General features: G+C 40.1%; 12 protein-coding genes and 2 long non-coding RNA genes across 63 annotated transcripts in view; 7 read left to right on the top strand and 7 right to left on the bottom strand.

Moving 5' to 3' along the window:
- Positions 1 to 51,067: 51,067 nt before the first annotated feature.
- Positions 51,068 to 59,945, bottom strand: lg9h2orf42 (linkage group 9 C2orf42 homolog). Its single transcript, XM_018694266.2, is given in 9 exon segments — positions 51,068 to 51,820; positions 51,901 to 52,063; positions 52,234 to 52,334; positions 52,799 to 52,906; positions 53,712 to 53,816; positions 54,594 to 54,695; positions 54,874 to 54,972; positions 56,932 to 58,097; positions 59,831 to 59,945. Coding segments are annotated over 8 exon segments (2,031 nt in total). The 5' UTR covers positions 58,046 to 58,097; positions 59,831 to 59,945; the 3' UTR covers positions 51,068 to 51,581.
- Positions 59,946 to 61,805: 1,860 nt separating this feature from the next.
- On the bottom strand, positions 61,806 to 73,932 carry LOC108895438 (cytotoxic granule associated RNA binding protein TIA1). Of its 2 annotated transcripts, none has more exons than XM_018694270.2 (12): positions 73,707 to 73,932; positions 71,192 to 71,288; positions 70,501 to 70,599; positions 68,522 to 68,576; positions 68,279 to 68,366; positions 67,740 to 67,815; positions 67,478 to 67,583; positions 65,262 to 65,360; positions 65,089 to 65,173; positions 64,842 to 64,980; positions 64,502 to 64,647; positions 61,806 to 63,852 (listed from the first exon to the last, which is right to left on the bottom strand). In XM_018694270.2, exons 1-12 carry the CDS (start codon positions 73,730 to 73,732, stop codon positions 63,714 to 63,716), a joined length of 1,155 nt encoding a protein of 384 aa, XP_018549786.1. In that variant the 5' UTR covers positions 73,733 to 73,932; the 3' UTR covers positions 61,806 to 63,713. The 2 variants fall into 2 exon arrangements, with proteins under 2 accessions (XP_018549786.1, XP_018549785.1); XM_018694269.2 differs by having other exon boundaries at positions 64,502 to 64,650.
- An 891-nt stretch (positions 73,933 to 74,823) lies between these two features.
- Positions 74,824 to 79,519, bottom strand: dtwd2 (DTW domain containing 2). Its single transcript, XM_018694271.2, has 6 exons — positions 79,259 to 79,519; positions 78,924 to 79,014; positions 78,147 to 78,241; positions 77,857 to 78,055; positions 77,006 to 77,134; positions 74,824 to 76,481 (listed from the first exon to the last, which is right to left on the bottom strand). The coding sequence occupies exons 1-6, from the start codon at positions 79,420 to 79,422 to the stop codon at positions 76,302 to 76,304; spliced, it is 858 nt and encodes a 285-aa protein (XP_018549787.1). The 5' UTR covers positions 79,423 to 79,519; the 3' UTR covers positions 74,824 to 76,301.
- On the top strand, positions 79,376 to 88,682 carry LOC108895440 (uncharacterized). 2 transcript variants are annotated; one of them, XR_001962958.2, is made up of 3 exons: positions 79,376 to 79,524; positions 80,638 to 80,709; positions 87,530 to 88,682. It is a non-coding gene; the product is annotated as an uncharacterized LOC108895440 (long non-coding RNA). The 2 variants fall into 2 exon arrangements; XR_001962957.2 differs by lacking the exon at positions 87,530 to 88,682 and having other exon boundaries at positions 80,638 to 81,428.
- Positions 82,587 to 87,003, bottom strand: si:ch1073-398f15.1 (cardiomyopathy-associated protein 5). The gene is made up of 2 exons (XM_018694268.2): positions 86,743 to 87,003; positions 82,587 to 84,440 (listed from the first exon to the last, which is right to left on the bottom strand). The coding sequence occupies exons 1-2, from the start codon at positions 86,865 to 86,867 to the stop codon at positions 83,306 to 83,308; spliced, it is 1,260 nt and encodes a 419-aa protein (XP_018549784.1). The 5' UTR covers positions 86,868 to 87,003; the 3' UTR covers positions 82,587 to 83,305.
- A 1,106-nt stretch (positions 88,683 to 89,788) lies between the features above and the next one.
- On the top strand, positions 89,789 to 112,674 carry LOC108895453 (homer scaffold protein 1). 4 transcript variants are annotated; one of them, XM_018694287.2, is made up of 10 exons: positions 98,673 to 98,764; positions 100,588 to 100,744; positions 103,828 to 103,959; positions 104,597 to 104,689; positions 106,091 to 106,144; positions 107,172 to 107,314; positions 109,089 to 109,248; positions 109,361 to 109,471; positions 109,559 to 109,639; positions 110,800 to 112,674. In XM_018694287.2, the coding sequence occupies exons 1-10, from the start codon at positions 98,748 to 98,750 to the stop codon at positions 110,986 to 110,988; spliced, it is 1,137 nt and encodes a 378-aa protein (XP_018549803.1). In that variant the 5' UTR covers positions 98,673 to 98,747; the 3' UTR covers positions 110,989 to 112,674. The 4 variants fall into 4 exon arrangements, 3 of the variants coding, with proteins under 3 accessions (XP_050928988.1, XP_018549803.1, XP_050928987.1); XR_007813889.1 differs by lacking the exon at positions 106,091 to 106,144 and adding an exon at positions 109,773 to 109,854 and having other exon boundaries at positions 98,674 to 98,764; positions 110,800 to 110,882; XM_051073031.1 differs by lacking the exons at positions 98,673 to 98,764; positions 106,091 to 106,144 and adding an exon at positions 89,789 to 90,906.
- A 331-nt stretch (positions 112,675 to 113,005) lies between these two features.
- jmy (junction mediating and regulatory protein, p53 cofactor) lies at positions 113,006 to 140,762 on the bottom strand. The gene is given in 11 exon segments (XM_018694291.2): positions 113,006 to 117,928; positions 118,575 to 118,797; positions 118,800 to 119,120; positions 119,224 to 119,316; positions 120,582 to 120,668; positions 120,794 to 120,984; positions 121,860 to 122,025; positions 122,568 to 122,737; positions 123,230 to 123,380; positions 131,903 to 132,076; positions 139,332 to 140,762. Coding segments are annotated over 11 exon segments (2,772 nt in total). The 5' UTR covers positions 140,214 to 140,762; the 3' UTR covers positions 113,006 to 117,614.
- Positions 140,763 to 144,618: 3,856 nt separating this feature from the next.
- Positions 144,619 to 148,905, bottom strand: bhmt (betaine-homocysteine methyltransferase). Its single transcript, XM_018694275.2, has 8 exons — positions 148,741 to 148,905; positions 148,365 to 148,497; positions 148,151 to 148,263; positions 147,768 to 147,959; positions 146,636 to 146,783; positions 145,567 to 145,749; positions 145,246 to 145,474; positions 144,619 to 145,154 (listed from the first exon to the last, which is right to left on the bottom strand). The coding sequence occupies exons 1-8, from the start codon at positions 148,762 to 148,764 to the stop codon at positions 144,974 to 144,976; spliced, it is 1,203 nt and encodes a 400-aa protein (XP_018549791.1). The 5' UTR covers positions 148,765 to 148,905; the 3' UTR covers positions 144,619 to 144,973.
- Positions 148,906 to 153,738: 4,833 nt separating this feature from the next.
- On the top strand, positions 153,739 to 172,000 carry dmgdh (dimethylglycine dehydrogenase). Its single transcript, XM_018694273.2, is given in 17 exon segments — positions 153,739 to 154,000; positions 154,671 to 154,839; positions 156,016 to 156,114; positions 156,203 to 156,325; positions 156,327 to 156,368; positions 157,313 to 157,517; positions 164,162 to 164,410; positions 164,530 to 164,728; positions 165,370 to 165,539; positions 165,639 to 165,792; positions 167,335 to 167,500; positions 167,726 to 167,856; positions 169,706 to 169,923; positions 170,282 to 170,439; positions 170,530 to 170,589; positions 170,896 to 171,030; positions 171,125 to 172,000. Coding segments are annotated over 17 exon segments (2,613 nt in total). The 5' UTR covers positions 153,739 to 153,878; the 3' UTR covers positions 171,338 to 172,000.
- Positions 172,001 to 172,960: 960 nt separating this feature from the next.
- On the top strand, positions 172,961 to 191,797 carry arsb (arylsulfatase B). The gene is made up of 8 exons (XM_018694274.2): positions 172,961 to 173,460; positions 174,606 to 174,792; positions 176,372 to 176,562; positions 177,329 to 177,536; positions 180,937 to 181,180; positions 182,389 to 182,459; positions 188,939 to 189,070; positions 189,724 to 191,797. Exons 1-8 carry the CDS (start codon positions 173,200 to 173,202, stop codon positions 189,987 to 189,989), a joined length of 1,560 nt encoding a protein of 519 aa, XP_018549790.1. The 5' UTR covers positions 172,961 to 173,199; the 3' UTR covers positions 189,990 to 191,797.
- Positions 191,798 to 198,050: 6,253 nt separating this feature from the next.
- lhfpl2a (LHFPL tetraspan subfamily member 2a) lies at positions 198,051 to 238,696 on the top strand. Of its 2 annotated transcripts, XM_018694280.2 has the most exons (4): positions 198,051 to 198,306; positions 214,550 to 214,632; positions 228,678 to 229,502; positions 237,459 to 238,696. In XM_018694280.2, exons 3-4 carry the CDS (start codon positions 229,082 to 229,084, stop codon positions 237,713 to 237,715), a joined length of 678 nt encoding a protein of 225 aa, XP_018549796.1. In that variant the 5' UTR covers positions 198,051 to 198,306; positions 214,550 to 214,632; positions 228,678 to 229,081; the 3' UTR covers positions 237,716 to 238,696. The 2 variants fall into 2 exon arrangements, with proteins under 2 accessions (XP_018549796.1, XP_018549797.1); XM_018694281.2 differs by lacking the exons at positions 198,051 to 198,306; positions 214,550 to 214,632 and adding an exon at positions 224,812 to 224,915.
- Positions 238,697 to 242,495: 3,799 nt separating this feature from the next.
- On the top strand, positions 242,496 to 248,588 carry LOC108895449 (uncharacterized). Its single transcript, XR_001962960.2, has 3 exons — positions 242,496 to 242,652; positions 243,485 to 243,659; positions 248,497 to 248,588. It is a non-coding gene; the product is annotated as an uncharacterized LOC108895449 (long non-coding RNA).
- Positions 245,422 to 257,394, bottom strand: LOC108895447 (secretory carrier-associated membrane protein 1). The gene is made up of 9 exons (XM_018694278.2): positions 257,128 to 257,394; positions 253,136 to 253,213; positions 251,972 to 252,079; positions 251,350 to 251,461; positions 250,397 to 250,525; positions 248,853 to 249,012; positions 248,494 to 248,595; positions 247,517 to 247,634; positions 245,422 to 247,399 (listed from the first exon to the last, which is right to left on the bottom strand). Exons 1-9 carry the CDS (start codon positions 257,182 to 257,184, stop codon positions 247,250 to 247,252), a joined length of 1,014 nt encoding a protein of 337 aa, XP_018549794.1. The 5' UTR covers positions 257,185 to 257,394; the 3' UTR covers positions 245,422 to 247,249.
- Positions 257,395 to 258,126: 732 nt separating this feature from the next.
- The window catches only part of ap3b1a (adaptor related protein complex 3 subunit beta 1a), a 118,622-nt gene continuing 88,390 nt past the window's right edge, over positions 258,127 to 288,358 (top strand). For 5 of the 44 annotated variants that reach the window (XM_051073052.1, XM_051073036.1, XM_051073055.1 and 2 more), the window contains exons 1-6: positions 264,849 to 265,286; positions 266,720 to 266,795; positions 266,954 to 267,028; positions 270,122 to 270,217; positions 270,521 to 270,681; positions 271,576 to 271,642. In XM_051073052.1, the coding sequence (XP_050929009.1) occupies positions 265,126 to 265,286; positions 266,720 to 266,795; positions 266,954 to 267,028; positions 270,122 to 270,217; positions 270,521 to 270,681; positions 271,576 to 271,642 (636 nt within the window). In that variant the 5' untranslated portion in view covers positions 264,849 to 265,125. Of the gene's footprint in view, positions 258,421 to 264,797; positions 265,287 to 266,719; positions 266,796 to 266,953; positions 267,029 to 270,121; positions 270,218 to 270,520; positions 270,682 to 271,575; positions 271,643 to 288,358 lie in introns of those variants that run through there. The other 39 variants (XM_051073035.1, XM_051073041.1, XM_051073044.1 and 36 more) reach the window with 24 other exon arrangements.

The raw sequence follows: 288,358 nt of genomic DNA on the forward strand, positions 1-288,358 counted from the left end.
ACTCATATGTATTGTGTACAATCAGAATTTAAGTTGCATTGTTTTGGTTTTATGTAAATGAAAAAATATTAATGATAAATCAGAGTTATGTAGTGATGTTATCAAGCATTATAATCCAAACTACAGCTGAGGTTGATGGGGATGTCATCCATTTTGTAGGTATTTGATCATAAACCAATGTATTGGACAATAAAATAATAAAAAAAAAGACAAATTGACATCATGACGGCACCAGATGAAATGTTAAGAGATCACAGACTATTCATTCTGAGGGGAACATGTGTCTGTACCATTTTTCTTGAGATATGCTCATGGCAGATATGCAGCAAAGGGCCAGGCCAAGATTCACTAGAGGAAAAGTCAGGGGATCGACACAGGATACAAGTCTCAGCACCGTGGATATCTGAACCAAGTTTCAAGGCAACGGATCAACAGCAACAGTTGTTGAGATATGTCACTTAAAGAGCCAACCTGCTGGTGCCATCAGATAGGGATGTATCCTACTACAGTGATCTGCATGTGATGAAAGCATGAACAAGGGTTTCTGCAGCAGTACTGAACGGTTTAGGTTGGAAGCAGATAATGTTGCAGAGATGAAAGAGGAAGAGGAAAGACCTGGGTGGAAGCAGTGAGGGATTTTTAAAAAGTTTTTATGCATCCAGTAATTAACATGTGTTTGGCAGGTGGCGAAGCTGACGGTCTTAAATGAAAGGTAGAGCTGGGTGTCATCGGTGTATGGGTGACAATAGAGGTCATGATGGCATGGGATCTGACCAAGAGGTGTTCTGTACAGAATGAAGAGAGGGGGACCAAGGACAGAGCCCTGGGGAACGCCATGGGTGAAAGAGGCTGTGGCAGATTTATGATGTTACAGTTTGTAGTTTGTTTATATGCTGGTTTATTTGGATCCCAATTAGCTAAAGGTGTAGTTTTCCACAATATTGCAACCAAAGTATAAGTATAAAGCATTAGTAAATGATTTTTTAACCTTTAATGAAGCCACTGATTACAGCTTATTAATGCTTTATAAATGGTGTCATATCAGAAAGTGGTACCAGATTACTATAGCTTTTGTGAGCCTGCATGCTTTCCAGACTACTGTTATGATGATGCTCATTTGGGTGCGTTTGATTTGTCACATTGCCAGGATGCAGTTAGTGAATGTGAGCCCCATTAGCCCCGGATCACCAGACTTGTTAGCAGCAGCACCTTCTGCAATAATTTACAACCCTTTCATCTCAACAGAATGTGTTTCTTGTAGAGTGTAATGGAAGTAATCCATTCTGCCTGTCAGCGCTGGAAAACACTTTGTTTTCTGTACAAATGGTGTTTTGGGTGGAAGATGCTGGTTGGGGTAGAGATGGGGGTCGGGAGGGTGGGCTGGGGAGGGGGATTTTACCATCGTATATTTTATATATATGCAGGTTTTATTCGTTGATTATCATCAGTTTGAAACAAGAATTTACAAAACAGAAAACTGCAGGTCAGCATGCAATTGCAGCTTAAATGTCAGTTAAATGAATACTGACGGTTATAAAGCAGCTCAATAATGCGTTGCAGCTCAAAGTCATTAGGATTTTTTTAGTCTTTCTAGGAAATTTGCACTTTCACAAAACAGAGGACCTGCAAAAAAGCCTGACAGATTCACTACATATTGACTAGCTTCAGTACGTAGATGCTGCTTTCATTCAGCATAATAATATATCAGTGGTTCCCAATCTTAGGTTCGGGATTCCTAGAAGGACTTGTAAGTTCAATCTGAGTGATCATACTATTGTTAACAGGGTATTAAAGCAGAACAAACATATTGCAACTACTTTTTTTCAGACTTTCCTCTCATTTATGCTTGTTTTGTGTAAATTCTGTGTATTTTAGGATAGTCCTAGCCTTTTAAAAAGTGATTGAAACAAAATCAAAAAAAGTCACTATTTAAAATTATTTTAGGTACAAACCTAAAAATACATTTTTAGCTTTAGTTTGGTCTCTATCAGTGCATGAGGCAAAATCTGTGGCTCTTTAGCTGCTAAATGCTCCACTACATTCACCAGCTAGTGTCTGTGTCTGTCTGCTGTTTAGTAATGAGAAGGTAGTGTACAATGGGTTTTTAGAGATTTTGAAACAACACTGATGAGAGCGGTGAGAGTGAACTAAAACATGAAACTTGCAGGACAGGAAACCAAAACAATGAGCTAAAATACTCTGAAACGTTCTGTAGAGCTGAAGGGAACGTCAGATTACAGTCAATTGAACATGGTCATCTAATAATATTGCGTAGTGCAGCTTTAAGTACACAAGTACTCATGTGCTTGAATGCTACTTATTTTCACATTGGGAAATTGTAACTTTTATTCCCAATTATTGAGTATTGAATACACTGGTATTCATTTGCACATAATTTTCTGATGTGTTCTGTCGTATGTTTTGACACTGACTCTACCAACTGCCCACAGCATGTACATTATGGCCGTGTTTATTGATATCTGAGCTCATAATCATTTAGCTCAAGCAATAACTGTAATGATGCTAATGCCCACAGCAGCCAGTCTCTTTCAGTGTCTTCTAAAAAACATTGTTCTGTATGTCTTTCCTCCTTTCTGACCTCTTTAGTGCTGTGAGAGGTGCACACTAGACTGGGGAGGTACAATAAATGATGCATTATGTCCTGGAAATTAAAGTGTTATAAAGGATTATATTTCAGCTTCGAATATGATTCATAATTTAACAATTAAACAATATTTGTATACAAGAAGAAGAACATTTTCAGCTAACTTTATTTTTAGCCCAACTTTCAAACCAAACTGCACCCCAAAAACAACAATCCATCTTTCATCCTCCCTCGTATATCTGCTCCTCCTCCTCTTAACTCACATCTACCCCCGCTCTCCCTCATTCCTCTCCTACTGTATCTCCCACAGCCCCCACAGTCCCCTCCATAAATCCTTGGGACAGCAGTGCTTTAATGGATAATTAATTGATGCCGCTGCAGCACTGTAATAAGACAATAAATTACGACACAGGCCGGTGTGCTGTGTCAGTGTGTGTTGCTAATGGCCCTTCAGGGCTAGGGCAGGAGGCTAATAAATTAGACAGGTATTAACTGTTGTGTGCTAAGTAGCCCTCCACTACTGACTGCTATGAGAGAAGAGGGGGAAGGAGAAAGAAGAGAGGAGATATATGAAGAGAGATGCGAGAAGGGAGTGAAATGATCATGTTTTTAATTTTAAAGTCAAACTGAGATTAAATTCTATTTTTGCTAAGATGTAAGTACGATGTTTGAAGAAATTTAAGTTTTACTTCTCTGCAGGCAAAGTAGAAGGCATGAATTTTGACCGGAATTTATACTGTATCAGTTGCTAGAGCAGAACTTCATGTATTATCATCAACAGAGCCCTGAAGTCTGAGCTCCTGGTCAAAAGTGCGTGGAGTAAGTACATTTAGGATGTGTCCAAATGCAGTGCCAGACGCATGGTCCAAAAGGGTTGTATTTAGTTGGGGGGTGTTTTGGGCATAACATGAAATAAACCAGTGTCATCTCCCATTACCTTTAAAAACCAGGTGCACTTGCTTCTTGGCAGATTGCTATTATAATGGGGGATTAGCGAGGTAGTAAGAAAAGAACACTTCTCCGCAGATGAAACCAATCTGCTCTTGTGCAAAGTCTGCGGCAACAGCATCTGTGTGTGTGTGTAACAAGCACTGTACAGATGCTGCGCACCTTCCTATGTAGGCACATATTACTACCTTGATGATGCGCCCTTAAAAGAACCTCAGCGCCATTTATCTCACATGTGAATTTTGTTAGTCAATCACTCAGTTGCTGCTATCAAGATAACAACGCACTGACAATGCAATTTTTTAAGAGGTCTAATGCATTCATTCCATGGTCTGTCACAGTAGTGGGGATAACTGTGCAGCTGGTTTTACTCCCGTCTGTGACTTGAGCATCTATGTTACTTACTCCGTGTCATGATTCAAATCACTGGGTAATAGGGCAGCCTGCTACTGGTTACACAACTACTGGCTGCTGGGAGTTTAACAGTCTGGCCATTTCACCACAACTGGCCCATGAAAGACAGAAGAATTAGAGGAAAATGTAGATTTTTGACCTGATAATGGAGCTAGATGAGAAGTCAGAGAATCACAAAAGTTAATACAATTCATCTGGAGGGGAACATGAATGTCTATACAAACTTTCATGCCAATTCATCAAATGGTTATTGAGATTTTTCTGTCTGGACCATAGACTGACTAACATTGCCAGCCACTGTGAGGCTTTGTTCTTTAAATGTGTCAAAAACAGTTAAACTTCTTTTGAATACTGGAAAAAATATGGACGATGTATTTCCTTATACAGAAAGTAAGGATCATTCCAATTTCTGTTTAGGAATATTAGTTTAATAATCAAACATGAAACAATGATTTTTTGCTGGTTTAGTATTTTATGCTTCATTGTGCAGTGCCTACAATCTCCAGATTTAGACTCACATTTCAGAGTGAAAACACTGGAATCCCATATGTTATATATGCTCTCATCATCTTGAGTTGTAAGGGATTGTGTTGCCTTCAAAAGAAGGAAAATCACATCTTCGTAAACAAGAACGTCTCCTGCTTGGAAATGTGGAATTTCAGCAGATAGTCTCTAATCCCATTTTAATGGTTGTCTGATTAAGGGGTGAGAAGGATTAGGGGTGCGAGTGTATGTGTGTGCATGTGTGGTGTGTAGCACACCACATACATGTATGTGCCTTAAAAAAAAAAAAAAAAAACTACCAGCGGAAAAGAAAAAAAATTACTAATGGAGGGGAAACAAAGAGAAAGTGAAAAATGGCAGAGATTAGAAGTGAGCAGAAGAAGAAGAAAAATGGCTGCTCAGTTATGTCGCTCCAATTAAAAATGCTGCAAATCTCTCATCTCCTAATGTTAGCGCTAACGAGCGGGGCTTAGTGGCAGTTATGTAGATAAAAACTCTTTCTGATTGATTCCAATGGGCCATTGAAATTTGTTTCACTCCACCTTATTGATCACACCCAGCTGGTTGAAAACTGCTAATTAATAATGATAATAAAAGTGCCACAGCTCATTAAAATCAACCACACCAGGCTGAACTCAGTCCCTTTTATCGTCTTCACTGCTTTCACTTAAGCTTGCCTTTCCTCCCCTACGCCTTAATGTTTTTGTTCTGTTTGTAATGTTTCACTCGTTTTACAATCTCCAATTCCGATGTCAGTTCGAGTGAAGTTTTCTGGCTGACACCTGAAATGTCAAATGTAATAATATTAATCTTGCACTTGCTGTTGTACTTATTGTCTTTACTAATTCACTCTGATAAGTATCCTCCCGCACACAAGCCTTCATCCATGATAATAAAAAAGTGTTTGCTATTTTTTATTTATTTTTTTTTTTTGGTCTACAATCAGCTCACTGACTGGCATATTCATCTTTTTATCTCATTACATGTTTGGGATTTTTTCATGATTTACATTCCCTGCCCTCGGCTCACTTTAAAGGGTTGTTTCAACTAAATTACAACTTTCTTACTAGCCTTTTATTGTTTCTTGTTTGTTTGTTTGTCTTGTCCTCATTTTGAGATACTCAAAAACTTCCATCCCAATATATTGGATTCCATTTACCTCCACTGTATTGACATGATGGCATACATGGACCAGACATTTTGAATGCAGGATGTGATCTAGCCTATGAAAACTGACCTGTAGTTACAGTTAATAAAAGGTAACTGCAGTTTGCATGCAAACTCTGGTTTCCCATTTGAAAGTTACCACCCTCCTGACCTCCACACCCTTACTTTCCACCTTACTGCTTAAAGAGCACATTACATCTTGCATTGGCAACATTTGCATTATACATAAATCATGAGGTGTACAATCATGCAGTATGGATGCAATTCCTCTGGATACTGTGCTGTTTTACCTGCTGTCTCTCAGTACCCACTGAGGTGAAGGAGCGTGAAGGTGTATGGGATGAGGTGGTAGCAGCAGTAGCAGTAAAGCAACAGTGGCAGCATTGACTGTGGATGATGATAAAGCTGTTTGAGTCCTGCTACAACCCCGCTCTGCAGAGAAGTGAAGCGCTTAATATATTATCAGTGGACACGACTGACACCGCCAAAGACAGAGTGCCCAGTGCAGCGCTCTTGCAGCCTGAGACCTGAAACATTCCCCCATATTTTTCGCTGCCTGTCAGGTCGTCTAATAAAGCAGGGCAAAATGGAGGGACGGTGCAGGAGCTGAGGGTGGATGAAGTATCTAGCACTGATGTAATATGGCTTATAAATCTAATTTAATTACCCAGTGTGGGGACAGGCTGTAGAAGCCATGAGTGGATTTATTGTGTCTTAACTTGGCATCTTAACGACTTTGTGCTTTTAATATCATTACCCTGTAATTTATTCTTTTTCGTTCATACACACGCACACATGCACACGCACGCGCACACACACACACACACACACACTGTAGTATAACCACAGAAGCCCGGCACCCACAGTGCAGTCATAATCTTTTTAAGCGCAGAGCTTTACAGATCATCGGACTCCTGAGCTGTGACAGCTATTGATCCATAAACTCTCACTTTGACTCATCCCATGCCTCTACTGTATGTCATCAAAATGATATCACTTATGCAGGCTTCATTAAGACTTACAGTTACCTTTCTGCACTGAGAAGTTCAATGAGCCCTACATGTATGCAGAGGGCAGGTTAAAATTCATGTCAGCCTGACATCCCTGTTACCAACAAAGTTCCATCTCCAAAAAACCTGAAAATGACCTGAAATGATAGGGAACCTTAAAATGCAGCTGCACTGGTTTGGCACATCAAACTCAAGTCACAGGTCTCACAGGGTACTACTACACATGTGGAAGTTCAATACCCAAGTTACAGCCAACAGCTGATTAGCTTAGCTTAGCATAAAGACTGAAACCCAAGGAAACAGCTAGCATGCCAGCACCTCTAAAGCTCAGCAATTAACAGACTGTTTAAGCCATACAAAAACCAAAGTGTAAAAACAACAGACAAACAAACAGCCTTAGGGGGAGACAGGTACAACAATTTCTGTAACTTTCTGAAACAGTAAATCGGATTATAATGACAGCAACTACTGACCAGGCATGTCTCAAGCTCTCCCACCTACATTCACCCTTGTTTTGTTTAAAGCTGTACAACACCATCATCTATACCTCAAGTAGAGACTGTCCAAAAGTCTGCAATGCTTATTTATACAATTAATTATGTTGTAATTGATAAAAAAAAAGTGCAAAAGCCTTCTTGGAGAGAGATCACACTTGCAGCATGATGCTCAATCAATCAATGTCTCAGGCAGCATTTTTACATAATACTGGCTGAACTTTACCCACTAACTATTGTTGTTTTTATCCCGTGTTAGTGTTACATTGTTTTATATTACTGTTGTATTGTTTACCCAAACTAAAATATGACTCTTATGTCCCAGTGTCAAGCACAACGAGCTGGAGTTTAACCTGAAAACTGTCACAAATATTCTGTTAGTTGCGCAAAATGATGTCCACATGACATTAAAAAGGGATTCATGTTTTACTAACAGTAAGAAATAGTGGCATGTAGGTTTACAGAGAGCAAAACCGTGTTAAAACATTTTGTACAATACCATAGTTTAGTCTGTAACTGTAACCAGCAACCCAGTATTGTGTTGGTGCTACATTGATCCAAACAGGTCTCATTTTGAGCCATTGCTTTTTAGTGTTACACTGACACGTTCTACTACAAATTATGATGGTATTCTTGTCACAAAACACTATTTTCATACAATCTAATCATACAGTAACTCCTCAGGATAAGAAAACAAGTACTCCAAGATAACAAAAGCCATGTCTTCCATCTCTTCTGAAAGAAAAATACACACTACTTCACTAAAGGAAACTCCATACCATTGTTTTTTTTTTTTTTTTTAACTCAACACTGCACCACTCTTTGTCTTCTCTCCTCCACTAACCATTCTCCATTATTGTTTCTTTCATTGCAGCTCACCCAGCTGCTCGTCTTTATCTCATTTCATCTGTCTCCTCCCTTCCACCACTGTTCTCTCATCCTTATTCCCCCACTGGCCATCCCACGCCCTCTAGTTCAGCCTGTCGGCTTAAATAAGAAAGACAAAAGGTGGAAAAATAGACAGAAAGAATTAAGAAGATATAGGAAATGAGGGATGGGACAATGAAGGCAGCTTCACTCCTCCACTCTCTTCCCCTCTGCCTCCCACCATGTCGAGCAAATAGTTTCCAGAGGCCCCTGTTCCACATTAGCTTAGCTTGCTATTCAGCTGAGCCATCGACTTAATGCAATCCCCTAAATGCCTGCTGTATGGCCTCACTGACAGTGACATATTTGTTTTGCAGCCTTCTGCAATCTGATGTCTGCCAGCGTACTAAAGGTTTGATTAATGCCTCTCCTTTTGAGTCCTGTAATTGGCTGCGACTGCCCTGGCAAACAATCACAGAGTCTTTGCTGCCTGCTGTTGGTTGGCAAAGTGTTAGGAAACTAACGAACCAAGAGCTTAATTCAACTGTACTCACTGACGGCGACATTTGACGGCAAACAACCAATCACCCAATCACCCAAAAGACTATTTGTTGCACATTTAATTGAGTGATTTTGATTTGTCCAGATGAAGTGTTGTGTATGAGGCTATAGTCAGAGCAATACTCAGCATCTGAAGAGCTGTGGGATGGTATTGTTGTTTTGTATCATTGCTGTTGTTGTTTCCAAAACCAAAAATACAACATAAGTGTAAAGAATGAATTTAAACTCTTTGCCATCCAAGGAAAAAAATAAAAGGCAGCATGGCTTTCTGTACCCACTGTGGCAGCCGTGGGAATGAACACTGCAGCATAGAGTAGGGCTGCATGATTCTGGAAAAAATGAGAATCACAATTTTTTTTATGCTTAGAATTGAGATCACGATTCTCTCTCACAATTTTTTTTCAACATGTTTTTGGACTCATTTACCCAATACATGAGGATAGAACTAGCTTAGAGGTTGTGTTCATTTTTGTATTTGTATCTTTTGCCTGCAACACATTAGCTTAGCCTCAGCCTGTTAACACAATATCATGATAGATTTTACAAAAAATCCAGTATCTAGCCAATGAAAATAAAACTTGTTAAATGTGATTAAAATGCAATGGGGGGACAACGAGGGACAATAATAATGACTGAAACAGACAAACAAGACCCTAATTAGACAATTGTAGAAACTGTTCTTGCATTGTTTTAACTTTTCTGTGATGTTATTTGACTGGTTGAGTTTTGCTGCCATCACTCAACAAGAGCTTTACAGTATGTTCTGTGTAATGATCTCCACGTGTAAGAGATCAACAAGGCGTGTACTGATGACAGACTATATTCTGTAAAAGCAAAAACTTAAATTCTCTGTCATAAATAAGAATTATAGTTGATTCAAACTCACAGTGCAAACCATGAGTGTCCACATCAAAGTAAGGATGTGACATAGTCTTCTTTGTAACATGTTACAATCACCGATTTCAAACCATGATCTCCTGAATGTGAGTCTTTGAATGTGAATTAAAACTGCAACTAACACATTTTGTCAGTAAATAAATAAAAACTGCAACAGATTATAATAAATAGCAAAAAAATACCTGTTAAAACTTACCACAGACAAGTGGAAATCTTAATGCTGCCCAAAATCCAAAGATATTCAGTTCACTATTATGTGTGACAAAGAAAAGCATTGAATTAGCTTCAGCTAGAAACAAAACAGTTTTACATTTTCCCTTTAAAAAATGGCTAAAGCAGTTATTTGATTTCCAAAATAGTTCAGTTAATTTTCTGCCAATCTGTTTATCGATTAATTGACTAATTGTTGCAGCTCTATGTGTCAGCACAGTAAAAGCTTTACCGATGCATGGGCTAATAAACTCTGCTGTGGCTCAGGAGGTAGAACGGCTCGCACACTAATTGGAAAGTCAGTGGTTCGATCCCCGGCTCTTCCAGTCATCTAGGTCAGCATCTTGCCCAAGGAAACTTAGAGCCCCCAGTACACTGAGCCCCAAATTGCCACTGATGTAGCATGACTGTGTATGTGTTAGAGTGCTGTGTATATAAAGAACTGAATGAATGTGTGTGTGTGAATGTGACCTGTTCTTTGAGTGGTTCAGTATGACTAGAAAAGCACCATATAAGTGCAGTCCATTTACCAAACTGCATTAGTAGAAAACAAAAGTGTTAGTTTGACTTCATTTTTTAAAAATTGTCTTCTTCTTCTTCTTCTTTAAAACTCATGTTATCCAAACAAAAAAATACAGATCACAACGTGGAAGAGCTGGAGGAGAGAAGAACGGCGAGGACAGTGAAGTGGAAACTCGACTCTAATGAGATCTGACCTCATGTACCCCCCACCACCACCACCACCACCACCACCACCCCCCATCCCACTGGCTCACATTTGGTCGAAGGCAATGGAAGAGAGGTCAAGGAGGAAATTATTGACCCATATTAAAGACAGACAGAGAAGAAGAGAGAGAGAAAAAAAAGGAAGAATGAAAAGGGAAACTGAATAGCTGAAGATGATCGTAACATGACGTCTGGCTCGAAATGACTTCATTTGTCCTCATTTAAAAGCTTTTTATGCTCTGGATACAAAATGCTGCATATAAAAATACTCCCTCATGCACACATGTAGCTGAGAAGCAAAGATAGATCACATCCTATTCGATTTATGAGCTTCTATCTTAAGATCCCGAGGCTCTAATGGGATTTATATGTTTTGTACAATTATGTTGTTTGTTCTTTGGTCTCTTGGGATGCTGTTTGTTTATTTTTAATTACAGGGAAATATATCTTAGTTTTACACCTTTTCTAACTTCTCTCAGCTCCCAGTTTTTGCCTTTATTGTCATCACACATACACTATACATGTGAGGCACACTTACACAAACACCTACAGTAAAATATCTTCTACTGTGTGCAGCATTGCTAATGTGAGTCACATTCACTCTCCTCCCCGCCGTCTATTGAGTTGTTGTGTTACGGTTACATACAGTATGACCCGGGTCACACTAATGATTTATATCCTTTTTTTTTCTGCTGTAAACACAATGAGTGAGAACCACCATACTGTGCACACAGAAGCTCTGTCGTATTTTACATCATTAAAACACCAGCTGTTGCAGCGCCGTCTACTTTCATTACACATAATAGGACTATTCACACAAGGTTGTCAGAGTGTGCATACAGTACACACTCATGGATACACAAGCAAACACACATGTAAGTGCATTAACATTAAGTAGAACATGATTGGGCAAACATCACTCAGTCTGCATTTCCGTGGACTTGCAGCAAATGAACCATGATGGTTATATTTCTATATGGTCTTACACATATTTTCATGGCATTATTTACTGTACATTACTGTAGAATAAAGGGAAAGTGACTAGGTACACTTAAAGCTGCTACAATCAATATTTTAATATTAACAGGACTGCCTGTGAATGAGATGTGATGGGCCAACAAATACAAGCATTAGACATCATACATACTGTAAATGAATCCAGGGTTTAGTCAAATTTATTACAATTAGAAAATGAAAGGTGAGATGCAAAATAATTACCCAATTTCTTTGTTGTAAATGTCCATAACTGGGTACTGTCTGGATAGCCTTTGACCTACTGTCCTGCCATAGGTGATTATTACAGACATTAAGGGCAATGTAACACAATGTAACACAATGTAACACCCAGTATTTTGTATTATGGGGATTATGGGCAATATGGTTTAAAATAGACAATTAAATACATTTAAAACAAGCAGGGATAAATGCCAAATACCACACATAGGAGTATTAAATTTAATAAAGGCCAATGTGTTGCATACAAAGAGGGAAGAAATAGCAAAAAGAGATTTCATATAATTTCTTTAAAGCTTCAGTCACCAGAAATAGTTCATACAGTATTTTAATTTTGGTTAAATTTGCCCATGTCTCACAAGAGTCAGTATTTCCCCAGTAATTTAATTCTTGGCAGGGTTAAAAAGCCTGAACCAGCACTAAATGTCTCCATTAATGTCCATGATACAGAAATAATTTAAGGGGGATTAGAAGCTCTTAAAGGCGAGATAGGGCAGGTTTCTTTTTGCCACAGAAGAATCTGTTGAGTGAATCATATCCTCACCTCCGTTTAATTAATTTAGTTTCAGAAAGGTCCGACCTTAGTAATCACTGAAATAACAATGAAAAAGAACATCCTCCAGTGAAAACACGAGGGCAGCCACTTCCCCGACCTGCCCGGCAGCCGTGGTCAGCGTGTGGCCCACTGTCAAAACACGCCACGCATGTCAGCGCAGAGGTCAGGGCCAGGCGAAGAGGAACTGGCACTCCTCACTCTCTCTGGGCAGGGGAGGAAAGTGGGAGGTTTGTGACTGACAGAACCCACAGTGAGAGAGAAAGAGACCATCAGTCACAGAGCGGCCGGCCTTGGCCACCGGCTAAATATTACTGGACTAGGAGTGGAAAATCCAAAAGGTTACAGGAATATTTGCTCCATCTTTTTCCTTCACCACACACTTGTTTTTTTTTCTGTTATGTTGCATGAGCAAACCAACTGGCAACCAAAGCAACAGGGCTAGAAGTAGTAAGATCCTTCTCTTAAAAAAAAAAAGTAAAACTCCTTCAGAAATCTACTTAAGCAAAGGCGTATTAGCAGTCAAACGTGCTAAAGTGTCAAAAGTAAAAGCTTAGATAAGAGAGAAAACAGGGGAAACAGCAACCTGTCTCCTGTCCAAAGTGCAAAAAAAAAGCTTGCCTACCAGCACCTCCAAACCTCAGCAGTCTACTGGACAGGCTAGCTGTTTCCTCCTTTATGCTAAGCTGAGCTTCCCAGCTGCTGGCAGTGGCTTTATATTAAGTGTATAGATACAATGTTAATATCAGTGTTCTCATCTCACTCTCAGTAAGAAATCGTATCCCCCAAAATATCGCTCTATCACCAAAATACTACATCTGTTCTCATATTCTGCACATACATAATAACATGACAACTATCAGCCTATTTTATAATGATAACTAAAATAATAGTAAACAATATTTATATAGCACAACCAATGTGCTTTACAGACATGAGACAAAATAAAAACTATGAGAAAATAAAATACATGTGTGTGTAAAAGCTAATCTAGAAAAATATGTGTTTAAATTTAAACAGGACACTGAGGTTGTTTGTCTAATTTCCATTGGAGGGCTATTCTAGAGTTTTGGACCCCTGAAGGCACACACTCTGTTCCACTCTGTGGCCTGAACCTGGGGACAGTCAGTAACAACTGGTCAGCAGATCTTAGGTTTCAAATCAATTCTGAAAGCCACAGGTCAATGATCGCCTTGGCTGAAGGATATTTAAACCACCATTACCTGTTTTGTCTCTCTCTGTATGACTCCATAGGTATGGCATATAAAGCTCCTGCACTCATCCCTCACTGAAGTGCACTGATAGGTAGTTTAGTTTAGTGGTTCCAAACATCGCAACAAGTGCCCCCAGCTGGACACTGATTGTTTTCTTAGTGAACTCAAGCCGAAACGATTCTCAGCTATTGGTTTAATCTTTAATGATATATTGTATTTCATAAGTTTATCATGTAAAACCTTAATAACTATATTTATCAAATAAATGTAGCTGAGTAAAAAGTACAATATTTCCCGCTGAACTGTAAAGTAGTTTAAAGTGGAAATGCTCAAGCACAGTACCTCCTTTCCACCACTGTACCAAAGAGAGAGAAAACAAACCCCCAGGTGACCAGAGTGAAACAAAAAGATCGCACCCTGTTGAAATAAGCTGTAGGAGATGTGTGTTTTCTGTCCACATGTGGATTCCTGCGCATGTGTGTAGCAATGGATGTGTTTTACTGTGTGATTGCATGCATATGCATGTGTGTGTGGGTGTGTGTGTATGTGCACGCATGTGTGTGTATATATATATATGTGTGCGCTGCCAAGTGATTTATGGGGCCTGTCTTCCTCTGCCAGCAGTTTGTCTCTTCTAGCATGGAGGATGAATGGCCCACTGTCAGCCCTGCTTCAACCTCTCCTACTGGCTCTCTCTCTCAAATTACCTTTCTTCTTCTCTGTCCTCCCCTTCTCTTTATCTTATCTCCCCACATGCTCTTCCTCTGCATGCACCTTGTCATCCTCACTTCCTTTTACGCTGGCCCGTCCTCTCCTCTGCTCACTTAGTTGATTTGATCCTTATTTCCCTTGTTTCGTGACCCCGCCCCTCCACTGCTCCAGCAATCGCCTCATCTCCTCTGTGGATCTGGGATGCGTTTCGACCAAATCCTGACCTCTAATCTGATTTCAGGAGACACTTCATTTGAATGCAGTGCATCTATCTCAGCGAGTCTGTGTCCATATTGTATCTCCTTTCCATATCAAGCTGATGTTTCAGTGGGTAGATGTTGAGTTTGCTTTAAGCTGACAGAGCTGAGAACAAACAGACACCTGATTCCTGAAAGAAGATTCCTCTCTATTTCTATATTTCAGAATTTTTTACATTTTAGCTCAAAGCTCAAGCTCAAAAACTAGACTGTGTAACTATTAATTGTACAAAAAGTTAGATTTCCAAGCAATAAAAATAGTATTTTGCAGCTAATCCTGCTTTTCTAAACTGGTTGGGTACACCCACCATCCGGATGTACCTGCTGAGAGGTCCTGTCATATGTGTCTCCCCAAGCAACAAGGTGTGAACAAAGGTTCTGACAAAAGCAATGACACACTCTATAGCAGTGGGTGGAGATAGTGAGTCACTATAGAGTTTGCCAGCCACCATAAAATATAAAAAGAAAGGATTCTGTGATTGAAACAAAAATGTTGGGGAAAATGGAAGAGGCACCACAAACCACCAATGTTAAGAGGTGAGAAGAAAGGAGTAAGACTGAGGGTCAACGGGCCAAAAAAGAAACATTTTATTATCTTAACTCCCGCTACTTCCTCATCATTCAGCGGTTTAACTGATCAGGAATCAGGTAAACAACACAGCAGCTTGGTGCATCTTGCATTTGATGGTGTAGAAATTGCTTTTGAGAAAAGGCCCCCATGATGTTGGGATTTGAGAGGCTAGACATCAAGTCCTTCTCTTCCTGTGCAACTTAAAGGTGACCAAAACACCCTAACCCATGTAACTCCACAGAAACATTTGGAGAAGCATAACTCCAGCTTTACTGTGTTGGAAATGATCAGTTTTGGTTTCTACTGTTAGAAATACAGGAGAACACCACCAACAATTACCTGAACAGACATAATGCCATACAGTGAATCAAGTGACAACATATAGAACATAATAGTCAGGCTGAAAACAGCTGGAAAATAAAGTTTGGATTTAAAATAACTGGGTAAAGGTGATACTGCTGATGCTGAAATATATGACACACACTGTGACGCTGTTGGATGGAGGTTTGTATTGTACAGCAGGTGCAGAACATATCAGCAGAGACTATGAAAGATTTATAAGCACACACACATTTAGTTTTATGATGTTATGGTTGTTATGGTTTTATAAATAAACATACACTGATGGAGTGATTCATGTTCATTTAGTTGCATGTTCCCAGTTCTCAAAAAAATAAGAGGCTGCGGATCCAGTTTCAGCCAATTCAGCTGAGAGAGCAGTTTTGACAATTTCTTACTTCAGTTGTCCAAGAACTGGTTTTGATTAATCCTGGTTCTGCTTGCTTTTTCCCTGAGACAGAGCCTGTTCGGGAAGCAAAGTTGGGCTCACATCTTAATCAGCATAATCACATTTCAAGGAAAAAGAAAGATTCAAAGGTAGAACAATATTTATGGAAAAACAGACAACTTAATGATGTGATTAGGTTTGGGTAAGTAGAACTGGCAAGGAGTGAAGAATTTCCAGCAACGATGGGAAAACAAAATTTAGAAACAGAAATGCACTAACGCTATGATATAAAAAGGCAAAAACAAACGGGTCAGACAAAGCAAGAGGTGAGAGGAAATGAGCAAAGACCAACATTACAAAAGGCACCATGTTTCAAGTCTATATAGACACAAACATGCATATGTACACTTTTGCAACATGTTGCAAAATTTCAGTTGACAAGTTTCACTGGTGGAACTGTCCTCCAGAACAGTTCAGATTAGCATTTTCTGATCTGCCCTCATCAACAGGATGACATCTATTGTCTGTGCCTTCAAAAGATGTTACAAACTTAGAAGTCATTAAAGTCTGTATAAAGCAAATTCAGAGATTTGTCTCTAATAACGTTATCTATATCAGAAAATAGTTCCTGAAAATGTGTAAAGTCTAACTGTTTCACAGTTTTCCCATCAGTTTCATTGTCAGGATTTTATGGGCGGGTCTAAAACGAGTCACCACTCAGCATAACTCCGCCCCTAAAACTCCATCCATCCATCCATCCATTATCTATACCACTTATCCGTTAAGGGTCACAGAGGGGCTGGAGAGCCTATCCCAGCTCTCACTGGGCGAGAAGTGGAGTACACCCTGTACGGATCGCCAGTCCATCGCAGGGCCAACACATAGACACAAACAACCATTCAAACTCACATTCACACCTACAGGCAATTTTTAGTCACCAATTTTACCTGCATGTCTTTTGATTGTGGGAGGAAGTCGGAGTGCCCAGAGAGAACCCACACAGGCACAGAGAGAACATGCAAACTCCACACAGAAAAGCCCAAATCAGGGCTCAATCGCAGAACCTTCTTGCTGCGAGGCGACAGTGCCAAACACTGCACCAGAGGCCGCCCCCCTAAAACTACAGCCGTTATAAATAGTAGGGCTGCATTAGCATCAATGCTTCTCTCACTCCAACATCCGCCCTGGATGCTGAGGAACACCACCAACACCCGTCTCTGCAGTCACTTTTGAATGAGGCCGAACTGACCATCTCCCTCCCCAGCCATCACCCTCCCATCCCACTGACCTCTGTCTATGTGTGTATCCTCTTGAAGATGAGGCAGTAATACACTTGTTACGATAGTAACACACTTGTTATCACAAAGTTAGTTTATTATCATGATACCTTGTTACCCTATATTAATAAACATCACTAATATGACTGTATGTATAAAATATACACTGCTCGGCCATGGTTCAGTTCGGTGAGTGGGACTATGCAGTAGGTTGCAATCCCAATTAATCATGCAACTGATTGGCTTTGTTTTCTGTACATGAAAACTACTCAGAGACAACTGTTGCTCAGCAAAAGTTACATTATACTGCTTTCAACAGTACAAGAGCTGTTCAGTCACTTTTAATGTTGGTGAGGAAAGCCACGGTTTCAAAGTGGGTCGGGGGTATGACCCTCCTTCGGTTTCTGTGTGGAGATCTCTGAAGAACAACCATCTCAGCAGCACTCCATCAATCAGGCCTTTATGGTAGAGTGGCTAGACAGAAACAACTTTGCGTCAAAGGCAAATGACAGCCCGTCTGGGCTTTGTCAAAGTGCATTTATAGGACCCTGAGAGCATGAGGAAAAAGATTGTCTGGCCTGATGAGACAAAAATCGAACCCTTTGGGCAGAACTCCGAACACTGTCTGGTAAACACCAGGCACAGCTCAGTGTTTCCCCTACCGTTGCCTTGGGGGGATTCAACTCCATACAATGTTTTGGCACTGAGATGGTGACCAAACTCAAGAGAGAGAACTGGTCAAATACAGTAAAAATATATGTTAACTGAACCGATTTTACTAAATTTGCAAACATTTCTGGAAACATATTTTCATTTTGTTATCATAGGTTATTGTGTGTATACTGATGGGGAAAAAGCAATTTTATTCATTTAAAATTAAACCTACAACATCATAAATTGTGCAAAAAGTGAAGGGGTGTGAATACTTTCAGAGGCTACTGCAATTCAAATGGTTGCTAGTTCTTTGTCACGTCAAGGTAAACAGATGGCGTTTTTTGGCATTTGCTAAAACATCTGATGCTCTCATATTTCTAGGGAGGACAGTCTCAATGTGACAGGAGACATGCCCAAGAAGTCTTTGTATCTTTATATCTAATTCTTAGTAGATAACAATTTTTTTAAAAATAGATACAGAATATTTGAGATAGGTTGCTATTTATAAGAGTGCACCTTTAACTGCATCAGCACACTGTACATCTTCAGTACCACTAGCAGCTGTGATATGCCAAAAGGCTGAAGAATAATGTCTCCCAGTGTCATTAATTGTGCTGTCATTATCATAATTTAACATCCTGCTCACCCCTCTCCATCTTTATCACTGCCTTTGCTGTTCAGTCTTTAATCAGCCTGAAAGAAGAGAGAGGGAAGAAGGCGGGCAGGCAGACAAATGAAATTAAAAAATGACCTCTCTATCAATCCCATTTCCAACACATTAGAAAGGAAACACTTTTTCTTCCACTTCTCTCCCCCCTTTAGTGCTCAGCCTTCCTGTGCTAATGGTAGATATACAGTGACATGGTAATGATCTGGCCACGGCTGCAGAGCACAGCCTTTATTGATCAGCAGCTGATTTATTGCAGGTTACTGCTGATTATTGGGTCATTAATCAGTCTAGGATTACCCTATCAATAAAACTGCTTACGCTTGTTTGTAAAGTGCTTGCCAGGGCGCAGGGAAGGGCAGTGCATGTCCGAGCCCCAGTGACACACAGCTACTATTTTCAACCCAAAGATAAGCTATTTAAAGAGAGATATCCTTCACCATGTTCTCTGAATGCCTATAAGGTCTATGGGAAGCTCTGCTGTAAAACTCAAGAGGTGACTCAGTCAACCAATTAATCTCTATGCCATTTGTAAACATGTAAAAGTGGTAAATTACTTTAAACTGCAGCATCATGGTGACTGACCTGGATGCTGCATCACTGCATCAGGAATACTCACGCCTGAATGACTCAATGAAACAAAACATGCATTTTTGATGATGACATTGTTTGCCTTAAAGTACTAATTTATCATTTGCAGAACAATTAATCCACTTCGGTGGTTAATGTTTGCTTGAGCTTAGGCTTAGGCAAAAACGATTGTTTAGTTGATTGACAGAAAATGAATTGATACTCTGATTATCACTTAACATAGTTTTTCAAGAAGAATCTGAGGGAAACATCTGCCTCTTCTGCTGCTAAATGCTCCACTGTGTTCACCTGCTATAGTCTCTGTGTCTCATCAGCTGCCTGGTGCTAAGCAGCTACTACACAGTGGCCTTTCAGAGATTTCTTGCTGAAAATGAATCTCCAAAAACAACAACAGAATGAAACAAACCACTAAAGTTACAGCCGGACAGCTAAACTATGAGCTGAAACTCACTATAAATCTCAGTAAAGCTGAGCGGAGCATTAGATCCAGATCATAATATCTTCTGCTTGGGACCTGTTGGGTTCAAGTCTGGTTGCTGGACTCCAGACAGCACCGGTCCTTGTTAAAACAGGCTGTTGTGTTGCAGAAAACCTCAGGGTTTGGGTTTTCCATCCATATGTCCAATATTCAGAACAAAGTTGAACAAATTGGTAAAGCAGATAATTAACTATTATGAGAATGAATGGACTGTTTCGAGCCCATACACATCCTCTTAAGAAATAGCACAAAAATAATTGATACCCTATTTAAAGGGTACACTATCTAAATCATTGAAAGCCATTAATAAGAACAAATGTTGGGTTCACTTTGTAGTAGTAATACTGCTATAAATGTTGGTCATCCATAGTCAGAGGTATTTTCACCACCTGACAGACCAAATGCTCTTTATATTAGTGGCTTATAACTGATTTATGAAGCTTTAGTAAATTATTTATTAACTATTAATAAAGTTACATAAAGATAAGAAGCCTTTATAAGGGTTAACTTAGTACAAAATGTGGCACTATCAAACAGACCAAGTTTAAAACAAGAACATTGATCAAACATGGAGAAAGAGCAGCTCACTATCAACAAATACAGAAAAGCCAGTGCTATAAATGTAATTCACAACCTTAATCTCCATCCTTAAATTAGCAGCCGGATAAAAAGATACTGCTGCTGTCAGCCTGCCAACAGCTTTACAGCGTGCCATAAAGCAGGAGGGTGGGGAATTCTGTGGTGTTGTTTAACCCCCACCAGAACCCACAACCACTACCTGGAACACAACTTTTACAACAGCTAGCAAATTGAGAATAGTGATTTTCCAATAAAAGCCCTCAAGAACAGGGGAGCCTGGATCCAGAGACTTTAATGAGAAGGTTTGATGGCTATCCCTGTCAAACAGACTGACTTCCCTGCCAAACGCTGTTCTCTCTTTTTATTTGCGACTGTGTTCGAGTAACTGATTAAACATCCAGAAACCTCTTGGACGCGCTGCCAGCAGTCCCCTCGCTGCCTCCGGGTGCCACGGTCATAAACCCTGACTTGACAGTGGTCTCGTAAAGCAGACATAATGCTGTCGTAAACATGTCACGACACCTGTCATAAACATTAATGACTGTTTATGAATGAGGATGATGAATTGGAGGGCTCTGGCTTTTTTCTGGAAGCTGTTCAGCAGGTTGCGGCTGGAGAAACACAAAGCTGCGTTATGATCCCAACTTTTGGCAGGAAACTCAAAACAACTCTGCGCTTAGCTGCAGGACACAGTCCAACGAAAAGTCAAAGCAAAGTCATCAAGTTCAGAACCGAGCTGTTGTTGTCTGATTTATATTTCAATCCCTAATTAATACTAATACAGCTCATTCTCACTAATCTCACCCTCTCTCTTGTCACCAAATATTAGAAAAACCTGAGATGAACATGCCAGACATTTCATAATCACCATCATCATCATCGCCATCATCATCTTTTCTGCACGGCTGTTTTGCTAGGTCAAACACCTTTGCATAACAAAGTGGCAGACAGCATGTGTGCAGCTGATGGAAACATGTAACTGCAAAATCACAGGCTTGGCGCTCAGCACGCCGCAGAGGAACAGATAGCTGTAATCCCATTTTCCCACCAGGCGGTCCAGCATGCCTGTCTGCAGTACTTGGAGATAAACATCACCGTGCACTCTGCGTGACCCGGCACACACCTGCTGAGACAGGCTCTATCATATACACACATGCAGGTGCAAAGACAGCAAAGACTGCTTTATGCGCTTTTGTCAGAGTATGAATTATGGTACGTGGCGTGACAGTTTGTATTTAAGTGATGTCAGCAGATCCAATAAGGCTATGTGGAACAGATGTATGTGAGCTTTATATACTTTGTGTGCTGTGCTGTCAGACATCCCTAAGGGGACAGTCTAAGACAAATGTGTTGGTAATTTACAAGTGTGCTTAAATACCCATTATTCTTTCCTCTGTGAGCTCTCTCAGGATCTGCTGCGCTCATTTATCATCAGCTACACAGAGGCAGACACACACATAAACGCAAAAAGAAAAATGAGGAGCAGTGCCAGAGTTGTTGCTGTTCGGATTGCGTCAGTGCGGAAGCTTTAAAGGATCATTTCAATTTATTACGATGTTAGCCTTATTTTGGTAGCTGTAGCCATCATTGCCGGAGGCGATGACAACGCTGTGCCCATCAAAATTAGATCTGGAAACAATGTGACTTTGCCACAACAAAGTTTGATGGCGGCCTGGAAACACAAGACGAAAAGAAGCCAGTTTAGTCAGTGAGAAGTTAAACCAAAATGCTGGGGGGGGTAAAGTAGGGTGTAAGTTTGGTTACAGAAGTGGCAGGGACACAGTGCCATTTTCTGCATCTGCACTCACTGAGCACTTTACTAAGAACACCACACTAAAACTGGGTAGAGCCTCCATTTGCTCTCAAAACAGCCTCAGTCCTTTGTGGTATGGATTCCACAAGATGTTGGAAACATGCCTTTCAGATTCTGGACCATGTTGACACGAGTGCATCACATCATTTGTGCAGATTTGTCAGCTGCACATTCACTCAGCCAATCTCTAATCTATCATAACTGGAAACTGTGTTTAGCCTATAATGTGCACTTTACACAATCTCACATTCGAGGAATGTGTTGCTCATTTGTTGAATGTAGAGGAAATTGATGTTCCCAAGATAAAAATTCTGAGAAGGGCTTTATGCAACATTGGTATTTATCTGATGTCTTGGGACCATCAAAAATCGAACCAAACTGAATCAAATCAAAATGAATCAGTTCTGGACTTTGTGAATCAAAACTGATTCGTATCAGGAGATAAATCTACTCACTTCAGTCTCAAACTTTAATGCGACTCTGTCTACTCTGCAGCCAAACAAACGTTCTCCATTGTACTCAGCGCTGTTTTCATTGTGCTGTGAGCAAAATGAAATGTACTGTGTGATGGCGTGACAATGTGGCAACACAAAACACTTGCTGGCACATCAATCAGCACAGCATGGAGGAATGCCGCTGCTTATAGCAAGGTTACAGTAAATCAGACAGTGACGGTTTAATCCCGCAGGAGAGTTTTACAGGAAGAGAGGGAATTCAATTTCCTAGCAAGCCTGAGCAAAAGGATGCTAATACAATACAGGCGAGGATACACGTGGGAGGGGGGAGTGGGGGGGTTGTTTTCTCTGGGGTCTCACACCTTTCATGCTGTTCAGAGAGATTACATTTCAAAAATGCCACAGACAAGACAGACAGGATAATCAATCACGTGAGTACAAAACACACACTGCACTGGCTGTCTGCTGGCTGTGTCTGTCTGCAGGAGTCATAAATCAATGCTGCGTTGTCAGAGGGTCTAAAGCAGTGGTGCAGTCTAGCTCCCTGCTCTGCTACACTCTCTATCTGGCTCTGCGCGGGTGCCAGGCCAAGTGACAGAGGACAGATAATGCTTGGTGATCTACTGTGTGTGTGTCCTTGTAGCAGGCCACAGTGGCAGACAGCAACCTCATTAATGTAACACAGTGGAGTTGGCTCATAGGTGACCTCATTATTCTCCTCCCCAATCTCGCAGATAACAAAGTGTTGCCTGCATTTGCCCTCTATAAGTGTGTGTGTGTGCGCGCGTGTGTGTGTGTGTCTCCTGTTTTCACAGTCATGAATCAGCACCACCAACCAACGTCACACTGTTTTGATAGCAACCCTCTCCTGCTCAGCTCAGTAATTATAACGCCCGGGCTCGTATTGCTCCAGTAAATCACTCATGAAAATTCTAGAGAATGAGCATCACAGCTCCAGGAAAACACAGGTAAACTAGAGGTGTGTGTGTGTGTGTGGGGGGGGGGGGGGGGGGGGGGGGGGTGTTGAATGAACATGAGGATTATTAACTTTATCTCCAGTACCAGTGTGCTCTCTCTTTTTTATTGTTATAATTTTATTTATTTATTATTTTATTATTTATTTGGTAGTATATAGTTGGGGGTGAAACTGAGACTAAAAGCAGGAAAAGCAGAAATGTCCACAATCTTATGGAAAGATGGAAATATGATACCCCCAACCCCCAAAAAAAGCAACCAAAAAAAAAAAAAAAAAAGAGGAGGTATAAATCAAACCACAGATCTGGAGAATGGTTACACCCCTAGTATTTAGCCATGCAGACTGTTTTGGTTTTTGGTGCCCAGGATTTGAGGTATAAACAATGTCCCTATTACCCTGGATAATCCACAGAAGACTGTCAACAGATTTTATTTGAGCCCGACTAATATTTGAGCTAACTGCAGATCAATTGTTCTTGGCGTAGTCTGACAGATAATGCTAGGTGAGAGCGCTGCTGCTCCACTGTTGGTAACACACTAATCCCTGTTTGGCTGGTTTGTAGATCTGAGTCTTCATGGCAATTTTCACATATGATATATACTAGAATTATAATAAACCATGCCCCCTTGTTTCTGCTGTAAGGGAGGATTGTTATTTGCATGAACTGGCCCTTTAAGAACATACAGTGAAACAGCCAAATGTTTTTTAATGCAAGACATTCAAGTGCAGAGCTCTCTGGGTAAGTACATGTTTGTGCTGTCAGGGTTGTGATGTGGACAGCTGAGAGCTGTTGTAAGGGGATCTGCTGCTGATGACGGTGATGATAGTGCGGCTTATTGGCCTGTAACTCTGCTGTCTGCTGTAATAGCAGCGCTGACAGATACAGACCACCCACACTCCTCTGGCCAGAACACATTCATCATACTCTTAACTTTTTCTTCCCCACCTCAACGTCTCAGCTCGAGGCAAGAAAAATATATACGGAACATGCAATCCACACGTTCCACTTTTGAAGTGAAGGGATGTTATAGATTTGCAGGATGGCCAGAATAATAAAGTATCGTGATTTCAAGGATCTGGTTCATATTGAGGAGTCAGCCACAGAACAGCAGGCCAGAGTCGTGGTATGAAATGTGGGCAAGAGAAAGGAGTTACTATCACGCTCATTCTTTTGCTTTCCCTTTCCTCCCTCTTTTTTCTATATAATTTAAAGTCCAGCTGAAATTAAATGCATTTTTTTCCTGTTATAGCATACATATCTGTTCTGTAAAAAAATCAGGAAACAAAAGGGGGAAATTTATATTTTGATTTTTTTTGGTTTCATTATGTAACACACTGAAAATTCATACCTATATTATTAATACAATGTATATGGGCACATTACATCATTAATTTTTCAACCATGAAAACATCAAGCTAATGGACCGCTGAGCTAGCTGTATTAATTCTGTGGATTACATGAAAGATCGTTCTTTTTAATCCGATATCTCCAGTGAATGTGGTGATGTCAGTTCATGTGACCTCCTCATAAATGCGGACATTTGTTCCCAACTTTGAGAAATGTATATTAGGCTGTCTTAAAAATCTCAAGAGAAGTTAAGAGACCAAACTTGAAATAGAACAAATGAAAAAATGGGAAGGCCACATGAATTCAAAAAGACATCAGAACAAAAGTTACATAACTTAACTGCAGTTCTATGAATTCTGGATGATCATCAGATGTTATATCTCGGCACTAAAATGGCTGAAAATGGCTTCTCTTTCCGCTCTTGTTTTACAAGACTCTGTCTCTGGATACCAGACTCAAACATGGCACCTACTATGTACTTTATCCAAGAGTTTTCTAGCTTCCAAGTTTGCTTGAGTGTTGTACAGCCCATTGCATATGTTCATTCATGTTTTCCCATTGGCCATATCTGTGTGGTGCTGCTTGGCTCATAGACCTTACATTGGGATGACATCCCACACTTTAAAAATGCTTTCCTAGGCTCTGGGGAAGTTTTACAATTATAAAACCTCCATGACATAAACAAAACCATACTCAGAGAGCTTAAGTAAAACTGGAACTACTGACTTCTGTTCCAGAAATAAGAAAACATCACTTCTTCAGAAATAAGAAAATTCCCACTGAGATTTATAACTATATAATATATAACTATACTAACTAATCACTAAAAATCCAGTCTTGAAACAGGGCCCTTATCAACAGTATGCTGTGTGACTCATTTCATATATTTAGATAGGGACAGCAGGTTTTTGAAAAGTGATCTAATAATGTTATTTGCTCAGTATTTATGTTTTTAGCAGCCCTTAAGGAACACCATTTCCCACAAGTCCTAGGCATTCACAGGCTAAACATCACTGCTTAACAGAAGAGGTGAGTCCATGAGTGAGTTGAAGGGTCATGGTTAACTCAGACATATCTGTAATAACAAGAGATCATAACAAGAAAGTAAAAAAAAATAAAGGGGTTTTATGGACAAAACCTAGTCACAATGTATCTGCACTGCTGCATGGACATGATGTCAACTCTTTATACAAACAGTAACAACTGACCTTGTTTTCAGTTGGAGGTGTCTGATCAACAGTTTTTCAAACATCTGTTTTATGTTGGTCGTGTTTGGGGAAAAATCCCATTGGACCATGAATAGCCACTAACACAAACTAAAAGCTTAGCTGAGCAACAGCACTATGCCTAGCTCTTTTACAGCATCCATGATCTCCCTCCTCTCTATGACAGCCGGCTTTTCACCCCATTCTCTTTATAACTGCTAACACTACGAAATGGTCATACAAGCCACTAAAGTACAAACCACTTTTCTTGCACAGCCCAGCCCTTAAAGGTAAGTAAGTAGTATAAATTTAGAAAGAAAGACTAAGAAGACCCACACCAATAAGGTCCTCTTTCTAGCAGTGGAGGGACCACTGTGAGCCGAAAGGCCTGAAAACAGGCGTGAAGGCTGCTCTGATAAAATTAGTTGTGCTGTGTTTCACAGAGCATGTAGGGCAGTATTGTTTTGTCTTGTTTGTTCTTTGTGTAATGTTAGTCAGACTAGGGGGTGAGTTGTGAGTATCCCTTGTGATATTTGTCCTTATGTTTTTGAATGCTTTTATAGACACAAAGATCTGAAAACACACGTTTGTGAGCACAGTTGGATTGATGCAGAGTTTGAAACGCTGTTCCTGGTGAAGTTACCTTCCTTGTTAACCAAGCTACAAATCTACTGGCCTATCTTTGGTCACTATACTTCTGTAAAACAATCTAAACCCCTAACACTTGCTAGTTTTTGCTCCATTATGTTGAGGATATTGTGTTTGTGTGTATGTCGTTCCGTTAATGATGTTTTATATTTCATTTCTTTTGCTTCAGCTATGAAAAAGCAGACAGATATTAGTGTGGGTTTCTATGGCAATGTGCATCTGCATGTTTGGGGGTCCAAAGGGAGGGGTGCGTTTGTTTCGTTGCTGAGTTCAAATATCAACAGCCTTTCTCCAGGATGCCTTACTCTATCTTTAACTTGCTCTTTAACTTTTCTGATCTGTGATTTTGTACATGTCAGTATTAGGTTTGATGAGCTGACTTTCCCACAGGAGTCTGAATATTTTCTTGATCCTTAACTTGGCTGTCTTCATGGGCCTGTGGGAACATCTAGACTGACAGTAATTCAATGCACAATCCATATTTGTTTAGCGGTCAGAGCGTGATGCGTTCAACTTCCCCTCTCTTTTGACCAGGACGTCACTGCTTCACTGACTCGGAGCGCTTCAGGATGTGATGTCGCAGCCTCATATTAACAACAAAGTGAAGGCCGCTGAATGGGCTGATTCATCTCATCTCTTGAGAGAGATTCCTGCCATGTCTGCTGCGCTCCATCTCTCATGTCTTTCATCCTCCGTCTCTCTCCGTCATGACAGTGATTAATGACCCTCAGCTGCCGTGTGCTTCCTCGCTGACGCTCCCATCTTTCTTTCTCCCCTCTTTTTGCTCTGTCTCACAAGAAGAAGGATTAAAGTGGGAGTCTCGCCAAAAAAAAAAAAAAAAAAAAAAAGATCGATGCCACATGTTCTCAGAGGGGGGAGAAAGTGGAAAAACCCTGATATTGGTCAACACGGGGAAAGAAATCCAGGTTATTCCCAGGCATATAAATAAGTGTTTCATACTTTGTGGTGTCAGTGCCAGCACAACAAGAGGAATGTCCCTGGGTTGTGTCAAGACCGTGTGAGGATCAACAGGTCAGCCTGAGCACTGCATCACTCCTGATACTGTGTGTCACACAGTATCAAAATCAGAGGTCATCAGGAGGGAAAGGAAAGAAGAGATGGACTCACTGAGGGAGGAATGAGCCATCAATCACTCACACAGTGTAAAACAGTTTGAAAACCTGAAATCCACGTATTGTTTAATCTGTGCTCATACGCAGTATACAGTTGACACCGATGAGGAAATATCTCTTCATAACTTGCTTTGTGCAGCGTTTTATGCAGCTTTTCATCTAGGATTATTATTAATTGATTCGTACAGTTCTGGTGCTGTGAAACAGGCAACCGACCAAAGCCTTGTAGGCAGAAATAAGAATATCAATGCAATGTTCCTGCATAGATTGCAAGCTACATATAGCTACGCCAACGAAATACAGCAACGGAAAAACACCCACAAAAATGGTGACAAGAGCAGAAAGGACTGCTCACACCAGCAGCACACCAACAATGACATTGTGCTGCAAAATTAGGTCTTGGAATCACAGCTGTTAGTGGTTTACCTTGCAGGAGAGAAGATAATCTTGGCAAATTTTTCATGTCGAGTTCAGTTTGGAGAACTTTGGCCATTGACGAACAGCAAGACATCTTAACAGCCCCGAACTTTGAGGAAACTAGGGAGCCCCTCTGGTGACATCTGAAGAAAAAAAAACATTGCATGGTCACAGATTAATAACGTGGTATCAGAGATCATTTGTGGCAGTGACTTAATGATACTGATACTGATGAAACAAGATATTTTAAGTACCAGATGTGGTGTGATGGTTGTTAGTTTTGGTGTGATGCTGTTTATTATGCAGTGAATAAAGGTAATACAAGCCCGTGCATTTTGAGGAGCTTAATTAAGTGTCTCTTGCTAATAATTACTCCATGCCTAACAGTGGGTGACTGAAGTATGTCATTGTGATTCATTCTTAGGTTAAAATAAAATGAAATTATGTCATGTTAGTAAGCCACTATTGAGGATAGCAGTTCCAGTAAGTCAACAAACAACTGTGTACCTCAAGTTGACTGACAACAATTTTATTGTGGCCACAAGTTATTGCTCTTGTTTGTGTAAGCCACTGACTATCATTCAGTTAGCTGGAGAACATATCCACTCACCAAAGTTATACAGTGCTAGAACAGGGAGGAGTGAGAACGACAGAGGCACCATTCTGCCTGCCACAAGTCAGTGTACCATCAACTATTTGTAAGTTTTCTCTGCTATTGCATTTTTTTGTTTGTTTGTTTGTTTGTTTGTTTTTACTAGAGCCTCAGCCATAGTTTTGTTTACAATAGAAGAGGTTAGAATAGGCCCTCTGAGCGCCTCAGGCATGCATACTACAGTAAGTTGCCAGTGTTCAAGACGGGCCAACTGGGCAAGGACTAGTTAGTTAGCATGCTAACTTCAGTAGAAGAAAAGTCACGATAGAATTAGACGCACAATATTGGTGTTGCTTACCACAGCTGGAGACAGCTCTTAGCAAACTCCCAACTTCTGTTAGACTGGTATCTAAACAGCTGTTAATGCTAACATTGGCTATGTAGCAACAGCAATAAGTGGTTGATTTGGTCCACTTATGAATTAAAAAGCTAAATACAATGACAAAACAATTTCCCACAAGGGATAAATAAAGTATTTCTGATTCTGAATGCCGGAGGAGGAATTACTCTAGCTAAAGGTATACAAGCAGGCAACTGTTGAGATTGTTGATGATTTATTAGTGATGATTAAAGCACTGGTTGATGCCTGAATAATAATATGCTGTATGTTGAGTAATAAATTAAAAGGTGAGCTCCTGCTGCAGCCAGATGCCAGCAGTACCTCGTTACAGCTCATTCTACAGAGTGACAGTCCTTCAGTGTCTAACCCATTAACTCTCAAACAAGAGGTTTCTCCACAGGATGTTCAGGTGATGTGAGATCTCTCACCCTCTGTGTCGCTTCCTGCTGCTCTGTCACTCCATTTTTTTGTTGTTCCTGATGTCTCTCCCTCCATGTGTCAGACAGAGGTGTCCGTTTTCACTCAGCATCCTGACAGCTGACAGACAGCAGGGCAGAGGGTGGCAAGGACACAAATAATGCATCTCTCTCTCTCCCTCTGTTTATCTCTTTATATCCATTCTGTCTTCTCTGTCATATTGAAAAATGCAACAGAGGATTGTGGAGTAGATTATTTTAATGCATTTTAAGTTTGTACATTAGAAAGCCTGATGGAAACAGAAAATGTGAAAAAAAAAATTGTTTGCAAACGATGCAGAGGGTGACTGTAGGTAGTAGAGGTTCACACTGGAGCCGACATGCACAACTCCAAAGTCTCAACAGCACAGAGTCAACCTGACAGGTTGATACAACATTATGTCAGGCAGTTTTCTCTGTTCTTTGTACCATTGTCACAAGTGATCTTCTAGCAGATCAGAGGAAAGTAATTTCCACTTCAAGGCACTTTTTGTCATTGTCTCATCCAATTTCATTAATAAATCCAGATTTTCTTACTTTCACATTTGTTTCACAGATGTAGTGATTTGTTTACACGGTAAAACTGATTTCTGCTTCATGAACAGTTTTCCTGTTATTGTGATTTCCTAAATATGACGATGCTTCCTTGTGGACACATAACTTATATAGTCATGTTTCCATCCAAATTTTTATCCAAATTGCTGGGAAAAAAAACAAAAACAAAACAAAAAAACCTGACTGATTTCAACACATATCTCACTGGTTTTCTTGCTGGAGCTTGTGAAGATTTGCCAGTGCTACCAGCAGCCATGTAATTCCAGGAGGTTCATTTTCCTTTGAAATATACTGGGTGTTGACCTCTACATCTACTGAGTATTTCAAGTGTTTTCAAGTATAGGGTGGAAGTTAAACAATATCCTACATTACCCTCCTAAAATATGCTGCAGGCTTAGTGTTTTTCCACTTAACTGTGATAACTAAGTTGATGCTGCATGTGTACTTTTACCAAACAAACCAAGCAACTCATATATACAGTATGCTGTATCATAAGAGAAGCAGAAATAAGAAATTACTTGGAGAAGATAAAACTTCTGCTTCTACAGTCTGGAGGGTCAATGTACGCAATATACCTTAGTCTTGGCTATTATGACACAGAATTCAGCTTAACTGAACTTTCAAATGGTTATTTGTCTATATGTGTTGGCCCTGCGATAGACTGGCGATCCGTACCCCGCTCTGTGAATTAAAACAAAAAACTAACTTGTGTGGTGCTCCTCTTTAAGTTGATAAGAGACATGACAGCAAACAGACTGCATACTACTGTCAGCACCTGCCTGTTGTCCAAACACAAATAGAGACAGATTATGAATTAATCACTGAAAGGACCAGAGAGATAAGGCAGCTGAAATGGTCTGTGGCCTCAGGATTATTTTAAACGGTGTCAACAAGCAGTTCTGAGAGAATGGGATTCAAAAAAGATTAACCCCTGGTCACTCCAGTGTGTCCACTGAGATAGTATCTTAAGATCTGATGCCATTCACAAGCCGTTTTCACAAGTATTTAGGTCAACTTGCAGCCAAGCTGCTAGAATGTATAATTTCCTGCCTTATTTCAAACCTGTCCTTAGCCTTACTTCTGTGTGCTACCCACTCTTCCTGGCCTCTTCTCTCAGCTGTTCAAACACAGCTCTTCTATTTATATGCATTAGCCTGAGAATATATTTACTCATGTCCAATGAAGCAGTCCAGTATGAAAGAGCATCAGTTTAGCTTGTCAAATTACCCTGTGCCTGTGCTGCACTGCCTGCTAATGACAGATAATTGAGCTGCTGGCAGGTTTGCCCGCGCGCGGCTTTATGTCGAGATCCGAGTCACACATCGCATCGCTGGGACTTTGGGGTCATGTCACCATGTGCACAGTGACAGCTAAAGCAATGATGAATGTGTGTCAGCAGGATGAAGAGAGCCCTGGTTTGTGGCGCTCATGTATTACCCTTACTTTTGATTCACACAGTTAAGCCTTTGTTTATCTGAAAAATAAGTTGCCAGTGATTTTTGGAGGTATTTCCAGAATCCTCAGAGACTCTTCTAACCATCTGGATGAAAAAATATTCTGTCCCCTGCACAACAAAATCAATTATTAAACCATTTTCCAAGTTGCGACTATGACGGCAGCCATAAATTGCTCATTTAATGTGGTAAAAATCTTTATATGAAAATACTAAATAATAGAAAGCAACATCAATGTAGACCCCAATGAGTGACAATGAACCTTTTTAATTTTGGTCTACATCATATGAGATCAAGATCAAGATCAAGAAATACCTTATTGTCCTTTGGGGATATCTGTCTCAGAAGCAACAACTGTTGCATTTAAGTGCCAAAGTTCACAGAGAGTGGAAAGTGCAGAAGTTCATACATTCAAAGAATCAGCTTAGAGCAAGCTAATGTAAAAGACTATTGCACAGCTGTCAGTCCGTGATGTTGAAAAAAAACAACATATAAAAGTAAGGACATACAGGCAGTTGACAGTGTAATGGAGAAACCAACATAAAGTGTTTTGTCAAGGTGTTGGTCCACCACCAGCCTCCAGAACAGCTTCAATGCACCTTGACATTGATTCTGTAAGTCTCTGGAACTCTACTGGAGGGATGGAACATCATTCTTCCAGAAGATATATATGAGATCTGGTGACTGCAAAGGCCACAGCATATGAATCACATAATTTTCAAACTCATCAGACCATTCTAAAGAAAGACAAAGACTTCTAAAGACAAGTTGCAACTCTGTTTCCTAATCCAAACAAAGACAGCAGCAGGAAATGAACTGATATTTCTGGAAATACCTTCAGAACATTTTACTTTAAATCCCCTACCCCCCCCCATTTAAGATTTATAATCAGTATATAAACATTTAGTAAATGGTTTAGAACACACTATAATGTAGTTGTAAGCAGAGTATTAGTGTTTTTGTGAACAAGTTTAACTCCTCCTACTCACCTGTAATTGGAGGCTGCTGAATAAACGGATAAAGTTGTAACTGGTGACAAATACCACACATTAATAAACACTTCAAATGTCCTTATATATGCAACTACATTACAATGTGTTATTAAATGTTTAAATACTGCTTATGGGAACTTAACATCATGTATTGCTGTAGTATGACAAATGATCACCAGCTATTTATGTTTCAAAGAAACAGGTGCTTACAGTAGTTCTGTGACTTGAGTGTAATGATACATGAGAGGCACAAATTGAGGTGAACCATGCAGGAGTCTGTGTATCTGTAGTATCTGCATTCTCTGTCCCCTCTACGTTTGCTGTGCAGCTGCAGCCAGTTAACCAGTGTATTCTCAGCTTTCCACCTACACCAGTGTGGGCAGCAAAGGCCAATTTATGGTTAGTTTGCTCAATACATCCAGTGTAATTTAATTCATTGCCAAGAACCTGTGAAAAAGTTTAATGGCAGTATAGACCAAAAAGAATTAGCGATACCAAAGGAGATTAGAGAGGCATTAGGATCTAGGAGGCTCGGCTGCGGTGCTTAACGACTCCTCTGTCCTGAACAAATCAGTTTTACAAAGCAAAGCTGCTCTCAGCAGAATTACAGCCACTGTTAGCCACTGTTATTGCCTGCCCCCATTAACTGGGTCCTACCTGAAGAGGGATCGGAAGAATAACAACATTAATTCAGACTGCTGCCTAACAAGTTAGTCCCTGGGAAAAGTTCTCCTGCAATAAAAATGGCTCTTCTCGCTTCATTTTTTCCCTCATATTTACAGAGATATGACTTTTTAGCCATGCCAGTAGCATGGCACTGTTCCTCGGTCGCCCTCCATGGTCTAGGCTGATATATCTCAACACCTTCTTTACTAGGGGTCACAAGCCCTTGCCTAACGAGTTCACATAATGCTGATTAAGCCCGTTAGCATCAGCCAAATCTGTCTGTATATCACAGTATAATGGAGTTTTAAATCTGGTGTCTGTGGTGACCTTCCTAAGCCAGCACAGAGGTAAAATAAGTAAGCGATGAATATTCACTTGAGTTTTGAATGGACCAATTTCTTTCATGGAATTTCATCTGGAAGACACTAGTTTCCATGTAATTAGAGAACGAACTGCATTGGTCCAAAAACCACATTTATGGAAAGGGACTAGCGGACTTATGAAGTATAGAATTAAAGATTAAGTTACTGGAGTAAAAAGTACAATATTTTCCTCTGAAATGCAGCTAAATACAAGTGTGACGTAACATAAAAAGGAAATAATCAAGTTAAGTACAAGTACCTGATTAAATGTACTGTGTTACATTCCAACACTGGTCATTTCTTTCTGGTCTTGTTCCATGTTTCAGGTTCCTAAAAGGGCTGACAGGTTCGGTTTTCTTACACAAAACTGGGCTGCAAAGACGTGCTGACACGAAAGAAATACAGTGTGGAGTAAAGAAGGAAGAGGAGGAGGTGAGGGGCGATGTGGTGAGAGAAAAGAGCAGGGGGTGAGGGAGGGGCAGAGGGGACAGGCTCGTATTGATCATCCGCCAGGTGTGATGGATAGCGCAATAAGTGGCACCGGCCAGCGGAGGAGAGGAGAGAGTGATTTCTGCTTTTCAAAGTCCTGATGAATGAGAGCGTCGGGAGGGCGGCCGACATCCAGAGCCCGGCACATGATGGACTGCTGTGTCAGACGGAGAGAAAGTGAAGGAGAAAAGAGAGGTGAGGGGAACAGAGGGAAGGCAGACAGGGAGGAAGATGGTAAACTGAGGGAGGGATGGATGGAGGGGGGTGGGGGGGGTGGAGTCATCAAGGAAAATGTAAGGAGGAAGGTAAGTGAGATGGGGGTGAGATTTTAGGAAGAGGGTCAATAAAGTGCATAGAGAGGGGAGACAACTGAGAGAGAGATGAGGGCAGGAGGTGACAGCAGAGTGAGTTCATCTTTATTAATGGCCAAAGAGCAGAGAGGGAGTTATTAAAAAGGAAAAAGATGAATGAAAGAATGAGTGTGAACGAGGGGAGGGGGGTGACGAAGGGAGATGTGATATATGCCCCCTCCCAGCTCTCTGAAATCCAATAATAACACTGAGGAATGGGCCAGCTGGTGGACTGAGGGGAGGAGGAGGAGGCAGGGTAGTGAGTGAAGACCAGGCAGGGGCAACAGAGAGATTCACACACTGATAAATACATGAAGCAAATTGTTTTCATTTTGTTCTCTTTATTATCCCTGATAATATGCTAGTGTGTGCTATGCTAGCCAAAAAACATGCATCTCCTAATACATATAAACAACTAAAATCAAGGACCAAAAAAACAAAGTTACAACATTTTAAAGGCGCTAATCGTACATTTTTCCTATATAGCCAGAATTAGCATTAACAGCTGTTTACTTACCAGACTGGAAGAAGTCGCAAATTCAGAATCAAACTTTAATTCCTTTACCCTTTCTATCACTTCTTTTCTTTGGTTTCTTGCTACGGGACTGGGTGGTGGTGGTGATGATAATATTCACCTGCCAAAGAGTTTCAACCATTGTTGCATTTACAATTTAAGAGGTTAGAATCACTGGACTCAATCACAAAGCGGTATTACAAGACAGGCTGGGGCTAGCTAGTGCTAACTTCAGTAGAAGAGAAGAAGAGATAGAAATAGAGGCAAAACAGTTTACATTAGTGTTACTTTCCATTGCTGGGGACAGCTCTTAGCCAGTAAGGGAATGACGTTTGATGCTGAACTCAAAATATTTTTCCCAGACTGGTGAGTAAACAGCTGTAAATGCTAAAATTGGCTACGTAGCAATGGCAAAACTTACATATGGTACCTTTAGGTACTTCTGTACTAGTAGTAAAAAGGACAGTAGAAAACCAAATGGAATACATAGTGCTAATAATGCAGTAAAAGCCAGTAAAATAACTCATTTGGCACCATTGTCACATCATGAACTCTGTTTAGCGTGACAAATCTGGAAAACATGCAAGGTGGTAAGCATGTTGTGTTACTATGGCAGCTGTCAACTGTAAACAAAAGTAAAAGTCGATAATGATGGCATCGCTGCACCCTTTTTCTGTATTACATCAGGACTATGAAGCTTAACCAAGAGCAGCCAGTGCCTAAACATACCAAAAAAAAGGTTTCATAATGTTATAGTCACTGACAGTGATGACTGCACTGGAAGATTTGATATTAAGTAGAAAATGCACTTGCACGCATCAGTCAACATCTAACTGATTCATTCAGTATCAACATTTTCTTTCACTTGCCAGATGTTAATTATTATTGTGTTAATAGAAAACCCAACCCAGTCGCCACTGTGTTTCCTTCAAAATATATTTACCATTGCAAATTAGTTGTATATACAGGTCCATGGTGTATATTCTATTCTAACAATACAGCCTTACCTCTAGTATCAGTCTTCAAAACTGAGGAACGGACAAGAAGACAGTAAAAGCAGAGAACTGACAGCTCTGACACAACTGACTAAGACAACCTGGACTCACACTTCACAAGTAGTTCAATGATTGCTAAAGAGAGGAAAGTGTAAGCTGCCAACAGAGACAGCACCTTGTGCCAGAAGTCCAGTCTTACCTGTATTCTACACACATTGTTGCCTTTAACTATTATTTTACATTATATATTATTTTATTTAAATGTTAAGAAATGTGCACTGAAATTCACTCATAGTCTCAATATTTCTATATTATACATATTTATAGAAAATAAAAAACAGTTTTTGCAGCTGTATTACCTCATGGTATGATGGTCTATTGGGGCTACTTTCAGTGGAGAAAAATAGTATCTGCATCTTCCACTGTATGATGCTCTTTCCATGTGTAATTGCTCAACACTGGTTCTTCTTCTTTGATTCCAGGGAACTGACAAATGTAGATCTATTTAGTAGCTGAAAAACTATCTCAGTGTGACATCACTTCATGCACTTTTGATGTGGTAATAGTGAAGATAAATACAGCAATACATATCTAAATGGCTCCAGCAAAACAAGTTATATCACCAACAGCCTTTTTAAAGAGCATTTTTAAGAGTGTTTTAGGATAAATGTTCCCCTTAAGTCTTGCTCCTCTGCACGGAGAGAATCTGGCATCCTGCTCTGCTGGTCTTTATGTTTCTGTATCCACAGGACATCATCCATTATGGCTGTGATTTCCAGCCTTCAGGACCCTCATATGTCTCATAAATCACAGTTTGGAACTCATTCCCAGCTGAAGTGACACCAAAGCATAAATACAACAAGCTGTGTCGACCCAGCATACCTTCAAGATTCGTCTGTCTTTCCAACACTGAGGCACGGCACTGCTGATGGGGACTAGAGAAAGTTTCATATTGTAGACCTGCTATCGAGGAATACTATAAACATCATTTGTCGCTATTCAACAACAGTATATGATCTGACCAGTGTGGATGGTTTGCCTTTGTGCTGATGCCATTGCTCTCCATGTTGACTCTATCTTTGCACAGCTGCATAGTGCAAACCGATTCTGTCAGAGAGGTACAGATGATGTGTAACTGCAGTGTCCTCACTAGTCTTTAAGTCTTTAAGTCCAAATTTAGGGAGCCTTGCACATTGTGAAGTGCAGTTAATGCTGCTAAAATCAATATTTGTATGCTAACAATGGATCAAATGACTATAATACTACAAGAGCATTTCAGTGTCTGTCAGCTCATTGTTTTTTGGCCTGTAACTTTATTGTTTTGGTTCACTCCCACTGCTCTCATAGTAGCATTTTCGGCAGGCAACTGTTTCCAACAAAAAAGCCACCTCTAAATACCTATTGTGCAAACAGAATCCAAACAGAATTCATCCAAGGTTACAGACTAGTGGGAGAACATACTGAAGCATTCAGCAGCTTAGAAACAGATAATTCTCTCAGGAGTTGGTGCAGACCAAAACAGAGCTAAAAGAGAGTGAATGTTGGATTTTGTCAGGTGGCCAGAAACATGCAGCACCATGTCAACTTTCCTTTTTATAATTTGCAACAAAACATCTCATGATTTTTCATAAATATGCTGTAGGTAACAATGTGAATATAAGGCTGTAATGTAAAGGATGCTGTAAAAGTACTACTTGAAGCAGGTCACTATTTACCATTTTGGTTGAGTTTGTAATAATTGGGGAATGGGAATTTAGAAATAAAGGCTTGTTTCTCTCTGCCTCTGAGGTAAATAAAGGCCCTGACCACTACTTGAGAATTTCAGAGAAGTGAAATCCAGATCTTCAGAAATACTGGAATTGCATTTTTGTTGTTTTTTGAGACAAACTCTTACCACAATTGGGTAACACAAAGGATTATCCTCATAAAACTCAGTGTCTCTGCAGCCTCAGAGACAAACATCCAAAGCAGCAAATGCAGAGTAAATACCAGCACAGAGCAGTGAAAACCAAACACAAGCGCACACAACCACAGATACGCCTGTGCAGAGCCATACAGGCTGATGAGGTGTTATGTTTGGGATCCTGGGCCCATGCATCACCTCTTGTGGGACACGTAAGGTGACTCCTGGCAGCCCAACAAGAAGTGGCACCACATATATCTCTTAATAGAGTCACTCATGGCCCCTCCCTCCCTCTTTTATTTCCCTCTCTGTTTAACACACATACACAAAGTGGTGTACAGCTCATTCATCTGGTCTTCCAGAGACAGATTAGCTGCTCAAACACCGTGGCAACTACTCATCTACCGTCATTACTTAAGCATGTTTTACTGCCGTCACATATTTACTGGCCCAGCAGCACCACTCCAGGCTATCCAACATCATTACCCACAGGCAGTAGTGAAAGTACATTTACTCCAGTAAAATGTGAGGTACTTTTAGAGTACCTCAGCCAAAAACATCATTATGATAAAAAATGTTATATTAGTCATAATTATTATAAATGTCATATCAGTATTTCTGTCCAGTTTAAAGGCTGATTTTTGCTCCTGAGGGAAAGTTGATTGTGATTTTAAACTTTTACTTTATGGTCAGAACATGACAACCGCTTTCCAAACAGGAACACAACACCATAACGATACACAACCTTATATAAAACAGTTAAAACGAGCTCCACCTCAACCTCATATGTTTACTTTTGATACTTTGAGTACGCTTTGCTGCTAATACTTCAGTACTTTTACTTAAGTAGCATTTTCAATGCAGGACTTTTACCTAAAACTGTGGAACTGGTGCTTTTACTGCCCACAGTGTGACTTCTCTAATTTCCACTCACTGTAAAGCACTCCACTTTGTGTCATTATCTAAATAGAGAGGAAGTCAGAGGTAGCTGACAGTAGGGACAAAAAAAAACAAAAAAAACAAGTGGATCTACATGTAGGTGAGCAGAGTTAAAAGATTGAAATAGTCAGCTGAACAAGGGATAAGAGGTGAGGAGGAAAAAGGGAGAATGAAAAAGAAGGAGGAGCTGAAGCCAGACAAGCTCATTAAAGAGAGGGCAGTGGTGTGACAAATGATGCATGGAGCTGGCAGCATTGATCCTACCCACCCTCGTAGGGAGGGTGTCTGGGCAGGGATGTGCATGGGAAAGTGTGTGTGTGCGTGTGTGTGTGTAGGAATGAGAAATACTCAGGTGCCACTGCTCTAATGGAGAGGCCAGGGCCGCCAGCCTGTTGACAGATGACTTGTCAGTGGAGGAGGAGGAGAAAGGGAGGAGAGGAGAAAGAAAAAGAGGAGCGGCAGCGATTAGATAGTTGTGCTAATGCTTGACCTCCTCTACCCCCAGTGTCTGTCCTTCATAGCGGCTGAAGAAGGGGGTGGACAAGAAGGGGAAAAGCAGGAGAGGATAGAGTGATTAAAAAAAAAAAAAACTGGGAGGAGAAATGCTGAGATAGATTTTTCTGGTGGGGAATAACTGGCTTCTCTGGCCTGACATCAACACATTGTCCAGGGATTTGTTAATACAACATAGCTTAAATCTAACCTATAAGTTTCAATAAATATCATCCTGTATCATGCTTCTGTACTTTAAAGCTTCTTGAGCAATGTCTGTGTGAGTGCATTTATTCAAGTTCTGTACTTAAAGAGCAACTTGCAAGTTGAATTTTCTACAAAATTTATAGGCTACTTAAAATTTCCTCTAAATTGTTATTTGCAAAATTAAAACACAATTTATGTTTTACAAGACATGGGAGCAGAAATCAGACAGATCTAGTCTGGCTTCTTTTTAGATTAAAATTTTGCATACATAACATGTGATCATAGCTAAAATAATAAATACTGCTTCTGAGGTGAAAGAATATTACTACTTTGAAACGTAGCCTACTTGTTTGTGCCTAATTGCCAATTCTACTCCTTCTCTGAGTCATAATTACTCAATCAAATCTGAACACACATACATGTAACACATACATTTGGATTCAGTCTGACTTACACTTTCTGGGTGTGGCATTATTTCCGATGTCCACCGCGATCAAAAGTCCATAAATCCACTTAGAATCATTCAAAAAAGACGCTCCTTTTAACTCCAGAACTTGCCTGAGAATCATCACGTTTTAAAGTTTTCTTCAGTATCACAGTAATCCAGTGTCATTTTTCTGTACGTGCATAGGTATGTTGTAAACAGAAATTGCTAATAGCTAATTCGGCATATGTTTGACGCTGTCACGTTGCCACATTAAACATATATATATAGCTTTAGAGCCCATAGCCATTAACTGAGTAGCTTGTGCTTCCTGTCCTACATCTCCCGAGGCATTATGGGAACTTTAAAATTTAGAGCAGATTATTCCCCGAATAGAAGTGAGACAAGAATAAAAAATAAAAATAAAAAACAAACGTAATGAGCAGTTAACATTTTACAGTGGTGGAATGTAACTAAGTACATCTACTCAAGTACAGTACTGTTTACTTCACTACATTTATCTGATAGCTGTAGTGACTGGGCATTTTATCAGGATTTTTTATACAAAACATATGATGGGAATATAATACAAAATACTTTTTTATTTTACAGGTCCTTTTATTTTCTAATAATTTTATTGAATTTCTGAGAAAAATCTATGTCAAATATAGGGAGAGTATAGACGATGTTGTGGGGCAGTAATTTGTGTTTAGTTGGTTCTGTTGGCTGTATGAGGAGTGCTTTCCATGACAGAACAATTAATATTTTTGTGACTACAAAAACTGAGAGATCCATTTTAACCCAAGTAGATGTTCATTTATTATTTGAAACTTTATTCTCTATATATGTTGAATTGTATGCAAGCAATTGACACATTCTTACATGTTCAGCTGACCTGCAGTGACAGGCTCCATTTTTTCTCAGAAATTTTACTTTTGATACTTCAAGTACATTTTGTTGATAAGATGTCATACTGTAATGTAACATTTAATGCTGGACTTGTATTTGTAATTTGGCACTTTTAGAGTGTGGTATTGCTACATTTACTTAAGAAAATGAATAGTTCCTCCACCACTGATGCACTGGGTTGCATCATATCGTGAGGTATACCTTAACTACAGACTAAAAAATGTGTGAGGAGATGTACCAGGCACAGTGCCACTGGGTTTGTGGTTGGCTAAGAGAGGAGCGGAACAGGCTCACTGTTGGCAGCATGAAGTAGGCAGCTGCTGTGAGTAACATCCAATTTCTGTAGAAAATGTACATTTACTCAAGTACAGTACCTGAGTACACTTTGGAAGTACTTGTGCTTTACTCTAGCATTTCCATTTTCTACCACTATTTCAGCTCCAGTGGGAAATATTGCTCTTTTTACTCCACAATATTTATGTGATGACTTCAGTTACTTTACAGATCCAGATTAATAAAACAAAATATAATCAATAAATACATCATGATGTACTATTATGGATAAAGATACAACTTTATTGATCCCTTGGTGAAATTTACAAGCTACCCAGCAGAATATAAAATAAACACTTAGCCCCTCCTTTACCAGCTGCAACATTAAAGTGATGCATACATTAATGCATAAATAATCACATTTCAATAATATGATATACATTAATCTGAAATGGGCCATTCTACATAACAAGTATAATTCTTTTTATACTTTAAGTATATTTTGATGTTAATACTTTTGTGCTTTTTTAAATGAATATAGAATACCACTGACGAGTCTCCATATAAGACAAAGAGGTCTAATTCACACTGAGCTTGACCAACAATAAAACATTTCCTAACAAGTACTTTGTAGAAGAAATCTGTAGTATGTCTTTTTTTTAAAGATAACAATAATTGCTTGTCAACAACTAATGAATACATGTACCAAAGAAGCTCTAATTTACCTAAATTCACTGACAACTTGTCTTGTAGTAAACATGACTGTTTAAAAGGGTTTGAACATTTTATTATAGGTTACAGTAAAGGCATTTTCCAACAAGACACTTATGTATTTGTGTGCGTATGTGCAAAGATGCAAATGCCTGCGTGCATTATTGGGAGATCCGACAAGACAGCTTCAAGGACAAAGTAAAAAGAAAACAGTTTGCAAAGGAAAGGCAGTCATGAAGAGAAGGAGGGAGGACAGAGAAAAAGAAGAAGAAGAAAAAAAATGAGTGGGTTTGTTGCGATTCAGGCAGCCACACCGGGACTATCATTACCATACATCAGGACAATGAATGAGGCTTTCAGCAAGCGGTAATAAGAATTTGATAAATCATGAGCCGAGAATTAACTAGACGTCAAAACAATGAGAGCACCCTGATAGATGAAGAGAGGATGATGGCATAGATTAGTCAGAGCAGAGCGTAGGAGAGGAGCGAAAGAAGGGAAAGAGGAGAAGAGAAGGAGAAAGGAGAGTCCATACAGGGTCAGGTGAGGTCTGAGAGAGGGCGAGGAAGGGTCAGGCATGAAGAAAACTGCAGAAAAAGCCAATGAAAGAAGGAAAAAGAGATAAACATGGAACCAGAGAAAAGGCTGACCGAGGAGGTGATGGAGCAGAACAGATACAGCAGAACAAAAACTGAACAGGTTTGCCTGTGCAGACATTATAGATGAGTGGATGATACAGTAACACATCCCTCGAGAGACTATAAATTAAAATGTAGTGGTTTCAGACAATGTGGTGTTTGCAGATGGTCTTAACAACTACTGACCTGTGTGTAATAAAACAACAAGTCGACAGCCATGTTAATAGCTCTGCAAGGCTTTACTAAAGCACAGCAGTGAGCATGCAAACATTCTCTCAGGTGTGTTCCAGTGTCAGCGCAGGAATTAATTTAAAATTTGACATATATTAGATTGGAATCTTGGCTGATAACAAGCATGATAGCATGATAACATTGTCTAATTAGCATTATTTTTGCTGGTATTTGCTCATAAACCAAAGTAGTGGACATGTCTATAAGATTCATTTTCTGAGGACCATGAATTTCAGGACAAAATTTTATGGATATCCACCTGGAAGATGTTTAGATATTTCACAGAATAATTTAAAACTTTGACCTGCTGGTGGTGCTAATGAAAAATTCAAGAGGATCACCAAAATCATTAGGATTTATCCTCCAGACACCATGAATGTCAGTACAAATTTTTGTGACAATCCAATAATTCAGCAATCCGTTTTACCTTTAGCCCAAAAATGTCAGATGCTAGTGGCACTAGAGGAAAAGTCAGAGAACCATAAAAGTCAGTAGGATTCATCCTCAGGGCACTGTGAATGTCTGTATAAAATATTATGACAATTCATCCGACAGATATTTTAGTCCGGACCAACAGGCTGACTGTTGGCATCTTTAGAGCTAGTGTGGCTGAAGAGCAACCAAAGTGGCACAGCAAGCTATCCCACAAGACTGGCGACAAAAATTCTGCAACAGCTTTGACTTTGACTGACAAGTTTTTCATTAACATTCCACTTTATTGTCTGTCTCCCTCATACCTCCTCTCCTCTCACCCCTCCTGCCTCGGTTACTCCTCTACTCACAGGGTGAGGGATGTGACAGGAGGATGTTTATTTAATGAGAGCAGTCTGGAGGGGGTAATGAAATCTACCCTAACACCATTAACAACCAGGCTTATCAGCTCCCGGGACACACGTCAGCATGCTGCAGCCTTTTGTTCTCTGGCTCGGGGCTGCCACCGACCCAAAGGACAGATTACAGATTCTCTGAAAGCCGCTGACACCTATCTTGAGAAATTAAAAACTGACCACCAGTCTCTGTTTTGAAGTAACTCTATCATTTTTCACCTAGCTTCACCTGACATGGATGGCACTGAGGTGTCCGGCAGGCACGTGTAAAGTATCTGTAGTGTGTTGTGTGTTCGAGTGTGGGAGGTGGTTGGTTTGTTACCTGACCAGACAGACACAGACAATCAATCTCCCTCCATGTCATGGTAATTGACGCTGATGGATGGATTTGGACTTCTCTTTGTCTAACACGCATGCACCGACAAGCCACAAGCCTGCACATTAACACACACAGGAAATCTGTGCATGTACCTGTGTATCTGTGCACTTATCATATAAAGGGACAATGAATACCATTCCTTGCCTGTTTCCAGTCCATGTGTTTGGCTGTAAGTGCCACCGCGGTTCCACCCTTGAATCGTACAATATTCTCTCAAAGGCTCATTTGCTGAGCATTACATTAAAGCGGAGCTGCTGATGGCCACACAAAAGCCATGTAAATGAGCTGTGAGAGAGGCCCATCAGTCATCATGCCAGATGCACTCTCCCATTATTATTTATGGCCATAATTGGCCCCGTGTTTCCTCAGGCAATGACTCTGCACTGATGGATCTGATGATGACTTCGCTCAGCCCAACAATCAGGAAGCAGTCGGAAGGAAGGGAGGAAGAAAGAGGAGACAAAGTTTGCATGTAAGTAGGGGGTGCACGTACAGATAAGAGAAGAAAGGCAGCGTTTACATGATGCAAAATGGTTTCTAAGGTAAAATAGATTGTACAGTACGTGTGATGGAGCAGCTGAGACACACAAAATTGGATCCATCCAAATACTGATGGAGCTCGACTGTAGACGTGGGAAATTACAAATCACTTTGCTGATTCAAATTGTTTCTTTTGGCTGCGTTCAGACCGACTGTAAAAAATGCATCCTTCTCATTTTAGTTCTGGCTCTGCAGCAAAGGTCCCGTTGTACGGGCCCCTGGCCAAAAAACAAACAAAAAAACACCTTCAGCAAAAAAGTTAAACCTGGCTCAACTTTAGTTGCAACACAATTCATCGTCACCCAGCAAAGCATTGTGTTGGCCAGTCAGATACATGGTAGCACACACTCCTGGTAGATTACTTTGTAACATGGCTGTCATAGTCCTACTGTTTACTGTGCAGTCATCATGATGAATAGGTAAAATGAATGCCACCATGGTAACTTTCCAGAGCTCCCCAGTGTTCTGTCAACTGATAAGCCTTTAAATGCATTGATCCGTTTCTCCAGCTGAACTTCCTGGATCATATTTCATTGTTTCACCAGCAACATGAACAACACAACCCCACCAACAAACCCCTCTCTCTGTTATTTTAACATGAGGCTGTTCCGGTTTGAATCCCTTCTTAGTCACTGGTCCAGTTTCCAATACAAATGTGGTGCAAATGTTAACCAAATTTCAGTATCAGCAAAAGAAAATGCAAATTAATGTTCATCTCCATCTACTACTGTTTTGCTGTAAACATCAAGATAAACTGTGACGTTAAACCCTCCAGACAGAGCCATGAAAACATTACAGAAGAAGAGGACGCAGCAAGACAACATGATTAAAAGAAAACCTCAAAACTGGGGGAAACCATGAAGGGAATATGACATGTCTGTTGGTTTCATGTGCTCGTTGAAGGGAAGTTACAGTGTCACAGCTCCTCACGAGTCTGATGTTGTCATCTCTTCAGTGGAAACGAGCAGTGATATAACACAACCCATGTGTGTGAAAGGCCATGTGTGTAGAAAAAGCTATGTTTAATAAAAAAAAATTTAAAAAAAAATACCTGTGCACATGGGGACCTATGATACACCTAGGCCTAATCCACTTCACGCTTGGCTGAGGTGTATGGATAATTATTTCGACTTTTTTCAAATTTCTGGCACTCAAGTTCTTTTGATATGCACAATGCACATCAAAACAGGCGAATGGAAACACATTTGTCGACTCAGATTTCTGCAGGTAAAAATAGTTTTGAGCTGGTTGTGATCATTTGGAATACTTTGTACCATTGCGGTAGTTTCTACCAACAAAAATTTAGGCCATGTTCCAATAAATCTCTCTCCTCCTCTTCACTGAGAAGTATGATTGAGATTGACATTGAGCAGATGACCCTCAGAGCCAAATGTCACTCAGGTTTATTACAACTAGATTTATACCTTCTTTCCTTTTCAAATTAGTAAGACTACCTTTTGTTAGTCAAATCTAGCAACACTGTATGTAGTAACAGCCAGCAGGTAGAGCTGAAGGTATCACTGGACACAACACTTGGATGCACCTCTGACTTTTGGATGGTAAAAAAAAAAATACATTTGTGATTTTTTAAAGATTCCTTATACATTTACTGAAGTCCTCTGTCTAGTTGAGGGTCTAATGCACAGAACACTGTATCACACAGGGCAAAATCGACTCATTCTACAAATTCATCCATCATTCAGGGCTGATTTAACCCTCCTAATATAAGTCAGTATGGGTCGCTGTGCGTTCAGCAGCAATCATGAGAAACAGTGGGGGAACTGAGATGTGGATTGTCGGGGGATTGACGCTGGATTTGGTCGACTGACTCGAGAATTGACAGGCAGAGCTCAGAGGTCACTGGGTAAGTGGTCTATCTCGGCTTCTCGTCTCGGATGTGACTCTGACTTCTTCTCCTGATCACGATCTCTGTCTGGTCCAGCCTCAGCCTGGCTACGAGGAAACGACTCTCTGTTGAGGCAGACTGAGAGGAGTTTGTGTGAAGGCTGTAGAAATGTTGCATGTCACGGTTTGTCATCAGTCATCACAGATGTGTCGACACGTCCTGTCACTCTGCCTCTACCTCTTCCAGTTGGCAGGTAGACTACTTGTTGGCAGGTCTATTTCCCCCTTGTCTTACACTGAAGGGCACCACATCAGATCAGTGCGTGTGTTGTTGCGCACAGGTGCACTGAGTATGCATATCTAATATGTGTGACTCTGCCAGGCAGGCTTAGATAATGTGTTTTGCCTTGTTCATTTGGCCCAGAAAATGCTGACCTTTGTAACTGATGATCGGTGTTTCCTCGAGGTTTTTCCCCTTTTAATGTTTCAGCTTTTACTTATATACAAAGACACAAAGCACAGTACTTATTGCGTGCAGATTGTAGTCACCTCTTTGACCCTATTATTACACAGCTGACAGACTCAAACATTTACAGTAAGTGTCCAAGGACGCTGCAACAACAAACCACCAAAGTGAAAGTAAGAATAGATCTGTAAGAGTACTGTCGACATTTATAGACAGACAGCAACATGACTCTCTCAAATCAAATGACATTATTCAGTTGTCCAGTGATCTCTCACTGTGATCCAGTGATCCACTGTGCAGACGCACGACAGAGGATATTTTCCATTTTCATTTTGGGAACTTCAAACCAGTCCTAAAGTTTAAAAAGTTGTGTTTATGAAATGTAAGATGTCCTGAAATCTTTTTTTGATTTTAGTAATTGAATAAATTACATGTACATAAGGAAAAATGATGATAGTAGGTAATTCCATGTGCACAAACAATTAATGGTTGTCCTCCTCCTGTTTATTTGTTTATGGAAAACATTTTGGGGGATTGGTCGTTTTGCATATAAATACTTTCCTTTGAAAGGAAATGTGGGGAAGAGACAATGACATGAGCTTGTTTTGTTTGCTAGAGAGACAGGCTACACCTGATATTTATGCACTTTATTGATCTTTACTTTAATGTACTCTGGCCTTCAATCCAAATTCAATACACTTGAATGTTTTTAGCCACACTAGCAGAGCAGCTCTGGGGATGATATGATCTTCAGAGGATGAATCCTAATGACTGCGATGATGCCCCTGACTTTTACTCTAGCGCAAACCAATCACAGCATCACAGAGTAACCAGCATAGCTGCAGATACTAAGCTGAAGTTCAACCTGTAAATCTGTCCAATATGCTTATAACAAACCTGCTTTTTTTTTTGGCCAATTGGAGAGCAGCAGGAACAGGCTGTAAACATATCACTGACATATTATTTGGTAGTTTTAATCCTTTACAGTGATCTCTAATCACAATAAAATCAAGACAAGATTGCAGTAACTAAATCCATCCCTCCAACCACCCCTGCTTCTCCTGTCCCTATGATTTATCATCTTTGGTTTGTAAATGTAATTTACTGAGTCCTTTTTTTTTTGTTTGTTTATTTGGTGCATTTGATTTTAGCCAGGTTTTTTGTAACATTACCTTTTTGGTTGTTTATGATCAACTTGTTAGCAACCTGTTTCCTATCTTAAATATACACATTCAGAAGACATATGGAGTCGTTTAAGTCCAGTATTCACTCTCTGTTACCTCCTGTTTTTAAGGCTTTAGCTGACTGTGTTGGTTAAAAACTGTGACTGTGCTGAGCAGGTAGTGTACTGTTGGTTTTTAGAGCTTTTTCAGTTAATACAGCAGCCTGCTGTGGTCAGTGGCAGTGAGAGTGAACCAGAGGAGTAAAGTTGGGGGCTGTGAAACTAAGATAATACAATAACAGACACTGAAACACTCTATAAAGCTTTGTGAAACTATAGAGTCTAGTGATACTTTTTTGTTTGTTCACCATGTCGAGAGTAATATAGTTTGATTCATGGTTAATATGAACATATTGATTATAGTTAAGACAGGTTTATCAGGATACCACTGTAAACTCATTACTCATGGTGCAGTCTTTAAACGTAACACATTTACTGACTGATAGCGTCTAATAGCTTCGCTGAAACCAACCCATATTACTTCATGTATTTATTATAATATGCATTATCCTAAAACCAATATGACATTAGAGGATAATGAAAGCAATGAGCAATGCCAGTGCACAGAGGATTAATGAACACAGGCTAGTTCTGATTAATGGATGGTAGTCCAGGGAGGTCATATGTGAAATAAAACATCTGCAGTGGGTTGTTTCCAAATGATGTAACCTGCTCTCAACTCCTAAATATGCAACTGGCAGAGGAACTCAACCTGGACAGCTGAAAGGTACAGTTAGTCACAACCTGTGTAAATGTAGTTTATAAATGTTGGATTGTGAGTGAACTTGGGGAACACTCTCCGTGTAGATAATGTAGACTGACAGTGCTAGAAGAGAGCTGTCGTCTCAGTGCGTGTCTGTCGCCTGGTGCTGACAGACGTGCAGTCAGTCGGCTGTATCTTGGCTGCTTCCACTCACTTGATCATATAATAACAGAGAAAGACAGAGTTGCCTTGGCTATGAACTTTGTCACATTCCACTTGACATGTGGCTGTGAGAGCTGCCTAAACTAAATTTTGTTTTTCTGTCTTTATTTCCCAGCCTCGCTACAAGCATGGGTCGGGGGGACTGAGGTGTTGGTCCGCCACTTTGGTTCAGACTGAAATTTCTCAGCAAATAATTTCATGGATTACCATGAAATTTTATACAGACATTCACTGTCCCCAGAATATGAATCCTACTGACTTTGATGATCCCCTGACTTTTCCTCTTGCGCAACCATGAGGTTGACTTTACAAGTTTTGAGTTAAATATTTAAACAATAGCTGGATGGATTGCTATGAGCTTTGGTACAGACATTTATGTTCCTCTCGGGATGATTTACAACTTTGGTTTGATCATCTAGCTAATTGTAAGTTGTAATTTGTCCATTACTAAAATGAAAAGCATCATTTGCATGAGCCTCAGCTGTACTTTGCACTGAGTACTTGCAGTAACTTGCAAACATGCTAACACACTATACCAAGATGGTGAACATGGTAAACATTATACGTGCTAAACCTCATCAGCCTTTTCCCTGTTTTCATCTTGTCACTTGCACAGCTATAGACCCTGACACCAACACTTAGTGGCTTTACTTATAGGGGTGATGTAAATCTGTATGAATGTGGTGAATGGTGAACTTTGAACTGCAAATTCATGCCATAGAGCAAACCATCTTTGGGGATAGAGACCAAAATGGAAAAAGATATTGTAGCTTAACAATGTTGCACCATTAACTTTTATTTAACCTCTTCTGGTGGAGTAAAAACTGATCCATAAAAGTGAAAATGATTTGCAGAAAGTTATGGTGTAGATAAACTACATGAACTTATTGTCCCAGTAGTGACCAACCCACAGTGAGTTGACAGGTTTGCTAACTGACTATTTGGTAGTTCTGAGCACTTTCCCCCACTCCCCCTCATAGACCTCTGCTGTCTCTGTCTATAACACCTCTCTCAGGCGACAGAGGAAGTCTCCCTGTCAAAATGTGCTTGCTATTCCTTCCAGGAGAGGATTGATGCGTCTCCCATCTCCGTGACTGACAGACTACATAAACAGCTAAATGTGTGGCTCAGAGCTGTCTGGCAGCCGGGCCCCCCTGTGCAGTCAGAGGCTGTACTCACTGATGTCCTGGGGGTCTGTGAGAGAGGAACGAGGGCCGGGGGCTGGCACTGTTTTTTTATACGCCTACACCCCTGATGTAGATACACTGTGTGCAAGCTGCTATTCCGAGCGGTGCGTATAATTTGGCATGATGTTCTCATGGCATTAACTTGTAATCTTAATTAATTCATGAACATTTGGACACATTTTGGAAGCATGTGTGATGTTTCCAGTGATATATCTCACAGCAAGTGTGTAATTCCTGCTTTGTGATGCCCAGAAGGGAGGAAGACAGATCCAGCCAAATTATGAAACGCAGTTATACACCTAATTTTCTTCTATATTAGCACATTTTGTAACACAGAAACAGAGCACAACGATACACTGGTTACACTGATTTTCTCAAAGTAAGACAGTGTCAATAGTCCTTTCAGTCCTTTCAATCCACTTTCTGTGTTTGCGTTTGCTTGAAAAGCTTTGTTAGGCCAGTCTCCTGTTGGTGAGGGCAGGCTTATGCCTCCACCTGCTGGTTACATTTAGTACATCTACTGACTATAGAGAGTTGGTGAAGATGAACAGCTGAAAAGATCAGTCTTAATTTCTTAATAGGAAGACATGGAGGACAGGTTGTGCAGAAAAATGTTCCATCTATAAATGTCAGTGTTTATAACTTCATTGTATTCACTATCATGCACATCAGATTCTCATCTACAAGATTTCCTGGTGTTTTACTACATGTATTTGAATAATTAAATTTACTCAGTTTGCATTAAGATATCTTACTACAAAGACAGAAAGGAAATCATGCAGGACAATTTATTTTCCTGCACAGCCTGCATCATACCTACAGGACTCACAACTAAAACACGGTTTTTATTATTTCATGAAGGACAAAGTCAACTGACATTAACATTGAAATGACTAGTTTGTTTTTATTTGAAAATGTAAGTGTAATGAGTGCACCTCTGTAAGCATTAAACAGTTGAAAATCATTAGAGAAGTTTAGAGAAGTAATGCTCAAAAGGTCGGGAATCATTTGTTAAATCCTGACAATGTATCGTATTTTATCAGCTCATGTGTTTTTTTAATGAATGTTTATCTGAAAAGCGACATTTTCTGAGTGGATGTAGTGGAGTAAAAAGCAAAAGCAAAAATCCTTCTAAAATAATGTGGAGTGAGAGTATAAAGTAGCAGTAAATAGAAATACTCAGTACACTTTCCACCACTGTACAGTAAAGAGACATTTTTACCCATTCATTGTGTTTTATTTTGTACTGCTTACACAGCAAAAACACAGGTTATTCACATCTATAGGAAAAGTTAGGAAAAAGGATTCAGTCAGTATGTCTATTTCCATTACTTTTCAATACTTCATTGTTTTTTAAATGATCTGAGCTGGTTGTATGATCTGTGACAGACAAAAAGGGTTTGTTTGTTAACTATAAAAATATATGTTTTCAAAAATAAACTTCTATTTTTGTTTCTTTTACTTTGTGAGAGTGCATATTTAGAATTAAGGAGAAGGCATTAATATGAGTACTTCACAACAAACAAGGCTGTCTACAAATACTGTGATCAATATAATGGACATGGAAATTGATTATCCATAGCTTGCATAACATAACATGTATATATGAGTGAGTCACATACTGTATATGTCAATGAGAAGTATTAATCTATATCAGAAACATGTCAGAGTTGCAGTTAAAATTGATTACTGCAGATGTTGACACTGTATAATAAGGAAAGAGACTTCCTTAGACAACCACTTGAAGTATTTCAATACTCTTTGTCTGTTTGGATTGGGTGGAGTCTGACTTGTTACGGGCCCCTTTCTCCGCCGCACTCATTTTCTCACAGTATTCCGGCTGACCGCTCTGCTGGTGGCCAAATTCAAAGCTAATCCTGAGCTCTCCCATCTGACAGCGAGGGAGGACGTCCGGGATCCACTCGATCACAAACGGACTGGCCTCCTTCTGATCTGCCGTACCCGGTCCTGGCAGATACATAATGTAAATATGCACAGCTCTGCACAGTGACCTCTGGGTGCTATCATATCTGAGAACAGCCACTCACCGACTTTGAGGAAGGTGCGGAGCTCCATGGGTCGTATGGCCTGCTGCCGAACTGTCCTGTATCCCTCTGGTAATTCTGGCTCAGGCGGAGGTTCGGGACAGCGAAAACGTGAATAAGAGCCGTCAGCATTTTTTACAAAACTCTGAGAGAGCTCCAGAGGCAGCTGGCGGGGGCGGAGAGAGAGATAAAGAGGTAAGAAGAGTGCAGGTTTGGATGTAGTATAGTGGCTATAAAAGTCAAGTGGACAAAAATTTTGATTTTGAAAACTGACAGAGACTTGTCCTCTCAGTGGACATTACACCCCAACATAAGAGAGATGGGGAGAGCTTTTACCTCTGGAGTGTCAAAGATGCGCTTGACCTGCATGAGATTGGTGATGTGCCAGGTGTGCTTAGAGAAAGAGCCAGGAGGAAGTCCATAATTTCTAACAAACGCTGACATCCACACACACACACACAGAGAGAGAGAGAGAGAGAGAGAGAGAGAGAGAGAGAGTAGAATTCAGATCCTGTTCTTAAGTCAAAGCACTAATATGACAATGTAAAATGACTCCATTACAAGTGATGGAGTAAAAACAACTGAAAGCTTAAGCTTATACTGCAGAAAAAAGGCCCCTGTAACTGATCTATAGTATGTCTATACTGTATTAACATATATGACATTATTAGATTGTTAATACTGATGCATCAGTGCACACGTGTTCAAAGGGGTCACAAGAAAAATCTAAATTGTGGTGTACAAACACATATTCTTTCCTTTACCTTACTGTAAGTACTACCTTACTTACAGTACTTGTGTTATTTAGTGCAAGCATGTGCAAGCTCTAGATTTCCAAGTGCACAAGTGTGAAAAGAAACTGACAAACTAATGACCTCTGTAATTTAGTAACTTTCCCCACCTGTGGTGAAGTTTGGCAGTCTGCCCTTCTTCGACCCGAGTGTCAGACGATGCTGCAGCGCGCTGAAGAACTCCTGGGGAATGTGGTACACCAGAGGTTGTGGTTTCCCTGGTGGATAAACAAGGACAACAATAGTGTTTTAATGTGTGCAACGAGCAATCACAGCCAGTCATCCTGCAGAGGTGAACAGGTCTGAGTGTCCTCTTTTCCTGAACCTCCTGCTCCAGAAAACAAAAGGGCTTACAAGTTGGAACTAATTTCGTTATTAATAATAAATAAATCATTTAATGCTTTATAGCTCAGTATTAAATTATTAATAAGACAAACCTATGGGTTACCATTATGAGAAATCAATTTATTAAAAGAACAGTTCGACATTTTGGAACCACTTATTTGATTCAAGAGTCTGAGACATTCCCATGTCTGAAAGAACCTTTTACTGATGACAGTTTAAAGTTTGTATACATTAATAAATCATTGAGCCATGTTCCTGCACTGCTTTTTTCCCCCACCTAGAAATCCATACAAATGGATGACTTCTGATTTTCATCGTAATTAAATCAATTAACTCCTTATAAAGTATGTTATAGTTCCATTGTACTGATGCATACTTCATCAGTCAAAGGATAATGGCTTATTATAACTTGATAACACTGTACTCACCAAAGTGAATTCTAATCTCTAGGAACATAGTGATGCTGCTAAAAACACTGACAGGAATAATAAAGGCAAATGGTAAAATAATCACCAAACCGTTATTAGAGCTGATATTAAAACTTCATATTTAACCAGCTCTCATCCAACTCTCAACAAAGAAGGTCACAAAATGTCCAACTACTTCCCAAACTCTGAACCAGTGGATGATATATACAGTGACGGATCTTATAGCTGAATTAATATGCTTTAGCTTTACCATCAAACTGGTAGTGCATCGTCTGGTGGATCCTCTCTGTGACACTGGCCAGCCACTGCTGGAAACCCAACGTCACCGTACGCTCGTCCACAGCCTGGCTGCTCCCTGAGACACAGAGGATCAAACAGCACAACAACCTCTCATTCATTATTGTCTTTGTTTCTGCCATCAAGATATTTAGTCCTGTAAGTCTCTGAGCTTTTGACTGTCAAAATTAAGGAGTTAAATTTAACTTTCAGTACCAAACAGATGCAATTTAATGCCTGTTTGATGATCATACAAGCCAAAGTATGAGAGCTGTCAATGAAAACACACAGGGATGAAATGACTTAGAGGTATTTTTTGTAAGTGTATCGTATTTTTGCTACTACTTCCCAAAAATAATCCCTAATATTATCATTAATTAGGACCTGGATAACCAGTAGATAATGGATGGATAAATGAACTAAGGGAAAAAAATAAAAATGGTCTATTTATTTACTGGTAAATATATTAATTTGATATAAGATCAGAAATAGCACTATGCAGAATTTTCCAGGCAGTTTTTCCAATTTCACATAAAAAAACATTTTACAACTAAAGTTACTGCCAATGGAAGGCGAGTAAAAAAAAACTCTAAGACTCCAAGATCTGCTGCTAACCCTGATTTTGTCAGTCACAAATTAAACGTTAAAATATGCTCCGTGTCCACCACACTGCGACCCTGTTCTTTTCAACAGTGGATCAGGATTAGTGCTGCAGGATTAGACAGAGGAATGATAAAGACAGAGGCAGATGTCTAAGACGATGTAAAGCTCTTTAACAGACAGGCAGCAGAAAGATGAGGAGACAAGAGAGAGGGCGTGGGCTCAGTAGTGGGACAGGCAGTGATGGAGGCAGCACCTGGAGCTTTCAGCCCACCAGCACCAGGGGTTTTCCTCTGACCAGCTTTCCTCAGGCCGGAGGCTGACACTCCCTCTTTCCCCACCCCAGAGGCAGAGGCCACTGAGGGGGCTACACAGAGGCAGGAAATGAAAAGAACGACAGGTCGGGAGAGATAAGACAGAAAGAGAAGGAAGGACAGTGGAAGATTCAGACAAACATGCTGTGCAGAATCATCCTGCATTAATGAGTGATAAATGTTTGGAAATAAATCTTTCAGGAGGTATTATGATGAAACCACCGGAGAGAGATTCATCCAGACGGAGTTTCTTTGCTTTATGATTGGTGCTGACTGGCTCGGCCTGCATGAAGAGGTTTCTCGCTGGGACCAGTTATTCTACTGGTGGCACTTTGCTGCACGCCTGATGGAAAAACATGGAGAAACACACAAGCAATGAGTCTGACTGAACCAAATGATGCATTAAATGAAACAGTCTGACATTTTGGGAAATGTATCTGTTGCTTCCTAATAAAAAAAACAGAAACTGGTTCTGTTTTTTTATTATGATTAATGATTAATTTGATGGGAATAACTGCCTTTAAAATGTCTGATGGAATTTATAAACATGGAGATTTTAGGGTTTGCCTTGAAAAAACAACTTAAGTTGTCAAATATGATTATGATACTAAAGAACTAATCAGGGAAGTCTGAGCGGAGTTTGGTGAAACTGGCACGTTCACGACAGCCTCATAATAAATAAATTAAAACAAAGTCAATTTTGCACAGGCTGTAACCAAACTCTCCGACTTCATATCTTCCCTTTCCTGTAGTACTGTGCTCTTCCGTCTCTCTCTCCTCTTCTGTCTCTTTCTGCAGGTATTTCTGCCTCTGGAGCTGTAGAGTCTGATCTGTGATGACAAGTCTCCTGCTGCTCCTACAACTCCACTCAACACCTGCTGCTAGAATTAGAAATTACTTACACTGCTATTAGTTGTATTGCTGTGTTAGCAGTTAATATTCTAATTATCATTACTATCATTACTACTGCTGTATTATTGGCCTCACCTTACATTTTATTGGAACCCGTGTTATGCTATGTTCTTCTCTCGCTATGGTCTCCCCCCTCTCCCCCTCTCTCTCTCCTTCTTAACCCATCCAGTCGAGGCAGATGGCCGCCCACCCTGAGTCCGGTTCTGCTCGCGGTTTCTGCCTCTTGAAAGGAAGTTTTTCCTTGCCACTGTCGCCTAGTGCTGCTCATGGTGGGATCTGTTGGGTCTCTCTCTGTAAATACCTATGTTAAAAAGTATGGTCTAGACCTGCTCTATATGAAAAGTGCCTTGAGATAACTTTTGTTGTGATACGGCGCTATATAAATAAAATTAAATTAAAATTGATTTGAATTGGGCCAATGGTCAACAACTAGACTATAAATTATTTACACAATATTCTTCTATTATTTTGTCCACCCCACCTGTATCAGTGAGGTTAAAGAATAGAAACGCCTCTCAGTATGACACAATGCAGTTCAACAGCACTACAAACAGTTTGTTGGAACAGTTTCAGTGAAGACTGTCAACACCGTCATATTAGACCCCACTAGCTTTAGCTACTTGTGCCTAATAAACTGGGAACTGAGTGCACGAGCCAGTTTTATGTTTTGTCTGAAAGTGGAAAGGAAGTTTTTTTAGAGGGGAAAAAAAATCAGAGAAATCCTTTATGGATTCAAATTTCTCTCAATAAAAAAATACAGTACTGTGAAAAAGTTTTAGGCATTTGAGATGTTTGGATTCTCATTCATCATGCAGCACCATCAGGGAGGTGTCTGATCTGTCCCAAATATCTTCTGCAATGAGCCAAAACATACAGTCTAAGTCATAAATAACAATCTTCAGTGAGAAGATGAGCATGGAGTCCTGCAACAGATGGTCTGGCCCCCACAGATCCCTGATCTCAACATCATGGAGTCAGAAGAGAGACAGAAAACACTGAGACAGCCGGAATCCGCAGGGGAACTGTGGCAAGTTCTTCCAAGATGCTGGAACAACTTGTTGTTTTAAAGAGAAAGAGCGGTCACAGCAAATACTGATTTGATTTAGTTTCTTCCTGTTTACTGCACTTTGCATGAAATTAACTGATCAACAAAAAAATGGCATTACATTTGAAAGCATGTTCACTTAACTTTTAGTGCCTAAAATGTTTGTACAGTGCTGTGAGTATATTAAAAAGTATAATGTAAAAACGGTTTTGCTGGGGTTTGTAAGCCAGTTTATTTCTTGGCCAGGAGCATTAAGCATTTCTCAAAATGTCAAACTATTCTATTTGACTGAAAGTCAGAAAAGTCAGACACAGTTACTGTACCACTGGAAGTGTAGTTGATGAAGGCAGCAAACTCTGAAGCCAGTTTCTCATCGCTTGCAAAGGCACACACGCAGGCGTAGAAGTGAAGGCAGGGTTGAGGCGTGGCCGAGCTGGCGGGAGGATGAAAGCCGCCTGCTCCGCCTGTTCCATCAACACCAGGTTTATTTCTTCTGCCGCTCACCTGGCAGGCACAGTGAAAAATGCCGTGCTGCTGCACCTCTCTGCCCTTTCTCTCACTCTTTGAAGCCTCAGACAGCCCACCTGCACCTACAGTGAGATGCAGCAGGCCCAGAGGATGGTGGGAGTCCGTATGGCACTTCACCACCAGGGTGTCTTTTGAAATGCGCTGTACCAGGGGTCCTGGAGACTCCGTGGCCAGCCTCCACAGCTCCTCCCTGGCCTGGATGGAAGCCTGCAAACCCTCCAGGACGGAGCTCTTCAAGGTCAGCGGCGTCGCACAGCTCCGACACTCTATGGCCTGTTTGATGTGGATGCAGAGGCTGTCGGAGGACTGCTTGGAACTGGCCGCCCCCGATTCCGCCTCCACCTGATTTGACTTTTGACCCTGTCTGCAAGACGGCAAAAAGCAGCGGCCCAGGTTGATCCGGGTTAGCAGAGTGGCGCCGTCACCGGTCGCTATGGCAGTGTCAGTGGGGACTAGCTCGACAAAGCCAAGCTGCGTAGCCGTGGCTCCTCTTCCTCTGTGACACACCGAAAACACCTGGACTCCTCCACCTGAGCCTCCGCCCAGGACCCCTCCTCCCTCACGCTCCTTCGCACCTCTCTCCTCACTGTCTATTATCACCTTCACCACCTCCACGGCACATTTCTTGCTGTTTCGACCTCCTCCCGCCGAAGCATTTCTGAGGGACACCCCGCAGGCCTTGTTCTTGCAGCTGAGCCCACGGGTGCCGTTGTAGACGCCACACTGAGGACACTTGCGAATGCCCCGCAGGGTGGCCCTCCCCAGGTTGGAGAGGAAGGCGGGGGTCGTGGATGCGGTCTTTCTGCTGTCTCTCTGCTTTGCCGCCAGGTTGGCCTGAGTGGACAAAGTCTGTGGAGTGGAGGGAGAGACCACGCTGGGCGAGGAGGACACTGTGACCTCAGTCTCCATTCTGGGACTTTGTTACCCAGAGTTTAGCTGGAAGAGCTGAGGGGATCCAAACCTTGACAAAGAGGGAAAAGGACATAAAGGAAACAAAGTGAACCATTTGACCACATATCATTATCATGAACCAATGACTGCAGAGGAACTTATGATCACAGGCATGATTTGAAATTCTTATTGATGCCTTTTATAATGACTCTGATGTCGATGATTATGTGTTTTGGAGTTTTATAAGGACAAATGTACCAAAAACCAAAGACATGATCACTGACTTAAGAGGAGCACAGTACAGTATTTCCTACACATCCAGACATCTCTTTGTGGTTGCTTTGCATTAGTTTATTGTCATTTTGCATCTGGTTAGGAAGTTTTGCATCTCTTTTTGTATTGTTTTATATCTCTTTGTGGTCTTTTTGAGCTTAATATTTGTTGTTTTGTGTCTCTTTCTAGGATATTCTGCAAGGTGAAGACCAGGGACTCTGGACTCCTTGGGCCCCTGGGCCTGTGCCTGATAGGCCCTTTCAGTAACCCATGCATGGTTCTTGTGCTGTGGTTTGGTTTGGTTGCATGAATGAAAACAGACTGGTTAAGCTGGTCAAAGTGACAGAGGTGATGATGCTGCAGTGAGCTCAGCTGCAGGACACTGCACTTTTATTCCTGTAGCCTTTGAAAGACTTGATCTCTTAATGTAATGGAGACTGTCACACTTCACTTTATTTAGCTCTATATATTTGGCGTTGCTCTGAATCTTATCTTTCACTTTTTATGGGCAGGAGAGAAGCAGTGATTCTATTTTTTGCTCGATCTGCTGCTGTTTTTATTTCCAGCATTTTATTTTAATCTATTTGTTTTTTAATTATCTATTTTTATATATCAGTGGTGGGAGAAGTACTCAGACCCTTTACTTAGATAAAAGTAGCAATGTGATGGTATAAAAATACTCCATTACAAGTAACAGTCCTGTAGTAGACAAGCATTATATCAGTGGATCATTAGTGTTAATGCATTAACATGACAGCAGTACTTAAACTGTAGCTGGTTGGGGGTGGAGTGAATTACACTGCCTCTGCTGGGTTCTGTATACAGAGCTGCAACTATCAGCTGATCAGCAAATTATTTACATATAATAATAATTATAATTATAATTTCCAGGTTTTCAAATCTACATTTTTTTAATCCTGTTTGTCAGATATGTTGAATGTAAAGTGAATATATCTGGGTTGTGGACTGATATTCAGACAAAACAGTACATGTGGAGATGTTACCTTGAGCTGAAATTTTATAGCCAAAATAAATAATCACTGAAAATAATCATTAGCTGCAGCCCTTGCTGTTTATTCATCTGCAATGATGCATCAAAGTTGAAGTTGAATACTTGTTAATAAAGAGTAATGTAGTATAAAGTTGCTTAAAATGGAAATAATAATAATAATTTTTAAAAAAGCATCTGCAAACTGTACATGAGAGCAGTAACAGAGGAAACTGTTGTAGATTGTATTGCTTTTCTGTCCTTTACTGTTGATTGTTATGATTATCATCAGTGTACACTAAGCCTGTGTGCAAACCTAATTTCCTGCAGGGGTAATAATAACGCCCATGTTGACTTTTATAATGACATAATTAAACTTGAATTAAAACCACTCTGCCTTCTTAAGTTTTGCAGACTATCTGTCTGTATTAAAACCACATGCATCTGTTTGAATACTGCACCTCCTCGCTGTAAACACACCACCTCGTTTTGCACAGGATTTTACTGTGCGTGTGCTTTTGAAAATCAAATGTTCAAACTACCTGCGATCCGCTTCTGTTTGGTCAAATCCAGCTCGACTCTGGCCTCCAAAACCGTCTCGACCGTCGCCATTCCTCCTTACATCCCGACAACCGCATTGCGCCTGTAACGACACTCCCCATTGGCCGGAGACGATCACGTGAGGGAGAGAAAAAAAAGCGGGGTGGGGACGGTCGCTCTAGGAAAAGTGAATCATGGGAGCTGTAGTTCAGGTACACTGATGCCTGAGTTTGCAGAAATGATATAAATCAAGTGGAAATATCAGGCAGAGAATGAGAGTTTAAAAGTAACGTTCTTCACAATAAATAAGAAGAAAAAAATCCTGACAGCTACATGACTCCATGTGTTTTGTGGCTCTTTCTGTGGTATTGTGCAGGTGAAGGGCCTGAGCCCAGGAGACCTGTTTATTTTATCCATCCGTGCACCGAAGTCTCCTGTGGCTGCATCTCCACCCAAACTTTATTTTGTGTTCTCTCCCTTTCCCTGTGGACACCTAGACTGTTTTTGTTCTCCAGACTCTGTGGCCCCAGCAGGTTCAACTTGAAATAACATGTTGGATCTTTAATTTAATTATGTTTACATTAATATAGAAAGAAATGTTTGGGAGATAGAGCCCATAGTGCCCAAACAGAATCAGTTACAGAATCATGAAGTTTAACAAAACTGTCATATGTAATATTTTGACTGTCTGCAGCCTTCAACCCACAGACATCAGTCTTTGGCTGCTTTGGTTGTATGTTTAGGATCATAGTCCTGCTGAATGATGAAATGTTGTCCCCTGAGTTTTGATGAATTTGGCTGAATCTGAGATCCTGCGTACTTCTGTGTTTATCCTGTTGCTTCTCTCAGCAGTGAAATCAAGACGTGTCAGAAGTTCCACTGGCAGCCATACAGCCCAAGCCATGAGAACCAGCACCATGCTTGGTCTAAAACAATGTGGTTCCTCAGCAGAACATTGTATTGTAACAAGATGATGAATGTTATTCACTTCAGCTGTCAGTGGTTTTCATGTTATGGCTGATCTGTGTATGTGCTGGTTCCTTTTTTCTCCATACCTTCCTCCATAGATTGTTGTTCCAGAACTCTGCCTGTTTCTCTCTGTGAACTGCAGCTTGGTTTTTCTGTTTTTGAGTCTCGCCAGCGTTTTGCATCATGTGATGAATGCTCATGATGTCATCTCTTCATCAAATGACTTTCCGCTCATCCACAGTTCCTCAGTCTATGAGCTTGTTGGCTCTAGTTTTCCTGTGCATTTTTTTTTTAAATCAAGCACCTAAATGTGCAGATGAAGGGCCTGAGCCCAGGAGACCTGTTTATTTATCCATCCATGCACCGAAGTCTCCAGACCGAAATTTTTGAGCCTCATTATTATTTTTTTCACTTCTATGGTCATACAATGTCTACTCAAACTGATTGACAACTTGGCCTCAGTGTCAACTCTGAAAAATATGACTGAATATAATACACATTTAGTTGAAAATTACCAGAAATCTAAAAGAGGACATAACAATATGTCATCTATGGTATTTACAACATTCCATTTAATCAGGCCAGAAAAATTGGCTGTTTTCATAATCTATATTGTTTTAGTCTTTCAAGCAACATTATCAAATACAGCTTCTAAAATTTGGGGATCTATCACATGATAATGAACTGAATCTCTTTGGGTTTTCGGTTGGATGAAACCAGACATCTTCAGACATTGCAGAGTCTCCAGAGATTGTTAAAGAGCATTTTCGAGCATGTCACAGACCAAATTTTGTTTAATCTCCTAATTCATATAGAATATTAATATTTAATGAAAACAAATTTTCAGTTGCAGCCCTCTGCTCATTACTGGAAATGAGATGAGAAAAATATGTGGAATTACAGTATAATTTCACGATGCCTCTGCCTCTACAGCAGTGTGCTACAAATAAGTCAATCACACTATGACTACATGTTCCACCTGGTTTTAAAGATCAGATGCAAACAGTGTAAATGTGAGCTGTTTTAAGCATCAGCATTTTAATGGGACAAAGCAAAAACACAAACCATGTTACTGAAGCATCAACAGAATTTCCCTCGCCAAAACATAGACTGAAAACATTCTTAGGCACCGCCTACTCTTGGATGATTTTTGGTTAAATTAAAAGTAACTCACTGATAATAAGGCAACACAATGGATTTTTCAACTATATTAAAATAATGGTGGCCACAGTGCAAAAACCTGATCCTTATAAGGTTGTTTCTTAATCTACAAAAACAATCATTATTTAGGTTAAAACAGAATAACTTAAATTATGTATTACTCTTCAGTCTAAAGGCTTTTGCATTGCATAGCAATGCTGCTTGTCCTCCAAGCCTCTGGAAGAATCAAATGTTGCACTGTCTCTACTGTACATGGACCAGCACTGGACAGGGTTTCTACTGTCAAACAGCTGTTTCTGGAATCCATTTCCCCAACCAGAAGCAAGCACGCTTCCTTTATTAACATGTTGTCTTTATACAGATTGAGTACAATTGAACAGACTGTTTGGTTATTTACATAAAAACAGACTTCCAAATGAAATTACAAAAGAAGGTGGAATGCAAAAACATTAAAAAAAAAAAAAAAAAAAAAAAACCCTAGTATTTCAAATTTTGAGAAAAGATAACCTTAAGTATTTGTGCAATATTTGTCTGCCTATAAGTAAGATAAGAGTGGCAGTAATCCCTGCAATTGGTTTATTTGAGATATTGAAAATCTAATTTAAAAAATAAAGTTGACAGTTGACAGCCACTTATAAACAAACATAAAAGGTTTCACGTGTCACATGATTCAATGGTGTCACTGCAACATTTCTTTATAAGACAGTCCCGAAATGAAACAAAAAGGCAAAAGCTCTTTATACAATGTCACCATTTTAAAGTTGCTCAAAAAAAAAAAAAAAAAAAAAAATAGAGAGAGAGAAAGAAACTGACACTTTGTTTATATCTGTAGCAAAAAAAAAGGTGGCGTAGTCCTTTCTGTTTCAGGGGAAGTTGAACTGGACATTGTCTTGTGTGTAAAAGCATCAGTTCATGCACACACATAAGCACACACATATTTCATATCCACAGACTGGACTCTCGGTCTGCTCAGTCCGTTCGGGGAGATGAAGTGAGGGAGTGATGAAAATGGACTTGTTTTGTGGCGTCTGCTTTCCCTCAGCCTGCCTATTTCTACTCAGTGATTCCCTACATTTCACAGAATGACTTTACAACACCCTGAGAACTTGCTTGGACTTGTGTTTCACTTTAGTAACAGGTGGACAGACCGACAGTGAGAGCGAGATGTTCCAATTGACAAAATTTAAATCACACCCTTTACTTAACATGTCTTGTGGCTGCGTTGCATTACTATGGACTGTTGAGTACTTTCTGAGGCGTGCTGCTCGCCTCTCCTCCCTGTATGATTGTTAAACATTGGTATAAAACTCTGCCCGTGCTCTTTGGCTCCGAGGGGCTGAAAACAAACAAAACCTGGTGTTTTACTATAGATTTAATTAGTTTCTTCCTTTTAAACTAAACTGTGGCTGTGCTAGAAATATCTTAATGCTGTATAATTTACATTTGGCCAGTTGTCTGCAGGCATTAGAAAAATACACCAAATAATAAAATGGGCCCAGGAATGCATGGTGCATTAGCAATAGCTGTTTAAACAATGTGTAGTGTTCTGGAGTGGATAGTTTTGATACACTTGCAGATTTGGGCAGTGGGTGAGGTTATGAGCTGGTAAGGCTGGTAAAATGGCGTACCAGCCGTCTAACAGAGAATAATTTTGTGTGGTGACAGACAGAGAGCACATCTACTGCACTCCTTCCCCAGCAGAGTATCATCCTTGTGACCTCAGAGGCTTAGAGAGAGGGCTACTGTGATCTGTGATCAGTGGGTGTGGTAGCCAGCAGTGCTCATGCCAGCCTGGTTGGTTAGCATCGTCCCGTTGACTCCCTGCCCGGGCTCCACCATGCCGCCGTTGCTCACGGCGCCCACTCCTGTCCATCCAGCACCGGCATGTAAATGACTGTAACAGCAGACAGACACAAAGCGGTTAGATAAATGGAGTTAGATTAAGAGACAGAGCAGAGTGGGTGGTTTCCATTCAGCTAATTATGCTTCATCCCATCCTCACTCCTCCAGCCTGTGACCCAGAAATGTTTTAAGATCCACCAGGAGTGGACATTATTTGCTGTTTTTTATTGCCATGTCATGTGTGCTCTGCACTTTCAGTAACAAATTACATTTTTTTATTGGTGTTATTTCTATTAGTCTCATTACATGATGCCCTGACTACTATATAGAACTATAATCTCAGGTGTTCTTTTCTTTAAACAGTTCATTATTACAGATTCTGTTGCCATCTCCTTAAAAGGGAAGTGAAATGAGCGAGGGTATCATGTTTTTTGACTAGAAATCCATTGCTCTGGTACTGGAGGGCAGTGACGTCTCTGTCAGGAATGTTATCTGACGGTACCTATTCTGGGAAGAAATAGACTTAAGAACTAAATTCATCTACAGTTTAGAGAAATTTCAACAAGCCGCAGCAAAAAAAGACAGCTGGACAGACAGGTTGAGGCAGGGAAAAGAAACATATTGTTGAAAAAACAGAAATAAAATTTGGAAGAATATTCCATGTGCAACTCCTTTGATCCAGAATCACCTCTGGTACTCACTTGTAGCCCTGCTGATCCCAGGTCTGTCCATAGACTCCATAGCTTGGTACTTGCCATCCATTGGGCACATACTGACCAATCTGCTGCGTGTTACTGTACCACTGACCCCACTGACTGTAGGGCTGCGCTGCGAAGCTCACCGTGTTCTGCTGACGTACAGAATAATATTTTAAGAGGCAGAATATCAAATGGCACCATCATCACACAGCAGTCAAGTTAGGATCTCACCGTCAAATGAACAAACACCACAGCAGTCTACCATCATGAATTTCAGTTACTGTAAGCAGTCCAGAGTGATGATTTCAGACTACACTGTGTTGGGGATAATCCTTGTTCATACCTGTGGCATCTGTACCTGCTGAATGGGGCTAACCATGTCTGTTGTTTCTTTGCCCCAGTAACACTTAACAACATAGCCCTCTATGGATGTGCCATTGACAGAAACAATGGCATGAGCTGCTGCTTCATGGGAGTTGAACCTGCACACAGAAAGGAGCACAGAAATAAGACAGCTTAATATCAAGTCCTATAAAGATACAGGTACATGACCGGCTAATCTGACAGGTCAATCAGAAAAGCCATCCTACCTCACAAATGAGTAGCCTTTGTCTGGGAAAACACGGATTTCCATTATTTGGCCGAACGGTGAGAAGGTCTGTCTCATAATTTGCTCTATGAACAAAAGAAAACTCTTAATGCTCTTAATGCAGTGCTTCTTTACCTTCAGTTCAATTTCATGGACAAACAATCTATGACTCACCTGTGAGACCTGTTGTGACTCCTCCACAGTAGACGGTGCAGTTGCTGGGGCTGGACTGATTCACCACCTCATCAAACGACAGTTGCTTGGTATTGGTTGCTAAACGAAAAGACAGAGCAGTTTATTTATTTTTTTGTTTATTGATAGGTTCTCATTTGTCACAAATCTTTGGCTGCGTTTAACATTAATTTCTAATAATATCATTGCAATCAATAAATAAAATTACATTATCAAAGACATCCTGGATCTGGATAAGCAGAGAATGGGTGGATTCATTGATTAACCAGTCAAAAAATAACTGATCAACTCAAAGTCCACATATGGATTTTACATTAGGTTAGATACTGGAGATTTTTTTAGCCTGCTCTTTCTAAAATCACATACAAAATCATTTTACAGATGCTGATGCCAACAGCAGACTAGAAAATATATTAAAGTAAAATTCAAGGCTTTTTAATACCTTCTAAGGCCCTGAGCTGGTAACTGAAATCAGTGCTTTTCTTTAACACTCTAAAGGCAGGCATGCAAACAGGTAAACAACTCTACTGAAGCAAGTGATGATAATATGGATGGGATTAAGTTGGTATGAGAATGGATGATTACTATTATTTAGCTTAATTCACTTATATTTTGTCTATATTATATATAGACACTTACATAAAACACAGTTAAGACTGCAAAATAAAGCACTTAAATGCATAATTCACTTATTTAATGTTTACTCACAACCAGAGAATTACAGCTTTTTGTACTTGTCATGGATCATGTTTGGTTGACTGAACTGGGCTGATTTACCTCAGGTATTTAAAACCTCTTGATAGCACCCAAACTGTTCTGAAATATATGCAGTGAAAAATAATGATAACAGTGATTATACTGATAATAGCAACTGTACAATTCATGCATACTAACAGGGGCAATGGCCTAAGCCATATTTTCACCATTTATGCTGCTCCAGAAAGTTGGATCTGGATTTTGTTAAACTGAACTTGTTATTCTACCACCCTGAGAACAGCATTTATTGTTTCAGTGCAGGGAGAAATCAGTAGGTGATTTCTGCTATTGTCGGTCTGCTTCGTTGTGGTTGGATGAAGGAAAACAAGAACAAATGACACTTGGAAACTGAATACACACCCTGAAAAAACAGCAGTACTGATGATGACAATGTTAACCGATCTAATTCTTTTCTTTCAGTGCAACATGTATCCTTTAGTGTCCCCTCTTCACACTGACATTTTGAAATGTCATAGAAGGAAACCTACAGGTGTTATTAATAACGTTAACAATGACTGTTTTATTCAAGTGTCTCACTGAGCTATAACAGTGTGACAGTGAGCTAGCATAGATAATACCATGACCCTGAAACTGAAGCTAGCTAAAATGGAACTCAGCCTTGATTCATTTTATTAGTTGCACCTGTGCTGTTCCTCCTGTGACAGTCAAAATGTCAGTGTGAAAAAAGGCCTATTGTGCATGCGGGCTCAGTGGTGTGGCTGACTGGGACACATCAATGAAACTGAACCATCGTTCATGTAACTGGTTCTTCTTGCTACAAGAAGACAACAAATCCAAGGTGAAAAAAATCTTAAAATATAACACAGTTCACTAAATTAACATCCCAATGATGATACATCTAAAGCTGAGTCACAAATTCATACCAATTCATACAGTATGTGTGGCATTCTAATCAGTGTAATATACTATTTTAGTTAGTATACAAAAATCAACAAACTTTATCATTTTATACTAACAGAAAATTATACAATATTTGTGATATTGCAAATTCACTGCCAATTAGAAATCACAGTACGAAATCAAAATGTTGTTCCTAAAATGTAATATTTTTTGGAGCGATTTCACCTCTACCCATAATTAAACACATTTTTTTCCATTTCCCTTGTGTACTGCATTGTGAAAAAATAACATCCATCAAGATCACACATTAACTACCTTAAGTATATGGCAGAAGCTGAAAAGTTAGGGAGCAACCACAGTTAATAAAATCCTGTAGGGAACATGAAAGTCTGCACCACATTCAATGGCAATCCATCCAATAGTTCCTTAGATATTTAAGTTTGGACCAAAGTGAAGCAACTGAATATACAGTGTGTGTTTGCTGAGTCCCAAAAACAAGTGTGCAAGCCTACAGTGCACTACCTTAAGCTGCCTGTGATGAAGTCTATCTGTCAATCTAAATTTAATTACTGTCAACTTACTTTCACTTGCAGTTTTAGGAGCAGGCTTCCTTGTGGCCCAGTTGGTCCTGATTTGCCTTCCTCCCAACCACTGTCCTCCCATCTGCTGTATGGCATTCTCAGCATCCTGATTATACAGAAGGGGAAATACACAGGACAAACTCCTGGGTCACAGACGCCAACTACACAGTATGTTACTGTGAACCCTGGCTTCAACTCTCAACAATCAGAACCCCCTAATGTTTTCTCAGTCCTCTAACACACAGGCACAACTGACACTTACCCATTTGTTGAAGAAGGAGACAAAGCCATAGCCTTTAGATTTACCTGTGGCCATGTCTTTCACCACTCGACAGTCCCTGTAGACAAATGTAACACACAGTTGGTCAAGAAATGTAATATTGTGATATTATTGCCCGAGTACCTTAATAATGATGTTTCACCTCATTTGTTGTTTAACTGGTCTGGGACAATTTTAACTTGTATACAGAGGGCTTTAGAGTGAAAATAACAGCAATGTAAAGTTTATTCATCAAGCTCAACTGTTTTCCAAAAACTATTAAAAACACATAAATGAAGCCACACTCTTGCACTGGGTGACATGTTACTTGATTCAGAGGTTTTTCAAAAACTGAAATATTTCTTCGTGACCTGTTTTTTTAACATTCACATCTTGAGTAGAAACCAGTGGACTTGGGGTTAACAGACACAGAAAGAGCTAAGAGGTTAGAAAGTATTTAGTCACATCAACACATCTTTCTGTGGGATTTGTTGGAAAAACGAAAGCAGAACTGGAGAATTTTATCACAAGGACACACTTACGATATTTTCCCAAATGGAGCAAAGGCTGCTTTTATGTCATCTGTGGTAATTTCAGGACTTAGATCCCCAACAAAGACATGGAAGTGACCTAACAAAAATAAAACACACATTTGCAACGTAGTTCATACAATCATACAATCAATCATTGGATACAGATATTGCAGTTTTGTTATTTACAATTTTATGACAAGAATGAACCATCTGACAGGTAAGTCTGACCCCGTATTTAGATGAACTACTCACTGCTTGTGTCTTTCTTTTGGCTGGTTGGCGTCGTGGCCCAGTTGACCTTGACCTCCTGCAAGAGAGACAGATGTAGAGAGCGAGGAAGAGGAGGAAGATGAGACGTGAAGCACAATTGTAGAGGGCAGGAAGGTGCTTTTTCTTTGATTAGAGGCTTTCTCACACACCACTTTTACTTAGGTCATATTTTGTGATTGAGAACTTTTTAATAAGGTGGTCTCTGTATGCCACACTTTGGGTTCTTAAAACCACCACTACACATTGATCATTATCTAATTTTACATACCTTTGCATTAATTAATAAAACAGTAAAATACAGTGGAAAATATCAAGGGGTATCAAGATTTCACCTTCATAATCAGGAACAATTCACTCTCAGTCTAGTAACAATTTGGAGCAAAACTGAAGGAAGTAAGGTCCAAATAACAAGGGACTTACAAACAAGTGATTTTTACGAACTTGTTATACTCCTCAAATGGTCCTTCAATACCTGTTGAGGATAAAATATTTTCAACTGAATGTATTTTTCTTGAAGTTGCTCTTATGTGGATTCTATGTGGAAATAACTTTGCAAAAGAACACACAGCAGTAAAGATGTAGGGGGACAGAAGAGCATCAATTAAAGTAGATCAAATAATGTTACATGTAGCATAATTAAACAGCAGGGCCATGTTAAATTAAGTCATACACAGATGGCGAACTCACTCAAGGAAAATCTTCATTAAGACAGAGACAGCATGGAGCATGAGGTGACAAGTAAAAAAAAAAAATCCAAACAGCACTTATTTACACCTGTGTAAATGCACAATGTCATTTTCACTGAGATATCAGTTTATTAGTTACACCTATAATGTAAACTCATACAAAAACCTGCGAGGAAAAAAAAAACAGCATCCAAAGCTTGTTGTTACTTTTTTTAGTGGTGACAACCAACTGTGTCACACAAAATGTGGATGTTCAATTGACTGATGTAACTGGTCAAATATATTCTGTTCTATAAAACTAGTAGTAGATTAGTTGATTAAGAAAAGATGACTCTACTATACTAATAATTTACTTAGATTTTTCATGTAAAGATGCAAAAATTCACTGATGTGCTGGTTTTCTATGATATTAAACTAAACATTTTGGGGTTCTGAACTGTTGATCAGACATACCAAGACACATGAATATGTCAGCTATTCCTTATAGCATGCATAAATTTCTGACATTTTACAGACCAAACAATCATTAACTGAAAATAATCGACAGACTAATCAATATATAACTAATCTTGACAATAATCATTAGTTGCAGACCAATAAACAATGGCTTGCATTGTTTATTTAATTTAAAAAAGCTCCTTGAAGGCAAATCAGACTGCAAAAAGTGAAAACTGAGTGACTATAGAAATACTGATAAAATCTATTTTATAGAAATATTCATTGCCTGTGCAAAACATGAGGATGGGTATAAATTAAATCAATGGTATCAATATTTAATAATCATCCATCTGAATGTTACTGTAGAAAGTCTTACACCTTTGCTACACTTTAAAAAAAACAAACAAACAAAAAAAACTATCTTTAAGTCTTCTGCCACTGTAAAGAGAAAAAATAGCAGAATACACTAAAACAATCTAGTACAGACTCTGATTACTGTAGTCTCTATAAAGACTTTCATGATTTAACCTTTGACAATCCCCAAGAAACAGTTACAAACAAAACCATAAGCTCACACTGTCAAGTATTTAGATTTGATGTTTTTAGGACTCTTCACAGAAATGAGATTTCAGAGATCAGTGTCTGGTGTTCCCACCCCGGTCATTTCAGAGTGTGCACAGAAGAATAATGTGCACAGGGGGATAAAACAAATTAAGTGAAGTGGAAGTGGGAAGTAAGATAAGGTTTAATAAGGTAAAGTTTTCCCAGCCGCTTTATTTCAGCCCTGCCCACCCAGCCTTGCCCTAGTTGACTCACCCAGGAGATATGATAGCTTACCTTACCCAGTATTTTCCGACCATTCATGGCTGCAATTGTGGCAGTGGCATGTCTATGCTCATAGAACTCCACAAAGCAGTACGGATCATGACCTGCTGTCTGGAGTGTACAGGAAACACAAAGAATAAGTCACTGTGGCCACTATACAAGTCTTAGCAAATACAATGACGTCATCCGGCATTAAAATGGAGGGCTGTGATATTACTGGCCATAGTCTGACTGATACATCAATGAACTAATTTAAGATAATTGCAAATAAATTGGTACCAGCACTTATAATGGCTGATAAGTAACAATAAATTCAAATAATGGAAAGCAAAATGTGCACACTGAGACAAGTAAATGGCACTGTAAGCTAAGTCAGGCACTCCCCATGCTGCCCTCAGTAACAATATGTAAGGGATCTGTGTCAAAAACCTTTATTTATAAAAGAAGAAATATACTGTTATCATTAAACCTCCAAATATAAAAAATGCCATCAGATTCTGTATTAGTCAGGCTCTAACTACTGGAAAAAAAGTTGTGCATCAACAGAATGAACATTAGAGGAAGCAAGTGACTAAATCAGATCGCAAGGACAGGGAGCAAAGTGTTTATCAGTGATTTCTCAGAGGGAACACTGTTGCTGGCAAGTTTTAGCATTTTCTCATGTAAGACAGGAAACAGTGACAAAGATGACTGATGAACTTACATCTACTATCATTTTACAGCTTTTGCAGGGTCCAATCTGGCCAAACAACTCCAAGATGAGGGCCTCTGTCACGTCCCGGGACAGATTCCCCACATACCTAAATACAAACATAAATAAACATGGACAGAAAACACACAGTACTAATTACTAATACTATTACTATGTTTGGAAAATCCAGCCTGCGAGATAAGCATGAATTTCTAATCTGTGACTAGCCCTGGGACTGGGCCGGGTTTTTAGATTGTTTTCGTACATACTGTCTCTGTCAGTATCTCTAGGGGTACAGGGGTGGTTGCCTCCCTTGTGTTTTGTTTGGAAAGGTAAGAGTAGCCAGGCAGTGGAGGTTTAAAATCCAGCATTTAAATTTCTACTTAAGCAAAAGTGTGGACAAATTCCAAATAGAGTTGCAAAGATTAGTCAATCAATTGAATGACGGAATATATCAGGAACAATATCATAATCAAACAATTTTTTTTTTGTTGTTTTTAGCAAAAATTTGTACTTTCAAGCTTCTCAACAGTAAGGTTTTGATGCTTTTTTGTTTTTTGTTTTTTTTAAATCATCCATGGGAGTAAACTTGGTATCTTTAGATTTTTACTTTTTTGTTAGACTGGTAAGATATTTTAATACATCACACTGATCTTTGAGAAAAAACATATTTGTCAGATTAATCAATGATGAAAATATACCAAACAAAATGTGATGTAAGTATCAAATATAAAAACTGCCACATTTAGTTTAGTGGCGTAAAAATGTCCATTTACCCAAGCTTTCCTCTAAACAATCAATGGTTTTACCTGCCTTAAGAATTTGTTAAGTTACTTCCCTTTCTCACTGTGTTTTTGGGTTTTAATGTTCAGTTACATACAGCTGCAAAAACTTATCGATTTGTTAATCAACAGAAAATAATATGCAACTATTTAACCATTTATAAGCAAAAATGCAAAAAATTCATTGGTAACAACCTCTCCAGTGTGGGTATTTTCTCTGTTTTACACACTTGTAAACTGAATATCTTGGGGATCTGGACAGTTGACTGGACAAAATAATACATAATAGGTATTAAAAGGGTTGTGGGGAAAGTGATGGTCATTTTTCACTATTTCACTATTTTTGTCATATTTTAGAGATAACCATTAGATGCAGCCATACAACTACAATGCCATTTTTAAAAATACATCTTTACTTATGTTTTTAACAGTTGGGACTGCGCCTCTTCTTTGGTCACCCTGTAATATAACCTGCTGCTGCTGTTCTTTGGTGTTGTTAAAATGGACCACACTGGTTTTGTAATGAGAACAGACTGAGCCATAGCTGCAACAGTGAGCTGATTAATCAATTAGCTCTTCAACAGAAAACTAATCTGCAACTATTTAAATAAGCAATCATTTGCTGTTTTTCTGAAGAAAAAATGCCTTGCATTTATTGTTTCTTGCTTCCAAAATGTGACAACTTGAGATTACATTATCGTTAGCTACAGCCCTATGTTCAACATGAAACTGTATAGAATTTTATCATGAGAGACGAGTGTTTGTGTAAATGCTAAAACCACACACGCAATTAAACACCTACCAGCACCCAGAAATATGCAGATGGCATGCTTTCAAAGAGCTTAGAGTTTTGCATGTAGGCATTACAAGGCCACATCTGATATTCAAGTAAATGCAAACATCTCAAGACAATAAATTCTCAAGGCTGTCTGTGGCAAATTATTCTGTATATAACAATCAGCTCTTCAAGCCAAATATAGAGTGCAGCGGGGGACAAGTATTATTACTGAAATCTCAGCTACTGACCTTGCTTTACCTCACTGTTGGCTTGAAATAGAATTAAGTTAATCTTAGGGAGGAAATAAATATAACCCAAAACCTAAATTGACACCAGCATTAGCCTATGTTAGCATTCAGCTAGGTTGCTGGTGACAAAACTATACATACAAATATGTTCATAGGCCTAGGCAATAATGATTCTTTCGTACAAGCATCGTCGAGGAGATGATGATACGCCAAACTCCATTGAAAAAACAGGTAGTTTAACGTTCCCAGCTCATCGTCGGTCTTTGATGCATTTGGCTAATCTCTGCAAGTCATCTTTTTCATTTAGCACACAGAAAACACGCCAAACAGTCGTTACTTGGATAATAAGTCAACTTTTACACTTGGGTTCCTTAAACCAGTGGTGTGAGCCGTGAATTTTTGAGACTGAGATTTTAGATTTTTCTGGAAATTGGGAATAGCTAGCTAGCGTTAAACCCTGCTAGGATGACAAACAATGTGCCGAATTTATGAGTAGTTACCATGTATGTCAAGTTTAAAAGTCGTGTTCGATTGTGACTACCAAATAACCACATGAAAATGTGAGATATTAGTGAGTTTACAGGTCCAATCTGTTCGTGCCAGAGAAAAGAACGTTTTGTGAATTGAGTTCGGTTTGGGAAACAAGCTGCCACTGACTGTTACGTGACGAATACAAGTGGTTAGCTAACGGTAACGCAGACACACACACACACACTTACAGGGTTTTGGGCTGGTCATCGTCCATTCTGTTTAACTTGCTGGCCGAGAACAAGTCGCAACCCTGAGAGCAAATCCACGACTGTCGCGGGCAGCTGCCTGTGACACCGCCAAGTTATTTTATTGCGCAGTATGAACTGATTTACCGCCGCTGTTATCTCCACGGTGAACAATGGGGTAGCCGACAAAGATGGCGGAGCGACCGGGGCCGACAGGAAACTCGCATGCGCAATAGTTCAGCAAGAGGCAACTTCTGGGCACATTTCAAAATACTGACCAGTGCATACTCAAGTACTCATTACAGGTACTTTTACCTTGAGTATTTCAATTTCATGAAATTTTTACCTTTGGGAAGGAAAGGATGTGTATTTTTATTCCACTGCATTTATTTGATAACTTTAGTTATTTGATAACTTTAGCTATCAAAATAACAACAAATAACAACAGTTACTATGCAGATTCAGATTAAGACCGAACAACAAATAGTTTCTGGTTTATTATTATAGGTCTATGTAAGATTACATTTGACTTGGATGGGGACCAGGTCTGCCATGCATAGGCCCAGGCCTAAGTGTTCAGGGGTCCCCTTATCTTCAACTGCAAAATTTACCAGAAAGGGACACAAAACAACGACACGGCGACACAAAAATGACAGAGATGCAACTACAACTACAAAAAGTCAGAAGGCAACAAAGAAGAGTTAAACAACTACAGAAAGATAGAAAATCACCACAAAGAGACGTAAAACACATACAAAGGGATGGGCGTGGGCCTTGTACTTGACTGTGCCCAGGGGCCTAGTTTAGGGCAACCTGTGTGTGGCCCAAGAGGTAAAACCGGGGTCAAAAACAGTCCACATTGATTTTCTCAGGAATCTTAGGTTAGATCAAATTTCTTTATTGGACTTGTTTAACATTTTCTGTTTCAGCTGCATTTATTTACTTCCCTGTGCCATTGTTTTGTTAAGATTGTACATAATTTAATTAAGAATTAAATCAAATTATACTCCTGTTGTTTTTAACAGTCCTAACAAGAGTGACTTGTTTTACGAGTAAAATTTATTTAATGATCTGCCAGAGATCCATACAACATGCAGCCTGAATGAGCAACTCACATCTGTGCTGTAGGTATTCAATGTTTATTATTACACGCACAAACAATACATTTTCCCCTTCTTGAAAGCATTAGAAATAATTTGAGGTATGACATTAATTTATCAAACCTGCACTGCAGTTAAAAATGGAGCAGTTTGACTCTACATCATCACATTTTGTATCCAATGGCATGTGCATTTGCTTTCTATACACTGTAAATCAATCCAAGCTATTATATCAATGTGTGAAAATAGTAGAAGTAAACTCTCATTTTACCACTGTCTGCTGTTTGAAATCTTCATTTAGCTGGCCCAGCAGTGTTTAATTATTCTTTATATGACTGATCACTTTTAGCTAATATGACAAAGGGCTAAAGTGCAATTCAACACATAAACAAAGTTTAGGCTTACACATTATGAAATGTTGAATGTTTGTTATGGCATAGAAGACCTGCAGGCAGATTTGCTCAATATGATAACTCTTAAAAATTCCAATAGACCTTTAAGTACAATTATGACATGTATTTAAAAAACAATTCAGCTTCACTGTTCTTACTCAGGGCTTCTGCAGGGTATACAAAAAATAAACTTAAGACTTTTTAAGGACCTTTTAATGTCACAGACTGCAATTTCTTATCTGTTTTATAGTCACACTGGTCAAAGTATAGAAGAATAGTGGAAAACCAGTAGGGACAATATGGTTTAAAATAATTTATTATCATCTCATTTTTTAGCACCTCCTGTCAGTTTAAAACAATAATTCTTGATGATACACTTAATTAAATTGAGCTCATTTAATTCTTCTGCTAAAATCAGCAGGCAAGAGAAGATAATTAGAACTTTTATAAACTAAATGTAAGACCTTTGTGTACCTTATTGAGAAAACTGAATTCATTGTTTTTGCTTCTTTAAGACCTTGCTGCATATTTAAAAATGCCTTTGAGCCTTATATACACAGTGTAATACAATTTTAAATTACTATAATTACTATTTTTCTCACTGTGTCTCACTGTGTAATGTGTCTTTGGTAGTTTCATGTAAAATCACCTTGGTGTTAGTGTGTTCTTATTAGAATATTTTATTGTTTGTAATCTATCTGAATGAGAACATCAGTGAAATCAGCCCTTCCAGATTTGACCAGCTGCAGCTACATACAGTCAATTATAACACAGCCACCATAGTGTTTAGAAAATGGAAGAGAGAAATATGTAAACTGTTTTTAAAACCATGACAATCAGAAACCTGATTTATTGTCACAATATGACATCTCAACTAGAGCTTTAAATTGTAATTAATTTATTTAAAATTAATAACAAATACATAAATTAAATTTACCAGCTTCTAGCAATTACCTAAAAAAAAAAAAAACAAAACAAAAAGGAAGAAAGAAAATCCCAAAAAAGTCCAGTGGTTACCATGCCCATACCCTGAAGCTGCTACACGCTGATGATACAGTCCTGTGCAGTTCATAAAGAGAGCCTCTTTTCTCTGCTCAGCTCCTCCTTCATCTGGGGCAGATATTGTGGTCAGTGACAAGTTTCTCCATCCTCTTTATCTTGCGTTTGTTCTTGGGCATGGGTTTGTCGTACATGCCGTTCTTTAGTAGATGCTCTTTGCTGTGATGAATCTGAGCACCGTGCTGCAGCTGGAAGGAGCACAGGGCTTTCAGGGGCCTCAGCAGGACCTGGAAAAACAAATGGTAAAAGGAGGAGTGATACAAAATGTTTCGATTTTCTATTGCAACCTGACGCAGCAGATTCACTTACAAGTGATATATGAAAGTGTGGCTTTACACAAGTGTTATAGAGAGCTTGCCTAAGAATTCTCACATTCAGTTTTCTTCAGTATCAAAATGATCTACTGATAGTTGATAGTTGATTACTTTTATGAAGCTTACAGTTTTTTTCAAAATTTCTGGTAGGTGTTAACCGTATATTTATCACTGAGGTGGTAATAAGTGATGTTGTTGCACTGAACTGCATCATATTGAACTGTGCCTCTAATATTCTTCCCCACACACTGAAGAATGCTTTTTGCTATTTTTTGGCTTTTATTTGACAGCAGTAGTAGAGAGGATGACTCCAGGCCAGGAGTTGAACTGTACACATTATGTGGTATGTGCTACAAGGGTGCCCCCCTCCCCACACATCAGACACTTGTCAGATGCATACTCTCATACAATAATTAACAATTATTTCACCACATCACCTCTTGTATGTCATCATTCTGCTCCAGGATGGAGAGGGCGACAGCAGCACATTCCAGCGTGGACAGACAGATGTTGGAGGGTTGTGTGCGGATCACATACTGACTGGACAGAGTCCTGTTAAGCTGCACCTGGTAAACCAAAGCAGACGTGATCAAAAGTGGAAGTGTGGTATTTTCACTCTGTTGGCAACAGCTTTTATGGATTAAAGTTATAAACTACGTTATCAACCTCATTGTGTATGGTTCCCTTTCCACAGCCATATCAGAGCTGTGTTAAGTTACTGCTAATGCAAACAATCTCCTACTGCTGCTGCAGTCTTCAGCTACAAAAATGCCGGGTGTATTTTTTTTGTGAAGCAGCCACAGGAAACCCGGTGCATTAGTCAAAGAGGTTAGCACTGACCACAATTGTTTTAAATAGTGCAGGGAGTAATGGCGCAAGAAGGAGCAGCAACAGACTATGATTATGAGTTGCAAGTGACCATCTGCACTTCTACAAATTCTAAGCAAGGTAACCAACGTCTTTAACTGTGCCCTGACGTGTGGAAAACTATTTGCAACATGTGAGCTTGTGTGTCTGCACTGTAAGTAGATACACCGGTTGTTTTTTTTTTGCTGTATTTCTAACAAAAAAGCTGCTCAAGGAGCATTTATTGCACCTAGAATTATGAGACCTGTAGTATTAAATCTTACTTGCTGTTACCACCAGTAATCTGGTAACCACCAAGATTTTGTACTGTAACTGGCCTGTGTGACACAATAGAGGGCAAAGGCTTTTGAACATTCCAGGTATTAATTAAATAAAACTTCCCTTTCTCATCATTTTTTTATGACTACACAGTTACACACACCTGTTTAGGGAGGTGGAACAGGCTGTTTTTGAGGAACATGTTTTTAGCCTGGCTCCACGTGCCATCTATGATGATGACGTTATGCTTTACAGTGCCTACTTCTTGGTATTTCACCAATTCCTCCAGGTTCTGGGATTTGGGGCCCGGGTACAAGATCAGTGTCCTGCTGTCGCGACACACTGCAGCCAGCTCTGGGTGCCTGATTGGAGAAGAGATGGAGACAAAACCTAAAAATATCTGAGGTGTTGTGATATTAAGAAATCAGTATGTTAACAAAAAAAACTCCTTACTTTTCCTCATTGAATCTTCTTCCAACTATGACATTGCATTTTCCTTGAGGCAAACAAGCAGCAAGTAAAGGCACTGTGCGAAGTACTCTGCTCTCCTGAAAGCAAAACGGGGGTTTGGAAAGTTGATTATAACCACAAGCCTCTCATAAAGATGTGCTTATGCTTGTTATCAGCTGGCATGCTTGACTAATTGTTAAAATTTGCACACACTGGAATCTATGCAAAATGGGCATATAACATATCTTGTTTATTTTAGAAGGGAAAGGGAGTACATACATCCCCTGCAACAAACATTAAAATGAGCTTTTCTTCAAATGTTAATGCACTTTTTATCTCATTGTGCAATGTACCACAAAGTCTGGGCACCCTATTAAGATTTATATCAATACCACCTCACCCATTGTTTTCTGTGTCTTAATTATTTTATGACAAGTTAAGAAAACATGAGCTCAGTATGAACTAAAACAGCAAAGCTAGGTTTTCTCACTGGGTCTCTCTAAAACAGCAGAGCCACAAGATATGGAGAACGGGGGACCTGTCAGAGTTGATGTGGTACTTCAAGTGCTGTACATTTGTAACACATTTGTGGTTAATCAAATTATGTATACCCAAATGATATAGAGTAAACCTGGGGCTTTTGGACCCCTTGACACATGCTGGCTTTGGAGTGATTTAACACAGTGGTATTGCTACATTTTTTTCAAATAAAGGATCTGATAACTTCCTCCATCCCTGGTATTAAGCATGCACCATCATTTTTGACCTTTAATAACTCACCTCTGCGGGATGCTGCACTACGTACAGACATGTGGAGACCTCCAGGGGTTGTGGTGGAAGAAAAGGACAGAGACACACCTTCTGAGGGCGACTACATGGGAGGAAAGTTGAAGACGTGAAGCTGTGATATCCCAGTAACTTCCCAGCCTATAAGCCCCATCTCTCTGTTTCAGCTGGAGTTGAGCTTTTCTGTAACGACATAAACCTGTTCCCTCATTAAAGCATGCCAGTTACTTGAGGAGAGGAGGAGAAGGAGGAGGTGGGAGGATTTTGTCCAACCGACCACTATAACTCGGCTAGCTATATAGCATTAGCTTCACTTTAATTCAGCTCACCGGCACCGTAAACACGTCGGTCTTCTCTCGCCAACCTCGACCGGGAGGGCAGCCAGGTCTCCAAAAGCGTCGACTAGTCCGTCTTCCATCGAGGAGCTGTCGCAGGTCTCTGGTCCATTTTCTTCAGGAGCGACTGAGGAGCAAAGACTGGGGACATTGTCCATAGCGGAGTTAGCAAAATGCTAACTTATGGAAGTACTCAAACACAGCGCCGACCAGTGACTCCTGACACAGAAATACACCAACTAGACCGGCTGAGAACCAGGGTATGGTGTTGATGGTTTTAACTGATTCAAAGATATCAAATTTAGAATTTTAGAATTTTTGTATACAGAACAAATGAAAAGGTTATAAAATGTGATACAGGTATAGACCAGACTACCCAACAATGTAGAAGTGAAGCTGAAACAATTACTCAACTTTTTCAATTATTTTAATCATCTATGAATTGAAAACGGATTATTCCACCAGGGAGGAAAAAGCCATTAGTTGCAGCTTTGTATAAAATACTTTAGAATGAGCTTAACATCAACCAACTCCAACATATAAATGGTGTTTACACATTACTTACGTGTAATAATAATCTAATGATACATAGTGTAATAGTGACAGCGTCAATTTTCCTTCACTGAGTACTTTTAATACTTTTAAGTACATTTTTCTGATTACTTAAGTAACATTTTCTTTGCATGTCTTCTATTTACAACACAGTATTTCTATAATGTGGTATTAGATAGATAGATACTTTATTAATCCCGAAGAAAATTTAAGGATATTAGTACTTGAATACTTGAATAGTACCTGAATACTTCCTACACTAAACCTGAAGTAGCCTACTTTTATCTTCTTTCAATACAGTTGTGTCGTTATGTTCAGTGGTTCCCAAATTGGCATAAAATGGAAACACTTCAGCAAAGACATTGCACTTTTGTACTGTAATTGACTAAAAATTACATTCAACCACTGCTTAATTTAGTTGGGGAAATTTAATGAAAATACGAAGGTTTACTGGCTATGTGAATTGGCATTTTCACTCTATCAACTTTATTTCTATGACCTTTAGACTTGTTTAGTGAGTTGTTGGTAAGCTATAAACTCACAGCTGCCACCTTTTGATGTGGAGGTTAAAAGGTATTTTTAGGACGTTAGAAAGTATGGACATGCATATTTGTAACACTAGGTGTCGCCAAAGGCCAGTTAAACTGAAAATGACACAGATCCAGTTGAGCCACCACAGGTGACATAAGCCTTAAAACATAGCTATAATTTGCCAAAAGAAAATACCACTCTGTGCTAAACCTTTTACTTCTGTCTCATTTACACTACTAATGTGCATGTGTGTGTTAATATCTGAGTGTGTTCTCAATTTCCTCCTCAAGGTCAGCAGGCCTGGGATCACTGCTGAGCTCCAGATGGGACCTTTGGATTCAAGCCTGGAAGCAACAGTATAAGTAATGCTTGCCATAAACCTGGTTCAATGACCACATGTGTAGGGTAAACATTGTAGAGTCCAGTCTGGTGATAAAGGTCCCCATGCAAAAATGTGTTTTGTTCAGTGTTTGACACTACGAGGCTGATTTTCCATGCATTTGCCGAAGGAAAAAAGATTCTCTGAGTTCACCTTAAATCTTAGTTTAAGATATTTATAACTTACAAAAATGTGATCTGGAGACATCACAGTCAAGAAGGCAACATACTGTGTCCAGCAGCTGAATTTTGAACTGATTTTTCAATGATGGAGATGGTGTAATTTTAAGAATTTTTGACAAGGTAACTGGTAATTAAAGCAGAGTATTTCATATGTCTTAAAACACATCTTAAGAGGATCTTTAGCTACAGTTCCTATTGACTGGATGGAAGACATCTATTCCAGATCATGGTACAGTGTTCTTTCTTGGTATTTGGTGTTGACAATGTGGAAACACATACACACAGTTAAAATGTTTGTTTTAATATAGCATATTACAGCCATAGTAGTCTTTGATAATCCATCCGAAATAATAGTGCTTGTGTGAATATGCACATTTGCACATATTACATACTTGTTTTTGACTGTTTACAAATAGGTACACAGTTCGCAGACTCCCAGTTGAGACAAGGTGTCAGGTTAACAGCCAGAGAGGCTTATTTATAGCTGAAGATCCACCCTAACTTCACACAAACACATGCACTCGCCCCCTTTATATTCACACTCGTGACCCAAACCTCTCCCTTCAAACACACCATGATTCATGCATTATTACCACCTGTCTATACTGAAGAAACTGAGTTAACCCTGAGAAACAGAGGAAAATATCCGCCTTTGGATATTTGATCAATCTACGGCTGCAACTAACAATCATTTTTACTATTGATTAATCTGCCAATTATATTGTGATTAATTAACAGTATAGTCTATTAAACACTGACAAATTGTCCAAAAATTTTGCTAAGCTGAAGATGACATTTTCACATGACTTGTTTTGCTGAACTGAAGATTTAAAAAAAAAACATGAACCCAACAAATATTCAGTTTAAAATGTGACAAAGAAAATCTTCTCTTTTTAGAGACTTAAATTTGCAATTTTTTTTTTTCACTTTTTGCTTGAAAAATTACTGAGACAATTTATTAAATGATCAAAATAATTTGTTTGATTATTTTTCAACTCATTGATTAATTGAATAATTGCTTTCTCTCTAGATAAGTGTGATTGTGACTGTTGATTGTTGTATTCATGCAGTATGAATACAGCTGGTTACAAATGATAAAAATTAGACTGAGACATATAAATCTGTAACTTACACCCTTCATATTGGAAGTTTTAATACTTAACCTCAGTTGAATGCAGAGTTATTGATTATGTGACCTTGAATAAAGATACATCAGCAAGGTACTTGACATTAAAATACTGTATTCTCTAAAGTATTATACATTGTCCTTTGTCTTTGGCTGGTTCAGTTGGTAAGGCAGTTGGACTATCTCCTTGTTTCTCTGGATTAACTTCTGTTTTAGCCGATTCTGATGATTTAATATCTGCATCTTGTAATTCAGTTTGTTTCGTAGCTGTTTCACTTCTTTCCTCCTCTACTGTTTCAGCATCTTTCTCCTCAGTTGCAGCTTGTTTTGTGTCTCTGACTACTATTTCTTCACTTTCTTTTACACTTTCAGTTTGTGGGGTTGTAGTTTCCTTTGCAGCCAATACATCCTCTGATGTAGAAACTTCGGGGTGGGGCTGCATTGTCTCCTCCCCATCTCCATCTCCTTCGTCTGCAGTCTCTGGTGGTGATGCTGTCTCTTTCTCCTCCTCCCTCTGCTCCTTTCCACCAGCCTCTTCTTTTTCCTGTATAATTACTTCAACTGGAGTCAGAGGTGTTAGATCCAGGCATGTTGCCTTTTTCCTGGGAGGAGCAACTGGCTTTGGTATTTTTAAATCTTGTCTCCACAATTTCTGATCTGAATGTGTGCTGATAACTTTGTCATCCAGGGTTGTTAAATGATCATCTGTACTTCCCCAATCTAACTCGTCTGGAGGAAACTCGAAGCTTGAGATGCTAAGTTGATCTACTGGGGTTTCAGTGACTTTTTCTGCTGTTATTGAGACACTTTTGTTTGTCTTGGCTTTGCTCTTTGCAACTTGTGGTGTGTCATCCTCCTCAAGTGATTGAGGGAAAGGCTCCACATCACATGGAGATGAATTGGCGCTGGACCTGAAGAAGTCTGTGATATCCTCCTCTGAGGTTGGCATTTCGCCTTTTCCAGGCTTGGACAGAAAATCAAAATCATATAAATCTTGAGTCAATGTCCGAGGACCTTCCTCTGGGCCTTTTTCTGTATCACTTGATTCCACTTCCACCACAGGAGTCTCATCTATCAGGGCATATTTCTCTAAATATCCCCTGGCTTCCCGGTCTGAATGTCTGCTGTGGAAGGACTTCTCAGATGATATGCTTTCTGTATCCTCTTCTTTTTGTCGACTCCCAAATGCTTCCTCATACAGGTCAGTGTAAAGGAAGGCCATGGCTTTGGGCTCCTCCAGCAAAATGGGGTCAATAATTTTGGGAGGTCCGTCAGGTAGAAAGATTGGAGTCAGGATGTCCTCTTGGCTTCCAAATAGAGCCGAACCAGCTTGGTTTTGAAGGGAGCCTCGATGGTGCACCTTCAGCCACTCCACCTCCAACCCTGTCTAGACTTTTCATCTCGTAGTTTTCTGTAGCACCATAGAAGACTTCATCTAGAAGGTCGCTGGTGATTTCCTCTAGACTGACTGTGTCTGACCTGTCATTATCCACAGTTGTTGTGGTGGTGGTGCTTTGAGACTGCACTGGTTGCTCAGTATCCTGGCTATTAGCTGTATCCTCAGCCTCTGGTACCATTTGTTCTTGTGTGATTACAGCAGGACCTCCTGGAGCCTGGGCATCAATTAGGGTGAATGCCTCAAAGTAGTCCACATTTCCAGCAGCTCTTCTGACTGGAGGCCTGGCCACTGGAGCCCCTGGTGGATCCATTACATGTGAAACCATGGGAAATGATGGCCTCATCTGTTCACCTCTTGCTGCACCTGACACCATTGGAGCATTTGTTGAGATTAGCAGCTCGTTATCATGGGCTGCCTCATGTGCTTTTGAAACAGGGCTCTCTTCCAGATAAGATAAGTTGTCCACCATTTCTTTGCTCTCCTCTTCATCCACAGTAGCCAGTTTAGGAGGAACAACAATATTGAGGATTTCAGAGCCTTCAGACACTAAGCTGAAAAGCTGTTGTTCTTTATCTACCAGAGGATCTGTTGGTTCCTCTTCATCTCCTTCTCCTTCAGTTTTCACATTTGGCTCAGAGACCCCAACTAATTCTGGCCTTCCTGAGATGTTCTCAGAGCTTTCTAGAAGGACTTCCCGTTGTCTCCTCTGACTGCTTACCCTCTCTTTAGGTTTATTCCGTCTTGAAATCAGCTCCTCATCCATGACAAAGATTATCTTTCCAGCTGGAACAGACCCAGGTTTTGCAGGCCATGCTGCAACCGGAGAGCTCAGATCCACTGTTGAGTTTCCAGCTTCAGATGCCCATGGTGTGGTGCAGCGACTGGGGGTCGTCTCCCAAGCAATCCCACTGTCCTCGCCTTGCATAGTTACCATGGAGAAGGAGGAGTCCATCATCAGGCACTGCATTTTAGGTTGGACATTATCATCGTGGACAACCTCACGTAAACTGAGGGCACAGTAACACACAAACAATGTGGCAGTGAGAGAAAACTACACAAAATCTATGGTAGATGTTGTTCTTATGCCTGACAGATGCTATTCAGAAGCTACTTTAAGCTAGTTTTTTCATGTGTTCTCTTGGTTCAGCATCTCTGGCATTGAGATTTGCTCAATGGTTTTCAATCAAGTCAGATTCACCAAACTCTGCACAATAACTGCACAAACCTGTCTCAAATTGCTCATTTCAGCCTGATAAACACCACTTTGTCATGAGTAGGTGAGCATTTGTGAGGTTTCATTATTTGCATTGTTAACATCATCAAATTATTGTAGCATAGCATTGTACCATAGGTTGGCAAGTTTCTTTCACAAAAATGTTATCAAATATTAAAAAGAGGAAATTTCACACTGCAGAGCTTCAAGTCTTCTGTTGGAAATGAGCAGATGGTAATGGTATTAAAGGACCTGAAAGAACTGGAAACTATTGATAAGCTGCCAATGACGTGTCATCACACAGCAATATAAATAAAGCAGGACTGGTTTAATATGAAGTTAGATGCTACAGAGTTAGAGGCAGCTGTTTTCTTTTTAGGTAATTTTGCTATAATTTTTAAACCATTCATTCAGGGGATTACGAGATTATAACTCAATAGTCAGAGATTCAAACAATAGGACTGGACCACTCCTGAGTTGTGGTTGTTCCTCAGAGAAAATTGGTGAATGCCGCAAATTACTTGTACCTGCCTCTTAAGAACATATCTGTTAATACAAGTAATTCTTGCATGAGATGCATTGTCTCTAAAATCATTAAAACCAGGTCCTTTACTAATCATATTTTGCTTGAAACTCTTTATTTCTTCTTTATTTCTTATTCCCAACTGTGCCAATCATTAAAATGTGGCTACATGACTTAATTATTTATACCATCCAGTCAGAGAAGATTTGATTTGCCTAAAAAAATAACATAAATAAATAAAACTTTTAGTTTAATTGAATTTGACAACCCTTTATTAGGCACATTGTAGCTCGATATTAAAAGACACCTTGTCACCTCTACTCATGAGATTTTCTAGGCTCTTTACTCCATTTTCTTTATTCTTTTTTGCCTCCTTGGATTATTTTGTCATTACTGCTCCTATATTTTTCATTTACTGACTGAATTTCAAGTGGGTAGTTGTATACAGTAACTCATCCTCTGGTTTCATAACTGGTAAAAAGAGCAACAATTCAATCTTTTTTTAAAAAAAAATCTGTATATAAAGCAAATTGCCCAATAAAAATATGTCTGAGAACAATATAGAAAATCATTTGAAGAGGAACAACATCGGATTGCTGCTTCAGATGACTTTATTTTGTGTTAATGTGTGGTAGTTAGACTGCACACTAGCTAGTTAAAGTGAAGTGCTGAAGTGTGGTCACAGATAACCTTAGCAAAAGCTAATTTACCAGCTTTTTTAAAACCTGTTTCCTGCAAATGATTTTTTTAAAAAATACTTCAACATCTTAGTAATTGAGTTTGTTATATCACATAAATAAGGCCACAGTGAAATGTAATGATAATTGACAAAACAAGAAACCCCAGATAAACTAGTCCTGCTAGTTATTGCTGTCTGCCTTTAGAAGGCTGCATAATGCTCAGGTTTGCATTAAATCCTACCTTCACTAAGGTTGTAACATTCAGTTTTTGTTGAAACTGTTTTATTTATTTATTTATTTATTTATTTATTGTTGATTAAACTGTATCATTTGAGGGATGTAGTGTGTGGTGCTGCTGAGCTGTATTACATTATACTGGGAGGTGTTTCTGTTATTTAGCCAATATGCCTTAATATAAATGTAATGGGCAAATAGACACCTGTCAGCATGACACAATACAATTCAACTGTACCAAAAACTACAAATATTCTTAAAGTTCAATCAATACCTCTCTGAAACCATTTCAACAGAAACAGAACATTTTAACAGTCATGAAAGCAGGCTTTATTGCAGGACTGTACTGGACTACATTAGGTGAACTTAATAAACTGGAATGTATAAACACACACTCATACATTCAAACAAACACACACAGGTCACTAGCACTAATACAGATTCCTCCATTAACTCACCCTTTCATATGGGAATGGATCAAATTTATCACTGTCAAATAAACAGTTGGGTCTGTGCTTCTCAGGATTTGTTGCAAATGAAAGAAATGGATTTCACTCAAATCCATTGATGTGAAAAAAACTAAATCTCATCACACAGAAAACTCGCTGCAGTAATATATTCAAAATATGATATTAAGAATTATAGTTGCTGATTTTCACCTGTTTCGAAGGTTCTCAACTTCATCACCGGCATCAATGTTTTGCTCAGTAATATCTTCAGGTGTCAACACTGTCATCTCAGCGTCAACATCTGACCGTGCAAAATCCTCTGTCACAGTATCCATTGTTGTAATATCTTGATGAATTTGCTTCAGCCTCTCACCACAACTCAGCGCTGCTCTGTTGATCACATTCTAAGCAAGTGTGCTTGAGTTGAGTTTTCATGCTCAGCGTAATCTTGAAATAGAAAACTAGTCCTCCAGTGTTTCATCTGAAGCATTTGCAACACGTAGGGAAGTTAATTTGTCATCTGTTCACACTGGCTGAAACCTTGTATGTACAATAAAACAGGTTCATTTGGGTTAATAAGATGAAACCTATGACTAATTTGAACAGTAAAAAAATGCAGCTGCATGAAGTGAATGTCTCGGTCTAAATATAATTTTTTGCTGGCAGCCCATATCCAGTGTCAGGAGTTTGTCTGTAAGCTTGTCACAGGCAGAAAGTGGGTACATGTTATGTGCAACTGATAAGACATCAAACAAATCCCACATTGAGCTTTAACAGCTGACTGACTGGGGAAAATAAAATGGATGAATAGTAAGCTTGAACCCCACCACATCAACCTTTATCACCCCATTTCCCCCTAATAAAAAATACTAATGGGCTTAAGTGCTATGATTTTCAAAATGTATGCATGTTGTATCGAACAATCAGCTTTTCTTGACTCCTGACTCACGCTTGTATGAAAATGTCAGTCTAACACCTGTTTATGTCTGTCTTGCAGTGTGACAGGGATACTGCATGGGAACTGAAAGACTGGAGGATCTGGGGAGGGTTTAGTCAACAGGCTGTATCTGGGCACATGTTGTCCTCATGTGCAAACCAATCTGACATAACTTCTGTAAATCATAAGTTGCCCAGTGGACATGACAGACTCTGGCTAATAAACATGCACTGTTTCCTTGGTGGAGCATGCCACTGACTGTTGCTTAAAATAGATAACTGTAAACAGTAAACAACATAATCAAATCTATAATGTAATAATTTAACTATTTCTACTTTACAGTTTAGTCAGATCCAGTGGTTGAATGTAACTAAGTATATTTACTCAAGTACTGTAATTACATTTACAAGGAAGATAGATACTATAATGATAATGATAAGATGTAAACATAGGCATTATACATGTTTGGAGAATTTCTCATTCCACTGTGAATAGAATACACATATTATTCAATACATTATTGAGATGTTTACTTTATTTTGCTTCTATTTGATCCATGCATGTAAATAAGCCATATCAGTAACTGTCCAGAAGATGGCAATCATCAGTTGCACAGAATCTGTAGTTTTACATCTGTATTCATTATGTACCTGTTAAAATGAATAGTAATGAGATATAATACCCTACACTATAAACAGGAGCTCTCTTCCAGATAAGATTCTACATTTGGTGTAGTCAAGGCTGGACTGCCAACTGGGCAGGGGCCTCAAAAACCCAAAGTTTATTCCAGTTTGAGTTTAAATAATTTAATAAATTGCAAGATTTTTTCGAAATTTGATACAGTTGAAGTACAATATCTATGACTATGACTATAGCAGGTCCTCCATCCTTCATTTTGTGGTTCTGGTCATGTAGAGGGACTCTATGTGAAAGTCTGGTCTTAAGACCTTCATTGTTTTTGTTTACATTGTGCTTGTTTGTTGTAATGTTGTATTATATTGTATTGCCACCATTCTTTCTGTGTGTCATGTAATTAAAATACAGAAAACCCTGGGATGAATGTTGTAGTAATCCATCACATGAGTATTGTAAGGCCGCAACCAACAATTATCTTCATTATCAATACATCTGACAATGATTTTCTGTCTCAATCAATTGATTGTTAAGTGGATAAAATGTTGAAAAAAATTGTGTCTACAGGTGAGAAAGAGGAATATGATGTGTTTAGGCTCTCAAAACTCCAATTTTAAGGTAAGACAGCTCACACTGTTACTGTGGTAAGGCTGTTTAATGAATATTGCTAAGGCTCAGTGTCTGATGTGTGTTTAGAGTTTCAGTTTGTGGCTCAGTGACAGCCGATAGTGAGTAGACTGATGGCTTGAAAGGAAACGTGTCATATTGTTAAGCTTATATTTTCCAATGAAAAATAAATTAAAGTAGCATACAGAGACTTTTTTCATTATCCTGCACGGATGATCAATAATACCACTTAAATCCTGTACTGAAACAGTTTGTTAGAAGTGAAACTGAAACCTGTTTACACTGCTATCATCATATCTCTGATATGAGTTTTTGCATTAATGAGGTTCATTAGGCAGAGTCAGTGCTCTTAACTTGTACTGCAGCAAACAGCATGACAGTATTAGTTTTTTTTTTCTATAAAATACCAGTGTTATTTGTGAGAATGGGTTTCTGTGCTTTTAACCCTGTGCTGTCAGTTGACGTCTTAGGACACACACAGGTTATCTCTCTCTACTCTGTAAATCTTTTGTCATAAAATTAACTGAGTTCACTTAGCTTGGGAAAACAAGTTTAATAAACTCAGGATATTAACTTGAACTGTTTAGTCACACAGTCATTACAGACAGATTTGTTTTCCCTTTTCATTTGACATGAAGAACTTATAACTGCAGCTGTTAAGGCCATTTTGTACCAGAGCCAGTACAAAAACAACTTGTGAAGCTGTGCAGAGGGAGGGACACAATTACAGTGCAGATAACAATCACTATGCAATGCAAGGATGTGTGTTGCATACAAATTCACAGGTTTCCAGCTAACTACTTTATTCCCACATAGTGAAACACACTGCAGAATGGTACCCCATAATGTAGACTTACTGTCCAACATTGGTGGGGTATGGGAGCATTTTTGCCCCGAGGAGCCCAGAAGGTTAATCCGGCCATGTGTGTAATATAATGAGGTTTTGTGATCTGTACTCCTGTCTTAACCACTTTTGTGTTTTATACTACAACTTCATGTTGGCAGCCCACCGGATGTGATGAAACCCTTTATTGCGATGACGTCAAAACTTCAGCCGGTAACGTGATGACGTCGTTATAATAACGATCCCTCAGGACGGCGGCGGAGGACGGAGCTGATGAATGAGCTGAGAGCGGCTGACATAGACCAGACGGGCTGGGGAAGATGAGAGGATGATGGAGCATCGGCATCCGCACCATATACTGACATCACCTGAACCCGCATTTAGGCTACGTTACAAGTGAAGAAAGACCAGAAACCGGCGTACGTTTTGCTCTCGGTAAATAATCTGTTGGAGGATGTGATGCCGAAGCCTGGAGCATGCACCGACTGTTTTCTGCATTTTCTCCAGAAGCAGAGGAGATGAAGCCCTCTCTTGAAAGAACATGTCCGCTTTAAAGGACTTATTTTGTGGCTGTAAAACTCGCTAATCTTGGACGGTCTTGGTCGGGGGGGATTTGATGGCACAGCGGACGGCGAGAAAGAGCCAGCGACTGAGACTGGGATTTATGGACAGTCGGTTTATTGAGATTGAAGGGTGAACGTTAACGGGGTTTATTTTTTTTCTTTTCGGTTGAGGATAAGTGTTTCCACATTTACCATCTTTATCCGGTCAGATTTCACAGCTCGCATCAGCAGCAGTTAACGGACAGCAGGTTAGCAACGAATGGATAACGTTAAAGCTATCTTTCGGTTGTCTCTTTCGACATTTTAACTTTGTTTTCAAAAAGGTTGCTTCACCAACCCGATCTTAATTTGGATATAAATCACACTGCCTGTCCTGTCAGTCAGAGTTTAGCTCGTTAATCCTCGTTTGGGAATAACTGAGGAGTTTTATTTAGCTAGCTAACGGTAGCAACTATTGCCACTATCAGAGAGCTTGTTCTCGGTCATCATGCATGCACCGACACGTTTACTCGGATGAACCTAAGCCAACACCCCCACCAAAATGTACTCAAGGGCATAACAACAACAACAAGCCATGTCGGACTGAAAACAGCACGGTGGCTCCGCCGGCCGTGAAGTCACATCAGCAACCAGAGCCGCTTATTATTAGTCGGGGAGAGAGGGGATCAAAAAGCTGAAGCTAGCCTCCAGCCTGTTCACACCGCCCTCAAGAGACCATCGAGAGGAGCATTTTCGACCCTATCTAAGCCACTAAATCCAACAAAAATGGGGTATGTAACTCGCAGTACAGTGGAATATAAAGCTATAATTCTCGCACAACATGTCAGGGTATGACTGACTGTTTTTTTGTGGATTTGAGCAGCCCTTTCAGCAGATTTCAGTAAGCAATTGATTGCTAACTATATGAAGCACTCCTGTCATTCCTTGTCACCTTGGCAGTGCATGAAAATACTAATAACAAATGCTTGGCCGCAGCAAACTGCCCAAGATACAACACTAAACTACTGATAGAAGCAGCTGTCCATCACTCACAGCCTCCATACGCTGACATTTTAGATTACAGAAGTCAAAAGATTAAGCTGTAACGAATTAGTCTACTGTTGTAGAATTAATGACAGGTCAAAGCAGTGATTAGGTGATGGACAGAAAACCAGCAACTATTTTTATAATCAGAATAGTCATTTTCTTAGCAAACGTTGTGAAAAATGCCAACTATTTGCAGATTTTAAACTCTCCTGAGAAAGGATTTCTTTGTCATTTATCATTATAAACTGAGTACATTTTTATTTTTATTTTTTTTTGGTTTTCTAGGGCTTTTAAAAATGTCACGATCAGCTCAGTGAGACCAAGTGTGTAATTGATTAATGGAAAAAATAATCAGCAGATTAGCTAATAATGAAAATAATTTTCCGTTGCAGCCGTAGCCTTATGCATAATAGTTTCTTCTGACTGTTCCCTGAGAAAGTGTAGTTAAAAAGTGCTAGTACATTGAGCAAAAATGGGCTTTGTAACTTCCAGTGGATATGACAGGATATGACTTACTCGGTCAGCACTTTCAGCATAATTCAGCTAATCACCTTTTACTAACTGTATGAGGTTCTACTGTCATCAGGCAGTACATGGAAATACTAACACACATTCCACACATGGCCTTAACAAACTGCACGAGATACAACAGTGAACTGCTGATAGCAGCAGCTGTCCATCATTATCCACTCACAGGCTCCATACACTGACATTTTAGATTACAGAAGTGAAAAGATTAGGCTGTAATGAAGTAGGCTACTGTTGTAGAATTGACAGAGAACATGTCAAGACAGTGCATATTTTGTGATTAAAATAGTGTTTGGGAAGTAAGACATATGCATTATTGTTTTTCTAGTCCCATAAGAAAATATATTCAAAAAGAGTGTTATAATTTTGTGCTGCCAAAGAGAGATTAAACATCTTTAAATCGCCCACAGACAGTAATGATGTCTTCTGCAGCCGGTACGTGTAATGCATGTAGCTGAACCTGCAGATGTATGGTGATTCTCCTGATCAAGAGCGACCTAGTTCTTACTCCAGATGAAAGCAGATGATGTAGCATGTGATTGGTTTGTTGTCATATTGTGGTTGGAGGATGAGGTGGGGGGTGAACTGCCTACCTCCTCATTCAAAGCACATCCTCTGTAATTCTCAAGGCCAATGGTTATAATCCAGTCAGCAATCAATTCCTCAGATGCAGAAAGCAAGCATGTCCTATGTGTGCCCTTACCCTTTAATTAGTTAGTCAGACTTGGCTGTTCCAACAAGTACTGGAGCGTCTGTTCTTGTATAATAGATGACTGTAAACAAGCTGTCCTCCTGAAACTTGGCATTTAGAATAAAACAGCGTCCAGGCAATATTTTCTGCTTCACTGTTCAGGCCTGAAGGTCAGAGATTGATTTACAGTCAGCATGTTTTCAGTGCAAACAGAAACATGTTTTGGGAGCAAGTGGTGTCCAGCCATTGTCACTGGAATTTAGGTGTGATGATGTCATTAGTGAGCACATTACATACAATAGTGAGATTACATCTATATGAAAAATATTACTGACAGCTGTAATTCTTGGACCCAATTAGGGTGATTTACAGAAAGTTATTTAGATAATTAGAGATAATTAATTGTTAGAAAAATAATTTCAAGTACTTTACTGTTCATCATCATTCATCGTTTCAATTTCCAGTTAAAAAAATGAAGAACGTTTCAGATTTCAGTCTCTTAAAAGAAAGGATTTGCAAGTTTTGTCATATATTATTGTAAACTGAATATTTTTTTTCACTATTTTTCAGTGTTTCATAGACTAAATGAGTAATTGAAAAAATAATTGGCGGATAGATTGATATTGAAAATAATCGTCGACTGCAGCCCTGAAGATAATTTTGTAAACAGAAATTTAATTTGGATGTGTATTTCTGAGACAGACAGACAGATAGATAGATAGCTTTATTATTTCCTACACTGAAAATAAATAACAAAATATGCACGTCGGTTCACTGCAGACAACATATGAAAGACCTAATACCGCAAAGCTGGACTTGAACCAGTTGCAGTTGGATGGTTAGTCTCTATGGCTACAACTAACAATTATTTTTATTATGAAAACTCAAAAATACAGAATATTGTCCAGAGAAGTGCTCTTAAAATGTATGAACAAGTCATGACTATTATTTAAAATGAATGTAAGATACATTTACAAATCTAGACATCTGAAAAGATGGGGCATCTCAGGCACACTAAATTGTGATGCTAGTGATGAGGTGATGGTGACAGGAGCATTGATCACTTGACGCCCCCCCCCCAAAAACAATAGATGACATTTGCAAAAGACATGTGGTAACATGACTTAGAGTTGACATGCACTCAGCTGGTGTTGCATGATAATGAGTTGTGCCAACTCTTTCCCTAACTTCTTTCATTTCTCCTTGACTTCCTTTATTAACATTTTCATCAAGGTCAGGAAGAAGTAATTTGAAAAGGCAAGACGTATTTTATCCTGTTTTTTTTTTTTTTACCTAAGAGGAGAAGGCAGTGGTGGAAAAGACACAAGGCAGAAATTGTAAGGAAAAAGATTGGACGTGTCAGGCAAAATTGTCTTTGCATATAATCATATGAACACAGGCTTTCTTCTATCTGCCTGTGAGAGCTCTGAGCGCTGTGTATGGCATATGGGTGTTTTAGACTGGAGGTTTTTGCCTTGCCAAGACCCGGCTGCCTCCCCCTGCGAGTGGGTTAACCGACAGGGACACCGGGATCGGATTGGGCGAGAGAGCATGTGGGAAGGACAGGGAGAGACAGAGTTGGAGGATGTTCACGGCTCATGACCAGCCCTAAGTCACATGGGCTGTTTCCATGACGACGCAGGCAGCAGCTAAGTTAGTAATGCAGGGTTATTTTTCCTACGCTTGAAGCTGTGAGCACTCTGACAGACAGGACTTTTCACTTGTTTTAATCAGATTATTTATATTTATTCCTGCTATATATTCTGTGATATACAGTATAGGTGACACAATAAATATGGCCAAGAGTGTGAAGAAGCCTGGAAACAATTGATCGATTAGTCACGCACTGCCAGACTCGTACACAGGGTTTCTGCAGGGGTAAAATTTAATTTAAGACTTCTTATGACCTTTTTAATTCCACACTGAATGCAATTTGATACCCATTTAACAATGATATAAAGAAGGTATGATGGAAAACCAGTTGAGACAATATGGCCTGGAATTAGTTATTACATTACATTTTCCAGCACTTCCAGCAGTATTAAGAATAATTCCTAATGATATAATTAATTAAATTAATGTGACCTAGACCTGGATAAGCAGCAGAAAATAAAAGGATGGATTAACCAATAAAAAATGACAAATGCATTCATTCTAGCGCTGCAACAATTAGTAGATTTACTGCGCTGTTGATCAACAGAAAAATAATTGGCAATTATTTTGACAATCTGTTAATTGTATCAGTAGTTTTTCAAGCAAAAATGGTGGAAAAATGACTGATCTTTGCAGATTTCAGTTATTTGTGTTATTTGTGTAGTGAGGAGAGTATTACATGAAAATAAAGTTTGTAAGAGGTGCTGCAACAAATACTCAACAATTACAATTACATTTGCCGATTGACAGAGTAGCAAGGGCAACTGTTTTGATAATTGATCAATAATTCCAATTGATTAGTAATTTTTCAAGGGAACATGCTAAAAATTTTAATGTTCCTGATTCTTAATTTCCTGCTTTTCTCTATTGAACATTTTGGGTTTTCGACTGTTGGTTGGAGAAGACAAGACATCTGGAGATGTCTATTATCGTGAACATATCTGCTGGTTGTAAGTGGAGAACTGCTGATTTGATAACATCTGCGGTCAGATTCCTCTGTCCAAGCACTTGTCATTGAGACTCGAATGCCACAGTACGTTTCATTGTGAGAAGGGATTATGGGCTAACAATCACCACACACTCTCATAGAGACACACACCACTGGGTCAGATTTTCATCTAGGCCATGCTGTCAGCCCAATGACACGCTGAATACATAAAATGACCCGCTACAGTTTAGTAAAGGCAACCTCTTCAACCTCCTTTAAAAAACCATGGGTAATTGAGACTTCAACACAGGGTCTAACAGCAACAGTACATGTTTTTTTTTTTCCAGTTTAATTGAAAATAGTGACTTAATCCAGACAAGCATCTGGATCTGATGCATTTTTATGCATCTGCTCCTCAGACAAACGTGGCTTGAGGCATTATGTTTTAGGGTTGTCCATCCATCCGTCTGTCACGTTCTTGTGAACACAATATCTCAGTAATGCCCTGAGGGAATTTCCCCAAATTTGGTGCCAATTTTCAGTTGGACTCAGCGATGAACTGATTAGAGTTTGGTGGTTAAAGGTCAAAGGGCAAGGTCACTGTGACCTCGCAAAGCACCTTTTGGCCATACCTTGAGATTTCATAGCTAATTATGACAACATTTCACACAAATGTCTAATACGATACAACTATGAAGTCATGATATTTTATATCCAAAAGGTCAAAGGTCAACTTCATTGTGGCATCATAATGTTCTGCAAATATACTTTTTCTGGTCATCATTCAACACCGTAACACAGGAACAGAAGGGCATATTTTGACTTGCTGCAACTGGACTAGTCAGGCGTACAACTGTGAGGCAGTGACTCTGGTCTCCAGTTGAAACAATGCCAAAGCAGTATTATGTATAGTTAAGGGATCTGTGGACTTCCTAGCTTTACACTTTAAAACTAGAACAATGCTTTACACAGATCAGCTGGTGAGGATGCTGACATTTTGCATAGCAAATGTAGCTTTAGGCTTATGGAACATTCACACATACAAAGTGATTGGCCTTATGAATCTGTATTTCTGATGGTGTGTTGGGTTGAGAACGTAGTTAACATACTCCCACTAGACAGTTATTTGCTCACACCTTTGCTGTCACCATTGCACATCTTTTTTCCTTTTAATATTCCAGTAACCCATTAAAGATGTTATAGAAAATTGGGAATGTAAAGTGAGAGGCTGCTTTTGTCTAGCTCTGACTGAAATCAAGCACCCATTGTTTCAAGAATTACTAAGAATTTCATTGGCAGATCTGTCACTGTTATCTGTGTAAACTGTGTAATTACCAAGCAAGAACAGTCAATTTTCCAAACTTGTCCAGAACATGTCATCAGCAAATCATGTCTGACTCACACTAAACCTCCACAGAGCATTAATGCTGTTGCATCAAATCCAATCTAAAACTTTATTTTCATCTCTTCTCCTTTCTTGGTATTAACTAGGTATTTACTTGCCTTTGCACTGTACTACATAAATATCCTACATATTTAATATGCATATTAATATTTATAGTATAGTATATTCTTACCACCAAGTGTGTGTGAGCTGGTGTGAACCCTGTGTACACGCCCTCACATTTCCACCATCTCTCTGATTAACTGTATCTATCTTTAAATAACATCTGCAGAGTCTCCACTCTGCTGACTTAATTAACACACTGAGACATGATGAGAGGTTCCCAGAGAGGGGAACAATCGCTCGTGTCCCAGAGGAGACCTGGGACACTCCACTTCCAGCCAAGCAATCAAATCCAGTTTCCCTCGAAGACCAGCAGATAGACATCTTAGAACCAAATTGACGTTAAAAGAGCCCAGTGTCAAGATTAAGAGCCTCTTTTAGTGCTCGGCTTTAGTAGCCGTAATAACTTAAATTTTTGTCTTACTTTAGTAGCTTATGACCAATTGTAGCATGGCTGTAGCTGCTGGGATCGAGAGCACTCTTGTTTATTTTTGTCCGGTGCAGAGTGACAGAGGTGTGTGAAAGAGGATCTCAAATATCCATGACAGTGCTGGACTAGAAAGGATCATGCTTTGCATTTTGGATACCCATTTTGCATTTTGATACCTGTTTCCGATAAAGGTATCAAAATTTCTAGTCATTATCTGCATTATTTTGTTTTTTTTGTCACGCTGGTGCTTTGGCTCTATGGATGGCAGTGTCAGTCAGTCTAGGCTGTAATATCTCTACATATGGATTTGCATTTAAAATTTGTCTAGACATTCACGGTCCACAGATGATGACTCATTAGATTGATTGATTAGCGGTTTTGAGTGAAAGGTGATGGCATCATTAATGGTTCCAGTAACACCGGTGCTTTTCCTACAAGTCATTTGCTGTGATGGTGAAACTTGAGATTATTTACATAGAAGAACCATCTGCATGAATTGGAAGGCTATTAAAACACTTGCTGTGCATTGGCATATCAGTGTAATTTTCAGAACTTTTTGCGATCAGGACACATACACCAGTTTTGTAAGGAATTCTATATTTAGATCAGATCCTTATTTAGTACTATTCTGTATGTGTGCATTTGTCTTTTCTGTGTACCCAGATATCACACCAGGAAAAGTGTTTGTTATGCATTAATGAATTTTAAATAAGCATTAAATTATGAACTGCTGAATAAGAACAAATATATGCATGTTGCAGATCTGTCTTTGAAATATTTAGGGCTACTGATAGCTATTGTTTTTATTGTTGATTCATGTGTTGATTATTTTCTCAATTCATGAATAAGTTTCTGAAAAACATTGAAAATGAGAAAACAGCACACACTATTTCTCAGAGCCTACAATGATGTCTTTAGTTTGTTAGTTTTGTCCAACTGAGCATCTAAAACTCATGTCATGAACATCAAAGAAAAACAGTAAATTTTCTGTCAGTTGACTAATCAATTAATCCACTAATTATTGCAGTTCTTGGCAACTGCTTATTATTTCCATTCAGATTGTCCTGTCCAGATTGTCCTTTATATTTTTTTTTATCTGTCCCTCATGTGATCTGGAGAAGATGACTTGTAAATGCATCAGCCCTACGCTTTGATATTCTGAAGGAAAACAACAAATTGGTACATTTCCAAACAGAGTCTGTACATCTTCAGGCAAAAATCTGCTCTGAGTTGCTTGTGGATTTCCATGAGTGTTCAGACCACAACCAGACATTTATAGCTCGTTTTACTTTTAATCCAAGACCCTGGCAGCTTTTCATCCATAGCAATGTTTGGAAGCCGCCCAGAGCCTGCTGATCTCTCTGTATGTTGGCACAGGTGCTCCCAGGTCACCTTTGGGATCGTTGCCTCACTTCACCCTCTCTACGTCAGGGTACGCCCTGCTGGTCAAGTCTGGCCTGCACACAGTCACACACATGAGGCTTCAGATATAACACCTTGCCACCTCTCTAGCCAAAATCATTTGAGCATGTCACATCGAGCTGTGTCCGTGACAGGTGTCACAGGTGTGAAAGTAGTGTTCAAAATGAAATAAGTGGCCTCCAAAAAGCTGGCAGCCGCTCCACAGCTGCACCTGCCAAATTAATATGGAAGTGTACCAACTCTGTGCACAACATCGATCTGAACCCACATGATCTTGTTAGCTTCCATCAATCGACCTGTTGTTTGTTAATCATTCTAATCCTCTGTTTGTCATGCAGGTTGCTCAGGAACTGCACCAACATCCAGTACAGTCATAGAGAGTCTTTGCTGTGATTTGTGACGTTTGCAGCAACCTCTGTGCCACTGATGTACAGGGGTCTTAGGTTTGTCTGTCATCTGACATGGTTGTCCACGTCTGTGTGGGTTCCTCTCCATTGTTCAACTCTTTTAAAAGTAGAAACAAATTAGCATACATGTTCTTTCCTCTGCTGCTTTTAAAATGCATAATTCCTCCCTGATTTTATCTCAGCCACCCACACGAGGCAGTAGGTTTCAAGAAAGACGCCCCCCTTCTCTGTCTCTGTCTGTCTCCTTCCTCCTCTGCCTTCTCCGCATCCAGGTTACATGCTGCATTTCTTATTCAAGGCTTTTTTTCGTAACCTTTTACAGCTATTCTTCTCAAATGAACTTCAGTGTTACTCCCCGGTTTTAGATGCGCTCTAGCAGTGTGAATGTCATTTGGGTCACTGTCATAGCATGATGGTTTGTATAATATTACTTTTAATGACACTGCAGTGGTTTATTTGTGTTGTGGAACATTGCAGCGAGTACATATTATGGAGCTAACTTTAATATTTGCAGATTTATTTGATTTTGTACCAGGCATTCTTTATTTCAGTGTCTCATTTCTCACACCAAGTCATTTTTTGCAGATATAAAAACCTTATGTACCACTTAACAACATGTCATGACAGGTGAACAGGGAGTTTTTGTGTTTGTATGTAACACCTATATGTGTACATTCATACAGACTGAACTTCTGGTGGGTGTTTTTTTTTTCCTTGTCCAGTCAGTGGTGGTGCAACAACACAGCAGGAAAGTGAATTATGGATGTGCTGGGATCTTGGAAACTGTGTCTCTCACCTTCCTCTGATTCATCCAGTTCCTCAACACTTCCACTTTTCCTTTCCTTGGCAGAGCAGTGTTAGATATTTGATGTAGAGCTAGTGGTGTGGCTCTAGGGATGGCAATGTAAGCAGGTTCTATAGACATTCATGTTCCCCAGAGGATGATTCACACGTACAGGTGTCATCCTCTGGTTCTTCTTTAGTGCGTCCAGAAGGTCAAAGTTTACAGTTTTTCAGTTATATATCGCAACATGTACAGGATGGATTGGTGCATTAAGTTTGAGCAGATGTTCATGGTTCCCAGAACTTGAATCCTAATGACTTTGGTTTTAATGGCAAGTCTTAGCACCTATTCGGTGGATCGCTATGAAATTTGGTACAAACATCCATTTTCTCTCAGGAGCTAAGTCAGTACCTCATAGAGCTGCTAGCATGGCCGCCGACGCTTAGTTCATGTGTTTTTCTCTTTTGTTATCAGCTACTGTACACGTTACACTGTGTGTCTGTTTGAAGTAGGGCCGGGAGATAAATCAAATAAATTCATTTAATTCTAATTTGCACTTTTGCATGATGTATAAAATGGCTACATTGTAATAGCTGGTTCCATTAGTTTTTTTTGTTAAAAACAGATGAATTAGTGTGTAGACATTTCTACTCTATCTGTACTGAAGCTTACTATTAAAGTGGAAGACTGTGCTCTATTTAGATGAAGCATTCCATAGCTGTATTTTTTTAACATGCATAATGATCACAGCTCAGCAGGTTGTCTTTAATTATTCTTGCAACAACTCTAACACACATTAAGTCCTAAAAAATAAGCCATTTCAAACATGGTTATGCTGAACTGTCTGTAGCAGCAGTGGTGACTAAAGCTCTAAAGCTAAACGCAAACTAGTTGTCTGTTGTTTTATCTATATTGGTGTAACCACAGTCTGTTCTCCCTCTTCACAGGCCAGTGTTTTAGTTGCACACTGCATATTTAAGGCAGCTTGACCACGGAAAACCTACAATATAACCACGCACTGATCGTTCCATCTCTCCCTCCTTCCCCTGTCTCCTCCTTTCCTCTCTCTCCGCAGAGAGCAGCCCATCTTCAGTACACGGGCCCACGTCTTCCAGATCGACCCAAACACCAAGAAGAATTGGGTTCCCACAAGTAAACATGCTGTCACAGTCTCCTACTTCTTCGACAGTACCAGGAATGTATATCGAATCATCAGTCTGGATGGATCTAAGGTCTGTGCGAGTATAGCAGTGTTTGTGTCTGTAAGCTGTTTCCTCTCTTAATGTGAAGGTTTTTAATCAGTTCATCAATTCAGTTCATCAAAACTCGGAGCCATATCTAATCACAGGAAACATGACTGTCACATATCACTTTCACACAGATGATAGCTAGGAAGGAAGAGCTCATAATATCTTGATAACAAAGCTAAACTTTGTTATCAAGATATTATGAGCTCTTCCTCATTTAAGGGCTGCATTGTTGGTATATGATCAAATCTTCTGAACTTTTTACAGTTTTCCCTTAGTGAAAAGGACAGGAAATAACTACCTCTTTGACCAGTTTTAAAAATTGTACAAAATCACTGATGGTCATCATCCCCAAAAAAGAATCTCCTCCTGATTAATAAAGTTTGAACTAATCATCAAAAATAATCCCAAACACTTATTTTGTCAATATATCCCACCTCTACAATCAGCTCAGTGACTTGTTTGCCTCTGCTTGGCCTCTCTGTGCTGAGGCAGTGAAGGGGTGGTTGGGCCTGTCATATCTATGTGGCAGTGATTATTTTAGTCTTGAGAGAGGTGCAGGGGTGGAGTTAGCATGGTTATGTAAGAGCCTCTCTGGGTGACTACGCCTGTTGTTGAACCAGCAAGTTAGCTGTGCTGTGTTCAGCTGGAAATAGCAGAGATTGGGTGGGCTGGTGCTGGAGGACATTATCATCCAGGCAACAATACGTCTTCTCACCAGAGAAGAAGAAAACAAATCTTTCTGATTTTGCTGCTTTCCAAATTCCAAACTTGAGCAAACTTTTGAAATGTTTTGTAAAATGTGTTTTGAAATGAAGATGAATGTTTTGCTAAACCTCTTTAAAGTTTTGACCCCTGAGAACAAAACACTACTCACTAATCCTCAATTTATGTCCACTAGTTGAGTTGAATTCAACCAAAGACTGATTCTTTTCCCTTGTTTTATTAGAATATTTGGTATTGCTTTATTTTATGTGTCTGTCAAGTATTGACTGGAATGTAGTTTACAGGAAAAAGTCGCAATGCTGTTATTTTAGGTCAGTAAGTTGAGTTTATCATTGACTTCCAGATGAGTTTCCACGAAAGAAAGCTCTATTTAAACCCCAGTGAATATTTACCACTAACTCATTATTGGAAACTTTATTCGTTATTTATACTGAATTGTATGTTTGTAGACACATTTTACATGTTAAGCTCACCTGCTATCCTCTGAACAAAAGTTTCAATTCAGCATTTAGAAATAACATGAACAATGATCACTCTGTTACTGTTAGAATCAAATATACGTTCTCCAGAACTGAATAAGATGAACATTACTGATCTTTTGTTTTTCCAAAGAAGTAAAACTCTTCAGTAATTTGCAAGACCAAAGAGCACAAGGGAAGTGTAAAAGATTACATGTAGCATTAACATGTTTTTTTCTGCTTTTTCCTTCTCTGTTAGCTGTCCTTCACATTTATCTTGTGACCCTCTTTATTCCTCTTGTACTAAACTATATGAAACTACTGTAAATAACAGTAAAAATATTTTTTTGATTTGAATTGTATATTCAAACCTATCCCTGGACTTTGGGCTCCAGACGTGAATGCTATATCGGTAGTGCATTTAGATTTTTCTCAGGCGACTGCATGTGAACTATTTTGCCATTTTTGTCAATCATCCTTTCAGCTGCATTTTCAGATTTTTTTTATCCTTTGAATTTTTCCATCTATTTCCCCTCATTTGGGATGTTCAAATCTCTCCGCTCTGGTAGCACCTTACAGCCACTGAACATGCACTTTATTTAAAATGCCATTTTCCATCGATTGCTGGAAGCTGAGAGTGTAAATAACAACCTACTGTGTAATGATATGCAAACGACTGACCCAGCAACAGGCTGAAAGGAGGAGTTTCGCTGCCTTCTCTTGTTCAAATTTTCAAGCCAGACACCCAATAGTGCAAAGTTTAGCCACTGAAGATCAGCAAACACATTTTCAAAGGGTGTTAAGATCCTCTTTAAAGTGGCTATTATCAATATTTTTATGATGACAGTCTGAAAACAATGTGAAAGTGTTGCTCGCAGTGATAAGCCCACAGAGAATTATCACCTGAATCTGTAGTTTGACTTTACAGATGTTTATTGCAAGTTTGCTTCACCCTTACTGCTCTCATAATGTTGTTTTCAGTCGCAGCAGGCAGCTGTTTTCAGTCATAGAAGCACTAAAAAAAGCCACAGTACTTGACCTGCTCAGCACTGAAACAGCAGGCAGACATAGTTCGAGACTAGCTGGTGGAGCATTTAGCAGCTAAAGAGCCTGATATTTCCCTCACGTATTGGTAGATACAAAAAACAGAGCGAGAGGGAATATTGGACTTCTTCTCATACACAAATATATGCTGATGTTATTATCCCCCCCCCCCCCCCCCCCCGTGGTCAAAAATGTGGTTATTGTAGGCTTAAAGGTAGTTGACCAAGCAATCTTGGCGTAAAGTTCATCTACACACTTCTGGAGCTTTTGGCCGTGATGTCATCTGCTGTTTCCAACGTCACAGATGATTGGTCAAGCTCAACATTTAAGTCAACATGGATTGGAGCTTTTACATTTGTTTAGAACTGTGTGATACAGGAAGCTCCAGAAAAGCGAAAAAAGTAGTTGATGTCAGTTTCTGTTTCCAAGGTCAAGAAAGAACCGTTAAGCTCAGCTGTATTTATGGCATCTTACATAACAGGAAATTTGAGAGACAGAGGCAGCAGGTAATTTTTTAAAACTATAAACCCTCACAAACCATCTGTGCTCGCCTCGCTCCGTCCCACACTGATCAATAACATTAGAGTCAGTTGGACTCACTTTAGAACTCCTCATTGACTGCTTCCTGTTTACCAAACAGTGGGAATACAAACACACGTCTATACAAAACACACACACACACACACACACACACTCACATCTCCCAGTCCCAGTAGATCAGATATCCAGCTGCTTAAGCCCAAACCATCCGTCCCCACTCACAGCTCTGACTGTGATAGTCATTTTTTTTTTTTTTTTTACCTTTGAATTTGAAATGCCATTGTGCTTTGTCCTCCACAGGCCATTATCAACAGCACCATCACCCCCAACATGACATTCACCAAGACGTCACAGAAATTTGGCCAGTGGGCCGACAGCCGGGCGAACACCGTTTACGGCCTCGGCTTCTCATCTGAGAGCCACCTGGTCAAGGTGAGAACACAGGAAACAGACCCACAGTGTGGCCCCATGGAGAGACCGATTCTAATAGTGTGCATGCTCTCTGAAAAAACAAAAAGAGAAAGTTGTTTTTTTAGCTTCCATCCAGGCTGTAGTACTGTGTTGGCCTGAATGTAAGACAATATTTTTTCTAGATATTAAGTTTGAAAAAGTGGGGGTCATCTTTTATTTGAGGAGAGAATGGAGAGAGTACCAGTATAACAAGTGTTTAATTATGGGTTGTTGGTAGCCATAATGTAATGTTTGAGTTTCAGTCCATTTATAGCAAGTCTGTTAAGTCTGAGTTAATCAGCCGAAAAGTGTTTGTTAGCCGGCTTAGCTTGCAAGAGTTTCTGAACGCTTGTCCGACGAGTTCAGTGTCTTTTCTAACGTCCTTACTGCAAAAATGCACAGATGATGAGCTTATAAAGACAATCTGAAAAGTGCAGACTGTCAGAGAAAATGATTGTGATGCTTTAATTGTGGGTTTTACTGGAGTATTGTATTTCATGTTTCACTCACATGAGAGTGAAGATTTCAGCGGGGTGGGGGTTTATCTTATAATCACGGTTGCATTATATTCGGCTCAGTTCAGTATTAGCAGTTGTTAGCAGTGTTGTTTTAATTTTAGTTTGCAGATAAGTTCGCTGAGTTCAAGGAGGCAGCTCGGTTAGCGAAGGAGAAGTCTCAGGAGAAGATGGAGCTCACCAGCACTCCCTCTCAGGTAACCAGCACCATACCCACTGTTGTGTCTTTGCATTCATATTACACCAAATAAAAACCAAAGATAGGAAAACAGAGATGATAAAACACATGGGAAGCCAGTGGAGTGATATAATATGTTCATTCTGCCTGGTTTTAGTTAAAGGTCTTGCAGGTACATTTTGTGACTAGTTGGTCCGTTCAGTGATCTCTGGTTTACATCTCATTTGCAGTAGTCCAGTTCTTCAGGAGACAAGGGAATGTAAAACATCTTGCAGGTGTTATTTAGATGATATAAACAGGACAGGATGAACTTGCTGATACGATGTTCAGAACTGATGCCGTAGTCAAAAAAAAAAATACACCCACTCTTTTCACCACAGGCACAGAGGTATGGCTTGATCTGCACATGGAGGTTTTCTGGGCCAGTGACAAGAATCTTGTTTTTATTTCAGAATGTAATCCATCCGCTTGACATCTAACCATCATATGTTTGTGCAGACAGATGTCTGCAGTGTATAGCGGCAAAACATCACCCATAAGAAACAGGTCAACATGGGATTAACTGATCAATTCATCAGTGATTGATGAGTTGATTAAATTGATCAGTCACACAGGACATGAGCAGTGATCACCATCACATTGTGAAACTTCTAAGCAGTCGATAGACAGTTAACTTGCTATTTCCGTAATTGGTTAATCATGTGATTCATTCTTGAACATTTGATGTTTCTCACATATGAGCAGCTGTGCTTTGATTTTACAAGAGCATGAATTCATTATTTCACAGACCAAAACAAACAAATAATTGATTAATAAAGATCATAATTGGCAGATTAAAATGGAAATAATAATCATTAGTAGTAGTTCTAAGTTAGTCCAAGGAGAAGTTTCCTTCTTGAGATATTCAATATTTCCCAGACATAACTTTAGCTCTTTTTACAGTTTAAGAAAAATCTCTTCATCTGGATCTGCTCATAAGATCTCAGTCATTGTGGTTTATTTCCTACTGCTCATGTGAGCTTTCTACATGTCTCATCCATCAGCACTTAGTGATGTTTGATTAATGGACATATCTTTGGCTTTGACTGAAGTGTCATTCATGGTAACCTGACTGATGTGTGTTATTCTGGGTCAAGTTTTTCTTTTAGTATCTATGTTAATTCAATATTAACATGGTAATAAAGTTGGTAATAAGCCTCTTGACAGCACCAGAGTGAACTGCCAACCTGTAAGAATCACTGCTCATTAGAAATAGATGAGAAATTAATGTACTCATGTCCGACAGCTCCTTTAGTGCAGCTTACATGTCTTGTTGTAATATGGTGTGTTATGTTTCACTCACATCATGATGTTACAGTCACTAAGCAAACACCTTGTGGCTTGTTTTACCTCCTTGCTCTCCCTAACGACTCCTCCTCAGGGTGGCGCTGTAAAAAGGAATGTGTTGTCAGTCAACAAACCTGGTAAAAAGAAGGTAAAAAGAAACGGAAAGAACCATTTTCATGACTCTGATCCGATGACCCTTTTCCCCAGTCTTACCCCGAGTTAATGATACAAAGTCCGCTCTCCTCTGGTGTCTCCCCTGCAGCATTTGACGTCTCCTGAAACCTCCCGCTGACGACCCCCCAGTTCTCCTTTCATGCTCTCAAAAAGAGACGGTCGGCTGTAATCAGGGACGTTTGAGCTGTTGCCAATCATGAGCGACAAACACAGTTGCAGAAAAAAGGGACACGGTCTTTAGAGTCACAGTTCTGAAATCACTTGTCTGAACTGTGTGTACAGCAGGCAGAAAAAGAATTTCAGTATTGCTGAGACATTAAAAGATGCACTGAAAAGTCAAAACCAAAAGTCAAACCTTTTAGCAGTCCAATAAAAAGCCAAGTCTTCCAACAAAGAAAGAGAAAATATGAATAGACAGATTGATTCAGAGTGGAAACATCCTGTCATCTGAAGTTGACTTTGTGTACAGTAGCCATGAGGAGTCTTTACAGTTCAGAGATGAACCAGAAACCTCATGATTCAGCATCATTTACTGCAGACAGCTCAAACCAATGTTCATTTTTGAGAGCGTGGAATCATCAACACCCTTTCACTAAGATTTATTGTGTCTCAGGATCCAAGCTTAAAGGAATAATTAGATTTTTTTTTCAGTTTCTTGTAGAGAGTTACATTGATACCACTCTCATGTCTGCACATTAAATATGTAGCTGCAGCTAACAATTGCTAGCTTAGCTTAGCATAAAGACTGGAAATAGGGAAACATCTAGCTTGGCTCTGTTCAAATGTAATAAAATTTGTCTACCCTTGAACAGAGCCAGGCTAGCAGTTTCCCTCTGTTTCCAGTCTTTGTGCTAAGCTAAGCTAACTCTCCTTGCTCCATATGCAACAGCCAGACATGAGAGTGTTTCATCTAGCTCTGAAAGCATGAAAGTGAATAACCAGATCACCCAGACTGTGGACCACAGTAATATTTTTTCTGTTTCACCAATGTGACGAATCAGGAGTCAGCCCCGGGTGATCTGCAGTCACCTTTGACCTCCGAGAGCATCAACGGTACGGACGACGAGAGAGTCACACCAGACACACCTCAACACACTGAAGCCAGAGCAGAGCCTTCCCAGAATGCACTGCCCTTTTCACACAGGTAAAACTGCAGCCAGGTAAACCTGAGCTCGGAGCGACGACAGGCTCGTTTAAGCCGGGTGTTAAATATCACCAGTTATTTCTGTCTTTTATTATAGCTGTGTTTTTCGAGAGTGTGATTGATTTAATTCTTTAAGTTGTCCTTTTGTTAAATGACTTTTCAGTGGCTCACACATCCTGATTATGAAACTATCACATTCAGCTGTGTGAGAGTTACTTGTCTGTTAGCGACTCTGGGGAGTGCTGATTTAAAATGACTTTGGCACACTGCAGTGCTGCAGCTCATGTTGAATATGTCGATTCATCCATTCATTATTAATCTGGTCCCCCAGGCCTCTGGACAGCAGTAAAGCATTACATTAAAACACTACACGCATGCTTCCTATTAATTATAAACCACTAAAAATGAGTGGAGATGGTTCTGTGCTCCACATCGGCTGATCACACTCTCTGGGGTGTCAGCTGCGCTTCAGGGGATATTAATGCAGCAGAAAAACGGACTTTTAAAAATCTATTAAAAGTTTTCTAAAATGCTTTACACATCGTAGGTTACAGCCGCTCATTGTTTGTGTAGCATACATTTAATTAACGTTTCATATTTTCTTCTTCTCACCTCATTATCAGATTGAGTTTCTGCCTTCTTAGCCAGGTGATAATTAAATTGGCCAGGCTGTTATTAGCTCATTGCAGATCTATTGTTCTGGTGTCACATCTGTCAGCTGATGCGTAGAGGTACAAAAAATGTTAAAGATTATGTTTTAAAACCGTGTCACTGTGACAAATGCATATTTATACTATAAAATATCCTGTCCAGCACTTTTAAAAAAATGTTTTCTTATGTTACAGATTGTGTAAATTGATATTAATCAATAGATTCTTACAGATTTGGTATCTGCATCTAATATCCTGTGTCAGTTAAGCTACTAGATAAAAGGTAAACCTAATAAAATGTAATCAGATTCAATAAGTGAATTCAGCTATTGATCCTTTCTAGGGCTTAATATAGGCACTGATCTCCTGATTGGATTCACAAGTCAGATTCAGTAGATTCTTGATGGTTCAGTAACATCAGATAAATACCAGTGTTGCGTAAACGCCTCAGTATTTATCCTGGGGACTTCATCTCTCATACATTCATTAATTGTGCAACACTGTTTTTTCCTTTGTGTCATTTTGTGAGCTGTTAACTAGTGTTAATTTCCATGGTGGGGACAGGCTGAACAAAGTAGAATCTACTGTTCACTCGACTTCCACTGCCTCACACGTCGTAGCCAGAGAGCAAATCTCTTCAACAAACACAGGCAGAGCTTAGATCAGTGTGAGAGTGTGTGCGTCTTTATTCGTAGATGTGATCTCTAGATTTCGCTACGAGATCAACCAGACTCACCTAATCATCCTGAGTCACGACAGTCCAGTAAACTGTGACTATTCACCACACAGTTAAAGGACTGCAGTAACTCAAGGCAGCTCATGTAACCAGCTACCGTTTACATTTTTTTTTTTTTCTTTTTTGTGCATGTTGTAACAGCACACTTTCCACAAAGCAGACATTTTACACATCATGCAGCTAGAACTGACCCACTTACAAGTAACCTTTGCATACACATGTACATGTTCACTGAGAAAAGGCCTGAAAGCAAAGATCGATCACGGCACTTCCCTCAGATTGAAAGAGAAATATGAGAATCCAATGGGCAGATTAGTCGACAATGAAAATAACTGTGGGCTACAGCCGTGCTAACAGGATTCTTCATCTCCTCTTCACATCTTTCCAGTTCATCCAGCATCAATAAGCACTGGGAGGTGGAGCTGGCGGCTCTTAAGGGGAACAACGCCAAACTGACAGCAGCTCTGCTCGAGTCCACAGCCAACGTCAAACAGTGGAAACAACAGCTGGCGGCCTATCAGGAAGAAGCAGAGAGGCTACACAAACGGGTAATCACTGCACACATACCGCAAACCAAAGTTTCCCATTAAAGAACATATCTGACATCTGATTTGTCGAAAGTACATCACGCTGTGATGAAGATTTCTTTTTGCCTTCCAGGTGACGGAGCTGGAGTGTGTGAGCGGTCAAACGACGGTGATCAAATCTCAAAAGACAGAACTTAACCAAACAATAGAAGAGCTGGAGTTGGCTTTGAAGGCCAAAGAGGAGGTATGAGGAGTGTGTTACGGAGACACGTTTGTTACCACGTGCGTCTTATTTGATCTTAATATTTCCTCTCATTATCATCACCTCCAGGAGTTAGAGAGACTTAAAGCAGAGGTGGAGAGTGCCAATGAGTTTCAGTCTCAAAAAGACTCCCTCACACAGAAACTACAGGTGAGTGAAGCTCTGTGCTTAGATGTACATGTCATCGCTAACACTGCATTCATGCCATATTCTACACATGGTGAGTATGAGCAGCTGAGAGAGAGAGAGAGAGGCAGACTCTGATGGTAACAGTATCTCCCAGTTTCTTCAGAGCTGTCCACACACATGAAAACTTATTGAACAACTATGGACATGGGAAAGTGCAGTCGTCCAAGATTTATCAGGTAACACAACATTTCAACATTTCCTTCTCCCTGGCTTTGTTGACACAGCAGACAGATAGAGAATCCATAGGACAGAAAATTTGACAGTGAAGCTTCTTTATCTCTGGAGAAGAAATCAAATCTAAGGATGTTTTCTCGCGGAGTGTGTGAGTGAGGTAGATTGTAGTTTGAGCATAAATGATTAAAAGTCTTTTATGCACTGAAGCCCTTTCCTTTTATTCTGTGTTGTCCAGCAACGGCAGAATAAAAGCAGACACTGTACTGTACAGAGCAGTTCATTCTATCTGGTTGAATTTGTTAACAAACTGCTTCACAGTTGTACTGTTATGAAAAAAAAAAAAAAAAAATCCAGGTTTTAGCTACATATCCCTTTATCTAGTGTGAGCAGAGGGGGTGACTGTCTTTGAGTAATAGTCATAGCAACATCATGTTTTTAATGAGGCTACACAGACGCATCATTATCAGTTTTTACCATTTAGAGCTGCTCGGTCACCAGCGCAAAGGAGCCCACGAGCTCTTGTGTGGAAATCCTTTTTTACGGTCACAGGCTGGAGTCGACGTCGCACTGCGTCAAAGACGAACGCCTCTTGTCCTGGTTGGCAGAGTTCAACGAAATCCGCTTGACCACCTTCTCTGTGTAGCTGACGAAGAGGAGGTGCGTGGCGGCGCGGGTGATTTTCCTCCTGGTCGCAGAGTCGTGCTCTATGAACGCGATGAAGTCGATGTAAACTGCTTTTCCATCCTCATCTGCCGTCAGCACTTGTCGCTGGTTTGCAGGTCCTTGACTGCTCTCTTGGTACCATCCTGCAGGGTGCCCAAATATACAGTTTAACACCATCAGAAAACAACATCTTCAAAACACATACATTATGTCTTCAGCTCTGCATGGTTTGTTTTTTATTTTTAAATGAATATACAATTCGATTTTTTGGTTGTTTCTTTCAGGACACGGAGTCGAGGAACCAGGTGTTGGAGGCTCAGCTGAGCGATCTGGAGCAGCGTCTGGAGAGCAGCCAGCAGGAGAGAGAAGCCTTCCGCAAGAGCCTGCGCTCGCTGCTGGAGCTGCTGGACAGTAAGATCTTCGAGCTGACTGAGCTGCGGGACACGCTGGCCAAGCTCCTGGAGGGTAGCTAGAGAGACAAACGCATCACCACCACCACCACCACCACCACCTTCTACACCCAACACCCAACACAGCAGCAGTCAGTGCTCAGAGAGCCACTCTAAAGACATCACCTGCATGTTGGCACTCACAGTATCACTGACATGTAAAACAACTTGAATTCTCTTCTTTTTTTTTTTTTCTCCACGTGTCTATGATACATGTCAATGAGTATGTTTACACTCAACTTTATGCATTAACGGTACACACAGTTTGCTACGTCCACATCGTTTACAAACAGCCAAGTGAAGAGGGCTTTGCTTGGGCCATGCCTTCCCTCTTAACCCTGAATGAATCAGTTTTATTTTTTTTTTTTTTTTTTTTTTTTTTTTTGGGAGGGGGGGGTTTGTTTGTTTTTGTCCTTTGAATATCATTCCGTTTGAGCGGACAATACATTTTTTTCTCTTTGCTTTTTGCTCCTTCATTTATTATTAAGACTTTTTGAGCTTCGCTTTGGTGCATTTTGTCGTCACCTGGAGCCGCTGATCGTTCCCCATCTTTTTTTTTTTATTCTCTTCCTTCACTTTTCTCAGCCAACGGTCATCGTCAATAAACACTTCAAGAGTCAGATGAGAAGCACCCGAGCTTTTCTTATACTCTGAGATTGATTTTTTTTTTTTTTTTTTTGGTTATTTGAACTGTGGAGGGTCGAACGTGATGAAGAGATAACCACCAGTGTTTCTCCTGTGACTGAAATCCACCGCGGGACTGCCAAAAAAAGGGGCCGAGGAGGAGGGCTACAGTATGTCTTATATTCTTCTACAATATATGAGCAATACAAAAAGGGAGCATCAGAGGATAAACAAACACTTTCCACTCTCACTTTTCAGGTAATTTTACTCCTACTCGGATAGACCACAAACGAGGCGGGATTTTATTCAATGGTCTTTCTTTCTATATACTTTTTTTAAAGAATACTATAACAGATTCATAGTGCACTTGTAAAAATGGAGTTTGTGTGTGTGGGTGAATCAAATGATCTTGTTTTCTTTCCCTTTTTGTTTCTGTTGCGACTTGAAGTGCAATGATTGAATCCTTTTTTTGTTGTTAATTTATTACTAAAATAACTGAAGATTAATTATGCTGAAGGTTATACAAAAGCAAAGATCTTTATTTACGTCTCGTTTTCACTTAATCTTTTTTATCGTCTGGTACGTGGGTGTCAAGGTGGTTTTTGTTTTTTGGAAAAACTGGCAATATTTTCGAACTATTTATCAGTGGAAATGGAAAATCTAGCAGGTGATCGCAGGTTGGATTTGCAAAGAATCTTGTTTTTTTTTTTTCTTTTCTTTTGCCAAATAACGTTTTCCTGTACAGATTTGAATTTTTGCTGATGTTGCCTTTGGTACAGAGATGCATCAACGGTAGCTAACTAGCGGTACTTCTTTTTTTTTTCGTTGTGGGATTTACTGTTGCCAAAAATTCAGCGACGTTAAGAGGAATAGAGTTCGTACACCTGAAGAACACTATTTAAGGGCTCGTTGTTGGTTTGGGTACATTTGCGAGACTTGAATGATTTTAGCAGTGACAATTCAGAATATTACAGCTTGAAAGGGAAAAAAAAAACATTTGAATAAGACTTTTAAATGTTGAGTATACCACATGCTTAAAAACACAAATTGTAATTTTGAGTTTCTAGTAAAACAAAAACAAATGGACATTGTGTCGTGTCGTCCTTTCACAGTTTTCATACTTTCCAGGAGCTCAAAAGCACAAACCAGATTTAAATAAGTCTGACTGAGTTACCATGGAAACCTGTCCCTTCACACTTTTCTGGTCCAGACCGGGGAAGTCTTCAGGTTTCAACTGGATGAAAAAACTCTGATGTGTTTATCTGACTCGACGCTTAATAACACATAAGTACCTGAAAACTCTGAGGTCTGCAGATGATCCTGAAGCTGTGAACTGCATGGTTCAAACTCACTGGGCCTCCTGCAAGAATCTTTCTGCGAAGGTTTGTGTTGTCATCAATCAGCAAATGCTATGCAGAGCACTCTGATTTGACAAAAGAACATTCAAAGACATTTTGGTGCGCATTTTTATTTTGAAAGGACAAAAATATATAATAACTAGGATATAGAAAGCAGAGAGGAATGTCATGATAGGAAACAAAAGCGACAAAAAGAAAACTTTATAAAGTACATTTACATTTGTATGCTTTAAAAAATCTTTAAAATATGAAGTTTCAATAAATACTCCAATACATTTAGGCATGCGGATATATTTTTCATGATTTACATTTCAATACAGTATAATTCATAAAATGACTTTTTCATCTTTGTTATTGCACTTACGTTGTGATGGGTTCGTCCTCAAACCAGTCACATGCATAAGGTCATAAAGGTCAAACTGGTGTCATGTTCAGGATGGAAAAAAAATCTACGAGTCACAATTTGGATTCTACAAAGAGGTTTTTTTTAAAAAAAAAAGGGAGCGAGAGTGTGAGGGAGCTACAGTGCACAGTCAAATATCTGCTGCCGAGGTTTACAGTTACACATGATGTAAAAAATGTTTCAGTGAATATCTGTGTGGAGAGAAGAGAGATTACAATCACACAGTGTGCGCCAGGATGTTGTCGTACTGCATGCAAAAAGTTCAGTGTCATGATGATTGAACACTTGGCAGCAGTCTATCTGGATGGCAGCTGTAACCCTGCACGTTTTCAGCGAGTTTAACATGAAGAGAAAAACACTTATTCACTTTCCTGCTGAGTTAGATGAACAGAGCGATACCACAGTTGATATGAAGCTAGCTTAGCTTAGCATAAAGACTAGAAACAGAGCTCAGTTGTGGGGTGGCCCATACAGCTGACTCTCCACATGGTATTTAGACAAGGTCACCAAATTTGATAGCTGTAATTTATGTGTCTGTGACGGATCAGATTATAAGACACTGGAAAATCAATTCTGTAGGGAAGCTCATAATTTTGAAATAAATACTAAAAATTATTTTGAAAATTAAAAGGTTTAAAAAGTCATAATTTTGACTTGCAATAATTACTTCTTAATATTTTTTATTTTTTATTATTTTAGGTTTTTCATGACAACGTGTAAAAGACCAAATAAATAGAGTCAGGTAACACGAGAGGGCCGAGGGACAGATCCATACACTGCAGGTTCTGTTATCACACCTCTTACTGTTTCTCATGTCTGTTACAGGGTCCATCTTTGATGAACACCTATGACAATTTGTGATCCTGTGTGATGTAAATCCACTATATGGAGGGACACCATTTATAGTACTACCTGTTAAATAAAGTATGTTAATTAAATAGGGTAAAATCAGTATAGCTGAAATCCTTAATGTGGTGTGACATAGTCCGACACTGGGATATAACATGTTAACGTGTGAGTTTTAGAGGAACTGTGGTCAGAGCCAGGCTGGCTCTTTCCTCCTGACTCCAGTCTTCCAATCCAACTCTCAGCAAGACAGAGAATAAATGTTTACACTTCCCAAAATGTTCAACTTTTCCTTTAAAGTAAGCCACGATAGTCAGTGCATGACTTGTTAAATACCGGAAAACGTGAGATTAGTTTTTCAGTTAAAGACGGGTTTGACACAGTTCATACATAACGAGAGACTGGTATAAAATCACACACACGACAAACTCAAACAACAACTCCATTAAGTAAGTAAGCTAGCTTGGAAAACAAAAAACAAGGCAGTGGAAACAGAGAGAGAGAGAGAGAGAGAGAGAGAAACTCTCAGGTAAATAAAATGAACATAAATAAAAACAACAAAATAAAAGTCAACATCACATATGATCCAAATGTTGTCAGGTGTGAGGAGCAGGAGGCTGCGTCTGTCACCAGCAGAGGGCAATAAACCTTTAGACTTGAGCTGAACTCATCTCTGCCAACAAGTTAAAGTTTGTCTATCCCAAACTGCTCCACATCTGGAGTCTGTTATATATGTGTGTTTAAATCATTTTAAAAAGAGGGTGAAAGTCATCTTAAACACTCCCCCACTTCCTCAGTATTTTTAAAGGACCAGTCCATAGGATTAATGGAATATAAAATTCATGTTTTCATTGGTCTATAACCACCTGAAACTAAGGATTGTTCTGATTTTGTTATCTTAGAATGAGCCCTTCATATCTATGTAGGTTGAGTGTCCCCTTCTACGCAGCCCACCATTTTTCTACAGTAGCCCAGAACGGACAAACCAAACACTAGCTCTAGAGAGCACCTTTAGCATTCACCTGAAGGCCACTACAAATTCTCCTACAGGCTTGAAAATGGAGGGGTGAAGTGAGGGCTATTCAGTTGGTTGCAATCTGTGACTTCACCACTAGATGCCACTAAATCCTACACACTGGTCCTTTAATGACTTCACAAATTATTTTCTCAAATAATTGATTATTTTGTGTATAAAACAGAGCCCATTACATCTTCTTAAAGTCAAATGTGACTTCTTCAAATTATTTTGTCCAAATCCAAATTCAGTTTACAAATATTTTAAACCAAAAAAGCAGCAATTCATTACATTTGAGAAGCTGCAACCAGAGATTTATGAGTCTTTGAAAAAACAACTTATTTGATTGATTATTTAAATAGTTGTAGATTACTCTTCTGTCAATCAATTCAACTAATCATTTGAGCTCTATTCATGAAGTTTGAAATGTTGAGCTTCACTAACGACTGACAGCTTTTTTAGTTTCCTTTTCGTCATGTGTTATTGGGTCTTGAAGAGTAATTCAACAGAGGCATACAGTACTGCGACTGTATATCCATCCATCCACTTTTACAATTCAAAGGTGACAGTAAAAACAGCCTGTCAGAGAAAACGACCAAAGCTAGGTTCAAGTAATCATTTATATTTCAATAGGCTCTGAAATATAAATGTTATACATATTTATATATATATTTTTCAAAATACTGACCTGGTGGTAACGGCATCTTTAGAAGAGGAAAAGTAGAAGATGCACAGGTAATGTTTGTTATGAATAATGATCTGAAAATCTACAGCTGTTTTGCGTGCTAATATCTCCAACGCAGGTTCATAACTTTTGATTTCATTCATCAAATATCACTTGGAAATATCACTTCTGTTAGCTGTGGCTGCTTCTCACATAGTTAAAGCAAAGCTACCAGCCTCTTAAGTCTTCAGAAGCTCACAGGGATGCCATCTCAGAAACTAAACAACTGTGAATGAGCAAATATAAAAGTTTACTTTATATTTCTTGTCCAGCTGGGCTGAGCTTCTTCAGTCTGATTCTGTGTGGGCTGAAGCTAAGCACTTTATTTGGATCATATCCCAACATGAACTCTCACTTACATTCTGCAGTTCTGTCAGCTACAGCGTGTTAAAATAGATCAGGGGTTTTCCAAGTCTGAAACTGAACTGTTTGTTTTTTTTGGCCTATATTTGTTTGCATTTTGGCAAATTAGCACCATTAAAACTATGCTGAGTTAGCTATCCACTTGCCGTGTGCCTGTGGAAGTACAGATAACTGTTAGTGGATCACTTTGATACTGAAGAAAAATGTAAAAAGCGACAACTCTCAGGCAACCTCTACAGGTATAAGGTGCGCCTTTTTTCTTTGTTTTCTAAGTGGATTTTTGGATGTTTATTTGCAGTGGCTGAAACTAAGATTATATCTATCATGTCTGTTTGTTCAGATCTGACCAAGTTATGACTGAGGAGAAGATTCTGGTGCTGGTTCAAAGTACCTTATTCTCTCACAGTCTGAAAACCTCTGAACTAGCTGATGGAGATTCAAACTGAATCATATTTTACTTTATATGTATCTGTTTCTATATGTATCTATTATTTCTCTGAAAAGTGAAAATGCTAAAAGCAGGCATGGCTGAGTCTCCAAATACACAAATCAGTGCTGGTTTTAGCATTCCTTCCACCAGGATGATGAAACTTCTGCAACAACCAAGCTGTGCAACTATCAGTCCTGCATTAGCTCCACATATAGTATACTGCAAATTAAAGGAATAGTTCAGCATTTTGGGAAATGTGCTTATTCTTGCTGAGAGTAATAAAAGCCTCATTTCTGTATGTGAAACATGAAGCTACAGCCAGCAACTGTATTTCCCAAAATGTCAAATTATTTCTTTAAGTATGTGGGAACTGTCCTATCCTGCATACACAAGCAGGCATGTTTATGTACTGAAATATACAGTACAAACTATAAAAGCGAGCAGAAAACGTATTCAGTGGAGAGAGAGTCTGAATGCTTACTGTGTCATTGTAAGTGAGAGAAACGTAAAAACAAAATACTCACTTCCTAAAAACAAACCCATCACAGCAAGCTACAGTACAGTACGACTCCGACATGTAGACTGATTCAATGAGAGGTTAGAGGTTGTATCCTCGCCAAGAATGCCACAGCAGCGACATAAAAAAAGATTAGTGGTCCGTCTTTACAAACAACATGCAGAAGTATGAAAAAAATTCAGAACCATTTTCTGCTAGAAAAAGAAAAAGAAAAAAAAAATCAAGGGTTTTTGTTCAAATTGCACCAAGGTATTTCCAGGTGATTTAACCCTGGTATGTCCGCTTGATTTGAGCCATCGTATCTCTTCATTTAGGCTCCACAAATCCATAAAAGGATGAAGTTTTAATTCTATTCTTCCAATGAGCTAAACTAGTTTTCCCAGTCAGTGCATGGAAGGCCTTCATCCTCAGACTCAGACTCCGGTGAAGCCTCTTTGATTCTCCTCAGAGCCTCGTGGATGCTGCGGGTCAGAGCGTCGGCCGAGTGGGGGAAGCTCTTGGGGTGGCGCTGCTGCTGCTCGGGCCGGGTCCGTACCTTCCTCAGCCTGACGCCCTGCCTGATCTGAGCCAGGATGTTGTTGCTGTCGTCGTCCGGGTCCGGGCCCAGGACCCGCAGCTCGGCCTTCCTCAGGTGGAAACTGCCCCGTTTGAGGGAGGCCAGCACTTCGTCCATGGGGGAGCTCGCTGAAGACACACATTGATACGACGGTTAGCCTCACATACACAGAAGTTTAATAAGGATATTTATCACTGAAGCTCACCAGTTTGACTGCTAGTTAACATTTAGTGTCTCAACAAAAAAAAAAAAACACGTTGACACAAATAGTTTTCACACAAAAACAGCGTTTGTTTGGCTGTGCTGTAAATAGATCCACCAGCTAATCTCCTGATATAACTGACAAAAGCTGCTCAACAAGTGTTAAACTGCAACCTTCGGATACTGCCAGTAACCGCAGGTGTCATCAAATCAACCAGCACTAAAATCTTAAAGAATATTATTTTATTCGGGTGGGGCCTGAAGCCAATCCCAGGGAGGCAGGTGGGAGGCAGGATACACTCTGGACAGATCAGCAGTCTATCACAGGACTTACATAGAGAAACAACCACTCACTCACAGTCACCAGTTAACCTAACTTGCATGTCTTCTGACTTTGGTAGGAAGTCGGAGTATCTGGAAAGGCACAGAGAGAACATGCAAACTCCACAGAAAAGCCCTTGGCTCAAACCTGGAACCTTCTTGCTGTGAGGCGACAGTGCTAACCACTGCACCACCGTGCAGCTTTTAACTGAAGAGTGCTTATAAAATCTGAACTCTGAGTTTCCTCCTCACCTCTCCTCCACTGTGAGGAGTCCAGCGAGGAAGTCTTCCTCAGCTTCTTCCTCGCCGTCAGCAGCTGGCTGCTGTCAAAGAATCGTGGGGAAAACGGAGCCAGGGGTAGCGAGGGTGATTCGGACTCGCATTTATTTTGCCGCGCCGGGCTGCCAGTGGGATTCTTCTCCCCGTCCTCACCCTGCCGCTGCTCCTCTGAGGGAGGAGGCGGCGGAGGAGGCGGGGAGGTGGGAGCGGGGGAGGAGGAGGGGGAGGAGGGGGAGGCGGAGCGCCCAGCGAAAGAACAGATGGGGAGGCTGAGAGGGGAGGCAGCGAGAGGAAAGGAGGCGAGGAGGCGAGATTCTCGAGTTCAACTGTTGGTAGAGACACGCTGTCGCAGCTGCAGGCATCGGGCGGAGGAGGAGCGGAGAGCTGTGGGAGGTCTGAGATGGAGTCGGTCTGAACGCTGGCCGCCTGGGTGTTCGGCTGCTGCCCCGCTCTCCTGCGACTGTGAGCCTGACTCAGACGCAACCGGCTGGACTTCAGAGTCACCTGGCCTGGATAACGCTGTGCGGGGAGGAAACAAAAGTGAACGCTCATGCAGAGACGGGTCCTCTTCAGGGGAGGCTGGGTGAGTTGATTATTACACAGTGAGTGTGTGGGTTCTCACCTGTTTGAGGCTGCGAAGCCTGTCCAGAGTCGTCTGCCTCTCCTGACTCACCCTGGCATTTCGTTTGGCTTCGTCTTCTTCAGCCTCTCCTCCCTGTACAGGAAACAACGTAGATTTACTGTAGTAGTATGGTTGTTTTTTTGTGTTTGCCTGTTTAGTGCAGTTTGTTCAGGCGAATGGGAAAGCTGTCAATCCGACCCCAGTGTGCACAAAATAACTGGACCTAGATCAGGAAAAGCAATCTATACATTTATGAAACACCTACACATCAGCATGTGAGTGTGAGGATTTCTGGAAAGAAAACCAGTGAAAACCAGGCTGCGTCGTTCTCCATGTATTTTACCATTTCCTCATTAAAAATGCACATTAACTATTCCCCAATAATATCTTACATCTTTCCCCCCTTTCACTACCTGTTCATCACTCCTTTATGACATACAAGGTAGCTGCAGTCTGAATTATTAGCTCATCAAAGAATAGGAATTAACACCGCAGCAAAATGCAGCATGACATTCTGCCAGTCTCTGGAATCTGATTTCCCCATGAGGATCCATGTAATGTGCCATCAGTCAGTTTATATGACCTCATGCTTACAGCTCTTGGTCTGTTTGTAAAAAAGCAAATATGAACTTAAAAACACACCAGAACAAAAAGGCAACTGAACAAAATAAACCAAACTAGCGTCAAACGACGACAAAATGATCATTTGGCAAATCATGAATTATAGTTCAGATAATTCAAAGACAGAGAATTTAAGAGGATTCAGTTTACATAAGAGTGGGATTATGAAGAATAACATGTAAATCCAGCTAAAAATGATAATCTCCACATTGAAATAAAAAAAAAAAACAGCTCAACATATAACCTTTGAATAAACAAGGCAAATCACATTTCAAACACATGATTCACCAACACCAAGATCACAAAAAACAAGTGAATGCATCTTTACAGGAACAACTTTATATCTGTTGTCTTAACTGAGCAAACATGGACCCCTCTCTTCTCTGTACCTGTATGCTCCCATCCCCTATCCCATTCAACAGCCCATTTAGCACTGCATAGAATTATTACCAGGGGACAGTATCCTTATATCCAAATCATAGGAGCTGCAATTTTTTTATAAAGGTAAAATGTGTCACAGCATACCATTATAAATGAAGAATTGTGATGTGTCAAAGACGCCTGACAAATCATAATCTGCAGATATAAGGGAACATGCTTGTTTGGTGCAGACCCCTACAAAAATCACTAATACTTTGAAAGCCTCTGGGACAATACACCACTTTATTTAACAATGCAGTAAATATGCTCACGTGTGTACATCCTTTCAGATGCAGGTATAGACTGATGAATCTTACCTGTTGCAGTGCCTGAAGAGAGGTGCTGTCAGCGAGGCTACCTTGGCGCTGCTGTATCTTCTGGTTGTGATTGACAATACAGATTTCCTTTGAAAGATAAAAAGAGACATAAATCAGAAAATTGGAAAAAGCTGCACTATCCAGAGATGTTTTCAAAGGGCTGCCAACCCGCTACAAAACAAAAAAAAAAAAAAAACTTCATCATTGCTTACCTTCTTGTTTTTGAGGTAGACTTTCTTGGCAGTGATGCGGCCCCGGCGAGCCTCGAGCTGCCGTGTCCTCTGCTGCAGGACGCTGAGCTCCTCATCTCTGAGGGGGGATGGCGGCGTTGCAGGGTCTTCTACTCCCTTCATGGCATCAGGGCTCTCAAAGGCATCGTAATACACCACCTCATCCTGTCGCTCTGGTAACATCAGAACAGATTCAGTGAAACACTGCTTTGTGCAGGTCCTTATTTCAAACAGCTCTTACAAAGCACATGATAAAGATATGACCTGTGACCAAACAGAAGTTTTGTTTTAGTTGTGGTTCACAATTCAGAAATTAAAGTTTCGTTTTTTTTCAGACTTTAAATGAAATGTGTAGTTACAGTGTTTTTTATTAAAGGGAGCTGTTAATGGGGCAGTCTGTAAGGTTCTTCTCCTGCCATGGTTTCTTGCTGGGTGGGTGGCAGTGATGGTTGCTTGCAAAGTATTCAGCCATCGTTGCATTTACACATCAGAATATGCCCTATGAGCGGCCCTACTTCTTCAGGGCAGTCTGAATGTTACAATGAGTCACTATGGGAAAGTGATAAGACAAGCCCGTCCTAAGTTAGCATGCTAACTTCAGTAATAGCAAAGTAGAAGTAGAAGCAAAGCACTGATGTTGATGTTTGATGCTGAACATTAACAGCTGTTAATGCTAATGTTGGCTAGCAATAGCAAAAACTTACATATAGATCCTTTAAAGTAGTAGTAGTGGCACATTTTGCAGTGAGAAAAATACATTCACCAGAGCTGTCTGGATAAAAACTCTGCAAGGGAAACATTTTCTAAATCACCTCAAACGTATCTTTTGTATTTCTGTACAGCAAGTTCTTGTTATTTATCAGCCCATTTAGATGCCAGTATCAACATATCTGCAGGTAGCACACATCAGCTGTTAATCTCACCCTGACAGTTATGTTGGGAATATCTGTCAGGCTCTACGCAGTCAGATTCCAATCTGTCACACTCAGCTACAGTCTGTGAGCTATACAGAGACAAACTGTGGTGAAAGAACGAAACAGATGCTCACCTGTCATCTGCCTGCGCAGACTCTGCAGCTGAGCAGTGAGCAGCAGCTCTTCACAGCGCAGCACCTCGGCCTGGATATCGTACAGCTGCAGCTGTAACTCATAGTACAGCGCCTCCAGCTGGTCCAGACGCAGCATGGCATCCTCCCCACCTTGCAGACTCTGCATCTATATCCAAAGCCACACGATTGCATTATTGGGTGATTTTCCTGAGTGCCTTGTGGCACTACCTGACTGTGCATATGTTTCTAACACAAGTGGCCCAGTGGAAATTGAACCTGAGGCAGTTCTCCTGTTCTCCGCAAGTGCTGTGCTGCAACATCCCAGCTTAGAGCAGGTAAGTGCAGTTTGAGAGTATTTTCACACGAAAAGCAAACATTTGACCCCGACAGTCATTCTCAGTGAGTCATTTCCACTGTTGTAGACCAGGATGTTATTGACTCCATTACAGGATGTCTGAGCCATGAGGTCATTTTTCTAACACGGCCATTATCTCGCATTTTTCCCCTCCTCTCTCAACTTAACTCTGTGTTCATGTGTTCGTGTCTCTCAGTTGTGCTATTATGGCTTCTGGCAACCTCACTGAGCATCACGATCATCTTTAAAATCACACCCAGATTAACCACACAATGTGACACTGACACACAAACACATCTTAGTCTACAGTAGTGATACATTCTTGAGAACAGCATCCGTGTGTCCTGCTTTACCTCCTCCTTCAGGCCATGTTTCCTCTGTTCCAGGCAGATTTCTTTGGCCCTCATCAGCTGCAGAGTTTCTCTGGAAACAGCATACTGCAGCCGCTCCATACGTTCAACTGCTGCAGCCCACGCTGACTTGCCAAACTTCCTCTGGTCAGCACGCATACGCTCATAGAGAGCTGCAACACATATACAGTATATGATTGTCAGAAATGAACTAGAGCTGCAACAATTAACCTGTTAACCAATTAGCAGATCAACAGAAAATTAATCAATTAATTAAATTAACCAATTAATTAAGTAGTTAATTAATAAAGAAAATAACTGTCAGCTGCAGCCCTAAAATGGACAGTAAAGCAGTGACTCAAAACCCAGGTAAGTGGAACCTACTTTTTGCCTAAACCTCCATCAGTTGACATGTTTCCTTGCATAGCTGAGATGGTTTGGGGATTAAAATACTTTTGGAGGAAGGGGGCACTTAGGGTTAGAAGAGAGGGTTAGGAGATGAGGACCTTAAACAGGGAATGTTGGTTTTAAATGATGAAGTGGGATGTTAACTGCACACTGTCATGGAGTAAACACTTACGGTTCACAAGGGTACAAAGGCTGCAGCAAAGACAAAGCCCCGCGTTGCTTTATAAAGTGAGGAAATGCCTCCTCTCTGTGTTTACCTTTCTGTGCTCGTGTTGTGGTTTCAAAGAACTTAACAGTCAGTTCCTGTATGGAGAGGACGGCGGCGTGAGCCTTCTTCTGCCACTCCTCATCCTCCTTCCTCAGGCTCTCCACACGACGAGGACCCAGGCGCTCTGTCTCCAGAGAGATCTGAAGAGGTTAAAGCAAGTCATTAAAGCAGGTCAAATATACAGCATTTGCATCAGCACAGGTTAACAAAGTTTATTCAATATAAATCAGGGGTTTTCAAAGTCTGACACTGTGGGACAGCCTCCAACAAAACTGAGACAACTGTGCTCAATTATGATACACATACTGTACTGTATGTGTTGTGGCAACAGTTTTTATTTTATTATTACTACTATTGTTCTTTGTCTAAGTCGTATCTGCTAGATAATCAAAGCCTCAGTTTTGGGGGATTCAAAGAGAAAGAAGAATGTTGCCATCGACTGAGTGAGTCTGCTGTGGGCTCCAACTTGAGTGCTGTATTTTTGGGCTTTATTTATTTACATTTTGGTAAACTGGCACCATTATAACTATGCTGAAATAGCTATTAGAAGCTCCTGTTTGCAGTGTTTCCATGGATGTACAGACAACCATCACTGGTTTTCTCTGACACTTCATACATTTCTGACAGCTCTACAGAGCCTATTTTTTCCTATGACTTCCTAAGGCATTTATTTGCAGTGACACTGGAGATAATGATATCCTCAGTGTCACACTGAATGTAAAAATACAGTTGTATTGCAAAAGTTTGTGCAACCTGCCAGGCAAATTACATGGTGAATAGTGGAAAAAAGTAAATACAACTCCTGCAGCATACAGACATTAAAAGAATGAGCCTTCCTGCCAACTGTTAACCATGGGGCTGGAAAGACTTTGTCTTTGGGTTGTGTGGCTGCCAGTGAAACAGGAAACACTGTATGGACAGAAGGAAGAATGGATTTCACTTAACATCAGCAAATGTCTAGAAGCAAATGTCCAGCGGTCAGTCAAGAAAGTAAAACTGAAAAGAGGCTGGCCTCTGCACCAGGACAATGATCCAAAGCAGACCTCAAAATGAAATAATTCAAGAAACTTAAAACACAAACTGAAGCTTTTGGAACGGTCCCCAGACCTGAACATCACTGAAAACCTGTGGCTAGATCTTAAACACACGGTGTGTGCAGGGCAGCCTAAAAATATCTAAGAACCTGAAGGGATCTGCAGGAAGAACTGCCTACAAAAAGTGTCAAAGAGACAGTTACTAGGTACTGACTGAGTGGGATGTCCAAACTTTTAGACATGCCTAAATTACTATTTAATTATTTTTTTTTAATTAAAATCCATAAAATAAAGAGTAACATGTATTAATATTTGAAGGTCCAGATTTTTTAATGTCTGTGTGCTGCAGTGGTTGTATTTATTCATTTCACTTCAACCATGTGTGTATCATGTGTGTGTGTGTATGTCCAGATTTCCCTTTCACCTCAGCTCACACTGTATCTTTAGCTCATCTCTCCCCTCCACAGGTCACCTCAAAGTTTGAAAACCCCTGGTATGGATCATTCATTTACAGTGCTCTGTAATACCAGCAACTTACAGCAGATGGTGGTAATAGTGAGCAGTGACCACAGGCATGTCTGTGTGTGTTTATGTTTAGAGTGACACTAACCCAGTGTCCTACTGGGCTGCTATAAAACATAATAAAAAAATCTCTGATAACAGAACAAGAACAGTCTGAATGCACTCAGGATGGAGTTTACATTATGTGGCACAACATCACATGTCAACCACAGTTCATTTCTCACAGCTCACCAGCTCGTGTCAGGCCATGTGAAAAGAGTGAGAAACAGGGAAAAAGGAGTGCCACGTGGAGTCCTGTCCTGGGAGCTGAGTGAGAAATACAACCCCCACAAAATGTACACAGACTTATAGCTAAACTCCCTGTGAGGGCTTCATGCGCATACAGTCGTATTTTAATATCTCAATGTAAAACAGATGTGTGTAGGTGCTCAAAAATAAACAAGACCATAGTAATCACCAACAAACCTCAAAGACCTTGATTTATGTCAGCCAGCATACTCGGTGCTTTGTTACTGTGAGTGTGTCTGCACGTGAGGCACAAGAACAGGGAGTGGTTTTTGGGGTGAAACCGGGAGCGAGTGGGGGAGGAGAGATTACGTCAGAGACCAGAAAGAAGGAAAAAAAACTTCAGGAATGAGAGAATGAGAGAAACGAAAAGAGAAAGATGATATTAAAGTAGAAATTTAACTTGGGTCCCTTTTAGCCATGATCTCACTGTTCCGGCATCCTCCAGCAGAGAGCATACAGTACAGTATCTAAGCAATGAAAGAACAGCACCTACATGTGAACACATCTAACAAGAGTCCCAAACGTAACACCTACATAGCGCCAAATGGAGCAGAAATTTGCCCTCAGCAGATCAATCAGACCTGGTGACATATCACACTGTCTATAACACCAGTGGCATTTAAAAACATCTGTTGTAAAACTCTTAACATGTTGCTGGAAGTTTACTTCATCCACACTGACCTCTGTGACAAATCAAACTAGAGCAAAACATCCCTGTATCAAGTTGGTTGTTGATTGTCAGATTGTTGTTAGACTGGTTTTATGCAAAGCAGGAAGCATCTACATACACACACACACACACACACACACACACACACACACACACACACACACTGCTGGCAAAATGTGTCTTCTGTTTTCCAGTAAATGTTCAGTGGCCTAAAGTTTGTTGGAACATTGCAGATATTAGAATTAATATTATTCTTACACTTCAATACATTACATACAGTCAGTGTCTATGTAACTTGAGGAATATGTATGTTTAAAAAGATTACTGTACTGATTTAACGCTGTCAAACTCACAATGGACAATTTATTCCAAAAATCAAAGCCAGTGCAGCAGAACTGGAGATATCATTTTTTTGTTCCACACATTCTTCTTCTTTGTCAAAACTTGGTGCCTACATTACCCACAATGCAACTTGACTGTGTTATTCAAGCAGGAGCAAACGTCACCTCAGTTCACTGGCCTCAAACAGAGACTGAGGTTTGGTAAACTCAATTCTTTCTGACTTCACACCCACAGAAATGTATCAGATGTCATGCAACTCCCCTGGAGCCACAAAAGTCTCTACGCAACTTTTTTTCACACATGCAGTTTCAGTGCTGCATACTGATTAGTTGTTGGGTCTATAAAACATTAGAAAACACTGAAAAGTGGCTGTCACAATATCCTGCAGCACAAGGTGACATCATAAAATGTCTTGTTTTGTTCAGGCAACTGTCAAAAAAAACCAAAAAATTCAACAGTGTTTCCCCTACCATTGTCTTTGGGAGCATCACAACACACTACTTCTACTGCATACAACCAATATAAACACCAATCATTCACCACTACTCGTCACACAGCGTGAGACAGACTGAGGAGAGAAATGTTGACTTTGAGCCATATATATCAAAACTATTTTGTGTTCTAGTCGCATGGTAGCTTTGAGACACAGTCCAGTGTGGTAACTTGAGATCCTAGTGTTTTGTTCATGTTAGGATGTCTGTAAATATCAGTAAACAATCTACATAATTAAGTCTAGTATCTGTTTTCAAGTCATCCACCCACTTGTTTTTTTTTTACTGCTCTTCTTGAGACAGAGGTAACTGAATGACTTCCTTTAACACCTCTGCTTAACAGCTGTTGGTGACAAAACACAGGCGTGACAGACTCACTGAAAATAGAAGTGACGCAAGTTCCCGTGGTAAAGAGCAGGGATTACAGCATGGATGCTGTCATGGTGGCCCCTATCTCATTTGGTTAAAATAGCATGTACAGGCCTTTTTGTGAGTAACACAGTGTTAGATAGAGGGAAGTCTTTATCAGGCAGCTGCAGCTACTTAGCGCCACAAGTCTGCTGATTTAAAGGTTGAGATGATGCCCAGCAAATTTTCAAATAATCTCTTTTTTTTCTTATCATCAACAATCACTTTCAATGACAGACAATGAGCCTTAAAATACAACATCCTGAGGCTGCCCCAATAGCCAAACAGTTAGGGTGCATACCACAAGGGTTCGACTCCCGATTTGGCTGAACCTTTGCTGCATGTCACTCCCCCACTCTCTCTCCCCATTTATCTTTTTACTTGAACTATTACTATTTATTTGAATAACTTGATTTCTCAATAACTACAGTAGGCCTAAAAAAATATAGATGTGTTAGTCATTTTGCATTTGCAGAGGAAAATAAATCCTTGGTGCAGTTTTATAACCACAGAAATGTGTTAACAATTTAGCCTATAAAATACACAATTAGGAGTCAACAGTTTTGCTCACTTGTTGAATGTAGGTTAAACAGGATAAGTTCTGATAATCGCTTTACACAAGTATTTATTTGAATCTAACAGTTATCGAGAATCAAAATAAATGAATCAATTCTGAACTCCTGAATAATAACTTATTTGCATATTATGCTATATCACCTTGCAAAATTTTCTTACATTTGCTTAGATGTTCAGGGACCACCATGACAACTGTTGCCATGTAATAATGCAGCTGATGTGAAACAGTACCTGGAGCTCACTGTGTTACAAAACTATCTCAGACAGAGAAACCACATTCTTAATTCATGGCTGCACTCTGACCTCCCAGGCAACAGGACACCCACGCTGCTCCATTCTGACATGTAATAGGGCAGACCCACAATGCACCATTCACCAAAACACTTGACACCCTTTGTTGTTGATTCATTCAGATGATCATTCATTCATCTGTCCATCTGCTGTGTCATTCACCAATTCAGTTAAACTGAGATGTCTACAACTGAGTCAAGTGTAAACAGTTAAAAAGACATTAGCAGAAAGATACAGCTGAATGTTCACTGGAGAGCTGCAATGATTACTCGATTCATTGATTAATTGATCTACATAAAAAAAAAATCTGCAACTATTCTGATTATCAATTATTTTTTCAAGCAAAAATAAACAACACTCAGTGGTTCCCACTCTTCCACTGTGACGACATGCTGCTTTTTTCTGTTTTACGTCATTGTAAACTGACAGGAAACAGGTTTTGAACTGTTGAGTAATCTATAGACGTCACCTCGGATCGGCTCTGAGAGTCTGAGACTGTTCCAGCAAAAAAGAAATATGCTGCTTACACACACACACACACCACACACACCACACACACACACATATATACACATATATACAAATTACATTGGCTTTTGGATAAGTCAAGCAATTTAAAGATGTCACAATGGCTTTTGTGAGGGACATTTTTCATTATGTTCTGACATTTTATAGACCAATTGATTAATTAATGAACCATTTAATTGAGAAAATAATCAGCAGATCAATCAGTAATCAACTCTGTGGACATAAAAACCTCGAAATACCACAGCTATAAAACAAGTTATTTTTCTGTACAACATTCCCTCTACTGTCTGATGCCTCAGGTCCAACTGAACCTCAACTCTAGTTCATTATGAGGATTTCATTTGCAGCTTGAGGCACTGTGATGGCTTCACAGGTGTCATGTGTATTCACACTTGCGGACAAAGTCAGAATGGGCTGTAATTCTAGCAAGCAACTGATACTCCACTGCTGCTCTCATCTTTTCACCTCACCTTTGTGACATCACGTAGGATGCAAACTGCATGTAAATTACATTGTCCTGTGTCCTAATTCCCAACTCCCTCTCCTTCCCTTTCTTCACAGAGGAGAGAATCTCTCTCATGATCCCCTGACTCATCAGTTCGGGAGCTACCAACCACCTCTGCTGGCATCAAGGATTCATTTGCATACAGCTTTGTTTTCAGCCGTTGGATCGCCCTGAGGGAAGCAGGTGGTAAAGCCGGAAACTGGTATCATACAGAGTTCAGATTCCCAGAAAGAGCAATAAAGCATGTTAGACACACGTGGAACGAAGAGTCTTCAGGTAAAAGTGACTTGGACCATCCAAACATTCCTTCTTTTGACACTACATTTAAGTTTCACATTATGCCACACTTCTACAACTCTATTAAATACTTCAAACTGATTTTAATTAGTTTTTTTTAGTATGTACAATGTTCATATTGGAAAAGTGATAATATAAAATCAACTCAAATCTGATAGAAAGTGTACAAAATATAGTCAGTTTTTGAGTGTGCACATTTTCCCAGCTTTATGTTACAATAATTCCTAATGACAAAATAAATCACATTAATGTGACCTGGATCTGGATAAGCAGCAGAAAATGGATGGAAGGATTAACCAGTTACAAGTAATTAATTTTTTTTTGGTTTCTAGTATGGCCTAAGTTCCAAACTCTCTAGATACTTCAATTCCCATAATGCAATTCTAAGTGTCAAACCCAAGCAGAGAATAACCTGATGACAGTATTGAAAAAGCAGATTTCTGGGAAAGTTTTGCAGCAATTTCCACAAAAAAAAGCAAGTCCAGATATAATATTAGCAAGATTGTTAGAGCTGCAATAATCTGATTAATTGAGCATCATTTATGACTGTTCTCTGTGCACAATGAACATGCATATATATATATATATATATATATATATAAAGAACATGTTCATGTAAAAAAGGAACATGTCACCTAGTGCAACATTGTGGCTCACTGATGTGTTTAGAACAATGGAGCTCTAGAGCACAAAGGGATAAGATATATCAATATCACCAGACATATCCTTAAAGAAAAAGTGCTATGTACATTTGCGTGATTCACCGATAATACTAAACTTAGATCAGCACCTGCCCAAGAACCCAAATACCATCATATAACACACTCATAAACACACCCACACTGTCACTTGTGCTGGTTAGTGACATGATGCTGGATCAGCATGCTGTGAAAGGAATGTAGAGGGAAAGTACTCACAACACAACAGAGGGTGACTGACTGAGAGTCTATGAGAGAGAAGGAAAGACAGATACAGAGACAGATACAGGGACAGCATGTGTCCAAATACTGTGTAATATAACATCTCTGCACAGTCCACTCTGACCCAGGCATCTTTCAATGGTGCCAAATTGTAAACAAATATAAGCTAAAAAAAAAAAAAAAAACACAGCTTAACTTGTAGCCCATTGCTAACTCACTGAATCCTCGCTATCTGGATTTTGTGTGGAGGGCTCGGCATTAGACTTTGAAAACCATTGCTATAGAGTAAACTATCGAGTGTCTATCATATAGGGAGGAGTGAATGAATGGTACGTTATTATAGCAGAAAACATACTTGAAACGCCCACAACCAATGCGGCAGTGAAACTGAAACTGTAAGACAGTAGCTGACATTCCCTCATCAGGTCTGGGCATAGATAAATACACGTAGATACTTCATTAGCTGCCGCTGTTTATTACATGTGTGTCTATCAAGGCAGACGTATATAGGAAGTAATATTAATGTATAAGTAATATTTCTGTATTAAGTAATCTTTCTGTAATATAACATTTAAGATGAACATCTCCTATATAATTGTGGTAAAATGGCTGCCATGATATAATTTTGCTTAAAATTTTGGAAATAAATAAATAAATAAAACACTAAAGGTAAAATGTATAATACATTTTGGCAAGCTTCACAATAGAAAATACACACACACAGCAATATGCAGAAGTCAATAAGTTGAGAACAGTAAAATATGGTAAAATAACTTTTCATCTGTGAAATGTTACTCACTGTTGCTAAAATTTGACATTTCTTTCATTAAAATATCCAGAAAAAGCACAAAAACCTGGCATTTCTACTATTTGAACTGGCTGTGTATTTATCTATTAAGTCTGGGTGACACTGTAATATTGATGAATGATGCCAATTTCATGATTTTCCTCTCTGGTTTTGTTGCTGGATTAGTTGTTGTTTTATGATGTGAAATTTGATATTTGTAATTAGGAAAATTCATCCATTCTCTTACTGTACTGCAGTGTCATTAAATACACTGGTTCAGAAATCACCTAAATGTGTGTCACTTCTTCCTGCTGGGCTGTTGAACAAGTGTACGAGAAGCAATTAAAACTCTGGCCTATTGACCCGACCAGGGATGTGTTAACACTGAACCCAGCTCCACGATGGCTGTGACAGTAGAGATTAGCCTGCGGATTTACTTCCCTTTTCAAGCCTCTAATGAAGAAAAACAACAAAGATGGAGTGGAGAAAGAGTGTGGAAAACAGAAGAGTGTGCTGAGGCTGCAGAATTACTGAGTGGTTTAGTGGCTGCTGTAATAATACTTATGCTGGTTGTTAAGCCGCTCTGGCCGGGGGAAAAAGCCTCTCTGGCTGATCCTCTGCCCTCCACAGCCCCCAGATGCAAAGCTACAGGGTAGCACAGATCGACTACTACACCATCACCACCACATGTAGCCTCAGCAACTAATGCTAATGTCATTACAGTGGGTTTAGAAGGGTAGGCTCAATGGAGGACTTTACCATACAGTGGTTCAGGGCTCGCTTCCCAGCACTAACCTTGGCTTTTAAAATCACAAAGACAGCTATTGTAACTGTTGGGGTACATTGTAGTAGAGAGGCAGCCTGACACAAGTCAAAGTGTGTTCAAGGACAGACCAGTTAGCCGGCTACAGTGAGGTCTAAACCTACTTAAAATCAAGCTTGAAAACAGATGGTACTTGTGTGTGTGTGTGTGTGTGTGTGTGTGTGTGTGTGTGTGTGTTACCTTAATCTGCTGTCTGCGCAACATTGCCAGTTCCCTCATGTCCCTGAAAGGCTGAAGCAGGTAGTGGTATAGCTGAGTTGTTGCCTCCAGCAGCTCTCCATACGCCTCGTCCTCCTCAGGGTACACCTGCAGCAGCTCCACCATGCTGTCCATGGCTTTGTGTTTGTCCAACACCTGCGACAAATGGGAGAGAGGAAAGATGTTGTTGGGAAATTGGTGCAGACAAAGATCCACAAGGTGAAACAAATTCCACTTCGAGGACAAGGCTGATCTAGTTTTATATTATTCTGTCAACAAATCCATGAAAGGACCAACAATTATAGCTTAGACTATGAAATGCCAAAAAACTCACATCACAATTTCAGAGGCAAAGGTGACTAATTAAAATGTCTAGTTTTATCCAAAACCCTAAAATATTCACTTTACAATGATATATGACAAAGAAAAGCAGCTGACCGTTACGCTTGAGAGGCTGGAATCTGAGAATATTTGACAATTTATTTGAAATGACTGAAATGGTTTTTTATTTATTGCCTAAAACAGTTGCTGATTAATGTGAATATTTCCTGGTTTTCTTTAACTTTTCTGACAGTAAACTGAGTGTTGTGGCGTTTTTAGTCAGTTGGTCAGACAAAACAAGACATCAGGATATCAACCTAGGCTTCGGGTGATTACAAAGGGACTTAATCAGCAGATGAATTCATAATGAAAATTGTTGTTGGTTACTGCCCTGGTTTTTCATCACTCAAACTGTAAATGGTTCATATGTTGGGGACTATTTTCAGTGCATTAATGGTGTATGTGAGATCTACTGAAAATGAATTCAAGTGTTCATAGTGATGGTCATGGTGATGAAGGAACATGTCACCCAGTAGAGAGGTGTGACTCACTGATTTGCTTTTAAAAGTTTCTTGACAACAATGGAGGTAAAAGGCGCACAGCTACATGTAAATATAACCAGACTTGTCTTTTAAATCCATCCATGTAGCAAATTCCATAACAAAATTGACAAGCTTTAGACATATTACCAGATATGGTAACATATTGCCAAGTCTACAATAGAACAACTTATTTAATAGCATTACTTAGAAACAAGACCAAGGGTGTGATTCTAGCATTGTTACGTTTACAGGCAACACTGGATCTTAGTGTGTAGTGGGTCTAATTCTGACTAATTCACAATTACAGTCCTGAACAAAAGCGCTTTCAAAGCTCAAGGAAAAAATCCACGCCTGTTTTACAAGAGCAAAGAGTGGAGAGTCTCCATGCGAGTGCAGGCATACTGGCGTGTGTCCAGGAACGATATCATAAAATACATTGTTTGAGTGTAGTACAATGAGAATAAATAGGCCCCAACTGTTGCTGATTCATACCATATGTCCAGCTATCCACAGACTGTTCATTGTTCCTGAGATAAACGCTATCAAAACAGCTATTGTACACACAAATACAATTCATCTCCCAGCTCTCAGAAACCAGTAGCTCCAATTTATACAGCACAATACTCTTCCTTTACTTCTGCCTCAGATAATATTGAAATGTACCACCACCCAATCTTCGTCCAAAGTGGTGAATAAAGTGCTCTTCTCTCTATAGATATGAATAGAGACTCTTATATTAACTCCAGGCTGCTTTTCCAAAACCCTCCACATTGGGGACTGGGGTAGACACTGCATGATTCAGCTCGAACACTGCTCCTACTGTTTACCTTGGGCCTGTGTCTCCCTGGTAACCACTGACCAACCACACACCGACTCCCTGCCCCAGCAGTCACAGCCAGGCAGGAAAACCCCTGGGCTAAATGAGCCGACTCCTGCCTGGGCACCAGCTAGGCAAAGCTGTGTTGATTACGTGCCATTTTAACATGTTAACCTGGATTCAAGCAAACCCTAAGATTTTAATTTTAGAGACAGAAGTGCAAGAGAGTTTCAGAATAAATCACTGACACAAGATTGATTTTTTCTTTTAGTATGTCCTTGAGAGACAGAGGTGTTTTTTTTATGATGCGACATTCTCATTTCCTGCTGTAATTGTATTTACATAGTCAAATCTATCTGTTGATGAAAGCCAGAAGGCCTGTGACTGCTTAGTGGGTGAGCTGCTGAGGCCGCACTTCAAAAGCAGCAGGATTACATGTCTCACAGTTCTGCTTTTGTTTGCCACAAGTGATTATAAACAGAATATTTTCAGGTTGGAAGGATAAGCAATTTCACTAAGTCAAGTATGGACATTTTATGAGCAGACCAATTAATCAGTGAATCAAGAAAATAATCTGCAGATTAATTGGTGATGAAAATAATTAAGAACAGCCTTTAGTTGATTTTGCCTGGTGAGATGTTGTAGTGTAGTGGTAAATTAATATTTTGTTAATTTAAAAACATACATTCAGAGCATTCTGTAAGCTACAGTGAGTCACTATCACACAGTAAAAAACGGGCCTTCTGGGCTGTGGCTAGTTGGTTAGCACGCTAACTTCAGTAACAGAAAAGTGACAGAAGTAGAAATAAAACATTGTCATTGCTTTCCACCACCGGAGACAGCTCTTGGTGAGTAAAGGTATGTGAATAGCTGTTAACTAACCTTGGCAGTGTAGAAAAAGCAAAAACATACAAACTCCTTTAAAGCAAGTTGAAAAAGTCTTATTTTAAAGAATGTCAAGAGTTGACAGTTTGGAAAACACACTTGTTCATTTTCTTATCAGCATTTCATTATTTGACTTGATTCAATTCTTGAGTCACATTTTTTCAGAATTCAGAAACTGTAAGGGAGCAGTATATTTGACTCTTACTCCAGTGAACTGTGGCAATCAATGACACCTGCCCTTCCTTTATCTTCTTCTGATACGGGTATGGTACATGGGTACACGGTGTGGGTTTGATTAACCCCTGTAAACAGATTTATCTTTTTTGATATTTGGTAAATTAAACGATGAATCAATTAACTTAGAATATAATTAGCAGATAAATCAAAAATTAATCTTTATTTGCATTGTTTTGTAAATTTAGTTTTCTTGCAGTGTGACAGCACCACAGTGGCTTTTATTAGGATTTCATTTAGTCTAAGCATCAAATTCAGTCTCATACTGTACTTGATCTTAATAAATTAACATCTTTGAGATGTTTATTCCCAAACTAAAATACTGACTAAACATAACCAACTTATTTGACAGATGTCATCAAAAAATAAACACTCAAGTGCTAAATTTAGCTGCTAAGTCTACAGAAAGAACACCAATGTTGAATGAGTATATAATTACAGGATGTTCTGAGTGATATGAGCTACAGTGCAGACGCTCCAGCCCTATCATCAGGACTAACTCTTCCAGTTTGTCAGTGCTAAATCTGCTCTGTCTTGTTGGAGTACTTTTCTCTCTGCCTTTTAATTGGAATATCTCACAGGAGGAAGACGCCTCGACTGTGATCTGAGCAGACACTGTTTAAAAGCTCTTTTGAAACTGAATGCTATTTAGAGGTCCTAAAAAGCACAGCAAGTCTAAAAGGGAATACCAGTTATCTTTCCCCACAAATAGCACTCAGTAGCGAGGTTCTTCGCAGAACTGCCACCAGCTTTGAATCATCCAAACTCAGATCTACCACCACAGTTCCTTTGAGTAATGTAGTTTAATTCTGTGCAATGTTTACACTGATGAGCCAAAACATTATGCTTCAGCATGGGTACTCTGACCAGTCTGTGGCTACACACCCCCCAGGCACAGCAGGGGTGCGATGTGCTGTGTGTTGTGACACTTTCCTCTGATAAACATCATTCAAATTTTCTGCATCTTAAGCCACAGGAGCCTTTCTGTCAGTTCGGAGCAGACGGGGTAGCCTTCACTCGTCCCTCCTCAGACCATCCTCAGTAGATACTCACCACTGCTGAACAGGAGCACCCCACGAGCCTTGATGTTTTGGAGGTGCTAGAAACCAGCTGTCTGGCCATAATGATTTGCCCCTTGGCAAGCTGACAGGACAGAGAAGGAAGGACAGACAGGAAATGCAGGGAGAGAGTAGAGGAATGACACGCAGCAAGGGTCAGGCCAGACTGGGGGTCGAACTGAGGACTCGCTGCTCAGAGAACTGAGGCCCATGTGGTAAGTGCTTTAGTCTAACCATTCGGCTATCAGGTCACCCCCACTCACGTCTTGACATCCAACACGCTGACTACTCACCAATTGTTCACTTACCACCTAATATATCATAGACCTTTACATATGCCATTCAAACAAGACAATCAACATTATTGGCTTTATCTGTGAGTAATCATAATGTTCTGGCTCATTGGTGTAATATGTTTGGTGGTTTTCTTTTGTTTTAGCAAATGAATCATGTCAGGATAAGACAGGAGTAACTGTACTTGTAGACAGCAGGGACAGTCTAAACAGGTAGCATGCGCCGTGCAAACAATATTACTGCTTTCTACTCAAAGATATACTTAGTTATCACTTTATTAGGTGCACCAAGCTAAAACTAAAGCAGGCTAATACAAAGGTCCTGCAATAAATCTCTCTTGAATATTACAACATTCAGTATTTTAGGTACTAATTCGAGTGTGTGATTACTTTGGATGCTTCAGTTTGTGGTGCTGTTGAAGTTAAATGTATTATACAGAGAAGTGTTTCTAACATTGAGCATCATTGTCATCAGAAATATACGTAGGTGTATTTAAATATGTCAACTTGAGCTCTGGAGACTAGTCATACACGTTTTATAGATCAAATACTGAACCATGAAAATAATACACAGATTAATCCATTGTGTAAATAATTAGTTCAGCCCCAAATGTGCATTGACAGCTTTTGCATTACACTTACACCCTTATATTTGATGCCTAACACTGTGGTGTAAAGCATCAAGCCAGTTTTACTGATTCTGTTCAACCTTTTATCCTCCCTGCAACACAATTTAGTTAATGTTTCATCAGTTTTACATGATCATTACCTGAGAACAACAACAAAGAGTCAAGCAAAGCCATTAACATGTGATTGTTAGCTTGCAATGTGTCAGGTTTACTGTGGCTGCACTGTTTTTGTTGAACAACAAGCCACAGACAAGAAAAAAAATGAATCTGTGGTCAATGATTGACAAATGTATGCCCTACATCTGATGACTGGTTTCCACAGTCAGTCCTCCTGCATATTTGGCTCAGCTGTCATCACACATCACAGGGTCCAGACCCTGTGAGACTGCATCTTGTGAAACGTTGTGGTAAAGGGCACAACATTGATTCTCAAACTTCTCCATACACACTGAACAACCAGGCCAGGCCATTAACTGTCTATAAAATGTCAGAAAATTTGTGAAAACTGCTCTTTATAATTTCCCATACCACAAGACATGCTTTAGACCGCGTGTTTTATTCCATTAGCGACAAAACCCAAAGATATTTAGTTAACTCATGACAAAGAAAAGCACTGTATCCTCACATTCAAAAGACTGAAACTTCTGGGTAGTTCTGATGAAAAATTACTAAATTGATTATTTCATTATGAAAAAATGTGCCAGATAAGTTTGTCACATCATCAAATAATCGATTATTTATTACAGTTCAACAGTCCATCATATTACTGTAACTCAAAAGTCAAGTAAAACTCTCATTTTACTTAACAGAGGAGAAACATTTCTGTGTCCTTCATTTCTTCCTATCTCAGCATGCTATTAAATCTGGGCTATGGCCTCCTGTAACTACTGGGACCAGGTCAGCACTCTGCTTATCATATTACCTACAGTCAAAGTTTATCAAGAATGGACTTAGTGACCAGGAAAATGGAAGCACGTGCAATCTAATAAAACTGTCCTGTGATCACTTTTACCTGTGTTGTTGTTGACATCTGTAGCAGAGTGGTGCTGATTAAACTCTATGTTAATTATGAGGTTTTTGCAGTTGTTAGTGGCTGAGCTGGTTTGCATCATATTATGATGTGTTTCTAATTTTGTGTTCCTTCTTCTATATATGTAAAAGGCATGGACAAAATATTAAAAACACATTTCACAAACAACTGCCTGTTACATGATATGAAGAGTTTGGTTTCTGCTGCTTTCAATGGCTGTAAATAATGACTATTTTCATTATCGATTAACTCATTGTTTATTTTCTAGACTATTTGACTGATGATTTTGTCCAAAAAATGTTCAAACTTTTGTTCAAACTTTCTAACAAGTGAGAGGATATCACCCCCCCTAGGTCTGTGTGAATAAAAAATGTACATTATTATCTCTGTAAAGATACATTTTACAGCTGACCTCTTGTATTGGATTGCATCCGATTTTTACCAGCGTCCTTAATAAAGTGGCCTCTCAGTGTATAAATGAGACATTATGTCATTAAAATAATTTCTTCCTGGTTGGGCCAAGCCCTTCCCCAGCTGTTTGTGCTTTGTGTGTCAATCTGTTGAACAAAACAACAGAGCAGGTGAAAGACTTTGCCTGAGGCTTTCTCTCCTCTCAAACACACAGAGTGTTCATGATCCTGATTTTACTTCATAGCAGTATCTACACTGCTCAAGTTGGATTTGCCACTCACACCTGCACTAACAACTTGGTAAGATCTGACACATCTGCTAGAGACATGAAAATATATATGGTAGATTCTCACATCCTTACTGAGCTAAATATATGTCCATAGCTATCTGGACTAACACTGAAACAATCCCAACAGCTGTGGTGACACGTCATTTCTATAACCCCTCCTCTAATTGTTCTCCTATGTTTCTGTGTAACTCCCTTCAGACTGCTCAGCCAACTGGAGTGTGATGTCTGGCCAGACCCGATCATATTACAGGCCTGTGAACGTGCAGCAACAGATGGTTTATCACAGGGGGGGGGACAAAGGAAGAGGAGGAGAATGAGCCGACCATGAGGCACAATTATGCTCTGAAAACTATATGTTGTGTGGGACCACTCTCAGGGTTTCTGCAGGTTCATCAAGTTAAAGACTTTTACAAACATTTAAATACCACAAAAAACATAATTTACTACACATTTCTTGATCATACCAGAGTATGACAGACATCAATCAAAACCAGGTGAACCAGCCTAGAATTGTTGACCAGTCATTCAACTATGGCTGCAACTACTGGTTATTTTCATTGTTGAGTTATGTGCATTTCTTTATTAGTTGATTAGCAGCAAAGAAACTGGATGAATGAATGAATGAATGAATGAATGGATTTAATAACAAACACTTCATTTAAGGTCTGTACACGAATTTTAAATGAGGTCAGGGGTCTGGAAAAACAGTATTGGAGATTTTCCAGACAGATTTGGCTAAAGCACATAAAAAAATCATCAGTGCTTGTAAACTTTTCAAGACCTGCAAATACCCTGAGCCTGTGTTTATCCTGTCATTTTTTTTTTCAAGAGTTAAATCCATGTGCTCTTAAATGCTCACAACATTATGAAGCAAAGACTAAAATAAATAGTATTTATTTCACCTCTTGCATGCGTCTTTTGGCCCTCTCCAGCGCATCTTCGTAGCCTTTCTGTCTCAGCTCACTCAGGCTCTCGTAGTACTCCTCCGTGTCGTCGCTCTCGGAGAAAAGCACCTGTGAGAGGATTTTCCAGCCGCAGGTGTCCAGGGCATGACCCAGGTACACCTGCAGCTGGTAGCACAGGGCCTCCGTCTCCCGCTGGGACACCCCGGGAGCACCGAAAAGCACCGTCCATACTCCGGACTGCTCCTCCGGGAAAGACGGTAAACACGGCTCTAGGTCCGAGTTGACGGCGCACAGCTGGAGGTGTGCTGCCCTCAGGTCCTGGAAGGAGTACAGCCCGGCCCAGCTGAAGTCCTCCCGGGCGCTGTTCTCACGGTCCCCTGGGTCTGAATCATCCGGAGACAGCTGGACCTCCACGGGGTCCAGAATCTCAATATCTATTACCTTGGGTGTCACAATATCCCAGGACCCTAACGCGTGGCTAACACACTCAAATGTCTGTGAACCCACGGCTTTTAAAGCCCTCTTATCCCCAACAACAGTCTTTGTTGTGGGCTTTCCTTTGGGGAAAGAGTGTGGTCGGACTTTACCCGCTTGGCAGACTTCATCTTTGCTCGTTGTGACCGGACTTTTTGTATGTTTTTCTGCCACGGAGGCACCGAGGGCAGGAGACGTAGTAGCGGCGGGACAACAATCGAGGAGCGGGTCCAGAAAAGTGGCCCGTCTCTGCACGGTTCTGTTGTGGCAGGTTATGGCGAACTTCCCTTCGATGTCGTTCCAGGCCACGATGAAAGCAAATTTATGCCTCTCTTTTTCGTCAAAGATCCTGGGTCGGACGGACACCCACCCGGACTCCAAGTTATCTTCCATGGTGAATGACATCTCATCCAGCCAGTAAAAAAGACAAGAAGATTAACGTTAGCCAGAAAAAATATCTTCTAATGTCGGGGCCAAAGGCTTCAGCTAGCGAGCTAACGTCGGGCGCCAGCTAGAAAAGTAAAATCCGCCGGAGAAAAGGCGAACAAACTAGCTAATATTAAGCAGTGAAACAAAGGATTTCCAGCTTTGTTTACCCGCTGCCAGCTGTGTGCGAACGGGCGACAGCGCAGCTAACGTCGTTATCCCTCCAGAGGGTCGGATTTGGGATCCAGACATTAAGAAGTTCACCGGACACCGCGGTGTAAACGCAGCGGGAAAGTCGACTTCATTTTAGGGCAGATAACGTCGGTTGTCATGACACCTGCCCGCTCACCTTCCCAACGCCGGCGCTCGGTAACAACAGTAATAACGCGGACCGTGCTGTTCTTTGTCCGCTCGCAGACAATGCGGCCGCACGGTGTCACGTGTGAGCTTCTGTTTACAAGCAGTCAAGGTGCGTGCGTGTTTGTCAAATCCGGGGAGGGATTTCACTGCTGCACCCTGCCCCCCAAGTTCCAGATGATACCTTCAAATCCATGATGAAAATAGTAAATATGCCGCTTCTGGTACAAGAAATGTTTATTATGATATTAAATTTGTGCTCGAAATTTTTTGGTGTAATTAGCAGGGTCGAGACCAGAGGGGTGACCAGAGTAGGAAGGTAATAAATATCTCTAGAAAGTCACAGGTAACATTTTGTGTTGAGAAGTCAAAGGACAGCTAGAAAACCACTACAGGGACACAATGCGACCACGAAGAGATTCAAAAAGACCACATAGAGATGCAAAATGACTACAAAGAGATACAAAACGAGCAAAAAGATACATAAATTGACCACATAAACCTGCAAAAGAACCACAGAAGTGGTGTTTTGCACATATTTGGGAGGCTTTTTACATTTTTGTGTCCGGTGGCCTATTGTCTGATAATCTGATGGCAGTATTCAAGGTTGTTTACTTGTCATTCAACTATTACACCGAACAAACAATATAAAATTAGTAATGTGGTACATTTTGTTATTGCAAAGAACCAGGATTTTTTAAAAACTTATTTTCCCTGTATGTCCCTATTTCTGAATCTGTGTCCCAGTCTGATTTCAGCGCCAAACTCTATCGGGGAATAAATCTTTTTTATTTTAAAAAAAAAAAGGTTGTTCAACTGTTGTTCAGTTTAAGAAAATTTAGCAAATACCTCTGGTTTTAGGGAACAACGTCCATAAAAGAAAAAAAAAAAAAAAAAACAATGTCTTCAACCGGCGAGTCATACTATTTATATTAGACATACTTTCAGCTAAAAAGAAAACGATCGCCACCTTCGTGCACATTTTCCCCAGGCGACATGAAGGCACCATAATAGTCCCTTTACTTTAGGAGTTTATTAAACCAAACAACACAAACAGTAAATAAATCCACATTAATGAGTTATCTCTTTCGGTAATTTCATGGATTTAATCAAATAATTTGTCAGTTTGCATCTGTTGTCGCTCTTTGTTTTCTATAAATAGATCTCTGGCTCTTGCAGACGTGCACGAGGAGCATAAACATCTGCACGTGGGCAAATCCATGACGCAAGCACGCACGGAACGTTCTGACTGGCCTGATGCTGTATGGCAAACCGACTGAGACAAAAGACATGTAATTATAAACAAAGGTTGAAGTGGCCGTTTAAACCTACAGTCTGTGGTTTAAACTACCCAGTCGGTGCTAAAACGAGTACGCCCCTAATAGCCGAGATTCAATTCTTACATTTTTTATTTATATTTTTACATAGTTCTAATGCTGGCCTTTATTTAATAATTCTCTTTGTGTGTTTGGGATCATTGTTATGTTAGAAAATTCATCTTCTGCAAAGCTTCCTGAAACTGGGACTCATCTTTTCATTCGGTATGTTGGTAGGTTACACAAACTCGCATTCATAGTGCTATCTGCATATGTCCCCTGTCACCTTCTGCACTCATGTACAGCTCCATATCAGCACACTCCCACCTCAGTGTTTAATGCTCTGCAGTCAGCGCTGTGGAGTCACTGTGGTGGTTCTGGCCAGGACCACGCCAAACGTGCTGGACCTCATCTGATCCAAATAAATGTATTTTGGTTTCATCTAACCAGAGAATGTGCTGCCAACACCCATCAGGCCTCTTTTCACGTTCTTTGGCCAAGTTTTTTAGGCAATGGTTTTCTCTTTGGACTCAGACTGTGGACTTCATGCACTGTCTGATCTATCCCTCTGACAAGTCTTTTTTTAAAGTACTTATCTGTCTGTTTCTCAGTGCAGGTAAATAGTGAATTGTACGTGGTGTAATTTTTCGAGGACAGCCACTGTATCTTATGTTATTGGTAGTATGTTTCACATCATGTTCAGTTGTCTACTGATGCTTTTGCCCCTTCTCCCATCTTTATGAAGTCTCACAATCTGGTTTATTACTTATTTGGACAGTAACTTACCAGGTGGAGCCATGTTGCATTAGATGCAACCCAGACTCTTTATTGGTGGGTCCTGACATGATATCCTGATAGGTATATCCATAATTATTTAGGTTTTATGTTTTTATATAATCTAAAATGCCTCTGATGGCTCTCCTTCCCACCAGTATCTGCTCCTATAATATGACCTTTTTCTACATTTTTACCAAAGCAGAGCAAATCAGAAATCTCCAGCAGCTATTATTTCTCTAGTAGAAAAAATAGGTTTTGTGACCTTTGTGAGGTGATTTGCTGAAGTTAAATCAATCTGAATATGTAAAAAATGTTTCTGTCTTTGTTGAGTGCTGGATAATGTTGATGATATTATGGTTGTTGTATACATTCATGAATTTAGATCACTGGGACAAAGTGTATTTCAATTTTGTATCAGAAGATTTAAAAAAGGATAAGATCTCCTGAAATAGAGAGGCACTCAGTTAGTTTTGATGTTTGCAGAAAATATGAACAGAAATGTGTTTCCTGCCTTTTGGATCAGGGGCCTCTGGTGAGCGGTCTCATAAAAGTGTGTTGAAAGGAGACTTGGAAACGTTTTAATTATAGTTCACAGGGTGAAGGTCATGTATTATATTTATAACAGAAGTCTGCCAGCGGTGTAATTCCACATCCTAATATTTCCACATCACTGTGTAGACACAAAACGTCAGCTGAAGAAACACTGGGAAATCAAAATTCCCTTTGGACTTCCAGTAAAAAAAAAAGCACACACAGTCAAGAAAATCATCAACAATTGTTCTCTGGAAAATAAAATAAAATAAGAGCATTAAGAATGCACGAGTAATAATCTGTTCCACTGTAAAATTTGGTTTTGATTCTCAGGTCATTAAGGCTTGAGACTCTATAGGTTTTCTCTCCAATCCAACACAACATCTGGTGACTTTAACACATCTGCAACCTCAGGAGCTTAATCAGCAAATCAGCTATATGATCATAAAAATCTACATACTCTTGGAAAAAAAAAACCCAGCATGGTATAAGATTCTTTTAATAGAACTTTCATTATTATTTAGGTGTTTTGACCACTAGATGGCAACAGTAGTATTTGTGAAGTTTCAAGTTTGTCTAGCTCTCAGTATCTACACAGATAAATATTTTGAAAGTAAAGAAATCTAAGATATTTGATGGAATGAACCAATGTATAAGGACCACTTGTACCTGTTGATGTCTGTTGACAACCTGATGGATTACCAGGTAATCCAGATTATAATGTTGAGATGAAAGAGTGTTGATATAATTACTATTTTAAATGAGAACTTGGAAGTTATTGAGAATTCATTTTGCTCAGTTGGTATAATTTTCAATTTTTTATTATTAATTATTCAAGAGTTACAAGTAAAAGTTTATATATTCAAAATGGAACCAATTCAAATGTAGTTTGTGATACCTGTCAGCAAAAAGACATAAACTCCACTAAAAGGATCTGACTGTCCAATGATTGTCCAATCAAAAATATATGGAATTTATAATTTGACAAACTAAGAATTTGTCATTTGAACACTTAAGCTTTAGAACACTCACAACAATGCAGGGACACAAAATAGAAGTGTGACATTTCTCAAGATAACTTCATCCAGGATTAAGAGGTCAAGTCCTTGAATTGCATTCAATGAACCAGATTAGCTGGATCAGAATATACAGGATTATTTTAGCCTGCAACAGCATGGACTAATTAAGCAGTATTTGAAGAACACGACTGACTGAGAATGTTACAATACCTACTTGCATCTGATAAAGTTGAAGCTTCATTACTTTTTAAGCCACCAGTCTTTAACTTAGAGATGATACATTTCATTTAATTTACATTTTATTTGCTGAGGATTTGTTTTCTCTAAAATGACATCCCAGCCTGAGAAAAAAAAAAAAAAAAAAGAAGAGAAATCCCACTCACATGCGGTTTTATTCATTTGGAAATTTATTACTACACACATTCAGTTCTTTTGTAAGACAAGCACTTTCGGAGTGTTAAATGTGTCAGAAGCATTCACAGCTGCTTCTTTGAGCTTTGTAGTCACAGTAATTTAACAAGGCTCACAGATGTGATCATCATACTGAAACAGGCACTTATTGTTGGCCAAGGTTGGAAAGCTAATTTGAAGTGAGTAACAATGGTCCTTAAAAAGACAGAAATAACTTCAGCATTTCGATCTTTATTTTGGTATGTAAACTTAAGGGAATGTGTGAGTATGCCTTCTCACACGCCACCCCTTGGCTTCTTCCTCCCAAACAGATGCCTCGGAGGGGAGCTCAGAGGCCTTTGTCGGCCCTGTCGAAGAGAGGCTTCAGCTGATCCTGCGAGGTGGCCTCCTTCTGCTGCATCAGATCGGCGTGGCCTTTGGTGATGCCCCAGCCATCAGGCACAGACATGGAGGGGCAGAAGGGACGGCCAGACGCAGGCTTCAACTTCTCCCAGTAGTCACGGCGTGCCCTACAGAGAGTGATACATTTAAAAAAATTAAACCAAACTGAAGGTATTTTGAGAGAAAAATGTGTAGGGGGAAAAAAAGGAAAATCTCTACCTGGCTCTGACCCAAGGCTTCGTGTGCATGTCCAGACCACTACCCCAGGTGCCATGCTTCTCTGATCCAGCAGGCAGGAAACCCCTCTCAGGTGCCAGCTCCTCAGCCAGGGCACGGATGTGATAGGGTTCAAATCCACAGCAGCCTCCAATGTAACGGATGCCAGCATTATACGCTTCCCTGGCATATTTCTGCATGTCCCATCTGGTCAGGATCCTCGGCTCCAGACCTGTTAAACACACGGTTGTAGATAGGCTTCTTCCATATCAACTCTTCAGAAACAAAAGATGTTGAGAAGCATCAGTTTTAGCACGTACATACTGAAAGGGAACTCTGGCAGGTCAATGAACCCCTGACGGTTACAGTCGGGAGTGTGGTAGGCCAGAGGCTGACTCATGTAGTGAGCCTTCAGTCCAGCCTTCTCCACTCCCTCCTTCATCATCTTCACAGTCTTCACACAGGTCTCCGGGTCAAAGTGGCAGTTGATGCCCACAATCTGAGCTCCTACCAAGAGGAAACATGAAAACCTGATCAGGGCTCAGAATGGCAGCTTTTAAATCTTTGCATCCATCCTGACGAGTATTACTGTCTGCCACACGACCACTGGATGGCACCAAAATCGGAGATTTACTGGGGAACTCCACTGATATACTCACATTGATTTTGAGATAGAGGGTTTAATGAAAAGATGCTGAATTTAATTATGGGAAATACAGGATCTGGCATTTTTTGGATCTGAATTTTATCCACATAGAAGATCTCAGACTCTGTGGCTTTGAATTTGAAATCTTTGATGATCAGTTGCTTGCTTTTCTAAGATTTATGTAAATGCAAATTACATCAGTTTTTACAGAAACACACGGTCACATTACGTACACGTAGCTAAAGCTAATGCAGTTTAATGATCTACAACAGTTCTGCAATGAATCTTACCTACACGGAGGTTGTAATGTTCAGTCTGTGTTTAAACTAGAGGCTTCGATTCAACTGTATGATAATGTGAGTCTGTGGTTTGTGGTGCTGTTGAACTGTATTTTTGGATTTATTGCAAAACTGTTGTAATGGTTGCATTAGTTTTAGCTAGATACACCTAATAGACAGGTGGAAACAGGTGTCTCAGCACTCAGTTTTGCATTGTAAGGCATCTACCTCCTCTAGACTGAAAGGTCAGAACAATGTTTAATCAGGGTCACAAGACTATGGGAATCCTGAGGAGGCTATTTGACTGTCTGCAAGCTTAAACTGCAGCAGTCACATCTGCCAATGACAGGCTTGTCTCTAAGCTTCGTCTTTCCTAGCATTATTTTCCCTCCACACCTCCTACCATGATGTGGCTGGATACCCACTGTGGGACAGGAATCACACATATAGTAGATTTAGCTTGTCATACCGGCTTTGACGAGTCTGACAGCACAGTCTCCAGGGCTGACTCCATTCAGGTCTCCTTCAGGTCCAATGCACAGAGTTGCAGCCACTGGCTTGCCCGTGGTCTTCAAAACCTGGACTGCCCACTCAGCCTCTTCCACATGCTCAAAGTACTGGAAGCAAGCAAAAAAAGCCATGTAAACACAAAAACAACTGAATTATTAATCCTGAAGCTGATATTTAGTAAAATCATCATTGTTTGATGCAGCCCCTAGCTGGTTAGCATGCTAACTTCAGTAGAAAAACAGTGATAGAAACAGAAGCAAAAAGGGATTTAACATGGGTTTTGCGCTCTGGTGAGTAAAGGAATGAAGTTCAGAGCTGAACTCAGTGTTTCTGTTAGACTGGTAAGTGAACAGCTGTTAATGCTAACGTTGGATATGTAGCGATAACAAAAAGTTACAAATAGCTCCTTTCAAATGTGTTTGATTTTGCAGGGTGCACTCACAAACACTATGTTCTTCCCACCAACAGGAACAAACATTTAAACACCTGATTGTACCTCAGTCATCTATGGGGTAATATTATTGGTTGTATTATGGGAAATGCAGGTCCTATTGTTTTTGAAACGTAACCCATACTGAAGGTCACTACGGCTTCAAATGGAGTATTCTTATATTTCAATGTTGCTGCTTTCAGTGTCTGAATATTTCTTCCCCCGTTAATGTCACTGTGTCTTCCTTCAGATTTGTAAATGTGTGTTCCCAGTTAGCCATGAAGCCTGAAGGTTTTGCAGGGACGTTTGCTCTCTGAGTTTACAGATAAGGCAGCGCTTCTCCCTGAGCTTGGTTCAATTATATATCGGGGTAGTTACGTCCGGACAGATTTCAAGGAAAACTGTAACATGACTGCCTGCAGCCTCTCTCTGGAAGACGTGGACTGATATGCATTAACAGATATTTTTAGGTGGGTATTAGGTAACTCCCTCAGCCCAGAGGTGGGTATAAACACTGTTTCACCTCTGCCGGACTCTGCTTCTTTAGTTTTAGAATCTGTCAGCTTTATGGAAGTGCAATAGTAAATTACTGGGCACCCTCTTGATTTTCACTTTAACAGCAACTTTGATATAGGTGAAAGAGAGAGATCTCATTACATACCTCTGCAATCAAGAAGTCAACATCTTTCTGGACAAAGACATCAATCTGTTTCTTAAAGATGGTCTTGACATCATCCTCACTCTTGCAGCTGAGGTAAGAGGGGGTCTGAGAGACTCCTCCTGCCACCAGAGCATCACCCTCACTGGCCACCTCCCTGGCCAGGTCACAAGCTGCTTCATTTATTTGCTGTCCCTGGAGTTCAAGGAAGAAAAGACTAAATGGAAGTAGGTTCAAGTAGGTTCTTGCTTCCATGCTTTGCTGCAGGCGGTTGATTTTATGCCAACCCTGCTGTCAGGCTGCCCCCCCCACCCCCACCCCCTCTTCATGTCTCAGGATGAAACATTTGAGCAGCTGCAGTCACTCAGATCAAAAGCACTACTCACAGTGAAGCGCTGAGTGTGGCCTCTGTTCTCCAGTTTATCATCGCTTGCGTAGAAAGTGAATGTCTGCATGACATTGGAGCCTGCTCTCAGGAACTCCCTGTGCAGCTGCCGCACTGAAGAGAAAAGAGATGGCCCATTTGAGTACTCACAAAACTGGATTTTCAGGTTAGGAACCATCGAGAGTTCAGGGCAGGGAGGAGGAACGGAGACTTACCGGCTTCAGGGTGCTCGGCGGCAGCTTCAGGTGTCCACGGTCCCGCTTTGACATAACCTCTCTTCTCAAGGGCGAAGACAAAACCCCCGTCCCCGATAACCACTTCTCCTGCATCCAGACGCTCCAAAATGCCCTGCGTGGAATTTCAAGCGTGCAACAAGCAAAGTCACGACACAGATATGAAAACACGTTTGTTACATTTAACTATGGCAGTTGGCAGTATGCAAAACCACTTCATATGGAAAAAAAAAAAAACCTGCACATACGCAACCCTGGGGCTTCCAAACTTGAACCAAGCAAAAACTGAAATTCCTCATCCTGCGTCGTGCACTTTAGTTTGAAACATCTTGTTCTTCATCTCAGGGTGCGCACGTACCTTCTTTGCTCCAGCTGGTGCCATGATTATTGCAGCAGTGACCGGCCCACTCTCCTTAGATACAGCGTTCCTTCTGAGTTTGGAAAAGGCTTTGTGCAGGCATCCATGCTGAATTTATAATCCTAGACTGGTGCGGTGATCCTGATGTCACACTAAGAACCGCCTGCTTCTTACATATCTGCTCTTCTTTTTTTTTCTCCCTTACCCCCCCCTCCTCCTCTGTCGCTGCAAGTTTGCACAAGACAACCCACTGTTGTTGTTGTTCATACTCTGTTTTTAGTTTGGATATTGGGACATTTGATTTGGTGCTTTTGGAAGGTCTAAATCAATATGATCAGGAAAAGTTTAAACGAGCAGACAAAAGTTGTGAGAAGAAGTTATGGTGATGAGCATGTTGAAAGTGTTCTCAAAACTTGGCAGTGACAGTGCAGAAGATGTGGGGGCAGCAGCTATCATGTTGTGTGGCTATGAAAATAGCACAGATAAAAAGTATTTTTCTGGAATGCATACCAAACCCAGAAACCAGAAACATGTGGTGACCGAGAGAGCACAGACTTACAAGCCCTGGTAGACAGGTATTTACTGTGGGAGTGATGACAGAGCTATGTCAGACACCTATGCTGTAGAATATGATTGGTTTGGCGTGATGTTTATTCACTGACGTCAAAATATGTTTTGCTTATCGTTTCCTCACCAGGATATGTTTGAGCTTCTCCTTGCAGACTGGCGTTCGTGCAGAGTCTGACAGTTAGAAGCTGCTGAAGGAAGAATGTTTCTCTGTACTCACCTGAAGATACATTTTTCCTTTAGGGATCATTTATTTGTATAGTACATTTGAACAAAAAGGCAATTCAGGATGCTCTTCCTAAAATTTAAGGCATCAAGACAAAATAGAAAAGAAACACAAGACACAAAAATAGACATATAATTAGAACAAAATAAAGTAAAATTCTTGTGATGCCATTGAGACTGGGAACCACAGCATTGGAGACACTTTGCCATGTGATCTGTTTCTCTTTCTTCACCTTACCCCTCACAATGTCACAACTTGCCTTTCCAGACCTTGTCATTCCACACCTGACCACCAGTTGTCCTCACAGAGTTTCCCTTTTGCCACTCACCTGAGCCTGAGCCCTGAGTGCCCCCATCATTACAGCCCAGTTGATGATAGCTTGTTCTTAGACTTCTCCCTCTGCCGAGCCCTTTTTAAATTGTTGCCTGTTTTGGTCTGACCATAAGTGTAACACTGTCTGTTGACTTAAATAAAGACTGTTAAACTTGAATGTGTCAGTCTGATGTCCTGCCTGGACTCCTTGTATTTCCTGTTTTATTTCAAAATCACTTACTTTATATGTTCACTATTGTTTTACTAACTGCCTCTATGTTTTTCCTGCCAGTCTTCTGTCTCATCTGAGTCTCATTGGCCACTTAGTCTCCTGTGTATATCTAATTATATGGCCTGATGTCTCCATTTTTCAGTTACCAGTCTGTCTTTGCATGACTGGAAGTCAACTATACCAGTCGTACCTGTTTCTGGTTAAGCAGTCCTAATTATTACTGTTTGTTCCTGCTTTGTTTGCCACACTGCCTGACATCCTGAGTATAACCTCTGGCTTTTAAGTAAAGACTTTGACTTTGAACTCTTATCCAATCTCCTGTGTGATCCCTGCACTTCAGTGGCCTCCTGGGAGTGTTAACAACAGAATTAAACATTTGTTTATGTTTACCACAGGATCTGGGATAATCCAGTAATTTCAATAAATGTTACATTTTGCTTGTCTGTTTGTTTCAGACATCATTCAGACATTGTGTTTCCAGCAGAAGAAGCCTAGAAATCATCAGTGAGGTGTAACAGGTGTAAAAAGTTCACTTAAAGACCCTGCACAGCCACACAGGTGTTTTATATTCTGGCCTATTTGACTTCTGCTCAGGTTTATGGTAGGTGTACACTGAGTTCTGGTCCTAATGCACACTAATGCAACCGTCCTGCTATAAATCCTCCCATCATCCAAGTTATAATGATCAGTTTGAGTTGAAATTGTTTCATTTTGGAGGTTTGTGGTGTTTTGCATTATATTGACAAGTGTTTCTATTATTTTGTCTCCCTCATTTATATCATTGAAGGTATGTTACGTAACAGAAAAATGACAAAATGAAACCAACACCTTTCTGAAACAATTTCAACACAAACTGAACATTAGAATCAATATAATGGCAGGATTTGCTGCAGGACTGTTGTATTAGACTGCATTAATATCAGCTTGATGTACCTGATGAACTGTTAATTGAATGTATATGCTGGAAATTACACAAAGTGCCTACACAGTTTGACATGAGGTCTAAACAAACAAAATAATTAAAATAATCAGTGTGGGTTAATACAGACCAGTATGCTTTTGATGCATTTGAAGTAATTTATCCTTTTCTGCAACTGCATGTAAAGAGAAAAAAATCTTCATCCTGTTGAATATTCATGATATGCATCACATATTTAGTTATTATTCAATTGTTTATTTCAACAGGTAGTTTATCTGAGACCTGAGAACAAGATTTACACATACAGTTTCTGCATGGACAGAATGAAGCTTGAAATGAAGCAGTTTTAGTAGTAGCCTTATAGAATAAATAAGATGAAATACAACTCCTTCCTGTTGGGTGAAGAGGACCATAACAGCTTTCATATAAGACGCAAAATGAATCCTTAGAGATCAAAACTACGCTGAAAAGTAAAGAAATGCATCTTACTGAGACACTTGGACATTTCTCTCAGTCCAGATTACCATGGTGATAACACTCTCTGGTAATCCAGCCAAGGTTAACACAACAGGCTGAGTCCAGGCAACCAGTGGTATGTTAGATTGAGGGTGGGTCAGAGACGGATGAAGAAGGACAGCCAAAACACACAACATAGCCAGAAGACAAACACTGAGGGGCTGGAGGAATCTGTACTCATTTATATGATGTCCATAGTGAGCTCTGCAGATTTCTTTGTGTGTTTAAATTCAGATTTCTTTCTAGGAGGGTTTTGCACAAAAGCACAAAACACTGCAAATGTGAAGGAAAATGCATGCATGCAAAGAAGAAAACATCTCCATCAACTTGAAAACATTAAGAAAAAAAAGAGAAACACAACAAAGGAAATCCTGTTAAGTTGCATAGAACTCAATGAAAATCAGTTACAGAACAACAGAAGCTTCCAGGGGACAAGTGATGAACACGTCTGGACACACTAATTACTGATTTAGTTTGTGGCTCATTAAGTTACAACGATCCATCAGCATTGTTGGAAAACGAGCAAGTGATGTACATAGCTGATTACAATCTTATCAGTTCATATAATGGTATGAATATCTGAATCATGCAATCAGAATTTGAGGGAAAAAAAGCTCATCTCCATCTCCAGTAGAATTGAAAGAACTGAAGACCTCCACAGAGTTTTTACCCTTTTAATTAACATGTAATACATGTTACTAAGCTGGGAAGGATCTCTGCCAGTTAAATAAAAAATTAAATCTGATTTCTTGTGGGCTGAACAAAACTTCACACACTGGAGAAGAAACCACAGTCCAGGCCATAAAAATGCATGTAATGACAGAGCACCTTTAACCTTTGGCTCTAAAGTCTTTGCTGAAGCCATCTGGTGGAGTTTGCACTGTCACAGCCCATATGCTGCTACATAAATGGTTATCATTTACAACACTGATTGACATTGCCATATACAGCATTTGAGGACACAGCAACACAAAGACTAAATCCTGACATGTCTGTGCCTAAGGGCTCAGTGTTTCATAAGATGTTTCATAAATTGTAGATATGGTTTAAACATTATAATGTGGATTTTGCAGTAACATAAAATACAGCCGAGGTAGTTATTTTGACCTGATGATTGTGCTGGAGGAAAGCCTAGATAAAAGTTCTTACAAGTCATCCTCTGGGGAACATGAATGTCCATTAAAAAGTTCAAATTGAAATTTGTTTTATTCCCTTTAGGTCCAGACAATATCATCTAATAAACTGTTTACATACAATATTCACATCAATACATACATATTCAGTTTAGTTGAATATGAATGTAGCTAAATAAAATTATGCCTCAATGAGAAATATCACTTGACAGAGTTTAAATAAAGATATTTACACTGTATCCATGATCATCTCACCCACATAAAATTACTTTATTTGTCTGTTGAAATTTATAAAACATCTGATCTCAGCTCTAGTCCTGCTCTCGAGTTAATCATTAGGTTGATCAATAGAATGTGTCTTTTTTTTGTCATATAATCTCTATAATTTGCACGTACGTGGACCCCCACTCACCTTACTGAGAGCTTAATTATTTAATGCACAACACAGATTTGTTTAATAAATACATTTTCCGCCTGCATTTCAGTCTTTATATAAACCAGCTCTCAGGTTAAATGTCCAGTTCAAACCTGTTGCAGCTGTTCCAGGTTGGTTAGAGGTTGTGTTGCAATGAAAGGCTCAAGGACCATGGATTGTTCAGACTGGATCGAACAGACACTTCCAGGTCAATTCTCCTGACTGCTGTTTGCATTTTTTTTTTTTTTTCATTTACACAACTATCATGATTCAAACACAAGTAAATATAAACCTCTGGAGAGTGTTGTCAAACAGCAGGAAAGACAACAAAGAACACTGGCACTGTTTCCATGTTACTGTTGATCTGCAGGCACATCAGCACATACAACATTAATAAACAAGTTATGTGTATTTTGGCTGGTATTTATTTTCAACCATGCCAATGGTCAGTCCACCACTTTGGTCCAGACCACCACCACCATGAAATTTACATTCATGATTCTCAGATGATGAATCCTACTGTCTTTGATGATCCTCTGAGTTTTTGTACTGAACCCATTCAGACTTGTTTTCCAGGGGCTGTGTGACCTACATTCAGACTGTATGGCGCTCAAAGTGTTAACTTGGCTGAGGGCTGATCAGGGTAAAGTTTCGTCCTGACTTGGTTATCGGGGCTGTGGGCGTGCCATCACAGCTGTCAGTGCAAAAGTGGGATATTTGTACCTTCACAGGACAGTACAGGGGTCCTGTGAGAGGGGGGGGCGGTTATGCTTTGAGCTGCATTTTTAGTTTTATTTAAAAAAAAAAAATCCTCAGTCATGTCTCGGATATTAAACTTATTCAAAGTTCAGTTGCGGAGAGATTTAGCCGCGCATCGTGGGACTGCTCGGCTTCTTTTGAGGACCATCTGCTGCACTGCAAGAAAACACGCTGAAGAGAGGTTAGATAGTTCAGTTTTACGCAGCAGCGATCCACATGTTAACTGGACTTTTCACTAGACGCTTTGTGTGTCATAATATTAATGACAAATAAGGGTATAAAATAGCCATAAAGCCCTTCAGTGCCTCATTTGCATGCGTAAAGCTGCACAGCTCATTGACCGATGCGGCAAAACTTTATGTGTATGTAAGCTTGTTACAGAACTGTCACACTTTGGCACACAGTAAGGTTTGGTACTCAAGTGCACTTGGTGCAAGCTGGTGCTGTAATTACTCACCTGTGACACCATAGCTGCAGCTATTAGTCGATTAATCGTTGAGTGACATGACGGAAAATTAACTGGTGATTATTTTGCTAGTCATATACATGTTTTAGTAATACACACACACACACACACACACACACACACACATATATATATATGTATATATTTCAGCCAAGATGATTTATGGGCTCCAGCTTCTTAAATGTGAAGTTTTATTTGTTTGATTTGAGAGTAAACTGAGTGTCTCTGGGTTTTGGACTGTTTGTTGGACAAAACAAGACATTTGAAGAAATCCCAATTGGATTTGGGGACTTTGGCAGACATGTTTTGATCAAAAGTATAATAAATAATGAAAATAATCCTCAGTTGCAGACCTAAACAACTTCTCTTTCTTTCCTTTGTTCAGTGATGCATCCACAGTTTTGGGAAAGCGGTGGAAGGACACAGCAGAAACTGTCATCATCGGTGGTGGATGTGTAGGGGTCAGCTTGGCGTATCACCTGGCTAAAGGCGGCATGAAGGATGTGGTGCTGCTGGAGAAGTCTGAGCTGACAGCTGGATCCACCTGGCACGCTGTATGTCAACCACAGTCACCTTTTTTTTTTTTTTAAATGGCAGATGGACCCTGCTGGTTTGCAGTGTCTGCAGGTTCATCAGTGTAATGAACAAAGTTGCTGTGTGACATACAACACCAGTCAAAAGTTTATCGAAATTTAAGCAGTTCAAGTCCAGTGAATAACCTTAAATGGTACAAAGGTCAGCAGGGAAAAAAAGTTTAAGCCACCAAAAGCTGAAAAATCATATGAATTTAATAGAAGTCAGACTTTTTCAGCTATTACGAAAATGGTTAATTTACAGTTTTCAAGTAATGTAAGTAATTTAAATCTTGCAACAAATCCCTCGCGCACCCCAACTTTTGTTGATTAAAGTGTATAAAATCAAAATGTTCTTAATTTTACTATTATTTATGACAAGCAGGAAATCCACATATTTGAAAAGCTAGACATAAAGAATGTTTGTCAGTTTTACATCAAAAATTACCAGTATCTTTAAAGGATTATCAAAATAGCTGCCAATTAATTTTCTTTTAGATGATTAATCAACCAATCACTGCGGCTCTATAGTATATAAGATGAAGAAAAAAAAATGTTTGATGTTTTTGCTTGAATGACTGAAATGAATATTTTTTATGTTTCATAGCTGTGAAACAGTTTTACAATGTCTCAACATGCATTTCTTATATCAATGAGGCATTTTCTTGATAACTGAAAGCTAAATTAGTACGTTCATCTTACATTTACTACTGTCACACTATCTTAATAATATTCCAACTTTTAACCTTTAATGCTACTTGAGATGAAAGCATGGATTGCTCCTTCCTCAACAGCCTCATTTAGTGAAGGTGTTTACAACCATTTCTATTTGACTCATTCAGTCACAGCTTCGTATCCATCGAGAGCAGCTGTCATATTCTAGGTTTTCAAGGCATTCGAGGTCTTGACCCACTTTCCCTTCCACACTGTCCCTCATTCTCTCACAAACACTTCACTGTAAGGCTATTAATACATGTTTAGCGTGTCGGAGGGAACTTACTCTTATTTAGTTACTCTCTTCATCTGGGGTGTCTATTCCAGCATGTACTACCCCCCCCCACATCTGTTGATGCTAAAGTTGGAGTCTGTGAATATTGTGTCTTCGTGGATATATTTTCTCATTCTCCATCACGATCAATTGTGTGTTTTGTGTTTCAGGCTGGTTTGACAACGTATTACCATCCAGGCATCAACCTTAAGAAAGTCCACTTTGACAGCATTAAATTATATGAGAGCCTGGAGGCTGAGACTGGACAGGTGAGGTGCCCCACTCATCTTTCATGACTCTGATGTGTGTGTGTGTGTGTGTGTGTTCATATGTCATACATATTGTCTTTCTCTGTAGGCAGTGGGCTTTCACCAGCCCGGCAGTGTCCGCATTGCTTCCACACCGGCTCGAGTGGATGAGATGAAGTACCAGATGACCCGCACACACTGGCATGTGACGCCACAGTACTTCATCGGACCAGGAGAAAGTCCAGGAACTTTTCCCTTTGCTCAACATGGACAAGGTCTCTATGAACAACAGTAACATTACTGATACGTATTCATAAATTTAACATACATTGGCAGTAAAATGTTCTTGATGAATAAGTCAATAATGACCATCCGCCACAGTGGCGGGCATGTTTAAATCCATTTCTCTCATAGTCGGTGTCTTAACCTTTAAGCCAATCTTTAGTTTCATTTAGGCTCAGTTATTTCCTAAAAGAGCTGGCCCCTGTAGTTTTTTAGCAGATGTTACTCAAACACTGGGAAATAATGCATTTCCTGTGGACTATTTTCAGTGGTGGATTAACACACATTTGGTGCTCTAGTGCAACAATGTAACCCATCTACGTGTCTTAAATTGTTTTTGGACAACAATGGTGCTTTATGGCATGAAGGAATAAGATATATCAGTCTAACAATACTTGTTAGTAGGATCAAGTCATTGTTTGTTTTGGTCTTTTAACGGGTTTTACTGACAATAAAAATATGGTATATATAAAACATTTATAAAATATAGTATATTGCCAGCCTTATCCCTTAAAGGAGGGATTTGTAAGTTAGCATTAACAGCTGTTAGCTTACCAATCTAGAAGTGTTGCAAGTTCAATCAGCTAGCCCCCGGACTGGCTGGCCCATCTCGTAACTTTCCGATAGTCAGTCACTGTTGCGTCCAGACTGCCCTGAGGAGGTGGTGCTGCTCAGAGGGTGTATTCTAGCCTCTTATGCTGTAAATGCAATGATGGCTGAACCTCTTGGTAAGTGACTATCATCAGCCCCACACCCAGCAAGAAACCACTTTTGGGGGCAGAGAAAACTCTTTGAGAGACCTGTACTCAGAGATATAAGAGATGGGTGAAGAATCGCTAACTTATTCTAGTGCTACAAATGCAGAAGACTTGTACCCTCTCAGTGATGTTGCACATATTGTATTTGCTTTTATATGAGGATATCTGTATATTTTCAGGTATTGGCAGGTCTGTACACCCCAGGAGATGGCCACATTGACCCCTACTCTCTGACCATGGCTCTGGCTGCAGGGGCTCGTATGTACGGCGCCCAGATCTACAACCCAGCCCCAGTCACTGCCCTCAACCCAACTGCTGATGGCAAGTGGGACGTCCAGACTCCTCATGGAACAATCCGTGCCAATCGCATTGTCAATGCTACAGGTTTGTACTCAGAAATTAATATTCTATACCTGCATCGACTTGCAAACCAGAGGTAACAGGAAACGTTTTATGTTTTTCAGAACATGGAGATTGCTGATGTTTATGCTTTCATCTTTGGTACAGTTTCAACTGAAAACAGTTGTTTGTGTATCAGAGTTTGCCCTAGCTGCAGTCCACTTTTCAGACATGCACCAACTAGAGGGTGCGTTAAAGAGCTAAACACTGCAGTCCTTTCCCTTTGTTTTGGACTTAGTGGCATGCCAAAAGGTGTTCAAATAATAGGATACATTTTTGACTTGATTTTACTTTGAAGTCTTTCTTGGTGGTATTTTTTTTGCCACTGCACTTTGTTCGGGTTGTACATCTGTCTGTCCATCCATCTGTCCGTCCGTATGTTGCCTTCTTTTGAACACGATATCTCAGGAACACCTTGAGGGTAGATCTTCAGATTTGGCACAAACAATCATTTGGAGTCAAGGATGAACTGTTTAGAATTCAGTGGTTAAAGGTCAAGGTCTCTGTGACCTCCCAAAACACATTTAACTCAAGAATTTATAGCTAATTATGACAGAATTTTATACAAATGTCTAACAAGATAAAAGTGATGACATCTTATATCCAAAAGGTCAAAGGTCAACTTCATTGTGACTGAAAAAGCACATTTCTGGCCATTATTCAGTGCCATAAGTCAGGAACAGATGGGAGATTAAGACCATATTTCCTGGACCATGACTAGTTGATGAAACCATACAGCTGTGAGGCAGTATGTGTGCTGCTTTAAAAAATGAATCAGCCTGCAGTCCATTATTCGTGAAAAGAGGAGATTTTAAAAATGCCACCACAATGCAGATACATCCCTTAGTCACTGCTCTGTAAAACATGTTATCTGTGGACACTACAACAGTAGACCTTTGACCACACAGACCACTGCTTGCGGAGTTCAAGGAACATAGCTTTTGGCTTGAACTGGGTCATACCAGTTCTGGGGGGATTTTGTTGGCAATGACTCCACTCATTCCTGCTGCTGTTGCTTGTTTATCTGGCACAGTTCAGGAATTTACTTTAGTCTCTTTGCCTCAGTCTGTCCTCTGTAGAAGATGTTGTGTAACATATAGGAAGAAGTAGGTCATGCATACTTTCAATGAGTCACCTTTTTGGGAGTGCGTTCGTTTAGAAATCTACCAGCAAACAAGACAGCTGATTCCTATGTGAACCTCAAATAAAAAAAAAAAACATTTTTCAGTTGGTCAGGCCAGGTCATGTTTAATGATTGATTAATGACAGTATTAGGAATTATTGTTAAACATGATTGGGAAGTAATTACATAAGTAGCAGTAGTACTGATAGTAGTACTGATAATGGTGATATAGTTGAATGTTAATAAATGCATGCATTCATATGTGGCTGGTATGACTGTAAAACAGGTATCAAATTGCATGTGTTCTTAAAAAGGCTTAGGTGTAACTTGGTGAACCCTGCAGAAACCCCGTCGCACAATTAAAATTGTGCATTTATAGTTGCTGCAGTGCAAAAACACTCACAAGCATTTAACTGTAAATAGCACTGAAAAGACTTGCAGAACACATTTTCTACAGCTCATTAGCACCTTCTTGCTCCGCATTTTCTCCCTGAATATACACTCTGTACTCTGGTTGAAGCCAGTAATGTTGCAGACCCTTTGTCTTCACTGTGTCCGGCAGCCAATCGAAGTTGGCCAGCACTTCAGATTTCATCCAATCTTGAAGCAGCAGCACATGCACACCTCCTGACCAGCGGTTTTTTAGCCTTTTACTGCTGTGCTGATGCTCCTTTTTTTGTTGAATGTTCATGAGTTTGCAGTTTAGCTTGGCCTGTTTGATTTGTAATTTCAATACAGATGTCACATCTGTGTGTTTGTTTGTATCCATTCTTGTCTCACAGAATGCTGAGTTATAAAATGGTCAGATTCCATTCTTGATATTGTATGTTTGAGTGTAGGCTTTTGCAAGTACAGCCATATATTTGTGCAAAACTCAGGGTCACTGTGTTTCCACTTTCTATGTGGAGTTTGTGTTTATGATTTAAAGATTCCATGCAACAAGAGATGTTTTGTGGGCTGCAGGCATAACCCTAGTGGTAAAGCAGCTAGTTTAAGATTTCATCCCTAAACATCCCACATAGCAAAGCCAACAGCTCCCGAGAAACAACAGCAACCTCAGTCTTTTTTAAATGCATTGTGCTCACATATGGTTGAAATCCCATAACCCACAAGCAGCTGTTTTGTTGAGCTTGCATAACACTATCCATCTTTAGTTAGACTTCCTCTCTTGCCTGGTCATTTTTTTCACATATTTTATTACTCTCATCCTCTACTCCCGCCTCCACAGAGCCTCATCTAGAAACACCTAATTTTCCTGCCAAAAAGTTTTTCCCTCCCCTACATCTTACTTCCACAACTGCTCACTGTTTAAACTCAAAGTATGGGTTCATCGGGTACGCAGGCTGTACCCCCTTTTCCCAATAAAACCGTGTCAGCCCTGAACTGAGAACCTAAATAAAAGTTAAAGGTCATGTTCTTTGGAATGTGACACCGTAGGATCAGTTTCAACATATCAGCTTTGTGACCCAAAGAAGAGAAGGCAATGTTTTGAACAATGTGTGAACAGTAGACTACACTTTTTCAAACCCTGTATCTATACATTCTAACACTACACACTAATAACACTCTTAATCATCAAGTGTGTATTGTTACAGTATTGTTTTATTCAACATTTGGTGGTTTAATCAAGTTTGCATTTGTGTTATTACCTAGAATAACAGAGGCTCGATGTTTTAACCATTTATCCATGACTTTACATTTCAGTTTATCTGCTTTCTTACTAGCTTTCACCACAGTTTTCACACTACATGTGTCATAGTGCATGGTCTTCAGGACTTACAGCTAACTCAGTGTGTAGATATATTTTTCAATTTGAGCTTCCTCACAATCTTTCATGTACTCCAGTTAACTGCAGATGCCTCCATACAATAAATACTGGGAATCACTGCCTTAGCCTCTGAGCTTTTGAATACATTTCAGTATGATTATTTTAAGTTTAGACTCATAAATAGACTTTAACAGCATGGGCAACAGACGTGGACAGAGCAGGACTTCAAAGGTTGTTTTATTTTTCCTTCATCAATGGACTATACCTGTGTGACCCAGTGAATCGGCCCAATGTGCAGGCACCTGATAAACATACTCCTCTGCAGCACAGCTCTTGCCTAAACTGCCTGGGACTTTATCAAGATGTTGTGTTTATGCACCCCAGAACCCAACCTTCATCCATGGGATAAAGTTCACAAACGGAGCATGGAAATAGACATTGCATTCTAATCAGTTACAGACTTGCATGCAATTACAAAAATTAACATAATTAACATAATTTGCAGTATTTTTAAACTTTAAAGTTAACTGCACTGTTAATAAGAATCACTCCTGCAACACAGAGCTGGAGATAGCAGCAGAGCTCAACAGGTCTCAGTGCTCCAGCTGGCTCTGGTCACAGCAGCTTACATGGCACAGAGTCAACATTGATTTTTGTTAAGTTTACATATCCCACTTCTTGACCCAAAATACAACATATTTGTTTTGTGGCTGTTACTGTGTAAACCAGGTTGGGCTATATGTAAGGGGTTTGCAGACTTTTTTTTATGGCAATACATGAGATACAATGTGAATCTAAATCAAATTGACTCTAAAATCAAAAAAGACTTTAAAAATAAATTGCATAACATCATGACCAGAACTTTCAATCTGAGAGATAAGTTTTATTAACTGTTATTAAAGCTGCTATAATGAGTGCTTTCATGTTACTGGATCAAATGCCTACATGTATGTGGATGGACTCTGCAGTTTAACTCAGTTCTATGGCGTGTTTGAGCATCTTTCAGCTCGTTGCTGTGGTTTCATGGCCCACAACTTTACTGTTTTTATTCACCGTCACTGTTTTCAGATGCATGTAGCTGAGTTGAAAAAGCTCTGATAAACTCACATAGACTACCCACCTGGACAACTAATTGTGCTACTCTGTAGAGAGTGAAATAATAGTATTTAATAGTATTTATTTCAGCCTTGTTAGATCTTTGATGTATTTCACTGAGACTGCACACTGCAACATGTGAAAGAGGAATTCCACCAAGTTAAAAATTGCTTGTTACATAATGTACATTAGTGTAAAACCCTGAGGCTAACTGCTGCCTCATGCCGTGAAACTAAATCATATCCTGTTCACAGACATTCAGGTGTCTTTTGGAAACAAATGAAATGTTTGCCTTTCCACTGTGGCTTGGGGCAACTGAGCAGAATATGTTGTAACTGCTCCTGCTCCTGAGCTCTTGTGACTGTAAAACCAGATACACTAATTTAGCCTCTAAACTGTACACCGACCCAACCGTTTCAATTTATCTGCTCTTTTTCAGCTCCTATGTACCTGTTTGTTTTTCATCCTATCCTTAAAGAGGAGGATGTTAATACAGGACATCCTTGTAGTGATTACACAAAACTCTTCCCTTAAAATACTTTTCTTGTGGTTGACACTAAATCATTGCTATTTTCTCATTCACACATTTGTCCACATTTTTCTGTTTGTTTGTCCATTTATCTGGGTGCTGGCTGCAGCTGGTTGTCTGAATGTGTTTGTGATTATATCTAAAATGATACTGAATCTACTGATAAAAACCGGCGCATTACAATGTTTGCTTTCACAATAACCCCTGATCATATCAGATGGTTTTGGTTTTATCTGTCCACATTTTAATTTCTGATATTTCTGCCTCCACCCCATCTCAGTGGCGATCAATTTTGTTTGTGGTGGTCACATCATTGAAAAACTCTGGATAATCCACAAAATTTACTGTGGACAGTTGTCAGTGTTAACTACTCTCTACAGGAATAATCTCAATGAAATTCACGGCATGTGTTTTGAGGGTTTTTGGGTTAATTAAGTAATACAGTTACAGTTGCAAACAGCAACATAGCTAATAAATCACAGGCTATTGCTGGTCAATATAATCTTGCATCGGAATGCATGTATGAGGTGTGATCAAAAAGTTCAGAGACTGTGCAAAAACTGAAATTGATTTAAATTTGACCACTGCACCCTGCCAAGCATCATTTGCGACACATGTTTTATCTGCTCCACTGTGTCAAAACAGTGACCCTTCAGCTTGAATTACAGTTTGGGGAAGAGGAAGAAGTCGCCTGGAGCCACATTCAGAGAGTAGGGCGGGTGAGGAACAACAATTGTTTTGGGTGGCCAAAATACTTGTGCATAAAAATGCATTGTGAGCAGGTGCGCTGTCACGATGGAGTGCCCAATAGCCATTGTTACACAGTTCAGGTTGTTTGCACTGAATGTTCTCCCTCTGATACCTCTGAATGGTACAGCAGAACTTTACAGTAGACAGCAGACTCGGCTGATTCTGGGAGACTAATGCATGGTGCACAGCCCTGCAAGTGTCAAAGAAAAAAGAGACGAGACTGCAGAATGGACTGGGAATTTGGGTCATAGCTGTAAACCCAACTGTCATCACAGGTGATGGTCCTTGACATGAAGGTTGGGTCATCCAGGGCCTGTTGACAGAGAATCTTGCAGACTTCAACACAGCTGATTCTACTTCATGGTGAAATTGCAATTGTGTACCAGTAATTGGTCACAAAATGTGTGCAACATGGGTCCCAGTGTTGAACATGCAACGTAATACCAAATACTTACTGACACAACAGGAACAATCTCAGGACTTTTTGATTGCACCTCGTATCACATCAGTAACAATTGCTACAAAGTACTTGCACACTGAAAGTCTTATTTATAGATGCATTGGATCAAAAACACTTAATTATGAGAAAACCAAAAAATGTTCTGTTTGTGCGATATCTCAAAGGACAATGACAGTAGTTTAAGGCCTGCTGGAAAGTCTGATCATAACCTGTTTGGGAGCAGCTGTGGCTCAAGTAGCGTGTTGTCCATTAATCACCCTCATGTCAAAGTCAAAATCATGTCAAAGAGGAAGACACTGAAGTCCAGAAATTCCCAGATGAGTGTGTGCTTGGGTGAAAATGAGCCACTGTAAAGCATTTTGTCCTGTCCTCATGGTGGAAAAAATGGTACATTAAGTACATTCTACAAGGAACAGTGGATTCACTTTTCCTACCAAATGGTAAAAGAGGGGTGTTGCAGGAGGTGTGACTTCTCACTTACAACACATTCATTCATCAAATTTTGTGTGTCCATCAGGAGACATAAACTCAATTGTATTTTGGCCCCATAAAACACAGAGGCAGTGGAGAACATACTGTAACAGCCAGGCAAATTTTCCAAAAGATTTGTACAGTGGCAGGAGAAACACCTTAAAGGAATAGTTTGACATTTTGGAAAATGTGCCTATTTGCTGATAAATAAGAAGATCAACCACTCTAGTGTCTGTTTTGTCAAATCTGGAGCTACAGCCATGGAAGTTGTTAGCTTAGCTTAGCACAAAGCCTGGAAATAGGAGGGAAACAGAAAATCTGCCCATATTTTGTTTGTTCGATGTTACACTTTGTTTTTTCTATAGATTAAACAAAGAAGATATGGCCTACCATTGTGTTAGAGATGCTGATCACCATTTCTGTTGGTTTCCAGGTTTCTGGGCTAGGGAGGTGGGCAAGATGATTGGGTTTGACCACCCAACCATCCCAGTGCATCACCAGTATGTGGTGACAGCAACAGTACCAGAGGTAAAGGCTCTGAAGAAGGAGCTGGCTGTCATCAGAGATCTGGAGGGGTCTTACTACCTGCGTCAGGAAAGAGATGGCTTGCTGTTTGGCCCATATGAAAAGATGGAGAAGATGGTAATGCAGGATTCCTGGGTCAGAGATGGTGTACCTCCAGGTCTGTCTGCCACGGATAAAGCTTTGTTGATACATTAACAGTGCTTCATTTTAAAAATTCTGCATAGTTTTACATATCTTTTAGGTTACATTTTCTGTTGGTCTGTCTGGCTGCTGCAGGTTTCGGTAAGGAGCTGTTTGAGTCAGACCTTGACAGGATAATGGAGCATGTTGAGATGGCCATGGAGATGATCCCTGTGTTGAAGAAAGCTGACATTATCAACATTGTGTCTGGACCAATCACATACACCCCTGACCTGCTACCCATGGTGGGACCACACCAGGGAGTTCGCAATTACTGGACTGCCATTGGCTTTGGGTATGTATGGAGGGATAATGGTTGGTTAGCATCAGCTTTCACTTTGATTTACGTCGGTCTTTTGAGGAAAAATTGCATTTTGAGATGCTCTGCTGTAACACAACAGATGGACTCTTTTCAGTCATTTCCACATGTTCTGCCCACCTGGAATCACTGGTGTCTCTGCTGCTAATCATTCAGAAGCCCATTTATTCACTAATATTATCTGACACACTCCAGACAACTGTTGGTTGTCTGAAGCATGTCAGATAATGTGATATTTCTTTAGGGATCATCTAGAGCAAGATTTGGATGGTAGACTGTCAATGTTCATGTCATGTATTTTCTCCAAGACACCTGAAACCTCAACCTCACATCCACAGACCTTGATAATGATACATTAGCTTGCTTCCTTAGAAATGTAGGCATGCTTCCTGCATGTTTTCATAGTTTGTCCCATCAGTTTTGTAGCCACTTCTTGTTGAATTCTTGTGTCTTGTCAAATCTGTTTGAGAACCAGTGATGTAACATTGCTGACAGATTTTGATAGTTTTCTTTGATGACATTAACACTGGTTAGCATCGTTTTCGACTGTCTCTACTTTCAGTCAAAGGTAACAGGGCTGATTCATAATGTTCAAAGCCTGCACTTGATGTGTTCAGGTATGGAGTTATCCATGCTGGTGGTATTGGTAAGTTCCTGAGCGACTGGATTAGGAATGGAGAGCCTCCCTATGACCTGATTGAATGTGACCCTAACCGCTACGGCAAATGGACAGATGTGCCTTTCATGTGTGCCAAAGCTCGAGAATCCTATGGCTTCAACAATGTGGGTAAGAAAAATACAAGATGACTGCACAATTATTGGGCAAAAACTCCTCTTTTTACTGCTACTGAATTCTTTGCTTTCTCTTTATCACTGGTCTCTTCAGTTGGTTACCCTAAGGAGGAGCGTTTTGCTGGCCGGCCAACCAGCCGGACAAGCGGTGTTTACGAGCTGCTGAAGGACAAAGCATCTATGGGCTTTCATGCTGGCTGGGAACAACCTCACTGGTTCTACAAACCTGGAGATGACATTGGATACAAGTAAGACATCTTTGTAAATCTCCAGCGCTGTCTGTTTTATGATTGTCAGGATGCCTACATTAACTGTCTTAGACCCGAACAATCATTTCTGTTGTTTTGTCTTTTGTTTCATAACTGCTTTGAATTAAATTACTAACTATTGTTGTCATCCTCTAATTAGCCAGATTGCATATTCCTGCACTAGATCCACACCACAACTGTTCACATTTTAAAATACCCCATCATCACTCTGGTGTAAGAAGAAGTATATGGTGATGGCTCTTACATACCAAAGCATAAAAATAGAAGCTATGATAGTTTCTGATGAAGGTCAACAGCAAAACTCTGCAATGATTGGACATGCCAAACATACATACATATAGAAATTATGGTTTTGTGCAGAAAGGAATATGCATGCATGTCAGAATAAATGTTTAAGGACACAGTGTTCTCGGGGAAAGATGGAAATTATGCAAATGAGCACGAACATGTGTTCTCTCACAGTGGTCACTCCCAGCTTTTAAGTTAGTACAGAGACAAGCTCACCACACATCATCTAACAGTCTCCTCTGACTCAAACCTGCAGGATAAGAGAACCATTGAGATTTTTAAATACCACTCTGAAAGAACAGGACAGCTGCAAACATTCGCTAACACATGCAGATAGCTGTCAGTAACTGGACAGAACTTCACCAGATCTGAGTTTTAAGATATGCACTGCGACATTTTTTTAAAAAACCACACCGTCACAGATCGCTTGAGATGATTTGACAAGTGTTTGGTCTCGTACCAAACCTCAAGTGTAGAATCCAGTTGGCCCTCTCAGAAGCTGCATACTTGGCTCACATCTGTGACACAGAGATTTGCCTTTGTACAAATATAAATGCTGCAGTCATAATCTTGCTATGCAACTTTCTTTCCCCAGTTTTTACTATATTGTTCTATATTACATCCTCAGAGACACACTCGGAATGTGGCTCTGAGGATGGCAGTGTTGGTTGGTACACAGACTTTGTTCAGATTAATATCTCAACAACTATTAGATCGAGTGCCACAAAATTTCATACAAACATTCAGGGTCCACAGAGGATGAATCCCAGTGACTTAATTGGTTTGCCATCATACTCTCATGTCTTGACTGCTGTGTCTGTGAAATAAGGATTGAACTGCAGTCTCTGTCATATTAAAAAGGTCTTTGAAAGTCTTAAATTTAACTTGGTTAACACTGCAGAAACATGTTTGTCATTTGTGAGCATATTAGTATGCTGGCGTTAGCAAATATTTAGCTCAAGGCCCCACTCTGCACATGTGCAGTCTCTCAGAGCTGCTAGCATGGCTGTAGAGTCTTAGACTTGTCAATATGTAACTTTATGAGTCTTATAATAGCAGTAGTTTTATGATTCTGTCATTCTGTACAATGTTCATTCATTGTACTCGTACATCAGTTTTGCATTTTGCAATCTAGTAAAACAGCCAATAAAACAGTTGTGGAATAAAAGTTGCTCCTTGTTTAAATAATGGATTCAGATATAAAACAACCATTCACATTGTTCTTGTACTCAGGCCCAGTTTCCATCGTACCAACTGGTTTGGACCAGTTGGCAGAGAGTGCAGGCTGGTGATGGAGAAGGTGGGAGTGATCGACCTGACTCCTTTTGGCAAGTTCATAGTGAAGGGGAAGGACTCACACAAGCTGCTGGACCGCCTCTTTGCCAACACCATGCCCAAGGTAGACCACATGGATAATAAAGTGGGGATTGTTTGTTCGCTGTAGCTGTGAATGTTGGGTAAAAAGTTAAAAATCAACATGATTCTGATGGTTACAGATCCATCACTGAAATCCAGTGCTTTCATTACAGTAATGTTACATAGTGTTACACAAGTGAACGTGCTCTCACCACACATCATCCAACCTCTTCTCTGACTCTGTGTCCTTTGACCTGTGTGTCTTCAGGTGGGCCACACTAATATCAGCCACATGTTGACACCCACGGGGAGAGTCTATGCTGAGGTCACCATCACCCAGCTGTCACCAGGGGAGTTTTTGCTCATCACCGGCTCAGGGTCAGAGCTACACGACCTCAGGTGAAATGCATGAAACTCTTCACACATGCACAGTCACCCTCAAATTAATCAAGTTGCACTAACTTAGGAAAACGTTGCTATCTTGTGTACTGCTACATAATACCGGTATTGATAATTATGGCTTGGCTTCATTGTGTACATAGCTTAAAGTGTATATAATTAATAGTTTATGAAAGGTGTTGCTCATAGTGATGAACCCACATATTATACATACATAATATACAAAATTATCACCTGAATCTGTAGCTCCTCTCAGCTTATGGGGCTTTATAGTGATGTTTCACCTCATTGTTTATATGTCTGACCCACAACTTTACTGTTTAGGTTTACTCTCACTGCTGTTACAGTATCATTTATGCCTGGAGCTGCAGCTGTTTTAATCAAAAAAAGCTCTGAAAAGCCACTGTACACTATCTGCTCAGCACCAACAACAGACAGACACAGTCAGCAGCTAGCTGGTTGTAATTAAAGGGCCAAACATTTCCCTCAGGAGCTGGCAAGGACCAAAACAGAGCTATTACATTCTGCTTACATTCATCAGATGGACGCAAACACACCTCCAAATGAATGATAATGTTTTTGTGTTGTGCTGGATGTGTAAATAAGCAACTGTTTGCTGACAAGTCCAGGATATTCTCAGTGTTACTCAACATAGAAACAGAGGATTCTTTCATTATCATATGCATTAAAATACCACAAGTTCATTTTTATGCTGCTGCTCTCAAGTCAACATGGACACAGTGTACAGTTATGTTACCACACACAGTGTTACACACCCAGTGCTATGTATGTGCAGTTACATATAGTATAAGCAATAAATACATGACAACAGTAATTCAAAAACTGAAAGCAGTAATTAAAAAGATTTTTTTTTTTAAATATGTGACACAAGCAGTTTCTGGTTATATGTTTTATTATATTCTGGTTATAATAAAACCTGTTACTGAAGTCCAGACCCTGCTTCAGTAAACCCTGCAGACAGATGTATCCTCTAACAGTGTATCTGTTAGAGAATAAATCTGCTGTGGGGATTCTGGTAGAGCCTGTTTGAGCCATTGTGTGTGTGTTTGTGCCTCTTACCAAAACGTATTGGAACATGTAGAACTATGTCTACTTCATGATTACATTTCCAGCATTTATTGTCTTGGGTTAAGCTCATTCTAAACACTTTGAGGTGTGAAAAGTTTTAGGATGGATGAACCTACTTTTTGCATAAAAGTCATGTTTTTTTTTAAAAAATGGCATTCATAAGAAATGTCCATTTTCATGCATCTTAGCAGAATATGCACAAAGCTGCAGACACACACACACACACACACACACACACACACACACAGGTAGGCTAGTTGCACTGCACAAATAAGCAGAGTACATGATGTTAACACGGATGCTGAATAAAACTCTCTCACAGTCTGTTTTATACGCAGAAACCTAAAACCCCACAGCAGCTGTTAACACAACGCCTCTCCATTTGCTCCAATCAGGAGGCAGGAAATCATTCATCTCTATTCCCTTTCTGTAATGCTCTACCACAGCCTGAGATAGACAAGGACAACTTCATGTTATGTAGTGACCTCTAGTGGTGATGGGACTAGACTAGAGAGAGGAGAGGAGAGGAGTTCGAAGAGGTCATATATTAGCCTCTGAAATCCAAAACATGTGGCTGAGATGAGGCAGCATGAGAAATATTTAGTGTGATAAAGAAATGAGCTGAGATATGTGGTTCTCCAAGAACACAAAATGCATTTGACACTCATGAGCTGAGACAAACAGGAAGTTCAGTATGCAGCGATGCTATAATGATGTAATATTAAAATCACTTTTCTTTGTGCTTGTGAACTTGCCTCAGGTGGATAGAGACAGAGGCTGCAGACGGTGGATATGACGTCGACATCAGCAACGTAACAGAAGATATAGGCGTGCTGGGCATAGCAGGACCAAACTCACGCAAAGTTCTTCAAAAACTGACAGATGAGGACATGAGTGACGCTGGATTCAAATTTCTGCACTGCAAGTCCATCAAGTTGGCCGGCATTCCTGTCCGGGCCATCAGGATCTCCTATACGGGTACAAAACACTCATTAGAAATCAGCAGAGGGAGGGGTTCTAAAGTTAACCAACCAGCCAACATCCACTTCTGACAGAATATACTGCCCCCTTTAGGTTTTTACATACATGGACATATTCAGATATGTTTATAGATGGTTATGTTCTGTGTATATGTTCCACACTTTCATAGTTTTAATACCAACAAACTCAGCTACAGGTATAGTCAGGGAGTATTTCCACCACAAGCTCTTAGGTCTTGTTTGACATCCCTCTGAAAACTACTGTATCAACTTCTAATATTCTCCACCTAGGATGTATACGTAGAGATACATGACTGACTGTCTGTACTGTATGGTGATGCTGTGTGTGCCTTTAGGTGAGCTCGGCTGGGAGCTGTACATCGACCAGAAGAACATGGCAGCTGTGTACCAGGCCATGATGGAAGCAGGAAAGGACGAAGGCATCGACAATTTCGGCACCTACGCCATGTCCTCCCTCAGACTTGAGAAAGGCTTTAGAGGCTGGGGAGCTGAGGTGCACACATGAACGCAAACACACTAATGTTCAGTAGGTGGCACAGGTTGTAAGTTTTTGCTGAGGAGATTAACTTGTTGATCTTTACAGATGAACTGTGACACCAATCCTCTGGAGGCTGGGTTGGACTATTTCATCAAACTGAACAAGGTAACCATCTGCCTTGATGTTAGTTGTACTTAGCCATAAAAGTGGTGTGGCATTAGGGATGGCAATGTTGGTTCTTGATCACCCAAGAACTATGGGCAAGACATTAGAATTTAATCAGACTTTATGTATTTGTCATTAGTTTTTTGAGACACAAAAGACTAAAGACTATGCCTATGACTATGCTGCGAGTGCAGCTGTAGACTCTTGGCCTTGTTAAAACATTTACTGTTAAGATCCAAGTTTCCATGATGCACCTCTAACTACAAATATCCCGAGTGTACACTGTTTGTGTCTGTGTGTGTCCAGCCCGCTGACTTTATTGGCAAAGCAGCTCTTCAGGAGATCAAAGCCAAAGGCCTGAAGAGGAAGCTGTCCTACATCACCCTGGATACGGATGATATCGACCCTGAGGGCAACGAGACCGTCTGGCACAATGGAAAGGTTAGCAGAAGTCTTCTAGTGAACGCACCCTGTTGTATTTGGTTATTTTGTGGTTACTCTCACTCAGCTGGCATCCCTCGTGGTTTCTCATCAGGTGGTCGGCAACACGACGTCCGGAGCCTACAGCTACAGCAGCCAGCAGAGCCTGGCGTTCGCCTACCTGCCTCTCGAGCTGTGCTCCGTGGGCCAGAAGGTTGAAGTGGAACTGCTGGGGAGGAAATACCCCGCCATGGTCATCCAGGAGCCATTAGTCCTCACCGAGCCCACACGGACCCGGCTGCAGAAGAAGGCAAAGGGCAAAGCATAAGTGTGGACTGTCCTCGATCAGCTTGTCACCAGCTAATGAAGAACAATCCTACTGTGAATTATAAATGAGAGGCTGTGATGGTGATGAAGGGTAAAGCTGTTATGGGAAAAGAATCACGTGTCCGGAGCTCAGTGGCCACTTCAGGGAAAAAGAGGCACATTCACAATTTCCTCTTCCCGTCCCGTCGCCTGTTGAGGGTGGAAACAGATTCAGCATGTGAGAATGCTCAGTGCAGTCTTCTATATGTGTTTTTGAGAAATAAGAACTGTGATATATTTGCACCACAATGTCTTAAAGTGTTGGAAGAGTAATTGACTTTTTGTAATTCTATGAATGGATGTTAATGGTTTACAGGTCAAAAGTTGAAGAATGCTTGATTTTTGAAAACTTTTCAAACTGGAAGGGTCAAATGAAACCATTTTTTTTTGTGTGTTTATTAGAAAGTCAGAAATAAAGCAGCTGAATTTTTCATGACAGCACTTTGTGACAAATACCAAGTAAATGTATAAGAAAAACTGTTATAAACACCAATAACCAAAAGAAACAGAATGTTCACAAACTTGTACAAAGATTGTTTTATAAATCATTTTTTTTTTACTAATATGTAATTGGTGTATATTGATACCTTGATAATTAAAGCCATGCATTCTCTGTCTTACTGCATTACGTTTTTGACTCTTCCTCCTCTTCTTCCTTTTTGTGTTTAAACCTCAAGAACCAAAAATGACACCATTGTCTGACAAACATTTCATGAGGATGAATTTGAACCGGCTGCCATCGAAATATGGTTGTAAAAGTTCCTTTTTCGTTGTGTATTTATGAAACACTGAATCAATTACCTGCAGCGCATTACTCATTATTAATATTTAACCAACATTTTTAAAGGACATTGAAGGTGCAGTTAAGTGCAGTAAAAACAAGAGAGCTTGTATTACACAAACTTTATGTATTTTGTTGTGATGTCACTGTGGTGTTTTATTTCTCGCTCAACCTGAGCTCTATTTGTTGTTGCCGTTAATTGTTCAATCAAAGAAACAGACAAAAAGAACAACTGGATTTGGTGGTCAAACATACACTCAGACTCGAGGATGAAGTGATTAGAATTTGGTGGTAAAATGTCAAAGGGCAAGGTCACTGTGACCTCACATTTTTAGCCATAACTCAAGAATTCATACTAATTATGATAAAATACACATAACCTTTTATTAAATGCCTTCACAGTCTTCACTACATACTACGACACGTAAACTTGGTGGAGGCATACAGTCTAAGTCTAGTTCTTCATGTTACTTGAGATGTTTTGTGAACACGACCCAGAATGTTTAGAAGTTCCAGATTTGACATTTTCTTTCAGTTATTTTACATCATGGGTTTATTACAATAACACTCATAATAAAACCATGGATTAAACATAACATTAGGGTGAATTCGTTTTATGAAGCAAATGTAATATAGAATGCATTAGATGATTAAATAAACAAATAAAAACCAAAAAAAAAAACGGGACAAAAAAAACAAGCAAAGAAAAAAAAAAGCGGAAAATCAAGACAATGTTGACTGAGCTGGGCTTCCGTACAATCACGTGATTGTCCGTTTTTCCAGTCATCTGATTGGCTCCTGCAGTTGAGGCAGTGTTTTCAATCTACAGAACAGGGAAGTGACAGCCGGACGTGGTTTAACTTTTGTAATTCTTGTTTTTTTTGTTGATAAAATTAACAGCGAAGACCTCAGCTGCAGTTAGTCTGCAGTGAAGACGTGTGGCCAGCTGCTGTGCTGCTCACACCAGTCATGTTCGTCTACCTGTAAACAGCCAGTCGGACTTCTTCGTTGAACTTCGTGCGACTGAAGCAGTTTGAACAACGATGGCTGACACACAGTTGGTTTGTTCGCTTGTGATTATTGTGTTTATATTCACTTTTCCTGCGGTTTTAGCGGCTCAGCAGCCTCACATCGTCTTCATCCTGGCCGATGACTTCGGCTGGTATGATGTCGGATACCACAGCTCAGAGATCAGGACTCCGAACCTGGACAAACTGTCGGCCAAAGGAGTCCGCCTGGAGAACTACTACGTCCAGCCTCTGTGCACCCCCTCCAGGAACCAGCTCATGACCGGGAGGTACCAGGTGAGACACCCGCAGCCTGCTGCCTGCTCGGGGCTGCTCACAGGTCCTGCAGGTGGTGGTGATTGTGTAGGGTTGCCAGCTTCCCGATATTAAAAGGAACGCTGGTCCAGGAATGTTTTGGACTGTGTGACCTTTGGCAGAGGAGCTCTGAATACTGTGGATTTGCAGCTAATATCTAATTATTGCATAATGTTCATACTATCCAATTATACCCACATTACCCTTCAGTAGACTTCTCCAAAGATTCCAAAACTTTCTCACATACTTGGTTGTCAGAAGTCATATCCAGACCATACATAATCTCATCAAGGAAACTACAATGGCTTCAACATCTAACAATTTCTTTCAGTAGTGCAAACAATATTTTTTGATACCTTCACATTTGCATAAGCTCATTCAAGAATTTTATTTTAGCAATGCAAAACATGTACTGAACACACAACACACATGCAGACAGTGAGCCTCAGGTGCTCAGGTATGTGTGTCATTAGGGCTGTCAGCAGCTCTTCTCTCAGCCCCTCAGGCAGTAATTCAGGTTTAAACTGCTGTGTGGTGGTTTGTTTCCTCTTCAGATGTTTCATCAACTTTTAGTCAAAAATGCAAGTCAGAGGAGAGACTGTGGTGACTGACTGTAGAAGGCAGCGCTGATGGCTCTTGGGGTTGTGGGACATAACACGACAGATAGGATGAGGGAGAGGAGGAAGGTTCCCTTCATACAAATGCCTGACACTGTCTTTATAGTTTAACCTGTACCTGCACTGAATTGATTTTCAAAACCTCCTGCTGCAGAACAAAATGTAACTGTAATTTTAATTCTGATTTTTGTCTAATCTTTGTTTTTGTGAAATATTGGTGAAATTTACCTTGGTGTGCCTTCTTGAAGATCATCTTTATAAATACACTGCTGTGTGGAAATGAGCTGTAGACTCGAGATAATACCCTAAGGAGCTCTGGGTGGAAAAAAAATCTGATGTAGACACAGACAGAAAGTAGAACACAAGGACAAAGTTGCCTCCACCTCCTCCATCTAGACGTTAATTTTGACACTCTGTTTGCACCATTGTCACCACAGAGCCTGTTAGTTCCTTTTAGCTTTGCGCCTCTTTCAACACAAAGCACATTTAACATGAAGTGTTCGCCTTCAGATTCACACAGGCATGCAGCATCAGATCATCTGGCCCTGTCAGCCCTACTGTGTGCCCCTGGATGAGAAACTGCTGCCCCAGATGATGAAGGAGGCGGGTTACGCCACACACATGGTGGGCAAGTGGCACCTGGGCATGTACAAGAAGGACTGTCTGCCCACACGCCGGGGCTTCGACACATACTTTGGTTCGTATGTTTATATATGTTGAATAAACATCTCAGAGAACACAAGTTCAGTTACTGCTGCACAGTGACTTTACTGTGTTTCTGTAGTGTTATACAAAAAAATCAAAATGTTAATTTTCTTCATTTATATGAACTTATATCACCTAACAAATGATCATCATTCATCAGTAATTCAATCATTAACTTTGTCATCAATCCATAATATTAGTATACCAAAAAATAGCCACATACAGTATAAACATCTTTATCATATTGCATTAACCCAGTTGTGTATAATTTCCTCTATAGATTTGATAAACTTTTAGATAAATAATCAGATTTTATGTAAAATGGTTTGACAAACAATCCGAACTTGAACTTAAAATATTAATAGTGAAGATTTTAAACTGACTAAATAATGTATTTTTACCTTTAGTCCAAAGAGCACTATATTGTTCTTTACTGCATTATCTTTGATTGATGATCAGTTCTGGAGAATTATCTAAATAGATAAAGATAAGTAATATTTTAACCCAAAAATACACAGGAGCAGAGGGTCTTTTGGTAATGCTTTATTTTACGGGTGCCATATTTTATATATTTACTAAATATTTGCTGGTATTTAGATGTAAATTACAATAACATTTCCAAGAAGGTTTGTATTAATGATAAAGAAAATGGAGAAAGTGTTAGTTGCGACAGTTATTAAGCTTGTTATATTCAAATAGGAAATGATGTAGTAGGTAAGTGAAAAATAATTCAAAAATAGACATGAACATCATCAGAGTTTCCTAGAAAGACTATTTCTAGGATTGTTAGACAGAAAGTGTTTGATCCTGATTCACTTTATTTTACAGGCTTTGTCTGTGGAGGAGAAATAGGTAGAAATATGTTTGTAACTGGCACGGAGTGTGTGTTATTTCAGCACTAAGGGATTTCCACTGCATCTGAAAACTATAGGACAGCAGTTCACCCAGTATAAAGAATAAACATCAGTTAATGTGTATTGAAGGTCAAAGTCATTAAGAATCCAAATTAAGAATTTTACTCAGTCTTTCCAGGAAACTCTGGTTTTTGTGAATATAACAAGCAGGTTTTTAAGAACTGTAATAACACTTTCTCCATTTCCTTTCTGATTAATACCAAATTGCGTTGGCCTTTTTTTGGAAACATCTGCAGTGAAATACAAGTCAATTTTTAGAAGATTATGAGGAAAGTTTCCAGGAAATTAGCTGGAAAATACAGAACATGTGAAATAAAGTACTGCAGACTTAAAAAAAAAAAAACCTGAGCAGTGTCTACTCACAAGCTGCTTACAGCCTTAACAACCTTCACCAGAGACGCAGGGCAGCTTGTTTGTTGCCTGAGAGGAAAAATCCGGGGCAAAAATGTCTAAAACTCACCTTCTGCTGCTTGTAAATCATAAATGCTGTCAACTCAGAGCTTTCTGGATTTTGTTGGTTGGATGTGACAATGTTTATTGTAAAAGTGAGAAAGACAAAAACAGGCTTTTGAATAGTTGAAATTATTATGCCCTTGGTGTTTCTACAGTGTTCCTCATAAGATTAAGTCTTTATACTGGGTTAATTTCTGCCTCCAGGCTACCTGACAGGCAGCGAGGATTACTACACCCATGTGCGCTGTAATCACATCTCTCCTCTGAACCTGACTCGCTGTGCGTTGGACCTGAGGGATGGAGAGGAAGTCGCCACTGCATACAAAGGAGTCTATTCAACTGAGCTGTTCAGCGAGAGGGCCATCAACATCATTGAAAAGCACAACTCTAACAAGGTGACACATGCACACATGCACATGCTCAGTCACCATGTGGAGCAGTAAACCTCATCTCAATCATCCAATGACCTTTAGTAAATTGCTCCGTGCAAAGAGCAGACGTCAGTAGCCAAGTATCTGTTGTGGAACATGAAGTGACAGAATACATATGTCAGCAAGCATCAGTCAAGTGATACTAAGCAACTTTTTAAACCAGTAAAAAAGTTTAATTCATTTTTAATTTACCTGCATTGCTTGAAAACCCCAGCACTAGACTCATCTAACCATCTGGATGAGAAAATATTCCATCCACTCAATCATAAAAAAAGATTTTCGTATCCCAAGTTGCGCGAGTTTAACTGGGCGTGTGATTGGTCAGCAGATCTGATGGTACTGGAAACAGAATAAGATGATGATGAGGAGTTCAGAGATAAAGCCAGGTGCCTGTCCCTGCAGTGCTTTTAAAACCCAGTGAAGATAGGCCAGCGCTGGAGAGATGTGATCTCTCTTCTTTGTACCAGTGAGGATTCTCACTGCTGCATTTTGAATTTGTCCAGTCCATCAATCCAGGTCCCTCCAGGCAACCTTGAAATAAAGTGCTATGTTGTGTCGAAAAAAGGTCTCATTAGGAATAATTAGATTTTGGCATTTTGATATAAAAAAGCAGACTCATAAACTAGAGGCATTGTGTAATTAGAATAATTAGAGGTTTCTGGCCTTGTTGACTCTGTAAACACAAGTCGAGCTCATTTGTAAAACACATGTTGTCCTCTTTATCCTTCAGCCGCTCTTCCTCTATGTGGCGCTGCAGGCGGTCCACTCACCCCTGCAGGTGCCAGAGCGCTACACGGCCCCTTACAGTTTCATCAAAGACCCCCAACGCAGGCTCTACGCCGGGATGGTGTCGGCCATGGACGAGGCAGTGGGCAACATCACCCTGGCTCTGCAGCAGGGAGGACTGTGGGACAACACGGTGCTGGTGTTCTCGACAGGTATGTTGCTGTACTGAGGCACTGGATAAACCACACTGTCTGTCAGGGCTTGGACTGTAACCCTGGTCAATATGATATGATACATATGATGAACCACTATAACTTGTCGTTTCCCAAACTACTACAATGACTTTGAAGAACAGCTTCAACAGTTTTACACAGATAGGAAAATCAGGTGAGTGACTGTTGGGGATGCTAATATTTTCCGCAGACTTTATTTTTTTTTTCTAGTGAATTCTTTTATAGTGTGCCAGAATGGAAACCTAATCAGTGGATGCTTAGTAAAGGGAAATTACATTTTATTTTTGCAGGCAGAAAACCACATTTTCTGGGAGCATCAAAGCCAGTTTTTTCCAGGGTTAAAAGGAGTTCAGGTCACAGCTTAGTGACAGGTTTATTGAATTAATGCATCAGAGGTTTACATGTCAGAGGGTAACATGTTGTTGGCTTGTTAGTATCATGGATGGATTACTGAGTGGGACAACTGGGTTCAGACCCAGGGCCCCTGGACTAAAACCTCTGTACGAAGTGACTCTTAAGATTATGTTGAGCTTGTTGGAAAGTCACAAAGAGACTCAAAACAACTATAAAGAAACACAAAATAACCACATAGAGATGTACAAAAAGAGAAACAAATGACGACAAAGAGATGCAAAACAACTACAAACATTTGTAGCCGATTGCATCTCTTTTGGTCTTTATGTCTTATTCTTATGGAAGAGGGGAAGGGGTTTCTTATACACGTCTGTGACCAGGGGTCTCTTCATGGCTGTAGGCTGTTTGTTTCAACTATTTGTTGACACTGTTTTATATAACTATATATATATATATAAATTAGCTATATATACTGGTTTATATACTATATATATAATCATGTACAGTTTGTCATCACCACAAACCAGAGCTCTAAACTTGAGTCTTAAAGCACTTTTACTCATTCTACAAATGATACTCCAGTCTGAGCCCCCATTCAAATTTTTTTTATACCCACCCACCTGTCTGCATGTTTTTACAATAATTGTTTTTTAACTATAATAATGCAATAATTACCTTTTTTAAGTAATTCCCCACCAATTCAGTGCTGCCAACGCTGAAAAAAGGCCACTGTAATACTCACTATGTCCACTAGAGGGCACTGTTGTTGTTGTATTTGTTCTAGCAGGGGTTTTGTTTTGTGTCAGGATTCATTGTTGAGCAGGATGTGGAGTGGAGATTTAGAGAAAGAAGGAAGACTTCAGTTGGCTCCTATCTTCAAATAGACCACTGGAGTCTCAGTTCTGTTGAATCTTGAAAAATATCCATCTTATAAACCTTTTGATGAAGAACATAATAAGGCCAAGTCGAGGCTAAAACCATCATCTAAACATATGCCTACTCACTGGTTTCCACATGTGGAACTTCTAATGAATTGCATCTGAAGTAGGTAACTCCTTTGAGGGTTATTTTTAGGGGGTTTGGGGGGTTTTAAAGGGTAATTAGAAGACAGGAACAATGCTGTGAAAGTAAAGTGCGAGGTTTTTATGCCTGTGGTGGGCTGCGGTAGGTGGCCTGTTTCATTGTTCTTCCACACATTTGGTTGGCTCTGACTCTGAGGATTCAGCCAGCCATATGCTGTGCAGACACTGACTCTGCTGATTTGAAGCTGAGGGAAAGATTCAAAAAACTCCCTGCTTCTGTGTGAATGTAATGCACTGGTTATGTAATCTCTGATGCAACTAGAATATACTCAAGAAAGTCATCTGAAAATAGTTATCTGAACAAGGTCAATTAGTGGCTTATTAGTCATATTTCCTGCTTACGACTGGAATTTTTTCTCATGGTCAAGCTGTTATCATTGACCCATATGTGTCAGGCCTAACAGGAAAGAAATGACCCCTGAGCTTGTTACTTTATGATGAAACTTTCTGCAAACTGACCTCACCAGGAATTTACTGTAGGCAAATGAGTGAGAGAGCTGCAGAGAAAGTAGGGGGGAGCGGGGAGAGAGAGAACTGGCCTGCAGAGAGCCAAAGCAGCTTGAAAAGGCATTAAGGAGCAGACGGTCTTTTCCAGAACAGTTCGGGAATCGGCACAGACTACTTCCTGGACTTGCATGACACTCGCCGCTGAAAGGGGAGCCCTGGCTGGATGCGATTGGTCAAGTGTGTTTGTACTGGACTGACTTATTGGGATGATGACAGTCAGTCTAACTGCCTGTGTGTGCACTTGTGTAATGGTTGGATGTTATGCAGAAGTATTTTTCTAGCAGGGGAGACAAATGGATGAACATTGCTGTATTTGTTTAATGTGTTAGATCACTTGTTTTTATCCAAACCAACTGTAGCTCTATGGTTGGCAGTGTTAATTGGTCCACCACTTAGATCCAGGTTGAAATATCTCAATAAGTATTTGGTGGATTGCTATGAAATTTTGTACAGTCATTCATGGTCCCCAGAAGATGAAACTTAGTGACTTTGGAGATCCCCTGCTTTTCCCCTAGTGCCACCATCAGGTTGAGATATCTATTTTTTTTTTTAGAATATCTCACCAACTATTGAATCAAATTGCCCTGAAATTTTTTACAGCCGTTCATGGTCCCCAGAAGATGAAGCATAATGACTTTGGTGATCCCCTGACTTTTCATCTAGTTCCACATGCAGGTCAAAGTTTGAATTACTGGGTTACTATCTTAACACCTAGTATGGATTGGCACCAAATTCTGTTGTCAGACATGGACTGTTCCAAGAGGAAAAACCCAAATGACTTTTCCCTAGGACTTTTCATCAAGCACTACCATCAGGTTGACATTTGTGTGAAATACCAAAACAACTGTTGGATGGATTACCATGAACTTTGGTACAGACAAACATCATTTTTGCATCTTCAAAGGTATTTTCTTGATCTCACAGATGTCTACTCTCTGCCTGGAAAGATCAAATATTTAACTGAGTTAAAACCAAAAAATTTAAAAACAGTATTTCTACTGACTGCACTGCTATACTCTCCTGATCTTCTTGCCAATCAATGTAACACCTCTTGAATTTACTGGAAAGCAATTTTTTAGTTTGGTACTACATTTTTATACTTTTTTGGTTTTATTTTTGTACGCTGCTCATTGTTTTACTGTGTCATTGGGTACTTTGAAATTCTTCCTGTAATTTCATTATTTTAGCATTTTTACTGTCTTTATTTTACTTTTAAGTACTTAAATTCTGGCAAGAAAAGTGCTATATAGATAGATTCAATGGTTGCTATTCATTGGAATATTTGTGAAGTTCAGAGTTTGTGGACATATTGCATTTAAATTATCAGTTTGGGTTCTATCTGGGGCTAGTGTAGCAGTAAACTCTTATGCATTGACACATCCTCAGATCTCTCAGTCATCTTTATGCTGTTCTGATCTTTTTTGGTTGTTTGACAGATAACGGAGGCCAGACAATGTGCGGTGGTAGCAACTGGCCTCTGCGAGGCAGGAAGTGGTCACTGTGGGAAGGTGGGGTCCGGGGAGTCGGATTTGTCGCCAGCCCGCTACTGAAACAACCCGGAACCATCAACCACGAACTGATCCACATCTCTGATTGGCTGCCTACACTGGTTGGCCTGGCAGGAGGGAGCACCAACACCACAAAGCCCCTGGACGGATTCAACGTGTGGAACACAATCAGGTGAGCTGGGCTGAAGATTTTTCACTATCTGGGACTTGAATTCTGAGCTGAGAATGTTTCTTGGGTGGCAGGTTTACAGCATGAACGATACCAGCTCTTGAGTTTGACAGCCTGCCCTCTCTTTGTGCCTCTTTGCAATCCTTCCCCCCAATGCACTCTTGCTCCAGCTCCCTCTGCCTGTCTCCCTGACCCAGCGTCTTTTTCTTGTAGGAGCCCCTGCTCTTTCAATAAGCCCTTTGTTACTGTGGCAATGGGAGCTCAAAGAGAAGGAAATTCCATCAGTCATTCTCACACAAATCTGTAGTCCCTCCATCCTTCTGTTTTTTTTCCCTTATCCCCTCTCCATCCCTACCTCTGGCTCTCACAACTATGAAAGCCTGCTCTTGGATCATATAATTAGTTATACTACAAATCCTTTTATGTTGCAACATACCTGAGATGTTGTAATTGTTTTATATGTAATATACTGAATCAAGTGTAGTTGAATTTCTGTTTTGGAGAAGTTTGCAAAGAAACTATTAGTGATTTGATAAGTCATATGAGGCTGTTTGCAGACCACAGACGTATTTTCCATGTTAGTTTATGCACAGGTCATCACACAAGCTGTCACTGAGTCCTGTTTGACTGACACATTATATTTGTAAACTAAATGTGGACATAGTGAAGGAGGTGAAATTGAGGGCTACAGCAGAGCCCCAGCAGAAAATCAAGGCTTAGCCAGGACCGCAAACTACTACTCACAGCCTCCACTTGACTCGATTGGCTGACGCACGTCAGCTGACCGCTGGCTGCTGGCATTGCCGTGTGAGCTACACAACAACACAGGGCACAAACTGCTGTTTGTTTTCACTGCTTTACAGTTTCATTTTGTGTTTAATTGGCTCACCCGTTACAGAAAACAGCAGCCTGACAGCTCAGCCGGTGAAATAAAAACCAAATGAAACCAGAACAGTAGGCAGGCAGCAGAGAGCGAGAGTTATTTTAGTTGTGTTATCAGACACTGTGGTCAGTGAGAGCGGTGCGTTTTCTCTGTGGTGGAGTGCGGTCAGAGCATATGACTGCCTGGTGAACACTGGCCAGCTGGTTCAGATTTACAGATCCCAGTGGATTTTACAGTGCATGAGTCAGACATTGTGGTGTGTGTGCGCATGTGTGTCTGTTGATTGTGGATCCATCTCTGTAAGAGTAACACTGCTTTTATGTTACAGCAAAGGGTTTGCCTCACCCAGACTGGAGCTGCTGCACAACATCGACCCTCTGTATTATGATATCTCTCCATGTAAGTTCACATTTGCACCATACATAGATCATGAATTCATCCTCATCACAACACATAAGTAGGCTGCAACGAATGATTATATCATATAACTTGCTGTTTTTTTTCTCAATTAATCAGTTAATGGTTTAGTCTTTAAATGTCAGGCAATTGTGAAGAACAAAAAAGGACAAAAAGTTGTCTTGATTTTTCCAACAAACAGTCTAATACTCACAGTAGCAATGATATAAAACAGTGAAAAGAAGCAAATCCTTGCATTGGGGAGACTGTAACTAGAGAATATTTGGCATTTTTGGTTGAAGAAGATGATTCATTGCAGCTCTGCACCTACGATTAAGAACTAATACTTCTTCTTTGGACAACGTTGAAGCTGAAATCCCGAACTTCCTTGTATTGTTTGAGTGAGTATTCATTTTACAAATGAAGAGAGTTTTGACAAGAATTTTGAAATAAGAGCTTGTGAAATACAAACATTGGCTGACACACGCTGCAGAGATCCCATCTCTTCACTTTTAAACATATTCATAGCAGCAAGGCCTGCCAGTAGGCTGAGATCATTTCACTTCTTTATGTAAATCAGCTTGGTTTGGAAACCAAGTTCGTATCCTGTTTTTGCTACATGTCTTTGCTTCTGTGTTTCAAGAAACCTCATGAAGCAAATTAAACTGCACTGCAATGAGCAAAGTCATTCTCAAATTCCATCAAATTTGTCACTTTTTAGAGAAATTCAAGATTTTAAGTCTACATATGAGGGTATAGAACTTTTTTCAGTGTATATATTGATACATAGCAAAAACAAAAGTTTCAGTACAGTAGTACAATACAGTAAATGTCAAATGCTTCCCTAAAAAAATCATATGGAGAGCATTTCAACCCATTGGTTTCCAACCTCTCTGTCAATGTCTACTTGTGACCTCTCAGTACAGGTTAAGGCTTTAGTATGACAAATTCAACCAGAGAGTGATTTTTCCTTCTAGGACTGATTCATAGAGGCCTGAAGAGGTGAAAGTACCTGATGTTTCACAAGGAAAAAAGCTGAGAACAGTCAGAAAAAAAGTAACACAATTTTGCGTGACAAAAGTTTGTCTTTTTCTAAGCTTGTTAACATCATAGCTCTGTGGATGGCAATGTCAGTCCATTGGTTACGTCACCACTTTAGTCCAGACCGAAATATCTCAACAATTATTGGTGTAATTGCCATGAAACGTTTGTGGTCCCCAGTAGATGAATCCCAATTCCAATGATTGATAGTGATCAAATCAAAATTTACTCCATTGATTTCCACCACATTTTGTGAACCTACAGCTAGGCATTTGTACCTGAAATGCCTCTACAGTCATTGGATGTAGAGTCATTCAAAAGTCATGGATTATTTTTACTCTAAACTGATTGATATGAAATTTGTGCAGACATTCATGGTTCCCAGAGGATGAAGCTTAATGACTTTGTTGATCTCCCATACTGTAGACTACTGTGTATCCCTTTACTTATCTGGTGACCTCTCACCAGGATTTGAACCACTAGTTTAAACCCATCCATCTACCCATTATCTATGTATAGATGGATGCCGGTGGCTGGAGCCTCCTAGCTCACACTGGGTGAGAGGAGGTGTAGACACTGGGCAAGTCACCATTCTTTCACAGGGCTGACAAATATAGATAGACAACTGTTCACTGCTACAGGCAGTTTAGAGTCACCAGTTAACCTGAGCTGCATGTTTTTGGACTGTGGGAGGAAACCTATACAGACACGTGGAGAACATGCAAACTCCTGGCTGCTTTAAACTCTCTGAGCCATAATTAATCTGTCAGTGAAGGCAGCAATTTGATAAAAGATGTTGAGGTGATGAAAACCTTGTGTTACCTCTCCTCTCCTCTGTGCTGTGTGGGATGTGTGTTCCTCCTTTTCTAATGTAATTCTACTGTTTTCCCTCTCTCTCTCTCTTTTCCCAACATGGCCACAAGTATCAAGGCTTCATTGTTTGAGCTGGTATTCACAAACACCAGACATCGTGAATCCAATTGACCCAAGTTAAAACAGACTGGGGCCTAAGAATAGCATGTTATGTAACATTTGACTAAACTCACATTAGCCTATTAGAAATCCATGTTATGTTTATTATGAGTGTTTGAAATTAGTTTGAGTTTATTATTTTTATTGAGTTTCTGACTGGATTTGATTCTGTTTGTGGCTGATCTCACATGATGTCTGGATTTTTATTAGTGGATGTCCAAGTCTTCACTTTTTTATAAAAACTGTCTGTTTCTAATTGAAATGAGGCTTCTTCCGTTCATGTATAAAGGTTATCTGAATTGTTTAAGGAATTATTTTACCAATGAGCTTGTCTTCTTCCTCACATTTTAGTTTTACTGTATGATTATTACTCATGAAATGGTGTTCTGTTTTCATCTGAGGACTGCTGATAAGACAAGGTTGAAAAACTAATCAGTCACTGTTGAAACTGTAATCAGTCAGTTGACATCTGAGATTGTTGCCGTTTGAGGGCAGGGTGTGTGTGCGCATACAGTTTAAACTCTGTGATTGTAGGAAGGTTTCCAGGAAATAGGTCTTGTGACTGCCTTTTTTTTGCTGTGAGACACAGTGGAGTGGTCTCATTCTTGTCTAAACCACTTAATATTAGGTGAACCAAACCACTGCCATCTCTGAGGAGGTAGCAGGGTCCTGGTCTGAGGCCCCACTATTTCTGACTTTGTGGAGGATGCTGCACCTTTGTTATTCATTCAAAAATAGTAGAGGTTATAGGAGGAGTACATTTTTGTACTGAAATGTTTCACAGATGTGCCACATAATGGGTCCTCAAGAGAGCAGATGTGTAACATCCACCATAAAGGTATCCTAGACTCATCTGCTGTTCTGTAAAACCCTCTCAGACATGTACTCCTTTATGTTTATCTGATGGTAGTTTAACGTATTGATCTCATATCTGAATAAACACCCTGGTCACTGTAATGTAAAATGATGACAGAAATCTTATTAGGTCAGATTAGCTACACTTCTGTAGCACTTTCAACACAGTATGCATTGCATAGCAGCCAGGTTACTGTAGAGACTACAGCACAAGGTAAAACCCTGCAGATAGAGAGAGATAAAATGTGCATCTTGTAACAATACAGAGTTCTAAGGTTGCTAAGATTAACTTAATCTTCATCTGTTATACATAAAATCAGTTTAATAAACTAGGACTTTGAAAGAACCAGTCTTAGTTGTTGCTGAGATTGTTTCAGATCAGATAAGTTCTAAAACTCTTTTCTCCTGGTAGTGTAACCAGGGCAGAAGAGGTTAAAATCACTTGTACAACCACATTAATAAATATATATATATATATATATATAATCTGAATGAATTAATAATAATATCAGCAAATGGTCGAACAACTGTGCTATGTTCTGATCTGAACACTTAATGATGAAATTAATGTGAAAATGTAACAGTGGATTCACTAAGAGAAGCAGGGGCGAATGTCCCTTGTGCTCACAATGATCTTTAAGGATTCAACATCTTCTCCTCTAGCATGTCATGATATGATAATAGTCTAATTATCACTGATGAGTACATGGCAGTGTTGGTCATTTTAGGGTAATCTGATGCAAGCTTTGAAAGAAGTTTCAAGATCATTACTGGGGTTTTTGCTGGTGTCTATAAAATGTAGAGTGTAGGTGCAATTTTCATTCCATCCATAACTAAATTTATATTTAAAGCCACCTGCCACCCATTACAGAGATCTGAGTTCAGTTTCAGCATCAAATACTATTGGCAACATTCAGGGGTGGGAAGCCAGTGAGGGATGATATTCTTGTTGTTGCAGTGGCGACTCTTAGACGTGGTTCATGATCTCCCAGAACTTTTTTTTTTAAGACGTACCAGCTGTGATGAAGATTGTCAGTTTCATAAAGTTACAGAAATGGTCAGACACAGACCCTTGTATTCCAACATTGGAAGGGTGTTGGGGTGAGGGAGTTTCCAAAGCTTTTCAACCACTGAACAAGCAGATTTCATGCCTATTTCTACATCCAGCAAGAGTAAAATAATCATTCGCTTTGAATCCCTCTGGCCACCTGGTGAATATAAGTCCATTATTTGTCCTCCTTTTCGCTCTGTTTTTGTCCTCACCAACCCCTGAGGGAAGTATCTGGCTCTTTAGCTACGAAATACTCCTCTCTTTTCTTTAGCTTGTTGCTAACTTTGGTGCTAGGTAGGTGGTGCTGAAAACAGCTCCCTGCTGCAACTGTAAATGACGTTATGACGATAACAAGCAACACCTGTCACCTGTCACATTAAAGATAGTAGTTATTAAGATATTATAGATGTAGCTATATAAAGATATTAATATGAGCAGCTTTAAGGTTAAACTAGTAAAAATGAAAATGAAATGAAATTAATGTGAGTTTACTTTCTCTTTTGTCTAATGTCTAAGAAGCAGCCAAGACCTACTGGGAATAAATCCATATACCCTCTGGCAGATGAATAAGTCTGTGGAAAGTCCAGTCACTGATTTACCACATTTTTGAGACACAACTGTTTATACAGCTTAAACCAGTGGTCCTCAAATTATCCTCAAAATTTACTGTTGGTCATTACCATTTAAATCATTGGGATGATAAGAGGACCCAGTGAGGAACAACACTGCCGCTTTACAAGCTTTCACCCCCATGTTTTATGTTTGAGTTTTATTGTCAGCCACCACAGTGACAACCAGCCTCCCTTAGCGCATTCCAGTCTGAGATTCCTCTTTTCTTTCTTCCCCTCTCTCCTAATTAACCAGGCCTCTTGTTTCGACCTCGCTCTCCACGTTTCCTCTCAGTCTCTCTTCATGCTTCTTTGGGTTTCTCTGTTTAGCTCATAAAAAAGACCATGTCCCTTTTTTACATACTTTTCTCCTTTGAAGTTGCTTTTCAAAATCCCTCTTCTTTGCTCTTCCTCTGTGTGTGAAGAGGGGTCCCACTAAAATGGGTCACAGAGGGGTCCCTGAAGTTCTCGCTTGTAGTGAGATGGAGAGAGAGAGAGAGAGAGAGAGAGAGAGAGAGAGAGAGAAAGAAAAAGAAACCTTGGATTTGGCCCAAGCCTTAAATCACCCCCAAATTTCCCCTCCGTACTTCTCTGCTCTCCTTCTAGCATTTTCTCTGCTCTCTCAGGGTCTCTTCCCACTGTTCCTCCCCCTCTCCTCCCTCCTGTTTTGTGGGTCCTCCTGCTGTGGATCCAGATGAGCAAGGCCTGCTCTGGGGTAGAGGACAGTGGGTCTGCGGGGGATAGAAGCAAAAGTGGGAGAACGCCCCATAATAAATCAAAGGCTGATGTTTGCAGAGCCCGAATCAATCGTCATCCCACCTGCTTACGTAACAGCATTAACACCTTTTTCTGGCTCCAGGTCAACACCCCACTCTTATGCAAGGATTTGAGCTTTGTAAGCCTGATCTGTGATAAGTTTGGTTCAGGGATCGCTCTGCATTGAGCAGCCCGACTTAATGCATGTGAGAGCAATTAAGATACCCACATGTCGTTTGCGCAATGATCACTGAAGAATTCAATGTCGCAGCTTTTATCATGTGGTTGCAAAAACGCTGAGATCGGAAATGTTTTAATTCTCCCGTCATGTCGCTGTGGTGGAATCAGCTCTGTAAAACCAGCTCCAATGGGAACGTGGGCTTTATGTGGGTGGGGACTTGTCTGTATAAGAATGTGAGGAAATACTTGTTTTTGACAGCGTTCGGAGGCCAAAATTACTTGCAAATCTGTCTAATCAGGACCATATTGTCGGGGTCAACCACGGCTTGAACCTGAGAATACTCTCAAGGCCAGATCTCCTCTCTCTTTTTTCAAAACGTAGACATGTGTGCTCACTTCTGGGAGACATTTTCCATAAGAACAGAAATAGCACATGGCAGGAGGCTACAGAAATTTCTGGACACCATCAGAACAAGAATAAATGATTTGTTTCTGCCTTGTGAAACTGATCAAATTTTGCCAATCGGTAACTGTGACCCCCGTTCCTCCTTTGCTTACTGTTTTCAAATCTGCCCAACTGCAGTAATAGCAATTTATTCATTGTGCTTGGCAGGCACTGGAAACTGGTGCTGAGTTGACTACATTACTGCCATATTTGTCGCATTCTTCCAACCCCAAAGTACCATGGGTTTGGGGATATTCATATGTAAAACAATTTCTGGTCTTAAAGAGAAGGATTGTTTTCAATTTGATATGTTTTTAGCAAATTTTGAACTGCTGTATTCCTGCTGTTTGAAAAGAAGTCTTTCTTACTGATGTATTTATTTTCACACCTTCACTTGATACCAACGCTGATTTCCTGGTATGTGCTAAAATTTGGTGCCAGTCTAGCCAGCTTGTATGGTTTACACAGGGCGTATTGTATCCTGTGGTACTCTAATATCATCTTAATCAGCAATTTTTATTTTTTTAAAAGATGGATGACCTCCACGATCAGCTCTGTCCTGTGCTCTCTGCAGGTCCTGGTGGGGAGCGTCAGTTAACTTTGGCTCAGATGGTCAGTGGAGACTCCTGGGCCAAGTCTGGCTTCAATGTGTCCATTCACGCCGCCATTCGATCCTCAAACTGGAAGCTGCTGACTGGCTACCCAGGTCAGTATCTCCTGTCATCTATAATGACATGTTTAGTCTAAGTGGTAAGTGGAAAGTCAAGCACATGTATGGCAGACACACATTCACTTCTTATCTCTGCTAATCAGTGGAGGAAGAAGTATTCAGGTCCTCACATAATAGTACATGTACGTTAATGTAAAAATACTCCATTGCAAGCAAAAGTTAGGCAGTAAAAATCTACTGAAGGGAAAAGTTTCAGAAGAAATGAGACAAGATAAACCTCAGGGGTCGTGAGATGATTAGTGAGAGAAGAAAAAAGAAAAAACAAAGCTCTGATACCCAATCTCTTTTGCCTTTTTTTGACTAATATTTGCTTTTTTGTGAAATATTGGAGAGTTGTTCCTCTTTGAGCCTCAAAAAATGTTGGGAGCCTCTGATTTAATCTTTAACAAGGTTTTTTTTTTTTTTTTAAATGATCATTAAATGTTTTTTAATATAACATGTTAATATGAAAAGTAAACATCAGATAGATATAATGCAGTAAAAAGTATGGCATTTCTCACTGAAATGTAGTGGGGTAAAAGTATAAAGTAGAGTAAAGTAAAGTATATATAAAGTAAAGTGTAAGCCTTACGTCAAAGTACAGCACTCTACACCACTGCTACTAGTGTCCTTCATCTTGTTTCCTCCAGGTTGTGACGTTTGGTTCCCGCGGCCTGGCTACAACAGCTCCGAGTGGAGCCCCTCCAAGGTGGATCCGTTGAAGTCCGTGATGCTGTTTGACATAGAAAAGGATCCAGAGGAGAGGGTCGAACTATCTGCTCAGTTCCCCACAGTGGTGGATTATCTCCTCAGTAGGCTCAACCACCACCAGAAGAGAGCCGTGCCAATAAACTTTCCTGATGATGACCCCAGATGTGACCCAGGCCCCACTGGAGCCTGGGGACCCTGGGCTTAGATGGAGATGACAGTGATGGAAATCATGAAGGCTGTAGCACTTTGTTTACTGTGTTTGCTGTGAATTACTACAGCTGGAATCTCTTCTGTGGGGAAAATTCAGATTTTATAAAAAATGTGTTACTGTTTGACAATTAGAATTTATATGTCAGCCTATTATAAGACAGCCTCTTCACACAATAATCAAAATAAGATCTTGAAGATTTTTTTAAGGAAAACATCTCCTTTTTCTCAACAGCCAATGCAGAATCTCAGGGGACACCTCATTCATTAATTGACTGACAGATGCTGGCGTCATTACTGATCTCGTTCAGAGGTTTAGTTACAGCGATTACGTAAACTGCGTTAGCTACACATGTTGCTGATTTGTAAAGACTATCTCCCTGCTGTTTCAGGTATTTGCACTTCATTTATCTACTGTTGAGAAGCCGCAGGCTCCCTGTATGTGTCGAACACAAAGCTGCACAGAAGTAGCAGGCTGTATTTAACCTGAGAAAAATATGTCACCAAACTATGGTGTCTGTTTGAAGATGTTTTTGAGATTTTTAAGGATTTTACAGGAGAAACCGTGGGTGCCAGATTTAGAAATTTAAAGCTGCACTAATCAATATTTTTATATTGAAAATTAATGAAGTGACTATGGATATTGTGCAAGAGATCACTCTTAGTGATGAATCTACAGATAATTATCAAACCTTGCACAATTTTTTTTTTTCATGTTTTTATTAATTTTTTTTGTTTGTATTTCAGCTCACTATTTTGGCCATGCAACTTTAATATTTTGGTTCACTCCTACTTCTCTCATCCACATTGCTCTCTGCCTCAGCAGGTGGCTGTTTTCAGCAAAACAGCTCTAAGAACCAACTGTACTCTACCTGCCCAGCACCAAACAGCAGACAGACAAAGTTAGTGACTGTCTGGTAAAGACAGTGAAGCATTCAGCATTCACTTACTTTTGTGACAATGGTCATATATTGTTCCCTGTGCAAACCTTAGTGGTAATATCTAGAATCACTAGATTTTACCACTCATTATTCCAAGGTCATGTTCCATAAATGTTACCCCTCTGTGTCTCCAGTCTGTGATAAATGTAAATCAAACAATGCTACATTGTTGCATCTATTTTGGAACCGTCCACTAATTTATCCACTCTCAGGAATTTTTTTCTGGGATATGAGCATCGTGTCCTTGACATATGATCTCTAATTTACTTGTATCTAAAGTTAGACTTTGGGTATTGATTTTTGCATGGTCTATATTATGTTAGAATCAAAAATGTGTCAATAAAAATAATGGAACAAAAAGAAGAATTCTGTTAGCTAGAACTAAAGATGACAATCTGCAGCTTAAATCTGTTTACTTCATACAGTTGATAGAATTCAGCAACTGTGGTGTCACATTTTCTTAAAAACTGCAATGACAAAGCCATCTTGAATTTTCTACCACTTTGATTCATGCCTCCTACTGGCTTCTTCTCCACTGGACACCACTATTTGTAATCGTTGACAAAAAAAAAAAACATGAGTTTGAGACACACTGAGTGTGTCTAGTTTACAGCTTATTACAAGTGGGGTTTTTTTTCAGGTTACTTGTTTTCCTCATTGCTGCCTTAAAATGAATGAGTAGGTGCTAAATGAGTTAGCAGTGTATTTCTGTTTAGAGGCTGAAAATGTGAGGAATTTCTTGGGGACTTCAGGTATCTCTGTTGTTACGGCTTCAGAAATAACTCCCACATGCCAGTCATTCATGAACATACTGTTCTCATAGAGGCGATTTACTGTACATAGTCATTAAAGGTTATATATCCTCTGTCTGTCTGTGCTGATTTTGTTCCATACATTTGACCAGTTGGAGTCAATCAGAGAGAACAAGCATGTTTAAAGATAAAAATCAATCCTCAAAAGCAGCCGTTTGCAGGTTTGGCGTTTGAATGGGCAGAAACTAATTTCCTTAATAGATACACCCAGTTTGACCTTTGGACCCTTGGTGTTTGACCTCCCACTGACAGCAGCATGCAGACTACCACAGGAAATGCTCCCTGCAGAGAGTGGGCAGCCCAGTCCTAATGTGAGCTCTGACCCTTAACCTACCACTGTTAATTGATTGGCAGCTGAGCAAGGCAAACAACAAAGCGGGTCACTGGGGAAAACAGTGGAACTGTAGAGTCATTTGACATAAGCAGGTTAGTTATGTCACTGAAGCTTGTTTGTTTTATAGATGTGTTGTTTGGTGCAGTTATCAGACCTGTCACTACTGAAGCCAATGGTGTGTTGTAGTTTTTCATGTATCTTTGATCTGAGTTGGTCTTTGCTTGTTATACAGTAGAACATGAGATAACTCCTCATATAGACACAAATAGATGCTTAAAGGAATAGTTCAGCATTTTTGGGAAACTTTGTTCTGGCAGACAGATCTTCTTGTCTCCTGTTTGCAGTTTTTATGCTAAGCTAGCTAAGCTAACAGCCACTTGGCTCCAGCTTCATATTTAACAGACTGACATGAGAGTGATATGTGTCTTGATGCTTTTGTTGAAGTATTCCTTTCAGGATGTTTGAAATTATGCAAAACCTCTTAACACTGATGAAGTATTCAGGAGTAGTTCAAATCAAGCTAATCTTAAGATCCAGTTTTTTATCTTTTTCCAGAGCTTTCAACCATATCACACGGTCTACATCAATGGATGGATTTTTATCAGCTGTCTTGGACATGGATTTGATAACCTGTGAGCTCAGTGGCTGTTATGATTTCAGCCATAGCAGTCTCAGCACCTCTTAACAAAAAAAATCTTGAAATGAAAGCCTTGAAAAAAGCTAGTAAGTGGACCTTTAGTTGGGATTGTTTTGTGAAGCTACAGTTTCCAAGGCCCAGAATGAACTTTGATGCTTAATTAATGAGAGGAGATTTTAGGTCACATTTTCATGAATTATTTAATCAGCAGCAGTCAGCCCATATGGCCTGCTCAAGGCTACTGTGTGCTGCCAATTACTCGCTTAAATCTTAAAAACCTTAATCTCCTTATTTTGTAAACAGCTTTGTTTGTATATTTTCTTGCTTTTTAAGAAAATGTGGTTTCTAATTTTACATAAACTGACCGTATAAACTCATGCACAAGTGTATGTGTGCTTTAAAAAAGACCATTTTACACCAGAGTGGCTGTTAAGTGGAATTTAAACTGGGATTTTGGTAATGGATGACTACCAGTATACCACATGATTATGTTTCTGAGAAAGCACTTCTTACACTGCTGAGGCTATAAATTTGTCACTCGCTCGTTCTGTTAGTTTACTCTACAATCAAAACTCTGCATTTCAGGATGATGGGATAGTTCATTTAATTAGATGTTGCCAGTGCTCGCCGTTCACCTAAAACCGAGGCCTGCGAGTTTCTCAGCTCGTCTGCAGACCACTTTTGCACTTCTCATACCCGGTCTGCGGTGAACTTACCCCTCCTGACAAGTTATTCCATCTTCCCCCTCCTTGTCATTATGAGCAGCCAACCTCGGCGGTGTCGCAACTCGTCTCCTCCTCATACTTTTCAAAGTGGTTTTGGTGTGTCTTTCACACTTAATCCTGCACTCTGACTGCCCTGTGAAGTCTGCCTCACAGAGTGACAAACACACTCCTCTGTTAAATCAACACCGTGATTCACTGGCTCTGACGTCGCCTCGATCCTTATGTTTTGTTTTTTCAGCTGTGACAAAACTATGCGAGCCTCCTAAAAGATATGACGGTGTAAAAGATATGACTGGCTGACGTGAGGCTCTGGGCTCGTATTTATCAAACTGCTAAAAAAGTAACACACTTTTACTCAGAAGCTGAAGAATAAAAACTGTTTGTCAAACTTCTTTTGACATAAAAATATCAAGAGCTGCAGCGCTCTGTCAAGTTGGCCTTGAGTAGATCCTTCATGATTGTGGGACAGAAACAGCTGAGCACGTCTCTGTTTTCTGTCTGATAATAGCAGTAAGGACACATTAGAAGAAGAAGTGTAACAACTGATAGTTTCAGTCTTTCATTTGCATTTGAACGTTTGATAAGATGTTATACCACTTTTTTCAGCATTGATCAGGTATATAAACAAACAAGAAGAATAAATATGGAGTTGATTTTATCTGCAACTGTTCGTCATACTGTGGCACTATATTCTCCTTGTAATATGATTTTTCTGATGTACCACATCATTTTAATATGATTTTTTTAAATCTCAGAAAAAAACAAAAACAAACAAACAAAAAAACACCCAACAAATAAATAACTGGACAAAAAAACTGGGCAGTAATACTTTCAACTATGAATACAGTGGAAACCCGCACCCGGTACCTGAGATGCTAGAAATTTACTGCTGTTCTGGGACTTTAAGATTTTACACAAATAAAATGCACTATGCACATTATACTTAAACATACCACTGAATGAAAACCGTAAGGGTTTATTTTTCTTTCAAGATTGTACAATCTGTATATAAGATTCAATCATTTTTCAAGTGTAAGTCTTGAGTTTGATAAATACAGGCCCAAATGTTTTGATGGTGAGCACGTGTGGGACACATGAATGGATGCCACCCTTGATTTTCCTCTCTGGTATGTCCACAAGGAGAGATTGAAGGTCTCTCAAAGTGAAGTGGAATTCCAAACAAGATTGTGTCTGTCTGTGCTGCCCTGCCTGTGAAAACAGATTAAAATCATACTGACCAGTGCAGCCAGGAATGTGTTGAAGCTCGAGCCTGGAAGGGGGGAAATCCGACAGCTCATCACACCTAACAAAAAAAAAAGAAAATCCCCAGCAGTCCCTCACAGTGCAGGGAGACCACCGCAGAGCATGACGTGATAAAAAAAGTAGTTCAGCAGATCGCATTCAACAAGGCTGATGAGTTACTACAAAGAGGCATTATTATACAATATTACCTGTACTTTTAAGCAGCATTCTAATGTTTGCTGGTTAGTAACGAGGAGCTGATTTTAATTATTTGAGACAATCAGTTAGCAGTTTATTAGGTACACCAAGCTAAAACTAAAATTGTCTAATACAACAGTCTGGAAAAGATTCTTTTTTTCATGAAGTTTGTAATGTTCAGTTTTTGTTGAAACTGTTTCAGAGAGGTGATTTAACTGTAGTATCATTTTTGGAGGATGTTGTTTGCAGTGCTGTTGAACCTCAATGCATTATAAAGAGAGTTATTTCTGTCATTTAACCTACCATAACTGATTTGAAAGGAATGCAATGATCTGATGATATCATAAAACATAAACATTTTAAAAACATACACATGACTGTTTTGTAGCTACAGCTGTAAAGGTACATCCCTCTTTCCAAATTTGCTTTCAGTGTACACTATGGATAAGGAGCACTCTGTATTTAATAACGTTTTGCAATGTAATTTCTATATCAGTTTATCATAGTTTAAACACAGACTCCACAGAGTAAGTCCATCCAGATCTGAGTTAGGGGAGCTAAAAACCCTATAGCTCAATCTACATTTGCTGGAGTAATCAGTCATGTATTAGAGGTAATTGGAGTATTTCTACTGCAGACTATTGTTCTTTCAGTTTTGCTGTCAAACCAAAGGTCACTGGGAGTAACAATGTTGGAAGGATAGCATCAGGGTTGTTATTATTGTCAATAACTGCAGAGTTGTTTAGCCAGAAACTCCCTGACTAAGTCATGAGACTTCCCTTGTGTTTTCACTCCATTCAAGTTTCATTTGACTGACCAAGGAGCACAAATAAGACGGCATTGAGGTCCCGGCACCAGTTGTTCCCCTCTTAGTCACAACACTCTCAAAACAGTCCATTCACACTCCTTCACTGTCGTGCAAATCATACACAAATATACAAAAGTTGTTGTTTCGCACCATTTCTGTTCTGCTGACTGCACCTCCTTACACTGTTTTGTGCGAAAAGGCGCCATCTATTTCTATTGAATTTGGCAACAATAGAGGACTTCAGACTTCAGACTGGGAATGGGAGATGGTGCATGCATAGACAAATGTCTGGAAATAATGCTAAGTATGGCTTTCTGCTATGCAGCATATAGACCGACATGTTGGTCCTGAATAGACTGAGCCTTCAGAATGTGAGCAATCTGCAGTGAGTGGTGTTAGCTGCGGGCCTTTGGCTCAGCTGTTAGCCTCCCAGTGAAGGTTAAGCCTCAGATTTATAGAGTACTGGATGTGTAGGGTACCCCCAAATGTTCATCTAATATTGTGTGAATATCTTGTCTTTACAGAGGGACAGAGAGTAACCTAATGCTCATTACTTTGTCAGTTATTTGATATGTAAAATGACCATTATTGTCCTCTAGAGTCTGGTGACCACTTCAACTTAACCAACCATCTCTAATTTATCATCACTGAAGACAAAGAAGAGTAGGAAATCCTCATGACTATGAAGCTGGAACCAGAGAATATTTAACATTTACAGTGAAAAATGACATGATACAATTAATTGATTATCTAAATAAACAGTGTATTAATTTACTGTGATTTCAGCACATATTATCCTCACCAGAACTCATGAGCTATCAACAATAAGACTGTCTAGTGGCCATGGCCACAAGTTGCTATCACCTGTGAACCACAAAATGTGACATTATGCTCTATTCAGAGTACTTTTAAAAATAGTATCCTTTCCTCAATGTTCACTTGAAGATGCAATAATCAATATTTTTAGCTCAGACTGTGTAGACTGACGGTCATTACTGTCAGCGGCATTGGTTCAAGCCACAGGCGGCTGTTTACAGTCAAAGTGCTCTAAAAACTCACTGTCTGCAACAATCACTGGAGAGCCAGCTATTTCCCTCAGGAGTTAATGGAAAGAAAAACAGAGGTACAACAAGAGTGAATATTCATCAGGTGGACAAAACCAAGTCTGTAAATGAATACTAATGTTGCTTTATGCCTATTCAATCTGTAAGAAGTGTTTGCTAATACGTTTGGTGTCTCAACTTTGTATTTGCAGTAGGGGTGTCAGTGTAAAGCTTTTTAGAGAAACGTGAAAGCCACACAAACAACATCACGACGTGAGCTGCTGAGCTGTTCAGCACTGAATGGTGCCAAATGTGTTCACTTACTTAATGTTTGTACTGAAGCACATTGGAATGGTGATGTGATTTGCTTATCTTATAAAAAAGTGAACACCTACGTATTCAGTGACTACAAATTGAAAGAACGCGAAATGATTCCAAACAGCAAAGTTTTCCCTTTTAGTTTGCAGCGTGCTGCACTGCTTCCAAGAGGCCAAAAATGAGCTTGATGACAAATTACCAGAGAAAACTAAACAAATGTGAAGCACTTAAATTACTCTAGCTTGAGGTGTTATAACGTCTGATTGACTGACTCTGACTGATGATATTTACTTAGAACTCCCGAAGGTAAATCAGATAGGACACTAGAGGTTTAAAGGTTCCTTAAAAGTGTAATAGATACAAATACTTTTTAAAATAAATGATGTAATGAAGGAGAGTGAATCTCTAGTCACTACTCTCTACTTAAACTGCACTCAAAGAGCTTTGAAATGAAAGTCCATGAATGAGAACCATACAGAAGCCCACACTCCAGTTTGATCTGAGATATTGGCTTTCATTTCTTTAGTCCATCAGAAAATGGACAACACATTTCCAGTGGTGGAAAAAAATTCAGTTCCTTTATTGAAATAAAAGTAGTTAAAATGTTAAAATACTCAGTTGCGAGTAAAAGTTGTGCTTTCAAGAGTTTAACTGAAGTGAAACTAAAGACTAACCAGCAAATTCCTCATGGAGGAAAGTGGACCTATGATATTAAACACTGGATTTTTAATTTGGATGCATGTGTAAGTAGCATTTTACTGTTGCACAAAAGTAAGTTAATCATAATGAAGTTTAATCTGTTTTAATGCATCATTATAGAGTTAAGTTAGTTAAGTTTTGTATGTAAAGTTAAACAACAAAGAAACTGCAGAACAACACGGTGGCGGTCATTCACATAGTATTTGATCACATATAGTGTCATTAAATAAATAATTGATTCTCATAAGTGCAGTGTGAGTTGCAGAGGAGCAGTGATTGGTGGATGGGGGAGGGAGCTGCCGGAGCAGTCACTCCCATCCCAGCAGTAGTCGGTCTGGGCAGAGGGGGACGGAGACAGCCATTCATTCTTCTGTGGTCCCGGAGAAAACGTGGAGGATGAAGAAGAGACACTGAAGAGGGGAACAAAAAATCAAGTCAGGATCGCGTCCGGACAGCTTAACCTAAACTGCTCAAATCTCAGAGAAGACACAAGAAGATCCTTCCAACTTGCTGGATTTCAGAGGCGTCGCTTCAAAACCGCACAGCCAGCAGTTACACGTAAGTAGCTGAGGCACCAACACGACCAGGGCACTAAAGCTACCAGTTTTTAAGCACTAGTGCAGAGAGATTATCCGTCTATGTATCAAGTCTTCGTTAATGGAACTAGGACACAGATTTTGTGACTTTTATCCAAGTTCCTCCACATTTCCAGCTGCGGCGTTTTGTTCCAAAGCTCTGAAGGGAAACTCGTGGCAGGAAAGCGGAGCAGACTGATGCTTTGCCAGTCAATGCAGCTCGTAGTGACCCTAATGTGTAATCAAGTGTGACACTCCTAAGTGAGCTTTTGAAATGTAATTCCTCCATTAATGTAGTTTTGATTTATATAAAGCCTCAGCTGGGTGACAGTGCACATGGTGCAACACAGCAGCTAAACGTGAGAATGGAGGTGGGTTTTCAAGTTGGACCCATGTCATCAAAAGTCATGCTTTGTCAGTTTAATATAATGTTAAGACAAATCTTGTTTTGAATGTTTTGATTTTTCAGCATAAAAATGACTTACACTAATAACTGATATCAGAACAGTTTGATCTTCAGCTCTGACTGATATCATCCTGTTTCTTGTATTCATGCATTTTGCTATATCATGTGGATTTTTACCAAGAAAAATCCTTTCCTAAAAAAAAAACAGTGAAAAATGTCCATCACAAATGACCATCTTTCTTTTTAACTTATGTTCTAGAATGCCAAAGATTTTCAGGAACAAATCCTCACAACAAGATATTGTTTTGTACTTTTTCTTGTGACTGACATAAATTCAATAATTGACTTATTTTCTTAGCTACACATTAACCAAGTTAAATGTTCCATAAAAAAGCATTATCAAAAGCATCATTGACCCCAAACACCTGCTGATTTCTTGTGTGTGCCACTACAGATATTGGAGGTCTAAGGTTGCTCTGCTTTTGTAAGTGGAAGAGAAAGTCAGTGGTCTTGACAAAGTGCGACACAGATTCTTGTCTTGTTTTCTTGTGTTGTGTTTCAACAGTAAACCTGAGAACTGGTCCCACCTGTAGACCAGTGTTTGCGTGTGAAAGAGAACGGTCTCCTGAGGGCAGAGACCTTTTACATATGAAGTCTTTGGACCACTGTGTAACCAAAGTCAGGGACAGTGTCATGTATTTTGCATAAGGAAAGCCCTACTTTGCTTTTTCTCTGTGTCTCTCCAAACAATCAGTGATTTTTTTCCCCCCCATGTGCGATGCTCTTTATTGCAAGGCTTAATAGACACAGTGTTTATAAGTGATGTAGTTCTGTTGTTCCAAACCTCAGTCACCGATTCATTGTGGTAGGAAAGATCAGAGCCACATGATCTGTCTTTTTCCACATGGAATTTGTTCTCACAGAATTTCGATTAACACTAAAGATGTCACTGTAAGCTTTCTGTAGTTTGACATTGTAAATGTGAATGTGTTAAATTGTTGTAGTTTCGTGTATTGTTGTCGCTTTATTACCAGCTGTGAAGTTGCAGCAGGGCAGCCAGTGTGTGGTCTTGCACCACGAGTCTTTATTCTGTAATTAGCTTGAGCCATTTCTTTGTAATTTCCCCCTTTTTAAAAAAAAAAAAAAAAAAAAACACGCACCCGAGCTTCAGATGTTTAATGATGCTTATGTCATTACCGAATGAGTGACTAGCATTAAAGATGGCGGTTGGTCGGAGTCCACAGTCAGGGATTGCCAGTGGTTTGAGCTTATGTGCCTGTGCACGTGGTCCCTCAGGGCTCTGTGTTTGGCCCATTAAAAAAAGCCAAGGCTTCATTCATTACGACCCTGCAGAACACTCCTTTTCCCTGTTTAGGCCACAAGAAAAGCAAAAAAAAAAAAATACTTGCGTTTCTCTCCCTTGGCAGCCTGGCAGCACAGATGCTTTGGAAAGCTTCTTTAATGTTTTTTTTTTTTCTTCTCTCCTTTCCCTAAACAGAATGGTAAACTTTCAAAGCATGGAAAAAAATATTACCAGTCTTCCCTTTTTGCCCGGTGCAGATGATGCAGTTGGCGATACTTTTAATGCAGAAAAATAAAACAAAAGTTTAACTGCTAACCCATTCATGCAGACCACATCATCTGCCTTTCGTGCTTCTCTGAGCTTTGATGGCAGTGCTTTTGTCATTAATCCAGGATCCTGGCTGCAGTTTATGGGATTGGTCAGTATATTTCTCCTGGAATGAGGACTATTTTCAGTGGAGGATTTGATCTACATCTTCCCCACATATTTGGATCCCAAATAAACACTTACTTTTATGCTTTTGTTAGTGTAAATATCACTGAGTGGTCTGCTGATGGAAATCAGACCTGGGCACTATCAGTGTGTGCTTGAAACTAAAGCCAGGACCATAGTGTCACCATGACCAAAGTGTGAAATCCACTAATTGAACTGCTGCTCCTGTGTCAGAGGTTAAACCAGATGACTCCGGCCGGCTGGGCCCAACATCTGGAATACAGTTTGTTACAGCAAGGCCCCACTGTGGCTATCGTCCAGTGTAGATAGCTCTGATAACAAGGCTGGTTATTTGCACCATATTTATTCAGACTACTGTAACTGTTGCACTTGTACATGGAACAGCAACATCTGTTTTTGACAATCAGTGTTTCCTTTTTTTTGGGGGGGGGTCATTATTTCACCCCACAGTATTCTTTTGTCTCTCAGTGAGTGCGGTCCAATAAAACTTTCAACAGGAGCATCCAGGAAGTGCTCTAATGAAACCAACACATCACAAAGGCTTTTTTAATGCGCGTCTTGTTACCCTAAAGATTGTTTATTTGGCTATAAAATTGACGTAATGCACGGAAGACGGTCTTAAAATTGAGACAAATCTTAACTGGGTCAAATTACGTTATAAGGTTTTCCATTCCCAAGCTTCTAAAAGAAGTATTTCTGAGTGAATTAAAAGCAGCCGTGTGTCCGAGTTGGTTTCTGTTTTATAGAGCCGCTTCAGAGACGGGCTGTTTCACCGGTTCTGGAAAGGTCTGCAAAGCACATAAGGAAGAGAGAGACATCTGAGAGGATTTGTTCTTGAACACTTTCTTTTGTTGTCTGCCTCAGGGATGTTTTTTTTTTTTGTTTTTTTTTTTTTAAAAAGTCTGTTCAAATAACTTGAAACTAACCCGTAATTAGTGCAAATGAATTCAAACTCAACCCACGTAGCCAGCTCTGTCCTAAACTACATTGTAGAATCCATGTTGTTTCGTTTATTTGCGGTGCCTCTGCTGCAAACTCTTTTTTTTTTTTTTTTTTTACCCAGTCAGCAAACAGCGTATACTCTGTACATCCAAAAAGCCTCTACACATTACTTCTCATGTTGTGGTGTTATGATTACCTGTTCAGCATGGGTCTCACTAGCTTCCGTTAATTTTCTGTTAGCAAGGAAAACGACAATAGCCTAGTTAGCTGATAGGGCGATGGTGCATGCAGTGGACCAGATGGACAAGTCATTTTACTACCGCTCCTCATTGCAGACCAGTGCACGGCCTGCTGTGCTTATAGTTTAGGAGGGTTGAGTGAGATAACCTGAATGCTGGTAACGATATATGAAACAATATTTTGTTAAATACGCCTGTGCATGAGATTCTCTCACCTCTTAAAGGTGGACTGCTTTTTCCTTAACAATGAATAGAAAAACATGGGTTATAAGTAGCTCATGTTTAACAAACTGTTGCGTACGATATGCATTTCTCCAACATTTTAATAGTTCTGTCTGAGAGTCAGACTAGACACTTGTGGTCAGTTACATTACCTAACACTGCTATGGAACATTGCCAACATGATTTATGACCCCAAAGAACAAACTAGTGACAGTTGTTAATTAGGTCAGTTAGAGTCATAATGCTGTAACTTCTTGATTAACTGCTGAGCCCCAAGCCATAGACCGCCTCACCGCTTCATCTGGGTGCCTCCGCCTCCGCCTGTTTCATCCTACCTGTAGCAGGTTACAGAGCGCAGGGCCCACGCCACATCACATCCATGTGAAATATGACACTGTCCAGCAGCCTTAATGTGGTGACCTTTCCCATGTGACCCCCTGTCTCTGTTCTTGCTCTGAAACAAACGATTCAAGTCTCCAAACCCTCCATAGCCCTCTGAATGATACTTGACAAAACTTTCTTGGTCTGTACATGTCGTCCCCCCCCCCAACCGTGCTTCACTGTGGGGCAGTCATGCATGCTGATTAGATTAGGCAGTGCTGGAGCTAATCACCCTTCTCTCTCCTCTCCCCTGCTATTCTTCACTTGCCTGATCACTCTTTTTTTTCCTCTGAATCTCTCCCTCCTGTGGGACCCCCCCCTGGCTCGCAGAGATGAGCCTCTCCTGGGGGTACATCTTCCTCCAGCAGCTCTCCAGCCTGCTGTTTACTGGGAAACCAGCGGGGTGGGGTCCTGCCAGTAACAAAGCCCTCACCCAGCACTTGTCCCCTCTATCAATAGAGGGCTGAGTATAGGCTTGTGTGGAACATACCCTCCCTTAGAGAGGAAAAAAAAGACATCCAGAAAAGTGAATGACTTGGGGGGGCAGGACCCTCCTGTTGGGTGAAATGAGGAGAAAGAATCTGCAGTGGGTTTTGTTTCTTTGTGGTGAGCTGGGGGTCAGTCTCAGGGGAATGCACGGCAGACGGACGGTGGGTTTTGCAGCTGCATGGCCTCCAGCACTTTATCTAGTCCCTGAGCAACTGCAGGCTCATTAAACTCTGCCGGTTGTGTTCAGCATTCACTTCAGTTTATGTCTCTGAGTCAGTCTTGTTTACCTCCCTGCCATCCATCCTTTTCTCTTTACCGGCAGACGTTGTATCAGACATGTTTGAATATTGATTAAGCTGCAACTGGAGTCGCTCTGGGACTCGGCCTCACAGCTGTATGCTAATGATGAAAGGTTACGACCTGCCACAATAGGCAGTCTGTGTGTAACGTGTGATAAGGCAGTATCATATGTTCACTTTGGCTTAGGTCATGGAAAAGGCTTTAAACTGTGTGAACGAGATTAGACTAGATTGTACATTGTGTTTGTGTCACAGCTGAAAGTCATAATTTGCTTTCGTGTTCCAGTTGGTTCTCAGTTCATATTAGAGAGGGAAACAATGACTACAAAGAGATGGAGACTATGAATTTATTACCAACTCAGAGAAGGGCTGCAACTGATTATAATTTTCTTTATCAATTAATCTGTTTATTCAATAGGCTCTTTCATTTACCACTCTTGAGACTGTACATTAATTATAAAGCTAGAGCCTGCCTGTTTGTTGTTTAAAGAAAAGAAAATCTGTCTACTAAAGTTCACTGATTACAATGTCCTATCATAATATAATATAATATCATAATTGTAGAAATAAGAAGTTCAGATAGCTGTTCAATTTATTTATTCATGGTGACACAAAACAGAAAAAACAGTTGGGGAGCTGCTTACATTTCCAAAAGATAAAATTATCTCTTAAGAGTTTTCATTCTGTTTTCTGTCATGTAAAAAAAAAGAAGAAGATATATATATATATATGTATAGACTTTTACCATGTTTCTCCTCATTCTGTGGTCATTTTGATCTGGTTACTACAATTCGTTTACTTGTTTCATTTTGAGTGTCCCTGTCATACTGGTGAAGCTGGATAAACCCTTTCACTTTCATTCACTTTTACAGCTAAATCTCAGTACAACTGAGAAATCCTCCAGCTGCTCTGAGCCCACATTACTCACAACCAGAGATGTGATTCCCTGTGTTTGGGTTCTGGATTCACCAGCACCATGGAAACCCTATTTTGGTTTGGACTGGCAGACTGTCACCGGTCATTATCACCACTGCAGCCTTGTAGCCAGAGCACAGCAGGACCAACAGCTATAATGCCCTCTCTGTCTATGTCTACACCCTGCTTTGGCAGACCGAGTTTTAATAAAGGTGACTCATTCTAAGTATAAGGCAGGTCACTGGTTTGGACGTTAACTCCAAGAGTTGGTTAAAGATGCTGTCTCCTGCTGACTTTATAATGTCTCCAGCTGAGTTTTTTTTAAAGAGAATCTTGTAAAATGTGTCTCAGATATTCACTTCATAGCTACATATGTGATAATGTGAAAAGACTGAGGTTAAATCTGACCCAGGAAAAAAACTCAGCATCCACAGCAGCTAATGATCTGTGAGGACATGCAGGTCAAATACAAATGCAGAATTGTTCTTCTCTTGCAGTGTAGAGCAAGTTAGTTTGGCTTGTGAGCTCACTTGGACAAGGAAGTTAGAGCATTTTTTTGTCAAAGTTTTTGTAGGGATTGGAAAAGTGTAAAATATTGGCGTTTAGAGAAGGTTTAGCGGGAAACACTTTTGTGGACTGGTGTAAAACATAAAACTAAAAAATGAAACAATGTAAAACCTTTGGAGTCTCTGACTGGATATCTCCAATAGTCTAAACTGTGTCACTGAGAGGCCCTGGTCACTGAGGTTTAACTGATGGCAGCTGTGAATTGATTTGTAGTGTGAGGACTCTCCAGGTGAGGGTGACTGCTCGGCTAGACTTGGCTAGTGATAATGTTACAGCACCTGTGGGACCACACAGACATGCACACAAGCCTCAGTACAAAATATTGCCTTTTGCAAGATTTTTTTCCCCCATTGTTTCATGAGTAAATTAAAGAGATTTTATACCACAAAATAAATAAATAAATACACAGTGAGGCTACGACTTTAAACAATCTCCAGCCAATTACACCAAGCTGATATGAATAGGGTTAATTGAAGTAAACTGGAATTTGCCAAGCTAGTTTTCCAAGCCACAGGCTTGTCAACAGATGCATCCTGTTTGAGCTGATCTCAGGTATGATCAGCACCGGCGCGGCTCCGGTAAAAATAAACACAGACACAAAGTTTTGGGTTCAGCTCAGAGACACCTCCTCCTCTCTCCCAACTCATAACCTCTCCTCTGTCTGAAGTTAATTTGTTTTTGCCAGGAAAGCATCTTTGTAACAATAGTCCAGTGCGGTTGTGAAGCTGCAATCAGAGTGTTTATATTTTCATGCAAAATTTTCATGCAAAAGTGAATGCTACTGTTTCATATTTTTTTCCAACTCTCGCTCTTCAATTGACCTTTGCTTTGACTCGTCCAGAGCCTTTAGAAAACATGCATTCTTGCCTTTTAGAAAAAAAAAAGAATGCAGGGAATGAGGCATTTCTTTGTTTGCTGTTGTCATTTGGAGCGGCCCTCCACAGCTAAGTGGTATTTGCCATCTGAAGACAGCAGGGATTATGCCGTCCCTCGCTGCGTGGAGGGGGAGAGTAAACACAGGCACGAGAAAAGTGAATCATGGAGGGCAGTAATGATAGTGGAGACAGACAGAAAGGAAAACAAGTTTCTGAGTGAAAAAGAGGAAGGGAGAGATTAAAAGGAGGAGAGCAAAGACCAGAAAACTGGCGACAGAAAGAAAGAGAAGGTAAGGCTTTTGTTTCACAATTAACTGGAGCAGCCCTGGGTCAGACATCTGTGATCCATCTCCCAGGGGTAGGCGTCTGCAGCTGCCTTTGTACCTTCACTGTCTCGTTCTCCCCCTTGTTCTTCTTCTTCCATCCCTCCACCAGCTCTGTCATTTCCCTTTGATGACTCCTCTAGCTGCCCCAGAGATCATCCACTCTGTGGGGTAGCATTTTTTTAAATAGCTGTCTCCAACCTCCATCCATTCATCTGTCCATCTGTCAACTTACCAAAAACTTTACACTGGAAAGGTGAAGTAAACATAGATAATGTAAAACTGATAAGATATGATATATAAGAAGATAATATCCATACAGATGTGGATTTGAAAACCTTTATTGCTTTCTGTCCACACATGGGGGCTGAGATTTCAAACATTGACACATCAACTAAAAATCCAGGATTGAAACAGAACTTTTTTAAACAGTATGTCACATGTCTCTTTTGATGCCCTAGATGTTCATGGTCTCTTTAGACAGCAGAGATTACAGCTAGTAGGTTGAGAGAATGAATTTACTGTGTGTTATGGAGGAAACCATGTTACACTGACCTAAGTACCTGCGCTGTTGTGCTTATAATTTCATTTCATGGAAGCTGCAGTTTTTTGGATACTACAAAATCTAACCTTTGACTATCTTTTTTTAAAATCACAAAGGTTTCACCTTCTAAAAGCCTGCACTGCAACCTGTAATCCCAATGCACATGGTGCAGACAGATGAATAAACTGCTGAATGAAAGACTGCACTGAGTTACTGAAGCTAATGGAACAGAAGTTAGCCTGGACATGATGCCATGACAGATCTGTATTAGTATAGGAAAATGAAGTTTTTCCAACATGCAGATGTATAATAGATGTGAGAAACCCTTTACAAACATCTACAATATCCTTTTGCTTATTCAACGTGTTAAGGCAACTGCTTGTGATTTATGTGTGTGACTGTACGTTATTTTTAGTTTTAGTTCCTTCTCTCTCCTGATACCACTTTCAACTCAAAGTATTTGTTCATATAGCACACTGATCCAGTGCTCTCTTTTTCCCAAAATTAAAGTCTGTATACCTCAAAGCTTGAAACTGATAGGAGTAGTTGTATGTAAGGTAACATGCCCCCTTCTACTTCTTCTAAGTTAGTTATCTAGTAACTAGCAGAAACACTGACATTTTTTATTATGTTGACAAAAAACTGAACGTCCATTGTTCATGTCTGGCTGATTCAGAGTTAATTTAATTGAGTATCAGTGCCGATACTAACCCAGCAGATCAGATTGGTAAACATCTGGTGCTAACCATTTATTATTGGCCAAACCATCATTAAGAGCAGAGAGAATAGATCTTAAGATTTATGTGTTGTTTTGACAACAACAGAGTTTAAAAGGGTGGTTCACCCAATGACACAAATCCCCTGCCACAATAAAACAAAACACATTTTTTCTCACTTACTGTATTGGAATCTAATGCAGACGATGTTGGTTATTATGTGATATCCCTCTCAGATTATTGTCTTCATTACAATACAACAAAGTTAAGTGGAAGTTTGTTTATGGTGCTCACCCGGTCAACCAACATTGAAAAAGTCTTACCAGGAACAATATCACACTTAATGTGGGTAATCCACAGACCTCCCTGTCAGCTGTTTTCACTTTCCTCTGAAGAAATTGGTCCTATGAAAACTGTTGACATACAGCATCAATACAGTAATGAGCTAACTTTTCCCAGTGGATAGAATCAAGACAAGAAGTTGTTATGACCAGTAACTCATCAGTGATACGATACGATACGATATGATACAGTATGATACAGTATGATACGGTATTTGAAAAAATATCTAATGGCAAACTGACTTAAAAGAAAACACAATGTGTGGGCTGAGAACACCTGATTTTAAGTGTATCTGCAGTAGTGTTGACATTGCTCAATTCAGACAGTTTAATGGCAGGCACGCACTTAACCATATAACCATATACCTTATGTAAACACTTACATGATCTTATCCGCTTCTCAGGGATGTTAGACACATTAAAGAAGCTGTTATGGGCTTGTTACTGCAGAACCATCAGATTCCTGGGAGCTGATGGCCTGTGACACTGAATGAATGGATGTTTATCACTGCAGGTTCACAGGTTCAAAGGGTAGGCAGAAAAGATGATGCCTCTTTGTCTTTCAGACATGATAACACTATTTGGTGAACATGTGCGATGCTGCAGAACATGCACCGTCCTGAAAAGGGGGGTAATGAGTGTGTGTGTGTGTGTGTGTGTGTGTGTGTGTGTGTGTGTGTGTGAACAAGTGATTGTGTGTGTAAATTCATGTGAAACCCCTTCAGCCATTATGTCTGTCATCACGTCTGGGAGAAACTTGGCTTACATCCAGTCCACAGAAATTACCCTCCTGTCCACATTAGAGAGCTCTTAATACACCTGTCTTTTATCATATAGAGAGACCTCAGTGATGACTTCACCACTTCTGATCAAAGGAAATGGGACACACATGCATGAACTCAATGTCAGTGAAAGGTTGTTATTATTTTAATCCCTTCTTCCTCTTTGGTTCCATATCTGTTGTTATTCGTTTATATCAAGAATTACGAACCAGTCTCGCTGAATGATGCTCTGCAGCCATCTGTTGTGCTTCACACTGAGCTAACAGGCTAATCACTGCAAGGTGATGTCATTCTGTGTGCGGTCTGTGGTTTACAAGCAGGACGCACACATTCATACATGTATGTGTGCATGCAGGCACACACATACACACACACTTAAGAGGAAATTGGATAGAGTGTGGATAATCTTTGCATTAGTGCAGCAGTGTGTAATCAGCGCACGCCTGAGGGAGCAAAACACACCTTGTGTTTTTACTTAACAGGCCGAGTCCTTTTTTTAATGGCCCAGTTTGTTCTGCAGTGTTAAGTGTTTTTTGTGGAAGTGGAAAGGGGTGTGTGTTTGTGTCAGAGCGATTAGGGGCTAACCGAGGAGATAGAGCTGGACATTAGTGGTATAACAAAATTTAAAAGGGGGATAATATCATAGAGGATCGATTTTCATGTGCAGATAATCATTTTAAAGAATTCCAAACATACATGATATCTTTTTAAAACACATCAGAAGTAAAATCTTTATTTCTCTGCGTCTTTGAATCTTCTGCTCAAATGTAAAATGACAGCCTGGCATTCAGTGTGCATTAATGGACTGTTCGCCAAACTGTAGCTTCCTACCTATATCACTGTTCTCGACTAGCAGATTCACTATGTACTGTTTCCCTCCTGTGTGGATGCTATCAGAGTTTAGGTTTTAATGTTAGTGGCCCTGTCCAGCTCTTTATTGGATTTAGGAAAGTTTGCACTCCAGCAACACCGGCCAACGTTCCCATTACGTTTGCCAAAAATATCAGTTAGTTCTCATCCTCAAAGCTTTTTTCTCTTGTAACGTTAAAAGTGAAAACATACTGTTTGAATATACAAGAAGTATGTAAACCAAACAGCCGAAACATCACATTTACATGTCTCTTACAGATGAGGATGCTAACGTTTTGCCTGTGACACTAGCCTCAGCCTTTTAGTATGATATGTATGTAGCCATGAGGTGAATATTCAAGATGTTGAAATCTGAAATCTGCTAACTAGCAGAAACACTGAAATCTGCTGTTGTTTACTTCTGTCTGAAATGAGGGATGCATTGTTTAAAAGGAAGTTTCAGTGGTAAATCCATTATCATGGTAAACTTCATATGTGCTGTGTGCTGGGCTTAAGGAACAGACACAATTGGACGCAAACCACCTTGATGGAGGTAGGGGAACAGCATTGTTTCAGTCTCCCGGTCGCCAACAACAGTCCGAGCTTGCACCCAAACCTAAAGCGGAAGCTGCACAGGCACCAGAAACCCAACGGTTTTTCCTCTTCTCTTTGAAGAGCTTCTGGCAAGGCTTTCAAAGCCCCTCTGTCTCAACCCTGGCTCCTAAAATAATGTGTGGTGAATGTAATGCAGCTGCCCAGCTGAGCGGGAACAGACAACACTCATTATTCTCAAGGACAATAATTGCTTTTTTAAAACAATCCTTTTTATGTCTTACCCCTTTTTTTTGTACATTCCATACATTTTATATGAAAAAGTGGAGTATCATTATGAACTGTCACTTGTGTTTGACTCAACAGTAGTGAAAAATATTAGTACTCTTGTCCCACATGTACAGTATGATACTGAATCCACTGTGCTGCCACTGAGTGGTTTCTGTGGTGCTGATGCAGCAACAGTTTGCTAGTCCTATAAAAATGTTCCAGTGACACAGACAAAACACACACACACACACACACACACACACACACACACTGGCTGCTGAGTGCAATGATGAAGTCATTGTTGGTCAAGTCTGTTTTGTATTGTATGAATAGACAGCAGCTGTAATGGCTATTCAGTTCCAGTCTTAAGATAGGGGACTTATATAACTCAGTTGACACTGACAATATGTATTGTGTTTCTGTAAACTACAGAAACAGATGTTCCCACATGGTTAACAACTGTGATTCCAGTTTTTGCCGTTCACCCGCACTTTAGATAAACATGCCTGACCTTTAAGATCAACCAGGTGAGAGGCACGTTTCATTCACCCCCCCCACCCCACCCCCCGCCTGATCCCTGTCTCTATTTGCAGAGCTTCACTACTCTGTAAATAATTGGTCACTGACTCAGTCAGCGACTGCTCCAAATCGCTTGTTGAACACTTTGCAGAAGCAGCGATTAGTGTTAGGAAGCAGCCAGTGCCCAGCTCCATTCACTAACACTGTTCATGTTAGCCTGAGGCATCAGCTCCTGAGCTGGTTATTTTAACGAGAATGCTTTGCCTCACATGCCTCTCATTACTGCCCAGAGAGTGATGAGAAGATGGGACGATTGGAGACATGAACATAAAGCATGTGGAGACGGGAGTGGAAGATGTGTCTGATTCGTCATCATTCTCCTTCTTTGCTGCCAGATAGAATTGTTATAATTCTAATAGTGTAATAGTTTCTTACTTTCCTTCACAGCCAGGTGCTGGTTCGCTTAGCTCAGCAGAGGGAAACAGTTAGCCTGACTCTGGCCTACCACAAATTGTTGTTTTTAAACCTTTGCTCACAAATGAGATACAACGTGCTCATTTGTGATTTTGATTTGATTTATTTATTTGCCTATTCAGGCTATGGTTTTCATGCTATGCTAACTGCTTGCTAGCTGTAGCTTCATATTTAACAGATATAAAAGTTGTATTGATCTTCCTGCAGAAAAGCACCTAGTCCCCAAATGTTAAAATATTACTTTAAATGTTAACAACCCACATACTTCCCTTCCATCCAACTCCCCTGTTCCCAAAGCCCTTAAATACTCTAAGAAAGACCCTTTTGTGGTGGGCCTGGCAGCAGTGAATGTACCTACAGACATCCCCCCCCCAGTCTCCACATAATAGCCCGCCCCCCAGCTGTGGAAAAGTTCAACAGCTGAGTTTCAAACACCAACATCTAACACTGTCTTAACTGAGAGGTATCCCCAAGTTTAATGCATGTTGGGGCACTTTTTGGCATCACTTTAAAGGGCCAAAATAGTAGCTGGATTGTGATACTTTGGGAAAATCCCTTCAGCTGTGGCAATTTGTATATCCACTTCTGTAATTGGAAAATACTCAACGAGAATTTACGCTGCTGACGTAATGACAAAACTCAACCCAGAACATCAGTCTGCAGACGGTGAGCAGGAAAACGTACTGTGCATATTATATTATGACTCCTCATTCTCAGGTTACACCTATGTTGTTCCTGCCCTTATCTATGTTAAGTTCCTGTTTTCATCCACCGTGCTGGATCAGATCACAGCGTGAGAAAAAAAAGGGGTGGAGGTTGAGGGGGTGGTCAGGTGTGTGAACCGGTTGTCACCCGAAACTTTTACCCCAACACTGAACACACACAAAACCTCAAACCAAATCATAGCATGTGTGCAGTCAGTGTCTGTTTCTGTATCTTCAGTTTCCTCAGTCATGTAGGTGGAGGGGACTCGTACAGATGAAGCAGATTTTTCTCTTGCCTCACAAACCTCATGTAGTTAGCTTTGTAAAAAATGTTATTTACTCTTAAGCACTGTATGGTTGTGTGTTTATGTATGTTTTAGATTACTGTTTGGGAACAAACTGTGACATGTTTCACCTCTACACTATGTACTGTTTTTAACGTGTCCTTCAAGCTGGCATCTCCACATCTGATAGCAGTCGAGTCTTTAAAGTTTTCCCAAGAGGAAAGCTGGTATTGTGAAGATCATTAAAAAACAAACAAAAAAAAAAAACTCCTGTCTTTATCTAATTATCTGGATATCTGGATCTATCAGATTTTTATGTTATTCATTATGCCATGAAATAATGATTTATTATTACGACTTTCTGCCATGATAATTTATGACAAAGACTGCACATATAAAAGAAAATCTAAAGGTATGAAAACTTAATTCAGTGAAGAACACTGATTTGGAGGCCTGCTGTATGGGTGGTATGTTGTTTATTAGTGTAGTGATCCCAGTCAAGCTGCTGTGGAAATTGGATTATTTCAAGCTTATACCAGAGTTTTTGTATCACAGTGCTCTTTGTTTTTCAACTGTTCATAAACTTGATATCAATGTTGATTGTACCTTATTTGATTATGTTAAATTTCCTTATCAGAGTATCACTTTACATCAAAACAAAGCGTACAGTTGATGTTTCCTGAAGGCCTTTTTTTCCCCCACACCTGCTGCTGTTGGGCAGGTCAGGTTCAGAATGATGTCAGTATTTAGATCGTTTGTGTTTCAGACCATCAAAATAAAATCCAGTGTTAAGCATTAGTTTTAACAGATACCTGTGGTGTGAGAAAGAAGGAAAAAAAAAGACTGATAGTGATAGTAAGTGAAAGATTCGATTAGGGGTTGGAAACACATCCTTGTGTGTGTGTGTGTGTGTGTGTGTGAGTGAGATCCAGTGATCACTCAGAGAAGTCCACTGATTCAGTGCCATATGTTGTGTCATGTGTCATATGTTGCCACAGAGATGTCCTTCACTGTCACATGTCATTCTATTATCTACACAAAACTCCACCGTTAGCTTCCTTTGGGGATCACCAGTTATCTTCTTCTTATCTGGTCCATTTCTCCTGTGGTACTGGTATTGCACACCGTTCACCAAAAGTTCTGCAATCCTGTTAATGTCGTGACTATTGATGTCAGATTATTGACCTGACTGGTAACTGAGCTGAGTGCTGCTATTTCTGGACAGTATCCATTAAAGGACCTCAGTAGTGCTGAGTAGAAGGGAAGGGCCATTAGTTAATTATCTACAGCCTGATGTATGTGTGGCTTTAGTATGAAGAGGGCAGAGTGACCTGAGTCTGCTGCTGACAGCAGGAAGATTAGTTCTAAAGGAATGACTGGTGTCTTACCACATATACTATACTGATGCTGTGGTGATTTAGCGCTTGTGTAGTAGTGCTCCTTCAACAGCAGTGGCTGGGACATGAAGGCAATTAAGGCACTTTTAGAATGATAGCTGTATTTTTAGATTCAGAATGACTTACATTTCTGGAGGATGTCATTATATATAGTATTATTATTATAGTTTTAAAGTAGGAGTTAGGAGTTACAAATCCACTCTAAGTGTTATTACAGGGTTAATAGTGCAGTCAGGCCTCCTCTCATTAAAACAAAATTGCCACCATTAATCCTGAGAAATTATTACACTTCTGTGAGATGGCAATAATTGACATATTTTTACTTAAATAAATTGTGTAAGCAAACAGTTGTCCATTAAACCCATTTGTTACACAGCAACGTGAGCATTGATTTGGAGTCGTGTTTCTGGCCTTTCATAAGTCAAATATTAACTCTCCTTTTAGCTCTGTTAATATAAGAAAAATATGTGGCTCCATCCACATGCTTGGCTGAAATGAGAAAAACAAAACAATGACTGAAAATACTAAAATGCTGCAGAATCAGTATAATTTGGACTCTGTTGATGCACTAATATAAAAACATTGATTTGTGAAGATTTAATCTTCAGGGAAAAAGAGCAGAGGGGCTATATCACACAACAAATGACACGTTTATTGAGTGAGGCAACTGGTTAGACTTTCATCTTGTAACTAAATTTGATCTCGAGGTAAGAGGCATCCTAATCTGCCAGACTTGACATTTTATTTTCATTTTATGGTAATATCAAAATATTGGAAGAAGAATTTTGAATCTTGAGTTAGAATAAATAAAACAGCTTAATCAGTCACAGTCAGATAGGGCACATGTAGTGCTGCCTGTCATGTTAGGCAGCAGTTGGTTTGTGTTGTACATAAAGCAGTGAGCTGAAGTTTTAGTATTTAAACAGTTGGAGTTATATTGTGATGTCGCCAGGTCTGGGTTGATTTCAGAGTTAAAATTAAGATGTTGGAAATGCGCACCTCTCACACAGGGCTTATGATTTATCCCACTTAGTGACTTGCTTTGATTACATAATACACATACAATGTGCTTTGTTGTGCTAAACATTATGCAACTTTGCCACAGGGACCCACATCACGTCAAATGAGGGATGCAGACATCAGCGTCTGCCACCCCCCCCCCCCCCTTTTTTTTTATGAACATGTGAAACAGTTTAAAAGTTTCTCCAGGTGCAGTTGCTCCTCTGTCTCAGGTTTAGATGGAAAATACCAATGAGCAACGAGAAAACGATGCTCATTTTTGTTGGGGAGCCAACGATGACTGAACACTTGTTGCTCTCTTGAGATGGTATGGTTTTGTGATTTGGACTCATCATCACATTGTTTCTACTGTCCCTACAGGTTGTGTATAGCGGGAAATCTTACACCATCTGGATTTAACTGAAGAAATTTGTCTCTGCATTCGCCACAAGATTCCACACGAGGTTGGTGTTTTCCTTTCTGTATATGTGTGTGTGTGTGTAAAGTATTGTGTATTTCTCCTTTAATTTCATTCGTACTATTTTGTCTATTCTCTTGTGACTCCAGCATAAAGCTCCTCCTCAGGAGATGTGTGACTCTTTGGAGTTGTGCAGACTAACAAAACAAACAGAAACATGGTTTCCTGCTTTTCTTGCTATGATATTATTGGGGTTCCTGGCACCTGTCTGATTATTAGTGGAAATACAAGCTGTTCCCATGGCTCCTATTGTTCCGGACCAGGGCAGGTGTTATCTAACATCACTCCTGTGAAGACCCTAAGATGATCTAAATCAGCTTCTTACTATGAGCAATTGCATCCTATCATGGACACAAAGTGTGAAACTTAGAATAGTTTTCGTTCTTTTACCTGACAAGTTTCTATAAGTTTTATGTATGTATGTATGTATATATATATATATATATACCTGTAAAATCTGATGCTATCCAGTGCAACAACTCAACCTCAATTCTACCTTTATAAATGGATATAATGGAGCTCAGTACAACACCGCTTACTGTGACCTCAGTCAGAAACATATAGGTGAATTATCACCTCTCAGAAGTTTCAACAAGAACTGGACATCATATGTTTTGTAAAGGTAATTTAACGGAGAAGTGTACTGGATTGCATTGAATTGTATAGGTGTACCTAATAAAGTGGTTAGGTAGTCTAACGTTGTGAACAGTTTGCCTAAAGAATTTTTTTTTTTTCTTTTCAAGTTAATTTATTTAAAAAATTTTAGAGGCCTGTTGAAGAAGAGCAAAGTCTAAACTCAGTGGGTCAGATGCTGTTTCACTGAAGGTGAAGGTGGGGTTCATGTTGTATTTACATGGTCTATCATGCTCTCGAAATCAGTCTGGTATATTTATCTGGATGAAGTAGGAAGTTGGGGGGTGTTGGTGGGTGGGGGGGCATGTTTTTCCAATATGGTGGAAAACAATGGAGAGAGAGAGAGATATTGAGAAGAGACCACCTGTGAAGGTCATTTCAAAGTGGAAAGCCCCCGCTAAGATAATAAACAGAGTAATCGTTTGTCATTTTGCTCCTAAAATAGAGAGACTTCATGTCAGTGGCCGGCTTCCTGTTATCTCACACTTGTTTTTGCCTGAACTTCCTTTGTCCTCCATATGCTGGGAATATGCTGAGCTTTAATCTTTGAATTGAATTCAAGTTCAAACACTCATTTTAATCAGGAAATTGGATAAAAACCTCATTTATGTGTTTGTGTTTATCTGTATCTTCTCGGCTGTTATCCAAGGATGTTTCTGCTCATTTATTCTGGAGATATGAGCCGTGACAGTTTTTATATATCCTGCCATGTCAGCTCTAATTCTGACAGATTTGTCCTATTGTGTGTGCAGGATACAGTGGTGGTGTCCATGTCCACTGTGTTTTGGTATAATCTGACACGGACAGGTTTTTGTGAGGTTTTTCTGAGAAAAGACTCTTCAACACTCATCTCTTTGTCTGCGAGTGAAAGCGCTTACACATCTCACTTTACTCCCCCAAAACCAGCCTGACAATAGCAACACGCTTCTTCATTTCTCAGCTTCCCACCTCTTCTCTCCGTCCTCAGTGTCTCTTTTTCTCTCGGCTTCTCCCCTCGTTTGTCTCCATCCCTCACCTCCTCGCCTCCTACACATGCCGTTAACGTGTTTTGCCAAGAGCCTGAGAGCGGGGATGATATCATTTGATACTTTTACTATCCGAAACTCAGGAGAGAGAGAGAGAGAGAGAGAGAGAGAGAGAGAGAGAGAGAGAGAGAGAGAGAGAGAGAGTGGTGCCAACGTTCCTCAGCGGTGCTTACTTTTGATTTTAGCAGAGTATCAGGTTAAGCTTGGAGTGCCCACAAACAGCTACGGCTCTGCCCCCAGGGGCGTTTGGATAAAGCGGCCAGCGAGGTCTCAGCTTGCAGGGGTGGGGGGTGTTGTTTTGTGTTATAGTGGGAAACTCGGTCAGGAGCAGCAGCTCAGAGCCACAGGGAAGTAAAAGATTAAACTGCACTCATCCCAAGCACAAAACACAGTGCGAACAATGGTTTCAGCCCTCCAGAGAAGAGGGCCAAATACCATCCACCCAGCTCAGCAGAGTGACTGATTTCCTGAGTCTGGCCTAGAAAACAGAGGCATGGGGATTTGAAGTGGAAGGACTTTTCTCCTGTGACCCCCTGCCTTTAAGGACCCCGGGGCTGTTTGCAGGGCTAAGGTGGGGCTGGAAATGGTTAAGCATAATGGAGACAGTGTTAGGCCTGAGGGCCCCCAAACTCTACAGCTCTATAACAGTGGGAAACAGAGCAGAAGTGCTGGGGCTCCTCAGGGCTCCCTAGTCCATCAGCAGTCAGAGGAAATAGGTGTGAAGAATGTAGCCCCTAATTTCACCTTGGTGAATATTTTCTTTTTTTTTTGGCACTTCCGTTGATTAAGTGCATGAAAACCACATCTCTGACTTTAGTCTGACCAAGACTCTTTATTTAAAGTTAATGAAAATAACTGTTAGCTGCAGCCCCACAAACATACAGATACAACTTCATATATCTCTGTTTTTATAGTACTTCGTGATGGGTTTTATGAGCTGTCCACTCTCCACCTTTTTCATTACACTTAGATTGTCCGATTTTCGGTCTTTCCAGTATCACTCTGCATTCTTTGGTCCACACAGTCTCCAGCATGACTGTTGTGTAGATGTAAATCTTCTTTTAGTCTCAGGAGTAATGAAGAATCTGACTGTATTTTTATTTCTAATGGAAATAATTCTTCCCACATTCTGGAGATGGTGGCTGAATGTCATACCTTACATATATTGCACCAGTCACCTTTGGAAATTTGTGTTTTGAGTTCTCTTTCTGCTTCTATCTCTAACATACAGTGAAGAGATTTTTCTGATCATCACCTTGATGTAACACTGAAATCACTCTACTACTAACATGATCTTGTTTGCATTACAGCACATCCCTGTTCCTATGTCCAGAACTGTTACGTCAGGCTCAGGCTTTGTTCACATTAAGGAAACTTACTGGTGGTTTCAGGGGAGTGACTGACCCTAACCCTAACAGTAAATTGTGACTTTTTTTCTTTATGTCCATCCATTTACAAGAGAAACATAATATTTTAGAGTCCTACACTGTCCAGACAGCAGCTTCATTTCCATTAATGTCACAATCATCTTGCAGAGACTTCACTTGAGATTCACTTCTCTCTCACAGTGAACATTTTGTCACCTTTACTGAACATTACTTATCATTGTATGGTGATGCTGTTTCAAGCAGGCACTGTACTGAAAACTTTTTTCTGTTTTGGTTTCCACACAACAAACAGTAGTGATTGTTACTCTGTTGTAATCGCAGTATTGTGTTGGATGTTATCTCTGTAATGTTGCTGTTCCTCCGCCTCTTTAATCCTCAGCTCAAACAGCATGACCTGGTATCTATCTGCTCAGAGATGCCATACAGATGCAGTCAGACCAGGGACAAAAAAAACTTTTGTGGCAAACAGCACAGAACAATCTTTTCACAAGATGGCTATCCAGTGTACCCCCCCCTCCCACCGCCCCACCCCACCCCTCCCTGTCTGCGGCGGTCCAGTTGGCCACCCACTTTGAGGCCAGACTGTGATAGGTCAGATGGTCTTTGTTTTCCGTCACCCTCTTAACCCTCATGGCATGAGCTTGCCATGCGAGGGCTGTTATGGTCAATATGAGAAGATGAGGGATTGGTGACCTCCGCCTTCCACCACAGAGCACAGCTGAAGAATTGCCCCATCTCTCCTACTGGAGTGACTCCTGCCCCACCTCACCACTCAAACCAGACTGACACACAGTCAGTCAGATTGTATAAACAGATGTTTCCAGGGGGGAGAAACAGTTGACCACTCACACCGTGATCAAATGGAGGTGTGCATGTTTTGTGCCCAGGTCCACATGTGTTCATGTGTACACTGCTATGCTGTGTTTTTATTATGTATTTGGACTAAAAAAGACTCTTGGGAAAGGTGAAATTGTTTTCTTTCCCCCCTCATACTCCACAGTTCCTCCAACTTTCGCTCTCAGTCTGGGGGTGTTATAAGCCCTCGGTGCCTTTGCGGCCGACATGTTAGCGTCGCACCTCTGGCAGGTGTACTCCCTGCTGACTGTGAGCTGTGGGATCTGTTCAACACTCAGGTCTCTACACCATTATTCCTTTTCCCCTCCTTCTCTCTTTCCCACGCTCCCGTCTCGCTTCCCCCGGAGCTCAGTGTTGGGATTTCCTCACCTTCATTACATCCGCGTGTTTATGCTCCAGCGGTACTCCCCAGAAAGTTCATAAATTAGCAAATATACTGCAGAGATAACACTCCCACACAAAGATACGGTGAACTGCAACCACTGTTGACAAGAGCATAATGGATAAAAATGATGTGGCGTGACCTCGCCGAGGAAATTTATCTGTCTCTTGACCTCAGCTGTCGAATTAAATAAATGGATCTGTGTCAAATACATGAATAAGTTGTTGTCAGTGAAGATATGCTATATGCATTTTGCATAGTTTAGCAATAAAACGCTCTCCTTTTAGACAATTACTCGCAACACCTCAGGCATTTCTGTTAAAAACCTGAAATGAGATGGTACAGGGTATAACTAGGGCTTTGTTGGGAATCAAAATGTTTTTGTAGCAGCGATTATTGAAAACTAGCAATTACTAAAAGCTGGTATAGATTTCTTTAGTCAGATTAATACTTATCCTGACTTATTCTTTGTCCAGAAAGTTCCTGATTTAAATCAAAATGTGGCTGATTTTACTTTTATCTAGGTGACGTTTTTGTTTGGCTGCTTGAGAACTTTGGTCTTTTTGGGTTAAATAAAAAAAGGGTTTTACAGATAAACACGTCACTATAATTCAAAGTAAGGTATCAAAGTAAGTATCCTTTTCATTTTTGTAGAGAAAGTACAGTGCAAGGATGGAAACTTTTCAACATTTCACCCAGCCCTACCCAGACTGTGAGTTGGAAAATATATGGTGCTCTGTAGATGCAGGCCCTTCCCCTTCTGTGTACATGTTAAACATCTGTGTCCATGTGCCTGGTGATGGGCCTTACATCCATCAAGCTGTGGCCTTGAAGTGGCCAGATGGTTGTAGCTGCTCCCTCTGTGGCATTCAGACTGAGCTCAGATGTCTCTGATTGCACGGAGAAGCAAATGTATAGCGGCGAAGACTCCCCAACATCCATTTGTCCCTTCAGATCTGCTTTTAGACTGCGTAGATTGTGTGCTTCTTTGGGGGTGAGGAGAAATGCCTGACATATTTGAAAGATCAGATGGGAAGGGTATACTGTTTACATCCATATGCTGCCATCAGGCATCAGATACTCTCCACGTCTAGACATTTGTTTTGCACTTGCGAGTGTTTTTCTAGTAATCTGTGTCTGATTTCACCACACTGTGAGCTGTCATTATTATTTTCCTCAACTGGAAACTCCATAAGCTCTCGTCAGAGGCAAATATTCCATCTGTCTGTGCGTTGCTTCCATCTCTTTCCATATGTCTCTCCTCCGCTGCCATCTCTTTCCACAGAGGCTTTTAAAAAGTGAACCCTGCGTAGCCTCTTCAGGGTGGCTGGACGGGGGAGTGACGTAACACGTGCAGGCGCAGTTCCGATTAAAAACACGTGGAGATAAAAACCTCATTGAGATATCTGAGGTATGTCCGGGAGTCATGTGTCGACACAAGCCAAAATAAAGCAGTTGGTTTCTGTAGTATCAAATCAGTTCCTTCCTCACTTGACTGCTTTATCGAATCAGGGCTCTGGCTCACCTGTATCTGAATCTGTGTCACAGGTGTATAGATATAAAACCTTTACTCTTTGTATTACAGATACTCTTTTCCCTTGGATTGTATGTCATCTCTCTAGTTTAGTTTTACAGCTTGAAACCTGTAAATAATGATGATATATGTGATGTGGGCTGCGTGCCTTGTGCACATTTTCACTGTCAGCCTCTTTTCTTTGTATTCTCATTTTGAACATGGCATTTCAGTCTTTCATCCTCAGATTCCTCCCTCTGATAACGAGCTCGCTAAATGTTATTACTGGCCTAAAAGATCACAGATGAGGTGATGCGATAGCTATGTGTCTCTCACAAACAGTCGGGGTCAGGTTATGTTGAAATTTTAGTAAGGGCCAGTAAATCAGGATCTGGTCCAGAGTCTACCTTTTCAGTCTTATTTAATGTGTTACATTAAACAAAATGGAAAATGTATTAAAGCACCTGAAGGACCAAGTAGATTTAAAATTAAAGCAGCATTAATTCTATCCAACATTCACTCCTCGTTAATTTCACTTTTGGTCACCAATTCAAAAAAAAAATCCTGGATGTTTAGCTGCTAAATGCTCTACCATGTTTGTGAGTAAATAGACAACAGCCTAATTTGAAATTAGGCTATTTAAAGTTCAGGACCGTGCTGTTGTTCGAATGAGATTTTATTACAGTCTCTTGACAATCAAGACATCACTTCCAACAACTGACAATCAAACAATTTCTTATCTATTACTGTTTCTTGTTATTGAAAGCAGCTGTTGCTAAATTGATGATTAGCTTTCTTTTGCCCGACCTGTCTGTTATCAGCTGTCACCCTGCTTTGCTTCACCCTCATCCACTTTCTTTAGATCAACAAGATACTACTGATCAGAGTCTGACAAGGAAAGATGAATGATCCCGCAGCCAGACTCTACCTAGAGCTCTGTCGAATCTTCCTGGATGATGATTTAGCACGGCATGTGTCTGCTGCCTACATGTGTGCGGATGTGCCGCTAGGATTAGGACTGTTGAGGATCCTTTCTCTCCTCTGTCCTCTCTGATCCTCTGCTCTTTGATGTGAGGGTCTGCGCTGTGTCGGAGCTCGTGAGGCTGCCAAGAGGAATCTCCAGCAGCATCTTCAGTCCGGCTTCGGCAGCACTGCCAGCTTTCCTTTAGTCTGTAAGATGATATGCCCTCAGTCTCTGTCTGATCTGTATCTGTATCTCCATGATATGTGAGAGCTAGGTCCACTCACTGTCACATTGGCTTCTGATAAGGCTCAGAATATAAGGTGGTGGTTCTCTCCTCATATTGTGGACCATCACACCTTTGTGTATGTTAAAAGTAAAATACAATACATATGTGTGCACATTTTCTGGCTTTATTTTTGTACTAAACTTTTATGGTTCCCTTATAATATTAATGTTAATATTTCTAAAACTGAGCAGTAGTTGTCCAGACATAGCTTAGCAACCTTAACTAGGCACAGCAGGTGTACATGTGGACCTTAGTGATATTCAGCCTCTGTATTGTAGAAGGGTGGTGTCTTTTTAGCCTTTCATAAACCAAAAACTACAAGAGCAGAAGGGTAAGGAATGTGTGTGTTTGTCTGCAGCAATTATTGTTGATTGCATGTTGATTTCAGCTAACTCTGAACTGTTAGTAAATGGCTAGAGAAGCAGCTTTTGTCTACCTCTATCAAGGAATTAAGGAGCCATTCTTTCAAAATGTACAATAACGTTTGAGTTGTAAATCTGCCACCATTAACACTGTGAACTGCTGTGCAGCAAGAAAAGTTTTAAGGTTTAACAAACAGTCAGTTGTTTTCCTAAAAAAAAAATCAATTTTTGTTATATTCTAGACATTCTAGGGAGACTTTGTGTGGCTTTAAACTTGTTGGTTAACCTCTTCCAATCCAATTCACAGCAACAGTGAGAGGATGAGTCACCAGGATTTATTAGGAATGGGTCAAAGGATAGATTTTATTAGGTCCGGGATATATTCATCTGCGCTGAAAGGATCTATTTTTGAACTGTTACGGCCTGACTTCCATTCAGACCGATAAGGAAGGGCCTCTTCCTCGGGCTTTCCACGCTGCGCTCAAGCGGCTGACCTATCTGGCTTGTCTTCCTGTTTGAGTCGGCCCCTTTTTCCGTCTTCATATGGAAGTCATTTGTGAGTGAACACAAGTCAGACAAATGCTGTAGCTGACTTCAGTGTTGGCTGAATGCACCCAGTGCTGCTGTAAGCAATCCCAGGACACTTTGCTCCCATCAGCCAGAGAAGTAATCCATTAGTCAGACAGTGAACCATCTGCTCTATTAGTCGGTTAACTAGGCATCCAGGCAGCGATCTCATGTGGCACTCAAATGTTTGTTGTTGACTGAAGAAGGATGGAACATGGTCTGTGTGTATTGTGATTGATGAATTGGTTATAAATGGCAGCGATTGGACGAGCTTTGTTCTAGTAACTTTTAAGTCCAAACTAAATAGTAACAGTAACTTATTAGTATACTGAAAGTGAAAGTATCAGCTCAGACTACACAATACAAGTAAAGTAGTTTACTTGTATGTTCGCAGTAGCTATACTTCACTACTAGGATGATAAACTAGCCACGTGCTTGCAAGTTAACTTTAAGTGTACTTTATGTTTAAAATAACACAAACAGTTTTAACCACTCGCAGAATACCTTAAACATAAAGTTACACTTAAACTGTACACTACTAGTAATATATTTGTAACTTAATTTTAAGCTTACACATATAATAACACTACAATAGTACACTGTCTTTCCAGGTTGTACTGGTAGTAGAGTAACACTTAAACTGCACACTAGTACAATACTTAACATTAACTTTACACATGAAATGACACTGTGGTTGTACACTTTTACTGCAAGATAGCTTTAAGTATATTTCAGGAATAAAGAAGAAAAAATGACACATTAACGTGAAGTAGTAGCATAAAGTACACTTGATTTAGTCTACAGTAAATTTGAAGTACACTTACATAAGCTAAATAGTGGATCGACTCTATTAACAGTTGGGTATGTGTTTTGGGCAGCTCAGATGGGAATCTGATCTCAAAAAAGTCAAGTGTAAATGCATTCATGAAGCTTTGCAATGAAATCTGAGATACTTTCTAGCCAGATGTTGAAAAGGTGTAAATGCATCTGTCTCTCCAAAAGGCACATGTGATCTTTACTCCTTCCATAGTGTTGCCATGTTGGTAAGCAGTCTGTGGAAGCCACTCTGTCTGATTTTCAGAATGCATCCATGGTTAATCTGATCCCTGATCAGTTCAACCACTGAGTGATTTGTGTGGATGAGAGAGGACTGACCTGTAAAGGCTTTTTTATACTCTGTCAGAACTAGCTCATAAGACGTGCTGGTTGGACCATGTCGGAAATCAGTTTTCATACCCGATCCAATAGAGGAAGGGGAGATGTGATATTGTTTAAAAATGGGGATGATTGCATATATTGATAATCTTTCTAAGAAGACAGTGTTGCATTTGGTTGTTCACATGAAAAGTTCCTCAAATTTTTGTGCTAGAAAGAAAAGTATAATCCTGGCTCCTCTCTCTCCTCTGTGCATCTGGCCAATTATGAAGTAGGTGATAATGTTGTATTGTCAGTTTCGGAAATGTACAGAAATGTTCGGACACTGATCCCTCTTATCCAGCATCAGAAGGGTGTAGGGATAAGGGGTTACTGGTCCCTTAAGTAGTTCAGGAATATTTATTCATATGTTTGAGTTAAGGATAGTTGTTAGCTAATGCTGGCTGTCAACTGTCACTGTTGTATATAAGTTATTATGGTGTTTTTGGATTCATTACCACCACTTTCTGGATGAGAGGAGGGTCTGATTCAGTGTAACCACTGAAAATAAAGATGGAATTACAATCAGATTTGGGATCTGGCCAACAGCTGATGCATATATGTAGCTAAGTGTAAATAGGAAGTGTAAATGAGGACTTAACTTGTTTAAGTAGTCCACTTGCAAATATATTAACAGTTTATCCAGCTTTTTATATATATATATATATATAATATGAAGGAAGTGATAATGCAGTTTTCATTTAGGCTGATAATAAGATGTTGGCTGATTGAGAAGAGTGCAGAGAGCAATGAAAACAGAGCGAGAAGGTGCGAGAAACTGAGACAGAGAGAGAGAGAGAGAGAGTGTGTGTGAAAGAGTGAAAGAGGAGAGAAACCCTCTGCAGCTCCAGCTCTTGTTATTTTAACCCAGATTCAGCACTGAAATATGGCCACCATGTGGACCCTCTCAAGAAGTGTGGCTCCAGTATCAGCCCAGCCAATCAGAGGAGACTGTGGCGGTCCAGGAGGAGGGACATGGGGAGGGTCTGGGAGTCTTGAGTCTGAAAGAGGCATTAAAGTGTGTGAGCAGAGGAGGAGAGTCAGGGCAGAGAAGCCACATCTCCAGGAGAGCTGGACTATCCACAGGCCAATGGAGACAGGTTGGTCTATTGTTTTATTTTCCTTAATTGTCTTGCACTCATTTCCCATTTCACCCACTGAGGTGACTCCTTGGGGGAAGACTTTAGTCACTTACTCATATGAACTGTCAGCTGGGTTCCTGGCTGATGTAATGGGATATAAATATTATGTTTTAGGTCTGAATCACAGCCTCTATATAGCGTCACAGAGCTCCAGGATGCTGAGCAGATGTGCAGAAGTGTTAGGAAAGACTGGCTCCTTTGCTGTGGAAAACCTTGCTATGGACTCCTTTGTTATTGACTGCTATTATTACCACTAAAGTCTGCAATTTTCCTTAAATAATGACGAGGCCAAGACTTATTCTGTTCTGTAAAGTCTACTCAGGAGCTACGGAATAACTCAAAAGAGATGGATGCTGTAGTTTTGTTGTAGGTGATTGATTTACATGGTTGTCACTAACAGATTTTGTAGATTTTCTTCCATGTGGTTTATCTTAATCTTTGAGTTGTTATTAGACAATGAAGTGTGCCTGGACTAGTGTTTGAGGTCCTCTGTGACCAATCGTCTCCTGCATTCCCTTTCAGTAGCTGCAGGGTCTTCTCATTGAAACTGATCCTCACAGATTATAAGTACTCCCTTTGTTTTAAAATTGCTTTGCTGTTGGGTCACATAAGGCAAGGGAGGTGTGGGCTGGAGATGCAGGGCATCAGAGCCTGTCAGCAGATAATATTTAACAGAATGATACAGCTGAATTGCAGATGCTACGTAACAGGTTATAGAGGTTCATCTGATGTTTCTAACTTCATCTCGTGATGTCCTCTCAGCGTGTAGACTTTCCATGAACGTACTAATCCAGCTCTAAACAAACGCTCTCCATGGTGACGCGTGACTCAACTCATGGCATGTCCATAGATATGTAGATTGTTTCCTGTCAGTGGCAGTGTGGAAAGGCGTTTCCTGCTGTTTTGTTGCTGTGATAAGAGAAAGGCTGAATGGACTCTTTGAACAGGACTTGTTCCCTTAAGCTTTTTGGACACAATAGCGGTATGACCATAGGGAAAGCAATTTAGTCAGTTAATTTGTCCATCACTTTGGTTCAGACTGAAATATGACATTGATTATTTTATGGATTGGTATGAAATTTTGAACAGACATTCATGTTCCCCAGAGAATGACTCTTACTGGCTTTTCCTGTAGTGCAATTATGGATTTGAGTGACATGTCTTGACAACTATTGGAATTCATTGTCATGAAATTTGGTGATCCTCTGACTTTTCCTTTGGTGCCACCAATGGGTGAAGTTTTCATTTATCGTTTGGAATAAAACATCTACCAAAAGGATTGGCACAAAACTTGGCATAGATATTCATGGTGCCTAGAGGATGAAGCACAAACACTTTTGCTATCCCTTAACCTTTCCTCCAGCACCATCATCAGGTCAGACTTCAGATTTCACTCTGTGGGGGAGCATATGTCAGATGGCAGGGAGTCTTGTAAGTATGGGGATTATGGTTGGGGGGTCAATGGGGTGGTAGGTGCAATCTGAGGGCTGTAAACTCTGTGTATGTAAACTGAGACTCAAATAATCCCCCGTCTCCCCCCTGGTTACTCAGGGAGTATAAAGGACATCATAAATCCACCTCGACCTTCACATATATGGACTACCATGCTTCACTCTATCTTGGGAAACTTCTGTTCATGATAACTCAGATCTGTTCGCCTGGGAACAGTGAGCAGACGTCTGGACATATGTTGTGACAAATACCAGGTACATTAATAGAAGCAGACTTGTCCAGACTTGTTTTAAATCTAATAACCCACATTCAAGACAAACTAAGACCCACTTGTGGGCGCTGTGCAACTAACAAGCACGTGATTCAAACATACTGCAGCAAAGCAAGGTCGAAGGTTAAGTGTCCGGCTCTTCAAAGCTTCGTATCTGCCCAGGTGGTTCGAATTGTTTGAGCTACAACAGTATTCCTGTCAGTGAGGAATTAGTCTTTGCAACTGGCCAGCAAATGTTTGACCTTAAAACTTCGGACTGCCCATGTCTCATGCCTGAAAAGCCGTTTGTCTTATATTCCTAACGTCAAACATCAGTCTCATCAAAGTACCTCTGGGACTCAGGCTCCCAAACGTCAACAGGCTTTGTGTTAGGGGGTGGGAAGAGTTTTTTCAAAAAGTTCAGTTAGTAAATGTGTGTCTGCATCTGTTCCTGCATCTGCTCATGGTGAGGCAATGAGAACACTTGTGATTCATAAAATTAATTTTGGTCCATATCCACAGAGGCGGCTGTCTGCGCCTGTTCTTATGATCTCATCTGTTTTACACAGTCCAAACATACTCTATGTTAGCTTACACACATACACAAAGGCAAACACACACACACACACACACCACCCTGCAAGAGACCACAGATCTGGGTCATTTTCTCCACTGGAAAAGCAGAAGGGGGGAAAAGAAAGAGGACTGTTGTTGATATCTCAACAGGATGACAAAAGATCAAAGTTTGTGTAATGCTCTTACTCATACACTGAGTCTCATGCGCTGGGAATACGACCGCAAAGGGACGACCGTGGCCTGAGTGATGGAAACCTCACAGTGCAGGCGGCACACGTGTCAACAGCGGCCCCCGGCTCCCTCTGCTGCCCTGCCAAACACTGGTTGGAGAATGACTTACAGACTCCCAAGAGACAGCAGGGAAACCAGAGCAGAAAAAAAGGACTCAAAGAAAAGAAACAACTGTCAGCTTTGGCCCAGAGCTGTATTTATAACATGAGTACAAAGGCCTGTATGCATCTTTTAATCTTCTTTGGACATCAGGCTTCTGTTTTTAAAGGTTTGTTAATATCTCTTGTAGATAAACTCTCAAACTTTTCTTAATTTACAGAGAATTTCAGTGTGACTGTCTGATCTCTAGAGGCCCTGAATAGGGACCTCATGATGAAAGTTCCTAGTCTAGAAGTCTGCCTTCATTCATAATCTTACTGTGTTATCTGTTTATCAGTCTATGTTGGTTTGACAAAAACTGCTATTTGAAGATATCTGGGGAATTATTTTTATTTTTTTATTCTCTGGCATTTTATAGTCAGGAAGTAGACTTTTTCATGAATTGGAGTTATCTGCTGCTTCCTCATTGTAGTGTCACTGTGTGCAAGGCAGTGCAGCAGGGTTGATGTCGCTGAGGTTATCAACGGTCATGTGACAGCCGGACAGCCGTTGTGTTATCAACCGTTGGCTGACCTGAGGTCAGCTGTGTGGGCTGCTTGATGAGAGACCTCAGGCTTGTTTTTCTCTCTGTCTGCATCCGCCTCTCATTCTGCTGTTTCCACATCTATTTTAACCCTCCCATCTCCACACGCGCGCACACACACACACACACACACACACACACACACACACATACACACACACATAAAGGCACACATGCATATGAACTTTCTGTCTTACTATTTCATATTTTTACAACCTCAGTCATGAAGATCAACAGGGAGTAGAGAGTACGACGAGTACCATGATCACAAATCCTTAAACATAAACACACTGAAAACAGAAGAGGCCCACTTCAAATGAACACATCCCAACACAAGTCATTAGACCCCCTCCTTAAAATCTACACCAGGAGCCTCCCTTCCTCCTCCACTATTTCTTCATTCTCCGTTCTTCTGCTTCTTAAAACAAAAAGTAATGATCATCTTAGAGCTTCTTCTCTTCCACTTTCATTTTATACGTGCAATTAAAGCGCTCACCCTGTTGTTCTGTCTCTCTGTTTTATCTTTTAGGTGTGTCTGATGTGACGCCAGCGGGCTGGCTCAGGGAACACAACTTCAATACAATGTAGACACCAAACACGAGACAGAATAAGAGTCAGAACACCAAGCCAACAGAAGGAGGGTGAGTCCAAGGAGGAGGAACAACAGCTGTGCTGAAGCGACACCAGCAGAAGATAAGAAGTAAAAGAGGCAGAGAGAAAAGAAGGAAACAGCAGACTGTGAATCATTGACTTGAACCTTTTGTGTACAACGGTGTCACCTACTCATTCCAGTGACGTGTTCACTCACTCTCACACCTCCGCTGAAGAAGGATCACAACCTTGGCTCTCTGTCATTTGAGGGCATCCGACCCACAATCCACCTTTTCACCTCTTGGCGAATCTGAACAGAGGGAGACTCCAGCCGCCGTCAGCATGTGCCATGTCATTGTCACCTGCCGCTCCATGCTGTGGACTCTGCTGAGTATTGTGGCCGCGTTCGGAGAGCTCATCGCCTTCATGAGCACTGACTGGCTCGTGGGATTCCCCCGCACCCCAGATGCTGTCTTCGGCCCCCATGGGGCCACCACAGCCGGAGAGGCCTACAGGCCCACTTTAGGCATCTACGGCCGCTGTATAAAACTGCCCCACCTGCAGCGTGGGATACTGTGCGGACCGTACGCGGTACACTTTGGGGAGATTGCCAGCGGGTTCTGGCAGGCTACTTCAATCTTCCTGGCGGCAGGGATCCTGCTGCTGTGTGCCGTGGCGTTCATCTCGGTCTTCACCATGTGCTTCCAAAGCATCATGAAGAAGAGCATCTTCAATGTGTGTGGACTGCTGCAAGGGATCGCAGGTGAGGTTCACACACAACGCACACACTTAAAATGTTCAGGCGCAGATCACTGATCTCAAGAGGGATTATTTCTGTTTTATTATATTAAAAGAAGTACAAGATTTCAAGCCCCAGTTAGCTCTTGGTTAGGTACAGAGGTATCAAACATACTCCAGTTTGTGTCATTGAATAAACAGGCTTAAGGCATCAGTATACTTCATCAGAGCTGCTTGTCATCACGTCTCACAAACTAATTCTGTTTGAGCATAAACGATCTTTCAGTCCCACCCATAGATGTTACTACAACCACAGGCTCAGCACACTAACACACAATAACTACGTTATTTGTGGATATATTTTCAATTTGTCTGTATCTGGTGAGGATCCAATTTGGGCTAAAAATGTATTTTCTTTAGATGCAATGACATTTTAAAGGGAGTGTTCAACAGACAGTTGCAGTTTTTTTGGACTGAACAAGAAAGCTGTGCATGAGTTTTGCTCTAAACTCTAAACTGAGAACAGAGGAGTCTTAAAGCCAACTCAGGTCATAAAACCCTTATTGTGTCTGTTTGTTTCTGTGGCATCCACCGTTTATCAAGGTAAATGAAAAGTTACACTCTGAGCTGAACACATTCATTACGAGCACCGCAACTCCCACTGCTTGAATTATGTGTTTGATTCTTGTGGAGCCTTAAGTGACCTTTACCCAAGCAGTTAGGACTTTAAAAGACAGGGTAGGTTGTTTCCACCATCATGGCTGCCAGTCGCAGCAGCTGCCACCCAAATATTTACTTTCTGTCCAGTCAGCTGGAGATTCTTTAACACTTCATTGGCCCCAAAAAGTAGTTGACCACGCATGCGTATCTCGGTTTATGTGTGAAGGGTGTGTATCCTGTGTCTATGGTTGTGTGGCTGAGGCAAAATCTTGGGCCACTTTGACTCGTTGTGGTGAATTATGAGAGGGAGGAGGCCATGAGATCATGCTAGCTGAACCTCCTCTTTTTTCACAGACTGTAGCTCTCAGCTTTTGGGTGATTATGGCTGTCTTCCCCCACAGTTGTTTATTTGGTGCAGGCCCAAACAGAAAAGGTGGGTGTGTAGTGAAGGACATGCCAAACCGTACACCCAGCTCTGTGCAGCCCTGCTGACCTGAGACATGGCTTAAATCCATTCAACCAGTGAATGATGAATGGCAACAGGAAGGCTCTGTCCACCCAATAAGCTTGAAATAGCTTCATGAGCATGTTTGTTTAGGACACAAAAGATGTTATTGCTTATATTCTGCTGGACTACAGTTGCGTAGGGTTATGTAGGGTTGAGCAATGTGTTGATTTAGACCATTAGATGACATAAATGTGTCAGTCATCAGAGGTTTTGTTGTACCATTCAAACCAAGGGAACTGCCCCTTTAATACTTTATCTCTGATTGTATTAAGCAATTGTGGGCAATGTTGTAAATCAGTGAGCAGGACTCCTTAAAAGCAATATTGGGTTTTTGTATGATTTCTGCATCAGTGTGATAAAGTACTTTAATGTGTCAGGAATTTCATCACATCAGCTCGATTAGCCAAAGTCAGACATTCCTTGCTTATTTCATTGGTAAACAGTTCCTTAACTGATTTTCCAGAAAATCTACAATCAGACAGTTAAAGGAATGTTAAGACTGTTTGGATTTTAAAGGAATAATCCATAGAAAAATATCAAATACTGACAACCTGAAGGCCTGAATGGCTCCTGCAAACCACACAACAGCTGTATTCAGATTCGATTCACTGTATTTACAGTGTTCAAAATCTATACTACTGGATTTTTCTGTTTAGTATTAATATTGATATTTAGTAGCTCAGGAATTAGTGGAGGTGATAAGACCTGCTGTTTGTTTTCCCTGAAGCTCAAGTTTAAAATGCTGCAGGAAACCATGGAGTTTAAAAATTACACTAACCATATGTCGGTTATCTATTGGTTGGGCTTGAGTTGAAAAAACAAATGTTGCTTTGCCAGTGGTAGTTTTGGTGGAACTTTTGAGCAATGAGAAGGTGACATTGACACTGACATAGTTTACATATCTTTGTTTTGGAGAAACAATAAATCTTTGGATTGTAGATTATGCTGCAAGAGTACTTTTCCATTTCAAGTTTTCTATTTAAAAAGATATTCATATTTAGTCATGTTGCTGTAACTCTTTGTTGCCATTGGAATCAGTTGTAACAGCCACAAACTTTTCAACAAGTCATTGATTAAGCTGAAAGGCTGGGAATGTGTGATCCACAAGGACACACATTTTGGTGGAGTCTTGAGTCCACAGTTGAACTCTTTCAGTTCAGTTTTCCGGTCACAGCCAATGTATGTTGCAGTATTATGGACTTTGAACCTCCACATCACATGAAATCCCACTATTTACTTTCTATACAAAGGACTGGGATTCTGGGAGACATGGCTAAGGTAATGAAAGTGAGGAAATACACCACTGAGTCTCCTCATTATAGAGAGGATGAGGATGTGGAAGAGGAAGAGGAAGAGGAGAGGGGGCGAGAAGAGCTTCAAACAGCTGAGGAGGTGGCAGGGTTTCCTTCTGAAGCTAAATGCCAATAGACCTTTACTCATTTCAACCACAGGAAGAGATAAGACCCAGCATACCGCCTGTCTGACATCCCACAGGGTCACTGCTGATGTTCCTTTGGGTTTGTTGTTCCTCCAACATCAACATCGTCAGTCAGTGTGCATGAGGGTCTTCAACTTGACTGCTGTCTTTCCATGAGGCCTGTGAATGATATCACTCTCGCTGATATCCACCACCAGCACCGCCACACCGACTCTCTACTAATCATTATTTCCACAGCGCCTGCCGACCCTCTGGTAATGAGAAAACTGGAGCCAGACGGCAGATGTTTGGGGAAGTGATTGACCTCAGATGGGAAGATTGTGATGCCGATGCCAGAGATGGTCACGTCATTGCACTGGAGTACCTCCAATCCCCATTAACCTAATCTTCACATATACTGATGTCACTTGGACTTTCTTGTCCCCCATGACACACTTTCTGATGGCTACAGATGGCATTAAACTGAGGACCAGTTAGGGTTCAGGTGGTTTTCAGATTTCAGCTGAAGGTAAATCCATTCCTGTTACTTTACGTAATAGAATGGCTAAAACAGACTCTTCTGCTGAGGGTCAGTCGAGTAAACTTCATGTACATTTTAGGGTCCCTTAAGACTTCTTACACGCTAGTTAGACTACCTGAAGGGAATTCTCTGTACATTTATTGAAATGCCTCTTTCACTCGTTCTCATTCATGTCAAAAAGGATTAGAGACGAGACAGCAAACAAACTCGGCCGTAAAACTGTCTCCAATTCTTGTGCGTTTGGTGTCGAATGTTTTTATTACCTGCTATAAACTTTCACTCCAGCCGTGAGTCACAGACCTCATCACAGGTTTAACCGTTGACCATGACTAAGCTCCAGGCTGGAAAACAACCTTACAGGAATTTACACCGAGTTACCGTCTGGTGATGACACACAATATCTTGGGTTACGCAAAAGAGGAAAGAAGAATCACCACCTCTCACTGATAACAAATGGGATTCCTTTATATTCACTAGTTCTTTCTGGATATCTGAGTTTCCAGTGGAGAGGTCTGTTTCATAATGACACATGTAAAGCAAATATGCACTGTTGAAACAGCCTTACCACAGCATTTACATACATATAACTGTACACTAACAATGTTAAGCATTTTACAACCAATAGATAAATACAGATTTAATTCAGAGGCACTAGTATAGTTACTGTACACAACGAGCCATTATGATGAAGATATGAAACCTGTCAACACCCTAAAATCAAATTTACATTGTGTCTAACCAGGTTGTATTTAGTATTTTACTGTTCTGTAGATATATAATAATATCCTGGATCTTTTGTTTATTGTTCTTTTTCTATGCTTTTGTGCAGTTATAGTTACAGACACTCTCTCCATCTCCCTACACATGAGAAGAAGAAGAAAAAAAAGAGACACAATACACAACAAAGTTAAAGATTGACTGATAGCATTGTTTTTATTATTGATGTTATTTTTTTCAAATTGATTTAAGATATCATGATAATATTGTTATCATGAATTCCTTTAGCCATGATAATCATATAATGAAACTCTCACATTGTGACAGCCCTAGTGTCAAGTTCAAATTGTTAGGCGTGAATGTTTGGAAACTATTCCATGCTTTTAAAATAGAAATATGAAACCCCCTCTCCCCTATTGGCTGTTTTTGGTGTTAGGCTTACTTTAATAACACATGCCACTATTTCTCCACTATTGAGATAATAAGTGAGCAATGAAGTTGCGAAATGTGAGCATTCGACCACTGGTGCTGTTAGATGAAAAGACCAAAATCATTAGGATTTGCCCTCAGGGAATCCTATATGGACAAAATGCCATGGCTACCAATGTAGCCGTTGTTGATATTTCAGTCTGGACCGAGGCAGTGGACTGTTTTCAGATTCATCAGTGTATTAGATATGTCAGGGATTTGACTCATAAATTAATATTCTGAATATTTTCACCCAGTTGCCAAGTTTACTTCAGATGTGTTATCCAATCTGCATTCCATATGTCACTGCCATCATCCTTTTTGTAAAATCATGCCACAAGGTCAACCAGACACTGAAAACAGTAGGAGAAAAACACATCTCTTACTCCTTCTCTCTTTCTCCTTCCCATGTGGATCCCAAAGGTGGACCTGGTTCTTCCTCTTCTTTTTTTTTCCCTGGAAAGGAGAAAGATGGCCAGATTTCTTGGAGCAGAGTGCGGACCTGCTGTGCTGTGTTACAGGGTGGTGTAGAGGTTAGAGATGGGGGTTGGTTGGTGGCAGGGAGGCAGCTATCAGAAATAGATTGATGGTAGAGAATTGACAGTTTGGAAGTTAACAGAGACAAGAGCCAGTGCAGAGGGAGTAGTGAGGCTGGGAGGGTGGAGAGCAGTGGGATATTAGGTTAGAAGGTCTTAGGTCTTGGAGGAAGAGTGTGTGTGCGTGAAGGGGTGGTGGGGGGTGGTGGTGGGGATCTTGGGAGGGGTGGGGTTGGGAATTAAAACCATACCTTCAATCCATCACTGAAGCCGGTCTGGACGTCAGGGCAATGCAGCAACATGTGGAAAGAATTTATGACCTAGTTTTCATTTCCTTGTTTAATACGATATTGGATGCTTTAAGAGCAAGAGAATGGGAGGAGAAAGAAAGGAAGCAGGGAGAGAGAGATTACGAGAGAATGCAAGGAGAGAGAGAGAGAGAGAGTTTCACCTCCACACTTGTTTTTATGAAGCAAAGCAGCGACAGCCGCTCGTTGAAGGAGATTCAGTCCGGTGAAAACATTAAGACTGAAATTCTCTTTCCCTGTCTGGTTCATTTATTATCTGTAATTTTATTATTGTAAATGTTTCCTGCTGAGCTTTGATTGGTGGCAGGCTCCTTGTCTGGCCAACTGACTGATCCACTACCATGGGAGTAAGTGCAGAGCAGAGGAAACGATGCAAACAGGGTATCAAAAAAAAAAGGCATTCAATCAATTTCCCTCCAAAAAAAGGCCTTAGAGGGTATTAAGTCTTAGATTTCATCTTCAAAGGTCTTGCCTGCTGTAAACAGAAACATCAGTTATCATTTTTGGCTGTCTGGTGACAGTTGCTTGGAATCTTATTGACTAACCATGAGCTGATTTTAGCGTATTTTATTTTTTTTATTGGTTAATCCATACATCAGTTTGCTGCCTCTTATCTGGGTCCAGGCACAGACAGATTATGAGTTAATGACCCCCTTCAACACAGACAAATAAAATGCCCCCCATAGAAAACAAAATTACCACAACTGAGATGAATGCTCTTTGTTGTTGTTTTGTATCGCTATGTAGTCATTTTGTGTTTCTTGGTCATTTTGTTCCTTCGAGTCTCACTGTGGTCCTTTGCATCTTTTTGAAGTTTTTATGTGTCTTTGTAGTCGTTTTGAGTCTCTTTGTGGTTCATTTAGTCTCTTCAGGACAGTACTTTCTGTCTCTGTAGTCTTTTAACTGATTTCTGTGACTTTCACACAAGAAATAGTACTAAAGGGGCCAATGGGGCCCCCGGGTCTGAACACTGTAGGTGTGACCAGTAATCCATCTGTGGGTCCAGGTCACATTAATTGACAAGTTATACTACTTGGAATTATTGATATATAGAGTTGTGAAGTGCTGACAAAAATGTGACATAAATGTCAATAGATTCATGCACTCAATAAATGTAGGTCTTACTGTTTGCTCCTCTCCAATTTTCAGCCGGTATAATTGTGAAAAATGTATTGGATTACACTCTATGTGGTCTTTAAAAATGTTTGCTTTTACATCAACATTTACTCATTTGACTTTTATTCAAAGCGACTTACAAGTGACAGACAGCTCGAAAGCTTCAGTATAGTAGGAGACCTTGAAGTACCAAGTAGTAAATCTGTCAAATAAGGCAAAGGGCAAGAAGATAACCTGAAGAAGTGCACTGAAAGTGCATAGGAAGACCTGTTTCAGCATGTTATGGTGTTAGAGGTGTCAGGAGAAGAGGTGCTCTTGGAAGAGATGAGTCTTTAGGAGATTCTTGAAGATACAGAGGGACAAATGAGAACAGTCTGGACTGTGAATGTCTTGTGTGTGTGGGGATGGCAGGGCCAAATTAAACTCAAGATGTTAAAACATCTTAAGTTTAATTCGTTGAACATGACAGAAACCTTATGATATTAAATTACTTGAAGAAACAAAGTTTCTTTTAGACCTGTTAGAGCAGTGTTTGTTACAAATAGTTGAGCATTAAGTGTTGAAGTCAAGTCAGCACAGCAGTAGAAGTGGGTCACGGTAACACAGGAAGTGACCCTGTCCCTCCACCAAGACACAGGACGTCGGAGGGTCGGCCAGGGACTGGGGCAGGCGGGAAAGCCTTTCAGCTACCTTTTCCTGTTGTTCTCCTCTCTGTGTTGTGCACTGACCTGACAGGACTGTATGCCAAGCTTCAGGCTTGCTGTTGCCGTACTGGAGGTCTCACTGTGATGATCTCCATCAGAAATCATTTCTGTGTGGTGTAAGTTTTCTTTTTCATCCTGATGGGATGCTTTGGATGCCAGGATGGCACTTTGGCAGGAAATGTTTTCTGTGGTGGTCACACAGATAATTTGCTGCAGTCATCAATAACAGTCTCTCAGAACATGAAGCACTTTTGCTGTATTGTGAGTTTTTGCTTAAGTATAGTGACATTAGCTGGTTATTCTTTCAAATATTTGATCTGCCTCAAACTACTGGTAAGATAAAATGTGGTATTAAAATTCCCAGAGGATGGCTCCTTCTGAGTTTGGTTACCACCTGATGTTTATCATGCGTTTTGATAAAGTACGCACACAATTTTACCTAAGCTATAATCTAACAGGCAGACTGGCAAATGACTACTTCAAGAAGCTAAACCAATTAATGTTAATAACTGCATGGTTTTTCTTTAAGCACTACTCACAGAAGAAATTTGACATTTTTAGCTCAGCTACTGATGAACAAACATCTTGACATTTGCTAGTTGTGTAAGGGATTTGTTCAGCCAACTGTCCAAAAAAAATTTAGTTTACAATGACATATGACAAATTCAAATCTAGTCCTCAATGCATTTTATTCTTAAATTTTGCAATGATGAGTTATTGAACGCTTAGAAACCTGAAGTGTTGCCAAACAAGGAAAACATGGTCACTGGTTTGACAACACATGTGAAGTTAAGCTAAGCTAACTTTGTTTTTGTTTTATTTTGTAACACTAGTGTGTTTGTACTTGGTCGTTGTTTTTTATATTTGTTGTATCCATGTTTGTGTGTTAGTGGAGCACGAGATACAATGCTACCTTTCATGTTTTGTAATGTCCATAACAGTCTCAAGGTGCTGCTATGTGTAAACTCTGTTTTAATGTTTCCCTTCTTTCCTTCTCTTCTTGCAGGTTTGTTTCTGATCCTGGGTCTGATGTTGTACCCTGCTGGCTGGGGTTCAGACAAGGTCCAGCTGTACTGCGGTCCCGACGCGGCTCCGTACCGGGCTGGGCTCTGCTCCATGGGCTGGGCCTTCTACACCGCCATGGGCGGCACCGTGCTCACCTTCATCTGCGCCGTCTTCTCCGCGCAGGCCGAGATCGCCACCTCCAGCGACAAGGTCCAGGAGGAGATCGAGGAGGGCAAGAGCCTGATCTGCCTCCTCTGAGGGCTCAGATACTTTAGTCCTGTGGGGAAAAGAGAAGAAGAAGAAGAAGAGGAGGAAGAGAGACAGGCCAATAACAATCAACACCTGCTCCTCTGCCTTCTCTCTTGAGGCTGGCTTGTGAAATGGAGGCCCCTGCATTGTTTACCACTAAAACTGACTCTTATTTTGTCTCTGTTTTGTGTTTATGTGGAAGAAATCTACAAGTGCCAAGTTTTTTTCTCAGTGTGTGTCTTTGTCTTTCTGCCACTAGAGGTGCTGTGTCTGTTATTGTATTCACGTGTAAGCATGTGGACAGCCAGACAGCCTCTGTCTGTCACCACATGCTCTGTAAATAAGTGTGATTATATATATTTTGTACATAGTTATGATCGCAGAATGATGGTCAGCTTGATCCAGGCTGGGCTGATGAAGTCACTCTTGCCTTAAAAAAATAAAAAACACTGGTGTTTTTGTCGCCAGACCACGACCAGTAAACCTGGATCTTCTAACTGTTTGCCATGTGTGAGCATTAACTCAACAAGGGAACCACTACACAGTCAGAATAAACTACTCACAGAATAAATGGCCTTCAGCTCAGAGTGGATGTCCTTTAAAGCTTACAGAATGTACTGTCATATGAATGATTAATGTGTTTGCAGACCCTTGAAATGTATCAATGAAACACAGACTGCATGAGGATGAGCAGAGGAAGCTCTGTGGTGCATTTTGTTTGTCCTTTATTTTTTTTAAAAGAAAGCTGAAATGAAGTGAGCTTAATCCTAGCCTAAGCTGAGAGACAACCTGTGAAGGGTCTCTGCTGCCCCCCCCCCAAACATCCTGTAATCTGTGCACAAAGACCTGGACTGAAAGATGAGGACACATAATGAAGTATTGCTGTTTAGTAATGTCTGGTTTCAGGGAGTCTGTTGAGTCATAGATAGTGTCCTATCTGTTCTCATGTGTTTTCTTGCCAAATGAATAAAGAGAAGGGAAAAAAATAACAACAAAGTTTGGTTTCAGTTTTTTAAGCGGTGAAAGCTTCACTGTGGGGTGGGGGGTGGGGGGGGGGTGCAGCAAGTGGAGCAGCTCAGTTTGGTGCTGAGACCTCGGTTTGGCCCTTGAGGTGGGGGAGGGTATGTTTTCCAGCCAGCGGGAGATCAGTTTTTCCACTGATGCAGAACTGAACTCTCCGTGTGCGTCTCTCTGTGTGTTTGTGTCTCATATTCATCGGTGGAAAGTAATTAAGTACATTTACTTAAGTGCAGATTTGAGGTGCTTGTACTCTTTATACTTCTACCCTATGACATTTCAGTTGTAAACGTGGACGAGTCGTGAAACGATGGCTGCCCTGAACACGGACATGGAAAAGGCCCCTAACTCTCCAATATAGCAGCAAGAACTGCAGACTGAAAGAGATGCACAACAGTTTATGGTCATTTTGTGTCTCTTTGTTTCTGCATTGTGCCTTTTTGTAGTCATTGTGTGTCTCTCTGCGTCTGTTTTGTGTCTCTTTCTGTGACTTTTGCACCCTTTCTTTGACCCCTTTTTTGCCCCTGCGGGCCTGTGTCCGGTAGACCTGTTCAGCAACCTCATCCGTGGTTATAACCACTATACTTCATTACTGCACTACATCCATCTGACAGCTATAGTTACTTTACAACTTAAGATTAATATGATCAACTCAGGGAATACAACACATTGTTAAACATTACACCAGAGCTGAGACTCACTGTAAACAGACTGAAACCCCTTGTAAACAACAGATAATTCAACACTCTGTTCAAAAGTCTCATCCAAGAATGTAACACAACCACCTCTCTTAATAAGACCTCATGACCTCTCAGATTTATCTTGTGACCTTTTTCAGTGGCTTGACCCTTAGTTGGGAACTAGTAGACTAAAATACTGCTTACAAAGTAATGGAATCCAGCTTCACATCAAGCGGCTACAACAGTAAAATGCTACTTTGATCTGTAAAGAACATTTTAATACTTCTGTCAGTAGATTTTGAATACTTGTAATGGAGTATTTTTACACTGCTGTATAGGTACTTTTAACAAAGTAAAGGATGTGACTATACCTGCCCATACTTCCAAATTAACAACCATGCATTTCCCACATCTAGCCTCTGTTTGCCCTCTTTTTCCTCATTTACCAAATGTTAGTACCTGTGTGTATTTGTGTGTATCTGTGTGTGTGTGTGTGTGTGTGTGTGTGATTAGAAAATGACGACTCCCTCGCCAGATGTTCCTCCCTCCATGTGGACTACAGAGAAGACTCTGGCACAACCCTGTGGCTGCCTTTCCTCCACCAGTGCACTCAAACTAAACACAGAGCTTGATGACTTCCAGATTAGGCACATGACAAATCGTGCAATCTGAACTTCGGGCCTGTTTCACTGCCAGAGGCTTTTAGTTTTGCCTCTCGTTTTCCTTTTTTTGCAGAAAAAGTCGGAGAGGACGAGAATGAGGGGAGACAGAGCCTCCGGGTTTTGTTTCCTCTCACACCTGGAAGGGAAAAAAGTGCATGTACTGTTATATGATGATTGTAAGGATTACAGTTCACATAGACTCAGGCACAGCAGTACTCACTGAACTGTGACAGCATGTATATGAGCTTTTATCAGGGACCATGTGCCAAGACCAAGAGAGGAGATACATTGTAGCAGATAGCAGTGCTGCTAATTTCCATCTGCTGTCCCTGGGCAAGTAGACACAACACACAGAGTCATTAAAGACAAATTCAAACCACAAAACAGTGAATACTGAGTAATATTACGCAGTTATAGGAAAATTTGTAACTTGACATTAACATATATTTGCAGTTTTATGACAATTTGATTTAATTGTGGAGCAGAAGCTTTCTTAGTTTGTAGTTTGTTTGGTCAATTCATTTTCATTTAACGTGAATCATATCAGTTTAATATCTGATGTTGTATTGACACCCTGTGGACAAATGTTTATGGGACTATCAGTGTAAGAGTTAATCACAATGCTGCTTTAATCAGCCTTAAAGCTGCTATAATCAGTATCTTTTCTCATAATAATATTGTATCAAATGTCAGTGTGAAAACAATGTGAAACCTACAGAGAATCATCACCTGAATCTGCAGCTCTCCTCAGCTTTACAGAGCTTTACAGTGAGGTGTAGCTCATTGTTCTGTCCGACCCGAACAACTTTACTTTTTCAGTCTCCCTGCTCTCAAAGCGTCCGCCACGGCACGCAGCTGTTTTCAGACAAAAAGCTCTGTAAACTACCTGCTCAGCACCAAACAGCACACACACTCTGTATGTTATGTGATTTGCTGGTGAACACAGTGGAGCGTTTAGCAGCTACAGCACCAGATATTTTTCTCAGGAGGTGGTGGAAAACAAAACAAAGCTAAAAGGAGAGTAAATATTGGACTTAGATTCATCAGGTGGCCAGAAACACAACTCCCAGTGAATGATGATGTTGCTCCATGTCTGCTGGATGTGTAAACAGGCAACTATTGGCTAACCACATCAATCTCATGAGATGATAATATGTCAGTGTTGTGTTTACAGTTTGTTCTGCTGCTCTCAAGTGGCACAAAATGTTGTCTTTGCTTTAAACGCTCAGGAATTGTTGAGCAGAATTGGATTATTTGGTGAAAGAAAAATTAAGGTCCTGACACTGGTACTCTACAACACAGTACAGTACCAATGCAGTATCAGTTGAACTGTCCAAAAAGCAAAGAGCATGTTAAACATCAAATGTTGAATTTCTCTTAATGGGCCATACTTTAGTTTAAACATAGAGGTGTGGGGAAAGACACACATTTAAATCTACTATATTTACTACAGAGGAGAGCAATATGAATTGCAAATAAGTTGGATTCATGGGAATGTAACAGCAGACTGTCTATCAAGTCAAGAATAATAAAACTGATAGATTTAGTTGAATTTAAATGGAACAAAGAAATGGAAAAAAAGAAGAACAATAACATCTAAAATCAAAAATTATCATTAAATAAAAAAAACAACATAAACACAACATAAAGATCTGAAATCTCAACAATCAGTAAATTTGGAAATCTGTGAAAATTATTATTGGTTTGATCGTGTTTGAGTAAAGGATACTTCCCACATTTCCCAGCATCATTTCCTCTAAACTACATTTTTACTCACTGTAGGCTTTCACCTTATGATGCACATGGAATCACATACATTATCACAATATCTGAGGCCGTGAGCAGAGCAGTTGACAACCAGAAGAAGACCATGTCACACACAGCCCGGAGAGAGTGCTGCTGTTTTCACACACTCCTGAAATGGATGAAAGGCATTAAAGAAAAGAAGCCCTTGAGTCTGCAAGAGACTGTTATTCTTCCTCTGTGCCCCTTCCTGTTGGCAGTGAATTGGGTCTGCTACCAGTTTCCTCTTTTGCGAGAGTGTTGCTCTGCTTTATTTCACACAGGATCGTTTGAGCAGGGGGCTGAAGGACTTGGCACCTGGTCCTGACATGGTCTTAGAGTGTATATATTTTATATGGCTTATTTAACAGGTCTATTATTGCCATGGCTACTATGAACAGCTCTGCAAAACAGTCATATATTAAAACAAGTGTATCTGCTAGGGTGGTAACTCTCTTTAGATTTATTTATAATACAAATGAAGAAAACACAAGTGAACAATGTTTATGTAGGAAGTGAGTATGAGTAAGACACAGGAGACAAGTCAAGGTAGTAATCAGGAAGCACTGAGTTAAGATGAATTACCAGCACTTTATTAGGAACACCTGTGCACCTACTTGTTGATGTAATTATCCAATCAGCCAATCACGTGGCAGCAGTGCAGTAGGTCAGGAGCTTCAGTTAATGTTCACATCAAACATCAGAGTGGTGACAAAATGTGATCTTGACCTTGGCATGACTGCTGGTACCAGATGGCCTGGTTGGAGTATTTGAGAAAACAGCCCATCAATTTTCACACACTGTGGTAAAACAGGATTTTTTCTTTGTTGTGTAGTTTAAACATATTCAGTAGTTGTAGTAACTATTTCAATTGGGATCTGAATTGGCAGCTATGTGCAAAGAATTTCTCAAATAAGATGATTTGTAAATGTTGTGTGTTGTATGCATCATTGCAGAGTGTTTCTTGCATGTGAAGTGAGAAAAGGTTGAAAAACTTGACTACAAAATGACGTGGGTTAATGATTGAGGCTCAGTGAAAAAAAAGAGCGATGCTTATCAGTGTCTTTATGGCTTCAGTGTAGTGCAGTATGTGCTTTTAGTGACTTTATAGCTCAGTGGTTGCTTTCCATGATGTCCAAGATGTGATATGTATACAGTTCAGAATCAGAATCAGACTTTATTGCCAAGTAAGTTTGCACATACAAGGAATTTGTCTTGGTATATTGGTGCTAAAGGACAGTTATAGTAAATGAAAAGAGTGAAGGGGGTGGGGGAGGTGCTAGATCTTGTTGAGGAGCCCAGTTGCAGACAGGAAGAAACTGTTCTTGTGGCGTGAGGTCTTGGTTTTGGGGAACCGCAACCTCCTGCCAGAAGGGAGTGTCCTCAGTTGATGATTTACTGACACAGATACCATAAGCAGTACTATGACTGCGACTAGTCCCAAAAAGCAGTCCTATATGTATGTATGTATGTATGTATTGATAATCCATTTAATTTTATGACATTTCTAGTCATCATTGTATCATTTCATACTTCAAACCAACTCTTACTGATTTTTTTTTTTTTTTAACAGTTAGACACTGTGCAAGTGACTTTTTCATTTCCATCCTTCCATTATTAATACCTCTTGTTCTTAGGGGTCACGGGGGGCTGGAGCCTATCCATGCTGACACTGGAGGAATTATCAGTCCATCACAGGGCTGACATATATACACACCTGGGGGCAATTTAGACTGACCAATTAACCTAACCTGCATGTCTTTGGCCTATGGGAGGAAGCTGGAGTACCTGGAGAGAACCCACGCAGGCACAGTAAGAACATGCAAAGAAACAAAAGTTAATTAAAATATTTGCAGCTTTTGAAATGATTCTGTTGTTGATTGGCAGTTATTGTTAATGTGACTCCTGACTATTCACCTAGAACAAGTAGGTGAAATCTGCAACAGGTCTGCAGTGATATGAACTTCATGTTCTTTGATGACTGCTGACCTCATGTGGTTTTCAGCTGCTGGTACAACCCTCTTACATACTCTGCATTTTAATCCACACAGAGCGTGGGTTTCTGTCTGAAAAGAATGTAAAGGATGTTTACACCACACACAAAACAAAATATAAGAGAAACAATAAAACATGTACAGAAGAAGAATTTTATTCAGTGTTAATACAATAAATATACAAAACTCAAACTACTCAACATGCGACTGATGGTGAAACCAGAGTGCATCTTCAAATTACACTGAAATTTAGAGCAAACCGTAGACCACCTGGAAATCATACAAAATATACAAACATCCCTACTATTTTTCTGAATAATGTCATTAAAATGTATTTGTTAAGAGATGCTTATGAAAAGTTTAATTTCATTCTCATTGTTTCTACCACATGCCATTTTAATTATAAAGCACAGCGTAAAGCCACAGTCCATCTATAGTACATCACACAGTTCACATTGCATTGCAGTCTAACGCCTTTCTCATAATTATCATATTTTTGTTTTATAAGCAAATCAAAGATAACAGCAGAAATCTTTTGAAGGAGTAATCTCATGTTGCTTTGTACATACAGTACATGTACTTCGGCATACACATGTACTGGTTTAAATTAAGCCAGTGTGAAATTAAAAAAGGCAACAAGAGCAGAGAGCAAAACAAGGCATGTTGCAGGAAGCCTCAACAGATGTAAAAATAGAAAAGCCCCCCTCTCCAGGAAGTCAAGAAGGATCCCAGACTCTGCCCTGCACACAGATTTAGACTTAAAAGGCCCAATTTCCCCTTTATTTACACTCCTAGACATCACACACTCACAAAGGTTTAACTGGCTTAGAAATGAGACACAACAGACAGAAAGAGAAATCAGACACATTCGGACAGTGACAAACCGCTTTGCAGCTCTCACTGATGCAACACAAACTCATACGTTATTTAGAAAAAGACACATTCAAAGACATTTCAGCAGGTAAAGCGCATTTGAACATTTCTAAAGATCACATACTGAAAATTAAAGAGACTAACAAGAATGACCCTGTCTTCTGATTGGATGCATTTTGATTGCGTTGAGTTCAGTGATAGTCAATTCATAATTCTAAAATTATGAATAAGCGAGCAATTATCAGAACATTACATCAACATTACTGGCCATTTTTGTCATCTTTTTAATGATTTTCATTACAATATATTAATTTACAGCACATATATTTAACTCCAGGAGCCAGTCTGTGTCTAATTTTGTACAATCTGGTATAATGTTTAACCTCGTCATGCAAGTGAAGAGTACATCCTGAGTACAACTGAGGTAAATCTCCAGAACACAGAGGAGCTGGAGACAAGTTCAACTTTCCTCTTCAAAACTGTATAAACATGCAGCTGTATATACAGAATAGTGGATCTCTTAGTGTGTGTGAACAGTGTCATTCAGTAGTTGTCTGTCTGAGGAAACGACACCAAAGGTAGGCTGGATGTAAAAACTATGCTGAACTCAGCTGGTGCATGTTACGTGTATGAATTAAGCATCTAAATGAATGAACAGGAAGGCGTGAGGCCATTTATTAGAAACCTCCTCTCCACCAGACAAGAATCTAATGACGATTTAAAGTGCAACTTGGTGTGATTTCACAATGGATATGTCGATCATTATAGGCAAAAGATTTCAAACAAAGATACTTGAGAGCGAGCTTTAAAGTGATATTTCACCCAAAATGAGAAAATGTTGAGTATCAAACACTGTTTGAAAGTGGGAGAGGTGGCTGTTGAAGATCTGTCATTTGCTAAATCAGAGAGAACAATGGCTCTGATGAGCTTGAATTCAGTTGGTTAAAATAAATTCAAATTGATAATTGTTTAGGGTTGAAAAGGGTCACTTTTATAGCGTACTCATCCTTTCCTCATCGTTCCATACGGTCACTATGTTGCATATATACTTGCTTTGAGTAAGTATGACCGAAAGCATCATCTTTGAGCTTCATTTAAAACTGAATGTGAGCGATTGATCTTTTCTCTGTCCTACACGATGGTCTGTACAGCACTTTGAATGTATTTCATTTTTCGTCATCATCTCACATTGTGGGGCTGCACGGTGGTTGCAGTGGTTAGCACTCATGGCAAGAAGGTTCCGGGTTCGAGCCCCAACTTGAGCTCGGGGCTTTTCTTCGTGCATGTTCTCCCGGTGCCTGCGTGGGTTCTCTCCGGGTACTCCAGCTTCCTCCCACAGTCCAAAGACATGCAGGTTAGGTTAACTGAGAACTCTAACTTGGCCGTAGGTGTGAATGTGAGTGTGATCGGTTGTTTGTCTGTATATGTTGGCCCGGCAATGGACTGGCGATCTGTATACCAATGACAGCTAGGATAGGCTGCAGCCCCCCAGCGACCCTTAACGGATAAGCGGTATAGATAATGAATGGATGGATGGATGGATCTCACATTGTGATAGAAAAAAACTGAGTAGTAACTGATTCATCAGTATAATAAGAGATTAGATTATTTGATGAGTTAACAAGCTCTGTAGTATACAGGAGTGAGTGTCTGATACTTAACAGATGAGATTTTGGGTGAAGCATCACTTTAAGGATTAAAACTACACATTGTCTAAAACCCAAATCTGAGGAAAGAAAAAAGTAGAAGGCAAGGCAGTGAACTGGAATGCACAGCATTCATCTTCAACAATAAAGTCCCTCCACCGGGGGGCAGCAGTGTTAAGTTATGTACTCGTGGAAAACAGCGAAATAAATCCAAGAATTCTGCTTCGTGTGCATTCACCGACAACTAGAGAGTACTAGATGACTTCCATTTGTCCAATAATAAATTAATTTTAAAAATAGGAAGTAGTGATTAGGTTGATAAATTAAGTAAAGGCTCAAACACACAGGGTGCACAGAACTTCTAAGATGGCTGATGGTGGGAAATGCCCAGGTAACTTGGTTCAGCTACATTACAATCTGTCTATACAGAACAGACAGGCGTTGAGGCGGCACCGACATTTAAATTAAGCACACAAACATTCATTTAGCTGGCCACACACACACACACACACACACACACACACACACACACACACACAAACTCACACAGAAAAAGTTGAGCATGCTGGTTGAGTGGTGGGGGTGCAGCGCAGATGAGGGGTTCCCAGAGTCAGAGATGAGAGTGTACGGCATACAGAGTAGGACAGCAGGAGAGAACCATGACCCTGTTTGAAAGATCTATGCAGTGTTTTTTTCTTCTCAGACACTACAGATCACAGGTGACTGTAGTGCCCTTACATAAACCACTATGATATTGTCAGAAGGCTGCGGGACTCTCCATGTGTTCAAACAGGGCAATTGGCTCAGTGGAATCTGGGTGCTGCACTTATGAGCAGAAGACGGAGGGAGGGAGGGTTGGACGGAGAGATGAGTGGCCTCTCTAGGCCAATCAGATCTGCTCCTTGAAGGTTCCTTGTGCAGCCCTGGAGGCGGCATTAGCGGCGGCCGTCTGGACCGTCTTGTTGGACATGACGCCTGTGGCAAATTCCTGCTGGGCCTTCTCGAAGCTGGCACCAGTGGTACGGTACATCGCGTGGACCTGGTGAAGATGAGAGAGGAGGGGAGGGGGAAAAAAAAAAAAGATGATTTAAAGCTGAACAGGCAAGTAACAGCCTGTACTTGAGTATCTTCTGGGCTTGTTGTGTGTCTGCTGTACCTTTTTGAACATGATGAGGGACATGACAGCCAGTGCGGTAAAGAGAGCAGCGATGAGGATCATTATGATGCCCACTGGGATGCTGCGATTCAAGCCAGTCAGAGCTGAGATCCACCCACTAGGAACAACAAAGTCATTAAAGGGCATGTTTGGTGATTTTCTGTATTTTATTTACTGTCAACAAATACCATGAAAAGACCAAAACTAATGATAAACTGATTTGGCTAACAAGTATTGTGAGTGTATCAAAGCCTGAATATCCTATATTCCTCTGTCATAAACTTCAGTGAGCCACATGGTTTCACTGGGTGACACCATCATTACCATGAACACTCCCACTGTAGTTTACATTGACTCAATCCCACATACACCATCCTACTCACCAGAGCACCAAACATGGATTAATCCGCTGCTGAAAATAGTCCCCAACAACATCCTTTTTGATAAAAATGTGCCCACTGGTTGTAGGAAATTACTGTTACATGAGTATACATTTCTGACCTGCCGTGTTAAAAAGTTTATTTGCTCAATAGGAACAAAAGGGTGTGGGGCTGAGTACCACACAAAGGGTGGATAGAAAATATTTAGAGAATGACTAACACATTGTTGGGTTTGGTCTTTTCATAAGATTTTTTTGACAATAAGAAACTTTAAGGATATGGGAAATATGGTCAGCAATACATTCAGTTAACCGGTCAAAGGTCAGTCAATATAGATGCATATTTGATATCAGTATTTTAAACATTATCTGAACAAAAACAGACCAATGTAAAACATGAGGGAGTGTTATCAGTTTAAATTTTGTTCGAGTCTTTTCAGCAACTGCTCTTAACTGCTCTTAAATCACAGCACTAAGACACTAAAACCATGTTATAATCAATGACACTAATTTCACCCCTAAAGGTAGTGACATTGAAAATGAACAAAACTGTTTAAAATATTTCTTTTCTGTGCACTTTCATGTGTCATTTTCTTACCAGGCGCCCCAACCAGTGATGCCAATACACTGAAGAACGTAGATGCCAAACTGACAGATGTACACGAAGAAGAAGACAAAGAATCTGAATGAGCTGTCACTCCTACAGAGAGGAGAAAAAGAGGAACACAGTGGTAGTGTTTATTTGTACATCCAAGGTAAACACATTTGTATAATTTACATTAACAGATTTTAAAAATTGATCTCATTGTGACAGCTATGCTTTCTGTATTTGTTGGTTATTCTATTGTGATGTAATATTATTTACTCAAATTTACTTAATGTAACCCTTTTCCTTGTTCTGCCTAAGAGTGCCTGAAGATCATTTTTTTTCTGCAAATATATTTGTGTGCTGTTCACCTGAATGCTCCATAAAGTGGTCTGTACCAACAGACGAAGGAGCAGGGTGTGAAGAGCATGAACCAGAGGATGGACAAGCCAAAGTCCACCCCACGCCCTGCATCCACACAGAACCAGGCCAGGCAGCCGACCATGTTAGCAAGCAGCGTCCCAGTATGAACTGAAGTGTGAACAGAAAGAGAGAAAATACAGTAAATATCTGGATGGAGCTTTTAGTGAAAGTGGGACAGTGTGGCAGCCCTGGTGTGTTACTAGAGGAACGCCTTTAGCTGCCTCATGCAGGAGTGTCCAGTGTCCAGTGTCCTGCCAAGCTGAGTTCATGATGGAAGTGGAGGAAACACTGATGCTTAATATTTCAACATGTAACAATGTGCAGATCTAAGAAAGTAGCACACACACACACACACACACTTACTTAATAATTCATCTTTACCATTTGTTCTTAAGGTCCTAACGGTGAGGGCATTGTACGTGTACAGTAGCAGAGTCAGTGGAACTGAGTGGATTTTACATCAGCATGTGAAATATGACATTAGCCTGCTGGTTGACATAACAGAATGGAGTGTGGGGGGGTAAGGACACACTTGTGCTCAAGATCTGTCTCTGCTTGAGCTCAGACAAGATCCAGCTTGTTGTTTTTCTTTCCAACAAAAAGTATGAAATTCCTTACACTAATCACTAATCTGTGAATAAACTAAAGGACAAAAATGTGGGAGGAAGGATCATTGCCTTTAATGTATCTACTGCTCTCTGAAGTCTGTATCTAAAGCAGCCTTTAAGCAATCATCTGACCAAGTCACTTCATCAGACCACATGACTGCACCACATGTCCTCTTCATGTGGCTACTGAATTCCACTGAAAGCCTCTCACTCCCTGATTCACAGACATGAATTATAATTTTTAAACACCATTAGGATCGAGCTATAAGGGCTGTAGAGGGATGAAAATAGTGATATGAAATAGTGAATGATGTTCTCATCTAACCCCTAATTCAGTATCTTTTTAATAACATAATTTTTAAAAATCCAGTTAATAGCAATTTACAAAATGATTTTGTGTTCTTTAAAAGCAAAGATGGCCAATTAGATTTGATTAACTCAGCTAGTCTCGTTAAAGAGCCCTGACTGAAAATGATCTTCTCACACAGAACAACTCTATCTGCTGATCTACACTTTTAAAGACACACATAACATTAACTGGAACCAGAACATTTATTACATTAAAGGTATTTGAAGACTGCTACTAAATCTGTATCTTTTGACAATAGTCAACAGTCAGGGCTGTGAGAGTGTAGGCAGAGCGGTGCTTTGAGCTAAATGTTAATGTCACCATTGTATACAGCTGAGGCTGATGGTAATCTCACCAAAATCTAACATGCACTTTTCAAAATATTTCTCTGAAAACAACAAATGTTGTGCTTGGTTGCGCTAGACGAAAAGTCAGGGGATCAGCAAAGTCTGAAGGATTCATCATCTGGGGAACATGAATGTGGTGAATCGACAGACATTGACATTATAACAAGGGAATAAAAACTACTACTCACACATCCAGAGGTAGTACATGATCTTAACTGTCTTCTGAAACTCTACAGGAATGTCCACAGTAATGTCATGGTAGAAACAGGGGCCCACAGGAAACTTCTCTGGGAGGGGAGGCCAGTTGTTTTTCCTGCCTGAGAGGAAAATACAAGACGAGCTGGTGAGTGATTGTAAAGCTTTAAAAGACAATATACAGGAGAAATTTATTTACTGACCAGCTGTACATAAACATAGGTTTTACAGTAACCAGGTTACTGTATTGGGAATTTAAACATCTGCCATTTGGGGAAATCTGCTTATTTGCTTTCTTGCTGAGGATTAGTTGATTAGATCAGCCTTCATGTATGGGCACTAAATATGAAGCTAGAGCCAGGATGCAATTAGCTTTGTTTATCATAAAGCCCTAAAACAGAGGGAAACGGCTAACCTGGCTCTGTCCAAAGGTAAACCTTTAAATCTGACTAATTATCACAGTACTATTACTACAATGCCATTTCTTAGCCAGGTGCAGTTATTTCATGGCATCACTGCTGCTTGTCTGGTGACTACATGGTAATGAAAAGACCTGTGGAAGTCACTCCCTCCAGCCAAGAAGATAAGTAAAACTAAAAGTAAAGTCACAACATGCCATTTTTGTATCTCTGTTTGTGTGTGGATTAAACATACAAGATACAGTTAATTTGCTAACATTTTAGAAACAGGTGGATTTTTTTACCTTTGGACAGAGATGCTGTTTCCAGTTTCCAGTTATGGTAAGTTAAGAGTGTGTGTTCATTAAAGTGGTTTAACCAAACCATGTTAGTGGTTTAACCAAACCACTAACATGGTTCGTTAAACCCAACAATAAAAAGAGCTGTTTAATGATGAAGAGGTCATTTTTTCTGTGGATTTCCAAACAGTATAATTTTTAGTTGCAACTGTACTGATGTGCAGCTGTATGCCTGTGTCTGCTGCTGACCTCCTGAAGCACTGAGTGACTGCATTTCTCTCTCTCGGCGGTCCAGTTCTGCAGCTTTCCTCTCCAGCTCCTCCTGTCGCTTCAAGAGCTCAGCCGCTGCTCGTGTCTGCTCCTACATGCAAAAGAAAACATGTCAATACACCGGTAAAAGCAGACGAGTGTATATTGTGTGTCAGACTGTTTGGCTGACTATTTTTCAGCTCACTCTCTGTTTCTACTTTTGGAATAAATCCAATTCTCTACAGGGGGGAGCACCAGCAGGAGGAGAGACATCACAACAACATGTTCCTAGGAGTCTGCCTACAAACGAGATTCAGCGTTACAAGTTATTTCCTCTGTCGGCCTGGAGTTAGAAAGCCCAGTCACAGATACAGACGGCTTCCTGCTGAGCTGCATTTCTGTCCACAAACTCAGCATGAAACCAGCTTTACTATACTGTCAAAATACCTGCTGGTGATATTGGATTAAATCATACACCTACACACAGTAATATCATCCTGTTGACAACATAAAGACATGTCTGTTAAACCTGCCATTTCTAAGGGGACCGTAGAGCATAAAGCTACTGAAATAGCAGCTGTTTTTTTTAAGCAGTAAGAGGACCAGCAGTGGTCAGTAATACCTGTGCCTGAGGCTGCGAGTAGGCTGGAGGTTCCTCTGTGGGTTTCATGATGGCGGGTTGTGTGTTCATGGTGGGTGCAGCAGTCTTGGGTGCCATACCTGCAGGTGCCTATAGAGGAAACACATACACATTTATAGTCAAACCCTGTTATCATTCCAACTGACAGAGTCTGACAATGCTGTGACGCTGCAAAAATTTACACATCACCAACAATCTGGGGTGAGTCTAAAATGTTACCAAATGAGGAAACAATTTTTCTCAAAATGGTGAGTGTGTGTGGTCAAAATCTGCTGTGCTGTACTGTATTTTAACAGCTCTGTGTAACAAAATCATCTACTTACTGTTTTTTTTTTTAGCCCTTAACAACATATCATGATCCTTTCCAGCAAATGAAAAATAGAGAGCTCAAAATAACTAGTAAATGACCTGAGCTTAGATTTTTATTTGTCACACATACTACTCTTAAAGATATAGAATGACCATCCATACTCTGATCTTGTGGCTTTTGGCTGGTGACCCTTATGGGACCTTTTGTGTGGAACTTTGGAGCCACAGCAATAAGTCTGAATCAGTTCTATGTTGACAGCTGTTGCAGTGATACATGGATCCTAAAATGCTTTTCACAGATAGAATCAGGAGACTTAAAGTTTTCAAACAATGCAGACTCTGTCAAGGTTTTGTGAGGACTGAGTGTGGTTCAGTCCAAAGCACACATAAAACAGCACTACCAAGGCCAAAGCACTCCACAGGTGGAACAGTGCATTTTAAAAGGTTCATTCTTATTTTTGTTCTAGTTAATAAATAATTTTAAAGTGTGAGAACAATAGCTAAACAATAACCCAGGACTAGAATTACCACCAGTTCCTCATTGTTGAGTAATTTGTGCAGTTCAATCACAAATTACAGCTACAAAGCTCTCTGACTTGAAGATTTGCAGAATATGTAGAACTGATGAGCACAGGGGATTTTTACACCATGCTCAGGGATTTGTCTTATTTTTCATTTAGCACATTTTTTAATTAAATGGTGGCTGTTATATTTCCAATGCTATTGCATTATGTGATAGACAGAAATAACAAGGAACTAAATAAAACCTCTGAATGTGAATGTTTTTCAAAATGATTTGATATGTGAGCTCACTGGATAATCTGTAAAAGCACTCACTGGTTTGGCATCTGTGAAGGGATTGTACTCCTCCAACCCAGGAGGAGCCGCCTGTCTTACTTGGGTCACTGATGGATCCTGATAAAACAGAATAAAAAGATCTCAAATGAGCACATAGCAAAAGTGCCATGAATAAGTCTGGCACTAGACTACCACAATCTTGATAGGTCTATCTTTGTGTTTTTACTAAGAACACCAGTGGAAATTGTAAAGGTAAAAGAAAAATGGTTCATCAAAGTATAAAAACCTTCCATTATTCTGCCAGATCAAGGACAAACAGTCCTCTATTCAAAACGCAACAGGCCTATAATTCAATACTGGCAAAGACGGGATGATTCCAATAATTTTCGCAGGAAGATGTCTATAAATAGCTAAGTCCATGAGTTACAGAAAAGGGGGGTGAATCTGACTGCTAAAGACAGAAATAAGAAGGGAAACAGTGTGTTTCTAGTGTGCTGCGCTATGCATAAAAGCCAGTAAAGCACCTTCTGATCCTTTTAACCACATTCGTGATTTGCAAGACAAGCATATTTAAACAACATTGTTCCAAAAGGACTAACCTAGACTGACAGTTTTACCATGTAAACCACAGGATGAAGCCAAAATGCTCAGAGTGGTGGAATGTAACTAAGTACATTTACTGTAATACTGACTATATAGTATTTTGCCACTTTATTTCTACTCTCTTACACATCAGAGGAAAATTTGTACTTTTTAGTACATAGCTTTTATTTCACAGCTATGGTTAGTTACTTTTCAGATTAAGATTTTCCATATAAAACATAAATTTGTTCATAAAATATGATGCATCTATACAGAAAAAACTGTATAAAATTATACTGCTGTATTAACTTTGCTTAACCTTGCCAACACTGAAACACTTCTTAGCATGTTAATGCATGACATATTCTTCCGATAGAATATGAACAAGAAATATAACACTCTTAGTGTATTGAAGTATGGAGTATTGAAGTATTTGGAGTACAACTACAGTATTCAACTACTGTGTAACAGGTCAAACTTAAGAAGTACATAGTTTAGTATCTTCCACTTCTACTTGCATGTAAATTCCTGTTCTTGCTGGTATCACTTAAGCTACATTTTCATACATTTCTTTTTATAGTAAACTTACCATCAGCTGTCAGCTAGTCAGGCACTAGTTTCATTCAAATTGCAGCTCAAGATTAACATCCAATCTGCGTATTCCTGAAGTGCTATCCTTATCCAGTCTCAGTGTAGTCCTCTCACTGTCTTTCTGACTCTTAAATTTCTAGGGGCATCTCTTCCGCTGCCACACACACAGGGTGCAACTTGTCACCAGACCGGGGTCATAAATATTTCAGGGTGTGTTGTGTTTAAAGTTTAATGCTGCCTACTGCACAGCCAAACAAACACATGCATATTCACCAAGTGTAGAGTTTTTATCTTCACGTCTATAGCTCATCGTCACCACACATGGTCCACCTGTTGCATGTCTGCCTGTGTGAAAACCAATTTCAGGGTTATGGATTTCCTGTCACCTGACAACACACAAACTAGTGAACTTGTATCCACCATGATCCTGAAGTAGCTGAAAATAAAACAGGAATTGTTCTGCATGAGCAGGTGCACAAATCTCACAAGTTGAGTTGAGCTATTACTGTACTGTGTTTACAGGTGTAGCTGCAATACACAGTCTCTGCAAATTTGAACATTTGATTAAGCTACAGAGACAATCAAATGTGACATCAAGGTTTCCATACAGAGCTTTTTATTAACTGAGACTGGAGCCTAATTTCTGTAATTAGCCCACATCTAAGGAAATAAGCCGAAACAGAATGAACAATCTGATGCATGACTGGCAGTGATGAAATTTGACAGGAATAGGCGCCAGCAAGGATCCTGGCACCACATGTCACCATGATGGCGCCATATGGTTTCATGAACTATTGAAGATAGCTCAGAGTTGAGAAGAAATCTCCATCTCTCCCCAGGCAAAAAAAAAAAAAAACAGCGAGCCAACAAATGACAGAAAAATGGCAGAACAGCAGGGGTTCACTTGTCATGTCAGTATGTTAATGAGGGCCCAATGAATAATTCACTTTTTGTGCATCTGTATGGTCTAACTGTGCCGTCAGCATCTTTCACCATCACATGCTGAGAGTGTAAAGTGGTGGAAGGATTCTTAAAGTTTATGCAATAAGCTGAAGCCTCTAAAATGAGAGAAATCAGTTACTATGGCTATGTACTCATAGAGAGGAACATCTGTATCTTAATTAGTTAATTACAGCATTTTATACTTATCTTACAAATGTGCTTTTTTGCATAACATCTTCATAAAATGTTATGTTAATCCATAATGAAACTCAGGGCTGCAACTCTCAATTCTTTTCATTATTGCTTAATTTGTCAATTGTTTTCTTGGTGGCGCTAATTCTCTGCTCATGTGTCTATGATTAAACCACAGCAGAAACAGGGGGCACAATGAAATGATGCCAGTCAAACCTAAAATGGAGAAAAATGACGTGGAAATGATGTGGAAATAGTGATTTGACATTTCTGAGTTTCATCTAGCTGTTTTTATATAGATGAATGGAAACGATTCTAACAATTATGCAAAATGCCTGTGGTATCAGGACTGTGACAGGCCTACACCTGACATGATGAGGTGGAGCAGACTTGCTGAGGGAGGCAGGAACTGAAGTGCTGTAGAGCACATGATCAAATGCATGCTTTCACCATGACAGGACACTGTAAAGATCAGACTGTCTATAGCTGGCGGCCAAAATAAAGCCAACAGCATAATGAAGGATACCAGACACCAACTATATGATCTGCTCTCATGTACTTCTCTGTTTTGAGAAATATTTTGTAAGAGTCACTCAAATTACATCTTTTCTTTACATCTTGATAAAAAATTCTTGATTAATTCCCTTAGTATTATCATTTCTGGTTAAGTTCTGGTCAGTTATGGGGGAATTTAACCTCTTAACTTCAGGGTTTTACTTAATTATCTATTCAGTACTCAGTCTATTACAACACAGAGATGTATGTATGTAGGCATGAAAACAGGAACAACTTTAAACAGAAGTCTACAGCTACTGCTATCTATTTACTGCTTGTAGCCTGTAGAGGGAAGGATGGTGATGTGGAGTTTTCAAACCAGTAGTGGCATAAAGTATTTAGATTTTTTACTCAAATAGAAAGGCCAAAACAACAATGTGAGATACTTCATAAAAAGTCTGTAATTAAATCCTATATACATACAAGTACACAGATATTATCAACAAAATGTTTATAAAAGAAATCAAAAGTTGAAGTACTTCTTCTGTAGGGGGTGTGTAGGTAAACTGTTATTTAACGGATTGTCTGTAAAATGAAAATGAAATGAAAGGTGACTTGTATAATTTCCTAAAGCCAAAGATGATGTATTCAAAACACAAAAATAATCTGATCATCATATTCAGGGATCAGGCCACTCCAATAGTCACCTGATAAGATAGATTTTGAGAGCCATCAAATAATTGCAGTGGAAATACAAATATTCCTCTGAAATGTAGTGGCGTAATGAGTATAAAGTCATGTAATGTAATGTAAATATTCAAGTAAAGTGTCAGTTATTTAGATTTGTACTTGAGGACAGTACTTGAGTTAATAGTTACTGGTTAAAACTGAGAGGTGCGAACATGGTATAATAAGTGGAATGATGTGGTTTGATCAAAACACCCAACAGCCTACCTTCAGTCTCAATCAGCGATAACACCTGAAACGCTAGCACAAGACTGCCCATTACCTTTGCATGTTAAGTCACTCCTGTCAGCCAAAGTGTACCGTGACAGCATAAGTAAAGCCTGCCAACAAGTGATTTAACGTATTTGCCCGCAAGAAGCTTTATCACGGCCGTTTAGTACAGATTATCTAGTGCCTGACTTGCTTATCTGACTATCCTGTTATTAATGTGAAATAATGCAGCAGCTAAAGCTAATGTGGCTACCTCAGCTAGCAAACGTTACCTGAAACGGGTTGCTGAAGTCGGGGTCCGCGAACGGGTTGCTGTCGAAATCCGACATTCTCCTTGTTTGAGTCCTTCTCCTTAAATGTGACTCAAAGCTAATATTTTAAACCAAAGTTTAGGCTAGCTACTACAAAAAACACCGTCTCACTTAGAGGCGGAGAGGCGCAGGAGATGACACGGTCGGAGGTGAAGTCAAGTATGGACTGTGTCCAGAGACGCTACCGTGGCGGTGGATTGGTCACCAGCAGCGGATCTAATGTGACACAACCAGGCGGAAGTAAAGAAACATCACGTCCTGGAGAACAAAACAAAACTGCGCAGTGATCTATCTCTAACAAAGTAAGCGCACTTTAAACTTTTAAATCAGGTCTATTCTTCTAACTTTAACTAAATTTACAGACACTGAGCTTTTGTAGCCTACCTTTAATTTTACATCTTAGGGCCTTGTGTACTCTTATGCCAGATATAGATTCACATATCAATTAATTTGTTTCGTGTGTCATTACTGTATACATTAAATCAGCATGAAAAGAGCTGAGGCAAAAGGTTCCTAAGTATTTATAGGAAGTGAATATGAATCATTTTTAATTCATATATTTACTGAAAGAAAGTAAGAGGGAAAGAAAAAAAATCAGTGAGTGGATATCAAACGTGGTATTTTTGTGGAACACTTTGAATATGACATGATGAAATATTTAAGTCATAAAAATATGAATAACATTTTCTTTAACTCATCTATGCACCCAGGGGTTAATTAAAATTTAAAAAAATATACGTAACATACGCTGGATGACTAGCATACGCAATTTTCTGCTCACTTTTTTCCCTTTCTGATATGAACCGTATAAACGTTGTTACCTTGGCAACAGAAAGGCTCGGGGCGTTTCGACCATAGATCTAGAAATTCTAAACAAGTAGTTTCATCAAACATGACTATACAATCTTTTCTAGTTGAAGTAGATCTATGATCCCTCTGCAACTGAAGCCCTGTCATGTGACACCAACTTGTCCAGCTCACACTTCCGCTACTGCGTGTGAAAAAGTTGGGTGAAATCTCGGTGAAGTTTGGTTCTGCAGGAACTTTATACGCTCCAAACATATTCTCACGTTTAATGAACAGTTTGTAGCTCGGAAGAAGAGCGGAATACGTTTACTTATCGAGCATGTCGACGTCTGCCTTGTATAATGACCAGGGAGGAGCGGAGGCAGCGGTGGAAGCGGGTCAGGAGAGCACCCCGACCTCCTCCAGCACCGGGGCTGCCTTTGGACTTTTCAGCGCTGACTTTAAAAAGTAAGCTAGCTCAACATGTGTTCCGTCCACTGTCAGCACGGGCCATCTGCGTTAAAGTTAGACGGTTACGGTCAACTTTATGGGACTAGCTCTCAATGTGGCTGACTTGAAAAGAGGCCACCAAGACTTGTCCCTGCAGCATCAACAAGCCAGGCAGTGATGGCGAATGACGGTTAGCTGTTTGCCAGGGTGCAGTTAAATATCAAACTGTCATCACTATTTAGACGACATTTTGGTGTATACCACACACCTACTGAATTGTTCTATTTAGCCCCTGTTCATAAAGGAGAGCAAGTCTAGATTAATTCCTTGTTTGACCCTTACTGACCTCCGACTATAAGTTACATGGCTGTTTCATTAAATCCCTATGTATCCAAAAACCGATCAATATTAAAGAGATTAGTAGTTAGCACCACTAGTGATAACTGATTAATTGTTTATTCCACTTTTTAAGCCTGTTACTAGCTTCCCAAATGTCAATATTTACTAATTTCCATTTTGTTATCTATGATAGTACTTGAATGTTGGTCAGACAAAGCAAGACATTTGAATATGCTCACTTGGATCTCTGAGAATAATGTTGGGCATGTGTCATTATTTTGTTCTTTTACACACCGAAGAATCATGTGATTCATTGATTAAGAAAATTGTCAGACTTACTGAAAATGTAAGTAATTGTTTGTGCAACCTTAGAGTTCTTCTATGATGGAGAATTACTACCATGTATGAGTTTTTCTGTGTAAATTAAAGCAGTCTGATAAAACACAACTTTACAACAAATTACCACAATATAATTTAAAACAACCAATTGACCGCTTTGTCCAGCCTTGAGTCTTGGAAGCTTTAGCATATAAAGTTACAGTGATGCATTTGTTGTATGTCGTTTTCTTGCTTTGCTGGTATTCTTCCACTAGGCAGTTGCAATTAGTAGATTCAAAAATATTCAGGAGGAGAATGGATTGTGTGAGCTGTGTAGTTTAGACAGAATGGAAAGTGAGTCTCATTTTCTTTTATAATGTACACATTTTTACAATCTACGTGCATTCATTTTCTATAAAATGGCTCGACAGAATAAAATGAAATTTGCATCCAAAATGTTCATGAAATAACCCTTCAGAACCTTATTTCGTTTGTCATTATGATATATGTATTACATCAGCAAGCAGTGAGTTATAGCTAGAATTAAATGCCATTTTGACCCCCTTATTCAAAGTTTGGTTAATGATACAAATTTTATTTTAAATATGTTTTGTCCATTCCATCCATCCACTACCTATACCCTCTTACGTAACTTTCAAAACCCTGAAAAAGTCTGGTGTTCAGATAATCAAATATTAGAATCACTTTTTTAAATATGTTTAAGTTTGTTAACTTGGTCTGTCAGCTTTAACTGAAAAGCCTGGAAAAGGAGGCAGGATGGATTTTCAAATTAGTATTTGCTCTGATTTCCCCCGTATTATATAGTAAATATTTTGCCACTGACTTATGAATTTGCTGCAGACACTGATGGCCTCAAGATTTGATTGTGGAAGCCATTCTGAAAGTTGACTTTTTTCATAGTTAAGTAATAATAAATGAATGCCTCCTGAATTCATTCATTTATATAGAATATGCAACAATCAGTAAACTTTGTATAGTTATAAATAGGATTGGGACAGGTCTAACTTAATCTTAACAACACAGACTGATTAGTCTTCCAGATGAGCTTCAGTTAACAAATTTTTAAGCAGCTCAGTGAGTCTCTAACCAATGAAAAGAGTGCTTCATAAAAAGGGTACAGTAGTGGTTCTCTTCAGAGCCAGCGGGAATGACACTTAGGTTCCAGACTACATACCCTCTACATTCCTTTATTGTACTGATAGGCAGACAAAAAGTGTGTCTATGGAGAATGAAGCTGTTGAGCAGAGTAGCTTTATGTTATATGCAATTGTATGCATATTGGAACCTAGGGAATCTAGAGGAATCATTCATGTCTCAGCCTGCAGGTGGATTGGACTGCCTCATATCAAACTGTCCTCAAATGCCTTAGAGTCATGTCTTCAGTGGAGAACTACAAAATGTTACTGATCATTAGAGTTGTCATTATCTAGCTTTTACCCCATAATTCACGGAACAACATGTGTTTGAATTAGATTATGATAGGAGGTTTACTGCTTTAATTTATGCTAATTCACAAGTACTGATGATCTTACCTTTTACACATGTTCTTTTATCTTAAATCTATGAGAGCCCTGCCATGTTTATTATTCAGTGTAAAATTACTACTATAAGGTATATTTTAAATGAGAGTTAAGTGCTGTAACCATGTTTGTCAGAGATATGTGTTAAACACTAACATGAATCTGGATCACTCCACCTGTAGCCACTAGTGAGATATTAGTGGTAAAATATTAATTAATTCATTTGTGTTCAATATCACATGACATATGCAGGGTTTATGTATGGTAGGTGTATTATTACTTGACAATTTAGTAATTCACACACTGTTAAGATGTAAAAACTCACTTTAAAGAAATCTGTAATAGACTGTTTGGTTGCTTAGATTAAGGCTTTATACATAGAAGGACAATAAGGCATGTAGTTAGAGCTGCAACTAATATTTATTTTCATTATTAATTCAACTGCCAATTATTTTCTTGATTAATCAAATAAAAACAATTTTATCTATAAAAAATTAAAGAGATAGTAAAAAAAAATGACCATCAAAATTTCTCAGAGTGCAAGGTGAGATCTTCAGATGTCTTGTTTTAGTTCGAAACACCAAAATATCCAATATCCAGCCATAGAGAATAACTCTTTTACACCATCTTAACCTTTTTTTCTTACTCAGCATTTCAGTGTTCTAAAACTGAAGCTGGATTGTCAGCATGTTTTGATCATGTGTTTTGAGTTTCATCCCAGAAACCTGACACTAGAGGGCAGCCATTCATCAGTGTAACCACCCTTTGCATTTTGCAATTTCTTGTAAAATCACAGATTATACATCTATGCTGCTTTGGTTTAATGCTTTTTCAGTGGGTTAGGAACTACACACCACACCACATCTCCAGGTGTAGACCTAGTAAGCTGCTCAGTCAGTTTTAAGTACTCAGTGTTGGCTTTTGTGTACTCCTTCCAACATGAACTATGTTGTGGAGTGTTTATTACATATCCTGAAATCTGCTAGGCTTTAGTGTCATGTTACACTGCAGCTTCTCATTTTGTTCTGAGCAAGCTCTTTCTAGCCATGAAATGTAAGATGGAGTTTTATTATACTGATGACTTTCATTTGTCAAAGTGTTAAATGTTGCTTAATATGCTAAGTGAACCTCTAAGCTGTCTCACATGACCATCTACCCAGCTAGGCAAGGCTAGGTCATATGTTTATCTACCTCTAGGCCAAGCTGGATGACCAGAAAGAGAATACAAGGGGCATGAATGATGCTTCTGTTTGCACATGTCTGTCTGACACAATTCACAAGTGCCCAGGCCTGTACATCCTACTTCATGCACTGTGCCAGTGCAAGTATCTCTGTCACATAATAATGTTCTCTGCATTTATGAATCTTGCATATTTATTAATTTAAGTTAGCCACAGCTTGTTTCAGTAGTTGACAACATATTGAGTTTTGTTCTGCTAAAATTAAATCAAGTTGTGTATTTGTTATTTGTAATAGCTGAATGTTTGTCACATGTTAAGGGCACAGCAACATTCCTGTAATGTTCCGTAGTCTTAATGGCCTCTTCTTACTGACTGAGAGCTCTATGCCAGGGCCTAGCGAGGCATGGAAACATGTGACTAATTTATTATCTGTGACTAAAGAGATATTTCACTGTGGCTGAGAGCTTTGGTTGTATGGATTCACTGTGTTTACCTGAGCTGCATTAAAAATAGGATTTTGATCTTTAACTTTATTCTCAAACACTAGACAAGGTTTGTTTTTTTTGGTACCAGCTTGATCAAGAGGTGGTATTAGGTGTGTGTGAAGTGTTTGATGTGGCAAGACATTGATTGAAACACTGCAGATTGACTTGATAAAACATCGTCATTCCCTCACTGCCTAACGTTGTGTTATTTTCCAGGCTACTAGCAGCAGTTAAACAAGTCGGAAATTTAGATTTTCCAGTCATTTATGTTGCTATGGTCATTGTCTCTCGGATAATGAAAAACAAGCTCAACTCTAAGATTCAACATTATTCTACACTGTTATTCTGAAATAACTTTTTAAATCATACACGTAAATACAGATATTTCCATGTGCTACTCATTATGGTATAATTAGCTAGTAAACGTTTTGCAGTATCACAATCCATGAAAAGTCTATTTCTGCATGTTTTTAATTGAAAATACAGTAGGTTTTCTGACTGCTCACTTTGACAAACTATTAGAGAGATGGCTTCAGATATTTTAACAAGAACTTACGTATGTTCTCAGGCTTCTTGGCATCCTTGACCAAACCAGAGGTGGACAGGCTACTTTTATTTTTCCCCTGTTACAAGATAATTTATGTTTCACAGTGTGAGTTACTCCTTTTCTGACATAAGCAAACTACAGTTTTTGCTCGTAACTACTGAGGAGGATTGTGTGATATGATTGAAAGCTCAGGGCAGCTACTTCATAGACCTTGTGTTGAGATTATTTAATCATTATTTTAGACAGGCAACCAAATTTGGAAGAATTATTTATTACATACTGGATTAAAATGCGTCATACAGCTCTGGCTTTTAAAAAAAAATTAATTTAGGAAAAATGTGACTGCATCTCTTCATTCATTCATTGCTGAATGGAGGACAGTATGCAGTTCAGTGTTCAAACCACATCGGTTTTCCATGCCCACGATGAAGTCCTTTGCTAGAGAAACATACCTCACACTTTTAGAATATTTTTACTATAAAATGTCACATCTAACTAACAGTTAGCGAAACAGGGTTTCAGGCCTTGAATTGGTTAACATTATATTGACTCAGGGACATGTTTACTAAACCACCTAAACCACTCATCCTTCCCTCTGGCACTGTGGTCTTAGCAATGATCTGCATATGAATATCGGTCACGGTGCTCTGAAAGATAGATGCAACACTTTACACTAGAAAAAAATGGTACATATACATTTTTTATGGATGTTTTATGGAAGCCAAACCTAATCCAGTTCTGGAGAAGGACCTTGTTCATCAGTCTCCTGCCTCTGGCTGTATTAGCTGTCAGTTACAAAATTATAATATTATGATAATATCCAAAGTAACTGGCTAATTTAGCTCATAAGGAGGGAGTAATGTTTATACCACGTTTGAAGTTAAGAGTTGAGTATGATCATCAGCAAACCTTACTCTGTGTGTTGAAGGACAGATTTAGTGCCTAAATAAAACACAAACTGGCTTGTTTCTTCCCCCAAATTGCAGTGAAGTACAGAGCTGCTATAATGACTATGACGATGTATGTAAATGTGTTTTGTCCTCACGTATAATATTGGCATTAAATCAGATGGATGCACATGTAGCTCATTTATAATAGATATTCATTAGGAAACTGCCATAGGTAAATGTATATAATAATATAATTGGTTTCAGAAGTGGTGGAAAAAAGATTGGTGATGCTAAATATCTGCATCACACCTGGCTAGTGATGCAGATATTTGTCTGTTTAATGTGTTGTGTGAAGGTGTTGGCAACCTTCTAATCTTCATTAACATTTTAGTTAATGATTCAGTGCTTTAACATTAAACTTAAGAAAAGAAGAGCATTGTGCTATAAAAGATTGCCAGCAGAGAAAATGTCTGCTGGTAGATATTTTCACTGTAAAGACACTTGAAGACATTGATTGTGTGATACCAGCTTGTGAATATCATTAGTTGGGCAGGCCCTCAGATCAGAAAGCATAGGAGGCAAATTATGCCCCTTTTCAAAATCCTTGCATACACGTTCAGGGGTATTTCCTGGCATTCAGCTTGCTACAGTTATCTTTGATGTAGGCCTGTCCTGTTGGCCTTGTCAGCCAAACTTGGCAGTGTATGTGCTCTCAGTGGTGTCAAGCTAAAGTAGATTATTGTACAGTGGAGGTGATGAAAAGTAGCTCAGTGTTTACCCACCAGTGTAGATAAGGCCCTCCTTTTTCCCCCGGAGGGAAGTGACCAGAGTCACATACAGGCAGAGTTGCATACAGTCACAGCCAGGGAGCAGGTGAGATAGACTAGTTTCCACAGGAAAATGTACATATATAAGAAGAGAAGAGTAACAGGTTAATATAACTGGACCACAGCTGACTGGCAGGTAGTTATAGAAGGAATATGGACCTCAGCAGAAAGAGAGACGTCTTACTCGAGTGAGCAGGCACTACCCTCAAGTGTAAGGATGACTTGCCATTAGCGAGCTGGCGGGGCATCTTGTGACTTTTTTTGCCCTAGAGAAGAGGAAGGGAGTAGTGAATGACAGGCACAAAGCCAGTGGAGCCTGTGCTGTTTTTCCACCGTTCCCAGCTTTGACAGTTATGAGCAACAACGAGACGAAAAGACAACTGTAAATAAAGCCAAGAGAGCACGGCACACAGCCTGAGGAAAAGTAATTACCAGAGTTCTGTTTCACTCTTGAGTTGCTGGAAATACAGTCAGTTGGGTTTGTGGACTCTATTTTTTTAGACGGCTAACACACACACACACACACACACACACTCAAACAGAAGGAGTACTGGTTGCTGAAAGTGTTTTTGGGCTTCTGTGGAGGAAAGCCGGCATGGATGTTGGTTTCTCTTTGCGTTCGGAGGCAGCAGGAGTTATGAGGACAGCGCTGGTGTCTGCTGAGAACTTACAGCTCACTCTGAAGACCGAGCTGAGTCAGGAAGAACAGGCCCTCACACACACCAACAGTAGCCCCAAGGAGACAAACAAAGCCGGGTACTGTAGTAAGATCACACACACCACCAGTTTAACTCTGCAGACTGCTGTTAACTGTGTTTTTTTTTTTTTTTTTTTTTTTGTAACTTCTTTGACATCCTCATAGTGTTGGTTGGCAGGACACTAAAGTTTGCCATGTCTTTCAAAAAAGACCATTGTTTAAAATGTAGCTATATTAAGATCACATTTTGAAATAATTATTTTCTCAATGTTTAGTATTCTGCGTCTGTCTAACCTGGTAAATGAATCCAAAATTAATCTTCACATTATTTTTGCAGATATACAGTATATCACCATATAAGTAGCAAAATTACCTAAAAGAACCTACATTTAACGTAAACACTGTCACCATTCATAGTTTGTTCACCCGAATGTATCGAGCAGTTGATTTTTCCAACGTACAGTGTCCTGTTCAGTGTGCACGTAAATCACACACACACACACACACACAAACCAATCTAAATTGCCTGAACTCAAGATTGCTTATTTGTATAAAGTGTTATGTTTGCCTATTGAGATTTACTTGAGTTAAGATTATTGTGTTGTGAAAAAAATAGGAAAATACAATACATTTATTATTTAAAAAGATGGCTTGTGGTATAGCCATTTAACTTATCAGTATGTCCCTGCAAGATTAATAGATTTTCAGTGACATTTATTCCAATGAATTAAGATGAACCAGTTGATACTGAAACAAGACTTAACATCTGCAGCCATGCTAACAGCTCTGTGGGGCTGTACCTAGGTACAGCAGTGTTGTGAGCGAACACTAATGTCTGCATGCTAACATGATCACAAATTCAATTCAATTCAAATTTTACGTGATAGTGGCACTAGATGAAAAGTCAGGGGATCACCAAAGTTATTGCAGTTAATTGCTAAGGGAATATAAACGTGTAAATCAAATTTCATTATCAGTAAAATATTTGTTAGGATATTTCAGTCTAGACCAAAGCGGTGGATCAGCTGACAAACATAGAATGGATTGCTTATATTGGTTACATTGGTATCTCTGTCTCACATTTTGTTTTCTAATTGAACATGACCTTTTTCAGTGTGTAGCCTCTGTGTGGAACAAACAACCTGCTGTGTAGTTTTACAACAACATTGTATGTTAACATTAGCATTAGGAAAGGAATGGGTATTGTCATCATGTGAGTTTGGAGCAATTTTAATGGAAATTGCAGCTGTTGTGTTTGGTTGGGTGCTTTTTCAGTGTACCTCTTGACTCCTACAGAGCTATAGGAGCTAGCGTGACCCTTGCATGTGTACTCTGTAATCTGTGAAGCTAACACAGATGTGTTAGACACAGAGCTTTCACACTACCTTTGGTCAGGCTCGAACTTTTGAAACTGATTAGTCAAGTCACCTCAGTGGTTCTTACCTTCTCTAATGTTGACCTTAATAAGACCAACAATGTTTCCTGTCCTCAGGAATGAAGACCTTAAAGAGATGTTGGAGAGCAACAAAGAGTCGCTCAAACTGGAGGCCATGAAAAGGGTCGTCGGGGTGAGTGCATCATGGGAATTCACACACTGAACAAATCATAAATCCTTTCTTTTTAAATTAATATAAGCATTATCGTGTGTCTTCTCTCAGCTGTTGAGTTTAATATCAGTGATAAGATGGTTGGATAAAATGGTTTTATTGTTTGATTTTTTTCCCAGCTGATTGCCAAAGGGAAAAATGCATCTGAGCTATTTCCTGCTGTGGTGAAGAACGTTGCAAGTAAGAACATCGAGGTAAGACATTTTCACACTATTAAGAAATGTATCACAGGAAAACCTCATCATTCGTATTGCTACAGTTGACTGTGATGATTCATTTAATTCTCGTGCAAATAAGCATGTGGGTTCTCCACATGACGTCACAGAGGGAACTTCCTCATACAGAACAATAGTAGGCTCATGTGGATTGAATTCATTTGAAACCTTTTCATTAATTTAGTTTATGCTTATTTGTTTGGTTAATTATTATTGTTATAGTTATTATTATTATTTTTCACATTAGTTTGCCTGTTTTTAAGTACAAAAAGCACAGACTCCCATGGGTTTTACTCAAGAAAAATGGCTAATTTAATTAATCAGATTTACCAAAAGAATGTACAAAACAAAATAAATAGATAAATAAGATTAGTTGTAGAAATGTGGTACAGTGGCACACATCTGCTCTTCCAAAAATCCAAGTTTACCATGTCTGTTGAAATATCCAAAGCTCTTAGGCTGTGTATATATATATATATATATATATATATATATATGTAGAAAAGATATTCAGAAACAGTGCAACTCTATATACAATGAGGTACTGGACTGACCATAGGGTCCACAGGGACAAATCCCAATGGGAATTGAAAAAAAAAAAAAATCCATAAAGTCGGTCCCAGTCCAGGGCTGCAATTCTGTCCCAGTCTGCCAGTCAAGTGAATGCCCATCAGAGGTTCACTCTTGGTCTACCACAGTTTCTATCACTCTCCCTCTTTGGCCCTCTTTGCCTCCTCTGACAACGGGGCCCTTTCTCTTTTGCCCGGTAGAGTTTCCACTGTTACCCTGGTTGTCCCACTGACCACTATTTCCACTACCTGGGGAAAGCTATCCATTGCTACTGGGGAAACCAAAGTGTTGTCCTTTTTCTGTTTTGGTTGTGCTGTGGCTGGAATGCTTCCTTTATGCTCTAACTTGAATCTAAATTGTTCCGCTAAAGTTCATGCCGGGTAGCAGACAGAGTCTTATAGGTAACCAATCTAAACTATTAAGGTATTATAATTCTATAGCCATTACATTCTGCAATTAACATTTACTTCATAATGGTAAGTTGAAAAAAAAAAAGTTGTCTGTCACAAATTTTGTATTTTCATGCCAACAAATGGGTCAGGTCTGTGTTTCGTCTTCTGTTCGAAATCCAAGATCTGTCTGCCATTTAACTTAAACCAGCGAGCAGAATTAGACTTTTTATTTGCCATCAGAAGATAATTCATGTATGTTTTGCAGTTATCCTTTTTGTGAGCTGTACTTGTAATAATTTTGACCTCTCTAGAGATCTGTGATCAAACTTATTTTTCCTTTATCAACCAATAGTAGCACAACCAGTTTTATTATTGCAAAACATAATTTGGTGCAGCAGAAGCATATAGACATAGTAACTTACTTTGGGCCTGTGTTAATACTCCACTATATCTCAGCCTTGACAGACTATTCAAGTGAATGACCAAAACACTAAGCAATAGCTCAAGAGGGGTTCCCATGCCCAGAGCCTGTGAATATTGATTAGCAGCAGCAGAATAATCAGGTAGCGTGAGGGGCAGCATGTGAGTGGGGGGCCTGAAACCGGGTGCTGTGTGCAAGGCATGCAGCCGAAGCAACTCATGGCAGGGTAGGGGAGCAGGTGGGTGGAAGTAATTGGCAGAGGAGAGCCCACAGTCACGTCTCCTCTCTCCCACCTCATACACACCAGCTGCTAAGGTAGCGTGAGGTCCTGGACTATGTTTTCTCTCTCTCTCGGTTTCTTTTGCTCGCTCTTCCACACTCTACTCACCTACAGTATATCTCACTAAAAATGGCCTCTTGCCTTGTTCCCACCCTCATCCTCCCTTTCTCCTTGTCTCTGTGAGCTGCCATTGATCCTCACTAAATAGAAAACAGCACAAGAGCATGCAGTTTATTGACAGTGTTGCGTGATTTAATAGCAGTCCTCTTTATTTTCTTTAATCATTGCTGCACTTCATTTTAACACCACTTATCATACATGAATGTGTGTTTGTATTTTTTGTCACAGTTGTGAATATTCTGAATTCCTATACAAGTTACAAGTACAGAAATTATATAAAAAAACAAACAAACAAACATAAAATCTCATCTGATGCTGTGCAAGTTTCACTTGTAGAGCCTTTTATCGTCTACTTAAAGGTTCAAAATGAAATCAGTTGAGTACTTTGTGGTCATAGAGACCAGATCCTTGAGGGCACATAGGTCGTGTCTCCTTTTATAGTGAGTAATGCCATTAATTCCAGCAGTAATGACCAGAACGATGATTGAGAAGTGTGGTGCACTGCTGCAGGTCAATACTCGCTGTCTTAGAAAGCATGGTGCTGATTACTGGATAAAGCTCTTGGTGATTGTACCTAAACTGTAACCTTACCCCTGACCTCAAACTTAAATCAGTTCCTGAATTAAATGATAAATGCCTCCTCAAGTAAATCATCTTTTTTCATAACCGCGTTTCTTCCACTTCCATGATCTGTAAATCCACAGCCTTATAGGCAGCAATCAGCTCTGTTTCTTCTTCTCTCTTGCTGAATAGCTGGTGTGAATCAGCAGAGGAGCAACCTTTGGTCTCTACTCAAACTTGTAAGAAAAGCAAGACAAATATTATCTCAGGCTTTCCTGCACGAAAAGAAGAGGTGCGGAAGCCAAAACACAAAACGGGGGGCAAATAATTCAATGGCAATTTTAGAAAGGAACAAAAATACATAACCTCATTCTCTGCCTGAAACAACACTGGACTGAGTCTGCAGCTAGCAATACCAGGAAAGGAAAATGCTCTATATCAACTTTTTTTCCCCCCACCCCTTGAAGTAATAAATTAAAAATTCCCATAGAAAAACTAAGCTAAAAGAAGGCTCTCTTTGTTGCTTAATTCATTATTGTTCATTTTATCACTTTTATAGCCCTAGTCTTTTATCTTTTTTTTGGATGTAAAAACACACAGCACATCCTCTCACACAGACCTGTTTAAGAATGCAGCTCGTTTTCTGGATTGTTTTCCCCATGTGTTGCATTAATACCCCATTACAGCTGGTTCAACTTATTGCTGTTTGATTTAATTGTCCTTTGCAGCTTAAGAAGCTGGTGTATGTCTACCTGGTGAGGTATGCAGAGGAGCAGCAGGACCTGGCTCTACTATCCATCAGCACCTTCCAGCGGGCCCTGAAGGTAATATTTCTACTTCCTGTCTTCTGCATTTCTCTTTTTGAGAATCTGTCATTTTTAATGTGGATACATGTTGTGACCAGGAGAGTCAAATAATGCTGCCTTTTCTTTTCTTCTTCTTTTTTTTTCCTTTTTTCATTGTTGCTGAGATGTTAACCATGTTCTTTTTGTGTAAATGATAAATGTTGTCAGTTGGCATAATCTCTGTTGGAAAAGTTCTGTATAATATGTAACCTTGATGTCTGTGAAATGCTTCAGGTACAGTAATAATTCTTTCACACACTGACACACATCTCTTTGTGTCAGGACCCAAACCAGTTCATCCGGGCCAGTGCACTGAGGGTTTTGTCCAGTATCCGTGTCCCCATAATTGTCCCCATCATGATGCTGGCCATCAAGGAGGCAGCAGCTGACCTGTCCCCATATGTCAGGAAGACTTCTGCCCATGCTATCCAGAAGCTCTTCAGGTACAGTTTCCCAGGGCTGCAACACCAGCTGTAGACATCACTGGATAAAGCTAATATTAGTGGCTTCACACGTTAGCTTAGCTGGCTCTCTGTACCACTTCATTCCTGAGCAGTGAACTGAGAAGTTAATACAGTAAATGTTGGGTAATGTTGACAGAAAGGGTTTTGCCTTGCCCTTATCTTTCTGTTATCAGCTTAATCTTTCTAAGACTCATGTGGATCAAAGAATGAATGAGTCCTTGAAATATGAACAAAGTAATAAAACTGAACCTGAACAGATCAGTTGCGTATTTGATTCAGTGCTTGATGTCAATAGATTTTTTACAAGACTGGGGGCTGTGTCTGAAATCGCTCCCTGTTTACTTTGTCGTGCCACACTATTTACTGTGCACTGTTTTATTCTGAGTCTGAAACGTATCCTCTATATAGTGCACTTAAAAATTCCTATAATGGAATGAAAAAGTAATGTGATTATTTTCTTGATTAATCCTTTAATCATTTGGCATATAAAATAGTGAAAGTTAAATGGTCAACCAATGGTCCAAACCCTAAAAAGATCTAGTTTACTATAAGATATGACAAAGAAAAACAGCAAATCATCACATTTTAGAAGCTTTAACTTGCAAATGTTTTGAAGTTTTTCTTAAAAAGGGACTCAAATGGTTGATTATTGAAATCCTGACTAATCGTCTGTTATATAGGGAGTGAGTGAATGATCCTTGGTCATTATGTACACAACTTCAATCAAAAAATAAAACAAGCTTATAGATAGTTGATCTGTATTCTGAACACACAGAGGCAACATGATTTGATTTGCAAGTCATCAAGTTTTCATGTTATGTCAATAACTGCCATTCATTAGATATCATATATTTATTTCTCTTTTGTCTTCAGTCTGGATCCAGACCAGAAGGAGCAGCTGATCGAAGTGATAGAGAAACTATTGAAAGATAAAAGCACAGTAAGTACAAACTGAGCAGTAAATGCTTTACATATCCATGTTGGAGAATGCAGACCACTGGAGGGCGCCCCAGTCAAGCAATTCTCCTCTTTGCTCTCCATCCCACAGCTCATTCGGCAATGCCATGGTTTGTTAACACCCACTTAAACCCACACATCTTCAGATGCTCCTTGTTAAGTGTCCATTTGGAAGGAATTTTCGCACTGATGCTAGTGTCAGCTTAATTTTCTCAAAGGCCAACTTCTTCTCTTTTTTTCCAGAATGAACCGTAAATGAGTTGGATTCTCAAATTCTGTGTTTAGGCCAGTCACAGACACAATGCCCACAGCCCATTAGAAGTCAGTAGGCAGCACATTAATTTGAGGAGGTCACAGTGAATACTAAGGGTGTTTAAATGCCAATTTCAAATATGTAGACGTTGGCTACAGAATGCAGAGTGTGTTGCGTTTGTTCGTGCAAGTCATGCACAGTTTGTTGTAATTATGTATTCATAGCATATACCTATCATTATACAAACAAAACAAAGCAGCTCAGGCCAAGGGGGGATGGAAAGCCCAGTACCAGATGCATAGCATATTTAGCCCCAGACGCTAACGAAGACAGATGACTTCTCCCCGTTGGAGCCCACATTGTGAGGCTGGGGACAGAGAGAGAGGGCACTATCATCACACAGACACACAAGCACTATCAGTTGGTGATGAATGGTGAAAAACCCAAACATAGTGGATACTTAATAGCTATCAGGCAATGCATTTTTATGATGTGAGGATGGTGCTATGTACCATTTGGAAGTCCCATAACAATGAACAGTCTTCTCGCCAGTTCACTTCAATACTATCGGAGAATGTCTTGTTGAATCAGTGCTGTGAGGTGCTCTTGCTGTTCTTGGTGTAATACCGAAAGGCCAGAGAATTTACACATGTAGGTCAGTTTATTAAAACAGGTCAGCCTCTAACAGTTCTATGTCTTCAGTAGCTCTGCAGGAAATAAACTCATGATGTCATCAGGGTTATTTCAGCGTAGGCTTGGAGACCACGCGTTTGAAACAGAAAACTGTGTGGTGTGTGAATTTTAAATGGCAGGGTTGAAGAGATGCTACTAGACCCATACTAGTGACTAAAAATTCTATCTCAGTCTCTCACCTGTTATGGAAGTGCAAAACTAAATCGCAGAAGACAGTGCCTTTTTAGTAATAGTGTGATGATACTGTAGAGACCCTGCTCATGACAACCACCCAGTAATGGAGTTGTTGAGAGGCATGTTTGAAACATTTATATTTTAATGAAATTCTTTTCCAACGTTATTAAAAGTGCTTGCATGAGTTGACGTTATGAGCAGGTAATGACATTTATTTGAGTGTCTATCTATTTGTTTTTCAAATTGCTTGCTCTCTGAGGGGTCACCAAGATTTTGAGCCAATTACAGTTTGCACTACACAAGAGGCGGTTGCCTACCACATTAACACACAGAAACACATTAATATCTATGGACAGTTTAGAGATTCCAGTCTATCTTACCTTTCTAAACCTTTTTCATAGCAGATATATTGACAAGTCATGGTAGGAAAAACAAAGCTGTAATTAATAACAATAATGATGGTTCCATCTGAGTTTGAGGGTCCAGGTATTGTACATTACTGGCTTACTGGAGTACTTAAATGGAATAAAGCCAACATTAATACATGACAATACAATGACATGTCAAAGTGTCTGTTTTGAAAAAGGTCTGCTTCTTTGTGACAAGGCTACTGTAATGGTTAGTCATATCTGTCTTGATCTTACTACTGTAAAGCGCCTTGAGATAATGTATGCTGTGATTTGGCGCTATACAAATGAAATTGAACTTGAACTGAATCTGTATATTCTTTTCACGGCAGATGTTTTGGTAAAACAAATTTGGTAACAATGGCTCAGTTTCATTATGTATTGCAGAATACCAGGTCTTGCTATAACATGTCAAAATATCTGCTCTGAAAAAGCTCATGCCACCACATTTTCTTTTCAGGCTTAAAACAGCCAGCTTTTCAGATATCTTGGACTTTCCAGTGCAGTTTTGCTATATGTGATGTTAATCGATCAATTTAACTACAAATCAGTGAATTCATTTAGGTAAAAGCTATTTAGCTGATGTCACTACGCTGCCTGTTAAAGAAGGAAACATTTGGTTATTGTTCCAGGCCATGGCATTGTCCAGGCCTCCTGACATTTACCTTTACAGATGTGCCTGTTTGGTTAAATGGCTGTGACACATGGGGGGCCTGCTTATAGGGAGGATGGTTTAAAGAGAAAATGGGAAGGCCTGATGACAGAGACAACATAGGAGTTTGTGCAGCTGTTTTACCGTGATGGATCTATTATCCAGCCATTACAAGATAAATTAAAGCTGCGAGCAGCGTTGAACGGGCCCTCGCACCCGGCGTCCGTCGGGGGAGCGGCGACCGCGGGACCCCGGCAACCGCGGGGTCAACGCAGGTCGCAGGGCACACGCTGGCGTAACAGTTCACACTTCCCAGATGTAAAAATTTTAAATAAAAGCTTTTATGCTAATTATTTTCTGTGATAATATTATTCAGAGCTCATCATCTGTGACAGATCATGGCTCTATTGACTGTAACCTCCCTGTGGCAGCTTCTCACAGACACAATCAACTCCTCTTCCCCTCCCCCCTCAGACACACACAGACACACACACACAGAGACCCCCTTCCAAAAACCCATCAAAGAGTAATACAATGGCTCCATCTGTAGGATAAAGTAGAGAGTCGCAACAGGAAGTTACCCCAAAATCTGAGGTTTCAAACAGGAAGTTGGGTTTCCGAACTTTGACGGGCCAGAACCGGCACACGCTTCGACCCAAACTCACAATTTTCGGAGCCAGTCTTCCAAAAATCCTTAAGTCTGTCCTGACAACATTTGAAGTGAATCTGGTCACCCGTCTAGAAACTGGACATCACACTATAAAATATGTCATTTCCTGCTATAAATAGGTGGTGCTACAACAATTGTATGAATATTGACATATGGATGTGTGCAGATAGGTACCATTAACAATCCTGTAAAGTTTGATGCAGTTTGGACAAAGTATGGCCGAAATATAGCAAATTTAAAGCAACTTCCTGTTTTGTGGCGAGTGATCGAACTTTGAGGGGCCATAACTTCCACGCCCTTCAATGAAAAGTCCGAAACTTTTGCAATTTAACTTCGTCTATGTCTTAAGAACAAATTATCAAATTTTGAAGTCAATCGGATAATGCGTCTAGGACTAGTTCGCGTTCAAGCGACCCCTGGAAATGGCCAAAAACACACAATTTTTTCACCTTCCGGTCAAAATAAAAATACTTTCTGTTGGGTTTAGAATATGGCTCCAAGAGACTTTTTGGTGCGTCATGGGATGTTACATATGTGTGCAGATTTTCAGATTTTTAGGCGCAACGGGCTTGAGGGGCTGTTCCGTTAAAAATGTAGGTGGCGCTACCGAGGCCATTTTGCCACACCCATGCTCAAGACCCCTAAATTCTTAAATTTTTCGCCGTGCCTGACGCGTCTGCAAATTTTCAGGAGTTTTGACGCCTTTTAAGGCCCTCAAAAAGGCGATCAAAGAGGCGGAAAAAGAAGAAAAAAAATAATAATAATAATAATTAAAGCTGCGAGCAGCGTTGAACGGGCCCTCGCACCCGGCGCCCGTCGGGGGAGCGGCGACCGCGGGACTCCGGCAACCGCGGGGTCAACGCAGGTCGCAGGGCACACGCTGGCGTAACAGTTCACACTTCCGAGATGTAAAAATTTTAAATAAAAGTTTTTATGCTAATTATTTTCTGTGATAATATTTTTCAGAGCTCATCATCTGTGACAGCTCTTGGCTCTCTTGACTGTAACCTCCCTGTGGCAGCTTCTCACAGACTCAATCAACTCCTCTTCCCCTCCCCCTCAAACACAAACACAAACACCCACACACACACAAACACACAGAGAAATACCCCCTCCCAAAAGGAGATAAAACTCAGTTTTAACTTGAGTTTACAAGCTTTGAGCTTTGAGCAAAAGCATTTTTTTAAGTTCTGTTATTGGGTGCATATATAAATCATTTGTGCTTAAACAAGGCTTATAATGAAGTTATTTGAACAGTGAATATCTCATCTGCCTAAAGTCAGGGCGAAGCCACTAACCAGCTGTAGGGATGGGTATCATTAGGATTTTATCTTTATCCATACAGACCCCTATCAGTCCAGCTCAGACTGTTACTGGTTTAAGAGAGTGAAGTTTATAGCAATTTGCAAAATTTGGAGATTAGTGACAAACTAACCAGTTAGACTACATACAGACAAGCTTTCATTTTAGCTGTTAGTAACAGTTTGCCATGAGCTTAACCAGCGTGCTGTGCTTCCTGTTAAACATGTCATGAGACTGTGGACAACGCTGAAAATATTACTTTACTAACTACTGGCCGAACAGGCGCTTTTACAAAGAAAAGGTAAAGGCCAGCAGCTTTTACTTTTCAATGCACTTGTCGTCAACTTGAGTGGCTTATATTCAGCTGGTTCACCTCGACGCTGGAGGACCTAGTGAACTTTTCCTGTCGCCGTACACTGAGTAAGACGAAAAAATCAGCTGACCCCGTGTGAAATTTCCTAACTGATCAAAACCAAACTGTAAAGACAGCATCAATCCACGCTCAGCTTTGGTCAAGAGGAGACATATGGTAAGATTACATGAATTCATGTAATCTTCTTTGAGACTACAATTTCAGACTTAACTAAGTCATTCACTAGTGTCTTGGCAGCGTTTATGGGTTCTTTAGACAGGTCTCTAACTGGTTTTCTTTCCAGGGTCATTGAAATCTTTGGCTTCCTACCTCTGCCAGGCTTGTTCTGCACAGTGTGGCTCTCCTTGAATTTCTCGGTGACGCTTCTCATTTGAGTTCTTGACGCTTGGAAATGCTGTTATAACTTTGTATATCCTTCTCCTGCTTCCTAAGCATCGACAATTCTTCAAGTCTACAGTGATTTCCTTAGTTTTTGGCATGATGCTTTCTCAAGTGACAGCTCAAATCTTAACTGAAGTTTTTATACCGCGTGTAAAGCAGCTCTTGGCTCTCCTGACTGTAACCTCTCTGTGGCAGCTTCTCACAGACTGAATCAACTCTTCTTCCCCTCCCCCCTCAAACACAAACACAAACACAAACACACACACACACACACACACACACACACACAGACACACACACACAGAGACCCCTTCCAAAAACCCATCAAAGAGTAATACAATGGCTCCATCTATAGGATAAAGTAGAGAGTCGCAACAGGAAGTTACCCCAAAATCTGAGGTTTCAAACAGGAAGTTGGGTTTCCAAACTTTGACGGGCCAGAACCGGCACACGCTTCGACCAAAACTCACAATTTTCGGAGCCAGTCTTCTAAAAAATTCCTCAAGGAGGGGCTGACAACATTTGAAGTGAATCTGGTCACCCGTCTAGAAACTGGACATCACACTATAAAATATGTCATTTCCTGCTATAAATAGGTGGTGCTACAACAATTGTATGAATATTGACATATGGATGTGTGCAGATAGGTACCATTAACAATCCTGTAAAGTTTGATGCAGTTTGGACAAAGTATGGCCGAAATATAGCAAAAATAAAGCAACTTCCTGTTTCGTGGCGAGTAATCGAACTTTGAGGGGCCATAACTTCCACGCCCTTCAACAAAAACTCAAAATCTGCCGCAATTTAACATCGTCTATGTCTTAAGAACATACTATTAAGTTTTGAAGTCAATCGGATAATGCGTCTAGGACTAGTTCGCGTTCAAGCGACCCCTGGAAATGGCCAAAAACACACAATTTTTTCACCTTCCGGTCAAAATAAAAATACTTTCTGTTGGGTTTAGAATATGGCTCCAAGAGACTTTTTGGTGCGTCATGGGATGTTACATATGTGTGCAGATTTTCAGATTTTTAGGCGCAACGGGCTTGAGGGGCTGTTCCGTTTAAAAATGTAGGTGGCGCTACCGAGGCCATTTTACCACACCCATGCTCAAGACCCCTAAATTATTAAATTTTTCGCCGTGCCTGACGCGTCTGCAAATTTTGGTAAGTTTTCACGCATGTTAAGGCCCTCAAAAAGCCGATCTAAGAGGCGGAAAAAGAAGAAAAAAAATAATAATAATAATAATAATAATAATTAAAGCTGCGAGCAGCGTTGAACGGGCCCTCGCACCCGGCGCCCGTCGGGGGAGCGGCGACCGCGGGACCCCGGCAACCGCGGGGTCAACGCAGGTCGCAGGGCACACGCTGGCGTAACAGTTCACACTTCCCAGATGTAAAAATTTAAAATAAAAGCTTTTATGCTAATTATTTTCTGTGATAATATTTTTCAGAGCTCATCATCTGTGACAGCTCTTGGCTCTCCTGACTGTAACCTCCCTGTGGCAGCTTCTCACAGACACAATCAACTCCTCTTCCCCTCCCCCCTCAGACACACACAGACACACACACACACAGAGACCCCCTTCCAAAAACCCATCAAAGAGTAATACAATGGCTCCATCTGTAGGATAAAGTAGAGAGTCGCAACAGGAAGTTACCCCAAAATCTGAGGTTTCAAACAGGAAGTTGGGTTTCCGAACTTTGACGGGCCAGAACCGGCACACGCTTCGACCAAAACTCACAATTTTCGGAGCCAGTCTTCCAAAAATCCTTAAGTCTGTCCTGACAACATTTGAAGTGAATCTGGTCACCCGTCTAGAAACTGGACATCACACCATAAAATATGTCATTTCCTGCTATAAATAGGTGGTGCTACAACAATTGTATGAATATTGACATATGGATGTGTGCAGATAGGTACCATTAACAATCCTGTAAAGTTTGATGCAGTTTGGACAAAGTATGGCCGAAATATAGCAAATTTAAAGCAACTTCCTGTTTTGTGGCGAGTGATCGAACTTTCAGGGGCCATAACTTCCACGCCCTTCAATGAAAAGTCCGAAACTTTTGCAATTTAACTTCGTCTATGTCTTAAGAACAAATTATCAAATTTTGAAGTCAATCGGATAATGCGTCTAGGACTAGTTCGCGTTCAAGCGACCCCTGGAAATGGCCAAAAACACACAATTTTTTCACCTTCCGGTCAAAATAAAAATACTTTCTGTTGGGTTTAGAATATGGCTCCAAGAGACTTTTTGGTGCGTCATGGGATGTTACATATGTGTGCAGATTTTCAGATTTTTAGGCGCAACGGGCTTGAGGGGCTGTTCCGTTAAAAATGTAGGTGGCGCTACCGAGGCCATTTTGCCACACCCATGCTCAAGACCCCTAAATTCTTAAATTTTTCGCCGTGCCTGACGCGTCTGCAAATTTTCAGGAGTTTTGACGCATTTTAAGGCCCTCAAAAAGGCGATCAAAGAGGCGGAAAAAGAAGAAAAAAAATAATAATAATAATAATAATAATAAACCGAACGAAAACAAGAGGGTCCTTGCAACTCGTTGCATGGCCCCGTTGGGCCCACGCAACTCGTTGCTCGGGCCCTAATAATAATAATAATAAACAGACCGAAAACAAGAGGGTCCTTGCAACTCGTTGCATGGCCCCGTTGGGCCCACGCAACTCGTTGCTCGGGCCCTAATTAAAGCTGCGAGCAGCGTTGAACGGGCCCTCGCACCCGGCGCCCGTCGGGGGAGCGGCGACCGCGGGACCCCGGCAACCGCGGGGTCAACGCAGGTCGCAGGGCACACGCTGGCGTAACAGTTCACACTTCCGAGATGTAAAAATTTAAAATAAAAGCTTTTATGCTAATTATTTTCTGTGATAATATTTTTCAGAGCTCATCATCTGTGACAGCTCTTGGCTCTCCTGACTGTAACCTCTCTGTGGCAGCTTCTCACAGACTCAATCAACTCCTCTTCCCCTCCCCCCTCAAACACAAACACAAACACAAACACACACACACACACAGATACCCCCTCCCAAAAGGAGATAAAACTCAGTTTTAACTTGAGTTTACAAGCTTTGAGCTTTGAGCAAAAGCATTTTTTTGCAAGTTCTGTTATTGGGTGCATATATAAATCATTTATGCTTAAACAAGGGTTATAATGAAGTTATTTGAACAGTGAATATCTCATCTGCCTAAAGTCAGGGCGAAGCCACTAACCAGCTGTAGGGATGGGTATCATTAGGATTTTATCTTTATCCATACAGACTCCTATCAGTCCAGCTCAGACTGTTACTGGTTTAAGAGAGTGAAGTTTATAGCAATTTGCCAAATTTGGAGATTAGTGACAAACTAACCAGTTAGACTACATACAGACAAGCTTTCATTTTAGCTGTTAGTAACAGTTTGCCATGAGCTTAACCAGCGTGCTGTGCTTCGTGTTAAACATGTCATGAGACTGTGGACAACGCTGAAAATATTACTTTACTAACTACTGGCCGAACAGGCGCTTTTACAAAGAAAAGGTAAAGGCCAGCAGCTTTTACTTTTCAATGCACTTGTCGTCAACTTGAGTGGCTTATATTCAGCTGGTTCACCTCGACGCCGGTGGACCTAGTGCACTTTTCCTGTCGCCGTACACTGAGTAACACGAAAAAAATCAGCTGACCCCGTGTGAAATTTCCTAACTGATCAAAACCAAACTGTAAAGACAGCATCAATCCACGCTCAGCTTTGGTCAAGGGGAGACATATGGTAAGATTACATGAATTCATGTAATCTTCTTTGAGGCTACAATTTCAGACTTAACTAAGTCATTCACTAGTGTCTTGGCAGCGTTTATGGGTTCTTTAGACAGGTCTCTCACTGGTTTTCTTTCCAGGGTCATTGAAATCTTTGGCTTCCTACCTCTGCCAGGCTTGTTCTGCACAGTGTGGCTCTCCTTGAATTTCTCGGTGACGTTTCTCATTTGAGTTCTTGACGCTTGGAAATACTGTTATAACTTTGTATATCCTTCTCCTGCTTCCTGAGCATCGACAATTCTTCAAGTCTACAGTGATTTCCTTAGTTTTTGGCATGATGCTTTCTCAAGTGACAGCTCAAATCTTAACTGAAGTTTTTATACCGCGTGTAAAGCAGCTCTTGGCTCTCCTGACTGTAACCTCTCTGTGGCAGCTTCTCACAGACTCAATCAACTCCTCTTCCCCTCCCCCCTCAAACACAAACACAAACACACACACACACACACACACACACACACAGAGACCCCCTTCCAAAAACCCATCAAAGAGTAATACAATGGCTCCATCTATAGGATAAAGTAGAGAGTCGCAACAGGAAGTTACCCCAAAATCTGAGGTTTCAAACAGGAAGTTGGGTTTCTGAACTTTGACGGGCCAGAACCGGCACACGCTTCGACCAAAACTCACAATTTTCGGAGCCAGTCTTCCAAAAAATCCTCAAGGAGGGGCTGACAACATTTGAAGTGAATCTGGTCACCCGTCTAGAAACTGGACATCACACTATAAAATATGTCATTTCCTGCTATAAATAGGTGGCGCTACAACAATTGTATGAATATTGACATATGGATGTGTGCAGATAGGTACCATTAACAATCCTGTAAAGTTTGATGCAGTTTGGACAAAGTATGGCCGAAATATAGCAAATATAAAGCAACTTCCTGTTTCGTTGCGAGTAATCGAACTTTGAGGGGCCATAACTTCCACGCCCTTCAATGAAAAGTCCGAAACTTTTGCAATTTAACATCGTCTATGTCTTAAGAACAAATTATCAAATTTTGAAGTCAATCGGGATAATGCGTCTAGGACTAGTTCGCGTTCAAGCGACCCCTGGAAATGGCCAAAAACACACAATTTTTTCACCTTCCGGTCAAAATAAAAATACTTTCTGTTGGGTTTAGAATATGGCTCCAAGAGACTTTTTGGTGCGTCATGGGATGTTACATATGTGTGCAGATTTTCAGATTTTTAGGCGCAACGGGCTTGAGGGGCTGTTCCGTTTAAAAATGTAGGTGGCGCTACCGAGGCCATTTTGCCACACCCATGCTCAAGACCCCTAAATTCTTAAATTTTTCGCCGTGCCTGACGCGTCTGCAAATTTTCAGGAGTTTTGACGCATGTTAAGGCCTTCAAAAAGGCGATCAAAGAGGCGGAAAAAGAAGAAAAAAAATAATAATAATAATAATTAAAGCTGCGAGCAGCGTTGAACGGGCCCTCGCACCCGGCGCCCGTCGGGGGAGCGGCGACCGCGGGACCCCGGCAACCGCGGGGTCAACGCAGGTCGCAGGGCACACGCTGGCGTAACAGTTCACACTTCCGAGATGTAAAAATTTAAATAAAAGCTTTTATGCTAATTATTTTCTGTGATAATATTTTTCAGAGCTCATCATCTGTGACAGCTCTTGGCTCTCCTGACTGTAACCTCTCTGTGGCAGCTTCTCACAGACTCAATCAACTCCTCTTCCCCTCCCCCCTCAAACACAAACACAAACACACCCACACACACACACACAAACACACAGAGAAATACCCCCTCCCAAAAGGAGATAAAACTCAGTTTTAACTTGAGTTTACAAGCTTTGAGCTTTGAGCAAAAGCATTTTTTTAAGTTCTGTTATTGGGTGCATATATAAATCATTTATGCTTAAACAAGGCTTATAATGAAGTTATTTGAACAGTGAATATCTCATCTGCCTAAAGTCAGGGCGACGCCACTAACCAGCTGTAGGGATGGGTATCATTAGGATTTTATCTTTATCCATACAGACCCCTATCAGTCCAGCTCAGACTGTTACTGGTTTAAGAGAGTGAAGTTTATAGCAATTTGCAAAATTTGGAGATTAGTGACAAACTAACCAGTTAGACTACATACAGACAAGCTTTCATTTTAGCTGTTAGTAACAGTTTGCCATGAGCTTAACCAGCGTGCTGTGCTTCCTGTTAAACATGTCATGAGACTGTGGACAACGCTGAAAATATTACTTTACTAACTACTGGCCGAACAGGCGCTTTGACAAAGAAAAGGTAAAGGCCAGCAGCTTTTACTTTTCAATGCACTTGTCGTCAACTTGAGTGGCTTATATTCAGCTGGTTCACCTCGACGCTGGAGGACCTAGTGAACTTTTCCTGTCGCCGTACACTGAGTAACACGAAAAAATCAGCTGACCCCGTGTGAAATTTCCTAACTGATCAAAACCAAACTGTAAAGACAGCATCAATCCACGCTCAGCTTTGGTCAAGGGGAGACATATGGTAAGATTACATGAATTCATGTAATCTTCTTTGAGACTACAATTTCAGACTTAACTAAGTCATTCACTAGTGTCTTGGCAGCGTTTATGGGTTCTTTAGACAGGTCTCTAACTGGTTTTCTTTCCAGGGTCATTGAAATCTTTGGCTTCCTACCTCTGCCAGGCTTGTTCTGCACAGTGTGGCTCTCCTTGAATTTCTCGGTGGCGCTTCTCATTTGAGTTCTTGACGCTTGGAAATGCTGTTATAACTTTGTATATCCTTCTCCTGCTTCCTAAGCATCGACAATTCTTCAAGTCTACAGTGATTTCCTTAGTTTTTGGCATGATGCTTTCTCAAGTGACAGCTCAAATCTTAACTGAAGTTTTTATACCGCGTGTAAAGCAGCTCTTGGCTCTCCTGACTGTAACCTCTCTGTGGCAGCTTCTCACAGACTCAATCAACTCTTCTTCCCCTCCCCCCTCAAACACAAACACAAACACACACACACACACACACACACACACACACACAGACACACACACACAGAGACCCCCTTCCAAAAACCCATCAAAGAGTAATACAATGGCTCCATCTGTAGGATAAAGTAGAGAGTCGCAACAGGAAGTTACCCCAAAATCTGAGGTTTCAAACAGGAAGTTGGGTTTCCGAACTTTGACGGGCCAGAACCGGCACACGCTTCGACCCAAACTCACAATTTTCGGAGCCAGTCTTCCAAAAATCCTTAAGTCTGTCCTGACAACATTTGAAGTGAATCTGGTCACCCGTCTAGAAACTGGACATCACACTATAAAATATGTCATTTCCTGCTATAAATAGGTGGTGCTACAACAATTGTATGAATATTGACATATGGATGTGTGCAGATAGGTACCATTAACAATCCTGTAAAGTTTGATGCAGTTTGGACAAAGTATGGCCGAAATATAGCAAATTTAAAGCAACTTCCTGTTTTGTGGCGAGTGATCGAACTTTGAGGGGCCATAACTTCCACGCCCTTCAATGAAAAGTCCGAAACTTTTGCAATTTAACTTCGTCTATGTCTTAAGAACAAATTATCAAATTTTGAAGTCAATGGGATAATGCGTCTAGGACTAGTTCGCGTTCAAGCGACCCCTGGAAATGGCCAAAAACACACAATTTTTTCACCTTCCGGTCAAAATAAAAATACTTTCTGTTGGGTTTAGAATATGGCTCCAAGAGACTTTTTGGTGCGTCATGGGATGTTACATATGTGTGCAGATTTTCAGATTTTTAGGCGCAACGGGCTTGAGGGGCTGTTCCGTTAAAAATGTAGGTGGCGCTACCGAGGCCATTTTGCCACACCCATGCTCAAGACCCCTAAATTCTTAAATTTTTCGCCGTGCCTGACGCGTCTGCAAATTTTCAGGAGTTTTGACGCATTTTAAGGCCCTCAAAAAGGCGATCAAAGAGGCGGAAAAAGAAGAAAAAAAATAATAATAATAATAATAATAATAAACCGAACGAAAACAAGAGGGTCCTTGCAACTCGTTGCATGGCCCCGTTGGGCCCACGCAACTCGTTGCTCGGGCCCTAATTAAAGCTGCGAGCAGCGTTGAACGGGCCCTCGCACCCGGCGTCCGTCGGGGGAGCGGCGACCGCGGGACCCCGGCAACCGCGGGGTCAACGCAGGTCGCAGGGCACACGCTGGCGTAACAGTTCACACTTCCCAGATGTAAAAATTTTAAATAAAAGCTTTTATGCTAATTATTTTCTGTGATAATATTATTCAGAGCTCATCATCTGTGACAGCTCATGGCTCTATTGACTGTAACCTCCCTGTGGCAGCTTCTCACAGACACAATCAACTCCTCTTCCCCTCCCCCCTCAGACACACACAGACACACACACACAGAGACCCCCTTCCAAAAACCCATCAAAGAGTAATACAATGGCTCCATCTGTAGGATAAAGTAGAGAGTCGCAACAGGAAGTTACCCCAAAATCTGAGGTTTCAAACAGGAAGTTGGGTTTCCGAACTTTGACGGGCCAGAACCGGCACACGCTTCGACCCAAACTCACAATTTTCGGAGCCAGTCTTCCAAAAATCCTTAAGTCTGTCCTGACAACATTTGAAGTGAATCTGGTCACCCGTCTAGAAACTGGACATCACACTATAAAATATGTCATTTCCTGCTATAAATAGGTGGTGCTACAACAATTGTATGAATATTGACATATGGATGTGTGCAGATAGGTACCATTAACAATCCTGTAAAGTTTGATGCAGTTTGGACAAAGTATGGCCGAAATATAGCAAATTTAAAGCAACTTCCTGTTTTGTGGCGAGTGATCGAACTTTGAGGGGCCATAACTTCCACGCCCTTCAATGAAAAGTCCGAAACTTTTGCAATTTAACTTCGTCTATGTCTTAAGAACAAATTATCAAATTTTGAAGTCAATCGGATAATGCGTCTAGGACTAGTTCGCGTTTAAGCGACCCCTGGAAATGGCCAAAAACACACAATTTTTTCACCTTCCGGTCAAAATAAAAATACTTTCTGTTGGGTTTAGAATATGGCTCCAAGAGACTTTTTGGTGCGTCATGGGATGTTACATATGTGTGCAGATTTTCAGATTTTTAGGCGCAACAGGCTTGAGGGGCTGTTCCGTTAAAAATGTAGGTGGCGCTACCGAGGCCATTTTGCCACACCCATGCTCAAGACCCCTAAATTCTTAAATTTTTCGCCGTGCCTGACGCGTCTGCAAATTTTCAGGAGTTTTGACGCATTTTAAGGCCCTCAAAAAGGTGATCAAAGAGGCGGAAAAAGAAGAAAAAAAATAATAATAATAATAATAATAATAAACCGAACGAAAACAAGAGGGTCCTTGCAACTCGTTGCATGGCCCCGTTGGGCCCACGCAACTCGTTGCTCGGGCCCTAATAATAATAAACCGAACGAAAACAAGAGGGTCCTTGCAACTCGTTGCATGGCCCCGTTGGGCCCACGCAACTCGTTGCTCGGGCCCTAATAATAATAAACCGAACGAAAACAAGAGGGTCCTTGCAACTCGTTGCATGGCCCCGTTGGGCCCACGCAACTCGTTGCTCGGGCCCTAATGATCGATCCCTCCCATGCTCCCCCCCTGCACCTTCTGCAAAATTGAAATGAGAACAGAAAGGAGGGGCAGGGGGCGGGGGATACTATGATTAGGGGCTAGGTGAGATGCCCATTAATTTAAGAGTAAAAGGAGGGAGAGGGAAGAGAGCAGGAGAAGAGCGAGCGCAGGGAGGATAGGCCGACCCCACATCGGGCCATCAATCACAAAGGCGCACGTTGTCTCTGGCGTGATGACCCAGCACTCTCTGCCTCTCTGGCACCCTAATTAGAATTCATAGCAAAATAGATGCAAGGAAACGGTTTGGGCCCTTCATAATTTTATAGGAAATTTATTGTTATTAGAAGAACCATTTGCTTAGTGTGATTTTTCCATTACCGGCTTGTCACGCAGGGTAGATAATATGGTCGAGGGTGGAGGGGGAGGGGGAGGAGGTGTATGAACTCCATAGATTGGGGTGTCAGTTTTGTTGATGGTGCATGTAGTTTACCTTGGAGCTGTGTCTAATGGGGGAAGTTGGTAGAGAATGCACAAAGCCTTGCAGCAGGATCCACATGCTCAGAAATAGCGCTGCCTGTAATAGCCTCAGAGACAAGAGAGGCCTAGGGAACACGGCAGACGAGAATGACGCCCTCATGCAAAAATGCACCATGCCAAACGTATATGCTCTAAGTGACTACTTTAAGTAAGCTGCTTTAAGCTGCTGAGGCTAATCTAACATAGATACAAGCCTGTATTTGCCTGTCCCTCAGTTTTCATAATTTTATTTATATAGTCCATCAGAATAATGATGCTTCTCATCATTGTTTGGAAATGTGTTGTCGCTGTGAATAGTAAAAATCACTTTACATCGTGTTTAATGGATTATCCAGAGGAACTGGGGCATTGTTGGAGAGAGACGCTGCTCTTGATTTATTTTAAATGTCATTTTTCAATGCTTTGAACACAACAAACCAAATCCTGTTCACCTCCTTTGTATTGGGGTGATGGCAGAAATCTCAGAGACAAATGTCTAAAAACCTGAGCAAATAAAACCAAAACCATCTAAATGACAAGACCAATAAACCTTTTCCACAGCTTTTTGACTTGTCACAGCCAGAAAAGCACATGGTTAACTAACCATATATAATTCATGGGATGTTCTAGTAAGGTAGTGTACACAACACCAAGGCCCTGAAACTGTCACACCTAACTGGAGTGCAGTCATTTTTCAGGATATTAATTACACCTGTGTCTTTACTGCTGTGAAAAAAGTCTATTTCAGATAAGATTTCAGAGTTGTCTTTTTGGTACCTTAACTATCACCAGCTTCTCTAACAGTGAATGTAACATTCACTTCCTATAAGAGTGTCCCTTTAAATCCCCATTATGATTTTAATTACCCATGGAATTTGCTATAGCACAAATATTACTAAATCTTGTGCTTGAGTTGGTTTCTCTGTGTTCAACAGATTAATCCACATATTTACAGAGACTGTACACAGTTTATTTTCCAAAGTTAGATCACACAGTTCTTCAATTTGTCCTGCTAGAGCTGAATGAAACAGATAAAGTTACTAAAGAGGACTCATTACAGACGGGCTTTAGAATAGTATGATGTTTGTACTCATTTTAAATATCATTACAGAAATATGCAGTAAGCACAGAAAAAGCACACAGAGACATGCCATTATGTACAGAGTGTACATAATTGCAGATTTCCATTCAGGTGATATAAATAGTAAAAAAACAAATATAAATACTTAATACTTTATAATATTCCTAGCTGTCAATATGTCTTTCCTGTCAATAGTTTGTTGCCACTCTAGTAGAAGCACCTGGCTAAAACTAATGCAATCCAATATAACAGTCCTGTAATAAAAATGATTCAGTAATGTCATTATCTGAGAGATGTAGTTTGTGGTGCTGTTCAACTGTACTACTATTTTGTCCTCTTTATTCATACTAATGGGGTTAGGCTGATTAACACACTAATCTCTACAGTTAAACAACTGCATCCTTCAAAATGACCATACAGTTGAATCAACACCCCAGTTTTATTGGAGGACTGTGTTAGTTGTAGCCAGATGTACATACTGAACATGCCACTGAGATCAACTCAATAAGCTAGCTTTATCTTTTAAACTTGCTGGATCTACATGTGATTTGAATGTACACAGTGGGTCACTCAATAAATATAACTTCACGTTGTATGATCCTCCAGTGATTCATTCATCAGTATTAGTAATGTGAATGTCAGAAAGGCTAATCGTCATTTAGATTTAAAATCCAGATTTCTAAGAGAATCTACAGAGAGGAGCTGTGCATGTACACATTTCATACGCACACAGAGACACACACAGAGACACACACACAATCAATGCAGGCTCATGACAATACTGATGGGTAAATGCACTGGGTTCTCACAGGGGCCACCAGGGGCCAGAAGGCTTTAATT

The sequence above is a fragment of the Lates calcarifer genome, linkage group LG9 (genome assembly GCF_001640805.2).
Source record: "Lates calcarifer isolate ASB-BC8 linkage group LG9, TLL_Latcal_v3, whole genome shotgun sequence".
NCBI classification, from domain to species: domain Eukaryota; kingdom Metazoa; phylum Chordata; class Actinopteri; family Centropomidae; genus Lates; species Lates calcarifer.

Coding starts and splice junctions, on each gene's coding strand:
- LOC108895447 (XM_018694278.2), bottom strand. CDS start 257,184: ATGTCGGATTTCGACAGCAACCCGTTCGCGGACCCCGACTTCAGCAAC. Junction 250,526..251,349: donor GTCACTCAGTGCTTCAGGAG/GTCAGCAGCAGA, acceptor TTTTCCTCTCAG/GCAGGAAAAACAACTGGCCT. Junction 249,013..250,396: donor CATGTACTACCTCTGGATGT/GTGAGTAGTAGT, acceptor TTCACACTTCAG/TTCATACTGGGACGCTGCTT.
- arsb (XM_018694274.2), top strand. CDS start 173,200: ATGGCTGACACACAGTTGGTTTGTTCGCTTGTGATTATTGTGTTTATA. Junction 176,563..177,328: donor AAAAGCACAACTCTAACAAG/GTGACACATGCA, acceptor TTTATCCTTCAG/CCGCTCTTCCTCTATGTGGC. Junction 181,181..182,388: donor AACGTGTGGAACACAATCAG/GTGAGCTGGGCT, acceptor TTTATGTTACAG/CAAAGGGTTTGCCTCACCCA.
- LOC108895438 (XM_018694269.2), bottom strand. CDS start 73,732: ATGGACGATGACCAGCCCAAAACCCT. Junction 67,816..68,278: donor GCTCCATTTGGGAAAATATC/GTAAGTGTGTCC, acceptor ATTTGTCTACAG/GGACTGTCGAGTGGTGAAAG. Junction 65,361..67,477: donor TCCTAAAACTGCAAGTGAAA/GTAAGTTGACAG, acceptor CTTTTCGTTTAG/CAACCAATACCAAGCAACTG.
- si:ch1073-398f15.1 (XM_018694268.2), bottom strand. CDS start 86,867: ATGGATACTGTGACAGAGGATTTTGCACGGTCAGATGTTGACGCTGAG. Junction 84,441..86,742: donor GTTGAGAACCTTCGAAACAG/GTGAAAATCAGC, acceptor CTGTGCCCTCAG/TTTACGTGAGGTTGTCCACG.
- bhmt (XM_018694275.2), bottom strand. CDS start 148,764: ATGGCACCAGCTGGAGCAAAGAAG. Junction 148,264..148,364: donor CGCCGAGCACCCTGAAGCCG/GTAAGTCTCCGT, acceptor TTTTCTCTTCAG/TGCGGCAGCTGCACAGGGAG. Junction 147,960..148,150: donor GCCACACTCAGCGCTTCACT/GTGAGTAGTGCT, acceptor CTTGAACTCCAG/GGACAGCAAATAAATGAAGC.
- dtwd2 (XM_018694271.2), bottom strand. CDS start 79,422: ATGGACAATGTCCCCAGTCTTTGCTCCTCAGTCGCTCCTGAAGAAAAT. Junction 79,015..79,258: donor CCGACGTGTTTACGGTGCCG/GTGAGCTGAATT, acceptor CCTCCCATGTAG/TCGCCCTCAGAAGGTGTGTC. Junction 77,135..77,856: donor TGTTCCACCTCCCTAAACAG/GTGTGTGTAACT, acceptor TTGGTTTACCAG/GTGCAGCTTAACAGGACTCT.
- LOC108895453 (XM_018694287.2), top strand. Junction 100,745..103,827: donor TCAGTCTGGATGGATCTAAG/GTCTGTGCGAGT, acceptor TGTCCTCCACAG/GCCATTATCAACAGCACCAT. Junction 103,960..104,596: donor CTGAGAGCCACCTGGTCAAG/GTGAGAACACAG, acceptor TTTTAATTTTAG/TTTGCAGATAAGTTCGCTGA.
- lhfpl2a (XM_018694280.2), top strand. CDS start 229,082: ATGTGCCATGTCATTGTCACCTGCCGCTCCATGCTGTGGACTCTGCTG. Junction 229,503..237,458: donor ACTGCTGCAAGGGATCGCAG/GTGAGGTTCACA, acceptor CTCTTCTTGCAG/GTTTGTTTCTGATCCTGGGT.